At 33.4% G+C, this 288,358-nt stretch overlaps 1 protein-coding gene across 2 annotated transcripts; it reads right to left on the reverse strand.

Annotated features, from left to right (window-relative positions):
• Window positions 1-36,888: 36,888 nt before the first annotated feature.
• Window positions 36,889-205,839, reverse strand: LOC118185478 (3-hydroxyanthranilate 3,4-dioxygenase-like). 2 transcript variants are annotated; one of them, XM_085819275.1, is made up of 9 exons: window positions 205,374-205,833; window positions 162,467-162,548; window positions 117,047-117,130; window positions 105,304-105,410; window positions 90,550-90,680; window positions 70,932-71,080; window positions 45,234-45,302; window positions 39,299-39,381; window positions 36,889-37,088 (listed from the first exon to the last, which is right to left on the reverse strand). In XM_085819275.1, the coding sequence occupies exons 1-9, from the start codon at window positions 205,454-205,456 to the stop codon at window positions 37,025-37,027; spliced, it is 852 nt and encodes a 283-aa protein (XP_085675401.1). In that variant the 5' UTR covers window positions 205,457-205,833; the 3' UTR covers window positions 36,889-37,024. The 2 variants fall into 2 exon arrangements, with proteins under 2 accessions (XP_085675401.1, XP_085675402.1); XM_085819276.1 differs by lacking the exon at window positions 117,047-117,130 and having other exon boundaries at window positions 205,374-205,839.
• Window positions 205,840-288,358: the final 82,519 nt, after the last annotated feature.

Below are 288,358 nucleotides of genomic sequence, written 5' to 3' on the forward strand. Positions count from 1 at the left end.
TTTAAACTAATTTTAGAGTTAGACTGAATATTAAGGAATTATGTTTAGTTCTCTATTTCGAAAGAGTTCCTAATTATATAACACTAGTCATTGAAATTCTCCTTTTTCGTCATTTGACCTGAACTATTTCCATAGATATCAGATATAAGCTTGGCTTGGAAGTTGGAAAACTTTAAGAAGCAATTTCATGATTTTATATTTCTAATGCTATATGTAAACATAACCGACAGTTAATTTAAAGCAAAATAAAAGTGATATATGTGTAAATAAGATATTTCTTTCTTTCCTCAATTTTAATTTTAAATCTTTCTTTAATTCTAAAATTTTGAATTTAACCAAAAAAGTCATAAAAACCCATATACAACTTATCCTAACTCTTTTGGAGAAGTTCATTCCGCTTCATATTTAGCTTTTTAGTAAACGCTAAATGTCATCATGCCTCTTGCTTTACAAAATCATAAGCATTTTTGTAAAGCAAGAGGCATAAAAAATGTTCAGTGCCGTTGCTGGGACTCGAACCTGGACCTCTCGAAAACGCGTTTGTATACTTCCAATCACACCACGAAGGCATGCTGGAAGGAGAGTGAAAATACCGTACCCTTTAAAAGGGCGACTGGTGATTAGGGGACCCAATCGCTAAATCATGGTCGTCCTATTATTGTCCACCACCTATTAGTTTGGGCGCTATTGTAGAGTCATTACGGTTTTTGATTCAAGAGTACATTGAAAATGAGCAGTGCCCTCGCAGAAATTCAAACGTAAACCTGTCGAATGCGCCGCAAATGTGTTACTGTTACACCATCAAGGCATGCTGGAAAGAGGGAAAAATACCTTATATATTTCCATCTTTAAAGGGCGACTGGGGATTAGTCACAATCGTCAAATCCTGGTGGTGACAAATTAATGTCTACCACCTTTTAAATCGGGCGCTACTCATACAATCATTAGGATTTTTTGAAGCAGGAAACGTGGAAAATAAGCAATGCCCTCGCGGGGACGCAAACCCAAGACCTCTCGAATACGCGCTGAATATGCTTCCAATTACAACACGAAGACGTGCTGAAAAAAGTGGAGAAAATAGTACTTTATATCATAGTTTCGAGATTTGAATGTAGCAAAGAACCGACATCTATTGGAAAGTAATGAAAATATATTTATGCGGTTATTAAATTATTAAATAAGTAATTCCTAACTATTTTACTTTATCCTTGCTTAATCATAACATTGTTACCATTAAACCTTATTTGCAAATTTTAATTCAACAGAATAATAAAACTCACTAGCGCTGTCAACGCGCTTTCTTAGCCTAAAAAGCAATTTCTATGTTATGTGTAGATGTTGGTATCTCTCAACAAAATCAAGCAACGAGGGCCCTAAAATAAAAAAGTTGTTTCATCGCATTAATGAGACTGCAACATTTTAGCCGAATTAATTCATCAGGCAGTGTAACTTTTGTTCCTGTTCAATGGCGACAAAATAGAAAAATATTAAAATAGAAAGCTAAACTCGAGAGACAGGAAACACGGTTTGCATTCCAGATGGCTGGCGTGCCTGTTGAAGAAAATAAAAAAAAGGAGCTAACTTTTATTTTCATCTACTCCAAAGTGCTTTAATTAATTAGCTTCAATGTGTTTTAGGGAATATCTAATCTCCTGGGATGTTTATCAAATGTCTACGATTAAGCCAAGTTTATTTTTTTTAAATCAGTGCGAACACTTTTGCCTCTTTTGATCTACACGCCTATGAGTTACGTCATCAAACGTCTCATATTTCTCCATGCAGTATTCTTTGTGGCCATTTTCTGTTCAATTAAATAAAAACAACATTTTAGCGGTTCCCGGTTTCTTTTTGAATGTCTTAGATTAAATGGAGACAGAAAGTTGTGCTTTAAATTAAAAATATAATAGCACGAATTTATTTCGGATATGCTTTATTTGCTTCATTTATTTTGCGGTGAGAAAAAAAATGTTTAGAATGTGTATTAAAGCATAGCAAAAAGTTTATTATTTTGCAGCTTGAACTAATTAACGTATACTTATTTTAACTGGAATTTGATTAATTTTGCATTTTCATGAAAGTGATCAGTATTTTTCTGCCTGAAATCTAATACTTTAGAAAAGCATATCATATGACAAAAATTCTTTCAACAATAAGCAACTTTCTTAGTAAAAGATAACGCATTCTTATTTCTTAATAATCCTCAATGAAACTGTTATTTATTTGATGTTAAACTAGCATTTCAGAAGCAATAGATGCTGTTGTTATTGTAAAATATGTAATAACAAGCAAATGATAAAACACTCTTTTGGAAATATAAGCTTTTTTTCTGGTATTCAGTTGTTTAATAAATATATGATTTTAATAAATATATGATAATTTATTTAAAGGAGAGTGTTTTATCTGTGGAATTAAATTTAGCATTTCTAAAATGTACGGAATTCTTCTATATCATTTATTCTTATTTGGAGCTGAAAACTACTGTAGGTTATTTGAGATAGTGAATTGAAAAATACAGTAGTCAATGCAATCTAAGAAAATAGTTACGTAAGCATATAGTAAGTAATTTAATAAAGTTATAATAACTTTAATAATAATTCAATAAATAAATAAATAAAGTTGTAATTTTTCTTTAGTTATCCTAGTTTCGTAATTTTCATTAATGTTATGAATTTTACTTAGCGTGTCATGCTTTACCAAATAAATAGTATAAGAGTTTTCTTTAGTAAAATTTTTACAGCCAAACCATTGTGGGCTAATATTCGTAAAAAGGAGGGATTTCTGAGAATTGTCTCTCAAGATTTCATTGAGATATTTTTCTACATATCTTAAAGAAGTTCTTTATTTTACGAAGTGCATTTAACTTTGCACTATTTATTTTAGTTTATATTACGCTATAAGTTATTTATGGGACAAATGTCTTGTGTTCATAAAGTTCTGGGCAGGTTTGTATTTTTGTATTGGTATAATTCGTACTTTTTAATAACTCGGATTGCCTTTTTACTGCCAAAAAAAAGTCTTTAAAATGGAATTTTTGTATATCCAGCTTTTTCCGAGTCCAACCTTTTCAATATATATTTAACTCTCAATATTTTAAATTTATATTGTTATAAATTTTGTATATATGTAAATAATTTTAGTGAAATTATATGTGACATTATAGTACCTTTTGTACAATGTAGCATTGAAAGTCTGAAGAAACGAAGCTGTGACGAAAAAATAAGATTACAGGGATAACTCTATTTTTAATATTGAGGTAAATGGCTATCTCGCTAAATTGACGAGATATCACCAAGCTAGCAGTTTTGGAGTCTAATTTTGTCGCCAAATTTGGCAAGAAATCGACAAAAGAAACCAAACTGCCGACCCTTTGGCGACATTTTGCTCAGGTCTCTGTGTAACTCTAATTGGTACTGTAATTTAATAATTCTGATTGATACCTAGATGTAAATGTAACCGCATCCGTCCATAGATGCAACTTTAACCATATATGCCTTAGGTTCGAGAAATGGAAGATACTAGAAATTTCTCAGTAAGAGTTATGAATTATATCACAGGGAAAACGATCAATGCTTCTTCATTACCATATTGAGTTACATCAGTTCACAAGAAAGCAATATAATATTTTGATAAGTCAGATTCTATGTACTTTTTTAGTTTAAAAGAAAAAGATTTCATTATCGTAGAACTATATCTTTGAATTCTGCAGATAATATTCAAGGAAATGTCGGAAATAATTACGTTTTAGACACAGTTTGACTTACATACATGTCAGATAATAAACATGTAGGAAATATTTTCTAATTTTAATTTCCAATCACCCTTAAAGTTCTGGTCTTAAATTGGTTATCTCCACTCTTTATTCTAAAAAGACTAAAATGATTAAAATAAATATTTTTGCCGTGTCATGTGATACTTATGCAAAGTTAACTCTAATTTTTTGCAGGTATGCTTAGAAATACATCTACTTTTAGATGAGGATAAAACTTTTATAGACTATAATTCAAATGTTTTACAAAAAATTTATAAAAATTATTTTAAAATACAAAGAATCAAATAAGCTTAATAAAAAAACAATATTAATAAATATATATCAAATTTAATCAACACTGAGAAGCTAAAATTTTGAGAGATAACTTTTTAAAAACTACTCATGCGATTTTTACAAAACTTGGCGTAATTTGATTCGTAGAATCGAAATATGGAAAAAGGTGGCATGTCATTTCAGAAAAAGTACAAATTTGTGTCAAAATACCTACATTAGGACAATGCTATATATAAATCTAATACATATCCTAAGTTGCGCTTTCGAGACATAAAAAACGCAAGTTGAATTTCGTCAATCGGCCCAGTAGAACGAGAGCTATAGAAGTTTCCCATTTTTTGGGGGCTCATTGTATCTAACGTTTCTAAAGTTAATAAATTATTGCCAAGAAGAGAAAATTTGCATCATTCGCAAAAAATCAACTGCAAAGTCTTCAAATACATCTGTAGCAGCAATAAATACAACAATAAAGCAAGAGTTACAACATAAAAAAAGCAAAAAATCTAATGCTCACTTGCTTTTGCCGAAGCATGAGTCTCAATGCAAAACAGTTTGTAGAACCTTGTATGAAAGCTGTTTAGCAGGACAAAAATGGAAATACATTGTGACTCTTGATAAAACATGTATGCACCTAAATGCTGCAACAGGAAAAGGTCCATTTACTATCGAAATCAAAGAGAAAATATTTACAAACCTGGCTGCGTCAATGCAAGGAAATTTTGAGGAGTTTATGACTGCCTGATGTTTCCCTCACTATGAGAAATTAAAAATAAGAATAGTGGAAACAAATGTCAAAATCAAATCATTCCAAAAATGTTTTACGTCTGATACCTACAGAAGAAATTTCATATCTTGAGTAAATGTCAGAAATTTACTTACAGAAGAAACTCTATTTCAATGACTTTGAAAGAGTGAAACTTAATCATACAAAGTAATATGTCGTTCTCCAAAAAATATCACTGTATTTCTTGAAAAAATTAAGACTGCTACAGGTATTGCATCTATATCTTTTTAACATATTCCTGCGATAGTCCCTGAACTTTATGGACTATTCTGCCTGCGGTCTCTCGAAACGCGCAAATCCACCAAGACTAATGGACTCTGGAAAGTAATAGAAGTGCACGGGAAGTCAATACCTCTGGAAATTTTACAAAAAGCCTTCTTATCGTAGAAATCACGACGAAAACTTGTAGTCGAAAATGCCTCTCAAATCGAACATTTAAAAAAATACTCTTTACATTTTAAACATTAATTAAAAAGCCAGGAAATTGCTCTAAAAATCTGCAACACTCTCTGTATTTACATATTAGAAACCGTGAAATTACAGCTTATGTTTTTTTAATTCACTTGTAATTAAACAGAAATTATTCTCATTCGGTAGTTATAAAATTATAGTATCACCATATATTGTGAAAGATAATAATTTCACTATTCTTATTCTTATAGAGAAATTCTTTGATCACTATTCTTTCATCAATACCTCAGAAATAGCAGCAGCAGTGACCAGAGGCGAGTCACAGTGGTCTTCTTTAGTCAGCGCCGAGTCCTTCATCCAATTTCTGATCGGAGACGTAGAGAATTCCTCAACCGTTCCTGATCCAACGTGCAGTTCCTCATCTCCCGTCCAGTTCCTCCTCTTCTGTCCAGGTCCTGTTTCTACTAGCCAGTACCTGATTCTACTAGCCAGTACCTGAACAAAGCAAGGCCATCTGACTTAGCAAGGAATACTTGATCTTCCGTTACGTTACTAATCTTCCGCCCAGTTCTTCGTCTTTTTGCTTGTTGCTAATTGTCCGGCCATTTCCTAAAGTAAGAAAGGGCAGCTGATTCAACAAATACTACTTAGTCACACGGTCCGTTTTTAATCTTCATCGCAGTTCATGACACTTCGGCCAGTTCCTGAACAAAGCAAGTCCAGCTGGCTCAGAAAGGAATGCTTTATTGTCAATAAGTATCGCATTGGTGATACTACACTGACTACCAATAAGTATTTGGACACCTATGCAAATGACGATATCTCCGGTCCTAAGGTACGTCATGGACTCCGCCGGTATATATCGTGTAGGAAACAGCATCGGCTTTAGTCGCATGCAAGATGCCTCGCATTTCGGAGCTCTCTGATTTCGAGAAAGGTATAATTATCGGGTATCACAAATGTGGCTGATCCTTAAAGGACATATCTAGCGATCTGAAGTACCCAAAATCGACAGTGGCCTATGTGATTAAAAAGTGGAAGGTGAGCGTTGATTGTCGGAATGTGTCCCGAGTCGGCAGACCAACGAAACTGGGAGATAGAGACCGACGAGTGCTGTCTAGAGAAATTCAGAAGAACCGTACCCAACCGATGGCCTTCATCCGCGAGGAGTTTCAACAGGCATCCGGGAGTATTGTTTCAATGAATACCATCCGTAAGGAAGCACATCTGCTTGGTTTTCATGGTCGTGCTGCTGCCCATAAGCCTTTGATCAGAAAGTCCAACCGCGCTGCTCGGTTAATGTGGTGCAAAGTACATCGAAATTGGACCGTAGATCAGTGGAAACGGGTTCTTTGGAGTGAAGAATCAAGGTTCACCCTTTACCGTTAGGATGGCAGGGTCTGGCTCTGGCGTCTACCTGGAGAACGTCTCTTGCCAGAATGCATTGTGCCAACAGTCAAGTTCGGCGGAGGTGGAATTATGGTCTGGGGGTGTTTCTCCTGGTATGGGCTGGGCCCTTGGTCCCCATTCATGGTAAGCTCAACTCCGATGCCTACTGCACTATTTTGGATGACAATGTGCTTCCTACGTTGTGGCGTTTTTACGGATCGGACCCCTCTTACTTTCAGGACGACAATGCCAGTTGTCATGTTTCGACGTTAACCAAGGCTTGGTATGGTGCCAATGGAGTTCATCGAATGGACTGGCCTGCCCAGAGTCCAGACCTGAACCCTATCGAGAACCTCTGCGACGAGTTGCATCGGCGAATTCAGGGGTGCACTACTCGTGCAAAATCGGTGAAGGAACTTCTATGTCTTCTCCAAGCCGAGTGGAAGAAAATACCACTAGCTGTCATACAAAGACTTGTGGAAAGTATGCCCCCGGAGGGTCCACGCTGTAATTAGCTGTCGTGGAGGCTCTACCAACTATCGATTTTGAATAAAGTTAGTTTTTCTTTTCTATTACAGGTGTCCAAATACTTATTGGTAGTCAGTGTATAATCTTCTCCTACATTACGTTCTTTTTTTCAATGACAACGTATCATTTTTCAATTTTTCTTTGGTTAGGTCAGTTTAATAATTTTTGTTATATGAATGGACTATAACAATAATGGTTCAGTTCTTAACAGATTCTGTCTACTTCAACATAACTTTGATTAAATGGAGTTAAGTAGGGGAGGGGGCAAGCTGTTTCTTACCAATACAGTACAATTTTCATTCTTCCTTTCTTTTGACCGCGTGTTCTCTTGTTTAATTGTATGATATGACATACGCTTATATATACAGAATAATATGCTCGATTTTTGCGTCGTTCAGATATGTTGTACATCGGTAATGATGTACCATAAATACTTGTATAAAGGTGTATTAAAAGCTTAAGACAGCATTTTCCTGGAAACATTTCCGTTGTCCAACAAAACCGTTTATGTGAATGTAAAAAAATTACGGAAATATATATATATGTGTGTACGTAACTTGTTGATTGTTTATATTAATATTCCTGAAATTCTAGAGCGATAGTTAGCCATAACTTCTGGCCTAGAATAATTTGATTCATTAAAGAATGGGATTCATGAAAGCTTTCTTCAAAAGCATAGATTTTTCTATTACAGTGTCATTGGATTAGAAATGATTTTCCTCATTTTAAAACTGGTACTTCTTTTATACCTTTCGTAATCTTACATTGCTTGTTAATAATTAATAGTTTTTTTCGTTTTGCTGATTTTTTTATTTAGAGTTCTAAAACTAAAACCATGAGAGAACAAAAATTCATGCTCCAGTCAGAGGAAAAAGACATAACTGCAGATCGATGTTCGTGACTTCTCTCCAGAACATTATTCTGATATTTTTTGATAATACTGGTTACTTATTAATGCAAACTGGTTAAGAAAATTTTCATTCGGAATTGCATAGATATGTATATGTAGTAAGCGTCAAACAACCAGTGTTTCTCAAAGTGAGGGTTGCGAACAATCAGTGCAAAATGCACTTTTGCTTATTGTGTAATATATATATGTATGTATGTACTGATAGCACAATTTTGGAAGCACTGATGTAAGAACACTGAGACATAGAAGCGGTATTTAGCGTAGGTAGTTGATCCATATTAAAGAGGAACAAGTCTAGCCGGACTAATTTCCTATTTTTTTTTAATTCACGTTTGTGGCCCCAACTCACTTGGCACTTCAATCGTGCCTATTTCCAGAACATTTACATTTTTGATACTATGGAGATAGAAGCGAGCATAGATGATTGCAGCAGCCTCTGGCCAGTATGAAAGCGTAAGCGGAAAGTGACACAGGGATTCAGAGGAAGAAGGGAGGGAGGGAAAAATTTCAATTCGAGTTAGAAAACATTTTGGTTTACAATTATTTTGATTAGACAAGAGGTATCTGCATTAAGCACGACGTAACATGGAAATATCTTGAATTTGGGAGAACAGATCCCCCTAAACAGAATTCAGGGGGAGATCATAAAATCTAGAAGCGTTAATTTTAAGGTAGCCAGTTTTTTGAAGCAGCTTTCGTATTTAGTTATATCCGTTTATTATATATTTTGTTATATAATATTTATTATGTATCGTTTATATATATATATATATAATGAAATTGTTTTTGACACTGCTTTATCCTCTGATTTATGCGTTTATGCAGAAAGTTTACACTGACGCTTCCAGTAGATCCTACCGGCTAACTAAAATGTAATGTTTTAGATAGCTCGAGGATTCGTAAAACACTTGCGTGGATACTTAAGATGAGAGAACGATAAAAGAAAAGCTTTCAGATGTGGCCGCTGATTTGAGCACATAATTTTATTTTCGTAATAGAGCAAGCCTTGATACGCATAAAGGTATTCACAAGCATCCTTTATGAGTGTAACATGCACCCCAGAACTTTGTACAGATTACATGTTCGTAGATATACAGCATACATGTTCTTAAAGTGGGCGAAGAGGAAAGTAAATTCTGCGTGGCAAGCATCACGCCGAAGCGGGCAAAAAGAAGGGCGGGCAAAGAGAGCGAGATTGCGCAGCAAAGACATTTCATACCAAGGCATGATTACATTAAACATATTATTCTTCGGATCACATTACAAGAGTGTTTACATTAATCGAATTAAATTTCGGACACATAGCAGATTAATATGCGGATGCTCGGTTAAGATTTCATCGCACTCCAAGAATAATTGTGCGTTCGAGTTCAGGTGACAGATCACTTTTCAGAATTGCAGAAAGTAAAATTTATATTAGAAAAGTCATTTTCTTATTTATTTCTGAATGAAGAGGGGAACATGTTCAATTTTTAAAAAGGATATTAATTTATTATTAGAAAGGTAAATATTTCATATTTAAACTATCCCCCCCTTCAATAAGAGAAAGACTTGGTGAAAATAAAGCCTTTTTAAGAGATAAAGCGCTAAAGAATTAGCAAATGAAGAGAAATAATTTGAAAAATAGAAATCATAAAATTTTGTTCAAAATAACTGTTTAAATAACTCAAAAATATAAACTTGATAATATTTTAGAGTCTTTGTAAAGGTAACTTTTACATTGCGACTTCGACAAAGTTTTTATCGCTCAGCACGTGAGGGTAAAGTCTGACTGAACCGGTTTTGTGACGCATTATTCCACCTCGCGCTGCAAGGAACGAGGCTCAATGTATCGTCGAAATCTTCAAATTCCAATTTTTCTACAAAATTATCCAGCCAAAAGTCCAGTCTTTATGTTTTAAATCTCATGTAGTCGCTGCTATATAGTGACAAATGCTTTCTATGTATACTAAAGAATCATTCGGTTATATCGATGCAGGAACGTGAAAAATGTGCAGTACTCTCGCCGGAGTTCTAACTTCGGACCTCCTGGACATGCGTGGAGCGTGCTTTCACTTACACCACGAAGGCATGAGGAAAGAAGGGAGAAAATACTCTGTACATACATACTCTGTATATGCATATTGAAAATATATACATAAATAGTATATAATATATATGAAAATTTCTTACAATTTATTTTTAGTATGTAAGAAATAGTAAGTTTATATATATAATAAATAAACGTAAGAATTTTTTTTAATCATTCACGACTAAGAAGCTTAGAAGACAAAGAACAAAATGAACTGAAACAAAAAATTGTGATTACAATTAATTCTCAATAGAAAAAATCATGTAAATCTGTTGCCGTCAAACATACCTCAAAAGGAATCCTTATTTTAATTTTTAAATTATTCGCTGTAAAAGTATTCTAAAATATTGCTCAAAATTTCTGAATGTCTTCCAGAAGTAAATTCAGAAAAATGGTTCAGTCTGTAAAATTGTGGTCTGCGCTTGGCAAATGTTACACAATAATTCTATTTATTATATAAATGCAATCTTCATGTTTTAACATTTTCAATCTAGGGTGAAACATTGGTTTCCATTTGGCTTACTTTATCATATTATTAGTAGCACCAACTGCTGCAAAAATAACGAAGCTTATTTTCATTTTTGAATACTCTTATATTTCTTTACATAAGTTTTAATGGAAATGTGCTTTAATGGAAAGTTTTAATGTTTAAAAAGAAAATGTTCTATTAATTAAATAATTACTAAATCTTGCTACATTTGATATGTCAATTTTTTGTTATGTAAAATAGTAATGGATAACGTATATATTTACATTATTAATAAAGCAAATATAACTTCGGAAGCAATTTTAATGTAGTACCACTGGACAACACATTTCGCGAAAGTTTTGATAATATGGAGCATATTATGTAGAAACATTAGGGTAATTGGAAAAGCCGGAGAGATGAAAAATGAGCAATCGCCTTCGCCAGGAATCGAATCACAGACGTCTGGAATACCGGCCCAACGTGCAGAACTACTACACCGCGAAGGCACGCTAGGAAGGCGGGAAAAATACCTTATATACTCCCCGTTTTAAAGGGCGACTGGGGTTTTTGGGGGACCCAATCGCCAAATCCCGGGAGAGGAGAATCATTATCAATCAGCCTTTTAGTTCGGGCGCCACTGCAGAGACATTAGGGTAATTGGAAAAGACGTATAGATGAAAAATGATGAACAATCGACTTCGCTGGGAATCGAACCACGGACCTCTGGAATACCGGCCCAGCGTGCAGAACCACTACACCATGAAGGCACGCTAGGAAGGCGGGAGAAATACCTTATAATTATAGCTGAAATTTGTCTGAATGTCACTGTTGATACTCACAGCGCTTTTGCAAAACGTGCTGCATTCTAACGCCTCATTTACTACACATTATGTTTCTGTATAACAAGTGCTGCAAATTATGAATTATCTTCTAGATCCTACGTATTAAAACATGTCCAACAAGTGTATATGCCCGCAAATTAAATAACTAGTATTTTCCTTAGGACCATAGTAAACAATGGAGCAAAATTTCATCTGGTTTGTATAAAACTGCTGTCAAAAATTATAACGAAATAACGCGCAGGCAACTGTAAATATATTAATAATAATGTTATTCATAATATATACATGTGTCAGTGGGTATGGATACATATATGTGTATATGGAATGTGAAATTCATGAAGATTCAACGTGCTACGTTCTGAAGCATATATATGCTATTGTATTCATGATCGTTACACTGAGCGGTGACTTAAGAACGTTATTTTCAAATTTGTTACCGCCTAGCCGGTACAGTTGTTAGCGTCGCTGACTGTCATGCCGAAGAGCCCGGGTTTAAATCCCGGAGAAAGCGTGGGTGTTTGTAAATGTAGTGTCCGTGCGGCATGGAGGCATTCTAAATATGTGGCGAGCCAAAAGTCCTCACGAGAGGTTGATGGTAGGAGAAGAAGGGCGGGAGACCCTCGGACCCGTTCCCTCGAGGTGCTTTCTATCAAAATTGGAGGCGGAACTGAGCTCAATCGCACTGTCACCTGTAAGGTGCTCAAGGCTGTTGCCAACGACAAGCGTAAACTTGCTCTCCTTGCCACGAGGAATTTCGTGGGCTTGGGCTGACTATAGGTCAGAGAAGGGAGCATTAGTCAACAACAATAAAAATTAAATTTGTTAGTAGTACGTATGTGTTTATGAATAAATTACTTCATTTCCTGAAAAAAAATCTATAAGACACTCCCACTGAGTTTAAGAATAATAAATTTAAGTTTCAGGGTTTTATTAATCAAATATTTTTTTCAAACAAAAGGGGCTTATTAAAGCAAGTTTTCGAATGCAGTTCTCATTTACTATTAGAAGAAGTTGTTGATGAGATATCGGACCCTTTTTAGCATTCGTAAGTGTACAGTATATCTCATTTAAAACAAAAATCTAGATTTGAGAATGAAATATTAATCACATCTATGTGTTAATAAAAACGCATTTATCAAAAGCAAACCTTAATTAGCGTTTTGTTCGCTCTTTTTTTTTTTTTTTTTTTTTTTTTTTTTCAAAATTAGAAATTAGATCGCAATGACCATCAAACCTCATATATTGTCTTTGGAACAATCTTTCTCTTATGCTTAACTAACAGCACTCAATAAATATGTTAAAAAAACAAGAAATGTTTTCTCAAGTTTTAAAAAGGTGAGACTTTAATAATAGTTTCTCTCTGCCGAATGATTAAACGAGAGTTTGTGAAAACTCTAATTAGTCGGAAATCTCAGATCCCTCTTTCTTTTACATAGATCACAGCATAACCTTAAATTATTGCTTTCAGCACGTACACATTTTTTCCTAGATAGGAACACAAAGATCAGAAAATATTGGCTTAGTCGATGAGACGGCATTAAAAATTTCCTCACTAAATGTATGCAAATTCCACGAGCAAAAAAAGAGGAAGCTTCATTAAAGATGCAATTTATTTGTAAATCGCGAATACTAGCGAAATAATATGGCCTTAAAAAGGTACCTCCACACTAATGGATCTCTCTAAAAAAGTCAGAAACTCCTCAAATATTCAAATAGTTTAATCGCTTTTCTGAGGTAGAGATTATTTGGAGCTTATTTGAAATGGATGGAAAAGTCAACATTTGCTTACGGAATTTGTAAATGAGGAAGAATTTTCTGCAAAAAAAGGTTTCTTTTTCTTGTAATTTCAAGGTTGTTTTCAAATATATTTTTAATACATCATATGTAAGATAATAATTATCAAAAATCAGTTCACTGATGTTTTTTGAAAATTATTGATAAATAATTAAAGTTATATTTAGATTATGCTTATATTTTCAAAAATAGCTCATACTTGAGATCAACATTATTTTAGCTACATAAAATATATATTATGATCAGCGTTATCAACACTATTTTAGCTGCATAAATTAAACATGATCAGCGTTATCAACATTATTTTAGCATTATCAGCATTATTTTACTTGTAATCAACATTATTTTAGCTACATAAAAGTGTATTTAGGAAGACATAAACACACATTAACATGCACTATGATCATACCTAATATTTCCAGCTATACGTAATGTTACTAAATGAACTTCTGAACACAGAAAACGTTACAAGTTAGTCAAGTTTATGTATCTGTATTATTAGAAAATCTCGTGTGAATACCCACATGACTTCTTTGTACGGCCTATTAAATTATGCGTAAATTTTGCTCAGCTTCGTTTAAACTTATATTCTCGAATTTTATTAGGAATATATTTGTCTTTCAGTCAATTCAATTCTTTCTTCGTGGCATGGCAAGAGTACATAAAAACTCCAAACAGCTTCATTAAAAATTGTGAAATCCAAAAAAATAAAAAAATTCTAAAACACCGAATACGGTTAAAAACAGTTTAAAACAAATTTTTACAATTAAAATTAGAATTTCTGCGTCAAAACAAGGAGTTCGCCCACCGGACAGGACAAAATTTTCATTGCATAAAACTGAAAGTTAACTTTTTGTCCCACTGCTCAAAAAGACATCGAAGTTGCTGACAGAACTAATTTAATTTCATATTCTACTGAGAGTTTCAAATGTAAATAAATGGCGGCTTCATTAGGCTTAGCGCCACTTAAGCTTTTAAATTGTTGCTAATTCTACATCTATTATATGCAGATTGAAAAAACTTAACTGAAGCATAAGAATAACATAATTTCATTACATTTAAAGCGAAAATGCACAATTTACCAACATGCAAGAATAAAAAACAGAGCTTACTGAGGGAGGTATTATAGCACTTCTAGATACAAAATTTCAACTCTCTACGGTAATCGTTTTTGAGTTATACGAGGTACATACATACGTACGTACGAGACGTCACGAAAAAATCTCTTTCTAATCCATTTTAAATCCAATTTATATTCTACTTTGAAAAAATAGTCCTTTATTCTGTCCGTACATATAGATGTCACACAAAAAAGTCGTCTAAATGTATTCGAGAGTATTCAAATTGGATATATTCATTGAAATATTATACGGAAAATTTTTCTCGATTTCAATACTTCCATTATTTTGTACAAGGAATAAAAAATGAAGAATTTGTATGTATGCATGCATGTTTCTCTAACTGTAGGAAAACGACGGCATGTATATCCACGAAATTTTCATATAAGTAGGCGTTCACCCAAACATGTGCACATCGATTCACTAAATTTGATTTTTTATTTATTTCATATTTATACTAATTTAATGAATTTTTGATTAGTAGACAGCGATTTAAAAGCGATCAGCAATAATACTTTTCGAAGTAAAACATTTTTATCTCCTGCCGCCAGACTGTTGCCATTCGGCAAAATGTAAAATATATATCTTTTTGTTTTAATCAACAAACTCGTCTATCAGTGTGTTCCAATGTCTGAAATAAAATAATGTTTTTCTTCTGCGCGTCAGCGTGTGGTCATTCAGTAAAGCGTAAAGTATTTAACTTTTAAATTTAATCTGCTTGTTGTGGATTAACAAACAACACTTAAATGCAATAAAATCAGTTATTAATAACAATTTTTCTGCTTTTTAATCTGGTTGATTTAAATAAAAATGCATTGAAACCATGAGGCGTCTATTTAGAAATATAAAATATTACTGTGAAATTGCGCGAACTGAACTAATTATAATATATATTCTATGTGGCTGTGCGTAAAAGCTGCTTGCTGGCATTAGCAAGAATTATATCTTTCCCCCCCCCCCCGGCACCTCAGCTAATCCCCGTGTAGGGTTACCAACAAGTACAAAACCCCAAGGAACTTTCAGTAGGAAAGACCTAGATTAATTGAGAAAATTTATAAAATAAGACACTCTCGACGTAGTCTTGAGACGTACTCTCAAGACATTACATGAATGTATTCGAGGAAAGTTAGTAAGAACTATCGAAGATTTCAGCCCCTCGTAACTTTGGTGCAAGAAACAAAAATGATGCATGTCCACTTGAACTGCAAATAAGAAGTAGAGCTTCCGTATTTATGGCACATGAACAGTCCATAATCATAGACTTGTGGATACATTAGGTTATTTTGAAGGAGGAGACGTAAAAAGAGCAACGCCCTCGCCAGCAATCGAACCTCGGACCTCTCGAATACGCGCGAGTGTGTTGACCATTGCGCCACGTAGCCATGTTAAGAAGGCGAGAGAAATAAATTAGAGGTTAGTGTCCATTTCTATGAGTTTGTACTTACTGTCTGTATAATTGACATCTTCGTTGAGTATTGCCTTGTTATAAAAATAATTGTTAAGTTTGTTGATGAACGTGTGAGGTCATCCAATTTTAGGTGTCTGTGTTGTTTCTGATAAGCTAGGGAGCTCCTGTGATACGAGTAAGAAGTTATTATGGAATGTTCGCAGTTTGTTAAGATCAGATTTAGAGGCAGCACGCTAGGCATGCGAGGCATACATTAGAATGGAACGTAAAGTAGATGTGTAGATCCTCTTTTTCCGCACCAGGTCGAGTGTGGATGACAGGTTGAGAAGGAACTTAATTTTCCAGTAATACTTATGACTTTTCCAATGGCAGTCGAAATATGTGCACTCCAAGTGAGGAAGGTATTGAAACGAACCCCTAGGTAGGTTGATTTAGAGACAGCATACCCCAAGTCGGTCTTTTTATAGTCTTTTTACCCAGCATCCATTGCCGTAATCAAACTGTAAATCAAATCTAAGGGCTTGTCTTACGCGTGCAATGTCCCCTATTTGGGAAGAATGCATTATCTCCATTTTCACTTGCTGGTAGATTGAAAATTATCATAATCTTGAATCCGGATTAGGTGAGGAACCTTACAAACGAGAAAAACGATATTACTATTCATATTACTTCGCTTGGGCTATAATTTTGGAAAAATTCTGTAATTGTTTATGATCTAGAAATATCTTATCTATTAAGAAAGATGTGATATATGCGAAAATATATAACATGCGAAAATATATATATATATTGGTGATATATAAAAATTCAATTTTGTTATCTTCATCGGTACATGCCTTAACCATCAGCCATGACGGATATTGAAAGCTGTTAAAGTATCCTCCTACGCATTAAATTATTACACACACACACACACATATATATATATTGTTACAAAATGTACAGGCGCGTTGGGATGGCTTCCTCGCAAAGCAGTTTTAGTGTTGCCATAAAATGGCAAAGATAGGCAGGGTTGCCAAATTTGGCGAAAACTCGCCCATTTGACGACATTTGGCGACACAATTGGCGATATACCATGGATGGATGGAGAGCCTTCTGGAACGAATTCTTACAGGTTTAGCCCAGAATGTTCTCGAACACAAGCTGAAAGCTATATAAACCCTGCTGGTCCGCAGTCAGTTAGTGTGTCTCTCATCGAGAGTTAGTGTGTCTCGTCTAGCGAGTCAACTCTATCGCCTGCGGAGTCGATAGAGTTGACAGCCGGGCAGCGAGTGCCGAGTGGGTCGTCGACTTCATTGAAGGAGTCTCTTAGTGTATCGCGGTTAGTGCATCGTCGAGAGAGCTTTTTGAGCTCCGGGAACGACTGAACCGAAGAGTCTTGAGCTGTGCTCTTGTGCCGTCGAGTGCATCGCGAGTTGTAGCGTGGAGAGTCTCGAGAGTACGTCGAGTTCCGAGAACGACCAAGCAGAGTCAGGAGCTTTACTCTGGTGCTTTGCAGGAAGCTCTCTCCACCGTTATTGCCTGTCAGTGTGAAGGCTGTGTCGCTGATTGTTCCAGCGTGTTTATAGTAGTTCATCGACGACTGTAAAACGAAACGTATTTTGGAGCTGTCCTGACAATACTAGTGCGTTTCGATACTTCATCAAGTGTCGTCGTTATTCACTCAAAAATCTACGAACCCCGTACGAACGTGAAGGAAGGATATAACGTAACAACTGGTGTCAGAAGAAAAACGTAACAATATATATATATATATAGATATAGATATAATGAAATTATGGAATTATTACAATTACAGTAATTTTTTTTGTCTTTAAAATTGAAACCGTATGTCTGTGCGCTTATAAGTCTACGTGGTAATTCGAAAAGTTAAAATTAGAACCCAGAAGCTTTTAGTTTCAAAAAAAAGGAAATCTAAGGAATTCATAGTTCGAAGTATGCATTTGTTGCGAAGAGTAAGCTGCGCATATCTAAAAAATCCTTGAAGTAAAAGACAAAAAAAGTTATGTTATCACATATTTTTTTTAAATATCTACAGACAATTAGAGAAAAAAATGGAAAAAAAAATATCTCATTCATTCACTCTCATTTTTCTAAAAAATTGTCTTATGTTCTATTATCTACTCAAGCGATTACCTCTTTTGACTTCCTCAAGCTTTATCTACTTCTTATTGCCGGGTGAATAATTATTCGTAACTCATGAATAATTAAACTCGCGTTCACTTTTTTCTGCAAACAAGTGAGGAAAAAATTGTTTGCGGAACCTATTGGAATTAAATCTGCTATCGCCCGAAAGGAAATGTCTCTTTTTTCCCCTCCAATTTTACATCATATATCACCTCTCGCTTACGCCTCAACAGTCGACACAAAAAGCATCAGAAATAAAAGCAGAAAATACATTATATAAATTTTTTTTGGAGAAAAAGTATTTTGTGTTTGGAAATACCTGCTTATTTACAAAGTATAAATGACTTATACGGAATAGAATATAATAACATTTGTTAAATATTTACTTTTAGATTTCAAAAATTCATTCAATTAACAAAAATTATTTGGTATCAAATTAACTTTTTTTTTCTTTTAAAAGCTTATTTATTTTATCAGCATATTTAGGCACAATTATATCCATTGTCAATATTTTTTTCCAGATGCTGGATCTCTTATTCTTAACAGTTACAATGCAGATGATAATGCCCATTAGAATTTGGGAATATGTTTGTTTTTAACTCGATTTTAATATGATTTTATTTTCAGACGTTCGAGTTCTTGCTCTTAACAGTTATGAAGCGATGAACCTCTTTACTGGAACTCGGGAATCAGTGTGGATTCCAAATCCATTATAAATATAAGGGATTTATAGCATAAATGATACAATGGATTTCCAAAACCATTTTAACTTCCGCATATTACTTTAGTTTATTCGATCGCTTTTCTGAAAAACTGAAATTTCTTTTCATTAAAAAGGTACAAAGACAGAGATGCTACTATCTTAACAGCTAGGGACAAACAGATCCTTGAGAAAAAGGTGAATTTGAAAACCCTTTTCCCTCCAACGGCGGATTCCTTTTATAGGTATTGGCCCCCTACTAAGGCCGGAAGCGGTGGTCTCATTATTATGGAGACACCTAATAGGCGGACCATCTTTGCCTCCTATAAAGGGACAGACAAATTACATCCATACCGGTCGCTGACTGCCGTGCCGAAGGGCTCGAGGTAGAATTTCGGAGAAGGCATACATTTTTCTAAATGTAAAGGGGATTGCGGCATGGAGGCACTCCAAATATGCGGTGAGCTGAAACTCCTTCCAAGAGGTTGTGGTAGGGAAAGAGGGGTGGAAGACTCTCGGACCCGTTCCCCGTTGAGCTAAATAATCGCACTGTCACCTGTAAGGTGCTCAGGGCTGTTGCCAACGACAGGCGTATCTTACGCTCCTCGCAACGAGTAACTTCGGGGGCTTGGGCTGACTATAGGTCAGACAAGTGAACATTATTTAACAACAACAGTCTCGGTCTTCTCGGGGATTCGAATCCGTGCACCTCGATACGGCACTCAGAGTCATTAACCACTTTCCCGTATGGACGGCTATTTTCGAAAACCTATTGAGTTACAAATTCTTTTCCTGAAACAACCTAATTAAATTAGTGACGTTTATTTTGAAAGATATCAACTATATTGAATAACTAAGATTAAAAATAAGGAAAACGATGTTAATTTACTGAATATGCAAAAGCACACGAGAGCTATCTGTAATCGTAAATGACTTTCTAATAAAAATTAAGTGTCATTCCTATTACACAAGGGAAAAGCCAACCATGCAGCCGGTATATTGGTGTGGGTTCGAACCCAGATCGAACTTCAGTATTATTCAGCTATTTTAAGCACTTGGCTGCAAATGGGGAAGAGGAGGGTGTGCGTGTATTGAGAATACGGCAAAGCACACTAGGGCTACCTTCCTAATGGAAGGGATGCCTTCGTGGAGGACTTTCTAAGGAAACTGGCTCGTATACACGTTACACATGGGGGAAAACTACGAAAACGCCCATGCAGCCAGCCCGTTCGCGGGATTCGAACCTCGGACCGAACTACCAGTGTTCAGCGATGTTGCTGCTCGGCCGCTGGTGAGCCTTCGGGAAGAGGAGGGACTTTTTTTAGCCCAAAACGGACTATTAGTCTCGAAACGGGATTTTGCGTCGTTCCTATAAACGGCGAATCAGTTTTCAAAATGTTGCTACCAAGTACTATCGCCCTGTATTATCTCTAAAGAAATTAAATAATGAAGGATCTGCATGAACGTGTGTATGTTTCTCGCACTGTAGAAAAACGACGGTATCTAGAGCCATAAAATTCTGGATAATGTTGTCTCCACCCGAATATGTGCACCTGGAAGCCAGAATTTTGAACTTCGGATATTATATTTCATATTTTGTGAAAGTTAAATGAATATTTGATTAAAAAAACGATTTGAAAGCGAGCAATGGCAAAACTATACGGAATAAAATATTTTTATAACCAGCGCCTGAGACTGTCTGTCGGAAATTCTAAAGATATGCTGTTTTTAAATATTTTGTGATTTTACCGTTGAATCGAATTTTATGTGGCATAAGTGCGAAGTACGTAATGTTTAATAAATAAAGTTAACACACATGACGTTGGTCATAAAAAGACAAAGAAAACGTTTTGCATGCCATCTTACTAAGAAAATTCGACGTTTATATGATAACTGATAAAAGACATTAAAAAAAATCGAAAGACGTATGCTGCATCGGGAATTCTAAACATATGCTGCTATGCCGCTTTTAAAACTTTTTAAATTACATGTTGAATTGTGTATGGCGTAAATATGAAGGAAATGGTGCTTAATAACCCAAGCAGGAGTGAGTGCAACAGTAGACTGGTCAATTAAGATCGCAGCCAAAGAATAAAAATCCTCAACAAATACTTTTGGACGATCGTTAAAATCTGAAATCTTTTCTTTTTTACACTGGCTAAGGTGATTGTCTCAATTAGTCGTCAGAACTGGTGAACGTAATCCCCCAGTCTGAAACGTTTGCAAATTTTAAACACCGCCAAAACTTATGCGATAGTTACTTCAACGATGAAGTCCCGAAATATGTTACCAAGAATCTTAGTTTTTCTATGAAATTAAAAGCGTTTGACTTCGCCTTGTATAGTTATTAGTTACAGTTGATTTATTTGATTACTGCAAAACACTCGAGGGCTTCTGCCAAAGGGAAGGGATGCATTCGTGGAGGGTTTTTTAAAGGAAACTGGCTATTTATTATCCACGTTCACAAAAGCAAAACTACGAAAACGACCATGCAGACCCTCAAATGAGACTACGGTTCAGTTATTAAATAAAACTTCAGGGAGAAGAAGAATATTTATATTTATTATATGTGTCTATATTTATTTATATAATTTAGCTTTCAGATGATCAAATAATCGGAATAAGCTTTGATTCAGCAATTGATATTTTACGAACACATATAATTAAAAAAACCCAGTTCAGTAATATCAAACATTTTTTTTTACCTGTTCTTGTTACTAGCCGTCGTATATTGAGAGGTATTTACATAATTGTTAAGGTAAACATAAAGATCATCGTGTAGCTGAATAACATGAGCAATATTTATTGCGAAATCTTTGCAAATTTTTGTATCATTAAACCTTGTCATTCTACACAGCTTTACTTTGTAAAGCCATTTATCATCTACGTGACCAGGGAGTGTTGCTATTTCACAAGATATAAGATCTTCGATTTATTTTCCAAGTTGCCTATGAAATGTTCAAACAGAATATAGCTATTTGAGATGATATGAGATGTTTAATTTATGTTTCATAATATCTACAAATTTTAGAAGAATTTATCGATTTAAAAGGAATCTAATTCCTTAATAATTTGTTGTGCCATGCCATGAGCGGTGCTCTACCAAGAGATTGCCAGCTGCTTACTGATTATATTTATTATTAATTTATTTAATGAATGTTATTTAAACACATTCTAGAATAATGATTTTAGTGTATTTCTTTATATTCACCTGATAATTCTGATGAACTTTTGATATAACCATTTTATAATTTACATGAATTTAAAGATGATTTAAATTAGAGATTCTCAAACATTTTCCTTGCATCTACCCTTCCCCTTTAAAAAATAGTTTTTTCCATCAAACTCCTTTACAGTTTTCTCTATAATATACAGCATACAACGTAAACGTAATACAAATAATTGCACATAAATAATTAAAAGATAACAATTAGACTTAAAAATATGAATCAAAAACATGTTCTAAAATTGGTTTATTAAATACATATATTATTATTTTTGTGTTATTTTTATATTTAATTTTACAAATATAAACAAGTTTTCAGGAAAAAAATCGCAGATTCTATTTTCACAAAAGCACAATTTTAATTTATATGATTTCTATGCTTGATAATCTCTAATTTATATGATTTCTATGCTACCATGTGGAGCTATTAGGGTGTTTTGGAAGCACAAGACTTGAAAAATGAGCAACGCCTTCGCCGATAATCGAACCATGGACCTCTGGAATACGCGCCCAGCATACAGACAACTACACCACGAAGACACACTAAGAAGGTGGGAGAAATACCTTATATACCCCCCTTTTAAAGTGCGACTGGTATTTTAGGGGACCCAATCGCCAAATCCTGGGCGTGAAGAATCATCATCCACCACCTTTTTAGTTCGGGCGCCACTTGTAGATACATTAGGTTATTTGGAAGCAGGAGTCATGAAAAGTGAGCAACGCCTTCGCCGGGAATCGAACTACGGACCTCTAAAATACGCGCCCAGCGTGCAGACTACTACATCACGAAGGCGCGCTAAGAAGGTGGGAGAAATACCTTATAACTTGATGCAATTTTTTTCAATTTTTACGTAAAATTGCTTCTTAAATCGTCTCGTTCGAATGTATTTTTCTGTTTCTTGTTTTATGTAATTATTATTTATTTGGTTTGGTTTGGTTTAGTTTATTATGCCAAAGCACCCTAGGGCTATTTGCCTAAGGGGAAGGATGCCTTCGTGGACGATCTTCTAAAGAAAACTGGCTCGTATACACGTTACACATGAGGAAAATCACGAAAACATCCATGCAGCCAACCCGTTCGCTCCGAACCCAGGTTGCAACAACCAGTTTTTCCGCTTGACCATCTGGACATCCGTTGACTGATAATATTTCCTGCTTCTTACCTAATGGAAGCCTGCTTCCACTAGCTAAGAAGTAGGAAGCGTCAATAACGCTAGTTCGTTAACAACTTTTATTTGGGGATGTTTCTCTCGAATGACTTTTTAAGTCCAAAGCTTAGAGGGCACATGTGTTTTGAATAAGATATAAACTTCAGCATGACCCTTCATTGCAATCAACTGTTCTTGCATCATGATTTTAGTATATTTTAAAATTTAATTTATGTGATTTCATCTTTACTATGTGCTATAACTTTATATGACTAAACAATTAATTACCAATTTTATTAATACGTTTTCTGATCAATCTTGATTATGCCAATCATTTTTCGTCACATATTCGGCAGTCGACTCCTTGATGATGAATTACGGTCTTTCAAATTTAATCGGCCCCCGGGAGTCAGTACCGACCCTTTTGGAAAACCCTGATTTATATGTACATGATTTGATAATTTGGAAGAAATGATGAACATTTGATATATGTGTTTCATAATTTAAATGAAATGATGAATATTTGATGTACCTATTTGATAATTTAGATGAAGTGGTGAACATTTAATATATTTGCTTGATAATTTAAATGAAGACAAGAGTTTGTTCCGAGCTTTTTATAACTTCAGCGAAAATTTGATAATTTAGGTGATACAGCCATTTAATAATTTTAATGAACATTTGACATATCCATTTGACAATTTTGATGGACGTTTATTATATTGCAATTAATAAAAGATATGCTATGTATTATGCACTCCATGTATAATCATTTGGATATTGCTTGCAGTTACAGAGAGCGTCTTATCTTGATTTGTATTGTATGTTGCATGAAAGGAGTGTTAAAGATTTCATAAGGCAACGGTTGCATTGCCCCTGTTTAATTTAGAATAATATTTTTATAATTATAAGTCTAAAAAATGTTAATATGAGTGATGTTATTATTTGATTAAAATGTAACAAAAATCATGGTTTAGAGAATCTCTCGCATTGATACCAGGGTAACTTCAATCATTTGTGATTAATGTCTTGAAAATTCTTCTCTTATCCTCAGTTCAAATGCACGTTAGTTATTAATATTGGAAGTGCTAGACCCTGTACATATTATGCATATTTTTCTTTGCATTACCAATTCTTCTCGGGGAGACGAATCACGCTGGATGAAATATCGAAGGGGGGATGCGTTTCGTATTCATTTTCTTCCCAGTAAATATTATTTTGGCGACCGACCTCCGTTGTAATCTCAGTTCTAGCAAGCAAAAACCTAATCCCGAAATGCAAAAATTTATTTTCTTTCTCAATGCTGTTTGCAGAAAGCTGCTTATAGAAAATGGAGAGAGAGAGAGAGAGAGGGACCGTAATAAGAAAAATTTTATATTTCGTTCTTCATTGAACCCAGCATGGGGAATTATAGGGAAAAAAAGTTCTTACCCGTCTTTCACTTAAAAAAAAAAAAAAAAAAAAAGGCATTGCTGTTGGTCTCAACAGTAAGGCGACAACGTTATGCCTCGATACAATTTGGGCCAATATGCATAAGAGATAGATCTTCGCTATTGATCACAAAAGAAACATAAATAAGAAGATTGCATTTTTGTATTCCTTTCTTTCTTTCTCTTTTCCTTTTTTTTAAATCTATTTGTTTATTTTTTATTTATTTACACAGCTCGTTGATAAGTATTGTAATCCCCGTCGAGCAACGCATCTTAAATTAAAAAAAGAAAAAGAAAAATAATTCACCACGTGCCCGATACTCATTGCGCATTAGAAGTACTTATTTTAGAAATATATTTTATTTGCAATTTAAATTGGAAATATCTTTTCGTAGAATGTAAATAGTCTTCTAAAGGGGGTGTCAGAAAAAGAAAAACTTTAAAAAAAAAGGGTAAACGATATTAATGCAATAAATCAGTTTAAATATTCGGTCGGCGAGAGAATTCTTATTTTATAAGAAAGCCTTCAACCGCGAGTAATGCCTTCTCAATATCAATTCAAATTGAATGTTTTCCGGTTTGAGCTCTTCGGGGAAATTTAAGCATTAGTAATTTATAATCAGCGTGTTTTAAAATTGATAAGAAACAAAAATAGAAAGATGAAGGGGAATATTTGAACCGTTTAATTCTCCAAAATGAGTTTCACGGTCTGAGAACAAAGTACGAATATTTGAAATGAATTACAGTTTGCGGAGGGCATCGTTCAAAGTGGGACATGTGCTGCCATCTAGCAGTTCACATTTCAAACTTGCTAAATTCTTATCACCATTTTATTTCGTTGGCAGATATTTGTGCTTTCCTTTCGCGGATTGCGCTAACGTAAAAATACGTATTTCTAATTTTCTAAGACGAACCTAAAAATGGCTAGTGGCCGCGGGGGGGGGGGAAATTTCTAAGACGGGTGATCTCTATATTATATTTTTTTATTTACTGAAGACTGTTCATGTTCCTTCTTTGCATAAGTTTCAAATCACTGTTTAATTCTGAATTTTCTGTCTTTTTCTGTTAAGTGTAAATAAGACTTTTATTCCTTTCTGGTAGCAAATTAAATACAGTATTAGAAGAGGATGCATTGTGAAAGTGGTATATAATTGAAAGCCTTAACAAATGCCACTAACTACATTACTTCAGAATATAACAAAAGCGTTTCATGTTCACTGCCCATCTCTTGGCAAAAAATCTTGAATCTTCTTGAATTTGAAGCTTGGATTTTAATAAATTAACAACTTTCACAGTTTGATTCAAAGCGATTTTCAGGTTTTCGGGGTTTGTTCTGGCTAATAAAGTTCGCGATGAATGGAACAGTGAGTAAATTTAGTTTCAGGTGAGACTTTCCTTACTTGAGAAATAACACCGGAATGCTTTTCTGTTAAAGCCATGAGCTCCGTCAGCTCCTGCGCAGTCTTGGCAATTCTTATGCTTACTATAGGTGACTAGCTTCTACTTGAAGGTAACCAGCTTGTCACTTGAAGTAACAAAATCTTTCTTTACTTGTTTACTATTTCTGAACTCCTATAATTTCCTCTTAAAACATTCTTCCGATTTATCTTTCAAACTGACATGCTTAGATTCAAGATGTCTTTTAAGAAACGACGGTTTCATACTCTAAATGGATAATAGTACACCTCGAACAACGCATTGAGGATGAGGGTCCATTTCAACTTTATTTTAAGTAAATCCAAATGATAAATAACTTTCTTACATTACATTTTCTATAAACATTTTTTTTCTTGTCACTATTCATAGTGCTAGTAGATTGTACTGGATACATCACCTATGAATCATCCCTTTTCCCCTTAGTCAATCCTAGCCATTTTTCCATTTTGAAATTCTAGATTTGTTTTATTACTTTTAACAAATATTTAGATGAACAATATACTACGGGTTCTTCAGAACGAATTATCAAATCCTTTAGAAAAGTAAGGAATACAAAGCAGCAAGAAGACAAAAAATACTTGCTATTAGAGATAGCAAATCGACTTAAAAATGATTCTAATTGAATGTATCCCTGAAATGGTGGCGAAATAAAGTGTTTAACTCTAACACAATTAATGAGATACTATATTATATTTCTATAGGAACTTTTTTTATTTCCTATTAAATACAACATCTATTTATATTACTCTTTTTTAAAGTATCATTTATGAAAAATTTTGTATGGCTACGGCTAAAAGAATATTTGTGAAAATAAAAACGGATTATTTTGCTAAAGTCTATGAGCGGCTATTGACCTTGAATAGAGCTCAAATCGCTCAATAATTCTTTAATTTAATGATTAAAAATACTGCTTTTTTTTGCGTACCACCTATTTTTTCTCTTCCGTAGCACTAGTGGTACGCGTACTTGATAATCGCTGGTCTGCAAACTGAAGGATTTTTATACGGGTGCGCATAATAGCTGCACAGAACGAATTTGGTCAGCAATCAATCGCTTCATCAGAAATAACACAAATTTTGTGGAGGGAGAGTTTAATTCCTTCTTAGAGAATATATGTGAAAAAACGTGCTTGGCCACTTATTGGATGATAATATGTGAGAGTCTCTCTTAAAACCGATTGTAAGAATACATTTCCCGCCTAGAAAACCTTCTCTCTGAAAATAAGTTAAGTCAAAACTCTTTAACTATCTTTTATTTTGTGCTCCATTTTTCCCCCATCTTGTTTTATTCTGTGTTTTGCTAATTCATTTTTCCTTATGCTTTTAGCGTTACATAGGAATGTACGTTAAATGTAACTAAATACAAATTACAGCTTTGGGGCTATTTTAAAATTCGCACCAAGAGTCCAGGTAAAAGCATATTTTCACCCTACAAAATATATTGTTGAGAAATGCCCAGCTGCGGTGAGATAGCTTCCCTGCAAAGCGGCATTAGGATTGTCAGAAAATGGCAAGGAAAAGCGAGGTTGCCAGATTTGACGCGAAATTGCACATTTAGCGATATTTGGTGGCAAAATTGGCGATATGCCATAGATGGAACGAGAACATTCTAGAACACATTCTTAGCGGATTTCCTCGGGAATATTTTCGAGGGTAGATTAAACCTATATATACCCTGCCTATATACGGGAAAAGTAGTGTCTTGAATTCAGAAATTAGTTTCAGAGCGATCGACCGAGTCAAAAGGTGCATCTTAGTGCTTTTCCGTAAAGCTTTCTTCACAGTTATAGCCTGAAGGCTGTGTTGTTGAGTGTTTCAGCGTGTTTGTCGTAGTTTTTCGACTTTAAACGTGACATTCGAATTGTCCTGTGCAATACTGCTTACTGGCAAATATATTGTGTTTTGTTTCTTTATCGAGTGTTATCATCAACTTACTCCAAATCCAAGAACCCGTAGAAGGCAACAATATCAAGATCGGATCAACTATTAAACGGTAGATCTTTTTATGCTTAGCTTAATTTCTATCATAAAATTCTTCAAGCCAATTATTTGGAGGTGCCTTATTATCACAAAAGATAACTGCAGAAATTTTAGCCATGACTATTTTAGCAGCTAAAATGCTAAATTAAAAGCGGCATACTGCAAGAAGAACAGATGGCACAAGCAACAGTCGTTATTCATTGCTTTATTTATAACGAAAAGGTTACTGTTTTCCCCTTCATTCTCTCTAAATAAATACGTTCTCTACCAAAAATAAACTGAAAATTAAGTTAATTAATATACCTAAAATAATAATAATAAAAAAGACATTTGAAGATTTTTTATACGAGGTTTGTAAGTATACGGTGTGTACATGCGGTGGTTAGAATAAAGTGCTTCAGTATTGTTTTTTAGTCAAGATAACTTTTGTAAATAGTCTTTAGAAACTTATTTCGTATGCTTTTTTCTATTGAAAGAAAGATGAATGGATTTATTTTAGATTTTCCCCAATGATAACATTCTCTAGGAGGTTTCTTTTGTTCCTAATTTTCATTCGAGATTTAATTTCAGATCTCATCGGTAAACATACATGGCATTCAAGCTGAAATTTATCGCATTTTTCATTATCTTTGTCTTTCTATATATGAGTACATTTTGCTCTTGAAGTATCACATAAATTTTATTTACATAGATCATTGTTATGTACTTGCTGGTTTTTATTTCTTTTATTTTGTATATTTGTTTACGTTTATTTTATACTATTAACTATTTGTGTTACAACTTATTTTATTGTTCTTTGTGCACATCATCTTTGTTTTGCTTACATTTCATTTGAATAAAGTAAATATTTTTTCAAAGATTTCATTTCTCAGTTTTATTATATAATGTGAAGTAATGTTTAGATAAACATAGGGATTTTTACAACATAGGGATAACTAAATCTGCACTTTTACTTCCTTTAACGAAATAAAGGGAGTATTGTAATAGCAAAAAATTTCGGGTATCAGATTTCAATCCATTTTGACCGCTGTCGAATCCATTTAGACACTTTTGCGTGACATCTCTACCAACTGATAGAATAAAGGTCTCTAACTTTCAAAACGAATTGTAAAATGGGTTTAAAATGGATTCACGAAAGATTTTTTTCGTAACATTTGTACTTACGTACGTACTTATCTCGCATAACACAAAAACAAGTAGCTTCAGAACGTCGAAAGTTTTTACATAAAACTGCTATAACATATAGCTGAGCACCTCCCTTTACTGATTGTAATCAGCTATATATGTACCGACTCTGTTACCGGCTTCAGTGAGCTCAGATGTTTTTTCTCATGTGCTGGAAAATTGTGCTTCTTTTTTTTTTTTTTTTTTTTTTTTCTTTAAAAATGATTTGTGTTGTGCTTATGTTCTGGTAATGGTTTTTTATTCTGATTAGTATTAGTTTAATTTTCCATTTTGTAAGTTCAAGCCAAAAGTGTAGGCTTTCTGTACGTTCAAGAGGGGTCGCCTGTGAATATCTTGAGTTCAAATAAAAGGGTATTTATACACTCCTTCAGAGTTGTTATTTACGCTACAAGAACTTAGGGAATAGTCACTGCTCTTCTACTTTGCTTTTGGATGTTCGCACTTCAAATCTTAAAGAAGAGCAAAATATTACGTATCAAAATAAAATTAAGGAAAATAATTTGCAAATTTAAATCCAGGAAAAATGTATACAAATGTATAAAATAAAAAAAAATTGTAAATGAGCGGCAGATTTAATTGCAAATAATTTTAAACCCCAGTTTTAAACCTTGATGCCTATTGCTTTATTCAATAAATATGAAAGAAAAATTACATTAATAAAATGAAATGTATCCTATAGGCATATTCTTAAGAAAAAATATAAAATGGCAGAAAAGTTTCGTAATGAGCCTAATTTCTTTGCAAAATGTAGTACCTACGAAAGAAAAAAAGTTTTTCTAAATTTTTATAAGAAACAAAACTTTGTGTTTCTCTCATTTTAAGCGAGAAACTAAAAATGATTAAAGGTAAAAAGGACGGGGAAAACTAGATCTTTTGCATTGACATGTTAATTGAATTATAAATGAAGGGAATTTCTACAGTTAAGTCCATTGAACAACCATTTCGTATACAAGTGATTAAAGCTTCGAAAAGCACATACTTAGCCTCAATTCCCATTGCTTGATACCTGAATATTCTATGCATTTCAGTTCGTTGTTATGTTCAAATGTAATATGAAGAATTTTCCTGATTTCTTGGAGACGTCCTTAACGGAGGCATTCCTGTCCCATAAATAGACGAGTTTAGCATTTTCAAACTTAAATAATCCAATGAAATATGTAAAGGAAATCAGAAATGTTACACCAATGAATACATAAATTTTAAGAAAGCAATAGGGTTTTAATCCTATATAGCGTTATAATCTTATATGTATAACATTGTATATGCAGCGGGAAATTAAAGTATTGATTTGACTCCTTTTATTGCAAAATTTAATGCGATAAAGTTAAACCGAACCAGCAGTAGCTCGAAGATGTCTGTATATGAAAATAAATACACCTGAAAGTGATTTTCATAGTTGTGCCTAAATACTGCTTTTTTACTTCCTTGTGCGAAGTAAAGGAAGTACTGTAATCGTGAAAGTTTTCGGGTATCATATTTTAACGAAAATATCCAATTTGGCAGCTATCGAATATAATTTGACGATGTTTTGGTGTGACATGCGTAGATAAGAACAAAATAAAGGACTCTTTTTCCCAAAACGGGTTGCAAAAAGGATTTAAAATGGATTCAGAAGAGATTTTTTTTCGTGACGTCTGTACTCACATAAATCTTACATGTGCAAGATACATACCAAAAACGAGTAGCCTCAGAACGTTAAAATTTTGTGTATATTACTGCTATAACATGTAGTTGTGCAGCTCCTTTTGCCTTTCATTAATCTGCATGCAATAGTTGTAAAATTATCAACAATTTAAAAGCTGTTTAGGTGCGGCTAGGCCTAATTTTTTTACCATAGCTGCCATATTAGTTTATATTTGAAACTTAGCATAATAGTGAATTCAGTCAGTTTCTGCACCTTCAGGCTTTAGTGTTTGCCGAGTGGAACCAAAAGTGAACGTTAAGTTTTGTGCACCGAAAAGTCTGCGCTCTTGCCCGTTGGCCGAATTGCTTGTTTTTGCGTAGAAACTCTAATTTTAATTGTAAGAATGATTTGTTTTTAATTGTTTTAACTACATTTGGGGTTTTATATTTTTCTATATTTTTTAATTTTTGACAAAAATATTTTCAGGTTTTATGCATTTTTGCCTTGTTGCGAAATGAGAACTGAATTAATTGAATGAGAACTATATCTCTAATGAAATTTGACGAAATAAGATTAAAAGAAATGCAGCAAAAAATGCGCATAATTTAATATTCCGTGCAAGGAAGTCTAGTGGTGTACACATCAGATTTTTTTTAAATGGAAAATGTATTGTGAAACTTTATCACAATATTATAAGTATTTTTAACATATAAATAAATGCTTTTAATATATAGAATATGTCCCGAAGATGAAGTATATTCATTTGTAACCAGCTCATACAAAATTATTCGGATAAAATAACATGTTTTTACATTAAGAAAGAAGCTAGAATTTATAAAGCAGCTAGAATTTAATAACTCAAATATAATTTTTTAATCTTGTCAATTAGTGAACTTATTCGGAGATATTTCTTTAGTCAAAGTCTTAACCCAAAGAATTATTTCAGCTTTTCCTTTCAAAATAGTATTTAGAGACAATTATTTTCTGAAGCTTTAATTAATATTTTTAGTTGTTTTTCGTCTCAACCGCTTTTGTTTGAATGACATTCAGAAAACTGTATTTCATTAAAATAATATAAGATAAAATGCCTGAACGCATGTTCTAGAGTTTCAGTTTAATTTTTCTTTGTACTTTTGGGCTGATTGATTCGTACATAATCACAAAACCCTTCGGGAAAATATTCTCTTAAAAGCGCTTCTAATCTTTGTGTCACTGGTAAACATGTCTTTAGAATTAGCTTAAAGAAGCGATTACCTGTTTTCGTGTTTATTCTCTGCTAGACATGATAAAAGGATTAAAGTGAAAAATGTATTTTTAAGATTATGAATATTGTTTATGGAACTAGTTTACCTCCGATAATTGATCAACATTTTGAAGATTTCATGATGAAATTTTATTAACTCAGTCTATTATTATGGAATCTTTTTACATTGCTAATATATAAGAATTATAGATTTATTTTGATAGTTTATGGAGTCATCAGATTTAATGACTAACAATTAATAAAAGGACAGTAGAATCTTGTTTTTATTGTGGGATTTATGTTCATTAATTTAACTGTATAATTTTTTCTCATGCATATCTTAGCGGAATTTCCTTCAGCAAAAATACGTTTTTAACAATCATAAAGAAAAACAAAATAAAGGTAGTAAACGTATGAAAAATCAAAAGTGTCAAACCAACTTAATTTATCAAAATTTTCAAAAATTAGAATATTTCAGATGGTTTAATTACTTAAAAGAAATTCTTAAATTAATTAAGTACAGTTTCTTCACCATACTCTTCACATGCTGACGATTCTTCAGCTAATAATTGCATCCATATTTTCTGTATAAAACGTTTTTGCTTTCTGCTTTTAATTTTTTTTGTTTTAATTGCTGTCAGAACATAAAAGCTCTAAACATTAGTCTCAAATAAGATAAGGAATTCCACATTCCTTAGAACCTTCTTCACCCTCCCACTAGGCAGATAGTCCTCGAGTTGCTCGTCTTTAATTAACTTAACTTCTGCGTTGCCGCAGTAGTTAGCACGTCCAGCTAATAGCTGGATGATCCAGTGCTTGAATCCCGTGAGACCACAGATGAATTCTCCTGTTTCTCGCTCGCATAAAATGGTGACACCCAAACCAAAATATGGTGGACTCATCTCCAGTAATAAGACAGTGGACGGAAAAGAAGCGTACTAAAACTGGGCAATGCATTTTCTAAAAAGCATTATTTAATACATCTTGTGAGATTACTGTCAATAAAATTCAAAATTCTTGTATTTGTGATCGTCAAACTCGGATTAAAAATAAAGTCTGCAGCAAGGGTCTTGATTTAAAAGATACCTTCAAGAGACCGCTGCATATTTTCGCTTACTAACGGTCGGACATGATTGCTTGCCTGCCCACCTAAACAAGATAGGAATTTTCGAAAATTCAGTTTTCTCTCTGCAACTCCTTCTTTATCCTGCTCTAATAGAGATTTCTGTTTGAACCTTATTGGGAAGCTCGAGATCACATATAAAATTCTCTTTTTATTATTTTAACATTTTTACTTTTATTGTAAAAAGTAAAGGAAATATTGTAATCGCGAGCAATTTAGGATACTATTCCTTTTAACCGCTCCTGAATCCATTTGGGCGACATTTGTTTCGTGATATCTGCACGAACGGCAGGATAAAGGGTACTTTTTTTTTTTTTTTTTTTTTTTCAAAATTAATTGTAGAATGGATTCAGATGGGAAATTTTTCCGTAACGTTTGTACGTATGTACGTATCTATGTATCTCGCATAATTGAAGAAAGATTAACCGTGCAATGTTGAAATTTTGTATAGGAACTGCGATAACATCTACTTGCGCCCCTGCAATTTTTTTTTTTACAATCGATCGTACCAAGCGTATATATGTAAGATAAAAAATATAAAAATATAAAAACAAACTTTAAAAATATAAAAAGCAAACTTCTACTTTTAATTGGATATAACCTCTTTTATTTTTCATTTAATTTGGGGGGGGGGACTTCCTCTCTCTATCTTAAAAATAGCGCTATAAATCTAAACTGCGTCATTCAAATTAATCATACGATCCTATGTAACGCTTAATGTAGATACCTCTTGCCGAATCAAATAATTGTAAACCAAAACTTTTTTAACTCGGAACTGAAACTTTTTGAATCCCTCCCTTCTTCCTCTGAATCGCTGCGACACTCGCTCATGCTTTCCTCCTGACAAGACGCTTTGCGGCCACCTTCTTTGTTCACTGAAAATGTGCTGAGCTAGCAAAAATGTAGGGCACATAAGACGCTGGTCCGTATGTAAATCAAATATTGCGGATCCAGAATTGTTTTCTGCAATAATAAAATTATCTTGAATGCGGCCATATCCAATCCCTTACCCGGCTGGATGAGCTCTGTAGTTTATTCTTATATTTTGTTAAATAGTCCATTTTTTATTTGAAATTAATTGAATTAGATTGTTCTTATGATCTAGTTAAGGCTTTTAAGCCTTCAGTTTATCTGCATGCAATAGTTGTAGAATTATCAAGAATTTAAAAGTGTAAGTGAAGCTAACGTGACAGATTTGCTTTTATCAGAAATTCATACTGGTTTAATGAATGAATTAAGTTGGTGCACCAATTTCAGGATCATTCTCTCCAGCGGTGACTTGGCTAAATTTTGGTTCACCTAAAATTTTGTCTTCCTGTACGTTGGCACAATTATTGTTTTTGAATACAAACTCTAATTGCAAAAACTGTTTTATTAACTGTTTTTAATTGTATTCGGTGTTTTAGTTTACTTTATTTGAAAATTTATAATGAGCATGTTTTGAGTTTTTATGTATTTTTGCCTTCCCGTGGAGCGAGAACTGAACTGTTTTAATAAGAAATATATGTCCAGTAAAGTTCGAGGAAATTTGTTTAAATGAAGTCGTGCAAAAATATGTATAATTTAATAACGCGTACAAGGAAGCCATGTATAATCCACTTCAGATTTGTTTTCTTATTTTGTCTGAGTTTTGTTTCTGTTTTTAAATTTAACTGCATCTTATTGCATAAAGACAAACTCCAAAGATAATATAATAATAATGCTGATGACGATGTTGCTTCGTTACCATCAGGATTTGGTCAACTAGATCATGTCATTCCGTATGTGGGAGAAAATGTAAACACTTGCTGCATTCTCCCATAAGTGCTGTTGTGTTGTTCTCAGCTAGAAACTGAAAGATCCAGTTGATTTTTTTACGTTTCTAGCTCCTGAAAAGGCCTCGGGGTTGAAATCTGTTATCATGCAACTACATACCTATTATTAAACTGGTAAAATTTGATAAATTTTGATAAATTGTTACCATGGGGTAATATATTGAAAAGCGTTAATATCCATACCTAGTTAATAATCCATAGCTCGCGCTGCAGGTAAGCTAAAAAATGGCGTAATATGATAGTTTAATCCAGAATTACTTTAATAAGTCAGTTTAAACTAAATGAATGGTTAATAAACTAGTATAAACTGCACTTTAACTGTCAGGCCTTAACTTATTTATTTTCTAATATAAGGTGTTAAATAATTTCTAATATCTATAATTTAATAACAACGACCGAAAACAAGAAACACCTTAAGCACTTTCTAAGCAAATATTACACCCACATTTAAATGTTTTGCAAGCAGTTTATACTAGAAATGAATGTGGGAACTGCTCATTCACTAAAACCGAATGCTCATGCGCGGATATTCCACGAGCATTCCGACATTCAAAGCAGCTCACCGGAGCGGAAATGACGACAATAGCATCGAAAAGCGCAATCAGCTTCTCCGGAAGTGATTAACATATCCGAAAGCGGCTGCAAATTTCCGGAAGTTGCAAAACGGAAGCCTCTGGATTAACCTAGGATTGAGAGTGCCACAATAGGTGTGGTTCGTGAGGAGTTCAGATGGATAATTCAAGAAGAAAGCCTGAATCCTCGTGAACTGAAACTTCAGCTCCTTCTGGGATGATTTATTAAACGGATGAACGTATTTAATCGTCAGTGGGAGACAGTTGATGCATAATTAATTGAAATTACAAAATGCTTGAGAAAATACATTACTCACATTTGGGTTTGAAGCATTTATCGTTGAACTACAAAGTAAAAGGCGAAAATGCATTTTATTTCTAGCTTTTCATTTGGAGAATAATTTAGCTGCTTAGATTTCATATTTGAGAATTATTCTAATCTTTTACTCAATATTTTTCTTAGTTTAGGCTTTGTGATTAGTTTGTGATTAGTTTAGGCTTAGTTTAGGCTTTGTGATAACGATATTAAAAGGGATTCTCCACTTCAGCTTTATGGAAGCTTCGAATATTCTGAATATTATGATTCCAATACAGTTCCTTTATGTGTATAAAAAAACACAGTATTTTGACCAGCATTAATACAGAGTATACACAAATATCCATCTTATTTTTTGATCCCATTATCTGTTGCCTTCCATTCTTATTTTTTGAAAATTATAAAATTATTGATTCTGGTATTTTTAGCAGATGAGTTTGTTTAATGTACACTTAAGTCCGATATGACAATTTTTGAAAGATCATGGGTTTCTATGTAAATCTTTCTTTGTATGTTTGTTTACATGCATCTTTTTTTTTAAACTGACAAATTTAAAAAAAAAGTAACGTAAGTGTTATAAGTGGCGAAAAAATTTTAGATAAAACTCAGTTACATTAAACAGAGTTATTAGAATTCCTGTCTTGAAGTTACAAAAGATAAGTATTTATACATTTAAATGTTTGAAATTTCGAAAGTACTGTGTATGTATGTTTGTTGTTTGATTTTTTACATGAAGCTCCACAAATGGACTTTTGGAAAGAATGTTTTGTGCTAAATAAGGATATTTTCACAGTTCTTAAAATTAAAGGGGAAAAAATCAGAAATACTCTTTTCAGAAATCGAATTAGAAGTTAAAGAAAAGGATCGCTGTCAGACATCCATTTTATACTTATACACTTTTATCGGAAACCAAAATAATATTTTTATGAAATGTATATATTGATATTATATCTCAAGAATGAATGCTCAAATGGAAAGATGTCTTATTACAGCTTTACGCATGCTAACATGAGAATCTGGACTACAGTACAGGAATGTTTGTACTGAAACATGAAAAAGAATTTAATGTCTCAGAACTTTGACTCCTGAAAACTTAGCTATTTTGCATTACTAATGTTAAAAATACTACTATTTCACATAAGTTAGATACAGATGATCAAAGTTTCATTGGATTGACATACGAAATGAATAGCTTAAAAAATGTACAAAATATTTTATTGAAATTTAGTTTTACAAAAGAACTTTTGGATTAATACACATGCATCAACGATTGATTCTTGATATTAAATGCTTCTGTACGGCCACTTAAACGTGAAATCTTGATAATATATCTCTTAGTTTTCTGCATTCATTACTACGGATAGAGTCCTGCCTCCTGTTGAGTTTCTCAGCACGTACCTAAAAATCATAGAAGAAATTTAACAAAATGGCTTCGAGGAAAAACAAAGCTTAACATTTTATTATTTTATGCTTCAAAAACTTTTTATTTTTTTTTTTATTATTTTTTACTTCATTCCCCTTCTGTAGATTGTGAGAAATCAGTTAAGTGAAAGATAAAACCTCAAATAGCCAAATAAGTTGATTCAAAGTCTTATATTTATATTTGAACAATATCTAGTATTTTTGTATAATCAATCCGTTTCGCTAATGAACAATTCGTAAAGCAGTTTTTGGTAAGCATAGTTGTTGTCCATTATCAGACAGTCAGAACCTGCAGCTGTCTAAAACCAGCTGCTGTATTTCTTCGAACGGAAGATATTAGGGTGTACATCTATTACATTACATTCCTGAGCATTGTGGAAAGATATGCGTTTATTTAATCAGACTATACTACATCAATAATTTACAGCTTTCAAAAAAATTTTGTTTCTTTCATATTTAGTTATTCATATTCTGTCCATGGATTCTTCCTGATGAAATCATGTAATAACCAATTTAAAAACTTAACCTTCCAGCATGCGAGCTTGGCAATTTTACATGAGCACGCGGGTTTCGTATTTTTTACGACATCCGTTATTTTACCGTTTTTGGCACGAAAAACGACAGAAATGAGTGAATATTGACAATAAAATTGTTAAGAAATGAAATATTAATCATATTATTGCAAAATACATATGATATCACATTTAAATATAGGTAAATTATTTTTAAGATCTTATGTTAGTGAGATGGAAATGCAATGATATATTTCATTATAGAAAATTTTTAATTTATTATTTAATAATTATATTTTAAAATCGAAGCTAATTTTAATATTCATCAAAGACAAGTATAGACAATAAAAAAGGAAAACGCTTTGGTAGGAAAAAAGTAAGTTTAGCATTACTTACTTCTGCAAGGAAATTTACTTCTTACTGGTTACAAAAACGCAGTATTTTATTAACTAACTTTAATGCTTTTGTTTATTTCTAAAAAATAGAAATGAAAGAAAATAAGGAAAGGAAATCGCTATTGTTCTCCCATCCAAAGGTTTCCTTGTCTTCCTTTTCTTCATCAGATAATTCTTGAACAATCCGAGAAAAATCAGCTGATTGCACATATTTTTTTGCCATCAAAACCGATATAAAATTTACAGAGCCGAATGCATTCAAATTAAAATAATACGCTGCAATTAATAACACAAAAATACAAAACATTTGAGGAAAAAAATATTTTATGAATTTTAGAACACGACCACTCGCGCGTCGTAACTTTTATGAAAAAGCTGCCACGTAGCACAAAAGCCCAGTTAAAAAAAAAGTCAAATGACTTCCTGTTGGCGCATTCCATGATGTGGTAAATGGTAGAAGGGAGGAATAGAAATGACCGTCAGACGTCTCAGCTTCGATATGCGAAAAATGTGCATTAAAACTGAATTTGTCGTAAATTTTGGGCATACGTGCGTGCTGGAAGGTAAATAATCATTCATCATGGCCGATGTGAATGGATCTAAGTGACTGGAAATGGAAATTAGATTTCTGACAAGCAAAGGACTAGGGATGCACAAAGCACTGGTTTCAAGCCATACAGGCATTGCCAAGTCTAGGATTTATACTGCTTATCTTTTCATGGGTTCAAAAAGTAGTTGTCTGGAATACATTATCGATGTCGTGTGTCTTCAGCAAAGACAAACTGATACTTTTTTAATCGCTGTAAATCATTACCACGTGCTTGTCCTACCTCATCGTACATTTCCAGTCTTCTTGACGCGTTAGCAATGTGAAAGGATCTCTACGAAGCCCAGAGCCCCATTCCGAAGCAAATATGCAAACTCTAAAGAACTTTTTCTGAAACCGTCTAGTTTCAAGCATTTTACTCAATACCAACGAAGATAAAGAATGTATGTTCAGATGCGGGGAACACAGTTTCACGCAGTCTGCTGGAATGCTCAATATCTGATTATGAAAATTTCCATTTACTTCATTTAACCTGTATACTTACCTGCTTCCGAGGGTTGATATGTAATTTTATTATTAGATAAAAGTTTCTAAGATATATTTACAGATATGATACAAATATTATTGCCTTTTTCAATTTATTTAAAATTAAACAACAGGAAATGCACAATAATTCAACTTTAATTTTCTAACCTGAATGTATTTTCATTGCTTAATAATAATTACACTTACGTTTCACCAGCTTGCAGTAACATTGTTTGATTTTCTATAAATTCATATGTTTTGTTCCCTACTTCTACTTCAGATTTTCCTTCCTGTAATCAAATTAGTTTTTATGTAAATGCGTGTATGCATAATATATATGTAATACATTCTATAGAGTAAAGCATCAAATACAGGTAACCTGATTCTTTACTGCATGGATACATGACATGACATAACGGAGGAGAAAAACTGTGCAGACGTTACGTTGATTCAACACAGTTTTATTTAGTAATGCAGCAAGTCTTGACATGCATAAATATGTTCACACATCATCATTATGGTGTGCTATGCAGCCCTACAATTTTATACAGCATATATTTTTTTTAAAGAACGAGATGGTGCAGCAAACGATGTATGTTTTAGAAAGCAGCAAGAGATGTAGGATAAGGGCTGCACTTTAGTAGCAGCGATATTTATAGACAAAAGTTTTATTAATTTTGTTACGTGTGCACAGGTTCGTAACAGACTGAATGCACGCAGGTCCGGTGATAGATTAATACAATTTATTTTATCAAAAGAAACACTTCAGAGTTCTGGAACTTTCCACAGAAATACACGGACAGGTGTTCACAGTATCACAGAGAACAATCAGTAGATGCACTTCAAACTCCTAATAACGTAAACAGAATGCGATGCAAAGCGCATCTAGTGAGGGAAGTTTTGTCAGTACTCCGAACCCGCGCTGAACTAACAGCTAATAACAACAGCTGAGGGATTGATGCTCTTTCCGGTTTTATACAGTTTTGGAGACAAAAATTAATCGTCAAAACCGTTGCCAGCTTGGTGATATGTATAAAATCGTCTTTTTAACGAATTACTATAAAATCGTCTTTTTTAACGAAATTAATAAGTGTAATGCATCTCATATTTCAAAATTTAAAGAGTGTGGAAAAAAGAATTTAACGTAGATAAAAAGTACTTAAACAAAGAGCAATGAAAAGACTGTTGTGAAATGGCCCACGGCTAAGCGGTGAACTAGCTTCTCCCCAAAGCAGGCGAACTTAGGGTTGCCAGAAAGTTACAGGGAAAGGTAAGTTGCCACATGTGGCGTGAAATTTGCAATATCTCATAGACGAAGCGAGAACATTCTGGAACGCATTCTAAGAGGTTTTCTCGGAGGGGGGGAGTAGTTGAGTTCAGAGATTAACTTGAGAGCGACCAATCGAATTGAGAGCTGTATTTTAGTGCTTTGCCGTGAAGCTGTCTTAACCATTAAGCCTGAAGGCTGTGTTGCTGATTGTTTCACCGTGTTTTTCGTGTTTGAGTGTGAACGTGTCTTTTGAACTGTCACGTGTAATAGAGCTTACTGGCGAATAAATTGTGTTTTTTTTCATCATCAAATGTTATCATCAATTAGTCCAAATCCACGAACCCGTAGAACGCGATAATACTTTATGCAAAGCACGTTTATATCAGGTAATTTTCAGTCATATAAATGAATAACGGAAATCAATAGCCTATAAAGAAAGGAATATAATATTCTTTTCGATGTTAGATTTTTAGTCGCTTTACTATAAATGAACTTTATTATGCATAAATCGTCTGTTGGAATAAGTGAAAATTTACACTTCTTATATAAAGAAGGAAAACATCTCATTTGTTTCCCACATGATATTCAAATATATTTCCAAGTTTTCAAGGTATTTTCAGATATTAAAACCCCGATATCCGGAAGAAACACGTTCACAGCATTTCGGGGCGATAAGAATACTGAAGGCAATATGTTAATCAATATTAGTGCAATTCATATAAACAGAGTCCGCCGAAAACATCGCGGCAAAAGCATCGCCGACGAAAACGTCGTGTTACAAACCATCGCGGAATAAAAGAAAGCAAAGAGAAAACATCGCAGTTCTAAAACATCGTGGTACAAAATATCGTCGTCGAAAATAAAGCGGTTCAAAAACTTCGCGGTTTAAAAACATCGTAGTCGAAAATATCGTGGTAAAAAATAAAGTACCTATTAATCATCGCATGACGATAACACCGCACACATGCGTTTTTCAGGTTTTAAGAGCTGTAAATGCATTTTCGCATTAAGAGTTTGGAGGGCAAGAAGAAAGGTGGGATATTTTTACTTTTATATTTCATATTTTTGAATGAACTAATAAAATTTTGCTGAAAAAGTATGAAGGAAACTTAAGCATTTGGCAATTGAAACTGAGAAGAAAATTAATGCAGCTTATAACACTTAATAGAACTTTAAATTTATATAACTAATTAGCAAATGCCATTAAGAAATTAGTCTTTTTTAAAACGTTTTACTCATAATTTTCATGAAAAGTGGAGCCTAAAAATATTTAGTAAAAGGAAGATAAATAACTGCATGAGGTTACCTCTATAAAAATTGCCTAATTAATTATCAAATTACTTTCTTTAACGTTTATTAATCTGATACTGTTACTGTGTTTTGGTGAAAATTATACCTTGTTTTTTTTCCATTTATTCTTGAAGTTTCGTTAATATATCTTGCGCTTCCAAATCTTTACGCAAATATGTATCTCTAACTTTTCAAAACCTGAGAAACGCATGCGTGTGGTATGAACGTCATGCGATGATTTGTAGGTGCTTTATTTTTTACCACGATGTTTTCGAAGAACTTTTAAACTGCGAAATTTTTGAACCGCTTTATTTTCCACGATGATGTTTTGTACCACGGTGTTTTAGAACTGCGAAGTTTTCTCATCGCTTTCTTTTCTCCCATGACTTTTGTACCACAATGTTTTCGCCTTGCGTTGTTTTCTCCGCTACGTTTTCGTCCGAGATTTTTGGCTATAACCTACTAAATATATATAATAAAATTTATTTGATAAATCACAAAAAGAAAGATATTACATTAAATAAAACAATACTTAAGTGCATGCTGCATTATACATTTACGAGTACTATGTATTTCCTTTATTATTCTCACTAATGAACATGAAAACAAAGCATCTTGATATTTTATTCTAAACCTGAATGTTTACAATGCCCAGCTATGAAACAATACAGCAATGGATAAACACTAAATCCGTATAGGAAGATATCATGCGCAATTTCGGGAAGCGATAAATAAGCCAAAATTATGCCTTTCAATCAGCGATCTCCATAAGTAATAAAACTTTAAACTGCTTGCAAATACTTGTAGTGATGATAGTAATTGGATAACAAGTTCTCCAATGAGAATTTAACTTGCTGCTTTTCAACACATCAGGATCCATTCTCATTTTCTAACTTAGAGACCGCTTTTTAATTTAATTTTTCAGAATTCTTTTGACTAGGAATTAAATCATGGATAAATGAAACCGCAAGAGCTGAACCAGTTGAAATCAGGGACGACCGTAAACCAAAACCGAACCACCCATCAGCAATTAGGAAAACCACTAAAAGTAAATATTATATAATTTGAATATTCAGATAAATTTTTTCCCTGAAATTTATTACACATCATTAAAGAAATAAAACTGATTTTTTAATTCATTATCTTTTGGCAGTTTTTAAAAATTATGCGATTTTAAATTTAGCACGCGTTAAAGTTGGAAAATTATACAAAACGCTTTATACCGAAACAGCTTTAGAAATATTTATTTATGTCTAATCGGTATTCCTAATTCACATCGAAAAGTACATTATTTTTCAAGAAGTATAAAATACTCGAATGTGAATAAAATGCTTAAGTAAAAACTTAGATTTATATTTTTAGAATTTTTTTCTTTCGCCTTTCAAGAAAAACGCAAAACCTATTTTATCCTAATATTGCTATTAAAAATTCAAAATTCAATTAATATCTTTGTAAGAATGTTTTCATAAATATATCGCAATGATTAGATTACAAATTTATAACAGTGTTTGACTATGCACTTTTAAAAATATAAAATTAAATACGTTGTTTACGATTCGAATGGAATGTATCGGCTTACTGTAAAAATATGCAATATAAAATAAAATTATTAATAATCGCTGTAAGAATAAATTTAATTTCATATTATTTTATTTAATAAATACACTTGAAAAATTAAGTTTGCTCTTGTTTCCTTAAATACAGACTGTAAAATGTAATTAAAATCATGGAGATTTAAAATACTTTTTCAAAACATCTGTGCCGCTGATTTTGTAACAAAATAGTATCGTATATGTTACCAATATATACAAGAAGTATATGAAAAACATTTTTCCCATTTTGCCTCCATAGGATATCTTTACGAAATATGGAAAATAATACGGAAGTACTTGCGTTATCCTACAGCTGATATGATGCTGTTCCCCATCGATAATCTCAAAAGAATTATTTTCGCATACAGATGATTTGATGATGCTCATTACATTTATCAACAATAAAATAAAACAAAACTCAAAATGGCTTTTAGTGCTAATAAACACATCGCTTTTCCAATTAGCATCCTCCAGCTTTTACGGTCTCTTATAACTTTCTTTAATGATACCAATATTTTTGCTCATGATTCTTTTGGTGATTTGTCTATCGATAACCTAAACGATTTAACAATCCTTAGAGACTTTTAAAGTCTTATTTCCGAATGCAACAATAAAATAACTCACAAGCAGATTAAGCTCATTCCTCTCGAGACAAGATAAAGGAAGAAAATATACTCTTCAAATAACCAGCCAAGTTTTATTTAACTTCAGCATTGGCACTTTTTTCTCACCTGTATCTCCAGAAGGTGAGCTTTTATGTTAGTTACTTCCTAGATTTCTTTCTTATTGCAGTGTTATTTGCTTTCAAGAATACTTTTTTGTCGCAAAGGATGGAAATATTTTCCGTCTTTTGTCTCGAGGGTGTATTGCGTCATTATTTTCTTGACTGAGGATGTCTCTTCCATTGTCTCTCTAAAGACAGCTAATCTACTTGTATGCCTCTTTTTCCTCCATTTTCAACTCGAGACATTTTATTTCTTTTATCTTGCAGTTGACGCCTTTGTTCTGTCACCAAATATTTTATTTGCTTTGCGGCAATCTCATTTGGTGTTGTTTTTATCTATACCTAGCGAACCAGTACAAGTTGTGAACACGACTAGTCGATATATATGTTTCTTTTACGAAACGTAGAATTTTTAATAACTGGTATAAGAAAGCAGGCAATACAAAAAAATTTAAATCACATGTATAGCCATATATCTGAGCAAAATCAAAATTAAGAAGCTTTAATATTTATAAAATAATTGTTATTGCTTTTTCGAATGAAAGCAACTTTGTAGATGCTTGATAAATAATACCAGAAAATATGTCCTTGTTTAAAAGACGATAAAATGAACCACCTGATATTTCTACTAAATAATAATTCGTTGAAACTGCATTTTGTATATATTGTAATTACTTTTATACAAACTGAATATATTCCTTCTTTAATACTTATATAAATTCTAACATTTGTTGCTCTGATGGGAAAGAGTGGCATGCCAATTAATTGTACGTAAAAGTAATAGACATCGTAAACTAATGAACATTTTCAGCTGCAACTGAAAACGACAGTAGGGATGAATCGCCGGAATAGCTCCTGGTAAAACAAAATCTGGGTTAATGACTGTTGCTTTACAAATTCACGATTTTCTCCTAAAATTAAATTTGCCTTTTTCAAATAACTAGTCAAAGCAAGCCTAACAGGCATGTAATAAAGCATGGCTGTAAAATAGCAAGCTTTGACTCGTAGAAACAAAGTGGCCGAAAGGCAGATCACGGTCTCTAACTGAAGTACCTCAGATCTCAGCTTAAATCGTAGTTTCTCCCCTATTTTGCATAAAATGTGAAACTGAAAACTCATTCTGGTAGGAAAATAAGAACGTATAGGACAGCCAGCCTTCCTTAAATAAAAACAGCTAATAATAAATAAAAGTAATAATAAATAAAGTAAAACCCCTACCAATGTTCACTATTTAAAAAAAATAACTTAGTTTAAGTTGTTACTCACTATTTGCCATAGAAATGTTTCAGGTATGTCAGCATCTGGAACATGAGAGCCTTTTCCCAACACATACACCTGAAAAAACCCGGCTGATTGTTAGCTACAGTAAAAACATTTTAATAGGAATTACACAAAAATAGAAAATAATTAAATGCTTAAAATTCAAGTAAAATAAAGTTATGGTTTATTATTATGTAAGATTTGTATGACTAACTTATATAAAATAGAAGCTTAATTTATTAAAATTGCCTGTCGAGAAATATTAAAATTCAGAAAAAAAAATGTTCATGAATTCGAAAGTGTTTGTTACTCAGTTGTAACTACATTCATGAGCACACTAAAGAGAATTTGCAAATTGAGTATTTTTTCGAAGTGTATTGAAGCAAAGTTTCTAATTACGCCGCCAAAGAAGTATGAAAATATTCAGAACCGAACACGCAAGCGTAAACGTGGCGTATCTTCGCAGCTGTGAGTGTGGAAGGGGTAGAAGCGCAGGAGGAGTTTTCGGCCATTTGTGTGCTAGTACTCCTTCACGACATTCGCCATATTTCTCGAGAGAATAGGGTAACTTTTTAGGTTATCCTGTAAAATCAGTAGCCACGAACGTATGAATGATGGAATTAAGTGTAGAATTGTCCGTAGATTAGAAGCAGGCCATTCACAAGCGCAGGTGGCTATAAAGCTTAATGTAATATCCAGTGTCGTCCGCAATTTGTGGGAACAGCTTCAGGACACTGAATCCATATCGAGAAGATATGGACAAGGTCTACCAAGATCCACAACGGCGAATGCATATCTTTATTTGGCACTTTCAACCGCGGCAACGCAGGACTGGTACAACTTTACAGTTCTCACGTGAGCTATCGCTGCCACTGGAAGAGTTTCACGGTCTACGTTTGGCAGAAGGCTTCACGAAGTACGGTCACGATATCCCACTGACTGCAGCACATAAGAGAGCGTCTTAAGCATGGTGTACACAACATGCGCCTTGGACCAGACTTTAATGGAGGACTGTGCTTTTTACAGATGAACAGGAATTCAACCTGGACACCTATTCTCGGCTTGCCTGTATTTGGAGAGAACCTGGAACACGATACTCCCTCCTCAGGGAAAAGGATCATTACGGAAGTAAAATGGTTTGGGCAGGCATTATGTTGGTTGGCTGCACACCCTTGCATGTATTTGAGAAAAGCTCCTTGACCGTTATGAGTAATAGACAGGAAATCCCTATGTTTGACTTTTCAGAGCCGCAGCTAGTCCTGGGTTACTGTTAATGAATGGTAACGCTAAGTTGTGGCTCAGTAACCTAGAGTTCAGTTGGTCGACGATTATCTGGAAAGTGAGAATATTCGCCGCATGGACTAGCCAATCAGATTTCCTGATCTTAACTCCATACAGCATAGGTGGCGCACTATTGGATATTCACATCAAGAGTGATAAAGACCATTTTTAAAATTTTCCCAATGGTGTTGTGATGAATATGTTATTTTGGTATAAATTAGACGGTAAGTGCATGATTTTACGATGACAGTAAGCATATTGCTATAAGATATCGCATATTTTTGCATAATGCACCAGGAAAATTAAAAGGAAGAATTAACATTAGAACAGCAGATTCCAAATGGTGAATTTAGTTTATGTCTCAAAAGGGGAACCTACTAATATTTTATCTTAACTGAATTTTAAATAATTTGATTTTAGTATTATTTGACAGTAATTTTCATTTTGAATGTTCGGTGTTTAGTAAGTATGCACGATCGCAGTATTACATAAGAAACAAATGAATAAAAATTAAATCAATTAAACATAAAAAAAGCATATCAGTACTTTAAATTCAAAATATATGCTGGTTTCAGGACGGAAACAATAGAAATCAGCTAATTTATATACGCTTTTTGAAGTTATTTAAAAATATATTTAAGATTTTATCTTACGTATATTTTCTTTTTGAAAAGCAAAAATAATGAATAAAAAGGCATTTCAAGATATTTTTCCTCTGCATGTACCATACATGCAAATATGTAGAAATGTACACTGCTCAAAAAAAAAAAAAAAAAAAAAAAAAAAAAAAAAAATGGGACAGTGCTATATCTCCCGTTCTACTGGGGCGACTGAAAAAATTCAAACTACGTTTTTCAGGTCTCGAAAGCGCGACTTAGGATATATATTAGATTTATATATAGTACTATTCTAACATAGGTATTTTGACACAAAATCGGACTTTTTCTGAAATAACATACCAATTTTTTTACATATTTCGATTCTACGACTCAAATTATGCCAGAATACCAAGTTTTGTAAAAATCGTACGATTAGTTTTTAAAATATTAGCTCTCAAAATTTTAGCTCCTCAATGTTAATTGAATTTGGCAAATATTTATTAATATCTCTTTTTTTATTAAACTTTTTTGATTTTTTCTCTCACATTTCGAAATTTTGGTTCATTCCAAATAAAATTTACCCATTTTTTGCGTTTTATTTTTTAAATTTTTATTTTTAAATAATTTCTATAGATTTTTCGAAAAAAATTTTGAATTATAACCTATAAAATTTTTACCATCATCTTAAAGTAGGTGTATTTTTAAGCATATCTGCAAAAAATTAGACTTTTTTACTCAAAATTTTCTAAGATATACACGAATTTACATAATTTCGCGTTTTGAAATTTGGCACGTTTTTTTTGAGCGATAATAACGCCAAATGTGGTCTATGGATTTTTGTTACACTGAATTGCCACGGCTATTTTTAACCTTAAACTTCAAGTAGAATTTTACGGCGAATTAATTATATGACATTTTTCCCCTCAATGATGCGTAATAAATATTTATTAATACTATATGAAAGGCTATTTTTTAAATTATAGATGATATTATTCAAATTTTTAACTATTTTTTTTTAATTTCTCTCGTATCTTTACTTTTTTAAAAAAATTTAAGAGTAAGTTTTTGTAAGAGTAAATTTTTACCTTCGGCGTTTTATCGTCTGCTACTTTACTTCGTTTAAAGCGAATTGTCTAAAACTGAGAATTTTCGTTTGATATTTATTTGAATTTTATGACATTAACTGCATAATTTATTTCTAAACAAACTGTTGCTTTTGAAGTGGCTGATACTATTATCCATATTTTTAAAGCACAATATATTTTTATAGAAACATAATATTTAGAATAATCATTTTTATAAAAGTCAAATTATGATATAAACATACAACCCTCTAGAGACTGAATTAATGGAAGTTCAATGGTTATGTAGAAATGATCTGCAGCTACTTAATGGCTGGATAAGTCAGCAGATTCTGTGGACAAGTAAGAATAATTATATAAACGACACCAACATTCTGGATTCAATAAACAACGAGGATACGATGTTTACTAAATGAATTAAGAAGTTTTAAAACATAAAAAATAAACTCATTTTTTTCCTAAAATGTATTTTTGTGCGTAGCGTATTTTCATTATATCCTTAAAATTCTAATTTAGAATGTAATTGTCAAGAACTGAATCCTAATCATCAGTAATATAATAAGTAATTATTGCTGTTATTAATAAATCCTTCTTATAAAGTAATTGCAAATATTTCAAAAAACTTTGTCTGAATGCAAACATTTTTCTATGCAAATATTTTTAATTTTTTATTAATCAAGATTGCACACCTTATTACTTATTTCCACTTCAATTCTTACCGTCAGTTCTAGTAGAATTTACAAATCAATTATATTTAATTAAGGATTGAATTGGATTATTTAATTATGGCAAAGCACACGAGGGCTATCTGCCTAAAGGGAGGGATGCCTTCGTGGAGGACTTTCTAAGGGAAACTGGCTCGTATACACGTTACACATGGGGAAAACCACGAAACCGCCCATGCGGCCAGCCCGTTCGCGGGATTCGAAACTCGAACCGAACTACCAGTGTTCAGCGTCTTTACCGCTCGGCTGTTGGTGGGCTATTTAATTAAGGAATGACCATCTAAGTTAAGAAAAGGCGTACCGTAACAACATTTCAATTATTGGTTCCGTATCTTTCATGTTACTCCCGATTGGCAAGCTACAGGATTTTTAATGAGTATTCGGATTTTACTAGTAACTTCACTTGGAAATCGCGCTTAAACTAGGTTAGTTGGTTATTTGAACATAGAAAGAACATGGGAGCTATTTGATTAAGATGCTTTCATAGAGAATCTTTGTAAAGAGAACCTAAAAAACTACGAAAACCAACCATGCAGCCTGGGTTAGACTGAGCAGCAAACAATTAGTATTTAACAATATTTTTTTTTCAAATGCTAGGCAACTGATGAGGCTCCAATTAAATCTCCAATTTAATATTTTATTTGTAAATATTTAAAATATTGTTGTATTCTTTGACACAAAAAGCAGAATTTAAGTTTTGTTAACTCGTTAGTAAACTACCAAGCCGTAGTGCAAATGAATACTCAATTTCTTTGGCAATAATTGTATTAACTAATATTCTTGGAATATGAGCTAAAGAAGGAACGTTCTCGGAAGATTAAAGAAGTGTTTAAATCCAGTGATATTAGGTTTGTCTTACAAGCTCAGGATCAAAACGATTCTGCAATTGCCCGAGTAGTTGACTTGTAAATGGATGTGAATTAAGCAGATGACTTTTAATCTTACGTTATTCAGCCAGAAAACGTATTCCAAATGTTTTGTATTGCATGACAATGCATCTTTTCATTATTCAATAACCAGTCGGAGAACCGCTTGTGTTCGGAAAATAAGTATGTATATTCAATCGTCCTGCATGTTCTTCAAATTTGTCTTCTTGTGATTTTTTTTCTTTCTCAAAAACTAAAGTTGCCTCTCAAAGGAAAGTTTTTTGACATTGAAGAGACAAAATTAATATGACATCTACTTTTAGAGGCATGTGAAAAACAGATCTCTACAAACCTTCTATTCCATTACATGTTGTGCAGTCAGACAAAAAGTTACATAAGCGTAAATTCTATAATCTATTTTTATTACACTCTGATTACTTTATTAACATACAGTGAATATATACTAAATCTTTAACTTTGTTTAAGTAATTCGGAATTTTTGACGGAATTGTTGTCGGAACTAGGACTTAGAAGATAAGTCAAATTAAATATTTCGATAACCCAGTAAATTCAAGTTCGAAATTTCAATATTTTATTTTCGGAGGGAGGGGAAATGTTTTCAGTTTTGGTCCATTATACTAAGTATATTTGCTTCGATTTTTTATTTTTCCATAAAAGCGAAAATTTTACGCATGGTATACATATAACGCATAGCTTCAAATTAAAATTTAATAATATACAGAGTGGTTATAATTAAAGTTCCACATTGAAACGGTCATAAAACGAAAACTACAGGATCAAGTGTTATCAAACTTGGAAATCGTGTAAAGGAGGTCATGGGAATTTATTTTCCGTGAAAAAAAGGAAGTTCGAAACCTCACCACGAGGGAGGGAAATGGCGCTGTATGCAATATTGTTAAACGAAATATGGGTCGGAATCTAACTTAACCTTTTGTTAAACGGGTTTAATAGGTTGTATACCCTTAAGAAACTTTGAAATAGGCAAATTACCATTTAAAAGCGTTAAATTTGATAAAAGTCGAGTGCGCCATCCCTGTAAGTGAGAATTTCGTCCGTGAAAACCACGAATTAGCGATTAGAAAACGTGAGATCGCAAATCACTCTCACAAGTGCGTACAATCTGGAAGTCGTTTTCTTACAGATCGCTAATTTGTAATTTTTGAAGCCTGAATTCGGCACTAAAACATGAAGATACTGATTCAAAACGCTTTTAATCGATTTGGGCCAAAGAAATCTCTCATGTTATCTATCTAGTTCCATTGCATTCTCCTACTGCATTTGATTGCATAACAGTCGTTTCACACCGTTTACTGTTGAATGACAGCTAGTTTTATAACTGAACCATTTTTTTCTGAAGAGCAGTCGACAGCTGGACCACTGCGATTGCAGTTCCTTAGAGCCAATGTTAAAATGTTTCGTGATACATGAACTGCAGTAACGTGGCATTTTAGATACTACGATTTTTATGCAGGGCTGGGCACCACCTCAAGAGTGTCGCATAGTTACTTAGGCAACATTTCACAAATGAACGTCTTATAGGCCAACACTTCCCCTCTTCCCACCAGACCTCAACCTCTGTGACTTTTGTCTATGAGGTTATCTCAAAAGCATTGTTTATGGTGATAATCTAAACAATTTGGCAGAAATGAAAAATGTGATACACTGATAACATTCCTCCTGATATGCTATGTGTAACGTGTATACGAGCCAGTTTCCCTTAAAAAGTCCTCCACGAGGTCATCCCTTCCTTAAGGCAGATAGCCCTCGAGTGCTTTGCCGTAATCTAATAAATCAAACCAAAACCAAATTTGATATGCTAAGAGCTGCTGTTGAGAATGCAGTAACATGATTTAACTTGCTTTCGGAAAATGCTGGACGCTACATTGAACATGCTTTGTAGCACGTTTCGGAAAATATTAAACACATTTTAAACAGATGTTTTCGTGTCTTATTTCATTTAACAATATTGTATACAGCGCCATTTTCCCCCTGATGGTGAGTTTTTGAACTCTTTTTTTTTTTTCCGCCGAAAATAAATTCTCATAACCTCCTTTACACGATTCCCAAGTTTGATAACATTTGGTCCGGTAGTTTTCCTTTTATGACCATTTCAAAGTGGAACTTTAATAATAACCACCATGTAAAATAAGCTTTAAAAGTCTGACAGTTTGGTTCAAGTCCCAACTTTAAAAAATATATACATAAATATAAATTTTTATATTAATTCTCTTAGAAAGCATGTTTTAAGAAGCTAATTTTTTCTCTCGCGTTATAGATTGTATAAAAAAACATGATCTTTAATATGATTTAGATTGTTTCAGCCGATATAAGAATCGGGTTACTCTGTGGTACAGAATAAACCCTGCTGGACTGTTTTATTTCTTTGTCATTTAGCAAAAATTTTTAATTAAATTATTTATCCTTTGGACTTCGCTTTAAACTTTATTTATAGCTAAAATGACTAGAAAATGAAAAGCTGTCTTTAGCTGAAACGCAATTCATATAATTGATATTTTAAAAAATTGACAAGAATGCAAAATGTATGGAAGTCTAGCAGTCGAAAAATCTTAATTTTCTTGTGTGAGCACTGAAAATAACTGTAGAAGGAAAGAAGAAAATTAGGGAGAAAAGTAAGCAAAAATTTGCAGGGAAATTTGGCTGTCAGACGTACCAAGATGTTCCAAAAAGTTGGACGCTTTCGAATATACTTTCAGGATACTTCAAAGAATTTAGGTGTTCAAAGAGAAAACACTTGGACGAGTACACCAGCAAATACCATCAATTGAGCTTGTGTTAACAGAAAAGACAAAACGATATCATTGTAGATTAAAGTGAAGAGCGACTGGTTTTAAACTATATGGTTGTGTAAATTACGTTATAGAACATCATATCGTATCATAAATGGTAAATCCCATGATTTCCTCAGTCGAATTATTTGAAGATTCAGGAGTTTATCCAGGATGTATGTGGATGTCACTTAAAGATGTTTTTTTCCCTTCCTGATGAACTAGCGGCCGAGCGGTAAAGTCGCTGAACACTGGTAGCTCGGTCCGAGGTTCGAATCTCGCGAACGGGCTGGCTGCATGGGCGTTTTCGTGGTTTTCCCCATGTGTAACGTGTATGCGAGCCAGTTTCCCTTAGAAAGTCCTCCAGGAAGGCATCCCTCCCCTTAGGCAGATAGCCGTACTGTGCTTTGTCATAATAAAATAAACCAAAACCTTTTGATGAAACCAGTCTTTCCTTTCATCTCATAGCTTCAAAATGTTTAGCCTCTAAAGACTGATAAAGGCTCTGACGAAATACTTCGTGAAGAACTTTCTAAGGGAAACCAGCTGTCATACGCGGTACACATGAGAAAATCCACGAAAACGCCCATGCAACCAGCCCGTTTACCGGGGTTAGAACCCCGGAGTGAACTACCAGTGTTCAGCAACTTTACCGCTCGGCCGTTTGTGGGCCTTTATGAAATGGAAGGTGATAACTTTATTTAAGATGATTGTCAGAAATACCAAAATGTTTCGAAAAGTTGGATACTTTTCAATATACTTTCAGAATGCTTAAAGAAACAGAGAAGAAAAATAAATTTTTTCGTAAAATTTAGTATTCGTATTTTTTTAAATTTAAAACTTTTCAATCTTATGATATTTGATTCTTGCGATTTCAAAAATAAAATATTTGACTAAAATATGAATAACATTTTAAGAAACCAAATGATAAAATTGTCTAAAGCAATAGGCACAATGATAAAACTGTTTAAAGCAGTGTATGCAAGTCATCCTAAGTTAAAATATCGGTTATACATCTCTCTTATTTATATATCTTTTTTCTGAACGGAACATTGAAAGGCGTGTAAAACTGTGCTTTACTGCATTTTGTCTTTTAATATAGTATGCAGTTTTCAAACGCATCGTAGTCTGGGTTACAAAGTATTCTTCCGAAAAAAACGCAGTTCAAATAAATAAAATCAAATTCTGGAAAATTGATATTAATAAATATATTTAAAATGCTCAGTTCGAAGGAATAAATAGAAAATTTAAAAAAAAAAAAAAAACGTGCTACTTAAACAATTAAAATGAAATTCGAAAAGAAAAAATTACTTAAAATAATAAGTTATAATTAAAAATATAATATAAAGAATATTATTTGGAAAAAAGAAACGATGGTGACTTTTTTTCCTAAGGAAACTAGGTTGCCATATATTAAGAAGTTCGCAAAGTAAAGTATTCTTGGCGGAAACTGAAAAAAAAGCGCCAACATAAATTTGTGAATTTCTCCGTAAATTTCGCTCCAAATTTTACAAAATTTCATATTTAGGCGTAATTTGAGTCGTAGAATCGAAATATGCAAAAAAATGGTATGTTATTTCAGAAAAAGTTAGATTTTGTGTCAAAATACCTATGTTAGAATAGTGCTATATATAAATCTAATATATATCCTAAGTCGCGCTTTCGAGACATGAAGAACGCAATTTGAATTTTGTCAATCGGCCCAGTAGATCGGGAGATATAGGACTGTCCCATTTTTTTTTTGAGCAGTGTACATATATGTATCAGTGTGTAAGATAATAAAGAGGTAAGAGAAATTTCTAACTTTAATTTGCAATAGTCCTTTAGCTCTCGTTTTTAATGTCGTTATTTTCCGCTTTCTCTCTTACAGATAGTAACTTTTCATTATAAATCTCTCTAACCTGCGTCATCTCAAAATTAATTTGTGTCATGTGTTTCTTACATAATACTAATGACGCAGGTAATTACAAAACTCTTCAGATAATCGTGAAATTAATATATGAGGCTTAAAATTTTACAACGACTTAGAATGAAACTGAACCAAAACTAAGTTAATGTTATCCAAAGTATAATAGACGGAACGTAATACGTCATAGCTAACACCAAAGTCCTTTTATTTCTTATGTATTGTCCCATGTTAGAATCTTAAAATTTAGGATTTATTTCATTTGCTTCATATTCAGATGGTTTTTACGATATAGAACTGTATTTGTTGCTTTTAAAAACAATATAATTTAACGTGGTATAATTTTTCGCATTTTTACGCATCTTATTGATTTAAGTTTATACATACATATATATTTTCAGTTCATTAATTCAATATATATATATATATTTTCAGTTCATTAATTCAATATATATATATATATAACAGAATCATGCGAAAAAGATAAATCTAGTAGACTTTCTTTCTTATTTACACGAAGTACTTACTATCTGTATTAATGTAGAAAGATCGTATTTCGAACTATATATATATATATATATATATATATATATATAACACTTGAGAAAGTCCAAAACGATTTCTTAAAATAAAGTATTGAAAAACATTTTTTATAGCTTTTTAAAAACAAAGAGACGAATCTGCGCGAATGCTGCTAAACCGAAAGTCATAAAATTCAAAGGAAAAGTCAGAACTAAACTGAAAAATTATAATTTCTCCTCAGTGATGGCCTTAACCATTTCTCCATGAAAGACATAACCAAAAGGAGTACATGCAAAATAAAAAAAAACTTTTATACTTTTGTATATTATTTCTGTAGTCCTGTGGTTGCGAATACATGTAGGGAAAAGATCTGGGCATTTGAGAGCCATTAAAATGTTGTTTTAAAGTGAAAATTTGACTCGAATAAAGCGGTTTTGAGTCTTAAATGATTCAGAGGAACGAATCATATATTCGGAACACATTAATCAATTTCAAAACACTTTTCCTTTGACAAGTTCTGTTTGAAGCGTTAAACAAAGGAGATTAACACATATTTTTAGTTTACTGTTTTATTTTGTACTATTTTTGGTCTAGTTTACCAATTTGAAGTTTCCTTTAATTTTAAATGTTCTCCTTTTGGTTCCATCTTTCATGTAGAAAGCATTGGTTAAGGCCTTCATAAAGAAGAAATTATAATTTTTCATTTTTGTTCCCACTTTTCCTTTGAATATATATATATAGATAGATAATATAATCAATATTTCTTTAGTAAATAAATTATATATATATATAATTTATTTACTAAAGAAAAAAATATATTTATATAATTTATTTACTAAAGAAATATTGATTATATTATCTCCTAATATAAATTTAGTAAAAGTATCAAAAAAGAGTGAACCCATATGTAGAAAGTTTAATTTCGAAAATTGAAATTCTTTTTTAAAGTAACTTGAATGTAAATTATTAAAAATGTTTTACGGGGACTTAAATCATGAATAACAAAATTTCAAACTTTGAAAAAGAAATTAAATTAAAAGCAAGTAATTATCGCTATTGATCGGACATTAGTTGACTTTTCAAGGGGAACAAACCAACTCCCATTCAATGAACAATAATTAATAAATACGAAGGTGTTTCTTCTTTTACTCAAGTAAGAAAGGTTCAGCCAAACTGGCAAATTAAGTTAGGCCAAATAGTTCCTTGAAGTGATGGGATTTAGAACAAAAGTAGAGTACCAAAGAACTCATTCTGAATTAAGCATTTTCGCTAATACAAATTTTGAGTGAAAAGCAATTTATGTAGTAAAATTCATAAAATATTTGAGTAAATGTCCCCCGACACCTTCGCTTTTATGCAAGTTAATTCAAAACTATTTGTATAAAAATTAAACAGTGCTAATCTTAATTGGAATTATGAAGTAGAACTCAAAGTAATTGAAATAAACATTAGAAAATTAAGAAACATAATGCTATCTTTGCAAAAACAAATCAAATAATAAAAATTAAAAAATTAATATATATATATATATATATATATATAATAAGAAAATTGAAAAATTAATATATATATATAAAAGGAAAACAAATTTGAAATGTACACGAAGATATAAAAGGCCATAAAATGCATTAATTAACTTACGTTCTTTCTAGTGGGATGTGGGTAAAGTGTTTTTTTCGGTGTCTTACTCAGAAGGGGTGTGTATCCGAAGTTCCGTTTAACATGCTCTAATAATAATAATTTCCCTCTCTCGATTTTCGTGCGATAAAATTAGTGTAAAAAGGAGAAAAATTCTCGAGTAAACACTGTATATTGCATTGCTCTATTCCGGTAACCTATTCGTTGACTCCAAATAACCTTCAATGTATGGGTCACCGGTGACGAGAGTATTGACAGACAGCGCAACGCATAGTATCGGCGTGTCTTTGCGCCTTAGTTTAAATTTAATTTAAACATATGAATAAAATAAAATATAGTAGCCCTTAGAAATTTAAAGACTGAAATAAAGTAGTAACAAATACGATTCTTCTTGAAAATAAGTTTGTAAAACAATTTAATAATTAAATTCATCTTACCTGATGCAGATAATATTCTAGGAAACCTGTTAACATATCTATTAATGACATGCTCTAATAATTAAAGCCTAGTAATATGTTCTTTCAACATATTCCATTCGACTTTAATACCGAATATTTGTTTCGAGAAAATAATAAAATCCCAGCATTTATATCATTATCATTAACTTAATTTTAAGACGATAAAAAGTTCCGGGTTACTGAACATATTTGTCACTTTAATTACCTAAATTGAGGTATTTAATTAACTAAATCAGTTATCAGTTTATTATATATCAGTCTTCAATATATATGGTACTGTAAGTTCAAAGATATTTTTAATATTTCTAAACTCTCTCATTATTTAATTGCAACAGTTATATAACTGTGTAGATAAAGAGAATGATATAATTTCTAATGCAGAGATTTATAACTCTATTAATACACACCAACGCAAGCAAAGTTAACAAAATGTAAGAAACTCAGAAAGAATACTGCCTGAAGTTAAATTTAGTTTTTCTATCCTGCATTAAAAGAAACTCTTTTTTTCGCCGAAACATTTAACTCTCTCTCCAGAGAATTGAGATTTGAGATTTCAATTCATCAATTTAAATGACGACATTGGAAGAGGGGGATGGAAAGATAAAGAATACAAACTTCATCAAAATTCTTTTTGTTGCAGGAATAACAGTTGAGGGCATATTTTTTGTAAGATCATGCAAAAAGCGGATAAATTGAAAACATCAAATGAGAGAGTGTGTAGGAAGAGGATTGAATTCTTAATCTAGTTTGATGCTCGCTTCTTACTTATTATAATAGAATTTTGATAAACAACTGCTTCATTTAACTTACATAGAAAGCGCATCTATTTTTATTGGGTTCCGATTTAAATATTTTTTGCTTTTATTTCATCTTAGTATTCCTGGGAAATTAGATTTTTAGCAGAGTAGTGGGATTTCATTGAAGAGATCTGTTACCGTATTGATTCTCGATAACTGCAATTATCCGGAAAGCGAGATCCATCTTCAGTTTGCAAACGGATATTTATATTTCCTTCGTTATATCAATGGCAGCTCAACTCTGGATTGCCATTTCGGCAGCAGTAAGTTTATCTTTCAAGATCTCGAGTTGTGCTCCAAAGTGGCCTGCAGCTATATTTTCCAATTTGTTTGCAGAGCTCATTTCCGCATACGATATTGTTTTTGTTCCATTCATCGATGTTTTGAAACGAGTTTTTATTTTATTTATTTATTTTACCTCACCTTTTTTATACTTTCTTTTTACATTATGTAAACACGATAATTCAGCATTCGACTTTCATTGGTAAAAGTAAGATAATGGAAACATCACCTAGAATTCTGATTACAAAACAAAGAATTCCAATAAATATTGAAGAATGAGTTTTATAATTTAGTAAAACTGCAATTTTATTTTATCCAAAAATTTCGTAATTTCGGTTTTTTAATACTTTTTATGAAATACTTCAAATTTAGCTTGAATTTCTAATATTTTTGTTAAGACTGTTTACAGTAATAAAAAGAAAACAAAAATATGCCAAAGGTGTGGGAAAGCCAAACCTAAGGGCAAACCAAGGACAAGTTTGTCATTAATAATGTTAATAAATATTTGTTATTAGTAAGGTGATAAGGCAAAAAGAAACACAAGGTTGATGCTTTGACTAATTTTATGTTTACAATAACTGCATCATAAATGAACGATAGTCGCTACCTATACTAGCATTATCTCTTCCAGAACTGCGGGGAGCGGATTTCCGAGAGAGGTACAAAATAAGAAATAAAATTAGCATTGCCAAACATTAAATATATTATTCTCTATTCCAAAAATTTGTGGGAAGCTATTTCGACCATTCTCATCTTCGCACGACTTTAATTATCCAATATATTAATTAAGAACTCTGAAAACGCTAATACGCTAATTTTCGCCTTCATTTTTCTTAAAGGCAACAGTCTCACACGCTGGAGATAAAAATTTAAAAGTTTTACAAAATATGTCAAAAGCTTTTGTTTCCTGGTTTGGCAACAAAAAGCTTATTTACGAAAAGGTTGTAGCTTGGAAAGAATGAACTGTGTTCATTCATATTGAACTGCTTTTATACATTTTCCTTTCAGTTGTACTACATAGAACTTAACACATTTTGCTTTGGCCACAGCTCATTTGGCAGATTTGCCGGCTAGTTTAATATAAAACATGCGTTATTGTTGCGCGAATGCGCATGTTTAGTAGTATTAAATAATGTTGCTAAAATTAATATAATTATCGTTCTTGTTAGTTTTGAAAAACTTCTGAGAATGAACTAGAATTTTTTAATTTTCATGCTTAAATATGCTTGCACGGTGGATAAACGCCTGGAAAATTCAGCCAATTTGTTATTTGTTATTTACGCAATTACTACAAACTTACTGCTGTAAGGAATTCTAATTTTAACTATCATTCTTAGTAATCGAAAATTTCCTACTGTAATCTCTAAAATATGTTTTAATACATAAAACTAAATTCATGATTAGTTATTCATTATTCGAAAAATTTTCCCTCTCTCGATTTTCGTGGGACAAAATTAGTGTAAAAAGGAGGAAAATTCTCGAGTTGCGATAAATTAGTCATCGAAACCCTAGTAACTGTTAGTTCACTTAGAATTAGAGGTACTGATATCTGCTTTGCTTATGTGTGTGCTCACTATGGTTTCTACGGAAATGAAAGAGCTGATTTCTTAGCTAAATATGCCTTAAATTTACCCACTGATATCATTAGCATTCCGAAGAGTTATTGGAAGTCCTTTCATTATAAAAAGCTTTTAGCTATGTGGAATGAGGAATACATTTTATCTTGTAATGCTGAAGTCACCAAAAATTTCCTTCCTTCTATTTACCATAGATTGAATTCCGAGTCTTTCCTCTCGTTAAATTTTAAAGTATCTCAGTTTTTATCTGGTCACGGTAAATTTGCAAGTTACCTGTTTCGTTTTAATCTACGATCAAACAATTTATGTGAATGTTCAAAAAGAGTTCCTCAGGATGTGGAACATTTGATTTTCTCGTGCCCTACATTTGATGGCCCTAGATTATGCTTACAGAACGATTTGAAAATGTTCGGAGTAACTTGGCCAGTGAACTTATCTGTTTTCGTGAAGTCCAGACTGCTGTTCTCTGCTTTTATTTGCTTTGTTTATGCACGCAACTTTTAATGTTTATTTATGCATGTAACTTTTAATGTTTTAGTTAACTTACTTCTGTAAGCCTCGTGTTGTACATATGTGGTGCACGGAGTCTGTATGTTCTCAAAGGAAGGAAAAAAAAAACCCCACTGTATATTGCATTGCTCTATTCCGGTAACCTACTCGTTGACTCCAAATAGCCTTCAATGTACCGGTCACCGGTCACAAGAGTATTGACAGACAGCGCAACGTATAGTATCGGCGTGTCTTTGCGCCTTAGTTTAAATTTAATTTAAGTATCTGAATAAAATATGCTTGAGTTTTAAATAAAATAAAAAATAATACCCCTTAGAAATTTAAAGACTGAAATAAGGTTCTTTTTATAATACGATTCTTCTTGAAAATAATTTTGTAAAACAATTTAATAATTAAATTCATCTTACCTGATGCAAAGATAATATTCTAGAAAAACTGTTAACAGATTTATTGATGACATGCTTTAATAATTAAAGTCTAGTAATATATTCTTTCAACATATTCCATTCGACTTTAATACCAAATATTTGTTTGGAGAAAATATAGAAATCCCAGCATTTATATCATTATCATTAACTTAATTTTAAAAAGATAAAACGTTCCGGGCTACTGAACATGTTCATCACTTTAATTACCTAAATTGAGGTATTTAATTAACTAAATCAGTTATCAGATTCTTAAATACAACTGAGGTTAAGTTTAGAGGTTCTATTAATTGATTCACACACCATTTAGCACCGCTTTACAGTTTCAAGCAATGAGAGATTAAACAAACCTGGGTAGGAGACTGATGGGTTAAATGAATGGAAGAGCTTCAGGAAATGACTGCTTTTAATGATTCGATTACAGATTGAACATAAAAATGAAGTCATTAATCAATGCATTACATTATGAAAAAATACTCTCTATTGAATTTACATCGCATTTTTCACCAAATATAAAATGAATATTTCACTGTTTTAATGCATCTTGTCCGTAAGTAAATGTTACGCGATTGTATTTATTTGTTTCATAAATAGAAATATTAATAAAATTGTTTTCTAACCATAACTTGTGTAGATATATGTAGAATCGGAACTTACTGTCTAGGAATATGATGTCTGTAAACTTACTTCCGATGTGGCTGTCTAATAAACTAGTTCGATTTACAAATAACTTGAATATTTAATGAAACATGAATAGTTGCTACAAACTACAAAGTAATTACATACGTAGAAGGAAATAGATGAGATTATTTACAAACGAAGAGAAGGAATCGTATTTTATAAGCAAACATCTTTGAATCGCGTCATCGTCTTAATGGCGGAATCGTCTGCCTTCGTCATCGAAAAAGTAAAAGATTTACTCTCACAGCTTGTCGCGTCATCCGATTATAAAAGGACGATGCCAACCCACATATATGTAAAGGAAGTCAAATTTTTGTTGTGGATTATAGAAAAATTGCTATTCCCAAGCCATCAGCATAAAACAAAAGTGTCTGCAGAAAATAGAGATGAAAATAAAGAGCAAATTGTACTTTAGTGTCATTTACAATTTAATTTCTTAGTTTCTAATTATATTTATTATTTTGTCATGTACATAGCTTTTTCCTTTTGTGTTGTTTTTGTTTTAAATACTGATTTAAATTACATACATGAGTAAATTTATTTTTCAGAATATTTGCTATTTTTTTTTTTTTTTTTCTGTCAACTTAATATGGGTAAATCCTCCTCCCTGTGTTTTAATCGCACCTGGATTAACCGTTATTTTGGTTCAACATGGAAGTTGTCTGTTGTCGTGTAAGTCGCAACTGCACATAGGTATCGCAACCAAGGGAGGAGTTCCTGGAAGGGACCACTGGGATTACAGTAATATTCTCTGCTGTCTCAAGTGAAACATGTTCCACTTAAAGAAAAATGGTAATTTTTTTCCCTCCCAATATAAAATAATTAAAATGCCACAGTGAAAATTTTCAACGCAAAATTAGGTCAAATATAGGTAATTGTGAAAATTTCGTTATCGGGTTGACAAAATTTGGAAAACTACAAATAAATGATCGATAAAGCGCCAAAAAAAGAGCGAAATCAAACGTAAGCAACAGTTCTTTTAAAACTTTCTGTGTGCCATCAGGTTCAGACCAATCCACATGCGTAGATTATTGTAATGAAATCGCTTTAAGATAACCGCCGATAATTCCCAAAGTTTTTGGTCTTTCTGTGGATGATAGCTTTGAAGATGAATTTCAATAACTTTTAGTATCGTGAATGAGTGATGATTTTCAAAATAACTGTAATTTATATACGTGACCACATAGACTAAAAATATTATGACGTATCGTAAAAAACCTATTTCTTACAAAATTAAATATCAAATAAAAATAAATAATACTATACAAGTTGATGTTGTTGTTACCAATCTCACTTGGTTGGTCAGCACAAGACTACGACATTCGTCGTGGCACCTGTCATTGGCATGAGCCTTGAGCACCAAATAGTGATAGCCCAACAAATGAAGTTTCGCCACCTCTCCCCAATTTTGAGGTTGAGCAATCCGGGAGTGAGGACGCGTCCGAGGATCTCCCACCACTCTTCCCTTACTCTCAACCTCTCGAGAAGTCTTTCGGCTTGCCGCATATTTAGAGCGCTCCATGCCGCGCAGTCACTATACATTTACTATCCTATAATTATACTATCCATGCCGTCTCCGGATTTAGAACCCCAGTCCTTCGGTACAGCAGTCAGAGTCACTTACCAGTATTCCGATTAGGCAGCTGTATACAAGTATTTTACATTATTTATAAGAAGAAATTTAAAACAAGATGGAAAGAAAAGCCACGGTTAATTAATCGCCGTTAATGGCCAATTGATCCTTGAATAAGTATAAGTACACTTCCGTGAATCTTCAAAATACAGGTTAATAAACAATTTGAACAATCGTATTCCAGCGTCTCAAGATTCGAGAAAGCACGCAATGAGTGGTTTTTTTTTTATTATTTCAGATATCATTTAGCTACTGTTTTACGATACCTTGAAATTGTAATCCTAGGATATACTGCGTGAAATATAACTGAATTATACTGTCATAGTTTGAGTCAATCACCAAGAGAGTCTACATTAAAATGACAAGCAGAATAGATTTAGTTAAATACTTCTTCTTCAGCAGTATGGCAAAAAAATTAAATTTCGGCCCATAATCCTAACATTACAGTTTTCTAATTGGAATTCCACCTGCCAAAATCGTTAGGGTATTCCTGCCAAATGCACGGTGGCTTACGTTCTTATTATTCCAAATAAAATCTAAAATCCATCATGTCACATTAAGCGAGATACAACAGCACAAGAGACCCCAAAACAAAAATTCATGTTAGCAAAATGATAGAAAAAAAAATACGCATATTCTATAATTTCATTGTTTAGCGAGTTTAATGCAGCATTCATCCTTCCCTAACGTCAGGAAGATGAGGAAAAAAAATCTGCTTTTGGAAGCATTGGGCTGTTCCATTTTTTACCATCTCTCTTAATTGCTACAAAAGACTGAACCTAACGACCGAAACCGCCAGCATAAACTTATTTATCTATGTCGTTCCCATGGAAATGGTAATTGAACGCGATGGCCATTAGATGCATACTCCTCCATTACGTTTAATATACATCGTTTGTATTACATCAGTTCGGGTGCAGACCATTCGTCAATGAAAGCATCCCCTAATCAAAAGAAGTTGAGACAGTTTGTGAATTTGGCAGAAGCGATAGATAGTTTTTGTCGCAAGGGATATTGAGAGAAAGTGGCGCAAAAATAAAGATCTTTCTTGAGTAAAAAAAACTATCAAATAAATTTAATTATCAGACATTTTTCATTTCGTTAAAATCGAACAAAAAAGGGGAAGTAACTCATACTATTGAATATTTTCGCTTATACATACATTAGAAAGGCATGGTATAAACCAAAAGTTTTTTTCTAATTGAGAATTTCATAGGAAAAATAATACTTTTATGCATTACACATTAGTAGTATTCTAAGAAATTATCGCACCCTCCTTGCTTGTTTTGTAGAGTATATAGTTAGTGCAGCCATCCGAACATTATAAGTCCGTGGGTAGATTACCGGAGACAGAACAAGTGATTTTTTGCATTTCCTGCTCCGAAAATCTAATGGCCTGAAGTTGGAAAATTTAAGTTATTTTGAGCTCTCTTTTTAAATTCCTTCTCTTAGCTCACACTCTCCTTATATCTTGTTCAAATTTTCAATCGTTAATAAAATACTTTTTATTCATCCACTCAAGTTCAAATAATTTTTTTTAAACTTGTTGTAGATGACACTTGATGTTACTACAGTTTTTTCACATATTAAAGTCAATTCCTACTGTTGTTTTTTAAATATATTATAAGACTTGCAAATAATGAACGTTTATTAGGAATTTTTTGTTAAAATAAAGTCGTTCTTTGCAATAAAGTAAAAAATCCCTTTTACTAGCAATTTTAATGAGGAAAAACGTTTAGAATATAAGTTAAAAATGATTTTTAAAAATTTTCTGTAAATTTAAAAATCAATCTTAAATTTATCCTTTTAAATCGCACTGTGATGAGCCTTTATATTAGCTGTTAATAAGCCCTTTGTAGTGGAGAGGTGACTGTCGGTGACCACTTGATTTGATGCGGTAACTCGAAATATGACTCTCAATTACCAGTCGATTTGACACGATAATTCGAGCGGTAACGATATTTATTTACATTTTCAGAGTCTTTATATGCATCTATAGCAACAATAAATGAAATTATGAACCAATATTTACTACGTGAAAAATCTAAATATCACAATTATCACCATCTTCTACTGAGGCATGTGGCCCAAAGCAGAACAATTTGTAGGAATCTGTGTGGAAACTATTTAGTAAGAGATAAATGAAATTACAAACCCAGTTAAATCAATCTAGTTCAACCTAGAACAAACCTAATTCCCTCAATGCAAAGAAAGTTTCAGTAAAGGGTTTATGGTTGTCGCAGGATTTTCTTACAATGGGAAATTAAAAAGAAGAAAAATGAAAAAAAAAATATTAAAATAAATTCAACGTAGTATCAAAAGAAAGTTTTATACTCCATATTTACAGGAGAACTCCATTTTTTTATCCCAATGACTAATTAAAGATGAAACATCATCAAGACAAAGCAACAAGTGACACTTCGAAAGCTACCACTGCATTCCTTGAAAAAATAAAGATTGATACAGATTTTGCATATTTACCTTTTCAAAGCATAGCTGAAAATTTCCTAACATTTCACCTGTGGCCTAGTGTGTGTTTAATCTCTTGAAAGGAACTCTGTCTAAGCGCAAACCCACCACGATTGATGGACTGATTAAAATATTGGAAGAGCAATGAAAATCAATACCCCCCGGAAATTTTACAAAAACTCTTATTATCGTGGAAATCACGATGCAGATTTATAGTCAAGAAAAAAGACTATCCGATAAAACATTTAAAAATTACTTTTTTACATTTTAATTATTAATTAAACCTTCTCTGAAAATGTTCTAAAACGTGTAAACACCTTCTGTAGCTCTATTTTATATACACTGTATACTTCTCAAAGCATTCTACTATTCACAATATGTTAATTTTTTATAACTTGTATAGTCTATTTAGTATTATTTTATTTATTAATCCCTGGATTTGAAAATAGCCATAAATAAATAAATTAATAGCAATTGTTTCTTCGGTTTTAAGTCATTTAATCTTAAGAAAGTTTTCTTAACAACGCTCTAATTTTAAACAAAACAAGAAACCTCCATGTGCAATTTCGAATTAAAATATTTTAGCTTCTTTACAATACATTATATGTAAATAAGAAATAGACTGCGGATGAGCGTAAGCAACCAGGTAGTGTAATTACTAATTGTACAATTATTCATGTATTAAACTAAAACATCCATGTAATAAGTTACGATATAACGCATGACATTGTAATTATTTACAACTTTTGGTAACAAAATTAGGTACTAATAATTTATAGTATCAACTTTTATAAAAGAAGCACTTTGATCTGATCCGGTAGAAATAAATTCGGCATAAAATCTAAAATAAAAATTCAAAATCTAAAATGTAAATCCAAAAGCATCCATACAATGGAATCTAAATAAAAGCATTCTGACAGCATAGCTAAATTTTGTATTTCAAAATATTAACTGTTTTTGTCAGTATGTAATGATTGACCATTATCTAACACAAAATATGGAATATAAATTTATGTGTGTGAAAATCAAATCCATTTCATTATCTACATTTATACAGTACATTGCATCTACGCAGATGCAGATGTTTTAAAATGGTTAACTTTAATACGAGTATTAAAAAAATAATTTATTCAATTAAATTATGTAAACATTTATAAGGACCTAAACTAAGATTCTTCCGTTCAATGCAATTGTAAAAAAAAATAAAAATTGTATATTTGTAAAGCAAGATTTAAATTCTGGAAGTCCAGAACATTACCGTAGTACTAGAAAATGAATCTGTGGTTCGCGGACTACAAGTGGCCCTAGCAACCTGCTCTTGTAATCCTAGCTTTCCAAAAACACGAACAATAAAATTCAAAATAACTGCGAATACCACAGTGCAGCTGAAAATATCAGTGTTTGGAAATTACAGATGGCAATCATCTATCACCTTTTCTTTCAATACTGACAGTTTATGAAACTTATTACCAGCCACTCTATCTATAAAACTTCCAACTCCAGTAGGAACAACAATAGAGGGATTTAAAGCACTGAAATTACAGTATTTCATATCAGCGTACATTCAGACGTACAACAATTATGCAAAATTCGGCAGACTCATCTATCTCATTAAAAACAGCACGAACATTTATTTAATTGTTAATTAATAAGGTAAAAATTATCTAAACTCTAATAGTCTGGAATTATTATAAACAAATATAAATTTTAACTTAATTATGTAATGCCAATATAAAATTAAATGAATTTTTAACGCAGAGGGGCGTTAGCCCAGAAGAGCTATTAGTCTCGAAACAGCATTTTGAAAACATTTTCAAAAATGTGAAACTTCGAATCACTACGGCTAGTTTTACCACTTTTCAAATTGTTGTATCTAAATATTATCGCCCTCTATTACATTTAAAGAAATTAAATCTGAATTAATGTATGCATACTTCTCGCACAGTGAAAAAACGACGGTACCTAGAGCTATCAAATTTTGAACAACGTAGTCCTGCATTCGAATATGGGCACCTGGACGCCCGAATCTTGAATTCCGAATTTTTTTATTGTATATTTCAGATTTTTTAAACTTTAACAAATTTGTCTTCAACAAACTCAACAATTTCAAAGCGAGCAGTGGCAACACTGTAGGGAATAACAAATTTGTATCTCCAGAGCACGAGACTGTTTATCGGAAATTCTAAAGATATGCTGTTTTTAAATATTTTTAGTCCTAAAGAGCGTTATCCCAGATGCTCTCGAAAGGTGTATGTATGTGTAAATGAAATAAATGCCCCTGCGGTTATAATATAAAATCTAAAACCTTTCAGATATTTTTTATAATTAAATACATTTTAAAGATATGAAAACACTACTAACAGCATGTGTTAAAAATTGCTTTCGAAAGGAGAAAGAGTAAGTGGTCTGCGAAGTATCCTAATCTATAAAAGTGGTCCCGGTTTGTAAAAGTTTGAGAAATACTGATGCAAACAATTTACTTCAGAAATTGTATTAATGCAAGAAAAGTGTTATTATGTCAGTGAGGCAACTATGCAAACAAATTTATGCATCGCGAGAACAAATAGGCTGCAATTATATATTTGTAATTAATGAATTTAGCTTTCATTTAAGTCAAAATGAAATCGAACAATTCAGCAAGACAAAAATGCCATAAGCAACGTTCCATGATTTAAACTATAGAAATTTTGCATTCCATTATTTTCCTTTCTAAACATTAAAATAAACTGGAAACCGCCATAGAAGCATCGAGCTTCACAGATTACATCACGAATATTTAGGCAGTGATCGATGAAATTTCCTTAGGGCTACAAAGGAAAGTTTCCACCACTGTTCAATGTTCTACACAATTCACTTGTACCTCTTTGCTTGCTAATCTTTCCAAATGAATAAGGACTGTCTCGTTGATCAAAATGATGTAGCATTATTGGAGTTTTCCCTAATAGATTTATCCAAATAATAATAACGCATCAAATGCCTGGGGCACAGTTACAACTATGACGATTCCCTTCTGGAATTTGATTGGCCGCATAAATGAACCCTACTCCAATATCTTCCAACAGAATGATCGTCTTTTGTTTCTTTGGGAAAAGGGATATTTAAGCATGTTAAGATAACAATAATAATAAACATTTTCCATCTCATTTATTTATTCATTTATTTTTTTGTTTTGCATCAAAAAAAGGGAGGAAGAGAAGGCCTTTTTTCCTTTATCTTTTTAAATGTTATTAGCTTATTCTGAGTGCTTGAAACAATCAGGATAGCCTAATTAAAAATAAAGGTATTCATAAAAAGAACATCTTAAAATAAACCGATGCAACCGACGCAAGATAATTAATTATCTTTAGTAGTACAGATTCTTAGCTTTGTGAGTTTAAATATTCAGCCATTACAATTTCGATATTAATCATTCCGGTCTTAGGAAGAATATAAGGAGTGCAATTAAGATGGATATATTGTCATGACCCTTCGAATACAGAATGCAATAAATATTGTACTCAGGACGTCCAACCGGTATAGTGATTAGGGTCGCAAACTGCCGTGCCGAAGGACACGGGTTCGAATTACGGATAAGGCATTGATGTTTGTAAATGTATAGTGTCTATGCGGCACGGGGAGACTCTAAAAATACGGTGAACCGAAAGTCGTCTCTAGAAGTTGGGGGTAGGGAAAGGGGTGTGGGAGACTCACGGACGCGTCCTCTCGGGGTGCTCTGTAGAGTTAAATTTTGGGGCGGAACTGAGCTAAATCACACTGTCACCTGCAAGGTGCTCAAGGCGTATCTTGTACTCCTTGTCACCTGTAAAGTGATCTTCGTTTGCTTGGGCTGACTATAGGTCAGACAAGTGAGCATTAGTTAAAACAGCAACAACTCGTTTTTTCATTCTTTCAAACTGAATTTAAAAAGGTACATTGCAGAAAAAAAGGGGGGGGGCAGTTCTATATCTCCCGTTCTACTGGGCCGATTGACGAAATTCAACTTGCGTTTTTCATGTCTCAAAAGCGCGACTTAGGATATATACTAGATTTATGTATATCATTGTTCTAATATTGGTGTTTCGACACAAAATCGGGCTTTTTCTGAAATGGCATGCCAATTTTTTTCATGTTTCAATTCTAAGACTCCAATTATTCCTAAATACTACATTTTGTAAGATTTGATACGGAATTTATGGAGAAATTTAAAAGTTTAATTTGACGCATTTTTTTCAGTTTGCGTCAAGACTTAGCGAACTTCTTAATGTATAGCAAACTATTTTTTTTAATTTTTTTGCATTGCAGAGGAACGAAATACAAGTCATCGTTCATACTTTCAAATAATTTTAACAAAGTGCGTAAACCACATTTGGCATTATTATCGCTTATAACAAATATGCCAAATTCCAAAACGCGGCAATATGTAAATTCATGTGTATCTTAGAAAATGTTGAATTAAAAACTCTAATTTTTTGGTCAAGTGTACCTAAAATACATCTAGCTAATGTAAAACATTAGCTCTAAAAAACTATTCGTGCGATTTCTACAGAACTTGGCACTTTGGAATAATTTGAGTCATAAAATTGAAATACGGAAACAAATTGGTCTGTCATTTCAGAGAAAGTCCGATTTTGTGTAAAAATATCTATATTAGAATAATGCTATATATAAATCTAATACATACCCCAAGTTGCGCTTTCGAGACGCGATCTGAATTTCGTCAATCGGACCAGTAGAACGGGAAATATAGAACTGTCTTTTTTAGTCCAAAGGGGCTTTGTCCCTGAAGGACTATTGTTTTCGTTTTGCGATTTTGCGTTGGTTCACTATAAATGTCCGTTTCACTTTTCAAACTGTTGCCACCAAATGGTAGAGTCCTGCATTATATTTGAAGAAATTAAATAATGGAAAATCTGCATAAATGTATGCATATTTCTCGCATTGTGAAAAATCTAAAACGTGCATCTGAAAGCCTAAATTTGGAATTTGGAATTTTTTTTTCTCTTTAACAGGAGGTAGCACGTATGGATTTTGTTCTGTATATCATGGTACTAATAAATTATTTTACATTATGCCTCTTTAACCTGATATGTGTCTAAAAACATCTATAAATTAAAGTTTATATCAGTCTCCAGGCAATTAAAAGATGAAAATAATATTAATTCACTTAGCAAACTACTACTATACAAAATAGAGATTTTAAAAAGTATAAAATAAAAGAGAAAGTACCATTCATTTATTTCCTTAAGTATAACAATATAAGAACTATTGCTTATTTTTTATCACTTACATAACACAAGGCTAATAAATTCACATACAGTAACCAGAAATAAAGCTTTGGGGTTATAGTAAAGCCTTAGCAACGATTGCTGCTTTTAGCGATGCTGTTCTTTCACTTCCGTTTCTGCAGTTAAAGGGCAAGAATAGACGAAAGATACGTTGTTCCCAGAGTGTGATTCGAATGTCTTACCCGAGACATGTAGTTTCCTTCAAATAGACGCTTTTTGCCCTCTTTGTCGATGGCTTCTTTGTTGGATCTCAACCACGTTTTCAAGGAAAATGGCGTATCCAAGAGACACTGGTAATCCTGTTTCACTGGCTTGTCTTCCAAGATAGTGCCTGATAGAGAATGTGAAAGAGCATAAATTGCTTTTTTCACTTGTAAAGGATATAAAATTTAAAATTCATAGCACTCTTTGAAATGAAACAGACAAATAAAATTGATTTCTCCTCCCTAAAAGTTATATTTTCTGGTGATTCATTTTATTTTTTTTTCCTGTTTAAGCACGTTTTTGAAGGCATTCACATTTTTCTATTATAAAAGTCTTGATAAATCACAGCTTTGGATATTAAGCATATTTTACTCAAAATCGGAAGAAAATAATATTTTAGATAATAAAATATCTAAAGCGAGAACAAGAACATATTAACACGTCACCAAAAACTGCCATTTTAAAGAAAATCAAGAGCAAAGAAGAAGACAGCATAGCAAAAAATGTCACCTCCAAAAGCAAAAGAACAATGAAAGCGATGAATAGGTTGAGAAAGCGAATTGAAAGAAAAGAATTTATATATTTTTTAAAACCCGGAAATACCCTCCATATAAAGTAAAGTTTTATCAAAAATGTTAATTAGGTGAATAGTTCGCACTGATTTTTAGAATTTTATAGAACATGCTTACATGACGTGACTTTGATGTACATTTTACAAAAGCCATCCTATTTTCACTTTTGTTAAAATTTTGTGCATAGTGCATTACATTTTGTACATTTTACGTCTCATAAATTCGTCTTATATATTGATTTTACATTAATTTATGTTTTTAAATTCATAAAAACAGAATTTGTGTTTCAGTATTATGTGCATATATTAATAATTTTTCATATAAATAAATGTTTATTTCATTGATGCATACTTCACATTGAAAATATGATTTTAACTATAGTTTCTGTTTACTTCTTTTTATGGAGAAAAAATATATTCAGAGAAGCTATAAAGAAGAGAAAGGAGCATACACACAATATGCGTCGCAATAATTTGCAAGCTGGAAAACATATAATTATTTTAGAAATTACTTTGTTTGGAAAATGCAATTTTAATAACTCAACTATGCACATTACTTAGTACTACTGTACTAAGTAATGTGCATAGTTGAGTTATTAAAATTTTGTTAAAATTTTGTATAATTTATTTGAATGAATTATTTAAATTTTGTATAAATGGCCTCAAAAAAGTGAAACTTTTTCAGAAAAATAAAATTATTTGGGCAAGTCTATTTAATAATGAGGCTAACTCGCTAAATTTGCGAGATATCATCAAGCTGGCGATGGATTTGGAAAATAATTTTTGTTGTGAAATTTAGCGTGAAATCGCCAAAAGTAGCCAAATTTGGTTGCACTTTGTTCCTATACCTGTGCAACTGCTTATGGTACTGTAATTGATGCTTGTTTGTAAATTTAACCGTATGTGGCCCTCATATATGACTTTAACCGTGTATACCTTCCAGAAATTTCGAGAAAGAAGGTACTGAAAATTTCTAGTGGCCGGGGGAAAACTATATAAGACAAAAAATAGAATCAGTTCTCAGTTTTTAGTTCAAAGTTGACTTCGTAATATTAAGAGATTTCTGTGCGAAGCTTCGCTCTTTAAATGCGCTTTGCACTGCGGTGTGTTTAACGTTTTTTGTAGTTTGAAGTCATAACTACTAATGATTGCGTAGAACATTCTACAGAGAAGAGCTGAACGTGTACTTTGTGGAAAGTTCCAGAATTATATTATATATATATATTGGGGTAGGGTAAAACATATTTGATGAAGCTATCACCGTTTCTGCCTTCATTCAGTCCATTACGAACCGGTATGCACGCGATTATATCATGTAGAAAACGATGTGCAAGGATATTTATCTATTTTTAACTCACCACTAACGAGACTCACTCACTTAATACTGAGTATATAACTTTTATTTATTACAAATTTGATTTAGGTTACTTTGAATAGCGTAAAGAATTATCTTTATAGCGCCGAATTTATCGACATGCTTTTCTTCTTATTATCAAACATTTACCTGGTGTTGTACAATCTGCTGCTGATTTTGAAAGCCATAGATTTATGAAAGAAATAAGAAGACCTGAAACATTCCTATTTTCATGACCTTCATTATTTAGTAATTCATTTAGTTCCGGAAACTTAATGGAGTAATTATTTCTTCAGGAAATTTTCTATTTATATCTAACAGAAGGCCTTGTTTATCTCCTGCTATCTCAGGGACTTTTCTTAATTTTGGGGGATTTTAAAATTCTCTTATAATTCTTGTAAAACGGTTTTATTTCATGAAACAAAGAAAATGGTTAGGTTAGGTTATTTAATTATGACAAAGCCTCGAGGGCTATCTGCCGAAGGGGAGGGATGCCTTCGTGGAGGACTTTCTAAGGGAAAACATAAACATATACAAAAGCACATGTTTTCAAAAGTAAGTTAAAGGTAATTACTCTATAATAAGAGCGAGCTTCATATTAATTTATTGTTATTGTACGTAGCAAAATCATTATGCTTTATTAGTTATGATAATATAACTATTACTATTATTATTATTATAAAATATTAATTTTTTATTACTTTAATAACTAGACAATTTTATTTTTCTTCTGCGTGGATAAAAATGAAGTTAACATTTTAAGACATGTTTAGGAAATATTTTCCATGAAAAACATTTACTGGTAGCAGCTCAATCAAAAATATCACACTTCTGTGGATTTGTGGATTTAGCGGCAAATATGTCTCGCCTAAAAAATTGCCTTCGCTATAACGTAGAATTTTCACCCTGTATTTCATTTTCATACTTACAGAACATGATATCTCCCTGATAGTCACAAGATAACATTTAAATTTTCAAAAAATCAATAACTCTTTTCTGTATAAAGGATTCCGTGGATATATCATTAAGGGTCTTTCCTGTCGTGGAATATCATGCGCAAGCAATTTTTTCTAGAGAGATACATGAGTACATGAGTTTGATACTTCTAGCGAAGAAACGTACTTTTGATTTCAGCTCATTACGAACATGATTAAAGTTTTAGCAATCTAAGAAATACTATCTCTTAGGCAATTTAATGCAATAAATAAAGAAAAATACAAGACACACTTTAGAAATCTTTTACTGAATATATTCTGAAAATGTAAACTTTGTAATAAGAGACAGGAAGAAAACATTTAACAGTAGCCAACAAGCAACGTTGGGGCATATATATTTTCTGTATAAAATTGTTTGCTTGCAGACCCATAACGGAAGACATTTATCATTAACTCAGTTCTTTGGTCAGAGTCTTCATTTTAAATATGTTTTCAACACGAAAAAGTAAACAATTCGTAAATCAGACTGATATACACTGAGACTGATTTGTAAATGAGACTTATATTATGGACTGGAATACTGAATGTTATTTAGCAAGTAGAAATGGAGCATAATTTCTTCATAAATAAAGTTGCCAAGGTAATACAGTACCATAGCAACTTATTTAGAATGCGTTACATCGTTAAATGGCGGGATAGTTGCTTCATAAAAATATTTAATAAGATTCAGAAATCATACCAGGATGTGTACGGCCTCAAAGCACTAACAGTTCGAATTCATCCTGGTGAATGAGAAGGGTGTGTCTCGATTTTGTGCTTCTTCTCATGTCTAGCATAAGAAATCCTAAAAGCGCTAGATTTAGCATGCCCCCCCCCAAAAAACTTTATTTTTAGAAAATGAAAAATATCTTTACGTACTTATAACAGGCAAAAACCCCGATTTATAAAAACGTTGAATTTGTCGAATAGCAGAAACTCTCTTTCTCTTCTATTTGCTCTTTGACAGAAGAAACTCTTTCTTCAACGTGTCCAACTATATTTTCAACAGCGTCAATTCTTCCTTTCATAGGCTCAGATTAGTTTTCTATTATGCAGGTAATTTCTCTTTTCGTTTCCTCTTGGCCTGCTTCAATCCTTTTTTCACCAGCTTCCATCTTTTGTTTAACGGAATCTTGAGCAGTTTCATCTCTTCTTGCTAGTTTCATCTGATCTTTAACGGGGTTGACTACCCCTTTCACCTTTTCTTGGAATGCAGCAGAGGCAAACACGAGCTGTCTGTTTCTTCTCCATCGCTCTTGTCACTGGCATTCAACCCCACCGCTGCAACCAAAATTGTTGCTTGCGTGCGGGTTAGTAATAGATTGAATGCATACAAGTCCGATGATAGATTAATGAAACTTATTTCATCAACAGAAACACTTCAGAGTTCTGGAATTTTCTGCAAAAATACTCGTACAGGTGTTTAGAGTACCACAAAGTGCAATCTGAAGTTACGCTTCAAACTACTAAGAATGTTAAGCACAACGCAATGCAAAACGCATCTAAAGAGAAAGCTAACTCGGATATCTCAGTTCACGCGGAACAAACAGCTCGCAACAACAACTAAGCAACTGACAGCAGATGCTCTCTCTTCGGCCTTAAATAGATTTCAACCGGCCGCCGAGATATTGCTAGTGCATTCTGCTTCTTGAAATTACTGGAAAGCAATACGAGGGTAGAATTGGGTTGCAGCTTTCATAGCGGTGGTCAATTACATTTATTAAATTTCAATACATATTACAGTGAAGCAGAGATCGTACCAAATTGTCGCCAAATTTGGCAACTTTTGGCAATTTCTCGCCAAGTTTTCGAGACACTCATTTACTCAATGTGAAATGCACTTGCCTCTGTATTCTTACTTTTCCGGCACAGCTTCCCGTTAGGTTTTTTTATGTTACAAAAGGAATAAACAATTTTCCTTATAATTCTACTAAAATAACATATCTAAGTACAAAATTCATAACAATATCGTGTGACAAAGTAAGAAAAAAAAATTGCTCTAAAGTGTTGTTCCCGAAATACACTGGTGTGCGAAACTTAAGCAAAAATGCAAATTTTAATCAAATAACCATGCAGTTGCAGAAAAGGGGTTCTTGCTAACAGTACATTGAACACGCAATTCAGTAGAAAGTTCATGCATATGCAAATGTCAGGAAAAAAACGTCACAGGCTACGTGATCGTAGGCAGAACGCATGCGCTCCATTCGAGACTATCATAAAAGGAAGGACGGAGACGTAATTAAAGACATTCGCTGTAAGTACAAGTGAAATCTTTCGTGAAATATGGCTAGAAGAAATTATCTGGATGGCTTCACGAGTGAAAGAATGATCGGAAGAGGAAGAGGAAGCTGGAAGAGGGGCGTAGTGTGACCAAAGTGGCTGAAGATTTCGAAGTCAACAAAAGTGTCGTTTCGCGGGCTCGAAAAGCCTTCCAAACCATAGGTACACTGCTCAAAAAAAAAAAAAAAAAAAAAAAAAAAAGGGGGGGGGACAGCGCTATATCTCCCGTTTTACTGGGCCGATTAACAAAATTCAAACTGCTTTTTTCATGTCTCGAAAGCGCGACTTAAGATATATATTAGATTTATATATAGCACTATTCTAACATAGGTATTTTAACACAAAATCGGACTTTTTCTGAAATAACATACCAATTTTTTTTCCATATTTCGATTCTACGACTCAAATTATGCCAGAATACCAAGTTTTGTAAAACTCGTACGAGTAGTTTTTAAAATATTAGCTCTCAAATTTTAGCTCCTCAATGTTAATTGAATTTGGAAAATATTTATTAATATCTCTTTTTTTTATTAAACTTTTTTTGATTTTTTCTCTCACATTTCGAAATTTAGTTTAATTCCAAATAAAATTTTCCGATTTTTTGTGTTTTATTTTTTAAATTTCTATTTTTAAATAATTTTTATAAATTTTCCGAAAAACATTTTGAATTATAACCTATAAAAATTTTACCATCATCTTAAAGTAGGTGTATTTTTAAGCATATCTGCAAAAAATTAGACTTTTTTATTCAAAATTTTCTAAGATATACACGAATTTACATATTTTCGCGTTTTGGCATCTTTTTTTTTTTTTTTTTTGAGCGATAATAACGCCAAATGTGGTCTATGGATTTTTGTTACACTGAATTGCCACAGCTATTTTTAACCTTAAATTTGAAGTAAAATTTTACGGAGAATTAATTATATAAAATTTTTTCCCTCTGATGCGTAATAAATATTTATTAATACTATACGAAGAGCTATTTCTTTAAAATTATAGATGATATTATTCAAATTTAACTATTTTTTTAACTTTCTTTCTTTCTTCCTTGTTTTAAAAAAATATTTGTAAGAGTAAATTTTTATCTTCAGCGTTTTATCGTCTGCTACTTTATATAACTTCGTTTAAATCGAATTGTCTAAAACTGAGAACTTTCGTTTGATGTTTATTTGAATTTTATGAAAATATTTTATGACATTAACTGCATAATTTATTTCTAAACAAACTGTTGCTTTTGAAGTGATTGAAAGAGCGGCTGATACTATCATCCAATATTTTTTATAGAAACATACAGCATATTTTTATAGAAACATAAGATTTAGAATAATCATTTTTATAAAAACCAAATTATGATGTAAACATACAACCCTCTTGAGACTGAATTAATGGAAGTTCAATGGTTATGTAGAAATGATCTGCAGGTACTTAATGGCTGGATAATTCAGCAGATTCTGTGGACAAGTAAGAATAATTATATAAACGACACCCAACATTCTGGATTCAATTAACAACAAGGATACGGTGTTTATTAAATGAATTCAAGAAGTTTTAAAAAATAAAAAATCAACTCATTTTTTATCCTAAAATGTATTTTTGTGCGTAGCGTATTTTCATTATATCCTTAAAATTCTAATTTAGAATGTAATTGTCAAGAACTGAATCCTAATCATCAGTAATATTATAAGTAATTATTACGGTTATTAATAAATCCTTCTTATAAAGTAATTGCAAATATTTTAAAAAACTTTCTGTCTGAATGCAAATATTTTTAATTTTATATTAATCAAGATTGCACATGATATTATTTATTTGCACTTCAATTCTTACCGTCAGTTCTATTAGAAGTTACAAACCAATTATATTTAATTAAGGATTGGATTGGATTATTTAATTATGGCAAAGCACACAAGGGCTATCTGCCTAAAGGGAAGGATGCCTTCGTGGAGGACGTTCTAAGAGAAACTGGCTCGTATACACGTTACACATGGGGAAAACCCCGATAACACCCATGCGGTCCGAGATTCGCGGGTTTCGAACCTCGGACCGAACTACCAGTGTTCAGCGTCTTTACCGCTCAGCCGCTGGTGAGCTATTTAATTAAGAAATGACCATCTAAATTTAGAAACAGCGTACCGTAACAGCAATTCAATTATTGGCGCCGTATCTTTCATGTTACTCCCGATTGGCAAGCTACAGGATTTTTAATGAGTATTCGGGTTTTGCTAGTAACTTCACTTGGAAATCGCGTTTAAACTAGGTTAGTTGCTTATTTGAACATAGAAAGAACATGGGAGCTATTTGATTAAGATGTTTTCATAGAGAACCTTTGTAAAGAGAACCTAGAAAACTACGAAAACCAACCTTGCAGCCTGGGTTAGACTTTGCAACAAACAATTAGTATTTAACAATCTTCAAATGCTAGGCAACTGGTGAGGCTCCAATTAAATCTCCAATTTAATATTTTATTTGTAAATATTTAAAATATTTTTGTATTCTTAGACACAAAAAGCAGAATTTAAGTTTTGTTAACTCGTTAGTAAACTACCAAGCCATAGTGCAAAAGAATATTAAATTTCTTTTGCAATAATTGTATTCACTTAATATTCTTAGAATATGAGCTAAAGAAGGAACGTTCTCGGAAGATTAAAGAAGTGTCTAAATCCAGTGATATTACGTTTGTCTTACCAGCTTAGGATCAAAACGATTCTGCAATTTCCCGAGTAGTTGACTTGTAAATGGCTGTGAATTAAGCAGATGACTTTTAATATTACGTTTTCAGTCAGAAAACGTATTCCAAATGTTTTGTATTGCATGACAATGCATCTTTTCATTATTCAATAACCAGTCGGAGAACCGCTTGTGTTCCGAAAATAAGTATGTGTACTCAATCGTCCTGCATGTTCTTCAAATTTGTCTTCTTGTGTTTTTTTTTCTTTCCCCAAAACTAAAGTTGCCTCTCAAAGGAACGTTTTTTGACATTGAAGAGACAAAAGGAGTATGACATCTAATTTTAGAGGCATGTCAAAAACAGATCTTTACAAGCCTTCTCTTCCATTACATGTTGTGCAGTCAGACAAAAAGTTGCATCAGCGTAAATTCTATAATCTATTTTTATTACACTCTGACTACTTTATTAACATACAGTGAATATATACTAAATCTTTTACTTTAGCTTAAGTAATTCGGAATTTTTGTCGAAACTAGTACTTAGAAGATAAGTCAAATTAAATATTTCGATAACCCAATAAATTCAAGGTCGAAGTTTCAATATTTGATTTTCGGAGGGAGGGGAAATTTTTTCAGTTTTGGTCCATTATCCTAAGTATATTTGCTTCGATTCTTTATTTTTCCATAAAAGCGAAAAATTTACGAATGGTATACATATAACGCATAGCTTCAAATTAAAATTTAATAATATACAGAGTGGTTATAATAAAAGTTCCACATTGAAACGGTCATAAAAAAAAAACTACTGGATCAAATGTTATCGAGCTTGGTAATCGTGTAAAGGAGGCCATAGGAATTTGTTTTCGGGGAAAAAAAGGAAGTTCGAAACCTCACCACCAGGGAGAAAATAGCGCTTTATGCAATATTGTTAAATGAAATATGGGTCGGAATCTAACTTAACCTTTTGTTACACGGGTTTAATATGTTGTATACCCTTAAGAAACTTTGAAATAGGCAAATTACCATTTAAAAGCGTTAAATTTGATAAAAGTCGAGTGCGCCATCCGTGTAAGTGAGAAATGTGTCCGTGAAAACCACGAATTAGCGATTAGAAAATGTGAGATCGCAAATCACTCGCACAAGTGCGTACAATCTGGAAATCGTTTTCTTACAGATCACTAATTTGTAATTTTTGAAGCCTTAATTCGGCACTAAAATATGAAGATACTGATTCAAAACTCTTTTAATCGATTTGGGCCAAAGAAATCCCTCATGTTATCTACCTAGTTCCATTGCATTCTCCTACTGCATTCGATTGCATAGCAGTCATTCCTAACCGTCTGGTTTCATAACCGAAACATTTTTCTCTGAAGAGAATTCGACAACTGGATCACTGTGATTGCATCTCGCTTAGAGTCAATGTTAAAATGTTTCGTGATACATGGACTGCAGTAACGTGGCATTTTAGATACTAGGATTTTTATGCAGGGCTGGGCCCCACCTCACCTGTATCGCACAGTTACTTAGGCAACATTTCACGAATGAACGTCTTATAGGCCACACTTCCGCTCTTCCCACCAAACCTCAATCTCTGTGACTTTTAGCTATGGGGTTATCTCAAAAGCACTGTTTATGGTGATAATCTAAACAATTTGGCAGAAATGAAAAATGTGATACACTGACATGTCCGTTCCTGATACGCTATAAGAGCTGCTGTTGAGAATGCAGTAACAGGATTTAACTTGCTTTCGGAAAATGCTGGACGCTACATTGAACATGCTTTGTAACACGTTTCGGAAAATATTAAACACATTTTTAAACAGATGTTTTCGTGTCTTGTTTCATTTAACAATATTGTATACAGCGCCATTTTTACCCTGGTGGTGAGTTTTAGTTTTTTTCCGCGGAAAATAAATTCTCATAACCTCCTTTACACGATTCCCAAGTTTGATAACATTTCCTCCGGTAGTTTTCTTTTTATGACCATTTCAAATTGAAACTTTAATTATAACCACCATGTAAATTAAACTTTAAAACTTTGACAGTTTGGTTTAAGTCCCAGCTTTAAAAAAATATATATATAAATATAATCTTTTATATTTATATATCCTCTTAGAAAGAATGTTTTAAGAAGCTAATTTTTCTCTCGCGTTATAGATTGTATAAAAAACATGATCTTTAATATGATTTAGATTGTTTCAGCTGATATAAGAATCGGTTCACTCGGTGGTACAGAATAAACCCTGCTGGACTGTTTTATTTCTTTGTCATTTAGCAAAAATCTTTTAATTAAAATATTTATCCTTTGGACTTCGCTTTAAACTTTATTTATAGTTAAAATGACTAGAAAATGAAAAGCTCTCTTCAGCTGAAACGCAATTCATGTAATTGATATTTTAAAAAATTGACAAGAATGCAAAGTTTATGGAAGTCTAGCAATCGAAAAATCTTAATTTTCTTGTGTGAGCACTGAAAATAACTGTAGAAGGAGAGAAGAAAATTAGGGAGAAAGGTAAGTAAACATTTGCAGGGAAATTTGGCTGTTTAAAAAGATGTTTAAAAAAATTGGACGCTTTTGAATATACTTTCAGGATACTTCAAAGAATTTAGGCGTTCAAAGAGAAAACACTTGGACGTGTACACCAGCAAATACCATCAATTGAGCTTGTGTTAGCAGAAAAGACAAAAACGATATCATTGCAGATTAAAATGAAGAGCGACTGGTTTTAGACTATATTTTTGTATAAATTTAAATTACGTTATAGAACATCATATCCTATCATAAATGGAGAATACCATGATTTTTCTCAGTCAAATTATTTGAAGATTCAGGAGTTTATCCAGCATTGTATGTGGATATCACCTAAAGGCGTGTTTTTGTCCTCCTGATTAAACAGCGGCCGAGCGGTAAAGTCGCTGAACACTGGTAGTTCGGTGCGAGGTTCGAATCCCGCGAACGGGCTGGCTGCATGGGCGTTTTCGTGGTTTTCCCCATGTGTAACGTGTATGCGAGCCAGTTTCCCTTAGAATGTCCTTCACGAAGGCATCCCTCCCCTTAGACAGATAGCCCTAGTGTGCTTTGTCATAATTAAATAAACCAAAACCTCTTGATGAAACCAGTCTTTCCTTTCATCTCATACCTTCAAAATGTTTAGCCTCTAAAGACTGATAAAGGCTCTGACGAAATACTTCGTGAAGAACTTTCTAAGGGAAATCAGCTGTCATACACGGTACACATGAGAAAATCCACGAAATCGCCCATGCAATCAGCCCGTTTACCGGGGTTCGAACCCCGGAGTGAAATACCAGTGTTCAGCGACTTTACCGCTCGGGCGTTTGTGGGCCTTTATGAAATGGAAGGCGATAACTTTATTTAAAATGATTGTCTGAAATATCAAGATTATTTCGAAAAGTTGTATGCTTTTTAATATACTTGCAGAATGCCTAAAGAAAAAGAGCAAGAATAAAGTAGAATTGAAGAAAAAGAGAAGAAAAAATAAATTTTTGCATAAAATTTAGTATTTGTATTTTTTTTTTTTTTTATTTAAAACCTTTTAATTTTATGATATTTGATTCTTGAGATTTCAAAAATAAAATATTTGACTAAAATAGGAAAGCATTTTAAGAAACTAAATGTAGGATAAAATTTTGTAAAGCAATGGGCACAATGATAAAACTGTTTAAAGCAGTGTATGCAAGTCATCTTAAGTTAAAATGTCTGTTATACATCTCTCTTATTTATATATATCTTTTCTGAACGGAACATTGAAAGGCGTGTTAAACTGTGCTTTATTCTATTTTCTCTTTTAATATACGCAGTTTTCAAACGCATCGTAGTCTGGTTTACAAAGTATTCTTCCGAAAGAAACGCAATTCAAATAAATAAAATCAAATTCTGGAAAATTTATGTTAATAAATATATTTAAAATGCTCAATTCGAAGGAATAAGTAGAAAATTTTAAAACAATTATCTGAAGAGACAATGCAACACAAACAATTAAAATAAAAGTATAAAAATCTAAATATTACTTAAAATAATAACTATGACAAAAAATATATATAAAGAAGACTATTTGAAAAAAAATAAATAAATAAACGCTGCACCTTTATTTACGCAGTTCGAATAGGTAAATAGAAATTTTTAAAACAGTTATTCGAAAAAAAAAAAAAAAAAAATTCAAATTAAACAATTAAAATGAAATTCGGAAAAGAAAAAAATTACTTAAAATAATAATAAGTTATAATTAAAAATATAATATATATGAATATTTGGAAAAAAGGAACGATGGTGACTTTTTTTCCTCTCACGGGAAAGGAAGCTATATTGCCATATATTAAGAAGTTTGCCAAGTGAACTATACTTGGCGGAAACTGAAAAAAAAGCGCCAACATAAATTTGTGAATTTCTCCGTAAATTTCGCTCCAAATTTTACAAAATTTCATATTTAGGCGTAATTTGACTTGTAGAATGGAAATATGTAAAAACATTGGTATGTTATTTCAGAAATAGTCCGATTTTGTGTCAAAATACCTATGTTAGAATAGTGCTATATATAAATCTAATATATATCCTAAGTCGCGCTTTCGAGATATGAAGAACGCAATTTGAATTTTGTCAATCGGCCCAGTATAACGGGAGATATGGAACTGTCCTTTTTTTTTTTTTTTTTTTTTAGCAGTGTACAGCTATTAGAAAGGTTGGTGTTGGCCACTGCAGGACAACAACTGCAGCAGATAACACATATATCATCCTACAGGCGAAAAGAGCCCAAAACCAGTCAGCAAGCTCCACAGCTCAGCAACTGTGTACAGCAACCGCCGACAATTGTTGTGGTTTACTGTGTCCAGACATCTTCACAAAGATGGCCTATTCGCCCGCCGTCCTGAACGCTGCATCCCTTTGAACGTTGGCCATCAGCGCCAACGTTTAGAGTGGTGCAAGGAACGTAAAAACTAGGCATCTCATCAATGGAGTCGTAACCTCCTTACGGATAAGAGTCGTTTTAGTGTCCCAAGCGATTCTCAACGTCATCTCATTTGGAGAGAGGTAAGGACACGGTTTAATCTCAGTAACATCACGGAAAGAGACCATTATGGTGTCCTGGAGATCTCGCCTGGAGAGGCATTATGCTGAACGAGAGGACAGAGCTCCACGTTTTCGACAGAAGTTCTGTAAACGGAGATCGCTATTGTCAGGAGGTGATCCTTCCCTATGTGCGTCTGTTCCGAGGTGCAATTGGACCAGACTTCGTTTTTATGGATGAAAATGCACGGCCATACTGAACTCCTGCTGTTCAGAAGCTACTGAAAAGTGAAGATATCACTCGAATGGATTGGCCAGCGTGCTTCCCTGATTTAAATCCCATAGAACATGTGTGGGATGCTTTGGGGAGACGCCTTGAGGCACGATTACATCCTACGCCGAACACCCAACAACTGAAACAGATGCTGATTGAGGAATGCCTCAAGATCTCTCACCTCAAGATCTGTTGAACAATCTGGTGCTGAGTATGAGGAGACGGTGAGAAGCAACCATTGCAGTAAGGGGAGGGCATATCCCGTACTAAGGAACATCTGCTTATTGTTCTTCCTCTTACACAGACAATCATCTGTAACGATACTATGAGTTCAATAAAGCATGTTTTTGTTTAATTCCATACTGTATGCATTGTATTCATTTTTGCGCACTTATGCTTTCGTAATCGTTTAAATACAAAATGCTGTCTCTTATTTCTGAATTTCATGTCTTTCAGATGATATCTCATAGAATTATGTCAAAAGGAACACCTGTTGCTTAAGTTTTGCACACCAGTGTATTTTAAATGTGTGATATGATCTGAACAAATTCCTTTTATTTAAATATTTTTATTATTTATTATTAGCAGCAAAGGTGCTATTTAGCTCAACCCCCTGTTTTCAGTCCGTATGACTTCAGATGTTACCAAATGTTATCGCCATGTCTTATTAAAAGAAAAAAAAAAAAAAAAAAAAAAAATAGAGCGAACATTTTAAAACGAATTGGGAACATTTAAGACTTTAGAATAGAAGAGAAACACGCCAATGTGACAATCAAAATCGAAATAACAACCTTGTATTTCGCGTACATAGACTTTATTGAGAATTCCAAATATATACGATATAAATTATTTTTAATTTCCACTCATCAGTTTGTTGCCATTTTTGAGAAGGCTAAGGTATTTAAATTTTCTTTTGAATTTAATATGCCAAACATACATTAACAAACTAAGCAATTTAAAAGCAATAAACGCAGTTCCTTATCCTCTTTTATTAAGTTACAGCTGTACCCGTTGCGCATCAGTAGTATGAAGATTCAGTGGTAATCTACGTTCCTCGAATATATGTGGTGATTCAGAAAAACATAATATCACAATTTTTATGAATAAATCAAAATCAATAATCACAAATCAATTGATAAATATAAATTGATTTAATGTAGTATAATAATATCACAATTTCAGAGATCTCACATCATCACTGCGTCACACCTTCCATCGAGTAACTGAACACATCAATCGCGCTCTCAGCGCCCTCTAGCATTACGCGGGTCTTACCACCCGTGAAATGACATTAGCTGGATTTATTAAAAGCATTATGTATTTTTTTTTCTTTTTTATAGTAACTATTTTAGGCGGCTGGCCGCGCCAGTTACTAGTCATTTCAAAAGTTAAACAGACAACAAAAGTGATTGGACGCAAAAGTGAGGTTCGAGAATAATAATCCTTCTGAGCTAAAAAATGTATGGCAACATTAACACTGTATGGGGAATTCTAAAGGTTTGCTGCTTTTAAAAATTTTGGAATTTTGCTGTTGAATTTTATAGGCTGTAAGTGCGAAGAAAGTGGTGTTTAACAATAAAGTTAAAAAGACAAAAAACGTTGTGTCAGCAGAAGCCAGTCCAAGAGCAGACAGATAAATTCAGAGATCAATGAAAGCAATAAAAACTGAACAACTCTTTAGTGCAGCATTTAAATGTTTTAGGTTAAAACATTTAGGTTTTTCTTCTCTTTCTTCCCTTTTTAGTCCAAAGGGGCTTTGTCCCTGAAGGACTATTGTTTTCGTTTTGCGTTGAATCACTATAAATGTCCGTTTCACTTTTCAAACTATTGCCACCAAATTTTAAAGTCTTGCATTAGGTTTGAAGAAATTAAATAATGAAAAATCTGCATAAATGTATGTCTATTTCTCGCATTGTGATAAAAGAACGGTACCTAGAGCTCGGTACCATCGAATTTTGAATGACGTAATCCTCCTACGAATATGGGCTTGTGGAAGATCAAATTTGAAATGCAGAATTTGTTTTATAATCGATTTCTTATTTTGTAAAACTTAACGAATTTTTGAGTAAAAACTCAACGATTTCAAAGCGAGCAATGGCAACACTCTACGGGGGAAAAAAAACCTTTTTATCTCCAGCGCGCGGATCTGTGTATCGAAAATTGTAAAGATATGCTCATTTTAAAATTATTTTGCGACTTTGCTATTGAACTGAATTTTATGGTTTAAGTGCAAAGAACATGATATTTAGTAACTAAAGGTAACGCACAAAACGTTAAAAAAAATCGCCCCTTTGGACGAAATTTAAAATCTGAAACCTTTCAGATCTTTTTAAAAAAGTTTTTGTAATTTTTGTTTATTTTTTTTTTTATTTTACGTTTTTAAAATTTTGTGTTTGGAACGCGTTATGCATTAATGAGTTGGTAATTATAAAAAGTACCTCTTAAAAGTCAAGAAAGTAAACGGAAAATGTACGTTACATTCACGAAGCTGCAATTTCGTATAAAATAATTTCCCCCTTAGGTCTGTTTCTCATTGCCAAATTCATAACTGGCAGACCAAAACCAGACAAATTGTTGCCTATATTGGGCTTTCGCACTTAGCAGTTGGCAAGTATAAGGAACAGTTGATCATTTCTCGCTGGACTTTCGCCGTATGACAAAAATGAAGTTTGCATTTAGTAAAGTTATTAGATGTCTGCACTTCACACGAGATGGCGACACCAGGCAAAGAAAACTCGAGTAGTCCATTACTGGTGGCATCTGTAAAAATGTCTTTATTTTTCTCGTACTTCAGAACCATTTGCATATCTATTTACTTAGAAAAACGTGTCGCGATTATACTGAATCCGATTTAATCTACAAAACTTACAATTTATCATTGACTTTACAAAAAAAAAAATTCTTGCAATTGTTAACCTTTTAATCATTTAATTTAGAATAATGTTGCAGTTTCACCGTAGTGCGATTCGAAAGATGAATGCTACTAACTATATATTAAATTAAAATCTAAATTTTTATTAGATGTAATTTCTTATGCTAAAAATAAGCAATTTTTTTTTTTTTTTTTTTTTTTTTAGCCCAAAGGGCGTTAAGCCCAGAAGGGGTATTCATTTCATTTCGGCATTTCGCGTTGGTTCACCATAAAAGTCTGAATCACTTTTCAAATTGTTACCACCAAATATTAGAGCCCTGCATTATATTTAAAGATATTAAATAATGAAGAATGTGCGTAAATGTATGTATGTTTCTCGCACTGTAAAAAAACAACGGTACCTATAGACATCAAATTTTGAATAGCAAAGTCCTCCATTCGAATATGAGCATCTGAAAGCCTAAATTTGGAATTTGTTTTATTATCTATTTCGTGTTTCGTCAAACATTAACGAATGATTAACCAAACATCGATTTCAAACCTTTCCATTGGCATAACATCGCATGCATCTTCAAGCACGGATATTTTATGCACGAGGTTTCTTTACATTTCTTCCTGCTTTTTTGCTGGTAGCAAAGCAACAGAAAGACGTAACAATGTCTAACGGTTTTTGCGTCGAATGACTCTGTATGTCAGTATCACTTTTCAAATCCCGTTTTCAATTAGCCTTGAAAAAGCGTCCCCCTCAGCTTAATGTAAAATTGGAACCCTTTCAGATTTTTTTTTGTTTTCATTTTCTTTTTAAATAGCACCAGAGGCGCTATTAATATCGAAACCTACTTCTCATCTTCATCTTTTGTGTCAGAATCATTTTTAAAAATTTGAAATTGTTGCCGTCAAATGTTATCGCCATGTTTCGTTTTTTTTAAAAAGTAAACAATAGAAAATCTGCATGTGTGTATGTATGTTACTCAGACTGTGGAAAAACGACGGCACCTAAAGCCCTCGAAATTTTAATACGCGCAGTCCATCGCCAAATATGGGCTTTGCAGAGCCCAAATTTTGAAGTTCGATATTTTTTTAAATTTATTTCCTATTTTGCACAACTTTATTCTATTTTTGTTGAACAAAGTCAGCGATTCGAAAGTGAGCAGTGGCAACACTGTTAGAAATAAAACATTTTTATCGCCAGCATACCATACAGTAAAAAATAAAAACCCATTTTGGACAATATCCAAATTGGGATGGAAGCATTCGATCTATTAATGAACACGGAATATGGCCCATAAAATTCTGCAAAGAACTTTACATATAACAGATAATACTGTATGTAATTTAAATATCGCCTATTTTAATTCAAATAACATTAAATGTCAAGAGACTGTATTTTTTTTTTTTTTTTTATTGAAAATTTTAAATCCTTGTGCACCACATAGTAAAAAAATACAACAACACAACACAAAATAAAATAAACTTACAAATTCACAGATGATACGTAAGAGATAAATTTACAGAAAAAAGAGAAAGCCATTTTATGTTGAACAAAAACATGAGGAGGGGGAGGAAATGTAATATTCACAGAGTTTAACTTAGAAATGAGTTCCTTTCGTCCTTCCTTTTTTAAATAAACATAATACTGACATAATGATTATTAATGAAACTCATTTACGCCGCTGTGACCGTTTTTAAATTGCTGGATATAAATTATATCGCAACGACCATCTTTGTAACAGAGGAGGAGGTAACCTCATTACGCTTAAAAATCATCTCAAATCAACTTTACATGAGACTTCTAGAAATACGTGCATTGAGTACACCGTTTGCGTCATACGAATGTATATGAATACGAATTACAAAGAAAAAATAAAATACATTATTTAACTACATTTCCTATAATTGAAGATCCTTTACTCCAGAATATTTTAACTTCAGAACAAATGCATTACGTGCCCTTTCCGCTAACCCTCCCCCAAGGCATAGACTCCTGCATCAACCCAATGCTTCATCCTGTGAATATTTTGGCATCCCCGATTCTTATGCTAAGAAGTCTAGAGATTATTCCCTCCACTTTTTTGGACCACTTTGCTTATCGTCTCGATCTTTGTTATTTATAACCAAGAGACCGACAAATTAACAGTTCCGCTTTTTAGTCGCAGTAATAATTTAATTTACAGTCGCAGTAAAATTCAGTGTTAAATCCAATATAAGAAAAAAATATGGAAAGTTCATATCCTCAATAAATTTAAAATCAAATTAAATTTTTGTCTATAGAATGAAAAAGTAGAAACTTAAATTTCAGTAATAAATTTAATTCTATAATAGCTTTACTCTATTTGAAAATTTCAACTCTTAAACACACCTGTGTTTTCTTCAAAACAAAGCAGAAGAAATGTAAAGAAATTTATCCTCCAACGCAGATTTGCTTGCTTTCAATCATAGTTGACACTGCAACTGAGTCTGAAGAGAATATTAAAATTCGAGTATTAATTTTAATTCAAAACAGTTTCTAAAAATAAAGTATTATTGCGTGCATATTGGTTCCTAATCATCAATTAAATGCACATAGAACCGATGACAGATGGATAAAATATATTTTCCGAAAATAAACACTTCTGGAATTTTTCCACAAAGGCACTTGTACAGTTCTTCTCATTATCACAGAGGACAATCAGTAGGCACACTCAAAACTACTGAAAACTTTAAACGCAAGGCAACGCAAATGCAAAGCACATCTAAATGGCGAAGTTCGTACGGAGAATTGTCAGTTCTAACCAAAATTTTAGGTCTGGCCTAAATTCAAGTTCCAGTCAGCATGTCGTGAATCCTAGCAATATATCACAATGAGTTATGATTTATAGAAGTGAGGCTAAATCACGCGATAAATAAAACATGAACATGTAATTATTAGTGCACACACGAACAACTTCTTTATACATATTTTATTGATATTATACATATATATTTTACTAATATATATTTTTATTGTGTATTATAGTACTATAAAATTATAAATAAAGTATATAAAGTTGTGCTAAATCCGAACTAAATTGAAAAGTGATTCTCTCTCCAGTCCTAAATAGTTTTCCTCAGTCTGCCGAGAAATTTCCAGCGCCTGCGATATCTCGAAATTGTTGGAAGGCAACAGTTACATTACATAAAAGCGGACATGTTTACAGTTACATATAGGTATCAGACCAATTATAGTTATACGGGGATCGAACCAAAATGTCGCCTAATGGTCAGCAAGTTTGGCCACTTTTGGCGATTCATGGCCAAATTTGACGACAAAAATTAGTTGCCAAAACCATCGCCTGCCTTACGCTAGCCATTTTCCTCAGTGTTAAATGGGATTGCTCCTATAACATTATTCTTCCGGCGAAGCTTCGCAATTTTTAGGCATTTCATGTTATATTATCAAGAGTTACTAGAATTTCACATATAATATCATTACAACTATTTACATACATAAAATTCGTAATAATATTAATAAAACATGTATCAGAACATGTACATTTCTGGAAAAAAGCGTAATTTCAGTTATTACATGCGTATTCGTATAAAAAAAATGCTTCGAAACTCACCAGGAACTGGCTTGCCTGTTTTATACTGCTCGGATGCAAAGAATTCTTTAATCAATGGCCCAAATTCTTCTAAATTTTCACAATGAAACCATTTCTCATAAAGTATTTCGTTGCTACCGTCTACGTAATATCTAAGAAATGAAAATAAACCATATTTAATTTAACGTGAAGTAAAATTACTGGTTTAAAAAACAAGACTTTTTTACTATTTATTTTATGTTAGTTAATATGCTGAAGAAATGACTCCCATTTAAGAGTACGACATTGACGCAACTTCGTACTTCTCACTGAATTTTATATAAATATATCTGGGCGAAAGTACAAAATGAAAATACACTTTTAAATGCTTTTAGAACATACTGCGGCTAAGCAAATTTTATGCATTCTTATCACCGCCAAATGACAGCCCGGCGGGGACCTAAGCAATGATGCCTTGTTTAAGTTAGTCACCTAAGCCTTGTATAAGCCATTTGGTTTCCTCTACTAAAATATAATTATGAATTTCCATTTTCCCAGATGTTTTTGTAGAATTTTATTTTTGTAATTATGTATCAACTTAAAATGCATTTATGTATGTACAGCATATTTATGTATCTCTTAAAATGCATTTATATATATAGTAATGCCCAACCAATATGGAAACAGTTTAGAACATAATAATCATAATGCTGTAAACTGCGTTATAGTTAATTTAGTCTGATATTTTACATTTTAATGATATTTATTTCAGCTATTCCTTTTGTGCAGAACATTCCAATTATAGTAGCCATTTAATGATTTACTAAACTAATTGTTAAAAACTAAAGTATAATAAATAGCAAAAAATAAATATAGCAATTTTTAAAATCAGTAAACTATGTTAGTAGAAAAGTAATAAAATAATAAATGCAAGAAAGGAGGCTTTTGTAAATAAATAGGTTCATCATTCAATTGTAATTACTTCAAAATTGCTCAACAAACTTAAGTATTTTTAAAAGCAAAACATGCACTTTTTAAAAATTAATATTTTTTATTTTATTTTTAAAAATTTATCTAATTGATAAAATTTAAATTACATGTAATTTAAAAAAATATTTAATCGACAACTTCTGTAAGCATTTGCGGCATTATTATAATTAACAAAAGATGTTTCTCATACCCTACATTACACACCTTATATTACAACTGGTTCATTTTTGTCTATATTGATGAAAAGATATTTGACTGTTTCGCTTTTTTTTACCCTCATAATAAATTACGAACTTGTTTCTAAAATGTACGCAAGTGGTCGTCTCTGAAATGTTCTCGTGACTCTTTTGTTTTCTTTATTTTCTTTTCCTCGTTAGAAATGTTTGTAACTTGGATTTCCAATATTTCGTCTCTCAATACGTTACATTAAGTTATGTTACCATAGCATTTATCAGCTATATACTACATAATTACTAAAAAAAAATAAAATAAAATTTTTAATTACATTTCCTATAATTGAAGATCCTTTACTCCAGAATATTTTAACTTCAGAACAAATGCATTACGTGCCCTTTTCACTAACCCTCCCCCAAGGCATAGACTCCTGCATCAACCCAATGCTTCATCCTGTGAATATTTTGGCATCCCCGATTCTTATGCTAAGAAGTCTAGAGATTATTCTTTCCACTTTTTTGGACCACTTTGCTTCTCGTCTCGATCTTTGTTATTTATAACCAAGAGACCGACAAATTAACAGTTCCGCTTTTTAGTCTACTCATCTCCGGTAGCTAGTACTACAGATTCGGAAAAAATACCAATTTTCCGAAGAGTTGCCATACCATTTGACATAATATTTGCTGCTTATCTTTCAAATTATAACAGAAGCTTTTCTAGAAAACTGATCAATTGAAATTTAAATACAACGCGCCTATCTGTTAATGACATTATTAATATTTATAACATTAACACAAAGAGCAAATGATGTTCCTAACGACATAGGTTAGGATCCTCCATTTACAGTTTTCATACCTATTTAATGCCCACCAGTGTTAAGTAGTACTTTCAAGCAAACACAACTAACAAGTGTTAAATTGCTTAAGTTCACGCCGGGAAATAATGTTATGAATCCTGGTCACGGCACCAATGTTATATAGAAAAGTTTCGACACCAAGGTTAAATAGCTTTACTTCAAGGTACCCTGTTATATCTGAAATTCCTATAGGTTAAATGTTAAATATGAAGCTACTTGCCGTGAAAAGGTTTCTACTTCCTCTTAGGGAGGAAAACTAAACTCTTAAGAATTTGCCAACTAACAAAATTTTAGTGATCGTATAGTGAAACGTGTACAGCATTTTTGCGTTGTGAAAAAAAATGCATCCCGGGACCGCGCCGTGAGAGGATCGAAAACATAAAACATATACAAGAAATATAGGAAAAAAACATATTAAATATATAAGAAAACATACTGTAAGAGGTTCCAGATTAAATATCAGTTTATTCAATTACATCACAATAAGAAAAATCTTAACCTCATCTGAGAGTCTTTTCATTTAAATTCATAAAAAAAACTTAAGGTTTGTCTGGTAATTCAAAAGAAAGGAAAGGGAAACAATTTAAGGCCTGAGAGTTAAATTTTAGATTCGACGTTGTTTTTACTGCTAAGGACGTTTTTGAAAAAACTTGCCTAAAGTTCAAACACACCAAAAAAAATAAACTTATCTTGAGGGGACATCTTGAAGTGGAGGACTCGTATCTTATCAAGCGTTGATGTCGGCCGGGCTCATCTTGACACTGGTTCTAAAAATGTAGGCGCCAATTCCCACTGTAGAACAGAAACAGGAGCACTGCTGCCCAGGACGGCTATCCGCTTGGTCCTGAAAGTCCTATGTCAACACGCAGGTAACTCGTTCAAATTTCGCCTCTTTACGAGCACGCCACAAGGAAGAGGGTTTTCAGCTTCAGGTCAGAAACGTTTTTTCTAGGCAATTACGGCTCGCCTGTTCTTACTCATCCCAAGAGCAAGCTTCACGAGTAACGTCCCAAGTAAGTTCCACCCGCCAGTCAGTAAGAGAGAGAATCCAACTCGAATTTCCTTCAAGCCAGTTTTCAAGAGCAACGTCCACAAGTCCAGGAAGCCCGAAAGTCAGCGAGTCCAAGAGTCCAAGAGTGAGTGTGTAAGAGAGTCTCGCCTCTTAACCAAAACGCGGCCGGGGAGCATATTTGCCGCTCCCCGCCGGGAAAACATTTTTCGTCGTAATTACATCTTCTCTCTCGCCTTTTCAACCTGTTTTCAGGAGTAACATCCACAAGTCCAGCCAACCAGTAAGTGCGCGAGTCCAAAAGTGTAAAAAAGTCAAAAAGTGAATCCAACTCGAATTTCCTTCGTCTCCTTCACAAAACGGGCTCCCACTATGGCTTCACTTATCGCCCCCTTAATTTATGGCAAAATTTGCGTTTTCAACTCCAGAATGCGGAAATAAGGGTGATCGCGCATGCGCGCCCTTCTTCACTTAGCCAACAACCAGACCCTCAATCGCCAAAAACCTAAATGACTTACATTGAAAGACAAATAGCAACCTTTGACCTTTCTGTCACGTACTTTCCTCTCTTAAGGTCAACTAACAATGAAAATTCTTTCTCGAACATTCTAAAGGACAAAGCGCGCGAAATCATGACTGAATTTCAGTAGACTGAATTTAAGATTCAATTTTAGGTAAAGTTCTAATTTCCAAAAGTTCTAAGGAAAATTGATAAAGCACTTATCTGTGATTTTGACGACTTGAAACGCACCCGGAAAGGTACTGGGCTGGCCTTGCATTCTGGGAGAAAATTCAAGGGGTTATAATACCACCATAATTCCTAAAAAAAATTCATTCCGTAAGGGGAACACAGGCGTCTACGGAGTCTCACGCTTTTCGGTGCCACTGGGGACAATTCCGGATAACCCCGACTCCATTCTTTTTCGGCAACACAATCCGCTCGCACAGCCCTGTAGAAAACAAGCCCTCGAACCAGCATCCGAGCAGAATCTTCAAGCTCGTAGTCAGGATGTCGAGTATAAAATCTCACATTGGCCAGGGTGGAACATGGCCTATAATTTTGGAAATTAATACTCGCTGGATAATTTTTTTTTCTTTTCGACAGCAAGGCGACGGCCGGATAGTGTCGGCTGTGATCCGCCTGACTCACCACTTATTCATCCACAGAAACTTAACAAATCCTTCAGCCTTGGAAGTCCGGCAAAAAGTCTTAATCCTGAAAGTCTTAAATCCTTCAACAAAACTCGTCCAAAGTCGGGCAAAAAGTAACGTCCAAAAGTAAGTTCAGCAAGCAAGTACGTCTCGCCATGTCTCGCACGAAAAAAAAAAGTCTCACACGAAAAAGGGATTCAAACTCGAATTTTCTTCGTCTCCTTCACAAACGCGGGCTCCCACTATGGCTTCAATTATCGCCCCCTTAATTTTGGCAAAATTTGCGTTTTCAACCCCTGAATGCGGAAATAAGGGTGATCGCGCATGCGCGCCCTTCCTCACTTAGCCAACAACCGGACCCTTAATCGCCAAAAACCTGAATGACTTACATCGAAAGTAAAGTGGCAACTTCTGACCCTTCTGTCACGTACGTCCTGTCCTAAGGTCAACTGCACAATGAAATTCCTTCTAGAACATTCTAAAGGACAAAGCGCGCGAAATCATGACTTAGCAAAATTGCCTCCCTTTCCCTGCTTCTTTCACAATGAATAAAAGTTTGTACAAGATTTGCAAATAAAAGAAAATAAATAATATTCATTTAAACTAAATAGTATTTCCAGAAGCATCTGTTTTTCCCCAAAATTAAAGCCTTAAAATAAATAATTCATAATCAAATAAAAATTAAGATTTCCATAAATCATAAAATCATTCACCCAATTTTTATAACGCTATCAGATAATTTGTCTACATAACACAAGTTAAATTTTCCTCAAATCAAACATATAATATCAAGATCAAATTTGCGTTATGTTTTACTAGAATAACCGCGTGTTGATGACTGGTGAAGACCATTCACAAAGAATAAAATCATACTACTTAATATATCAATAAAACAAACATTTAGAAAATAAATACTATTTAGGATTTTATTTTCAACTTAGAAAGATTACGAGAAATACAATAAACAAATATGATATAATTAGCCTCCTGGGAGACAAAAAAAAAAAAAAAAAAAAAAAATATATATATATTTTTCTTAAACTTTATAACTGAACTGCCAAACATTTGGACATTCCACCTCATACCAAGTACACAATTGTTTCATAAACATTATCGAATTAAATAAGTAACAGGATGAATTAGAATTATAAATTCTTATATTGCACAAATTCATTCAATAAACAAATGTTTACAAGTACCGGATGGATTATGAAGTATAAATTCTCATATTGCACAAATTTAGTACTGCTTTTCGCTGTTAACCCGCGAGCACGCGCGCCTAAATTACGAACATGAGAAGGCGCTCTGGGTATGTCATATTCGAAAGCAATTAACACGTTTTAAATTACATTAATAATATAAATATGAGTATAAATGTGGATTAACATAAAAAAACAATGAACTTTTGAATATTTTAAAGAATATAATAAATGAAGTACTTAACATACAATTATTTTGCACATCTCTGGCAGACTGGACATATGCTCTATACAAATACTGATATTACATTTCTCGCGCAGAAACCGTGTGTTTCTGCCCTTGTTTTTAGGGCACTCAGCGCATCTTCTGTAAACGTTTTTCATATTTTTAGATGGTAGTTCCATGTTGCAATCTCCTGAAATTATTTTTTCTTTTAGTTTCAAAGGAAGCATGATTTGCTGCCGCCGTTGATTTAAGTAATCTTCCACTTTCGAATAGCCAGTATTTTCTAGAATTTTAAAGATAATGCTTTTAGAACTAGTCCTAACATTCGTTCAAATTTTTGTTTCTTCCATACCAAGCCATTTTTACCAAAATAATTTTCATAATTTCATTGATTTTCTAATTCACTGTCTAATTCAGTGTCTGTATCACTGTCTGTTGATGAATTATAATTGCTGTTGTGTTTCATCTATTAATTCTTCCTCCTCTTCTCTAGACGTTTAATCATCTGTTGAAATCGTTTCTAGAATATTTCTCAACCTTTTCCATTTCTTTATCATAACTTAGATTCCGTTCCATGCTGACTAACTAAGAAACTGAGGGTGAAAATCTGAGAGACGCGAGAAGGCGCGCGGGTGTCACATACCCAAACGTTACAATTCCTAGAAAAGTAGTTGAAGAATCACTTCACGGATTTCCCAGCTTCATTATTGTGACCTTGAATTCAGCTACAAAATGTTTTGTCCATTTCCAGATGTTACGAAGCGAATAACGATACTAATGCGTAGTTCGAAAGGCTAGTAATAACTTGACGATTCTTGTTCGAACGCTAATTTTGTTCCGACGAATATGCATCAGTGGTAAATTTGATCTTGATTTGGATACAAAAAATTCATGACGATATCTTTCATTTATATTTAATGAAAGCACCAAAATATATCACAGCAATACCCATACATCGCAATGGCGAACTACAGTTACATAATGTTAAAAAAAAACAGAATTCTTTTGGCGCAACAGCGCCCTCTATCCTATGAAAAGTTCCAACACACCCCACCTGTGCTCTTTTAAGAGCACATTAAATTTACATATCAATAATATATTTAGATATAATCAAAACCAATATGCACAAATTAATACTGAAACTACATTGCAAATTAAATACAATACATGAAACAAACATATATATATATATAACTTTAAACTTCAAAATGATAGATTAATTGGACGGGTCTTCGATAAAGTCCTTGAGAAGTACGAATCAAACATGAACGCACATACCCATCCCTACCTTTATAAACTTCTTCTATAATTCCAATAGGCCATAAAAATTTTGATTTCGTCGACCCCTCCAGCAATACAACCTCACTCTTTTTAAGATTCCTTTCATTAGATGGATTTAGAAAAGTATGCGCAGACCGTAATTCGAGGAGATAATTCTCCTTCCACTTTTTCCAAATTTGTTTCAAAAGATTAGTTTGATACAGTTTTCTCCTAGTCAAAGTCTGCCTGTTCAATGGTTCATTCCTGAAAAGGTCGGCGAAATGTACAGGATAAGAAATATTTTCTTGCCCTGGAAACAAGAAATGGGCAGGTGTAAGAGCTTCTGGCTCTTTTATTTCATTATGGACATAAGTAAGAGGTCTATGATTTAAAACTAACTCAATTTCTGATAGAATAGTCATCATTTCCTCAAAGTTAAGAAGAGCCCTTCCGAGAACCTTTCTCAAAGGATCTTTGATACTTTTCATAAGCCTTTCATAAAAACCACCCCACCAAGGCGCGTGAGGCGCAATATATTGCCAAGTTATGCCGTTTATTGATATGAAATCTTTCAATTTTGAATCTATTATAATTTTTGCAAATTCTTTAAGAATTTCATTAGTGGCTCTAAAGCTCTTAGCATTGTCGGAAATGATAACTTTACAATTTCCTCTCCTAGCTAAAAATCTCCTTAATGACAAAATAAAATTTTTTGTTGACATATTTGCGATTAATTCTATGTGCACAGCTCTAGTAACACTGCATGTAAATAATGTTATGTAAGCCTTTTGAGGCGTATCCTTTCCTGATTTTATTAAAACTGGGCCAGTGAAATCTATGCCAGTTACAGTAAAAGGAGGGTTTTCAGTAATTCTACATTTAGGTAGTTGACTAGTTATTTGTTTAGCTGGTTTCAACTTATACTTTCGACAAATTAGGCAGTTACCTAATACTCTTTTTATAATTTGTCTACCTCGTGGAATCCAAAATCTAGACCTAATTTTGGCTAGCGTAAATGTAACTCCACCATGAAAAATTTTATTATGTTCTCGAATAATAATTAACTCTGTAAATTTAGACTGCTTAGGAAGAAGTATAGGATGAGCTTCATCCTTTGTAAACGCTCCTTGTTCTAACCTTCCTTTTATGCGCAATACACCACAACTGTCGACAAATGGGGCTAAATTCGAAAGTGGAGAGTTTTTAGGAATCGATTTACCATTTTTAAGGTTCTGCAATTCTAAGTTGAACTCTATGTTTTGCTCATGTTTTATCCAGTCTATTTCAGCATTTTGAAGTTCTTCTGCTGTGAGAGGACCTGCAATCGTTTGTCGTTTTCGAAGTTTATTAACAAACCGTTTAACTAGTGCAGTTACTCTTAGTACTTTTAACAAACAACTATATTTCCTTAAATCTAAAATAAATTTCGAATTTTCTACCAAACAGTTATTTTGCACTGTACTTTCAAATTCTCTTTTTAGCTCTAAGTCTACGTCTGTAGATTTTAAGTTCTCTCTTTCAGTAGGCCAGTATTCAGGTGATTGGCTTAGCCACGGTGGACCATTCCACCAAAGATGGTTTGTAGCTAAATTTGCTGCAGAAATTCCTCTGGACAAGATATCTGCAGGGTTATCCTTACCAGGACAATGAGCCCAATTATTGGTATCTGATAAAGATTGAATTTCTTCTATTCTATTTTTTACGAAAGTTTTGTATTTACTAGCTTGTCCCTTAATCCAACATAATGTAATCATCGAGTCGGTCCAAAAATAACTAGAAGTATTAAATTTAAGACATTTACTTACTTGATGGACTAATCTTGCGGACAATAAGGCTCCCATTAATTCCAGTCTTGGTAATGTAAGACCTTTCAGAGGAGCTACACGACTTTTAGAACAAATAAAACTGATACTTATCCTCCCATCTTCAGATATAGCTCTTAAATACAATACAGTTCCATAGGCTAAAAGAGATGAATCTGAAAAAGAATGAATTTCAAATGAAATAAATTTACAGTTCAAATTTGAAAAATAACATCGAGGAATCTGGAGATCTTCTAAGTGTTCGATTTCACTGCACCACAACTGCCACTTGCGATCCAGTGACGATGGAAGTTTATCATCCCAGTCTATGTCATGACTCCACAGTTCCTGTAGAATGCACTTCAGCTTTATGATGAAAGGCCCAAGAAATCCGATAGGATCATAAATACGACCCACTACTCGAAGAATAAACCTTTTCGAAGCAGTTCCGTTCTTGACAAACTTTGATAATTCTTTCACGTTAAAAGATATACTGTCCGCATCTGGATCCCAAACTAGACCCAACACCTTGGATGGTGAGTCAAGTCCTGTACTTGAGCTCTTTTCCTCATCGATGTCGAACTCAGCATCTTTCCACAGCTTACGCAGTTCCGTGGAATTGGTTTTCCATTTTCGTAATATCATGCCACATCTTTTGAGAATTTCTACACTTTCAGTCGTAATTTCCAAAGCCGCTTGCAAGACTTCTTCACCTCCAATCAAATCGTCGACATAAAACCATTCTGACAGTAATTTGCAAGTATCAGGAAATTCTTGTTTACATTTATCAAAATGATATTTCAGAGTTGCAGCTAATAAATATGGACTTGGTTTTAGTCCAAATAAAACTCTACTAAAGTTCATTTCTTGATATGAATTAGAACCGATATCATCAGTCCAGAAGAATCTAGTAAATTTTCTATCACTAGGATCGATCTAAATTTGTAGATACGCTTGCTTTATATCCGCTGTGAAGGCGATTGTATTTTGTCGAAACTTTAAAATCATTTCAAATAGATTTGGATACAAGTTTAGTCCTTTAAATAAACAGTCATTAATTGAAAGTTGTCCTCCTTCATGAGAAGAACCATCAAACACGATTCGAAGTCGACTAGTAGATTTGTCCTCGCGAATGACAGCGTGGTGGGGTAAGTAGAATGAGTGCTCAGAATATGACACTTCAGTATCTGACGACGAATTCTCAATGATACCTTCCCTATGATAATCATCAATTACCTTTTTATAATCCTCATAAAAAGCTGTATTATTTCTAAATCTCCTAACCAGATCATCGAAACGTTTCCGAGCCACTTCTCTATTATTTGCTAATTTCTCCTGCATACCTGGTTTCCACGGCAACTTTATACAATATCTTCCATCTACGAACCCAACAGAATTATTAAATTCAGCAAGTATCTCCTGTTCCACTAAAGTCAAACACTCCGCTTCCTTGTTTTCAATACCTAAACTTTCCAGTTCCCAGAAACGCCTGAGTTCAGCTGATACAGTGCTTTGATCACCTAAAACTAAGTTCACAGCAGCCGTTTTACTCATATCACCACAATTTCCCTGCAAGGACCATCCAAGTTCTGTGTTTACAGCTACCAAAGACGTATTTAACCTTTCAAAACCTTTTGTCAACTTCCAATAAAAATCTATACCTATTAACAAGGAAATTTCATTATCATCTGACGCTTGATTATATCCCCACGTTAAAGTTAATCCCTTGGCTTCCATTTCAGCTCTTGTACGCTCATTCGGCAAATTAATCGCCGCCCTCGAAATTTCATCTGTTTCCAACGCCTGTATTACGACTTCATTTCCATCTAAAATATTTCGCAATCTCACTTCAACTCTGCGACATGTTTGCAACCTAGGATCCTTTGCTCCAAATGAATAAATCTTTAATGTTTCTGACCCTAGACATTTTAATCCCAACTTCATAGATACATTTCTTTTAATAAAACTCTTCTCACTACCGTTATCAAACATTGCAATAACTGTACCTGACGATTTACGACCAACAATTTCTGTCCTAACACACTGCAATAAAATCACATTCCTATCATTTACAACTGAATTCGAAATAGTAGGCTGAATTTCCAATTCCTTTGGTTTTTCTTCTTCCGGTTTTGAATTAGATTTACACTTGCTAGAATTTTCAAATTTAAAACAAATAGCTTTGGCGTGTCTACCAAAGCAGAATGAACACTGTTTAGCATTACATTTTTTCACAAAACAGTTTGTGTTACAACATAACAGACATCTCCTTTCCTTAATTAATTTATCCCTTTTTTGCTGTACAGTCATGTTCTCACATTCAGTCTTACAGTGACCTTGACCGCAGAATAAACAAACTTCGGAAGTTTTCGCCATAAATTCTGTTACTGACGCGTGTTGATTATTGCGACTCGAATGAAAGTTTCGTTTCTGATTTCGAAAATTGTTTTGTTTGTGTTGGTTAGAATGAAAATTATTATATCAAGATACATTATTAGAATTAATACGGAATGCTTTTTCTCTTGCACTAATAGCATTGTGTAAAAACTTCATCAATTCCTGTAAATCATGACAATTATTTATATTTTGCTTCGAAAATTCAAGAGTCAATTCTCCTGGCAGATTTTTTAATATTATGTTAGTCAGTATTGTTGTGTATGTTTCCGATTTGACATTTAATTCCTCTAAACATCTAATTTGAGTTTGGGCTTCAAAATAAAGGTTACGAAGGGCCTGAATGTTAGAAGCATTTTTTACAGGTGCCAGATTCAATAAATTTGACAAGTGAGCATTTATTAAAATGTCTCTTTGGCCAAATGTTTCAGAAATCAATTTAACAGCCTGTTTATAATTCTCTGGAGTAATTGAGAATCCTTTGATGCTAGCTAGGGCTTTACCACCTAATAACGACTTTAAATAGTAAAATTTGTCAACCTCAGTTAAATTAGAATTATTTTGTACAGAATTCTCAAACTGATTCCAAAAATCTAAATATTCTGAAGGCTCACCATAGAATCGAGGAAGCGAAAGTTTAGGAAGTTTAGTTCTGTTTTCTAAATGCAAATTTTTATTTTCTACGTGAACATTTTCTGGATTTACTGTTTGTTCACCTGACTGATATAGAACTTTTCCAATTGATTTAATTTTGTTTTGCAACTTTACTTTAACTGGTATTATTTTTCCGTTATATTCATCTACTGTGTTAATTTCATCCTTAATTTCTTGTTCTTCTTTCAACAATTCATCAATGTCACTATTTAGTATGTTAATAATTTCAATTTTACTATTCAACTGTTCTAAATATGAATCACATACATCTATGTCAATATCTGATTCATTCAAATATATGTTTATTTTTTCTACTAACTTTAATGTTTGTTCACGATGTGTGTCACGCTTAGTTCGAAGCTTTAACAATTTAGCCATTTTCACAGTTTCTAGCAACAAATTTTACCCCTCAAATACTTTAACAATAAATTCTAATTCTAGAATTCTAAGAAAACAAACTGTAATTTTCAACAACAAATCACACTTCAAGCATTAACAACAAATTCTAATTCTAAGAAAGCACAACATTTTCTTATTTTCAAATACCAATGCAAATATTCAGTAAATGCGAAACCTAAAGTTGTAAATTTTTACCAAACAAGATCAACAACATCAAATAACTTTACCACTTCAACAATTACAAAATATTCTATTCAACCAAATTTTCAACAAAACTATTTACTCACCCCACCATTACGATAATTCCCGGCGACAGCACCACATGTTACGAAGCGAATAACGATACTAATGCGTAGTTCGAAAGGCTAGTAATAACTTGACGATTCTTGTTCGAACGCTAATTTTGTTCCGACGAATATGCATCAGTGGTAACTTTGATCTTGATTTGGATACAAAAAATTCATGACGATATCTTTCATTTATATTTAATGAAAGCACCAAAATATATCACAGCAATACCCATACATCGCAATGGCGAACTACAGTTACATAATGTTAAAAAAAAACAGAATTCTTTTGGCGCAACAGCGCCCTCTATCCTATGAAAAGTTCCAACACCAGAAAAGGGGTTTTGAGATAAGTGAAAAAGAATATGTCCCCGAGTATGAGATACCCGGTGTTCGTGCTCGCGGGTTAAACCTCGTAGCGGAAAAGGAACAGAAAGCATCAACATCAAAAAATTACCATGATTACCGTGATTACCATGATTACCATGAGTACCATGATTACCATGATTAGTACCTAATTTTCTCTTACTAGTAATACATATTTAACAATTTTCTTAAATACTGATATTTCAAGGCCTAATCTAAAGGAAACCTCAACTAGTAAGTTGAACCTCCTAAATTTCCCTATAGCACTTAATACATTTTTAACCGTTACTTACGAATTTGATTTCACTTAACAAATTGTACTGGAGCTTTTCCAAATGATTTAGTGTAATGTAAACCAAAAAAAAAATTAAGTTCAGACGGGACTGTCCGTCACCTGTCCAAGAAAACAAGGCCGGCAAGATTGTTCTTCATAAGTTCTGGATTCTACGCCGCTGATCCACGGTGTCGGAAAGGAAGCTCTATCCATACAGTACACAATCTTTTCTGCTTGGGATATGGACTGCTCTCTGGGTGTTCCGAAATCATAGATGTCGTCTGCTGACTTCGTCGAAGAATTCGAAACTGGAGAGAAGTTCCAGAAATACGGGAGACCTCATGTCGGCTGACGCAACGTCCTTATCAATACGGCTTATTCCATAATGGCTATTTTAGGTGAAGCAAAATTCCAAAAGATGAACGAAAACCATTATTGTATGTTCTGAAGCAAGCTACTGTAGAAGTACATTTAAGGTGAGAAGAAGAATCTTCTAATTAAATCCTCCGCTGGACGTAACTGCCCCTAAAAAATTCGGCGCTAAACATTTCCAGTTCCCCATCGTGGGAGCTATGCCAAAATCTCCTAACAGAAGAAAGCCAGGACGTTGATCTGTGACGTCACGATAGTCGTCTGAGTCGAAATTCTAAAGGGCAAAGAAACAAAATACGCTGCGCGCTACTGCCGTACTTAAGATTGTTTTCACTATTTGATATAGATATTTGGGTTGGATTTTATTCAAAGATTCTTCTATATGGAGGTGTTGGCTATGCCTGACGAAAAAACAGCAATCTGTAGCGAGAGAGAAGAGAAGAAAATTTCCTAATGAGGCTTCTTTTAGACATGAAAGTTTACCACAATTTCCAACAAGCGCTGGAAAACTGCGAAAAAAACTAATCTTTTTTTCACCCACAGCCTTACGCACTGTAAAAGTTTCTCATTTTTCAAGGTGTTAACTCAACCACTAATTCACGCATTGCCAAAACTTTCCCAAATGAAACATCTGTGATACGGTCGAACTGTCAAACCTAATCTTACCTCACCGGAAATCCCTTAGTGAAACAGGCAGCTTAAAAATTTTACTCTGAGTTTATCCCACTTTCTTTTGATAACCGAGAAAATGCAAAAATTTGTTAAATAAATTGCTGTAACTCAAAATCCATTTTAGCTATTCAGTTGAAAGTATTTTTAAAATGCAGAGCAAATTTTTCTGCTTCCAGTAGTATAAGTTATAAATAAGTAAAGGTAAATTAAGTATTTTTAACTTCACAATATTAAGTGAAAATTTACCTAATTCTATTGTCTCGTCAGCGCGTTCAGAAAATAACGAAAGAAATGAACGTATAATCTTAAGTAAAAAACCTCCAATTAATGTAAAACAAATTAACACAGAGATTAAATAAAAATACACGCTGTGCAGCAATTTGGAATATAAATAGATTAATTTTTGATAAATCATAAATTACTTAATTATCTTAATTTCGCTACACAACACCAGCGGCCGAGCGGTAAAGTCGCTGAATACTAATAGCCCGACCTGGGTTCGATTCCAGGCGCACGGGCTGGATGGCTACATGGGCATTTTCACGGTTTTCCCATTTGTAACGTGTATACAATCCAATTTCAATTAGAAAGTCCTCCATGAAAGCATCGCTTCCCTTGCAGTTAGCCCTAGTTTGCTTTGCCGTAATCGTAATAAGCAAACTATGTTACACCTAGTCAAAAATTCAAAATAATTTATGAACATAACAGACCTCAAACAATCCATTTCACTTGGCAATCTTTCTCTTTCGATGACTAAACCGATGGTATCAGCCGTTCGCTGTGGTGAATGTGGAATTCTGGCCGGAAGCAAGAAAACCTACAAAGAAATTTTCTTTATTAGACAAACATCATTTTTGTAATTAGGAAACTACAGCATATATATACACAACTGAATGATCATACAAAATCAGAATTTATGAATAAAAGGTTTCGGTTTAAAATTTGATTGTACAGAAATTATTTTATTCAATTCTACTTTTAAATACAGTTTCATTGCCCCAAACATGCTTTGTTGAAAGCTATGCACTCTCTGTATATTTTGCAAAACTGCGCTCTTCCGTCTGGATTATCTGTTGTGTAGAGAATTTGTCTGATAGCGTTATAAAAACTAGGTGAATGATTTTCTGATTTATGGAAATCTTAATTTTATTTGATTCTGAATTATTTATTTTAATGCTTTAATTTTGGGGGAAAACAGATGCTTCTGGGAATATTATTTAGTTTAAAAGAATATTATTTATTTCTTCTTGTATTTGCAATTTTTGTACAAGCTTTGATTCATTGTGAAAAGAAGCAGGGAAAGGGAGGCAATTTTGCTAAGTCATGATTTCGCGCGCTTTGTCCTTTAGAATGTTCTAGAAGGAATTTCATTGTGCAGTTGACCTTAAGACAGGACGTACGTGACAGAAGGGTCAGAAGTTGCCACTTTACTTTCGATGTAAGTCATTCAGGTTTTTGGCGATTAAGGGTCCGGTTGTTGGCTAAGTGAGGAAGGGCGCGCATGCGCGATCACCCTTATTTCCGCATTCAGGGGTTGAAAACGCAAATTTTGCCAAAATTAAGGGGGCGATAATTGAAGCCATAGTGGGAGCCCGCGTTTGTGAAGGAGACGAAGAAAATTCGAGTTTGAATCCCTTTTTCGTGTGAGACTTTTTTTTTTCGTGCGAGACTTGGCCAGACGTACTTGCTTGCTGAACTTACTTTTGGACGTTACTTTTTGCCCGACTTTGGACGAGTTTTGTTGAAGGATTTAAGACTTTCAGGATTAAGACTTTTTGCCGAACTTCCAAGGCTGAAGGATTTGTTAAGTTTCTGTGGATGAATAAGTGGTGAGTCAGGCGGATCACAGCCGACACTATCCGGCCGTCGCCTTGCTGTCGAAAAGAAAAAAAAAATATCCAGCGAGTATTAATTTCCAAAATTATAGGCCATGTTCCTCCCTGGCCAATGTGAGATTTTATACTTGACATCCTGACTACGAGCTTGAAGATTCTGCTCGGATGCTGGTTCGAGGGCTTGTTTTCTACAGGGCTGTGCGAGCGGATTGTGTTGCCGAAAAAGAATGGAGTCGGGGTTATCCGGAATTGTCCCCAGTGGCACCGAAAAGCGTGAGACTCCGTAGACGCCTGTGTTCCCCTTACGGAATGAATTTTTTTTAGGAATTATGGTGGTATTATAACCCCTTGAATTTTCTCCCAGAATGCAAGGCCAGCCCAGTACCTTTCCGGGTGCGTTTCAAGTCGTCAAAATCACAGATAAGTGCTTTATCAATTTTCCTTAGAACTTTTGGAAATTAGAACTTTACCTAAAATTGAATCTTAAATTCAGTCTACTGAAAATGAATTGCTTCTTTTTCCCCTTCTAAATTACCGAGACAAACCTTAAGGTTTTTTATATGAATTAGGATGTAATAATTTAAGTTGTTTGTGTAATCTTCCTTAGAACAGATGTGAATTGCAAATAATATGTTTTCCTTAACCTCTTAGAAATTATAGAACGGGTACCCGTTAAATTAAAAGAGGCGTGTAATAGATTTGCAAATCATGAATATAAATGTAACAAAAAGTAAATGACAAATTGAAGAATTCCCCTGTGTCTAAAATAAGTAAATTAAAGGTAACACAAATAAGAAATTAGACTATCTGATGAGGATAAGATTTAAATTTTATTGTGAGGAATTTGAATAAACTGATATTTAATCTGGAAACCTATTACTTATGTGTTCTTTATATCTGTTATGTGTTTTTCTTATATATATATTGATTTTACATGTTGTTTATTCGATCCTCTCACGGCGCGGTCCCGGATGCATTTTCACAACGCAATGCATTAAAAATTCACTTATACGATCACTAAAAGTTTGGTAATTAGCAAACCCTTAAGAGTTTAGTTTCGCAGTTGATACCTCCGATTACCTCCAATAGTTACGTTGATACCTCCAATAGTTACGGTTTCACCTGTCTGTTTCTGCATTAGTTTCCTCCCTAAGAGGAAGTAGTAACACTGCATTGGTGCCCATGATTTTTACGGCAAAGTATAGAAACAGAACATTGGTGCAGCAGCTATTTAACATATCTTCACTGAAAGCATGTATTCTTCTTGGAATATAGTGTTTTCAATGATAGCGATTAAAATATGCTACAGAGACGAAAATTTGAAATTCCTGTATCACGGCTCACTTGCTTTACAAATTTCCTTTAGTTCTGGCGAAAACGTTTCTATCATATTTTGCCTTATCTTCATGTCTTCTACTTTCCAAAACATTCCGTTGGTCGTTCTGAGAGATTCCATCTTATCGAAGCTAATAAGCAGCGCATATTCGGAAAATTCTTTGATTATTTTTTCTGGATTGCCTTTGCATTTTAACTACACTTTAAAAGTTCTGAGAGAACTTTCAAATAAATTGTTTCATTTAATGCTTCATCCATCGCTTTAGATCAGTTCAAGAAAGGAATAAAAATTAAATGAATTATAACTGTTAAGCGAACAGCTTATAATTCTGGGACATCTTGTATTCTTGACAGTTTCGGGGACATATTGTATTTCTATTCAGAGAAATTAATATTATTATTACGTCCATCGTAGTTCTTTACAACATGAGGCTCCATACTATCTAGTGTCAAAATTAAATAACTCCAGGATTGAAGAGTAACTTATAATACGAAAAAATACCTATTCTTGTATAAAAATACATATCAAATATCAAATATATATATATATATATATATATATATATATATATATAGATAGATAGATAGATAGATACTATATATATATTATATATATAATAATTTATTTCCTGAACAGTATTGATTAATTGATTATATTATCTCCTAAGTTTAATTAAAGTAGAATTATTTTAAAAGTGTGCATCCATACTATATATTATATATATATATATATATATATATAGTATCACATAGTCATTACATGTTATTGTAAATAATAAAAATTTAAGTGCATTACAACATTCTCAATGTTTTGTAATCTTTCCATGGATTCTTAAGCAAAACTCTCAGTAATTATTGCATTAACTATATACTTTTGGAAAGATTTAATGAAATGCACAAGACATGAATTTCATGATGTATATAAGGTAGATTCCAGTAAAATTAATTTAAAGTAAATTGTTAGCTTAAATATGAAGAATATCACTTGAATTTACTATCTCTTAAATAATGGCTTCTACAAGAAAATGCAACATGACTAGTGAGCAATCTACAAAGTGCTCTTTTATACAAAAGACTACATACAGATGGCAGCACTTTTCTATCAAGAAATGGTTGAAGCATGTTGTATGATTTCTTAATCGGCATGATCTGACATGTAGTTTTAGACATAATAATCTAAGGCCATAAATTTCAGAGAAGCAGTTCGTCCAAAAGACTAGTTCAGTTATTTCTAAAACTTTTTTCTTGAATCTCATCTTTATTTTCAGCTTTTTGCAAATTAATGATAGTTAGAATTTTGCTGTCTATTATCCAGATCTTTTACGTTAATTCAGCTATTTTAAGCCAAATGAAGAAATAACTACACGAAGGAGCATCAGACAGAACCATTTTGTTTGAGGAAGATAACTGAAATAAAACATAAATTTCAAATAAAACATGTCATAAAAATATAAATTTCAAATAACGTCAAGTATTCGAACCTAGAGTAAAGTATCTTATAAGAATACGAAGCCTCTATCAGTAACAATAATAACAGCAAACTTTGAATTTTGGGCAACACATATTTTAAAATTTTAGCTATTTAAAGTGATCATCATTGCCAGCAATATATCTTTCTCAACGTAATAAGCAGATCGACAAAAAAGGATACGATTTCAACTCAGTTCACAATTTTTGAAAACCTGATTCGGTTTCACGAACTTCAAACGGTTTCTCAGTTTTTGAAACTACATTTAAATCAAAGATGAAAATTCCTCAGTGTATGCATTGAAATGCTAAGCGCAGCATTTCAATCACAGCTCTAAAAATAAGGCTACCTTGAAAGATTTAGCAGGTAAAACGAGGAAATTTTCAATTAATGCTTTCAGATTTAAAAATAAAATAAACAAAGAATTGAATTTTTAAAATCAAGTCAAATTGTACTCAATAACTGAAATCATCTTACATGAATTATAGGAACTCTCACGTCCTTACAGTCATCATTCATTACTAACTGAATGAAAAAATAAATTTCGCTGCTAAATTTCTTAATACTATTTTTTCATCAAAAAGAAAAATAATTATAACAGTTGTTATAATTATTGCTAAAGCTAATAGGTACGAAAAAGAGACTAAAAAATTTTAAAAAAATATTTCTAAATATTTATGTTACAGTTAATATTTTTTATCTTTATTATGTGGGAAATATTCCCATTTATAGGAACCATTATTTACTTATCCATGTTCTTTCCAAAATAACTAGTGTAACTAGTTTATTATTCTAAGAAATATAATAAAATGTACCCTTTAAAGTCAATGTAAACTGCAAGGGCTTTTTATTTAAGGTTAAAATAATTATTATGAAAATTTGAGTATTTTTTCTCATTTCACAAACTAATTTAACTTCTGGTCCTAGTTAAAATTCCCTTAAGACTACGCCAAAGTACATTTTTTAAAAAAGAATTATATTTACTAATGAACTGCTCTGCGAAGCAATAAACTTCTTTAAACTCTGAATGCTTTCGTATTTAGAATGAAACTGTAGGAAAATGTAATAGGCAAACTCAGGACTTAGCATAGAATATACTTTACAAAGTCCTTTACCCATTTTGAGAGAATAATAATGAAAAATTTGTTTAATACGAATGATTCATGTCAAATTATTTTGAAAGGCATAAAGCATTTTTTTAGTTGAAGCTTATCTAGCTTAATTTTTTAAAATTTTAAACTGACTAATAGCTCTTAAGCTTCCCAAAATTTTCCTAAGTGCTCAATTGTGTTTATATATAAACAAGAGATGGCAGCACCAACGTGCTATTTGGAACCAATAATTTTATGCATGAGGTAGAATGCGATGTATATTTTCCTAAATATAATTTAAAAAAAAAGTCTAGTAGTATCTTAAAATACGCTATTCTGTTTCCAGTGAGATTTCATTAATATTACTTGTTATCATAAGTATCGTCTTATTAATTACATCATGACGTTTACTTGAAGTATTCCGAACGAAAAATGTTTATGTTTAAAATATAACCCTTTGAGTAACAGCACACTTTTTAAAGTATCGGTTACCTAATCTGTTACCTTATTTTTCCTCAAAAGAAAATTGATATTGTACTATTATCGACTGTTAAAATACCTTTCTATTCTTACATAATTATAGTAGCTATTATTGTCGGACACTATTTAGAAGGATTTGGATTTATTTTGGATACAAAGCAGTAGCCACACATCTACAGTTCTAAAAAGACTTTATTAATCCCATCTACAAACCTTTGCTATTCCTCAATATAATCATCTATCATTTGTGACATCTACTGCCTAATTGTTAGAAGACACAGTAATAATTAATACGCTATTTCTGTTGAGGTTCCACAGTGACCGCCCTAAAGCACCGATAACCTCCTCATTATTGGAGCTACTGTGATGGTGTAATGGATCCATTGTAATAGTTCTTTTATTCTGGAAAAGAGATCACGGATTCATAACAGGTAAGTACTGCGAAAATTTCTGTGCCTTCCATTGAAGAATATATTTGACAGCGCTTATATTATGACCCTCGAATAATTACAGAGGATGAGTGCATTCGTCAGAGACATCATTTGCATCCAGTGTTCAAAAAGAAACATAGCGATGCTTTTAGTGACGAATTTCATCCTTCGCCATGAGGTCACAGATTTCCTCCGACGATGGCAACAAAAAGTGCTGGAGAACCGCCACCAGACGCAAGTTCGTGTGACTATAATCTCTTCTCCAGAATAAAAGAATCATTGCTGCAGATCCATTACAACAGTTGTTTTGGGGCGTTGCTGTGGAATATCAACAGAGGTGAACGTACTTGAGGTGTACGACACTTTCTACTAATTTGGCAGTAGTAAATGTTAGACATATTGAAATAATGTAAGCGTTTGTACCTGTAGCACTTAAGTCTTTTGAGAGTTATCCACATGCTGCCACAACTTTTATCTAAATCTTCTAGTAAGATTAATGCTAGTACAGTAGTCGGAATTGAATTAAGCAGCAAAAAAGATAACATAGCGTTTCTAAAACTTATTATATAGGTAGGTAGACATATAAGGTTTTATTATATATTTTTAAAATGTGATGTTCGCTGTGTAGAAAACCGAATTAACAAAATTTATTTAGTGTCTCTGATTATCTTCGCTATTATTTTTTCAACCATTTATGTAAATTGTAACACTCATCGTAAGTATAATTTTTTTAAACTTTTCTGAATTTTTGTTTTCAAAAAATTTTTGAAACCGAATGAACACGAATTTATATGATATATAAGTGGTAAGATACTTAAATATAAAACTAGTAAGCTATAGTTTTTTTCAACTTTGAAATTGGAAAACAATTCATAGAAAATGTACTTAAAAGAAACATTTTAATAACTAGATTTTATAAACGAGTATAATAATGAATATGTTTATCTCTGGTATTTCCTGTAATTGCTCCAAGTTAGCTTAAGGCAAATTTAATTTATTAGAAAAAATGATGTTTTGTCAGGCAGTTTTTTCTTAAAATATCTAATTCATTTACGAAAATAACACAGATTCATATCTAAGAAATGTACTATATTCCAGTTACGTTATTTTAATCTGAAAATACCCACGTGGAAGCAAATCTAATAAAAGGGATAGCTTGGTGGAGAATAAAACCTTGTGTTCATGTTGCACATGGCGAAGATCATAAACACCACAGTTTTAGATAATTAGTATTGTCTTCATCGAAAAGAATGCAGTCTGTAGCAAAACATCTTGTCAGATATAGAGGTTAGAGTTTCTGTTCGCTTCTTATTCTGATAATAAACATAAAAAAGCTCAGATATACTATGAGATATAATATGATTTTTGCTTTTGCTTGATCAAGTATACAACAGGGAATAAATACCCTATCGACTACAACGTTACTAGGCGGATTAAAAAGTAAAAGCATAGTAGTGGAGAAAATGGAGCCTACAACTAAGAATATTAGAAAAGTATAAGAAAATTTACATTTCATCATTAAATTGGATAGCATTCAGACACTTCACAGACCCAAAGTTTAACTGATTCTTATTTTTTATTATAGTATTAGGTTCGAAATATGTATGCATTAAAACTTGGAGGGGGATGTATAATATTAAGGTTAAATTGTGTTTTGCAAATATAAATTCCGAATTTGACCAGTCATTATCATTTATAACTAATTTTTGGCAGTATTTATTATTATCTTCTACGAACATCTATGAAATATATTTACTTAAATACATATTCTTCTCTAAACCTTTCTTCATAATGTATCTTTGCTTTCAACGAAAAAAATATTTATTCTAAAAGTAATCAAAAGAAAAATTATTTATCAAGAAAATTCTCATTTAAATTGAAGAAAATCCTAACTGTCTAAAACATACAAAGGAAATATGTTATCAAGAAAAAGAATCTGTTTTTTAGGGAGAAAAATCAAATTGTTGCATTTTAATGAATAATGAGGATCTCTTGAAAAAGGAGTCCAAATGGGGTGAAAAATATGAACTTTTACTATAATTTCTTCAAGTTATATTAAGTTTAATGCATGAAAAGAAATGCTTAAAGATAGCTCAAATAGAATCAAAGTATATAACTTTAATCTGCTTGGCACAAGAACGATTATTATAAATTTTCTCTCAAGCTAAGAGTCTTTCAAAATAATGAAATTTTGCGTACAACAGAATTAAAGAAAGCAACATAATGCAACAAATAAGCATCACTGGCCAAACAAAGAGCATCTCTCATTCTTTAAATTATCAATGTTCTAGCAATGAAAATAAACTGACTTTTAACTGACGACTGCGAAGATCCTTTCTGCCTCCTATTCGTATCCTTGCTTAATGTGAGCAAGAGAAAATTGGAGTACTAGAATGTTACGATTGCACTCCAATTTTCTAAATGTTAAGGAAAAATCAGTCTCAAGTTCTTGTAAATGCGTTTCCTACAGGCTTCCATTATGACACTAAGTTAGCAAGAAATCGCGACATTTGTTTCCATTTGCTAAGTTTAACATGTTAAATTTCTATTTTCTCCTCATTTGAACTTGAAATCTTTACACATTTCTAATACTTATTTACGTAGAATTTGAAATGATACAAAAACTCACCACATGCAAATACAATATATTTTGTATTAATTAAAAGTTATAAAACAAACAAAAAATATGCTAAAAATTATAGTAAAACAAGATACAAAATGAAATATCGTATCAAGTAAATATAAGCAAATACGTAATGATACAAAGAAATGCAAATCAAAGCAAAATACATGAAAATATGAACAAGGAAATACAAACGTATAAAATTACAATATTTGCGAAAAAAAAGCAAATAGACTAACTGTGAAATTAAAATTAATTGAGGAGACAATTCTTTTCTATGAGACAAATACATTATTTCAAAAATAATACTCTATAATTTTTCACTTCTACAATATTTTTTTAGATAAACCTGACTTCTTATACAAACTTCAGAAATGAAGCTCCATGTGAAAATATTAAATTCAAGTTCATGCAAAATCAACATTTCATTAACTAGAATTAATGACTAGAACTAACTAATGGCGGTCTATGTAAAAGATATATTCTTCTTTAAAGAATTTAATAAATTCCGTAAAATTAATAATATTATTGTGCTATATGTTTCAATCATCTCTTCCACCTGCGATCACCTGGATTGTAAATATCAACAGGATATCTTTATATTTATATATAGCTGTCTCTCTAAGAGGACCCTCATGATACCAACTAGTTTTGTTTTTTATAAAAGTGTGTGTCTTGGAAAGGTCATGTTCAATGCAAGTATGAATCTGTTTTGAGAAATACATGCCATTTTCAGAGATAGTCCTCTTAGGGAGGCTATTGTCTGTAGAGGATTCACGGTAAATTATATTCATACGCATTCTGTCAACGCTGCTAAGGAAATAAATTTTCTCCTGAAAACTCACGATTGTATAGCCTACAAATGAAAGACGGAAATCGCTTTAGAAAGATATCCCTGGACTTTCCTCTTGGACGCAATTATTTGAGCCAGATGCATAAAACTTCGCCGTAGTAAGCCCTAAAAGACTGAAAGGAGATTTACGGCTTAGCTTGAAGGCCACTAGATCTTCGAGCTTGCTATCTGGAAGCGTCTGGTATAAAACATTTTTGCGTGGGATATCCCAACGCAAAAAGTATAACAACGACCCAATAAAATAAAAGTAAGAAAACAAGGGAACAGACAAAGAAAGAGTGGAATGACCAAAAAGAATTACATTAGACATTTTTTGCGTTTAATTATAAGCGTCTCATAATATTATTTTTTGCCTCAATTATCTTAGAAACGAAAAGAAATATTATAAAATTTTATTAAATAAGCAAACTAGAACGGAATCGATTGAGTGTAATTTAATATTTTGCAATAAATTTCAGTAGTATTTACTTCGAATCATTGCTACTTAGAAACAATGGAATATTTTATTCTACCAGGTTGTAAAGAATAATATAACACACATTCTGTTAAAGAGAGCAAACCGCATTTTAGTCTTTTTTTTTAATATTTAATTTTTGTAGGTATTTAATATACGGTATATTTCGGCGTATAACGCCGACAGGTGTATAAAGCGAGCCTATAATTTCAAGCCACTTTATATAATTTTTAGGTATATTCGCCGTATAACACGCACCCTTTCCTTTACGAAGAAACGTGAAAGATAACATGTGCACCTTTTGAAGTCATTCATTCGAGGATTTTTCAAAGAATTTCCAACAATTGTATACTCAAATAATGAACGATAAGGAGAACAGTAGGTGCACAGAGAATACACTGTACTCAGTACAGGTGTGCACAAGAATATTATTCTAAAGTTTCGAGAAAAGGGGACATAGTTTGGAATACGAATGTGCTTCCGACCCGAACGAATTTGTGGAATTAGGAGTCAGATATTTTTACTTCAAAAGGGTAAATTTCCCGGAAGGATTATTCATTTCATTTTGGCATTTTGCGTTGGTTCACTATAAATGTCGATTCACTTTTCAAATTGTTGCCACCAAATGTTATCCAGCTGTGTTTTATTTAAATAAATTAAATAATGAAGAATCTGCATAACTATATGTATGTTTCTCGCATTGGGATAAAACAAGGGTACCCAGAGCCACCAAATTTTGAATAACGGAATCTTCCATAGAATATGGGTATCTGGAAGCCCAAATTTGGAATTTGAAATTTGTTTTACTATCGATTTCATATTTTGTAACACTTACACGAATTTTTGATTAAAAACTCAACGATTTCAAAGCGAGCAATGGCAAGACTTTAGGGAAGGGAAAAAAAAAAAAAAAAAAATTATCTCCAGCTTGCGAGACTGTGTATAAGAAATACTAAAGCTTTGCTCATTTTAAAATTATTGTGCGGTATTGCTGTTGAATTGAATTTTATGGTTTAAGTGCAAAGTACATGATATTTAATAAATAAAGGTAACATACAAGACGTTAAAAAACGCCCCTTTGGACGTAATGCTAAATATTTAAAAAAATTTTTGCAGTCATTTCAAATCGTGATGCTTAAGTGAATATCGAATGATTTAACACATGGCATTTGCTTTATTTGAAATACAAATTGTTTTAGTTTTCCGTTTAGTGGTAAATATGGCTGCTGCCAAACGAAACAAACATAGTACCGGTTTCAAATACAAAGTCATTCAGCTTGTGAAAGGAAATGGAAACCGTGTTGCAAGAAGGATGTTTGGTGTTGGTGAAAATTCCATACGTGGAAGAAAGAAAAATGAAATCACAATCATGAACATGCCGAAGACTAAGCATGCTTTTCCTAAAGGTGCAATAAAATAGTCTATCCTAGAGGAAAGTGTTGCGAAATGGGTCCTAGGAAATAGCCAGAAGCAGCATTTAGGTACATGTAGCAATCTAATTTTTGCTTGTCCATCTTTTTGTTATTTTCAAATCAATCATTTTTATATACTGAGTATAAGATGCACCCCGTGAATTTTCATTTATTTCTTGTATTAAATGCGAGCGTTTTACGCCGGAGTATATGGTAATTCATTTTTGAAATATCTGACATAATGTATATTCATTTGAATGCAATAAATAAATAATGCGCTAAAACTGATACATCGTATTTTTTGTAATTTTGTTAATTGTATATAGTATGTGACACAATGGAAAACTCAATTACAATATTTTAAGTATATTTACAAGAATATAAGTAATACTTTATCAATCATGTCCGTCATTCTGATTAAATGATATTACAAATAATGTACTATTTAACTAGAGTAATTGATTACAATACCTCTCCCTCCTTTATCGGAATATCCCTGAATGCCCCTCTTTCTACCACAACAAGTCTCATGTCTCCTTTCAGCATGTAAAAGAACTACAAAATAAATTTAAATCAAATTCAATAAAAATAAATTAATAAAATTAATTAAAATTAATAAAAATGCAAAACAAATTAAAATAAAAATTAAAAAAAACTGCAAAATAAATTAAAATCATAGCTGATGTGTGATAAATCGTAGTTATTTTTCAGCATGTAAAAGAACTGCGCAATAAATAAATTAATAATACAAAATTTAAAAAACTACATAGCAAAGAAAGTAGGCATAATTATTTCTTGACAACATATGTTGTAGGTTTCAGGGAAATGTTTTTCCAGACTGTTGATAAAAGAGTTCATTATTGATTAACTCTTTGACCGGCTGGAAGCCCTCTTGCCAAGAAAGCGCAGAGTTCCCCAAACTGCCATGAGTAAAATATATTTTCTTCATTAAAATCAAGCAAAATGCTCTTGGTAATTCATACCTGTATTTATGTATTTTTAATACATTGCCTTAATTTCTTGAACACATTTCAAGATGCTCGTATATATACGTTCTCAAAGAAGCCGCAAAAATTATTCTAACCCTTATATATACGGTTTTGGGAAATATCAGTTAACAGTAATTTTTAATTTTAAAAAACAAAAATGCCAATTCGCCATATCTGCAAATGGCATGCCAAAGAAAATTATTTAAATTATCTTGCTTTCTTTCTTGCAGACTGCAATTATTTTCCCGAAGCCGCACTGATATTTTGCATCTTAGCAAACTAAGTCAAACTCAGGGAAAGGAAAACAACGTTGATTGACGTAGGTCTTAAATCAGCAGAAGAGCTATCAGAGTTGCGAAATTAAGTGATTTGACTTTAAACTGTCATTATTCCATATCTGACTGAACATTTATTTTCAGTCAGTACAATTAATTTTACGATTCGATTTCATGAAGCGAATCGTAAAATTAACTTGTTCTCTACGTTAATGCTGTTAACAGGAAAATAGTTTGATAATTTTAGTATGAAATTATATCAAGTATATGAAGGCCATCATATGATCGAATAATATTAAAGTTGGTATTAGAAAGTCTATTTCTTTTTTAGATACCCCAACATTTCATTTTCCATCTGTTGATGATGAGATCCGGGTTTCGAGTTAATGACACCACTGGGTAGTAAGTAGACTTGTATATGTAAGAACCATCTTAAAACGCTTTTCAATAGAGACGGGAACACGTAGCGTAAGAATTTATATATTTAATTTGATGTGTTTGAACAGCTCAATTTTATTGAAGTGGTGCAAGAATCTGAAAAATTTATAACAATCGAACTAATAGGTACAACAAGGTGCGGTTTGCTGGAAAAGCAATAACACGGACGAAGAGTTTTTATTTCCTGGGGAGGAGAGTATGCCCTTTTTTTCACCGATAGAGAGCGATACTCCACATCAGCCATAAAGATCAATGTTCCAAAAATCTTCTGAAAAGTGCACTGGATGACTTATATCTGTGAATCTTTAGGACAAGTTAATCACTAAAATCGGTAGTTTCTGACTATCCAAACTTCTCTCCAAGCGGTCAATAGCCGAATATGAACTGCCAATCGATCAGTATCATGGAAATCCCATTGATTACAAAAATATTAATCAAGTTGATAATTTTTTATTGATATAAAGCTACATCATACGAAATAGTCTTATTCAAAACACAAGAATATGTTGTGTTTTGAAATTTAAAAGTCATCCTTGAGAGATATTCCGAAATAAAGTTGCGCCGAACCAATGTTATTGCTTTTTCCGTCTTCTTACCTAGTGAATGCACGTTTTATAAGAAACATTGAGTAGTTTTATGTCAAGTGCAACGAAATGATCGACATCAAATGGTTTAAAAAGATGTTTAATATTTGCATAATATTTATATTCATCTGCAGTTCAATTTAAAATTTAACCAAACAGAATCAAAAACATTCTAAATAATTTCTTTTGGTAAATAAAATAATTTTCTCTCCGCCTGAATTGTGTCAAGAGTTCACATCGGTCTAATAATTATCAAATTACCATTAAATACTAAATTAATGAAGTCATCTAATTGATTTCAGTTAAGTAATAATGATTAAGAGGATGTTCCAGTTAGTAATAATGATCAAAACAATCAATGAATGTACTGACATATAATTAAGAAATAAACAGTAATTAAGTTAAAATGAATAAAAATTATAATCATTACACTATTATTCTAAATTTCATAAATGAAAGTTAATATCAATTATATTGTCTAACACATTTCGAGTTATCTAAACCTTTCTCAGTCATATGAAATTAAAACAGTAAAAATGATTGCACAGAAGAAATACAGAATAAATTCGCAGAAAAACACAGAAGAAATCAAAGAAGAATCACAAAGAATTTCACACTAAAATTCCACTTCAAATATAACTTCACAGAAGAAACAAACGTATATTGTGTTACAAATTTTGTATATATTTGTATATATATTTTTAAAATAATTTTAGAGAAATTATATATGGAATTGTTATATTTTTTCTGTATAATGTAACATGAAAGTCTAGACGGAAGGTGCTTTGCCGGAAAAATAACAATACAGAGGCAAGTCTTTTAGCTTAACTGCTCCTATCCAAATGGAATCTTTAACTAACATAAAATTTAAAAAAAGAAAAGGTGCGGTGTGGAGCTTGGGCGAAGAATATGTATTGTTCTCTTTGGTCTCGGTAGGCTAAAAAAGCGCGTCACATTTAACGCGGCACGCTAGCCCCGCGTTAAATGTATTGATAATAAAATAATTTCCACATATGGCAATCATAAAAAAATTGCATCAATACATTTAGCGCAACCATCACATTCATTAAAATCTTTTATGCAATTAGAATCAGGTATTTTATCTCTGAAAACTTGCTTATCCATTTTAATTAAAAAAATGATATTAAAACGTAAATAAAATATCTGATCCGGACACCACATGAATTTCTTGTACGGAATATGAAATTGTATGCATTTCATCAAATTATATAATGCATTTAATTTAAATTTATTTCCTCGAATTTCATGAGAGATAAATTTCACATTCAATTAATTGAGTTCTCACTTCGCGACAAGGCAAAAATGCATAAAACCTCAAAATGTCTTCATTAAATATAGAAAAAAAATAGACTTTCTATGAAAAAAAAAAAAAAAAAAAAAAAAAACCCGCAGTTTGGCCACTAGGCAACAAACCAGACTTTTCTGTGTACAAAACTGAAAGTTTACTTTTGGTCCCACTCGGAAAAAAAAGAAAGGCATTGAAGGTGAAGAAACTGAATTTATTATTCTGCTATGTTTCAAATATAAACAAATATGGCTGCAATGGTAAACAAAAATTAGGCTTAGCCACATTTAAACAACTTTTAAATTGTTGATAATTCTGCATATATTGTATGCAGATTAACTAAAGGCATAAAAAACTTTAACCGGTAATAAGGAACAACATAAATCAATCATTTCAAAGCAAAAAATGCACATTTAACCAACATATAAGAATAAAAAAAGAAAGAGCTCACCGAGCCCCGACTAAGTAACAGAGTATATATATATATATATATATATAAAGTAAAAAAAAAATTAGAGCCGAGTGCAACCAAAAAATGAGGTGAATAACATGTTATAGCAGTCCTACATACAAAATTTCAACGTTTTGAAGCTACTCGTTTTTGAGTTATGCGAGATATATACATACGTATGTACGTACAGACGCCACGAAAAACATCACTTCTGAATCCATTTTAAATCAGTTTTATAATCCGTTTGGGGAAAAAAGATACCTTTATCCTTGTATATATCCTTGTGTACAGACGTCACGCAAAAACATCGTTAAATTGCATTGGATAGCGGTAAAAATAAATATTTTCGTTGAAAATATGATACCCGGAATTTTTTGTTATTTACAGGTACTTCCGTTACTTCGTACAAGGAAATTAATTAATTAAAAAAAAAAAAAAAAAAAAAAAAAAAAAAAAAAAAAAAACCGTAAACCTGATAAACCTTGTTTTTTCCTAAACCTTTGTTCGCATTCTTAGTCTAACTATTACCTTAAAGTTACTTAGGTGTGCAGTTATTTGTATCATGATTATGTGTACATTATAGAGGAAACTGTAAGGGGGGTTCGATGATGAAAAACCATTCTTTTAAAAACGCTTTGGAAGGAATGGGATGGAAATCACTTATAGTATTAAAAAACTTTAAAACTAATGGACCGAAGTTATGATCCATACACTAGGACAACGAATGAGAAACGGGCTTTTAATTCTTTACACTGTCATAAATAACACTATTATCTTTGAAAGGAAAATCTCTAAAAAAATACGTGCATAAGCCTTTTTCCCCCTAGTTTGCATCTTTTAAACATTTATTGTTACCATTAAAAAGGGAAGGAACTATCATAACATTTAATTCCGCAAGGATTTTCAAAATTATAACAGATTACTTTAGAAACATTTTTATAAAATTTATAAATAAAAATAACAATAAGCCAAGCTTCAGGATCAAAATTAAGAAATAACACGAAGGAAACTGAAACACGATAGCCTTAAATAATACAGGACAAAAGGAAAAAGTAGAAAAATGAAATGTATTTCGCCATTCAGCAGATAAAATTGGAGATGCTTCAGGCATCTTCAATTTTATCTGCTGAATGGCGAAATACATTTCATTTTTCTACTTTAGGGCAAAACATTTCTTACTGTACTATATTCCATTTCTTTGAAGAAAAAAAAAAAAAAAAAAAAAAAAGGAAGAAAAGAAAAGACTTATTCACTCTCATATATTGGTAAAAAATAAAATATTTACAGAGTAAAATTTATAAAAATGATAAATCGTCTAGCCCTCTACGTTGTTGTTACCTGCTGCTACATTCTATAGTACCTTTTCAGTTCCAAAAGATTGTTCAGAATTTTAGGGCAAAACTTTTCATGCATAAAGAGTGAACATATTCCAGATTAAGGTTTCTTATGTATTAAAATTATTCATTTAATTCGGTTTCTCCGCAAAAATCTTTGTTTCATCTACTTTCAGTACAATCATTGAGTAAAGGTATTAGTCACTTATGTTAACAGTCACGGCAATGAAATGTATCAATCAAAATACATTTCCATATATTTCATTTATCTGGACTTGATTCATAGATTTCTTTGCTGAAACATTAATGTCAACGATTAAAGATTGCTTGCATACAGTTGAGCTTAATATATCGGCTCAAATTTCACAAACTTGTGGTGCTCCCCCCCCCACCGGAAATTTAACTGCGATATAGAAACCACGCTTTTGTTTGGCTAGGTGTCAATCTTATTCGATTTAATTTTTGCTTCACTCTTTTACAGTTTTTTCATTAGATCTGTAGCGAGGATAAAGAGAATGAGGCATTTGCCTCAAATGAAAAATTGTAAATTGGTATAAAATTAAAATACAACAATAAATTGCATTAAATACAAATGTGCAGGGGATGAAAATAGTAGTTAGGGGCACATTAAAGCCCAAAGATACGTTAGCTCAGAAGGGCTATTAGTTTCGAAACGGAATTTTGCGTTGAATCACTGTAAAAGACTGAATCAATTTTCAAATTGTTGATTAACAAACTCAAATTAAAAGTAAACAGTGGCAACCATGCACAGAAAAAAAAAACATTTTTATCTTCACGGCGCGGGACTGTCTGTCTGAAATTCTAAAGATATGCTGTTTTTAAATATTTTGTGATATTGGTGTTGAATTGAATTTTATGTGGTTTAAGGGCGAATAACATGATATAAATAAAGGTGACACACAAAACTTTAAAAAAAAAGTCTCTTTGAGCTCAATATAAAATCTGAAAGTTTCCAGATTTTTTTATAATATTTAAAAAAATTTTCAAATATTCGAAACTGATTAACGACCGTTCTCTTCGTTTATGAATTCTTGTTTATTAAAATTCACCAAATGGCTTTTAATTTTTTTACAGTCAGAAGCAATGCTGAGCTTTCCGGTTACAAAGTAGCTCATTTTTCTGAGACAAGAGAGAAAAAGAAAAAAAAAAAAGGAAAACGAACATCTGCAAGGTTTTAGATTATAACGTTGCACAAGAGTTTTTTTTTTTAAAGAATTTTATGCTCTCTGAGCCAACAGTTTATCAATCGAAACTTGGACCTACTTCTAACACACCTTAGCATTAGAGATGCTTCGATATTGCATCATTACGTTTTAACAAAATTCAAGTAGAGAGAAGAAAGTTTCGTATTTTTATGAAGTCTTGGATATTTTCCCTAAAACATGTGCGAAACATTGCAGGTACCATAAATTAAAATCAATTTATTCATCAAACTAAACTGGCATTTTAGTTTTCGACGTTGATTGTCCGAATTATAATACAGTTTTTGTATGCTGCAAATAGTATTTCAGATCTTTCGAAATGGAAGTCTTCTAAACTAAAAATAAAATAATTAAAACTGTGTAGTAAAATTCTTTCTTTTAGAATTTCATTGCTTGTAAATTTAAAGCAACACGTTAGAATTGCTTTTGTTCTAGTAATAAAATGAACTGAAATACATTCTCACTCAGGTAAGTTTTTTTTTTAATAACAATGCAGTTTTATTAGTTAGATATCAAAGATTTAAATTATGAGCTAAAATTAAAAATAAGTAAATTTATTGTGTTACGAACTTCATTTGGATTCAGACTCTGCAGAAGTAAAATAATTTAGGTAGCTAAAATTTGCTATTCGTCGGAAGTTATATACGTGAACGAGAATTGTGTCATTTGTTTTGCTGAACATGTATGTTTAAGTGAAGTTCGTCTGGTCACATAAATTTCATTCCAGCAGCTTTGAGCATTAGGGATAATGAACTCTAGTGCTCTGAACTCTTTAAAGATACATTGCATAAAAAACTGCAGAGGAAAACTATATAGCTTCTATGCTTTCAAAAGACATGTTATTTTTGTTTTACGCTGTTGGATACAGGAAGCTTTCACATCAATGGATGATATCGGTAGTGCAGTAGTGCAGATAGGAAATACCCAAACTCGTTTAGTCTTATTATATGAAGATTACCTTCGTCTTAGATATGCAAAGAGCTTTTTGTCATTTGACGTGTAAACCCAACTTTATTGGTTTATAATGTTAGAAGACTCGTATATGACGTTAATAAAACTCTAGCGTTCTGTAAGTTTAAGAAAAACTGTTAATTAAATTAAAAAAGGAAATTGTTCCAACACAAAAGAAAATTCTTCATATTGTTTCCCTTTACTTAATGCATGACTTTAATGTGTAATAAGAAGCACGTCCGGCTAGCCATAGGGAGGTCCGGAATTCGAATCTTGGCGAAGGCACTGCACGTTTTTCATTTCTCCTGCTTCAAAATAAAATGATTAACCCTTCTAAACCGAAGTATTCGCTAATCGTATGATTAAAACACCGAAACGCCTGTCACCGGCCCATAACTCCCCCCATTCATTTCCTCTGCTCCCTGTCCATTAAAACATAAAGAGGTGTGAAGATTTCAAATGACATCCTTTCTACTTCCTAACAAAGAAGCTTCCGTTAGCCTTTTAGGGCAAGCTGTGTGCAATAAACTGATACAGTGAATTTGGGGAAATTGCACCTGCAACCACATACCAAAGGAGGAAGTAAGAAAACAACATTGCTATCTCGGACGTTTGATCGTTTGACTGTAAGGCTGTCTGGGACGTTTTAGTCTTCAAATGGATAATGATCTGTACAGTGGTGCCCGAACTGAAAGGTGGTGGACAGCATCTCTTTCCCATCGTATGCTTTCTATTGGATAACGTTTTCTTCCGTTGTAGTGTTGCGCGCCTCCAACTGGCACGCAACCAAGAGGTGACTGTGAAAACTGGATAAAAGACAGAGTCTTGTTAAGGGTTTAAGTCCCTTTTTATTCAACGTAATAAATTACAAGTGCGTGCTCTTGACGCTCACAAACTGCGCCAACTCGGCGGTCAAATAAAAATAATAACCTGAAAAGAAACTAAAGACAAGACTCTAACTACGAGGCTCTCTAAAAGTAACTAACCTCACCGCGTTTTACAATACCGCTGCTAATTCAGCAAACTTGAAGATCACGTTGAACGATTAACAATACTTCCAGACAAGCACACAGGCCGAAACGCGGGGTTCTTCAATTTCTGTCTAACTACCTCCGCGCTCGTGAAGTAAGAACAGCACACCTTGAACTCGTTTCCTTTCTATTTAACTCAGGATACTTCCGCTGATAATTTGAATCCTTGCGCATTCTACTAAAATTTACATACTCTGGCATTGGCAGTTCCAGGGGAAAGTAAGGCTTGACAGGAAAGATAGTTTAAACTTAAAATAAATGTTAGTTAAAATAAATATAAAGCCTACACCGTTATCCTCTAAGTGGAGGAAAATGCAAGGTATTTTCTCCCTTCTTATTTCGCGCTTTCAAGATGTAATTGGAAGCACGTCCAGGTGGCAGTCAAGTTTTGGAGTTCCAAAATGAAAATGCCTAATGATTTTTCGACCAGTTTTTTCCTGGGCCTTCTCTATAGTCATTATCAGACTATTGATCATCTCTGATGATGAAGAGAGGAAAGGAGAAAGACTGTACTAATAAATACGATATTTCTGAGTTTAATTTTTTTCTTTTTTAATTTTTATTATTATAATTAAAATTTCATTATCTACCCGTAAATTAAATTCGATAATGGAAAATGGACAATTCAGTGTTCATGAAAATTTAATTTGGCAATGTTTCCATTAAACTTCGTTGTCTTTAAACAGAGAATGAGAATGTTAAGTAAGTAAACAGAATTAGAACAAGATAAAATACCTTTTATCTGAACATCAAATTTTATAACGATGAAGTGGGGTTCCATAGTTTTAATAATTCAGTACAATAGTTTTAATAAGGCTAAGTCACGCTAGTGTAATGCATTAATGTTTAACACAGTTACTTCAGCTGTCTAATAGGTAGTTTACTTTTTAAACCACATATCTAGAACCAAATAGGAAAAAAGATTCTTATCGTATGAGAACATAATGATGGAGGAGAAAAGATTGTAATTTATAATGACTGGAATTGAAATTCTGCTTATTGATTCAACTTACTATTTTCCAAGGATATTTTAAATTTATTCAGTTTATATGCAACATTATAAAAATAATAGTAATCTAAGCATAAATTTAAATTGCAGTCTTACACATATTCAAGAATATTTTTAAATATTTCGAAACACTTAAACTTATTTTTGATTCGTTTACATTAATACAAAAATTAAACTTATATACAGATTTTATAAAAACACCAACATTAAATTTATATGTGAGAATATGATATTTGTGTAAAATTTAATTAAAATTTAATTTAGATGTTTCTATATTATACGAGATTTTCGATATATAAACTATAGTAAATGTTTATACTTCGTTTTTTCCTCGTTTTACAATTTTTTTCAAACAATATCCAATTACTATTTCAAAACCCAGTTCCTGATATTCAAAAAATAAAACTCGGATATAGCCAAGATCAAATATTTAGCTTTTGAAATAAATGCATTTCTACTCAAAATACGTTATTTTTTTATAGTCTTTCAAGAAATATTGCCAATTTAAAGGGGGAAAATGGTATTTTAATAACGAGTTAGGAAGATAGTTACGAAATATTCACTAGAAAAACATTTAAGAACGAAATTGCATTAAAAATGCTCTAGCATTCTAAATTAAACTTATCTTTTCTTATCGTTAGGTTCAGTTGGGAATGCAAAAATGGAAATCTAATTTGAATTTCTCAGTTTTGCATTTCGCTAAAAATTTGTTACATAATGAAAGATACAACTGTTCTTGTCTTTACCTATGATTTTTCCAGCTTATAATAAGTCTCGAATTTAACTTGCTTCTAATGTATTCAATATGCATACGAAAATATTACAAGCAAAATCAAACCACCAAACTTTCAGCATTTGTTTCCTTTGCTTAACGTTTACAACATGGAAAAGCTACTATTCACAGATGGGAATTTGAACATATGGGCTTTTTTTTTAATTCTGTATTCAGTTTTAGATATGTTTTTCTAATCTGCACAGAAGCAACACTTAAGTTAAAAATAACGAATTTCATTAGAGAGCAGAAGTTTGTTTTTATACCAATATACTTCTACGTTTAGGTCAAGAAATACTTTTTTATCGTCTATTATTGCATTTCCACCTCATTTTATGGCCTTTATATCATTAGAATTCATTTGATTATCTTTAGAGTAATATGATAAAGTTTGCTTTCAAATGTACGTCACGAGTTTAACATCCGGAGCACTAAATATTAAATTAAGGTATAAAATATGCAAACTTAAAATATAATAAACATAACATAAACTTCACGTAATATTACTATATTCGTTGAGGTGTATAAACTCAGATACTTCTTGAATATAGCAGCATAACAATATGCAATCAAGTTAAGTTATTACGCGTTTTATTGTAATTCAGACCGACTCAGCTTCATAATCTGAGGAACTCTCAGAATAACTTGAGAGTGAAAAGCATTTGAGACGCTTAAATCTCCTATTTCTTTTGTAGCAGGATGTTTTCCTTTTTTTTTTTTTTTTTTCTTCCCGTTTCAATGCTTTAGTACCTTTTAATCCCTCCGTGACCATTACGATACTTGTCTTCAAGGTCAGGCATTTCTCTAAAACAGTTATTTGCATATTTTAACTCATATATTATAAACTCATATAACTCATATATTATATCATTCTTATTAAAACTGCTGTTGCAAAAATCAGTTATAAAAATTTATTTTCTTCCTCGTTTCATATCCTAAAACATTTTTATCAGAGACTGCCAAACAAGAACGAAGAAGAATTAAGTGGGTGTATATTGGGTCTTTATTGGCGGAAATTTTTTATAAGATTAGTCTAATAATGGTTGAGCTGAGAACACCGCTAAACATTGGTAGTTCGACCCGGATTTAAATCTTGCATAACCTAAGTACGAGTGCGTTTCCCTTAAGTAAACCTTCATGAATAAATCATTATCTTAGGTTATTTGAGTTAATCATTCAGGTTATTAGATTATGACAAAAGAGTGAAGGTTATTTGTGCGTAAGCGGAAGGATGTTGCCATGGAGAACGTTTCAAGAGAAACTGGTTCGTATTCATGTTACACATAAAGAAAACAACGAAAAAACAATCATGCATTTTTCACCGGTTTTCTTGGGTTCGAACATTAAGCTGAACAAGCAGTATAAACGGGCTTAACCGCTCGGCCACTGCTTCGACTTTCTTGGGAAGGAATTTTGTAAATAAAGGGAGACACATATTTTTTTTTCCAGTGGCGGGAACTGGCCGCGGCAACTTCACCCCCATTGGCTAGTAAAGTTACGCAAGCAACCAATAGGGTGATGTAACAGGATCTCTTCAGAAACGGCTGGCTCCCGGGCTTCGCAAAGCACACTGTAGGATTCCGCAGGTCCGTGGTACGCCATTTTGACCATTTGCGGCTTCGTGGGGTTTTAATTAGCCGAGATATTAATTAAAAACTAATTTTCCCCTACGTTCTCCTTACATTTTCCACATTTTAGCTACATTTACCTATTAGAGGGATTTGGCTATGTGCCAAATTCTTTTTTCTCGAATATCTACAGAACGGCCCGAGTTGAAATTCGAGACGCGTATCCTCCAATTCCCAAAATTTCTCCGAATCCATCGATACCGTTCTCATCTTCGTAGGACTTTCATCGGCCGACATATTAATTAAAAACTGCGGCAACGTTAATTTTCGCGCTCATTTTTCTGAGTGGCAACAATAAACTATCGGCGACAAATACTTAAGCCGCTTATATATATATAAAGAAAAGATTACAGACCGTTGGCTATATATATGTAAAGAAAAGATTACAGACCGTTGGCTGCATTCAAATAGAACAGGATGTTTAGAAAACATCACTTTCAAAGTTCAGTGATATTTGGATTGACGCTACATTAAATACTCATTATATTGTTGTTTCATACTCAAAGTTACTACAAATATTTACCATTCTTAATTCTGTTGTTATTTAAAGTTAAGAGATACAATTACGTCTGACATCCTAAAGACGTAGTTGTCATGATCTGTCTTTACAATGCTATCTTTACATTATACATTCGATTGGCTCACCCAAGTATGGTACCCGATACGTAAGTTGAGTTCATCCAGTATATCAAAAGCATTCTTACGTTATCATGTATTCATTACATAATATGAAAGTAACTGATTTGAGAGCTATTGCAAATGTTGTAGAAGGGATTACTCAAATTGAATTGTAACTTTAATTTTCAACACTCTTCGATTAAACTGCAGTCTTCCGTTCTCATGTCACGTGCACATCTGATATGATATAATCTGTTTAATGTTCTAATTTAAAAAAAGAAAATGAAAATTGAAATCGAAAATGAAATTTTTTTGCCTTAACTTTTATTCGCTTAAATGTAATCTTCTAATTTCTGATCATTACTGGGAAAGATTTATATATAACGTTGTAACCACATAACACTTAGCTTAATTAAAAATCTCATAGGTAAAATAAGCACTCGAAAGTACGGATATGCATCATAAAATAAACATCGCCTACGCTCTTTAGTTACCTACACCAGCAGCTTTAAATTTGGAGAAGATTATGATTCCTATCTAATGACACGATATTAAGCTTTAAAAGTTCGCTAACTTTTGAAACGTCAGTTGTAGCTAAAAAGGTCGTTCATTTTGGGAGAATAATTATAAGTAAGAGCTCATTAAACGACGTTTAAAACGCTCTAATATAAAAGTGATTTTAACTATATTTAATAAAATTATTTGCAATTAAATAAAAATAAAGGATTAAGAGCAAATGTAGTGTAACTCCACTTTAATTTGAATTAATTTCCCTTAACAGCACTAGTGAAAACGTCCTTTTGACTTGTGCAAAATGTGAATTTATATCCAAATACACGTGTTACGTTATAACTCAAATCTCTTATTATTCACAGTATGCCTACTTAGTGACAATTAACTCAAAATTAACCTCTTTACTATCGAATTATCTCCTTGACTGCAATCAACATGCACACAGACAAGGACATAAAATTCAATAAAAATGTATGTTTGCGTACCTAACGAAATGCAGTTAAAACTAGAAGGCGCATTAAAATGAGTTGACTTTTTCTAGGCAATATTGGTAAAAATTTATGCAATCTTCCTTGGAATACTATAGTTATAAAAATTAAATTCTTTTCAAGTAAGCCTCATGATTACTTTTCCTCAGCTAGTTCAGTTTAGTTTAGTTTAGTGACGGAGGACGTGGGCACCACCCCTTTACCATTATGGTTAATTGGTTTAGCTCCACGTCCACCCTTATCTAAAGCTGACTCATATTAGGGCCACACGAGATCCACTCATAGGGAACATTGATTAGTGTTACAAAATATAGATATTAAAAATGGTTACATCTGTGTGAACACAGTACTTATGAGTTATGAACAAAACTTTAGCAAGTGACACATAAGATTACAATTCAATACCCTAGCAAGTAATTTTAGCAAGTTACATATAAAGTTTACAATTCAATACATAAAGAAGATATATCATACATAATGATTATATTATAATATTGTGATTGGTAAGTGACGAGATTGTCAACATGAATTTACTAATGCAAAATTCAACATTTAAACTCAATATACAAAAACGAAGAACATACAAATGCTTATATTTCATACATTGCCAACTTAAATTTATAGTGGAGAGGTATAAAAATGCTTAGATCTCACATAAGTCTCTAATTATTCTGAATGTCATTGTTAACTTTTATATTACAGCTTACTACTAAAGACACAGTTATTATATTAAAATTGGATATTAATACAGTTAAATGAATAATTGCACTTAGAATATAAATACACTATAAAAACATTAATTCTATACAATTTCTAAAATGCAATGATTCAAAAAAATGATTATTTGCGAATATTAAAACAATGATTCACTATAAATATACAATGATTCAATACTATTACTTAAATTAATGATAATACTATTCATATTATTAATCATATATGCCATGTTGACATCAAAATAATAATTTTTTCATATAGGTGCTTATTACTGAAATGATGTTACATATTACTAGCAAGCAATTCAATAATAAGATATGCACAGTACAATTTTACTTGCACATTGGAAATACTATACAAATAAATAATTCAATACAATGATACCGTACGATTATAAGTAAGATATATACTATGATTCTATACGATTATTCAAATGCAATGATTCAATACAACAATTCTATGCGTTTATTAGAACAAAATCTATATAATTATTCAAAATTTCAATATTATTGCTCAAATCAGTAAAAATATTATCTATATTATAAACCTCACTAGCCAAGTGACACAAACATTTAAATTACACCATTAATTAATCATTACAGCAATGATACTACATGTTACTTGAAAGCAGTTAATTATAAATTATGTACTGTACAGTTTGACCTTGCACATTGAATATCCTCAGCTAATGAATTTCCTCAGGTAATAAATATAAAGGCACTTAGTAGTTTAGAGTAACAAGCGGAAAAGCCTGTGTCAAATAATGATACTAATATTCACAGATAGTTTGGCGGAGTTCATTCCGCAAAGAAAATTGCCTTTAGTAAAATAGTTTTTAAATTTTCCTTCGTATGCTCTACATTTTTTAGACTTTTTGACTGAACGAATATATCTTACTGATTTAAAAAGAAGGTAGAACAGTGGTATTACACTTAACCTTTAGCAAAATCTTAAATAATTTTCAACTATCGAAAAGTCCGAAATAAAAAGTGCTTCAGGTCACTAACATATAAATTTATAAATTGTGCCTACGAATAACAATAGTAAAGTTAGTCACAGACGTACTTTTTCTAACTTCAGACAAGTAACGAAATCCCTTCATCATGCCGAAAGACTAATTATTATTAAAATTTATGGTCTGAACGTACTGTGTGTACTATTGTCTTTGTCTTCAGTTGTATAACAATATAGGCAAAAAAAAACGAAACAGATCACGTTTATTTCTTCGTGTATTTGCTAGTTTTTACACAGCTAGTAAAATAAATGAATGACATTAACTTTTAACTGCACTGTCGAAGCAGTTAAACTAAACTGGGGGAAATATATGCGCTACCAAAGGAGTGTTATTCAAGTAATGTTTTAATCGACATGATGGTATCTGATGTTATTTTCAACAAGATGATAATAACAAGAGAACAGCAGATATCAATGTTATCTGATTAATAAGATAATAATAACACCAGATAATGTGCCGAGAATATGAAGAATTTTTATTTACGGTCTAATAAAAATAGCTAGGCAATGAAATGGTAAATGAATCTAACTAGAAAGCTGAGTGGCAAAGTCACAGAGTCAGGGACTGCAACGGTTGCCAGCCATGACATAAGTAATGCAATATTATAAATAAAAAAGCTTATGTATACACCACATGCTTCCCTTGTACGGAATACTAAATTACATACATTTTGTCTTGCATTTCATTTAAATTTTATTGTATTGAATTAAATCTACTTATAGCGCATAAACCACAATAGATAGCGCATAGATATTACATAGTCGATAGCGCATAAACCACAATAGAATAAGTGCACTCTTTCAAATTCACTATATTTGTTTACCATAGCGACACTCTGACGCTAGGTTCACTTAACAGCGTTACATTTCTCATATTATAACTAAGAATGCACAAAATTTATATCATTCGAAGAATTATCTAACCGTTGCCACGCGTTCTCTTCAAATACTATAATAAATCTAAAATTATGTATAAAAGAAATTAAGCAAACAAAACAAGAAAAAAACAGTTTTTCACGCACGATTCAATATTTCTCATTCAATTAATTCAGTTCTCACTTCCCGACAAGGCAAAAATACATAAAAACACAAAATATCTGTATTAAAAATTACGAAGTAAATCTTATACACTTATTTCCTTGAATAAATTTCAGAATGGATTAAGCATAATTTAATTCTCAATAATAAAAGAACGCGTTATCTTTGTTGTTGCGAAGCTTAATTTCGCTAGATTAGCAACAAATCCGCTATTCTGCCAAATATCAAATGTAAACAAATATGGCCGCCATTGCAAAAGCCACTTAGGCTTAGCCGCACTAAAAAACTTTTAAATTGTTCATAACTCTAAACATATTGCATGCAGATTTACTAAAGGCATAGAAACTTTAACCGGAAGATAAGAACAACATAATTCAATCATTTTTAAAGCAAAAAATGCACAATTTACAAACATATAAGAGTAAAGAAACTGAGATCACTGAGCCGGGTAACAGAGTGGATATATATATATGTGTGTGTGTGCATATATTTATATACGTTTGGTGCGGCCAGTTGCGACCAAAATACGAGATGCACATCTACATGTTATAGCAGTCCTATATACAAAATTTCAACGTTCTGAGGTCACTGGTTTTTGAGTTATGCGAGATGCGTACATATGTAAGTACGCACAGACGCTATGAAACATTCTCTTCAGAATTAATTTTAAATCAGTTTTATAATTTTTTTGGGGAAAAAGAGTCCTTTATTCTGTCCTTACGTACAGATGTCACGCAAAAAACATCGTTAAATTGCATTCGATATCGGTGAAAATGGATATTTTCGTTGAAATATGATGCCTGAAACTTTTCGCGATGACAATACTTACTGAGAAAAATCAATGTTTTGATAGCGAACATACTTTTCTTTATGAAAACGGCTATAGTTTGATAGCAGTATTGTTTGTTGCTATTTTTGTTCACTCCTGGACTGAAGAATCATTAAAACAGCATCATCAGCACTCAACAATCAAATTAAACTTGTTGTCCAGAGATCTTGAGGATGATGTTGATTTTCCCCAGGATAAATCTCAGTCTGATTGAGATGATCCTAGGGTTTGAAAGGAGATAAGTTACGAAGCTTCAAAATATAGGAAAAGTAACAGAAAATGTGAAGGAATAGCGTTATCAGAAGACGTCATACCTATCTTTTCCTTGCCATTAACCTTTCGAGAACAGTTTGGGATAGATTTAAACTGATATATTATTATTATGTTTACTGAAATATGTAGACTAGGATAACATCACAAAAAATATAACTCAGAAGGTATGGGTGGTTCTTATTGTAAAATTATGCAAAACAATGCCTAGTGACATTATTTGTTTGAATTCTGTGGAGTTCCCATGCATGCATTTACTCACATAAACAAAATGGGTTTGAAAAGATGCACAACGTAGCATATTTTATTATAATTTTACATTGTTAGAAGAATATAAATGTTATAAATCTATTATAAATCAAGACTAATGAACCTCAGTTAATGTCATGTACACATGCGGCAAGAGGAAGAATTATAAGGCATGGGGAAAGGTATGGGTCAAGGCAAGAGAAAAATGTACATTTCTTGAAGAAAGTATGCAGTGATTGTATCACTTGAGTTAATATTGTAAAGGGAGAGGAACTCACACTATAAGGATTAAAGATTTTCTTCCCATGATAATCTTGTGGTATAATGGTCAACAAGAGAACCGGTATTTGAACACCTGATTTGGTTTTGTGGCGAAAACACAATGAACGTTTCAATAATCTTCGTTACAAAATTCTTGTGAAAAGAAATTTGGAATAAAGGTTATGCATGATAATCGCTTTGTAACCACTTGCGCAATAAATGTTAAGAAAGTAGAGGAATGCACAGAACTAGGTATATTCCTCTTATATCGTCTTGTAATGCAGTGGTTAGCATATGTTAGGTAATTTGAAAATCTGGGATCGGTTATCTGCTATTTTATAACGGATACTTAAACATCCTTTGCTTGAAGAGTTCTTCTTATGCCCTTACAATGTGTAATGCGATTATACCTTATTGTTTCAATATTTTAAGCAAATATTGTTTCAATATATTTAAGCAAATATTGAAAGCTCGTCCCTGTCCATTACCCGTCGCGTCCGTTTCCTCACCTTCGGGCCCATTAACATAGAAAGATGTGTGAAGATTTCAGATAACATCCTTTCTGCTTCCTAACAAAGTAGCTTCCATTAGCCTTTTAGGAAAAGCTATCTGCGATAAACTTATACGATGCATTTGGGGAAAAACCACCTGCTACTGCATGCCTTAGGGGAGGAAGGAAACAGCATCGCAATCTGGGCTGTTTCAGGTGGTTGTCGGAGTTTGAATGAAAGGTAGTCTTGGTCGTTTTAACCTTTTAGTTGTTAATACAGCATTCAAATTCAGAAATGCTTTCCGCATAAAGTTTCGATATGAAAAAATTTTTTTAATTAAGTTTATATACAGAGATCAATCAGTATGTGTTTTCGTAAGAATAGGATGTCTGATGGTATTTATCGAAAATATGTTAACTTGTATTCAGTAAAGTATTTGAAAAACCAAGCAGTTGCAGGCTGTGTTCTAAATTCTATACTTACTTGCAATAAGTGCACCTAAGAACATTTGGTATTATTGGGCAAGTATAAAATAAGAATAAAATTAAAATACCCAAGAATAAAATTAAAATCTATGAACTACCCTAGTTTTGGATGGTGTATGTAAGAAAATAAGACCGCGATTCAATCAAAAATCGTTTTCTTGCAACCCTCTAGAAATGCAAAATTTTGTTATTTACAGTTCCTAAATTTTAGAATATATATTTGTGTTTGTAACGGATATATTCTTTGGCTTTTCTGAAGTTCTCCCAGTTAGAAAATACATAAAAAGATCTCTTAATTCGCATCCTCAAGTGCATCTGTATTATTGATTTAATAGGCATTTCTAAATACAAAAGCATACCTGATAAATAAATAAACATGATTACGCATTTCGTTCAATAATTTTATTACTGCTAATAATATGAAATCTGACCCGAATAAATGCTAATAAACAAATATATTGATCAAGCTCATTTTGCAGCAATACCCAAAAGAATATTTTAGTTTTGCGAAGTTAAATAGAATATTTTTCTATCGTTAAGTATTGTTCACGCTTCATTCAGCCAGCTTTTGTTAAAAGGAAAGAGTTTCAATTAATTTATAATACATGTTTATCGCCTGTATTTTACACATGTTACTGTGAACACCTGAGATCAGTCATGAAGCAATTCACAAGTACCTTTTGAATAGTAACATTTAGAGTCTCTAACATACCTAATAAACTGCCGAAATATAATAGATTACCAATTAATAGTCGATGTACAAATATATAAAAATTTCAAATTTATTTTATTATTCTTATTATGTTGTGACTTCTAAATAAAACAAAATTCCTTACTGTTGAGAAACTACCTTCTTTTTGAGATAATACTTGCTTGATTTAGTATATCCATGCAATTAGAATAGGTTTTGACTAATAATTTCAATAAAATGAATATTGTGTTTTCATTCTATTATATACCAATGGAATTAATAACATGTAGATATTTCTAAAGCAAATCCGAGCCTGCAAGTACCCACGGAAACATTTACTAGCAAATTTGAGTTAGTGCGGATTTTGAATATTAAGGCACAATAATTACATACACGTAGTAATGTTCTATATAATAAATAGATTTTTAAGAACGTGGGTACAGGTGGGAAAACTCCAATGAACTGATAGATAGTTTTAAAAAACACCGTATCAAAATCTTTAAATAAACCATAATTTTCACGTATTTAAATAAAGGCGTTTTTCTGAATTTATAGAACTGTATGATCTAATGTAAATTAAACTATTGTTCTATATGAATTTCAAAAAATAAGGACGATAACACGTTATTTGTTATATTTTCTTACTGAGATTACAAATTTTGCTTCACCAATTTTATTTTGATTCTTTAAATTTGCTTGATGGGCCACATATTTGTGGGTGCTAAGTAAAAGTACTTTTGTTGATTTTGGAGATTAAAAGAAATAGTATAATTTCTGTTATACTTTAACGCACAAAATAAAAATGTTCAAAATCAAAATTTTGCAGAGTTTTACTGTTACTGTAATACTTAATACTTTTTTGAAAATGTAAATTTTAATACTCTTTACTCGAATGGGAATATTCTTAATGCTGTGTTAGTTTTATTATTACCATCATTGACGGCGTCACTATTCTTCTTCTTATCATCATTGAACTCCAAAACTTAGAAGATGAATAGCAGCACAAAAAAGGGAAAGAAATTTCTGTGGTGCAAACGTGATTCTTGTAAAATTTAGCGAAGAATTTAGACATTACATGCACAGGAGAAAAGGTCATTAAGAGACGAAACATTTTTAGCATGTATCGGGGGTGACAGTATACCAATACTTCAAATCTTGCTCACATTCACTGAGCCAGTAAAGAGTAGAATGGGATAAGAGATTTAATATCTCAAGAAGCCATCGGCAGTTACTGCCAAGCTTGCATGCTGAACGAAGCGTGATTGTATATCCCTGAAGAGATTACATTCCCTACTTGTGTGATTCCTTGCCATCATGGCTTCTCGCTTGGGAGCTGAGCCTTACATCATGTGCACTTCCTTTGTTTTTTCATATACGTGATGCTTCTTGTTGTAGAGTTTGGCAAATATTTGAAATTATTTGTTTGCATTTGGATTCTGTGCGTTGTTGTAATGCTATGTAGTGGTTGTGCGTGTGTTATTTGCTGAATTTTACTTACAAATTTTTGTGCGTGATCTTATGCAGTTGACTTTATGACTATGTATTCTTTCGGCATATCATATGTAAAAAATTACAAACTAAGGAAACTTTACATGCTGGTAAAAAAAATTCTGTAAAAGAAATCGTTGAATAACCTTATAACCTAATCGTTGAATAACCTTATTTCTCCCGCCTTCCTAGCGTGTCTTCGTGTAGTGGTTCTGCAAGATAGGCCAGTATTCTAGAGGTCCATCTTTCGATACCTGGCGAAGGCGATTGCTAGTTTTTCATCTCTCCGGCCTCCAAAAGAATCCTAATGTCTCTGCAACCTTACATAAGAAAAAAAAAGCATTCTTGAATTATTCTAATTTATCTTTTGAATGAAATTTGAAAACAGAATATTAAAAATTCCAAATTGTAAAATCAAACATCTCGATCAATTATTGTTATACGAGAATCGAACTGTGTTTGTGTGATATGAAGATAAAAATGTGTTTAAGAAAAATAAAACGTTTGCATATAAATTAGCAATTAACAGTAGACCCTTAATGCTTAAATTTAATTTCTTTACTTTCCCTCTTTATTACAAAAATAGTAATCTCCTTCTGCATTGCGTCATTTCGAGACTAATCCATGTCATATGACCCTTACATAACGCTGGTGATGTAAAGGGAACTAAAATTCAAACAGTCAATAATAATTTTACACCCGTATTAATTATCCAATCAAATGCACTGAGAGCCTAAACTCACTCACTCTGAATTAACATATTATCCTGAACCTAATTTACTAACTTTCTACACGTTGGCCTGATTAGAATGCTGCTTCCTTCCTTCTTGCTACTAAAAAGCTATAAAAATGTAAATATTTTGAAAGAGGCACGAGCAGTGTGACAACTTGTATGGGGCCGCAATATGTTTTTTTTTTTTTTTTTTTTTTTTTTTTTTTTTTTAATACAGATGAGTATTTAATCTGGTTTGCCAGCCGAGCTGCTCATCATTATGGATCAACGTTTCAACATTCTTCATCAACGATCCTTCTTAAGTTCCGCTTCATTACAACGAGGTTGAGGTTTTGCATTACACACACACTCTCATATATACATATCATCCAGTCCAAACCGTAAGGGAATGTAACTGGAAGGACTAGGGAAGTATATTATTACGGATTTTGTATTCGTTTAGTTTACTATTTTTAATAGAATTGTTATTAAAATTGTTTTATGTTCCCGTGAAATGCAGCGCGAGACTTATTTGAAGAGAAAGCTACGCCGGAAAAATTGAAAACACAGGAGCACGCGCATTTAATAAATAGATATCTTGTAATTGTACCCTTTTGCTTTTCGGAAAAATGAAGAAAATACTAAAATATTCACGTGCTGATTAAAAAGCTTATAAAAAGCCGGAGAAAGACATTTCACTTCAGTTGTTTTATGAGTTGTTTAGAAAACTGTTGTTGTTTACTGTAGCGAATTCGCGGTGAAATCGGGTTAGTTTTTCTCTGTTTTGAATTAAGTTCTGTAGAACGTTTTAGTAGTTTAAAAGATAACTACTGCAAGATATTGCAATATTGTATAAATATCTGAGGAAATTTCAGCATTTTGTTTTATTTGTTGTGATAATAATAAATTTTATTCACTTTTCATCGGACTTGTGCATTCAATTTATTACGAACCCGTACGCACGCAACAATATGAATATATTTAATAATATTTGTTAAAACGATTTTTATTAAACTTAGGAACGCTAAAAGATGAACATCAGCGTCGCAAAACATTTTAGTAATTGAATGTATACGTCTACGATCTACGATTGCGGAAATAAGAGTCACGTTATACTTTTCTGTGGTAGGGTGTGTAACAAATAATATTCCGCGCTAAAATTCATATAGTTTTGTAATATCAATTTTCAATGGCAACAATACCCGACGAGTTATTGTTTCTTTAACGCCTCAGCATGTCTCCGACAGTTCTCAATAGTCCAACTATTTACAGACGGCTTCTCGATCAGAATGTTATGACGAAACTCATATGAAGATCTGTGCCTTTGCAAAGAGAACTAGGATTATAACCAATATAAATCCTCCTCGTTATTACAACGATACTGTATTATAATAGCATATAAGAATAGTATTTATATTGAATGATTGTGAAAGTAGTGAGACTTATTAGGACCTAAAATTGGATACTTGTTTCTGAAAAACCTTTTCTCACCATGAAACTAGATTCACACAATAATAATAGTTAAATGGATAAATATGATATGGAAAAGAATAATTTGCTTATAGAATTCTCGGAATTCTGCTTCGGAATTCTCTTTATTATTTATATTTCAGTACCATATGTCTTAAGAAATTTTACTTCCAGACTTTCATTCCAAACAAAGTGCACATTAATAATAAAGCTTGTTTTTTGCAGTAAAGTATTAAATATTACATTTTCTTCAGACTGTTAAAAAGTTTGTCTTCTTTTCTTCACAAAAAATACTGAAATTGATGTCTAGACTGTTTTTCTTCTTTAAATCATGATCTATAATATGTATTTTTATCATAAAAATAAATTTCTAACTCTTAAAAAGGGGATTTAATTAATTAAATTCCAATCCATAAAATGTAATGCAGATGATTTTGCTTTTTAGAAAGAAATATAGCAGAAATAGATTAGAAAGAGTTTCAGTAAGTGTTAAATAATTCCTATATGAATATGTACACTCATGTCCATAAATTAAGGATAATGCAAAATCAGGCAAAGGAAGAGTTAGAAGCAAAACAAATTCGACTTATTTGTAAAGCTTATTTATTAAAAAAAAGCTAAAGAGCAAAAAAAGATGCCATATGTTTGATATTATTAAAAAAAATTAGCGATTTTTTCTCCCTGGAGAAAATTACAAAAAAAAAAAACTTATTTACAAAAAACCAGTATTACATGGTTGGTATGATTGTTAATACATTGTATGTCTCCCAGACGATGCAATACAGTCGGTACAACGCATAGGCATGCTGAGTATCAAATTATCGATCTGATCTTGGGGGATATTACACCACTCAAAAAGCAATGCTCTCCAAAAATCCGGTAGACATGTAGGAGCAGGTTGACGGGCTGCCACTCGTCGGCCAAGCATGTCCCACACGTACTCTACTGGATTCAAGTCCAGTGAGAATGCTGGCCAGTCCATACGGGTGATATCCTCCGATTGAAGGCATTCGATTACGATGTTTGCACGGTGAGGACGGGCGTTGTCATCCATAAACACAAATTGTGCGCCCATGGCACCCCGAAACAAACGTACATGTTGTTTCAGAATGACGTCCCGATAGATTTGGCTTGTCATGGTTCCAATTTGAACGTGCAGGTCTGTTCTGGAACCCAGAATAATTCCACCCCAAACGAGCACTCCTGCACGACCGTAACGGTGTCGTTCAATGATGTTTTCTTGGTGGTAACGGGTACCTGGAGCTCTCCATATGAAAATCCGGCGAGAATCAGACTGCAAGCTAAACCTGGACTCGTCGGAAAACATCACACAAGCCCACTGTTGCGGTGTCCACAATGCATGCTCTCTACTCCAGGCTAACCGCAGGCGACAGTGAGTTGCACTAAGTGGAACGCATCTGATAGGTTTACGACCATATAGACCAATCTGCCCTAAGCGTCTGTAAACGGTCTGCCTTGAAATTATTGTACCATTGGCTGAAGAAAGCTGACGAGACAGGTTTGAGGCTGTGCTCCGCCTGTTTCTTTTGGCAGTAACTGCCAAATACCGGTCCTCATTCGGCGTTGTAACTTTGGGGCGACCTGTGCTGTAACGTCTATCACATTGCCATCATCTTGGAATCGTTGCAAAGCCTGGAGATGACACTCTGGGCAATTCCAAGTTCGTCTGATATTTCCAGTTGGTTACGCCCACATTCCAGACGGCCGATAATTCTACCACGTCAAAAATCCTCCAAATGCGTCTTTTGTGTCATAACGATTCGGTTATTGCACTGAAATGCTTATAAAGCGCCTACGAACAATTTTACTTCTTTACCTGTACTCCTTATAGATCACTCTCTTACACTCTCGTCATTGTGACGTACCATCGGTGTCATCTGGTTACTTCCTGAAATTTGCATATGGTTCTTGAAAACGTGTGTAGTGATTTTATAGGTGATATTTTATTTTAGAGTTCGATTTCCGTGTGACTCCGAATTATCCTTAATTTATGGACATGAGTGTAAAATATTTCATTGTCAACGAAATTCGGTGTACTGCTGATGGAAATTAAACTGTTTTTATATTAAGCTGAAAAAGAAATTTTAAAAGAAAATGAACTATAAAAAATTTTCCACTATTTATTATACATAATTAATTAATAAAATATGCTTAAATTAATTTCTGTTTTTTTTTTTTTTTTTTTTTTTTTTTTTTTTTTTTTGGCTTTCTTGTACGAAGTAAAGGAAGTAGTACTGTAATCGCGAAAAATATTGAGTACCTGCGCTTTGGACCAGACTTCAGTGGAGCACCATGCATTTTACAGATGAGTCGAGATTCAGCCTGAACATTGATTCTCGGCGTACCTGCATCTGGAGAGAGACTGAAACACCATACTATTCTTCCCTAATCAGGATAAAGGATCATTACGGTGGTGGAAGTGTAATGGATTGGGAAGGCATTAAAATGGACCTCCGCATAATTCTGCAAGCGTTTGACAAAGGATCGCTGATTGCTGTGGGATATAGAGAGGATACTTTCGACTTTTCAGGTTCTTGTGCTCGATTTTTCAGGGGTGCAGTTTGCCCTGATTTCCTGTTAATGAAGGAAAACGCGTGTCCACACAGGGCTCTGCTGGTCGACGGTTACCTGGAAAGTGAGGATATTCTCCGCATGGACTGAACAGCCGGGTTTCTTTCCAATTAAACTTGATAGAGCATGTATGGGATGCTCTTGGGAGGGCAATTTTATCTCGCCATCTTCCTCCGAGAATCATTGCGGAGTTATAAATTGCTTTGTGTTGGATTAGGATCGATTGCCACAGGGACTCCTCAGTTGCTTCTTGTCAAATATGACGTCACGCTACGCGACGTGTCTGGCTATGAAAGGGGACCACACCGCATATTAGACTTATTTTCAGTTCGATACCCCAACGTGGATTTTGGATGTCCGTGCACTATGAGCTTTACCGATAACCAGGCGTACATAAAACAACTTTTAATGATGCATTTCTTTCGCAGTTGCAATTGTACTGTAATACCAAATTTCCAAAAATCGACATAATGTTCAAATCTTTTGTTTGAATTACTATTCAATAATGTTTTAAACCGAAATTATGTATAAATGATTTTACAATCTCTTTTTATTTTCATCTTAATTAAAAAAGTAAACAGATTTGTGTCATTACTTTCAAGTAATAAAATTAAATAAAAATATTTCTTATGATATACAGTAATTATCTATAATATTTTAATATCAATCCTAAACTAAATAATTTACAATCAAATACTTTGTATTGAATGAATGGGGTAAAATGTATTTACATGTATCCCATCATTTAAATTAAACAGGTTTCGAACATCAAAGAACAAGTCTCGGATTTTATTTTTATTAATTCCTGTTTTTCAATATATTTTCAGAATGGTTTAAATTAGAATCAAAATAATTTGTAATTAAGATTAGATTTTTAATCTCTTTTTCATATGTTTCGAAATCATTAGTGTTACATTTCCTCCTTTAAATTTGTTTTCAACTAACTTTCTCTACGGAAACATAGTATTTATCTTCAAATATTTTTGCATCAGTGGACGTAAAAGGGAAAAATGGATAATAAGCTCCAGTTTTACTCTTTTGTGTAAATGTATAGCGCTCAATCTTTGTTTAATCGGTACTTAAAAAAATGAATAAAAATCTGAAAGGTTTCAGATTTTAAATTACGTTCAAAGGGGCGTTTCTCTAACGGTTTGTGTGTGACCTTTATTTATTAAATATCACGTTCTTTGCACTTAAACCATAAAAAATTCAATTCAACAGCAATATCGCAAAATAATTTTAAAATGAGCATATGCTTAGAATTTACAGTTCCGCGCGCTGGAGACAAAAAGTTTTTTTTCCCCCCATAGAGTGTTGCCATTGCTCGCTTTTAAATCGTTGAGTTTGTTACTCAAAAAGTCATTAAAGTTTTACAAAATATGAAACTGATAATAAAACAAATTCCAAATTTCAAATTTGGTCTTCCACATGCCCATATTCGTGGGAGGATTACGTCATTCAAAATTCGATGGCTCTATGTACCGTTGTTTTATCACAATGCGAGAAATATACATGCATTTATGCAGATTTTTCATTATTTAATTTCTTCAAATATAAGTGCTCTAACATTTGGTGGCAACAGTTTGAAAAGTGAAACGGACATTTATAGCGAATCAACGCAAAATCGCAAAACGAAAACAATAGTCTTTCAGGGACAAAGCCCTCCCGACGAAAATAAAGATACTTTTGTAGTACTAGTAATGGGCTCGTATATTTTCATTTGAATTGGAAATCAGTCCGAATTATAAATTTTTAAGGTATTTTACTAAAATATAAGGAAATAAACTGAATTTAGAATTAATATTGGATTTCTAAAAAACCGGTATGGAAATTTCAGGCAGTTATAAGCTAACCGAGTTCTCTCTGAACAAATTTCATTTGATCTATATTTACCTAATTTCAATCAGAAATTCATAAACGGGAATATGTTGTGGTTAAAACTCAATTATTTAACTTTATATTCAAGGAAATTGCGTCAAGTAATTATTTGTGAAGATGAGTTTGTCAGAATTGCTATTCCTTCTAATTGCCTTGGGGAACATTTGGTAATCCTGAATGGAAGCAGAGAGCTTACTCAAAGTATTCTCGTGTGTGGTTAGGAAACACAACGCAAATAAGAAGGGTTAACTTTACCCTTTATTTCTCACAGTGTATAAGGCGCTCCCGCACTTCGGGATACACAGATCAATACTTTTGGTCTAAAACGTAAAAAATAAGAAATAACTAACTTAACTAAATAAGAATTAAACTTAAATTCTGTACAGAAACTATTAACGCGAAGATTGGCGTTTTGACGCTACGCAGATAGTGAGCGAAATGCAAAATACTACACTACGTCTTACTATATCAGCGAGAACTAAGTTCTGGCCTTAAAGGCAGACATGAACTGACTGAAAAGCACGCGCGTGGCAAGGCAGCAAGAAATCTGTCTCTTCTCTTGGAAAAAACAAACTTGTTAAATACCTTTACAGTTTGCAACTCATTAACATAATATTCCTATTCGAGCTTATTCTGGCCGGAAATGGAAAATCAGAGAGGACAGCAAAGTTTTAAAATAAAGTAAACGTTAGTAAAACTTAAAATCCTTACCAGTTGCTAACTGAGATTGAATAACATATTATACCCTTTAACTTCAGTAACTGAATAGCTGTTCAGACTCATTAGTCTATTGTATTTGTAGTATTATTTTGCCTTTAATAGAATGGCAGCGTTACTAAATATTTGAGCAAAACTGCAACACTAAATAAATACTCTATGGTGAAATTCTTGGGTACACGTTTTAAGATAATTTTAAACAAATAAACTTTGAAAAGTACTTTTTTATACTGTAGATCCTAACATTAAATTTCTGCAGCTCTTGATGGTCTAGTGGATACTAAAGTCTAGTTCGAACTCCAGATTGTTTGTTCGATTCTGCATAAGGCTTGGTTGTCTGCGTTTTCTTCCCTACTGATACCCATGATCCTCGGTCGCTACCCGTGATGAATTCTGTACAATTGCAATGCTGTTGATGATGAAATGGCTAAATGATTGGTAAGTTAAGGTATTCGTGAAGAATGCTTGAGAACTCAAGTGTCTCGATCGTTTGACAAAGAAAAAGAGTTTAATTTCTGGAATTTCTCCAACAATAGCGGACTGAAGAATTATCTTTTCAATTTTCAAAGTTTATGAATTCTACAACTCTTAGAGATGAGAAATTTAAACGAATCTTATTTTCGATTATTAAGGATTTCAGTCCTATACACGGTTACTTTGAAGGGATTATTTTTATGGTGAAGGATTCCCTTTTTAGAACATTTTGAGTCACCTCATGTACTCGTAAATGTTTACTTCATATAATTTTATGCTGTACATTTGAAGCTTCATATAACTTTATTCTGTACATCATGAGAACAAAACATTTTGAAAAGCCAACATGGTACAGGTCAACTAGTACGGTGACAAAAGTAGATATAGGTATCTCAAAAAATTTTAGAGATATTGTTAGAGATAATTTTCATCGATGACAGCGAAAATAACATTAATATGAAAGTTTTATTTTTTTTTTACAATTTGTCAGGAAGCTACAAAAGAAAGAAAAATATAAAAGTAAATTAAAATGAAATAAAATAGCTGTAAACATAATATTGACTATGAGTAACAAAAATAGAGCATGCTTGCATTATACTGTGTAAGCGCAACTATTCTGCAAAACAATTCGAAATATTTGCAGTTTATTGTAGATTGGAAATAATTGTAGCATGTTGAAGACAGAAAATATCAACTCGTTGATAATAGTAACACATTGCCATATACGAGAACCAAAGAGTAGCTTTAATTATTGTGGTTAGAGGTAAGGGCATGAGAATATATACACAGTCGTATCGAACACGTAGTTTCAATCTAATGTGTCGTATAATAGTACTAGTTTAATTTCAATCACATCAGTTTGTATCGATCAAGCTAGCTTATAGCTAGATAGTCTAGCTTAGTATATACATAGTCCAACAATAAACGTGATATAGCCTTCGTATATTTTGATTTACAATTTATCTTACTTCGGAACTGCGTACTTCATATTTAAAAAAAAAAAAAAAAAAAAAAAAAAAAAAAAACTAATGCATCTAGGTGGTTCATCAGAATTCTGAATACTCTGCTTTCCTTAGTACACCTTAGATCATAAATGGATCCAAAAGATCAAGATTTGTGTCTTCCATGACGTAGTTAAATTTATACTAGTCTGAAAAACGGTGTCCGCCGATAACATCGCGGCAAAAATATCGCGGACGAAAACGTCGCGGAGAAAACAACGCAAGGCGAAAACGTCGTGCTACAAAACATCGTGGGAGAAAACATCGCAAAGAGAAAACATCGCAGTTCTAAAACATCGTGCTACAAAACATTGTCGTCGAAAATAAAGCGGTTCAAAAACTTCGCAGTTTAGAAACATCGTCATCGAAAATATCGTGGTAAAAAATAAAGTATCTACAAATCATCGCATGACGATAACTTCGCAGACATGCTTTTTTCAGGTTTTAATTATTGTAAATGGATATTTCCATAATGATTTGTGAGCGCAGTATGTAAAGAAGGATAATTTTTATTTTCACATATTTTATTAACTAATAAATGTTTGCTGAAAAAGTAAGAAGGAAATTAAGCATAAAAATTAAATGCAAATTATAGATTATACTTCTCATGAAAAATTACGAGTAAAAACTTTATAAAAATGATTTATTAATGGCCTTTGTTAGTTAACTATGTCGGTTTAAAATTCTATTAAGTGCTATAAGTTGCATTAATTTTCTATGCTTAAGTTTCATTCTTATTTTCTCAGCAAAAATTTATTTGTTAATAAAAAGTATGAAAGTAAAAATTTTCCTTCTTTCCATCTTGCGATCACAAATCAATATGGGAATATCCATTTACAGTTATTAAAGCCTGAAAGAAGCATGTCTGCGATGTTATCGTCATGCGATGATTTGTAGATACTTTATTTTTTACCACGATATTTTCGAGGACGATGTTTTTAAACTGCGAAGTTTTTGAACCGCTTTGTTTTCGACGACGATGTTTTGTACCACGATGTTTTAGAACTGCGATGTTTTCTCGTTGCGATGTTTTCTCCCACGATGTTTTGTAGCACGACGTTTTCGCTCTGCGTTGTTTTCTCCGCGACGTTTTCGTCCGCGATGTTTTTGCCGCTATGTTTTCGGCTGTAACCCTGAAAAACATCCCACCATCTCACCCTACCATCCTCCTCCACGCGTTTTAAATAATATGGTCTGTGACAAAGTGGAGTTCGTAATTTCTTCAAACACTTTTGCCAGCTCATCGATTTTTAATCGTAAAAGAAGTTTTTGCCAAAAACGCCAGATCATAGACTTTTAATTAGCAATGCCAACCCATCTATTTTTAATTACAATAGAATTCCTTGCCTGAAATGCCAGTTTATCGATTTTTAATGAAGCATACCGATTTTGAATTGAAATAGAAGTTCCTCCAAAATGCCAGCTGATCAATTTTTAATTGCAGTAGAATGTCTTGCCAAAACACCTAGCTCATCGATTTTTATTACAGCAATAGCAGCTCATCAAATTTTAATTAAAAAAATTCTTGTAAAATCTGACAACTTATCAAATGCAGCAGTGCCAACTCATTTTTAATTGCAACATAATTTCTTACCAAAAATGTCAGCCTATGATTTTTTATTTCAGTAGAAGTTTCTGCCAAAAGTTACACTAAGTTGCTTCTATATTCTGCCTAGTCATGTAATATAGCCACTAGCGATTTTCAGATATTTTTACGAATGATATAAAATCTGAACAGCATGTATTTGTGTCAACAAAAACGGCTGAGTAGAACATATAACGGATAACTGCGAAAAAGAAGGCTTGCAGCAATGCTTTTAGAAGCTATAAAAACACGGGTAAAAGTATACCATCACACAAGGTGGAATACTTTGAAGCAGATTTTGTCTTGCTGTTTTCAACTGTTCACGGAGATGAACTGTACGTCACGGAACTGTACGTGAATACAAATGTTTTTGTTCTGCATTTTCTTATGCATATGAATTCACGATGAACCGACTTATAAGACAAATTAAAAACTTCTAAGGTTGTTTATGTGTTGCTAGGTGCTGAAGAAACATGAGAAAACTCGTTATAAATATGTTTTTTAACACATCTGGTATTAAAAAAGGCTTAATTGTTCCCATAAACATATTTTAAGAAAAGAGCCAGGATTCAAGCATGCGTAAAATAAGCTCGCATTTTATAAATATAAATTATAATGGGCTTCATACGTAAGGACTCTCTTAGAAAGTACCTAATAGTTGGTTTCTTTTTTTCAGAAAATGATACTGAGGTACCGCATTCTTCGGTTAACAAGTATTTTGAAAAAGCTTTCAACGAAGTGCTCCATTTAATTTATCCAAATGGCACTGCGAGAAAAGGAACTCCAGAAGATATAAAGTAAATCTTTTGAAACAAAAATGATGATAAAGTGCACAAAAACTGTTTAACAAGCTGCTGGTGATGCAACATTAAGTCGTGATGACTTGTTTTAAAGGTTTTTAGGTTAAATTCTAAGCCAAGTAAGAGGTACGCATGGAAAGTAAAAAAACATGTTTAAATACTTCTAAGAATCGTTAATGACCAGACAGAATAAAAACTTTATTTATTTTGCGTATTAAATAGTAACATGTAACGGTATGTAGTGGAGCTAAGGTCTAAAACTACAACAGGGTTAAGTAGTAACACGCAAGTATAGCATTGGCTTTTAAAATTTTCGATCAGAATTTTCCCTAAACATGATTCTATGACCGGGCCTGTTACGTAAGCGCACTCAACACCCCTCCCTTCCCTGAAACGGTTACTGAGAGATCGCTCGCACGTGCTCTGTCATAAGTAGTTAATGGGCAAAAAATGACTTAATAAATAATTTTAATAAATATAAATTTTGATCTATAGTTATTTGATCTTTTTAAAAACAGTTTTACCCTGTTTATTTTGTGCATGTATTATGTTATAATATGTTGCATTATTTTTTACTAATATATATATATTCGGACGGAGCAGGTTGAAACAAAACATCGGAGTAATTTGTAAAATGTAACAACTTGCCCCGAGATATTGTTTCATGTTGTTAGAGGTTTTTCTTACTTTAGGTTTCTTTCTTAGAATATAGAAATCGATTATTCTTCCTTAAAGTTCAGACCTTTCGTTAAGGATTTACCACAGAACCTGTCTAACAGAGACCGATGTAAAAGGAAATCTGCCATCCTAACTGACATACCTGAAGAAGAAGCACTGGAGAAAGAATATGAAGAGATACTTAATAAACGGAAAAGAAGTGAAAGTTAAAAAAATACAAAAAGAGAAAGAAGAGTTAAAACGAATGAAGAAAAGAATTTGAATTTAGATACAGATTCTGAAACAAAAAAAAAAAAAAAAATTCCTCCTTGCGAAAGTGCTTACAAGAACTCTGATGAAGATAATGAGGGCAATGCTTAGTTTGCAAAGTGTGGGCACATGTTAAATGTGTGAGAGGAAACAATCCATCATTTGCTTGTGCTAACTGGAATTCTGATGAAGACTGACTTTTATGTTGATTGATTAAATAATTTTATGTTTTTTTATTCAGCGTCGCTATATTAAGCAAAGAAATCCCCGAATGTTTTCAAATATAGTAATTTTTTTACTATTTTCCTCAGATCTGTTCAAATTGCAACAGTTGAATTGTTTTAGTAAATATTTTTGTACTACTTCTAATATACGTCAGACGTTTTCAAAGTTTTAGGAATTTAAGTAATGTTTTACTTAATTTGTCAATTTTGATCATTACTACTATGCAGTTTTTTAACATAAACCCCATTTAATTAAATACACTCTCAACTGAAAAGAATTTTTTAAGCCATCATCAAAGAACTTTCTCGGTGTCTATTTTTGCTCTTCTTATGGTATTATATTTAAGCTTCCTTATCGTATGCCTCGTAAATGTTTTCTCAAATGTAAGAATGGAATACTCCTCGCAGATGTTGAATAATGTCTGAAGTTTTCATATTCTCTTTTCTTAAAATGAGAATGATTGCTCTGTGCATCTTCCATGGTTGAAAACATCCTGCTACAGTTGACAGTTGAGAGCAGAATCTGGACACCCGTGCGGCTTACTTAGACTATTCGAGTGTAGTCCAGGTTCCGCAACTATCTGGGGCAACACCTCAAGGGCCCTATAAGGGCAAACATTGATCTGTATACATGCTTACATAGTTCATAATATATGCTTATAATTACATAGTTCATAATATATGCTTACATAGTTACATAATTCATAGTAAATGCTTATATACAAGTAGTTCATAATACATAGATATTTAATAATACGCGCTTACATAGTTCATAGTTGCTTACATAGTTCATAATATATTGAGCCTGTTACATAATACATACATAGTTCATTATAATTTCCATTGGCCATAATACATACATGTTTTATAATATATACAGTGGGCCGCAGTACATACATGTTTCATAATATATACAGTTAAAAAAAAGAGAGAGAGAGAAGAGAGATTGACAGGGAACTATCCACACTGTACAAATCTGTTCCCAATTACTCCAGTTTCTTCATTATCTTGCATATTTTGATGCGAAATGATCAGATAACACTTATGAGAAATTGCCTGTTCCGGAAGCTGCACATGCCACTGTGCGGTTAGAGGGCATTGGGTCAAGTAATGGTCTAGTTTACCAATGCCTCCACAGACACAACTTTCGGTATTTGCTCATAGTAATAGGAGGGGATCCTGCTACAGAAATGCACTTGTGTCCAACAACTAATTCAGGCTAAACAATCCTGCACGGAATAGGTCCGTTAAAATGTCAAGATATATTTCCGGCCTAAACTTTCTAAAGCCCTAAAACGTTGGAAACATCCACGATAAAATCTATGTAAGTTCATTTATTTGATTCCCTAGTAGAATTCATCTTTTGCAACACCGTTTAAATTTCTAATTTCCGTTTTCTGAACTTCTTCATTGCTATTAAAGTAATGACCTTCTAAGGTGAGACCATGCTTTAGGGAAGAAAAGGTAACTTTAGATGCCAAATCTGATGAAATATGTAATGGCTGAGAAAGTGTATATTTCATTGCTAGACACTTAACAAGAAGTAACCGTTTGAGGACGCGCTTTCATGCATAAAAAACCAGTTATACGATTTATAGTTATTTTTTTGCCCCCCGATCAGAAAATTCTTCTTAAGAATCTTTTTAGAATTTTTCCAAGCTAAACTTTGTTTCTAATGAGATAAGGTCAGTGTGGAAACTTTTTAGATAGTGGAATGCCGAGCTAATGCCGTACGCTGGTAGATCGTAAAGTAACGAGTTAGTGCTAGATTGAGACAGCCTACTTTTTTGCTTGGTTCTACAGGAAACGCACAGTGTCTGCCCATCTCACTGCTTAAAACGTTTCCGCGCTGACTATATTATTATGATGTTTTCCTTTGAGAACATACATACTCCCCGTGCACCACATATGTACAACACGGGGCTATTATGATGTTTGGGTTAAAATATGGCTTTGTTGCACAGAACGGTTTGGGAGAATATTTGTGGCAGGGGTGAGACGATAAGTCACAAAGACTACTTGTTTGTTTATTTGAGCACCAGCACTGTTGAGCACCAGAAACCAGACACCACTTGAGCACCAGAAACCGGACAGAATACCCCTTTCCCCCAACGCACTACACAATAATACTAAATCATTACAGCATCTCATCGTTCCCCCGAAATTTGTTGCAATTAGCGATTGTAAAAACCCACGTAAATTGCTTAACATTTTATTTTACGTAACAAAAAGGCAAAACTCGCAATTTTCCCCTTCTTGGAGCTGGTACACGATGCGCGTCGCACCCACCGCACCCGCTTCCTACGCCACTGTCTCTGGAAATAAATAACTCATTACTAACCATTTACTTAATATTTTATTGAATTTAATATTAATATTTTAAAAAAATGCATTTAATAAATTTAAACTGCTTCCATATGTCTGTATGTAAATGAAATGCATTTTTCCTAAACTCCAGAACCGTGCGTTTAAATCTTTGATTTTTATATTATATCCAGAATATAACGCGCATCTGTAAATTTAGATCTTATTCTTTGTTTAAAAAGTGCGCGTTGCACGCCGATAAATACGGTAAATAGAGGACTGTTAGAATGTAAGCAATCAAAATATTAACTTCAGGATTTTTGTGGCTATTTCATACACCAACCTTGTTAGCGCATAGAAAAGATTAACAGCACATGTAACTAGGAATGTAGTGTTCTTCAAAGGGAAGCGGATTCATTTATTAAGGCAGCAAATTTACATATGCTAGGATATCTCGTCAGGTCAGAACCTTCTTGGCTCGACAACAAGCAAGTCCTTGTATTCCAATTATCTCATTCGAATTCCGCTTGCTCAAAATTGGAATACGCTACGATAATTTCATACAGATCCCAAAGTTTTCTTGAATTCCGTGATGCTCCACACGACAGCGTTAATATATTTAATTATGTTTGCGTAGGAAATTCACGTATTTTAGATGGTTATAACCAAGTTTTGTCGACATTTTACGCACATTTATGCAATAATTATAAGCATTTTATAATTAATTTGAATAAATGGATAAAGCCATAAAATCCTGGCTACTGTAAAGAAATCTCAAGTTATAATAATTAACAAGAAAATAATATTTATAATATTATATTTAAGTAAATATTTATTGGATTTATGTTTAAAGGAAGGGAAGAAAAAGAATCTAAGGGCGTTTAAGCCAAATAAATTGTATTTTCTTTATTGAAATATAGCAGCATAACAGGTATGTACAAGCACAGGATATACTGCTATATTTATGGGGTTTCGATGTAGAAGAGTAATGAGAGATAGCTGTTACGAAAAGGCATAGAGTGGAATGCTGTACTACACATCATCTGGAAAGAACTTGTTTCTTATGTTTTATGTAACGCTATAGAATCGTTAAGATTACTAATTCAGAAGTCAAACAACAAAAATCAGCTTTATATTTACAACATTTTCACAGTACTAGTTTCGATGGTTTTACCGAACCACCATCTTCAGCTGCAAAACCGCAAATAGACAAGATAGGAAATAATGATTAGATAAGATAAGAAAGCCTGGACAAGAATAAGCAAGTGTCGTTAAGATTGTCGAAGCAAGAACTATAGCATAAAATATATGCATTTCCCTCACCGGTATTCGAACTCCAGACTTCTTGCCTACTTTCCAGTTACACAACGAAGCCACTTAGTAAGGAGGAAGACAAACCATATATTCTCTCAAATTGAAAGAGTTGCTGCGGAGGCAGAGATCCAGTCGCCAGATCTGGGTGATGGCAATTATCGTCCGGCACATTTTTATTCGGACGACTCTTTAGAATTTTTAAGTTTGCCGAAGTAAGAAACATAAAAAATGAGCAAGGCCTTTAACGGGATTGGAACTCCGGGCTTCCGAGTTTCCAGCCGGATGTGCTTAAAATTACACCAAAAATGGTGAAAGAAATTTAAGGATAGAGGAAATATCTTGCACAGCACATCGGTAAATTAAAAAAAAGTGTAAAAGAAAATTACTAGAGCCATCTCATCACTGAACCAGTGGAGGAATTATGGGTAAGAGCGATATCAAAATATGAAACACAAGTAAATCAAAGCAAAATGAGGCAGAATGGCGAATCCGTTCATATGATTTTTGAAAGTTAGCAGCAAAGATAATTAAGGACATTCTGCAAAGTGAGAGGCAGTTGTCAAGTTTATTGGGGTTATTATATTCAGAAATATTACAAAATATGGCAAAAAGCTGTTTAATGACAATTATTTAACACATTTCAGAAACACTCGTAAATGGAAATAAAACAAAGATGATTGGGTTAACTCCTATTGAAACGCGCTTTAGATGAAAGTGCAAAAATTATGGAGGAGAAGGGAAAAATTATCAATAAAGGAGAATGAAGGCGTGAAAGTACAAGAATTAAACTTTAAAACCCATTTCATTTCTTTACATTCGCTTTTGCTGGTTTGTCTTATATATGAAAAAGTCTGTGTGTTTGTTTCTTAGGTAATAATTTAGTCATTACTATAACTGGGCCCACCAGCGACCGAGCGGTAAAGACATTGAACACTGGTAGTTCGGTCTGAGGTTCAAATCCCGCGAATGGGCTGGCTGAATGGGCGTTTTCGTGGTTTTCCCCATGTGTAACGTGTATACGAGCCAGTTTCTCTTAGAAAGTCCCACACGAAGGCATAGCCCTCGTGTGAGTTATCATAATTAAATAATCCAAATCTATAACTATCGCCTTCGAACTTTCTACAATTCTTTTCTGGGTCCTGGAAAAATGTCGACTTCCACTTTTTTCCAAAACAAAAATTAGCTAAAATCAAAGCTATCAATTAAAAACGCTTAAAACGCTAATTTTCGTTCTCATTTTTACTGAGTGGTAATAGTGCTGATATCAGCAACAATGGCAATAGTGATATATTAGCAACAATGGCTGCGTGCCTTTGCTTCTGATATAATGAGAGAGAATTAGTTTATTTTCTATCAAAATTTTTATGCGGGTTCCATATTGCTCAAAATAATGATTTATTTGTTTTTATTTTTGCTCTCCTAGATGGCACTTCCGTATGTCATATGGGCATATATACCATATGATTCTATGACTACATAGCCAGTTGTGGTACGTGTATTAAATACTTTCTTTCTTTGGCATATTTTGTGCATTAAAATGACGCATCATATTACTTATGACGTGTAATATGCTAGTATACGAATTTTCAACTGATGTCATGAGTAAAATAATACATTACTTTCAACCTAACTTACTGGCATCGGCTACTTTTACTAGTGTTGTATAAAGTTATTATTAGTTTTCTACGCAATACAGTGAATTTTTAAAAACACAGAGCAGAAAAATTGACCTATTTGGTGCTCTTAAAAGGATTGAATGTATTTAAATGTATTTCAATGGGGAAAAACTATTTCAGGATGCTATCAGATCGGCTTTATAAGCTCAGTCATGGAACGAATTAAACTTGTTGCTCAGATACCAACCACTGTGTGTGGTTAATAAATCCATGGAAAGGCAGTTCAACAGTGATGTAGCTTCGGAAATGCCGTCAAGGAATTTCTAAAATTCCGAGAACAGGAATTTCACAAAATTGCTATGGATGAGTTTGTATCTCATTGGACGATGTATATTGGACGATGCATATTAGTTTTGCATATTGAGATTAAAATGATATTGAAATTTAACAAATTTACCGCTTTGCTATCACATTTTAGGCACAATAACCTCATTAAAACATTTTTGTATGAAATAAAAGGATGAAAAATATCGCACAAGGAATTGTTTGACAAGCCAAGAAATTTCAGTGTCAGTATATTTATATAAGTCTTAAAGGAGATAAATCTATTTAATTTTATTTAAAAAAAAAAAAAAAAAAAAAAAAAAAAAACAGATTGCCAGATGTTAAATCTGTTCTGGTTTCCCAGGAATATCTATTTTGAAGTATTTATTTGCAGTCTCTTTTCAAATAATTATCTTCGAGTATAACTTCAAATGTTTTTTTCAGTAATCTTTAATTCGTTCATATATTGAAGATCAAAACCATCGCAGTAGGAGCGTACAGTGTCGGTCAAAACAGAGTTGAAACTGGATCTTAAAACTCTGTAACAAGTAATTCACCCTTAATTTTGCCTTGCTACATCATAATATTCAGAGCAGAGCCTTAAAAATCTACAAACTGAATTTAAAACAGGAAAGAACTTACGAGAAGAAACTGAATACTAAGGAGAGAATAAACATTGGTAACTTTATTTAAGTTATTAAGTTAAGTTTGACTCATGAATAATCACCTTCTGCTTTGCTGCACACTGAAATGAGATTTCATCACAAGAAATTGCTTACATGCTTAGTTCTTTAAATTTATCGAGTAAGTAATAACACAAATTTCTAGAGCTAAACAAGGCATAATGCTATTAAGAAAATATTCTTCTTATGAATATATGTAAATTGCATTTCTTATAAAACACAGTGAAAACTTGATGTAAATTACGGGATTATTTTTAACCTTTTTGAAATTAATTTATCACTTCAAAAATTATCATATTTAAAACGAAAATATGTCCAAAATATAAATATCTCTTTAGTAGAGAACTCTTCAATAGCTAATGCTAGATACACAGCTCAGGAAAAGAACCTTAGATGAGCTCAAACACGGTTCGCTCTTTTGTTTTACATTAAGAAAACTTCTCGAGTTTCTGAATTATTTTTCTGAACTAAGTTTCTGAAAATTATCAAATGCATTTTTTGTGTTACTTAATAGGAAAACGAAACATTGTGCCTTAGAAATAGGAGTTCAGCTGATGTGTCTGCAACATAAGTGAAGTTTATTAAATCCGTATTGCATAATCAAGAGTTTGGAAAGGTTAAAGATCATTCTATAGTATACTTTGCAGATAAAAAAGTCATCTCTTTGGAAGCTTTTTAAGAGAAGATTACAGTGAAATAGGATTGTTAAATAGTATGATAACACAGAAGAATATTTGGAAATCGGAACTTAATATTTGCATGAAAATAACAAAAAGAAAGCTATAAAAATTTTCAAAATAATGTTTGTGTGTAGCAATTTCTTATTTTTTAATTTTTCTCAACCAAATTTAAAAAAGAGGCAGAGAATAACAAAATTTAGCCTAGGCGGTAAGATGTATGTCTGAATTAGCGAAAACCAATAACTCCTTTCACAAAGAAACTATTTTAATTGCAACTGGCAGGCAATATGTTATCCATATACATTATGATCTTTTATAAAACATGGATAAGATGAGTGATACAGTATTTTCTCCCTCTTTTTCGCATACCTTTGTGGTGTCACTGAATGCACGCTCGACGTGTATTCCGTAAGTCTAGAAATCGACGAGAATATTGCCTATTTTTCATGTTTCAGCATCGATATAACATAATGCTTACACACATATATGCAATAAGCTTTTGACTGCTAATGTAAAGTACAAACCTGTCGGCAAGGAACATGGTTATATTTATTCCTCATCTGATCATACCTTAGAGAAAAAGATTTTCAGTCGCAACCTCCTTTTTGCTTGGAAGACAGATTTTGGTGGATCGCTGAAAGTTTGCAAGCACATTTTTGCTGATTGTGTAATTTAAAATATGTTCCTGAAATTACGAATTTGTTCATAGTTAAAATTATTTGTTGATAATTTTATATATTTACAATATTATTTTGTTAGTTATTTATAAATTATTTGGTTTTGTTCTTTACATTATTTTGTTCTAAGAATGCCTAATTTTGTTTTCCTTTTTTCAGAGTAGCTGTGTAAATGGAAGATACATATACGAGAGGTGCGAAATTAAGAAGTTTCAGAAACACTGCGTTAGATTACACTTTACCATTTAGGTTACATGCGTGTCTTTGATGCATGTTATAACTTAGATCATACATTTTCACTGGAATATGAAGAGAGCTTGTGATGCATGTTCAGTAAAAAGAGTCTGAAAAGCATTTGACTAATATAATATTGTTGCGTGCGCACGGGTTCGTTATGAATTGAATGCACAAGTCCGATGAAAAAAAAATGAATCAACATTTATTATTGTCAGCACAAATAAAACAAAGAAAGTTGTACAATATCTCACAGTAGATATTTTTTACGTAGTATCACAGTAGTTATCTACTCAAACGTTCAAAAGAACTTAATTCAAAGCAGCTAGAGAAAGCTAATCTGCGAATTCGCTACAGTCAACAAGAGCAGTTTTCTAAACAAACTCTTAAAACAACAACTAACTAAATAACGAATTGAGAAGTTTTCGTCCTTTTTATAAGCTTTTTAAATCACGCGAGAGATTGTTCTAGCAATTCCTCGAAATTAAAAAGAGATTTATTTTTTAAATGTTAAATGTACGTGCTCTTGTATTTTTAATTTTCCGGCTTAGCTTTCTTTTAATATTCGTCACGCGTTGCACTGCACGGGGAATAAAACAATTTTATTTATAATTCTACTAACATGAACTATTTAAATACCAAATCCGTAACAACATGTTGAATTTCAATTTAAGACATTAAAATTAACGTTAAAATATTTCAGAAACCTAAATACAAATTTTACATCAAGCAAATGAAACGTTTCCTCCTATGATTATTTTATATTAAAAATATCGGAAATTTTATAATATTGTATCATAATTTTTCATATTTTATAAATTTTAGAAGTTAATGCTATATTTAATTCATCATTAATAATTTTATATTGATTCCTTTTGCATAATCCTAGATGTTAAGTATCATTGCATCAGCTAGCAATATAAGATCTAATAAGCTAAAAGTGAGATGTTTTTCAAAATTTTTGCTATGTTTCGGGTGCATAAAATTCAGTTCTGACATAATGTGTGTCATTTTATATTCACGAAGAAGCATCTTAAATGCCATAATGAAAATAACTTATTTATAAAATATTATAATGTGATATGAATAATAAATGTTTCATATATGCATATATATTTTTTGTCCTGTTTTAGTACGTCACACCTTTCTTTGAATATGCTCAAAACAGCTGCCGATTTAATTTCTTTGTTGCGGCTAAGATTATTCATTTTCATTTTGTCACAGGTTTTTTACTGTATTTTATTGAAATTCTCGAGTGAAATGTCTCTGGGAATATCGATTTCTAAAAAAAGTAAAGATTTTACCACTACGAAAATTCGAAATTACACTTTCAAATTCCAATGTAATATTTCCCAATTCCTGAAACTTTAGGCTAGGTGTATCACCTGAGAAATATGCTTCGACATAATTCATTCTTTTATTACGGAGAATCAAAGATGACAACGTATGTTCAATTTTTAGAAGTACGAGACTTAAAACTGGAGAGAATGTTTGGTTGAAATCCTCTATTTTGACTCTGTAAGCTCAAGCCTTTTCGAACTTAATGGATAACAATGTGTAAGGTTTATACTAAGTTTTTAACAGTTATCTTTAGTTACTTTCCTGTCTCTCTTAATTTCAGCTCCTAATTTCCTGCCAGAGTGTGTTTTTAGAATCGCGGTTAATGTAAATGAGGATATAAGTCGAAGTTTCACTAACTTCGTTAGAGAGTCAGAGATTCTGACTAGTGCGCGTTTGCCACTTGCCTGCACTCTCTCTAAGCTATTACTACTGTCTGTCTACGAGAAGAACAGCCCGCCACAGGGTCTAGCGGGTGGCGGTCACTATAGCAACAGGGCTAGTATATTCCAAATAGGGGTGAACCAAGGAATGCTTTATTGTTATGTTGTTTTTGGCGACTTTTGGCTGAGGGGAAAACAGTTTATCATTCGTCTTCGAGACATCCCTACGGAAAATGGGTCCAGGCTCATTTCTACGGCAACAGACAGCTGCAGACTAACTGGCGAGAGCTTTTCTTATGATAGACAGACTGTATGCTAGGCCGTATTTCAAGCCCTTGAGCTTCGCCACTTAGTTAACATTTTGAAGCCAACTCCTTAGAATTTTGATACCTTGGGCTATATCTTTTGAGTTAAGCATTAGTTAAGTTTGATTTCTCAATACTTTTGAGTTCAAGCCCAAGTGGAGGCTTTGCTGTAAGCTCTAAGACAGGAACCGACTATAGATACTTATTTTGAGAAATAAAGTGTATTTAACCCTTCTAGAGTTAACGTTTCCGTTTCCTGAGCTAAAGCGATTATTCGCTTACCAGTTCTCGGGGTACCACACACTTAGCTGTAAGAGAAAAGGTTGGAACACCATAAATGTATGAAATGTTTGGAGGTAGTGGTGATAATAGATATTAATCTTGAAAATTATCTCGAATCAAATTCATCAAAAAATTTTAATAATTTCTGTATTCATAGCAGCAGCTCTCAGCTACTTGTAATCTTCAGTTGACGGACAAATCACTCTCTTCATTTTGAGTAAGATCGGTTTTACAGTCCTGAACTCTATGTGACTGGCTGTATGTAGAAGGAGAGGGGAAAACAAAAAACAAAACAAAACGAAACAAAACAAAACAAAAAAACAAAAACAAAAAAAAAAAAAACTTTTTTTTCAAGCAAACTAATTTTCTAACAACTTCTTTTTTGTATGTTGTTTTTTCTATTTTTATTATTTGCTTCGCTTTTGCGGCTGCTGCTTGTAAAACAGTTTGTCTGCCATTTTATGGAAACGCGTATTATGGATTTTAAATTTTTGCTTAGATTTTATGATGTTGCTGATATATTATTTCTTTGGATATATCTCACTATATTTGGCAGATAACCAGTTATAGGCCCCTGGCAAAATGTAAAGACAGCAAGCCTCCATTCATGTATACAGGGTGATCCTAATTTTTTTTTTTACAAATTGCGAGTTACTCGGCTCAGTGAGCTCAGTTTTTTTCATTCTTATATGTTGGTAAGTTGCGCATTTTTTGCTTTAAAAATGATTGAATTATGTTGTTCTTATCTTCCGCTTAAGGTTTCTATGCCTTTAGTTAATCTGCATGCCATATTTGTAGAATTATCAACAACTTAAAAGTTGTTTAAGTGCAGGTAACTCTATTTTTTTACTATAGCAGCCATATTTGTTTACATTTGAAACTTAGCAGAATAGTGAATTACGTCTTTCTGCACTTTTAGTGTCTTTTTGCTTTTTTGCCGAGTGGGAACAAAAAAGAAAGTTTTAGTTTTATCCACCGAAATATCTACCTACTAGCTAAATTGCTTGTTTTTGTGTAGAAGCTCTAATTTTAATTGTAAACACTTTTTTAAATTGTTTTAAATGTATTTCGTGTTTTATTACTTTATGTTTTTCTATATCTTCCAGTTTTAAAGGAAAATGTTTTGAGTTTTTATGTATTTTTGCATTGCCGCGAAGTGGGAACTGAATTAATTGAATGAGAAATACATCTTTAATGAAATTCGAGGAAATAAATTTAAATGAAATGTAGGAAAAAGTGTGTATAATTTATTATTCCTTACAAAGAAGTGATGTGGTGTACACATCAGCCTTTTTCATTTAAATGAATTGTAAAGAAGATATGACACAATTTTGGAAGTATCAAATAAAATCCCTTGTGAAGCTGAAAATGAAATTTTTAAATTATGAGAGATAAATAATGTGCTTGTAGCTAAAAAATAAGAAGATTGGAATTTAATATTTCAGAGATATATTTAATAAAATTTCGAAGATTATGTAAAATTCTTGTGAAAATCCACCATTTATATGACATTCTTGTGCGAAGGTCTTCTACAGGAAAGGCCTGAATTCCTCTTAGCATGGAGTGCGAAATATAAGACATGAAAGCTAATTAAATTTCATTAGATGAAATTCAGCAGAATTCATTTGAAAGTACTGAAGCATGTGAATGAAAATACAAGTTATGTGAAAATAATTCGTTCATCGCGCTTGGGAGTTCGTTGCGTTGAGACATTAATTAGACGTAGATTTTTATGAAATTAATATTACTGGATCTTAATCAAGCTTCAGTTAAGTAATCAGAAGAAATATGCAAGAATCAATAAACATACCGTTCGAGAAGGGGTAAGAGATCTGGTTAACATATTAAAGCAACGTATGTGTATGCTTCGCAACAGATCCAGGAAATCTTTTCAGTGTTGAAAGACTGAACAAACTACTTATAAACTTCGACTGGATTTATAAACTTCGATGGAACTGAAAGTAGCAAACTGATTCACCGATAGATTCATGATGTGCTGTATTGCTACAAGGAAAAGCACAAAAGAAAGTACTGGGGGGAGGGGGCAAGGGGAGGAGACAATGATCGTATATCACAGAAAACGAGTAAGCTGCATAAGGATAAACGGAATTTTGGTATAAAGGTAAATAAATCTACATTTTAAAACGAATTGGATATGCATTATGCTTTTCATAAAGATTTCTAAAAACATAGCGAAATATACATATTTAATTAGTATCTTTCCTTACCTCTTCTCCTTCTTCCATATGAAAGTCTTTTCTAGAATTTGGCCCACCCACGAAAAATGTTTTCAGCTGACCATCTTTATACCTGTGGAAATTAAAACATAAATTAATCTTTTGCTACTTATACTACATTTATGTAGTATAAGTAGAATATGTAACTAATAACATAAGTAGTATAAATAAGCTTCATATTAAGCATACATATTAAGTAACTCATATTACCTACATATTGTGACGTCGTGGATGCTTCAGTGGGAACGGAATCAACACTGATAGTGGAGATGCATCACTTTTTAATAACACAACATATCACAGATACAACATTAATACATTTAGAAAACTTTAGTAGATATCCGAGCTGGTGACACAATCAGAGACATTAACGAAGATGGTACTCGTCATCACTCGACAAACAAAGTCTCACACATCAGCTCGCTGGCGGAGCTTCCCAAACTCTCTCTCTCACTGACAGGCGTCCGAAATCATCTAGAAATCTCATCTCTTACGCATGCGTAATTCTCAGTTAAGTCGTTGTCATTCACAAATCTTTAAAATAGGTGTTAAAATGAATTATAGTCCTCGTAGTGTGAGGAGTCTCTCTATTCGAGAGCATCATAGGTCTTTCTAGTAGAGTTCAGGAGCGTTCTTTACAGACTAACTCCTTCCGCCTCCAGATTTTGTTTTCCTCGGACACAGAGGAAACAAAACTTTTTTTTAAGTTCCTACGGGATAAAATACAAGTTCAGGCAGGCGTTCACTACTAACAAACACCTTCCGCCTCCAGTTTTTGTACAGTTTATGGTTTCAATACAGATTGTTTTGGCCTCCTCGGTGATTGCGGTGATTTGTGCCCAGAGGGCGCACCGCACAAAAAGTTAGTTGCGTTACAGAACGTAAGGGAAGCGGACACGCCAAAATGTCGGGCGTATTACCGCTAATTGAGGTAATTGCATCGTATCTGTCAGGTGGCAGAAAACTAATATGATGTATCAATTCACATGCCAGGTGGCAGAATATGTCTATCATGTACATGCCAGGAGGCATAACGCTTGTAAATATGCCAGGTGGCATACGACTTGTAAATAAATTGTAAATAAATGTACAGTAAAATATCTTGGTGCAATAGATCAAGGAACACGCATCAACAACCTTCTGATCATTTGGATACGTACATTTTTACTGGTGACCCGGACGTGATTTGTGGAGATGAAGAATGGACGAAGAAAATTAGTGAGTTCATGACTGAAAAGCCAGGATTTAACGCGAAGAAATTCGAGGTAGGCCCTTTTTCATTTTTCCAGTTTTGAATAGAATTGTTGAATAAAAATCTTGGTGATTATTATAGTTGATAGAATCTAATGGTAAAATGGAGGCTATGAATAAGGCAAAGAAGTTGCGTACGGTGACGCGTAACTTAACTACCAAGTTGATGAGTAAAATAGATTCTGCATTGTTAGAAGAGGGTGAAACCGCGGATGAGAAATTAAAAGAATTACTCGAAATGTTACTTGAAAAATCGCAGTTGTTGAAACAATACGATTCTGAGATTGAAAAACTTATAATTACGGAACAGGAGTTAGAAACAGAAGTAATTTCCGCGCAGGAATATCAGGAAAGAATTATAAGTTTTAAATGTAAAATTCAGGAAAAATTAAGAAAAAACGCGTGTAAAGTTGAATCTAGAAATTCTAGTGAGGAAACTATATCCGCGAAGTTGAAAACTTGTGAAGTTAATACTTTAAAATTGCCAAAATGAACGATTACAAAATATTACGGTGATCCTTGTTCTTGGCTTGAATTCTGGAATCAGTTTAGTAATTCCATTCACCAAAACGAAAGTCTCAGTTCGGTTGACAAGTTTTGTTATTTAAAATCGCTTTTGGGAGGTTTAGCTTTAAATGCTATTAGTGGATTAACATTTACTAGTGAAAACTATACGGTGGCTGTTGATATACTAAAAAACCGTTTCGGCAGAGATGACCTGCTAATTAATGCGCATATGAATAAATTGTTGAGTTTAGAACCTGTAAAATATTCTGGAAATACGGCTTCTTTGAGGAAGCTTTATGACGATATAAAAATACAAATAAGGAATTTAAATTCTTTAAATGTTACTAGTGGTTCTTATGGACATTTATTATCCCCTATTTTGTTAAAGTTAATACCCGAGAATTTAACTCTAGAATTCACTAGGAAAAGAAGTGATAAACAAAATTTCGATGTTAATGAACTACTAACGTTCTTGAAAACGGAAGTGGAATGTAGGGAAACATCAATGATGTTAGCGCGTTCTAAGAATCTTGATGTAAATGAAACATCAATACGAAACAAAAGTTCCCATCAAGGTTATCAAAATAAATCTTACATGCATTCTAAAAGAAATATTTACAGTACGAAAAAGCAAGGTGCTTCAGTATTAACTAGTCAAAGCGAAACTCCCTCTAAATACTTTCAAAAATCACATTTTAATCCAAATCGAAAGTTCTCTACCCCGCCTAAGAAAGAGAATCAAAATGTCTGCATATTTTGTTTATCTGCTTGTCATATGAATCATGATTGCGCACTTGATTTAAAGACTCGCCGAAAGGTATTAATGGATCGAGGTTTATGTTTTATTTGCTTTTCGAAAGGGCATCCAAGGCGTTTCTGTGCTCATAAAGATGAAAAATGCAGACTGTGCAATGTCCAAGGTTTACATAATTCGTTAATATGTGACGCCGCATCGAAAGATTTAGAGACGGATACTTCCAATCAGACAAAACAAACGCCAATCCCTGAAGCTTCTCTTTCGCTCTTATGTAATGAAAATAATAACAAAATTAAACTACCGACTTCCGTTCTTTTACAGACGTTTTCGGCAGCAGTTAGGTGTAAAGGGGGAACGAAAAGGTATTACGTTGTATGCTAGATTCAGGGTCAACAAAGTCATTCATCTTACGAGAAGTGGTTGATTCACTGGGGTTGAAAATTATTAATAAAGAAGCGCTTATCATTTTCACATTTGGATGCAAAAGAGCGCTTGTATGACATCGTAGAAATCGTATTGCAAAATGTAAACCATCCCAATAAAAAGATAAAAATTAACGCAATAGTCATTGATTCTATAACACTAGGGCAAGTAAAAGTTCCTTCTCGGTGGATACGACAGATAGCGTTTGAGAAGGGAATAGAATTAGCAGATGCTGGTACAAATGACGAAATTCAAGTATTAATAGGTTCGGATTATATTTGGGAAATTTTAGGAGAACGAAACGTGACGATTTGTAAAAAATTAGTCGCAACAGAAAGCGCTTTCGGTTTTGTGATTCAAGGCAAGGACGAAGGATCAAAGTGTAAGGACGCAAGAGTTAATCATATAACCGTTGTAAATGAGGACTTAGATTATGAAAGAGTTAAAAAATTATGGGAATTAGAAGCAATTGGGATAAGTTCGGATAAAGAAATATCTCTATCAGATAAAGAAATTTTAGAGTCATTTGAACGAAATACAACTTACAAGAATAAAAGGTATGAAACTCGATTATTGTGGAAAGAGGGTGTTGAAGGTTTAAATAACAATTATGAAATCGCGAAACAGCGTTTACAATTTTTAAATAATAAGTTTCAGAAAAATAGCGAGCTATATTTAAAATATAATGAGATAATTAATGAACACTTGAGAGATGGTATAGTGGAACGGGTAGATACGTATTTAAATAGTAGTTTGAAAACGGGGTATTACATGCCTCATCACGCGGTAGTGCGCGAGCAGAAGGATTCTACAAAGGTTCTAATAGTTTTTGACGCTTCTTCTGAAAGTAAGGGAAATTTATCACTTAATGATTGTTTGGAAAGCGGACCTAATTTAAATCCTGATTTGCTAAAGATTATCATTAAACTCAGGGTACATTCAATTGCGTTTTGTGCCGACATTCAGCGTGCATTTTTAGAGGTAGGCTTAGCTAAAGAAGATAGGGATTTTTTAAAGTTTTTGTGGATAAATGAAGAAGGGTCAAATCTCGATCACAGTAATTCCAACTTACAAGTTCTTCAACACAATCGAGTTCCTTTCGGGGTCAAGTGCTCACCTTATTTATTAACAGCTACAATAAGACTGCATTTAAAAAAGTATGAAGATGCCTACGAAGAGGCATGCAGTATGTTAAAAGAGCTTTACGTAGATGATTTAATTTCTGGGACAGTTAATGTAGCAAAGGCCTTACATTTAAGCAAGGACATGATTTTCATTCTTAGCGAGGCCAGTATGAATTTACGTAGATGGGTTTCAAACTCACCTGAGCTGAATGAACTATGGAAACTTAATGGAATTGACTCTCGTGAAACATCTGAAGACTCTTTGGTACCGTTGAAAGTTTTAGGTCTTATCTGGGACAATGTCAATGATAATTTGAAAATAGATGTATCTCAGTTTGAGAAGTTACAAAATCTCAAAGTAACTAAACGCATCATTTTAGCAGCATGTGGTATGCTCTTTGATCCCTTAGGAATTATGAATCCATTTACTGTTCGAATTAAACTCTTAATGCAAACTATGTGGGAAAAGGGCATTCAATGGGACGAAAGTGTTCCCCTTGATACAGAATTCATATTTCAGGAATGGTTAAAAGAAATTGAAAAAATAAAGTTTTTCGAAATTCCCAGACAGTACTTCAGTGATATGTGTTGGAAGTTTATAGAAGTTCACATATTTTCTGATGCCAGTCCCAAGTGTTATGGTGCCGTAGCATATTTTAGATTTAAGAAGAAAAATAAATGTAAAACAAGTTTCATAGTGTCGAAATCCCGTTTGGCTCCATTAAAAAGGGTAACACTCCCTAGGCTTGAACTTTTGGGTACATTAATTTCTGCAAGATTAGGTTCGTATTTGCAATCGATATTTCCGCAGTTGGATAAGGGAAATATAATTTATTGGACTGATTCCCAAATTTGCATTCACTGGATCAAGGGATCTGCCAACGAGTGGAAACAATTTGTTAGAAATCGTGTGGTAGAAATCAAGGAGAAAACAATTTTAAACAGTTGGAACTTTTGCAGTGGAAAGACAAACCCTGCTGATAAACTTACGAGGGAGATGGATGCTGAAGCTCTAATTAATGATAGTGATTGGTTTTCTGGGCCACTCTGGCTTTCAGAAGTAGATATTCGACATCACATAAACGAAATGAATACCGAAGCTGACTTGCAAAACGTTAGTGAAGAACGTAAATGTGTTACTTTGAAAACACTTGTGGAATCTACAGAACCGTTACTAAATCTTGAACTGTACGGAAATTTAAACAAAATACTGGGAATAATTAATGGCTTATGTTCTGCGCTTCGTGAACAACTGTAAATCCGCTCGTGAAAAGCAATCTGGTATGCTTACCGCCTATGAGTTACGGAAGGCTTCAGAATTTCAAAGGTGGTTAGCAAATGAAAACATAAGGTGGATATTCAACCCGCCAGCTGCTCCACATCATGGCGGTATATGGGAGGCAGCTGTTAGATCTATGAAGCTGCATCTAAAGAAATGTGTTGGAACTCAAATTTTGACTTATGAAGAGTTTCTAACTCTAATTGCACAAATTGAAGCATGCTTAAATTCGAGGCCAATAACACCGGTCTCCAGTGATCCCAATGATTTGACAGCTTTGACTCCTGGACACTTTATTATAGGGACTTCTTTAACAGCTGTTCCGGAACAAGATTTAACCGAATACGAGTGTCTCCATTGCAAAGATGGCAAATGGCAACTAACACAGCAGATGTTCCAAGGGTTTTGGAAGCGGTGGTCTAAAGAGTACCTGTGCCAACTACAGCAGCGTAGCAAATGGAGACAGCCTAGCAGAAATATTCGCCTAAATGACTTGGTTCTCATTAAAGAAGGTAATATGCCTTCATTACGTTGGAAACTCGGGCGAGTAATAGAAGTGTTTCCGGGAAGAGACAATAATGTCCGAGTGGTTAGACTAAAAACTGTGCACGGGGACATTAAACGTCCTATTACCAAACTGTGTCTTTTACCAGTTGAAGAACATTAACTTAAGCGTTTAGTTTATATTGAATATGTTTTATTATTATTTTCATTTCTTATTGTACTAATAATTTTATTTGTTTGTTCTAGTTTAACCCTCATAGTTAACGTTTCAATATAGTAAGATATAAGATGTTTTGCTAGAAGATTGGTAAGTGTAACATGTAATTTTATACTTTTTGAAGGTTTTTGTATGTTTTCAGTTTCTATATTTTTCATTTACTTGTTTGCATATATCGAAGATTGTATTAAGATGAATGTAATTCATCGGGGGGGAGGATGTTTTGGCCTCCTCGGTGATTGCGGTGATTTGTGCCCAGAGGGCGCACCGCACAAAAAGTTAGTTGCGTTACAGAACGTAAGGGAAGCGGACACGCCAAATGTCGGGCGTATTACCGCTAATTGAGGTAATTGCATCATATCTGTCAGGTGGCAGAAAACTAATATGATGTATCAATTCACATGCCAGGTGGCAGAATATGTCTATCATGTACATGCCAGGAGGCATAACGCTTGTAAATATGCCAGGTGGCATACGACTTGTAAATAAATTGTAAATAAATGTACAGTAAAATATCTTGGTGCAATAGATCAAGGAACACGCATCAACAACCTTCTGATCATTTGGATACGTACACAGATTGTTCAACATTTTACCAGTTAATTTTAAACCACACTGTTACAAAGGTTCTCCACTCTCATAACCAGGCCATCATAAAAAAACACATATAACAATACATATACAATATATGAAAAACCAAAACAAAAAGTTTTCTCTGTAAGAATAAAGCTAACAATTTACTATATAGTATGAATTTAAAAAAAAATACAATATACATAATCAAATAACAAGACAACTTAAAAGAAATGATAACTAGTCTATTTAACTGGCATGTACAGAGTTTCTACTTAAGCAGTCTACATTTAAGTTGTCACTTCCCTTTTTATGATGTATCGTAAAATTATAAGATTGCAAGGCTAAGGCCCAGCGTAATAATCGACCATTTCTACCTGCATTATTTTTTAGCCATACTAGGGGATTATGGTCCGTTTGAATTGAAAATTTAGTCTGCCCATCTATATACCCTTTCAGTTTTTTTATTCCATACAGAATTGCGGCACACTCTTTTTCAGTGGTTGAATACTTCCGCTCACTATCAGTAAATTTTTTACTGAGATACAATATGGGATGTTCTCCTTTATCATCCTTTTGGGCTAAAACAACACCATATCCTTGATCTGATGCATCTGTCTGTAGTATAAATTGTTTAGAAAAATCGGGTGCATGTAGCACAGGCCTACTAGATAGCTTTTCTTTTAACGATTTGAATGATTCATTACATTCATCATTCCAAACAATTTTACCCTTTTTGTTATTCCCTTTTAACAAATCTGTCAAAGGTGCGGCTATAGCAGAAAACATAGGTATATATTGTCTGTAGTATCCAGCTAACCTTAAGAAAGCTCTAATCTCAGTTTTAGTTGTGGGAACAGGAAAATTTTGAACCGCTTCGATTTTTAGTTCTGCTGGAGAACGTTTTCCTCGACCTACTATGTGACCGAGATATTGGACTTCTTCTTGTGCAAACTTGCACTTAGAGGGTTTAATAGTTAAATTGGCTTTTCTTATTCTTTCTAAAATTTCATGTAAATGTTGTAAATGTTCCTCCCACGTTTCAGAAAAAATAGCAATATCATCTAAATAAGGGGTAGCATATTTCTCACATCCGCACAATATTTCGCTCATCATTTTACTGAAATAATAAGGACCATTTTTAAGCCCAAATGGCATGCGCAAAGGCCTATATACGCCAAAATTTGTAGCAAATGCAGCGATTTTCTGAGCCCTAGGGGTCAGCGGAATTTGCCAATAACCTTTAGTTAAGTCTATCAAGGTGATAAATTTGGCTGCTGCAACAGTTTCAACACGTTGCTCTATATTGGGGATTGGGTAGAACTCAGTACGCGTTATTTCGTTTAACTTTCTGTAATCAATACAAGGCCTAGGATACCTACCTGGTGCTTCAACAAGGATCATGGGTGAAGTATACTCAGAGGGTCCTGGTTCAATAATCTTGTATTTTAACATTTTTTCAATCTCGACTTTAAGAATTTCGTTCTGTCGATTTGTCATTCTCTAAGGCTTATGCTGTACGCGTTTATCACTGATTAGTTCGATATCATGTTCGACTAAATTTGTTTTCCCTGGAATATTCGAAAATATAGCAGAAAACTTTCCCAACAACTTTCCCAACTGCAGGATTTGTTCATCACTAAGTCTTTCTTTAAGATTATCTTTTGCTATTATTTCATTAAAATAAAACACATTGGGGTCGGTTAACATATAAGGAAAATTCTCCTCTAATTCCGAGGGTTCAACTATCTCCTCGTTGTCAAGGAGTACCATATTCAAAAATTTAGGTCTCTTATGATAAGGTTTTAACATATTGATGTGATACACTTTATTCCCTTCCTGATTCCCTTCAAAACTAACCACATAGTTTGTTTCTGATAATCTTTTCTCTATTTTCCCCGGCCCTTTCCATTGAGGAGCGAGTTTATGGGGTTGGTTCACTGCTAATACTAATACAGAATCTCCTTGCTGGAATTCCCTTTTCACGGCATCTTTGTCATACCATTTCTTCCTTTTGTCTCTCACCTCTTCCATTTTCTCTGTAGCTAATTCTCTACTTTTCTTTAACCTATTGATTAATTCAAAAACATATTCTATTACGGTATCTTCTTTTTCCTGAGGATCTAACCATTTCTCATACAATAATGCGACAGGTGTTCTGAGGTTGGTCCCGTACACTAACTCAGCTGGACTAAATCCTGTACTATCATGCGTTACTGTCCGCAGGGCAAAGAGAGCGGCAGGTAATTGTACTTCCGAATTTGGGGCAGCTTCAATACATAATACCTTTAAGAACCTTTTTATTGACCTATGGAACCGTTCTACAGGATTGCTCTGGGGGTGGTAAACCGAACTTCTGGAAATTTTTATACCAAACCTGTTCAAAAATTCAACGGTTAAGTGACTCATGAAAGATTTTCCTTGATCAGTTTGAACCTCCCTTGGAAAACCCATCCGACTAAATACCTGCAAGAGTGCACTTACAGCAGATTTCGACGTTATATCCGGTAGCGGGACGGCGTCAGGATATTTAGATGCTAAGCACATAACTGTAATAAGATATTTATTACCTTCAGTAGATGTAGGCATAGGCCCGCAAGCATCTACATTAACCTTACTAAAGACTTTAGAAATCACAGGTACTATTACCAACGGTGCTTTCTTTTTGTCACTTGCTTTTCCTACACGTTGACAGAAGTCACATGTTTTAACGAATTCCTCAATGTCTTTATAACAATCTGGACAGAAAAAATGTCTTAGTAACCGGTCTTTTGTTTTTAGCACTCCTAAGTGACCTGAAGTTCCTTCATGACTAATTGCTTTAATTTGCTCTCTGAGGTTTTCTGGAACAACAATTAAATGTTCTTCTCCTCCTAACTTATTTACCTTCTTTTTTTACTAAAACCCCATTTTTAATCCCATAAATTGTTTTACTTCCGCTTTTTACTAGTTCTAATAAAGGGGCAAGTTCTTTACTTTTTTGTTGCTCATCAATAAAAGTACTCGAGTCTATTTGAATCGCAGGACTTGTGGGGACACAAAGGTTGACAGGAGGTAATATCTCTCTGTTTTCAGACCTCTCATGAGCATCGTCCTCCTTTACCAATTCTAACTCATTCTGCTCAAAATTTTGATTCGTCTCACTTAAATTTTCCGCTTCCTTAAATTGTCGTGCTTGAGATGGAGTAACGACCGCATTAACATTACCGACATACGACGAATAATTTTTCTCAGTTCCTCTGAGAAGAGCCGCTGTCTGGTTGCCTAATATATATCGTCCTTGGTCTAAGTGGTCTCCTATAACAGCTGCTTTGGTGGTTACTGTACCCAAATCGCATTCAATATCTACTTCAGCAACAGGTAAACAAGTCATATGATCATCCAACAAATGTCGAACCCCCACATGTTCCCCCTTCATTCTATCTCTGTCTACATATTTCTGACAAATAATATCTACCGTTGCTCCTGTATCTCTTAGAATAGGTACTTCAAAACCATTCACTCTTCCATTTAACGTATAGGGATCTAACAGATTCTTTTCTGATCTCCCGCTTATCCGATACAAATCTGCCTTTTCAGTTTTAAAATTAGGGCACTGAGGACGTAAATGGTCAAAAGATCCACATTCTTTTCTGATCTCCCGCTTATCCGATACAAATCTGCCTTTTCAGTTTTAAAATTAGGGCACTGAGGACGTAAATGGTCAAAAGATCCACATTCATAGCACTGGAGTCTTTTCTCTTATCAAAATTCGAGTCCGATTTTTTCCCAACATTGCGTGCATCATCATCTTTTTTAAATTGTGTGCCCTGAGGGTTTTTTCTATTTTTGAAAACGTTACCAGTGGACTGAAAAACACCCATTTGTCTACCTGATATTTTCGTTTTCATTTCACCCAATTTCGTTTTCCCAACCATCGTCTTTTTCGCATCTTCAAATTCCTCTATTTTACCCACCAACGGTTTTGGTCAAGTGATCGTAGCCCATTCATCTATAAAATGTTCCTTAAACTCATTAGGCGTGCGCCTTTTAATCTAATCTACCAACATTAAATCCTTGAGTTGCTCAAATGTTTCGATTTTTAATCCCTTAAGCCACCCATCTAAAAATGTCTTAATTTCGTGATAAAAATCGTACCACGTAGAATCCGGATTTTTCTGAGTCTTAACAAGAAGTTGCCGAAACTTCTCAGCACTTAACTTAAATCTTTTAAGTAGTAATTCTTTAATATGTTGGTAATCTCTAGCCTGTTCTTCAGGTTCCCTAGCAATTATATTATTTACCTCAACCGGAAGGACACCAATGAGATATGACACCCATTGATCCGTGGGCAATTTTAGAACTTTAGCTTGCCTCTCAAAAAGTTCTAAGAATAAACTGATATCATCAGTTTTTAAATTAAACTTGGGCATTAGTTTCTGAATATTCTGATTAAATACCGTTTCACCTCCAGGTTTAGCAGATTCAGTGTTCTGTTTTGCTTTAAGGCATTCTAGTTCTAACTGTTGCTTTTCAATTTCTTTATTTTGTTGTAGTATCTGAAATTCCCTCTCCCTAGCTTCCCGTTCTAACTGTAATTCTTTCGCTCTTGTTTGCTTCTCTAAGTTTTCCTTTTCTATCCTATCAGTCATAATACTTTCTAACAAATTTTTAACAAATTCTTCCTCATAATTTTTACTATTCGTTATTAATTGTTTTAAATCTATCACTTTCATATCTTCTAAAGCTATTTCCCCAAGTTCTGAAGCGACAAGGAATAGATCCCTTTTCTTAGCTTTCCCCAAAAATGCCATTTTAGCAAAAGTACTTGTTCAAAACAAATAAGAACTCAAATAGTTATTCACAAATAATACACATAAAAATATATCAGAGATATAAAAAACACTTTCTTCTTTCTTACAAAATTAGGCAAATAAAAATAAAAGGTTAATAAAAGCATTAATCATTTTGGATTTATTTCCATTCAAACATAAAACGAATAAACAACCTTACTGAATACTTCGTATAAAAAAATTAATAACAAATTCTTTTCATTTAGTACAGCCAGACAGAAAAAAAAACCAGAGTGGCGCCAATAAATATAAACACCTTTAATTAATTATCGTTTTCATGACAGCTACTTCCGTTGGCAATCCACATGGCCAACGCAATTACTACGTAAATTCGATAGGCGCAGGTTTAAATCAGAACACTATTAGAACTTTTCTTTACTGCTCAAAGCTTTAAAATGTAAAATGAAATGATAAAATTTAACATTCTACTTCTCAGAAAATACGCATCCTATTAAAATACAGCACTGGTGTGCTTTCATGAGAAAACAAAAGTAACAAGTTTTTAATATATTCAACAACTTATTTCTTTCATAAGAATTTAACATAAATTTTCTTCTAATGACTTAGAAATGAAAATTGCAATATTGCACTGATGTGCTTTCACATATACACAAAATAAACAGTTCAGATTCTATCACACCAATTTATAGCGAAACGTTAAACATAAATACACTGATGTGCTGTTTATTTATGGGAATGGATTTTCGCCATTATCATACAAAGGAAAAATATCTCGTTAGATATATAAATGCAACACTTTGATTGTTTAAAAAAAAAAAACTCTTATGCACTGACGTGCTATAAAATGCACTGATGTGCTACGTGTTAATGAGAAAATGTTTTCCCGAATATACCACAAAAGGAAAATATCTTGTTAGATATACTATAAACCAAACACATTGAGTGTTTAAAACTCTTATGCACTGATGTGCTACTTCTGCTTTGGGAATTGATTTCCCGAATAAGTAATAAATAACTACATTATACACTTCAGGCCTGGAAATGAATATTGTGGAGAACACATACCTGGTCTCTTGTCAAACAAATCTCGGTGGAACCTCCAATTTTTTTATTTCTTTCCGTCTGTGACGTCGTGGATGCTTCAGTGGGAACGGAATCAACACTGATAGTGGTGATGCATCACTTTTTAATAACACAACATATCACAGATACAACATTAATACATTTAGAAAACTTTAGTAGATATCCGAGCTGGTGACACAATCAGAGACATTAACGAAGATGGTACTCGTCATCACTCGACAAACAAAGTCTCCACACCTCAGCTCGCTGGCGGAGCTTCCCAAACTCTCTCTCACTGACAGGCGTCCGAAATCATCTAGAAATCTCATCTCTTACGCATGCGTAATTCTCAGTTAAGTCGTTGCCATTCACAGTTCTTTAAAATAGGTGTTAAAATGAATTATAGTCCTCGTAGTGTGAGGAGTCTCTCTATTCGAGAGCATCATAGGTCTTTCTAGTAGAGTTCAGGAGCGTTCTTTACAATATATAAGCTCAAATTAAATATACATATTAAGTAATACAAAAAGTTTCGATTTATAAAGATAGTCTATTTGGAACCAGACATGAGGGAAAAAATTCTAAAATGTCTTGGTGGCAACTTTCATCGGCAGGCTGGCGACATTTGCGGGTTTTAGCAAATTCAGTTAAAGATATACTTTTTACGTTGTTATTTTCATTGATGCTGATGAACTTAAAATACGTATTATCCATGCCTTTGTGTCAACCACATCGAATATGCTGTTTAGGGCTGCTTTTGGCCCAGAAGTTTCGCGTGTGATCTGAACTGAACTTTAGAAAAGCTGTATGTCGCCTGACAACAGAAGTGTCACATAGGGTATCTGTAATGTGCGATAATCTTCGCACATTACACATCTTTTCGCACATCTGTAATGTTGAAAGCTTATGTTTAATTTAATATATCAAAATAAATCTGTACCAATAAAAGTGTTTTACGCAGTGCTGCTTTTTTATTCACCTGCATAATTTAACAGATTAACTGTAACTTTTAACAGATTAATGATTTTAATTTGGATTAAAATGTAATAGATGAAAAACAAAATTACATTTATACTAATAAAAATGTTCAAGAAATATAAAAAGGAAGCATAAACACCTTTAATCTCAAGATCTTACATTATGATAGGTATATATAATAATGTAGTAAATAATGTCTTTCTACTGATCGGGCGTTTCTACTTATGCAACTGCAGGTTGATGAACTGAGCTCAGTTGCCATAAGATGTTATGAAATGGGACGATTGCTTTCACATGTCCGAAAACTTCTAACTACTTGGAAGAAACCTGCGTATAAATTTTAGTCGTGCAAATTAGATTATGCACTGCTCACTGAATACGAAACGCTGTAGTAATCTTTATTATATTCAAAATAATTCACCGAAAGATGAAAGTTAAGAATACTCTAGAAACAAGCAACGGGTGTTGCGTAAATTTGCAGGGTTGTAGTTTTGCAGGTTAAACAGAACTTTTTTCTTTAATTGTAGGTGTGATGATGACGAAGCGGAAGCATTATTCACTTAATGGCAACGGACAAAAAATTTGAGAAAGTTCCAGCCAAGAAAAAGGAGACCAAGCCATCTATTCAAAAAATGACTAAAATACTTTCAGAGATACTAAAGTAACTAAAATACGTTTTTTAAAAGTTGAAGGAAGGTCTATAATAAATCAATGTCACCAATGGAAGCTACGTATTTTTTGAATAATCTGGGTTTAATGGAAACGGAAAATATGAATCTTTTCCCTAGCAGTGTTGAGAAATGGAGTAATTACGTGTTCCTTTCTTTGAAATACGTTCCTTGCTCCTTAGAGCGAAATTTCAAGGCTCTCCTAGTTTCACCAATGTGCTAAATTAAGCCTTACGGAAAAAAAAATGTGGTATATATCCAGGAATTAATAACTGAAATAGGGTATTTAAAAATGGAATCATGAATTTTATTGGTAGTATTTCATGTATAGAAATGCATGCAATATTTGCAATTATAACTTATCGATGGAAAGAAGGAACGATTGCTGAATTCTTATAAATGCGTTTGCAGAGACATTAGGATACTTCGAAGCAGGAATGACGAAAAACGAGCAACACCCTCGCCGGGAATCGAACCACGAACCTCTGGAATACGCGCCCAGCGTGCAGACCCTGCACTACGAAGGTGTGCTAAGAAGGCGGGAGAAATACCTTATATGCCCCCCTCTTTAAAGGGCGACTGGGATTTTTAGGGGAGAACCAATCGCCAAATTCTAGGTGTGGAGAATCATCATCCACCACCCTTTTAGTTAGAGCGCCACTGTAGAGACATTAGGTATTTTTTGTAAGTAGGAGAAGTGAAAAATGAGCAACGCCTTCGCCGGGAATCAAACCACGGAGCTCTGGGTCATGGGCCCAGAACGCTTCCACCGCGCTATGAAGCCATGCTAAGATGGCGGAAGAAATACCTTATATGTTAAACAAGATAAAAGTTTTTATTGGTTTGAGAGCTTACACATTCCTCATTTGTTAAGAACTTGCCTTATAAGCCTTTCCTTCTTAAGTTGAACACTGCAGTCTGCCTTGCTTTATACGCTGCAATTTATATTTTTTACAATAAAATATAAATTACTTTTCACATGGTAGTTATTGAAGAGATTTTTATCCATCCCTAACAGTAGCAATATGTATAAATTTAACATATAAATCTGAAATTAAGATTTTCTCAGAAATATATGTCACCCGTAACCCCAAGACCGCCTACATGGATAAATATAGTAAGTACACGCTTTCCAAATTTGTTTGTAATGCATCGAAACTACAAACAATACAATGACGTTTAAAAAATTTGTCATATCTCAAGTTATTAATCTCATATGTCAATGAATTCATACTGAAACTTGCAGAATAAGTTTCTTATATGTCTAATTTTTACGGAACATAACTTAAAAAACTTATTACATCATCACTTTCAATTTTAAAATACATCTTTCGAGTCCATTGATTTTATCAGCCTATAATCTATTATTTCTCGTCCATTTGTTATCATGATTCATGGCTATTCACAACCATCTCATTTAATGGTTATCATCTACCATTAGAGAAGAATATTTACCATTAATGGATTTTGAACATTATAGACATTAACTGTTGGATGACCTAAATGATTATTAAGTTTGAAATATTTTTATGCAGCTAGTGGTTTTTATCATTTTTTATTTAAGATGCTTCCAAACATTTGACTGCGAATTTTACCGCTCTACCATTTGAGATCATCGAATGATAAAGGATGGAGAAAACTGCCTATTCATACTTTCAGAACGAAGAACTGAGTTCAAGTTGGGGAAAAATAATTTCTTATTTCTATTTTATTAATTTAATGCATTACCAAATCGAACATTAATTGGGGATTTCTTTAGAGTAGTTTTACATCAATTTTGAAGCGGTTTTCTATTTTACTGCATAATATGAAAACTACGTTAAGTTTTTCTAGCGTAAAGATTATTTTAATAATAATATATATATATATATACACACAATGGGAGAGTTGCCAACTGTCTCTGTGTTACTGCGAAGTACTCGATGTTTCATTATATCTTGTCTTCCAGTAAATCTTTAAATCTGAATTTAGATCATTTTTTTCCAAAGATGAATCGATAAGAAATGTTGATAACTGAGTATAAAAGGGAAACTTTGATGTAAAAATAATTTCAATGAAAAAAATCTTTAAAAAATGTTTTAAGCAATGACGGCTGTCTTTTCTGAATGAAAACTTAAGTGTTCAGGTTTCACTTTGTTTCAAGTGGCTTTCCGTAATTTTTCGGATTAATTTTTAAAATTCCTATGTGCTGTACTATATCATAGGAGATCTGGAAAAACTTTTACAAAGGCGTAACTAGTGCTCATCAGTAATTAACTGTTATTCTATTTTCAGGGCGTTTAACAGCATTTTGATGAAAGAAACATTTGCTTTCCTACTAGAGTTTTCCATAAAAATTAAAAAATGATCAAATCGAAGGACGATACCAAAACACTGTAGCTAAACATTTTAACTTGTTATTTTAAATTTTATTTACGTATATTTTATATTAAAAGCACGTTATAACAGGTTTAATACCTCGAATTATGCGTTTGGTATTATTTCAAATATGTCAATGCGGAGTTCTTTTGAGATCACACTGTTACATAGAGAAAAAAAAACCTTCATATTTTCACATTCAGCTACGATAATAAATGAGTAAATTTAAAACTTTATTTTTCAATAATATGTTAAAAGTCCAACGGCCCACCAGCGGCCGAGCAGTAAAATTGCGGGATACAGGTAGTTAGGTCCGGATTTCGAATCGTAACAAACATGCTGGCTGCATGGGCGTCTTCGTGGTTTTGCTCACGTGTAACGTACAAGCCAGTTTGCGCTAAGTCCTTCACGAAGGCAATCAATCAATCAATGTCACCCTTTTCTGTTCTAAAAATAATACCTGTTTTTAATTTATTTCTCTGACTGCCTCATTTCAAAATTAATCCTTTTCGTATGATTCTTGCATAACGCCACTGACGCAGGCATTTACGTAAAGGCTTCAGTCGCTAATGATTGCAATTTGTGAACGGAGACATTTTAATAAGCTATGGGAATTAAATGTGAACCGAAAACTACTTTTCATATGACACATGTCGCATTCTTTTCTTTAACATTATTGCATACATATATCGAATTTTTGGAATATATGGAATTACTGAAGACTGATATCAATGCGATAAAGAAGGACATGGCAGAGCTTAAAGAACGACATCATTACCGTTTATAATTCTGTCATATGTTCGATACAACTTGCGTTAGGAGGTCTAGCTAGCAACAGAACTAAAAAGTAATTTCAGGGACACTACGCGTTCAGAATGAAGACCTGGAACAAAAATGAAAAAGTTATGTGTCTCAAAATTTCCTATTAGTTCTTAAATTTTGACACTGACTATTTGATTTTCAGTTTGCGAAACAAACTACTTTTCGAGTCTTATGAAAGAATCATATGACATAATAGTAATTTTAAAATGGCGGAGTTTAGAACTATTTACTATGTTCAAATATTATTTTAGGATGATAATTAACGGGTTAATTTCATATCTGTTTTCTTTGCCGCCTTGTTTTACAGTCACATGGAATTAAGGAATAGTTTTTTTTAGAAGACTTATCAGGTTCAATGTTTCTTCTAACTTTCTTCGGAAACATACAATGACCTGACTAGAACAGAGAGCTTACTAAAGCTATGTTCACTAATTGTAGTAAGTGGACAGGATACAGACGAAGGGTATACAAAACCCTTTATTTTTTTCTTTATATACAATGACTTCCGTACTTCGGAAATACAATGACCCTCCACTCGGGGTCTAACTTAAAAGATATCAAAATAAAACTAAACTCTAATTTAACTTTAGAATAAGATTGGCCTTATAATAACAGAAAGCGTATGTAGCACAGAGACTGTGAACACTACAATACGTTTAATTTATCAAGAGGATTAAAACCTCTGGCCTGGAAGGCAAAGTAGCAACTGCGTAACTTCTAAGGTAAGCGGCCTGCTTCGAACTCACGGCTTCCTCTCTTCTGCTTGGCAAAAAGGCCACACTTAAATACTTGGCGTTCGCCAGACAACTTTGCATAAACTCCTTCACGCTTATAATTCTGGCCGGAAGTAGAAAATAAGAAGTGATAGTAAAGATTTAAAATAAAGTAAACGTTAGTAAAACTTAAGATCCTTACATACTTCCCGCCAGAGTTAATTAGTTTGAAACTGAGGTCTAAAACGACCTTGTTGAAAACTTTTAGCTCTAGAAACTAACGCGAGGCCAACCTTTAACAAAAAATGCTTCGCTAGAAACTAGAAAAATTTAAAAGAAAGAAATTTGTTACAATAGCAGCTCCCGGAATATACAACAATCTTTTTTCTTTTTCATCTGTACTGCATCAAAACAGGAGCTTTATTCAATTCTGGTTCCTTCCAGAGATCTGGAAGGAAAACTAGTTTAATGAAATGTTACAGAATGACATTGCAAATAACATATAGAATATACTTTTCTTAACATTCTTATTTCATTCATGACTATTTTAATTATCTCTCCCCGTGCTCTCTGACATGTGTTGTAAAAACACCAAACACGAATGTGTTTCTGTCTATGTGTTCAACACTTCCTCCTACAATCAAAACACTAACGTGTTAAAATTCAACATACGAGACCTCTTAACACACCCTAATTTCAACTCTAGACCCTGAGGTACTATTCTGAAAGTGGCTAACTCTAAAGTGTAGCGTCAGAGAGCCTAACTACATCATTCAACCTTTAACACATATTCACCATGATTTAATCTTTACAGTCACACGAATAACAAATTTTTTAACATTACTTTCACTTTTACCATATCACGGTATTTCTAAACATTCAAAATAACAGTTCACATGTATACAAGAACATATCAAGATGCCGTTAATTTTACACATTTGAAAACATACATTAGTAGTACATTGTTAACTTCTATTCTTTTCAAAGCAAGTGCCAATTCTTTCTACATTGAAATAATACTACATTTCAAAAAGTCTTTCAGACTAAAACTTCTTTCTTGTTAGAATGTTTTAAATAAAATTTATACAATAACTTTTTACAATATTTAAGTCTTTAGACAACGCTATTATACATCAACTTTAGTTTTACGCGCGAGTAATTGAAAAACATAATAAGAAAATCGGTCACAACTCATTTCTCGCCCTTTTGGCGATAAAGGTAGACCTCGCATGAGGTAAAACTTCTTCAAATCTGCCACTTGCAGTAAGAATGAAAGATTAACTTAAGTTTGTAAAGTAACACAAAATTTTACTTATCTTTGTAATATTCAGACATCCTTTTCTGGGCCCAGTCTTTAAAGGTGCTGCAAACCGTAGCTTGGTTGATCCTCCTTCTTGTACGGGCTCGCCCTTCAGTGCTTTCCTCTGGAAGCTTCCGTTTTTCACCACTACGGCCACCCTTGAACATCTTCCTTCTGTCCTCTGCTTGTGGTCTTGGCCGTTTGAAGGCAGCTGGTCTTGGTGGAACCGGGAAACTTCTGTCGTGATCCTGCTTGGACCTCGTTGTTGGCCGTTCAAATTTTTCTTGTACTTTTTCCTCCGCCGCTGATGGCCCTTCCGCAGTTCGGCGACTTTTGCTGCGGAGAGTTCTGTCGGATGAGTCAATCTTCCGTTTCACAGCCGGGTTATAGTTGCCCTCCTTTCTCCCGGTCTTTTCCACATACGTCGGCCTTCTCCCTTCTTCATTCTGGGGGTGTTCGTGAACTCTGTTTTTTGGACGGTGGAACGGCTTCTTTTTCTTTGTACCTTCAATTTTTCCGCGGGGCAATTTTCTTTTTACTTGCTTCTGTCTCTCATTGGCTTGCCCTTGTACTTGTCGTTTTCCCACCTCTGGAACTTGTACCTGCGGTGTCTGCCGTACCGGATCCTGCAAAAGATCTGAAAAGATTTGCATTTTATTACGGTCATAGAATGGTTTTATCTGGTCAATGTTTGCGGAACAGGTTTCACCATTTCTTGCCTTTAATACTACAACAGCGTGAGTTATTTTTTCTATAACATATGGTCCTTCAAAGCGTGGGAAAAATTTGGCAGTTTTATCTTCTGGTGCTGAAGAAAGTGAATGCTTAATTTTTAAAACTTCATCCCCTACTTTATAAGTTACTCCCCGTCGTTTCAAGTCATAATAGAGTTTCTGTTTTCTCTGTGCTACTTCTGTATTCTTTTTTGCTTCTTTTATTAGTTTTTCTATATCACCCATTTTAAATTCTGGGGCTCTTTGTTGCACATAAAATAGTTTATCTAACGGTGTTATAATCTTTCTGCCTAGAAATAACTCAGCAGGAGTTTTTCCCGTTGTATCATGTTTTGCGGTCCTAAGGGCGAAAGCAAATTCATTGACATAGTTATCCCAGCTTTTATGAAAATTTTTAACATAACTACGGATAATTTTCACTATATTTCTGTTGACCCGTTCCGCTATATTTGATTGCGGCCGATACGGGACCATTTTTAAATGACGTATGCCCAGTTTTTGGCACATGTCTTCAAATATATTACTTACAAATTGAGGACCATTATCCGATATAACTTTTAGGGGCGCCCCGTATTTTAAAATATATTTATTTAAAATAGAATCGGTAACTAATTTCGCGGAGGCTCGTTTTAAGGGAACAATTTCGGTCCATTTACTAAAATGATCAACTATAACAAGGAGATAGCGACTTTTGTTTAACTGACTTTTTGGGAAAGGGCCCAATAAATCGATGCCGATTATTTCATTTGGAAATTCGGATTTAATACTATTTAGAAACCCGGCCGGGCGGAAATTAATATAATTAACGGCTTGACATGTTGGGCAGGACTGGACATACGCCCTTGTTAACTTTTGCAGTTCAGGAAAGTAGACTGCCTCGCGTACGCGTTGAGTAGTTTTTCGAATACCAGCATGAGAAGCTAAAGGGCTGTCATGGAGCTCTTGCAGGATATTTAATCTAAGACTAGCTGGGATAACAGGTCGAAATTCGTTGTTGGAATTCGTAGTTTTTGTATAAAATAATAGACCATCTATTAGTTCGTAATGGGCCGCCCTATTTCTTATCGCCACAATATCTTGGTGGCTAAAATTTTCAGGATCCTTCAAATACTCATAAATACTTCCAAACTCAGGATCCTTACCCAGTTCGGTTATTACAGTTTCTCGGGAATTTATTGTACACGCTGTCAGCATTGCAACTTTTACGGTATTACCCTGTTCGTCTAATTTAATTCGTGACAGGGCATCTGCTACGATATTTTCCTTTCCGGGGGTATGCTTGATTACCAGATTATATTCTTGCAGCTTGAGTGCCCATCTTATTAACCTTGGGGATAAATTTTTTCCAGAGTACAATCTAGTTACCGCCGCATGATCAGAATATACTGTTATCGGCGCCTTTCCAAAATAGACTCGGAACTTTTGCACTGCTAACAGAACTGCAAGTGCCTCTCTCTCGGTCGCGGAATAGTTTCTTTGTGTTTGATTTAAAGTTCGGCTAAAAAATGCTACTGGCTGCTGATTTTGCGAAAGTACCGCTCCTACCGCATAATCCGAAGCATCCACTGAAATTTCTAAATTTTCATCCTTTTCAGGAAATTTCAACACAGGGGCTTGCGTTAATGCTTGTTTTAATTTTTCGAAAGCACTATTGGCTTCGGCCGTCCACGAGAATCTTGCCTTTTTCCTTTTTAATTTTAACAATGGCTCAGCGATAGCCGCAAAATCTTTTATAAAGGACCTATAATATGAACAAAGTCCTAGAAAAGAAGAGAGCTTCTTTGCCGTGTTTGGAGTCGGATACTTTTGTACAGCGATTATTTTTGATTCATCTGTCTCGATCCCTTTTTGCGATATTTTGTAACCTAAATATTTTAATTCAGGGGCTGCAAATTTGCATTTTTCGACATTAACTTTTAGACCGGCCTCATTTAATAAAGAAAACACCTGTCTTAAATCCTGTACATGTTGGTCTAGATTATCACTAGTAATAATGATATCGTCTAAATAGATAAATGTGGACTTTCCGAGAACAGGTCTTAACACAATGTCCATGCATCGCTGAAATGTTGCTGGGGCGCCTGAAAGGCCAAACGGCATTCGCAAAAATGCATAAGTGCCAGACTTGGTTATAAAAGCAGTCTTAGGCACGTCCTCAGGCCTGATCCCTATTTGAAAATAACCATTCGTTAAGTCTAAAGTTGTCATAAATTTGGTTGATTTTATGTTCCTTAAAATTTCTTCTATAATCGGTAACGGATATACCGGATATTTCGTTATGGAATTTAATTTACGGTAATCAATAGCGAATCTCCACCTTTTTGGATGCTCCAAAGGATAATCATTATTTTTCTTACATAAAACCACCGGACTAGCATAACTACTTGAGATAGGCGTTACGATCTTTTTACGTAGCATATCGGTAATATGCCATTCTATAATTTTTTCCTTATTCTTATCATACCGGTATGGTTTTTGACGAACCGGCAATGCATCTCCGGTGTCAATACTATGGTTAGTAACCTGGGTAAATCCTGGAATATCACTAAATAAGGAAGCAAATTCACTTACCACTTGTCGGATTCTATCTTGCTCGTCATTAGGCAGGTGGTCGAGATTTACCCTTGGCGGTTCAACCTTTTCTACACACACTGGTTGCATCGTCAGCTTAAGAGACGCTTCATTAAAATCCAGTGTAGCTTGTGCGTCTGAAAGAAAGTCTATTCCTAGTATTAAGTGTGCTTGCAAATTCTTTACTATAAAAAACATCACCTTTACTTGTTCGTCCTTGATACGGATGTACAAAGGTACTTTACCTACGCACTTACATTGTTCTCCTTGCGCCGCTAATACTGTTGTATTATCCGCATTATATATGCGGTATTTGCGAAAATACTTTCTAAAAAAGACTTCTGCCACACAGGAACACTGCGCGCCGGTATCCAGGAGTGCGGTGGCCGGGATATTATTTACCAAGACTTCAATCTTCGGAAGAGTTAAATTTTTCACCATTACTGTATTTAACTTGTAGGAAGAGGGGTTTTCGTGGCCTTCGGATTTCCGCACCCTCTCGTCAGCAGAAATCCGTTTTAGTTTAAATTATTTTTTCTTTCGGTGCTTTCCTTCTTTCTCCACTGGCCTTGAGACTTTTTTCCTGGGTTGCTATTGAACTGTCGACGTTCGCCGGCTGTTTTTGAATGCTCGGGTTTCCTTGCCCACTGATTCGCTTTTTCTCCGTAGCCATGTGCTTGAGTTTGCTGTAGTCTTGGCGTACCAAATTGGTTTCGCTGTTGATATTGGCGTCTTCTTTCGACGTCCGCCGTTCTTCTACTTTCAAACTGGATTGCTAGCTCAAATAATTTTTCCAGTGTAGTCGGATTTCTCAATTCAATAAAGTCTTGCACTTGGGGTAGTAACCTCGGCAAAATCACTTGAATTATTTCAGGATCCGGACGGTTTCCATACAAGAGCTTGAAAACGTGAATTTTTCTTAAAATAAACCTGGAGAGGTTTTCCATTCTTTGTTGATATATACTGAAAAGTTCTGTTTCTAATTTCGCACGATCCCTTACAACAGGGAAGGCTTTTAGTAGGGCAGTCTTGAAATTTTCGTAGGTATAGGTGGGACTTCCTGCTTGACCCAAGAGACTTCTGCTGATACATTTGAACCAGTTAAGCGCTTGGCCCCTCAAAGCGCTGGTAGCTAAGGTAACTTTTTGAAACTCGTGCACGGGGTAGAGCATGAAGTGGTCATCCAATTTTTCCAAAAAACTGGTTACCTGTGAGTTTCCATTAAACGTTGCTTCTGGTTTTATCGAAGCGCGCATGGTCTGGACAATATACCCAAATCCTTCCAGGGCGGCAGCTGGCATTTCTGGATTCTGAGCTGTTTCTGCAGGCAGCACAGGTTCTTCTTGAAACTCGGCCATGGTTATTCTTCGTCGGGCGCCACTATCAGGTTCAATGTTTCTTCTAACTTTCTTCGGAAACATACAATGACCTGACTAGAACAGAGAGCTTACTAAAGCTATGTTCACTAATTGTAGTAAGTGGACAGGATACAGACGAAGGGTATACAAAACCCTTTATTTTTTTCTTTATATACAATGACTTCCGTACTTCGGAAATACAATGACCCTCCACTCGGGGTCTAACTTAAAAGATATCAAAATAAAACTAAACTCTAATTTAACTTTAGAATAAGATTGGCCTTATAATAACAGAAAGCGTATGTAGCACAGAGACTGTGAACACTACAATACGTTTAATTTATCAAGAGGATTAAAACCTCTGGCCTGGAAGGCAAAGTAGCAACTGCGTAACTTCTAAGGTAAGCGGCCTGCTTCGAACTCACGGCTTCCTCTCTTCTGCTTGGCAAAAAGGCCACACTTAAATACTTGGCGTTCGCCAGACAACTTTGCATAAACTCCTTCACGCTTATAATTCTGGCCGGAAGTAGAAAATAAGAAGTGATAGTAAAGATTTAAAATAAAGTAAACGTTAGTAAAACTTAAGATCCTTACAGACTTTAATTTTTCTTTTCCTGTTCCATTCTATTTATTGTTTAATTAATTCTTTTTTTCTAATTTTGGATCTATTGCCTTTTGAATTATTTCTCAAATTTAAGCTTATTGTCGGCCATTCTTTTATATGCTTTATCTCTAATTTAGAAACGATTTATTTGTGCAAAAAATTATCTTAAAATAGTCTTATTTACTTTAAGTACGAGTAAATGACCTTCTACTAAATTTTGACTTTAAATTATTATTACTTTTTTGCAACAGCTTTCAGCAGTTTTATCATTATAATTTCAATATTTATTGAAAAAATATTAATTTAACCTGTTGCATTTTGTTTTTCTGGTTTCTAATTTCCATAATTCTAATTTTATGGTGCTTAAATTTTGTATAATATTATTTAATTAGGGTTACGTTGAAGCAGATTATATCGTGACGATTAATTAAAATTAAAAAAAAAAATACTGGTTCTGCATTATTTCAAGCATGTAATTTTACTCTCATTCATATATAATTCAGAAACGTGAGTTAGTTGAATCTTTTTTTGCTATTGCTTGCTTATTTTTTTGCTATTGAAAAAAGACCAAAGAATTTTAAAATACTGGTTATTTATTTTTAACTATTACGTTTTATACTTTTGTGTTGTTTTGTTTTTGTTTCAATTGTGATTTATGTTCTTTGATTTGCGCTCTTCCTGATAGTTTACGACTCACCATTTTTGCATTTAGTTATTACCTTCTGATTACTCATATATATATAATCATATATATACATTACATGCATACCAAAAAAAATTCTGTTACCCTGGAAACTTTCAACAAAATACATACAAAAAAAAAAAAAAAAAAAAAAAAAAAAGGAAAATCTACAATCACAATTACTTTCAAAATAATAATAATACAAATTTATACAGCTGATTGTGTAGATGAGAATTGTTCTAATATATTTTAATAGTTCTAATTATGATAAACGTTATAATTTATACTATATCTAGGCTTTTAGTTCTATACCCATAATTAAATTAAATATATAACAAAATTAATTATTATTAATATATAAAATAAATTATTGTTTAGAAAAGTTTATGAGCCTAACTACGAGTTACTATTATAAAAAAGAGTTATCTGAAATAGTTCTTCCCAATTAGTTTGAAGCCTACCCCTTAGGCAGATACACTTAGTGTGCTTTGCTATAATCAAATAATTCAATCCTTTGCAACGTGAGTATGAGAGAGACGTTTTCACTCAGACAGATTCCCCTACATACATTGCGTTTTTCGATTAAAACTAATTTTCCCGATGTTCCTAGGACATCCAATGCGTCTATATATTTCTCAAACTGAATTCGACCTAATTTCAAAATATTTCGTAGTATATATATTTATTAAAACGAAACTACGTGAAAATAAAGCTGTGTTGATCAAACGCGCGTGGCTTGAAATTCAAATGATTTTCTCGACGACAAAGGCCAAACATCACTATCCTTTAACTCTGCTCGATAAAAATATTCTATAAGATTCAAAAGTCTGAGATGAAATTATTTATCAATAGAAAGAAACTGAATATTTACATAAACGTTGTATGAAGAGAAACTGAAATTAATTAAAATGCTGAATCGGCAGCAAATTTTTAATTAAATAAAATGCTGAAGTGACATAAAACGTAAAACTAGAAGCGACAGTTTAAAGATTGTTTAAAACCTACAAAACACTCGATGCTTCTGAATAAAATTGATGGCTTTAAACTTAGCGATGTATTCTTCGCTTTAATATGTGATATATATTTATCGATAAATTCATCATAATTAGTAACGTTGCAAAAGCATTTCTAAAGCGTGATGACAAAATCAATATCCAAAGCGTGATGGCAAAGTCAAATTTCTCGTTACAAAGCAAAATGTAAAATTAAACCATCAGCTAGCATTCTTTAGAAATAAATGATTTATTTATGTAAACATATGCGCGCTTTATTTATTCTCTTAGAAGGGTTTACTAATTTGCAATTATTAACTTTTTTTTAAGTCGGTAAAAATTTGTTCAGGGATAGTGAAGAAATTATTCAAAAACTTAAAGTGAAAAATGGTGCATATTTAACAGGATAGCATTTTTAATGAATGGAAAGATTATAACACACGTCCGAAATGTTTCAGGAAGTTATAGGTGCATTTTATTTCGGAGCAGTAAATAAAGAATATTTAAGTAATTAAATTCTCCATAGAAATATCTCGTGTAAGTATTAAAGATTTTGTCGTTGCTTAATAATGCATGTGATTGTTTGATACTAATGTTAAGCAGCATAAGCATGGAACTGCATTAATGTACCAATTTGTAACACAGTAGCATACCTTAATTATTGTTGCAGTAAAGAGTGTTACGTTGTCTGAAAAAGAATATTGTGAATACTATATCAACTATAATAGAAAAAATTACAATTTTAAAATGAAGGACAAACATTGCAGACAATCATTTTAATAATTAAATTCTCCATAGAAATATCTCGTATAAGTATTAAAGATTTTGTCGTTGCTTAATAATGCATGTGATTGTTTGATACTAATGTTAAGCAGCATAAGCATGGAACTGCATTAATGTACCAATTTGTAACACAGCAGCATACCGTAATTATTGTTGCAGTAAAGAGTGTTACGTTGTCTGAAAAAGAATATTGTGAATACTATATCAACTATAATAGAAAAAATTACAATTTTAAAATGAAGGACAAACATTGCAGACAATCATTTTAATAATTAAATTCTCCATAGAAATATCTCGTGTAAGTATTAAAGATTTTGTCGTTGCTTAATAATGCATGTGATTGTTTGATACTAATGTTAAGCAGCATAAGCATGGAACTGCATTAATGTACCAATTTGTAACACAGCAGCATACCGTAATTATTGTTGCAGTAAAGAGTGTTACGTTGTCTGAAAAAGAATATTGTGAATACTATATCAACTATAATAGAAAAAATTACAATTTTAAAATGAAGGACAAACATTGCAGACAATCATTTTAATAATTAAATTCTCCATAGAAATATCTCGTGTAAGTATTAAAGATTTTGTCGTTGCTTAATAATGCATGTGATTGTTTGATACTAATGTTAAGCAGCATAAGCATGGAACTGCATTAATGTACCAATTTGTAACACAGCAGCATACCGTAATTATTGTTGCAGTAAAGAGTGTTACGTTGTCTGAAAAAGAATATTGTGAATACTATATCAACTATAATAGAAAAAATTACAATTTTAAAATGAAGGACAAACATTGCAGACAATCATTTTAATAATTAAATTCTCCATAGAAATATCTCGTGTAAGTATTAAAGATTTTGTCGTTGCTTAATAATGCATGTGATTGTTTGATACTAATGTTAAGCAGCATAAGCATGGAACTGCATTAATGTACCAATTTGTAACACAGCAGCATACCGTAATTATTGTTGCAGTAAAGAGTGTTACGTTGTCTGAAAAAGAATATTGTGAATACTATATCAACTATAATAGAAAAAATTACAATTTTAAAATGAAGGACAAACATTGCAGACAATCATTTTAATAATTAAATTCTCCATAGAAATATCTCGTGTAAGTATTAAAGATTTTGTCGTTGCTTAATAATGCATGTGATTGTTTGATACTAATGTTAAGCAGCATAAGCATGGAACTGCATTAATGTACCAATTTGTAACACAGCAGCATACCGTAATTATTGTTGCAGTAAAGAGTGTTACGTTGTCTGAAAAAGAATATTGTGAATACTATATCAACTATAATAGAAAAAATTACAATTTTAAAATGAAGGACAAACATTGCAGACAATCATTTTAATAATTAAATTCTCCATAGAAATATCTCGTGTAAGTATTAAAGATTTTGTCGTTGCTTAATAATGCATGTGATTGTTTGATACTAATGTTAAGCAGCATAAGCATGGAACTGCATTAATGTACCAATTTGTAACACAGCAGCATACCGTAATTATTGTTGCAGTAAAGAGTGTTACGTTGTCTGAAAAAGAATATTGTGAATACTATATCAACTATAATAGAAAAAATTACAATTTTAAAATGAAGGACAAACATTGCAGACAATCATTTTAATAATAATCCTTTGATCGTGACATCGATTGATCGATCAAAATGTTCAATTTAGCATCATGCATCTTTCATTTGTTGCACTGTGGAGAAAGCTATTAGAACGTTTATATACATAGTTATAACTAAACCTCATATGATTGAACTGCTGTGAATTATTTAGCAAATAACGGGCCAAATATTGATAGAAACTATTTTATGTTTTTGTTCTATGCGGAAATAAATGTATTGTTGAACATTGTACAGATACCATTATTTTGTATAAGTAGCTATTATGATTTATACCTTTACTGTCATGTCTTCTTTCCGTTCTCCTACCAGAATACGAATTTTCGTTAAACTGTAGTTAACCTGAGGTTTTTCCGGATTCTCAAACAAAGCGTGGTTTTACCTCTCGAGCTCACGTTATTAAGATTCGCTAAGATTTGAATTAGTTGGCTTTGCGTTATTTGCTGTCGACATTTATGCTATTACCCCAGTGAGACGTTTTGAGCCAACTCCGTGTTAAATCAACTGCGTAGTCCATTTACTACTAGATGTAGTTTCAATTCAAATTCAACTGTTAATTTTAATTTATCTCGAGTTCTGATTTAATAAAAAGGTTTATGTTTGAACCTTCTTAAGTCTTTCACAGACACAGTAATAATTCGCTCAAAGTCTGTTAGGAGTTTGGACTTCGTATATGCCACCAAAGAACACCAAAGCGTATAGTATAATATAAATAAAATAAACGACTATATCTCAACTTAAATGCTAAAAGATTTCTTTGTATGGATTTCGTTGTAAATCTATATTTTTCTTATTATCTTCAAATACACAAAAATTAGTATACACTGTACATCATAAAATACAATGGCTTTCAAGATTACAGTATCTAAAGCAAATTAACAGTTTTCGAAAATGTAGTTAAATCAATGTCTAAAAAACCACTGCGGATACAAATGGCAGTATGTAAATATCGGATGTTGCAGGCAGTCACGTTTAAACTGAACATATGCTAAATGAGGCAGTCACTGAATACAAATTCTAAAAGGTTTAAGGAGGTTCATTTAAATGCTGATAAGAAGTAAATTTTGCAGGGTAGGTTTTGATGATAATCCTGTTGTATGGCTGAAAGAGGACGAAAGGCGTTGAAGTTACCACTGGAGTTGAAGTTGGACTCATTGAAGTAGGACAGTCAATAACAGATGACGATTTTTTCTTTGTCATTAATAATTCTATAATTTCTCAAATATGGAAGCGATACAAAAGAAGTCAAACATTTGTCCGGAGACCTATGCCCGTCTACCAATTTGTCTACTTCTTCAATGCCCGTCTACTTCTCTCTGAAGATCAGTATATTACTATAGCAGCCAAGAGAAATAAGCAAGCAATCTCTCCAACTGTTATACACATGGCTGCAGCGTCACTTAGTAAGATAGTACTTACTGGAAGTATGAGCCAAATGGTTCATATGAAGAGAATGTAAGCCCGAATACCAAGTGTTTTGCGTACTATTAATCCAGAAAGGCAATATTTAATTGTTGTATTCAGTATTCAATTGAAATGTTAAATTGGCGCAACGACCTGATACGGACGGGTCCAGATTTGGTCTGGAATCAGATGATAAGCGTGTAAGGATATGGACAGAACGACGCACACGGAATTAGGCACAGAACATCATGCATTCACAGGTGGTAGTATCAGGTTATGAACAGGAATTTCAACAGCGTATCGCATCCAGCTGCATATCTTTAAATACGTTTCTGGGACGTCTGCCTAGTAATGGATGAAGTCCTACACTCATTTGCGAGAATCTACTCTACACCTGATTTCTTTCTTATGGATTATAATGTCCATCCCAGTCGAAACTAACATCAGTAACGAGTACCTAAAGAGTGAGAGCATTTCTCGAATGGAATGGCAGCTATATTGCACTGGATTTTTAATCTCCCTGAATATCACTGGGATGCCTTCGAGCGAGCCGTATCTGCACGCTTATCTCCTTCGGTTGGAACCTGCGCTTGTGGAAGCATTGTGATTACTAACATCTGGGATGGCTGTTTGTGTGAAGGTCCGGGTTAGTTATAATGCAAATATTACTCGTTTGTTTTTAGTTTTAAGCATCAGTTTCTTAATGACTCAAACGTGATGCCATCATATAATTTACGAAAATTAGATATTGATTTCTTTTCATATATATTGCTTGTTTTCTTTCGTGCATGAACACATTTGCTACTTTCAGGTGCAAGCGGGGTTATTCAAAGCTTTAATTTTCCATTTTACAACACAGTTTATTACGAACGTAATTTATTTCAATAGCTATATTTGCTATTGAAAAATTGAGATTGGAATAAATTGAGATTGGAAAAAATATTGTGATAACGACATTTCATGCTTCGGGTGTTGGAAGAAATTTCAACAAACTTAGAATTATAGATATGCAAGCAGTAAAGGATTAGTAATAATAATAATAATAATAATAATGGATATATTAATAACTGATCTGCCTAAGTATAAAATAATAAAAAATATGTAAGAATTTCACTTGGTCAATAAAATCGTTCAAACAAACCTTTCCTGTCTATTAATGTGAATTAAGTAATCATCAAGTACATTTTAAAAGAATAAAATAAATAAATAAAAAATGAAAATTTAAAAAAATTCTGAAAGAGTTCAGATTTTAAATGATCGCCCAAAATGATTTATTAAAGTTTTTAGCTCTCGCTAAACTCTCTATCCACTAATCTGCTGCTGCATTCACTCCTGCTTGTTTTATTAATGCAAGTTTTATTATGCTGTTGAATTCACACGCTTTACAAAATTCAACAGCAAAATTACAAAAAATTAAAAAACAAAAGCATAGCAGCATATGTTTGGAATTCCCGATGCAGTGTTAAGTGTTGGCATACGCTTTTCTATTTTTTGCACCCTTGTCTCAGATTGTGATATCAGTGTTCAGTATTTTTTTTTAGTAAGATGGCTTGCAGAACTGTTTTTTTTTTCTCATTTTATTACTAACGTTTTGTGTGATAACTTTATTTATTAAATACCACACGTTCTTTGCACTTACGCTGCATAAAATTCATTTCAACGGCAAAATCACAAAGTATTTAAAAACAGCATATCTTTAGAATTTCCGATAAACAGTCTCGCGCCTGCAAATAAAAATATTTTGTTCCGTACTGTGTTGCCACTGGTTGCTTTCAAATCGGTGTGTCTGTTAATCAAAAATTCATTTAAATTTTTACAGAATATGAAATATATTTTCGAAATTCAAAATTCGGGCTTCCATGTGAACATGTTCGGGTGGAGGACAATGTTATTAAAAACTTACTGGCTCTAGCTACCGTCGTTTTTTCACAATGCGAGGATAATATATAAATGCAGATTCTTCATTAATTAACTTCTTTGAAGATACAGGGCGATAGTATTTGGTGGGACAATTTGAAAACTGATTCGCCATTTATAGTGGAAGAAGCAGAATCCCGTTCCGAGACTAATGATCTTTTGGGCCTATCGCTCTTTTGGGCTGGAAATAAAAATATAATAAACTGAATCTTGAAAATAAGTGAAGAGCATTTTACATTAATATCAGTATATATGCTATTTCAGTGCTCATTTTATTTGATATTTAAATATGTTTTAGATATTTTTCATTTAAAACCTATAAATTACTTATGATACTATGTTCTGTATATTATACCATGATTTGGATATTATGATTCAAACTGATTAAATTTAATGAGTATAAAAGAGCATAAGTATGCATAATTTAACAATTTGCAACGGCGCCCGGTTTACCTCTTTTCCTCAGGTGAAAAATCATCAATACATGGCTCTAGTGTTAAATAAATGAAGAAAATTTTCAAAATGGGAAGTGGAATTATAATTTTATGCAATTCAGCTATTTTTGAGTTTATATCAATCCCTTAAGTAAAACATAATAAATTGAATCTTGAAAATCCTCTTTTTATTTATCTTGATCCTCTTTTTATTTCTCTTTTCTAAATAAATAATAATATTCCATTAACAATATTATTCTAAATAATAATATTGTTAATGGAATTCTCTTTCTTAATGTTACTGAAAGTAAAATAATTTTGCTGTTTCCTTCTGGCAAGTATATATTTCCGAAAAACTTAGTGTTAAGGCAATTCTACAGATGAAATAAGCAATTCCATGTAATAAAAGCCCAAATTATGCAGAAATTTATCTGCAATAGCATTTGGGCCAAGAAACATCGGAATTGCACATTAGAAGAAGAAGAAATTTGCATGGTCCGACAAATCACGTTTTCTGGTCCATCGCATCGACAGGCATGTGCTAATATACTGATTTCCAAACACAACCCTGGCTTCCGGATGCACAGTTGGACAAGCCGGTGGCGGTGGTATTATGGTGTGGGTAATGTTTTTCTGGAGCATATTAGGACCCATAAGCCCCACAGAACAATCCCCTGATGTCTGTGTGCTACGTGAAATCCGTTGCAGACCAGGTTCGCCTCCTCATGACAACAGTATTTCCTGCTTCTGCAGGGAATGGTGTTTATCAACAGGATAATGCACCATGTCACAAGGATCGAATCGTTCAGAGAGTGGTTCTAGAAACATTCCAGTGACTTTAAAGTTGTGTCTTGGTTTCCAAATTCACTTGACATTAATTAATCCAATAGAGCATGTGTGGTCCCTACTGGACTACGTATCAGCACCTTGTGGAGTCAATGCCACGCCAGATGCTGGCAATTTTGAGGGCTAAAGGTGGTCCTACATGTTATTGACAGGATGGTCATAATGTAAATGGCTCTTCGGTGTACTATATATGCATCTTGAAATATGTCCAAGAAATTAAGGATTATAATAATAGCGCACAAATCCAGGTATAAAGTATCAGGGTTATTTTGCGTTAAAATCAAGAGAACTCTTTCTCGTGGTAGTTTTGAAAAATCTGACATTTATCAACGAAGTCCCTTGCCGTTCAAAGGGTAATGTGCATTATTTAAGGATAATAACAGTAATAATTTTGTGCCTTCTGCAACGTAATTGCCACTATACGACTTAAGCCCCTAAGAAAGTCCTCCTTATTAGACGGGAGGCAAGATCCATGCAGAAAGCCACCTTGGAGATGGTATTTAGACTCACTTGCTGAAGTCCAATCTCACATTTAACAGTGCACTAGACTTTTGTAATCTCGTAAACCCTCTACTCGGTCCCGGCCCGCGGAATCACAACTTCAGGGTCTCAATGTGCTCTCTATGGACCTAAAGATCTGACTGCTTGTCTAAAATGCTACCCGCCTGTAATACGCGGGTGGACTAGTATGCATAATCTACTCCCGTCTGGAGTAGTGTTATTTCCTCTCTTCTCACCAGAGGACCTTCGACCTCTACTGGGCCGATCGTCAGGTGGGATACGAATACTGGTACGCACCAATCTCCCGTTGATCCAGTTGTATGAAACGATCTTCTCTCTTCTGGAGCTGCCAGGCTCGTATTTTTGTTCGTCCGAGGGCGCTACTGCCATAGTAAAATACTAAGTCAGTGCATACACTCCAGGCAGAAATTATTGTTGTTGTTGTTGTGACTCATTTCACTTGTCTGACAGCAACATCAGAGCAAACCCATGAAAGGCACTGTGGCAAGGAGTGCGAGACTACACCTGTCATTGGGAAGAACCTTAAGCACCATACAGTTGAAAGTACGACTTTGATCATTCTGCTCACAATTTTGATGGAGAGCATGCCGGGGAGACGGGTTCGAGGGTCTAGCACCCCTCTTCTCCTACCAAAAACCTCTCGAGATGACTTAGAGCGCCACATATTTAGAGAGCCCTCAAGCACACAGACACTATACATTTACAAATATCTGCGTTATTTGAAGCCAGGCCCGTCTTCTCCGTTATTCGAACCCAGGACCCTCGGAACGGCTGTCAGCGTCCGGTTGGGCTGCGGGGAAATTATTTTAGGATAAAAGAAGGTAATTCAAAAACTCATAAGACATGTTTCGGATGCTTATTTAACACGCTCAAAGCTATTTAAGAAACACTCTTGGGATTATGTAAAATTATTTATATTCTAGGAAGATCTGTTACCTGGAATTTAAGAGCGAGCATTTTGGATTCGAAAAGGCAAAATATAAAAAATATGACTAATAATTTTCAGTAAATATAAAAAATAATTTCAAAGTATCTATATGAGGGAATAACGTAAAATAATGAGAACCACATTACTACAAAGAAATTTTGAAACTAGTATTTTATTTATGGAATATTATTCTATATTCAATTTGAAACAAACATTTCTGAGGTTATTTCCTTAAGAGACAATATATTCTCGTAACTATACCCATATTCGAAAAAAGTTACTTTTCACTGGCGCTTAGAAATATCTTTGCAGTCTTGTTTAGAGGTTTTGTCGTCACTAACGTTTTCCCTAGGCAACACCATGTTAATTTGTTTTTCTATTTGGGGCCAAGCAGTAGGATTAAACTAAAATCTGCAACATAACTGAAGAAACTCGTGTAATCACCTTCCTATGAAAACCAACACCGCAAACGCATCTGCTTCTTGACTGATAGATGCTAACTGGATTTCTGAGGTGAGACAAGAAAATAAATAAAAAAAGTTTAGGGAGAAAAATTTTGCTTCCTGAAAACAAATATTTTCTTCCCACCGTTAGTTTGAATATCACCTAATAGTTAGAGTAGTCATCTCAGAAATGACTTTAAGGTTATGGGAAATAAACAGGAATTATTTGGGACCAAAACGAATTTGACTGTAATTGTGTTCAAAATATATTTCACAATTTTTTTAGTATTCAAATTTAAGGAGTATCCATACGTTGCGTTATATCTTAAAAACTGAAATTAATTTCATGCATTTATGAAAGGAAATTTTAAAAAATGTAAAATGCATAAATAACATTTGTGTTAATTAAAAATGTAAGCAACAGTTGTCTTCTACCTTCAATTTTTAAATTGGGATGCTACGGTGAGTAGTTTATCAAGAATCCAATTCTCCCCTCCCCCAAATTTTGCCTATACTTTTACGAGACATGTAAACAAAACCTACAGCGAGAGCTAATATTTTATGTACTACTCCAGGTTCTTACCCTATAAGACATCTCTTTCCTCACTTATAAACTGCACTGAAAAATTGGTTTGAATTTTAAACAATTGTAGCTTTGGAACTTCCATTAGCAAATTGAAAAAGCAATCGATAGTGTACAAGGGACATAATCAGTAGAGGATACTACACTGTACTTGTAGTACTGACAAAGACTGTTTGTTATATGTCTGCGCAAACAGAGGATAGAAAAAAAATTCTGTCTTGTGCTGAACTTTTAAATTATTCAAGAATTTCAGATAAATGCTTAAAGAAGAAATACCTTAAAAATTCCGTCTAGGATTGTCTTCTTAAAAACTGGCTTAATATTGAATTGGCCCGAATATAAAATATACCCAGGCTTCTTAAAATATATTAAAATGCTCCTTAAAATACCCACGCTCCTTATATGCGCAATTTAACAGTAACTGCGGCTTTTATGCGTTCAAAAAATAAAGTGCAAAAAATCAAAATTAGTCCTTTTTGTATGTTTAAAAAAATCAGATTTGTAAAAGTAAAAATTTAAAACAAAGTAGCTAATATAACAAGTAGCTTTCTAGCAATAATAAAATGTGAAAGAAATAGTTTAAACATTATTATTTTTTTGTACACGCATCAAGTATGTACTGTCCTGTATATAGGACAATGGTAAAATATGGGTTTTAATCTGGAGCTAATCATCAGCTTCTTAACATTCAACTAGTAGATCACCTGTATGGGAGCTCTGAAATTCCAGAACTGGAGCGTAGCTCTTCAAGAAGTACTGCTTTGAAAATTCTTCTCTGAACATGCAGTGCTGAAAGTCATAACCATGTACTGATTGAATATTTGGAAAAAATTAACATATTTAAAGGTACCATCTCATATTGAGCAGAATACAATTTTTCCAGTAAAGCGGTATTAAACTGCACACCATGAAACATTTCTGTATGTAAAGTTACAATGAATGTTTTAATAAAATAATGAAGTGATGATTAGGAATTAGAGTAATTTATGTCTAGAACTATATCAGCAACGAAACATTACTCAGTTTCATTTAGAATCCATTTCAGAAAAAAAATAATATGTATTTTTTACGATATCTCTTCCCATTCACTTGGGTGCATTTTAAATAAAAATAGTTGTACGTATCTTCCATATCGGAAAACCTATTTAGTTAAAATTTCAATAACCGTTACAGAAATATTGGCATCATATCAATACTGCTATTATTGTCGAAATCATTCATCTCTTTAACATTATTCTGATCTCCTTCTAGTATTATTAAAGAGATTGTATGCAATATTCAAGATAAGATAAAAGAGAAAATATAAATTTAGAGCCAGTGAATTGGGGTAGAACTAAAAGATGGTCTTACATATGAGCTGGATATACTTAAAATACTTTTAAACATGAGGCTGAACATATAAGGAAAGAACGCTTTTCAGAAAAATATTTTGAGAGAAACTTTTTATCTTTCAGTTGGACTAATGTTGTATAAGAAGTTTATTGCAACTATCACCAAGGTAATACAACTCTTACTAGGGTAACATTAACCCTTTTCGCCGTCCTCTCTTATCCGCGAAAATTTCCCCCAGCGGCCGTCTGTTTTTCGTAGCGTGTAATGTTGTTTTCTCTGTACATCATAACTTTCCGTACATGAAATTTTCAGTTATGTTTGATTTCGTAGTGGATGAATGTCAATGAATATTAAGTAAAATTATAAGGAAATAAAGCATAATGGGAAAATAATATCTCTGCTTATTTCTAACAGCAGGATAATTTGATAACATCCGATCCAGGCTGTCCATTCCCCCCATTTTGTTGTTGTAATCTTTTACAATTATTGGTTTTTTACAGTTCTTTTCCGTGTTTCAACATCAATCATCGAGTTATTATGGACTGTACTCATCAAACGTATATCCTTTTTGTCTTTTCAATTCACAACCTCTTTTTTTCTCTTTTTCTGCTGAGTAGACGTCGAAGCCATCTCTCGCTGTCTTATGTAAAATGGCGCGAATATTGTTAACTAGCTCCTGCACCAATGTTCTATTTCTACACTTTGCCGAAAAATCATGGGCACCAATGCTGTGTTACAACTTCCTCTTAGGGAGGAAACTAATGCAGAAACAGACAGGCGAAACCGGAACTAACTAAATATTAACTGAGAAACTAAACTCTTAAGAGTTTGCTAATTACCAAACTTTTAGTGATTGTATAAGTGAATTTTTAATGCATTGCGTAGTGAAAATGCATCCGGGACCGCGCCGTGAGAGGATCGAATAAACAACATGTAAAATCAATAAATATATAATAAAAACACATAAAAGATAAAAAGAAACATAAGTAATAGGCTTCCAGATTAAATACCAGTTTATTCAAATTCCTCACAATTAAAATTAAATCTTATCCTAATCAGAGAGTCAAATTTCTTATTTTTGTTACAGTTTCAATTTGCTTATTCTAGACACAGGGGATTTCTTCAATTTGTCATTTACCTTTGTTACATTTAAATTCATGATTTGCAAATCTATTACATGACTCTTTTAATTTAACGGTTATCCGTTGTATAATTTCTAACAGGTTAAAGAAAACATATTATTTGCAATTCACATCTGTTCTAAGGAAGATTACACAAACAACTTAAATTATTACATCCTAATTCATATAAAGACCTTAAGGTTTGTCTCGGTCAATTAAGAAGGGGAAAGAGGAAGCAATTCAGTTTCAGTAGGATGAATTTAAGATTCTATTTTAGGTAAAGTTTCAATTTCCAAAAGTTCTAAGGAAAATTGATAAAGCACTTATCTGTGATTTTGACGACTTGAAACGCACCCGGAAAGGTATTGGGCTGGCCTTGCATTCTGGGAGAAAATTCAAGGGGTTATAATTCCACCATAATTCCTAAAAAAAATCATTCCTTAAGGGGAACACAGGCGTCTAAGGAGTCTCACGCTTTTCGGTGCCACTGGGGACAATTCCGGATAACCCCGACTCCATTCTTTTTCGGCAACACAATCCGCTCGCACAGCCCTGTAGAAAACAAGCCCTCGAACCAGCACCCGAGCAGAATCTTCAAGCTCGCAGTCAGGATGTCGAGTATAAAATCTCACGTTGGCCGGGGTGGAACTTGGACAATAATTTTGGAAATTAATACTCGCTGGATCATTTTTTTTCTTTTCGACAGCAAGGCGACGGCCGGATAGTGTCCGCCGTGATCCGCCTTAATCACCACCTATTCATCCCCAGAACCTTAACAAATTCTTCAACTAATTCAGAACTCAAACAACAAAAATCAGCGTAATATTTACAAAATTTTCACAGTTATCAATCAGCGTTGTTTTGTAAATATAACGCTGATTTTTGTTGTTTGACTTCTGAATTAGTATTTATTCTGCGTGTTATTGTATCTTAAATCCTTCAACCTTGGGAGTCCGGCAAAATGTCTTAATCCTGAAATTCTTAAATCCTTCAACAAAACTAGTCCAAAGTCGGGCAAAATGTAACGTCCAAAAGTCTTTAAATCTCTCAGCAGAACTCGTACACTTATCAATTTCGCCTCTTAGCCAAAACGCGGCCGGGGAGCATATTTGCCGCTCCCCGCCGGGAAACATCTCTCTTCGTAAATTACATCTTTTCTATCACTTTCAAGCAAGTTTCAAGAGTAACGTCCAAAAGTAAGTTCAGCAAGCAAGTAAGTCCCGCCAAGTCTCGCACGAAAAGTGATTCAAAGAATAAGTGAGTAAAAGTCTTTTAAATCTTTCAGCAAATACTCATACCTCTTCAATCTCGCCTCTTAACCAAAACGCGGCCGGGGAGCATATTTGCCGCTCCCCGCCGGGAAACATCTCTCTTCGTAAATTACATCGTTTCTATCGCTTTCAAGCAAGTTTCAAGAGTAACGTCCAAAGTAAGTTCCGCAAGCAAGTCTCGCCAAGTCTCGCACGAAAAGTGATTCAAACTCGAATTTTCTTCCTCTCCTTCACAAACGCGGGCTCCCACTATGGCTTCAACTATCGGCCCCTTAATTTTGGCAAAAATTGCGTTTTCAACCCCTGAATGCGGAAATAAGTGTGATCGCGCATGCGCGCCCTTCTTCACTTAGCCAACAACCGGACCCTCAATCGCCAAAACCTGAATGACTTACAATGAAAATTAAGTGGCAACCTCTGACCCTTCTGTCACGTACTTCCTGTCCTAAGGTCAACTGCACAATGAAATTTCTTCTAGAACATTCTAAAGGACAAAGCGCGCGAAATCATGACTTAGCAAAATTGCCTCCCTTTCCCTGCTTCTTTTCACAATGAATCAAAGCTTGTACAAAAATTGCAAATAAAAGAAAAATAAATAATATACTTTTAAACTAAATAATATTCCCAGAATCATCTGTTTTTCCTCAAAATTAAAGCATTAAAATAAATAATTCAGAATCAAATAAAATTAAGATTTCCTTAAATCAGAAAATCATTCACCTAGTTTTTATAACGCGATCAGACAAATTCTCTACACAACAATATTCATAAAAGCTTGGCAAAATTCAATTAGAAGTAGAATGCCTGATTAGTGCTACCCTCTAGGAGGTATTAAACAAAAAAAAAAAAAAAAAAAAAAAAAAAAAAAAAAAAAAAAAAACTCAAACAAGTAAACATTTAGAAAGCGTTTTAAACGTTTAAAATTTTTTAAATGTAGAAGAACCCTCGAGGCGCGTTACGGCCGCCCTGCGGAAGTTTCACTTGAACGCGCTAGACGCGTTATGCACGACGAAGAGGTTAAGCCACCGCCCCTGAACTATAATTATTGGTAGGGATATAATCCCACCACATGAACGTGTAGCTCTTCCCCTTTTGAAGACGAGGCCGGTCTGAGACTCTTTCAACTCTCTTGCACTACCACCAAACTACTCCAGGGGTCTTGAGACTCACCAGTATTGTAAGTGCTTCCATGCTGCACAGACACTAAATAAGCATTCATGCCTTCTCCAAGACCCGAACTCTGCACATCATACGGCAGCCAGTGTAGCTGACCACTATATCGGTCAGGACGGCTTTCTTGAAGTGTAAAAAAACCACTCTTGAATGATATTCAATTAAATTAAATTCCCTATGACGGCGAACTAAATAAAAAAATGAATCCGCTGTCACTTGTTAATGCAGATAATGGTAATTTCAAATATATACTGGAGAATTTTTAACATAACTTTTCTAAACATTAAATGAAATATCATAAATAATGTGGTACCAGTTTAGTATTAGTTAATAAGAGAAATATAAATAGTATTCAAAGAAAAAAGAAGAGGGAAAAAACAGATTGCTTGCGAGACCCTAGATGACTCACTTTTATGACTCTCTTAAACAGAGATCTACCCTTATGAGAAGTCATTAGGTTTTCGGAGTCATAAATGATGGGAGTAATATGCTATAACTTCCCAGGGGGAATAGATGATATTAACAGCGTATGGTATATGTTTTCTGTGCAATATAACCTTTTTTCAAGGAAAATTTAAACTTATAAAATTGAAATAATTCTAATAAAAAACAAAATAAAGCTTATGAATGTGTAAGTATATTGTTAAAACAGGAGAGAAATACTATAATATTTATAATAATTATTTAAGGCCAATATGTATACGTCTCTTTCAATGTCAAAAAATGATTCTTTAAATTAAAAATTATAAATTTATCAAGACTCCACCCTCAAAATAATCCAGTATCTCCTTAGCATTAAAATGCTCTATGATAAAGAAACTCCCAGACACTATTAATATTTAAAAAATAACCGATTTCAAAGAATGTTTGCGTGCCACAATTCACTATCATTTTGAATGATTAAAACCTTTTCTAAAGATATTAAAAACATTTTCTAAGAATATTAAAAACCTTTTGAAATATTTGATTGTTGTGTTTGACAATTAATAACATATTTCAAATTTAGAAACGAAGCATATCATGAAATTTATTATAATACGCTATATCTTAATCCTAAACAGCCTTTAATTTAGAATTTTTGCGTAGCTTTATATTGAATTTAGCATTGAGCAACGTATACAAAAAGTTGTTTACAGAAGATGGCTGACGTCATAAATGTAGCGACTCTAAGCAGTTATCGATACAAAAGCAAATATATCCATTCAATACAGCAAATATACACAACTGTCATTATATACGACTGTCGTTGTATAATAAATATATACAACTGTCGTTATATTACAATTATTGCTATGCGGAGCACTTTTACGAACAATTTTTATTTAAGAAATACGGACACATTTAAGAAATAGATTTAAAATGATTACTAAATCAGTAAAGTGCCATTAATGCAATAGGTTTTCAGTTTATCATTCTGTTTATTTAAAAAAATTATAACACTAATCAATAATTAATATTGATTCATTTATGTGAAAAAGGAAGTATAAAAGGAGGAATACAAAACTAGTTAAAGCAAAATAAAAATATCAAAGCAAAATTGCAAAATTAATATTAGTACGAGCAAATGATACCTTAAGGAATATAATTTTCCTTTAGAGCAATAATAAAAAACCAGATTAACAAACAGAAGCTAACTTTCTCAGCTTGGATTAAATCTTCCTTATTTTTATATTAAAATCAAATAACTTGGGAAAAAACGCTGCTGAAAATATATGTATCTCATCAAAATTTCAATAATTTAATAATATTTAAAAATATTTTAATACGTACCATTAGCAACAAACACAAATTTGTCAAATGACTTTATCCGTTGCCTTTGGTTAAAAATTTAAACAGTTCGAAACAAAGAAAAACACCGAACCGAAAACAAATTATTTGTATTTTAAATTCAATAGCATAATCAATACAGACAATATAAAAACCCTTTTTAAAGGCAATTTATTCTAGCATTTTACATATCAATTAAGTAACATTTATATTTATAAACAACATTTTAATTCAGAATTTAGAAAATCGATTTTTTTTAAAAATAACTTTATCGAAAGCTTGATATTTTACTGCCTAAAACAGAGGTCAGTTTAGGATAAAATTTGAACGGTTGCAAACAGGGGTGTCTTGCTGCTGATCGAACAATTGCACGTATCAATTCTGATCTGCAATAAGAAATTCTTATTGTGTGTGTCAAAGCTATACAGCATAGCAAAATATAAAATAAAGCAAACAATAAATAGACTATACTCACATTAACTTATTACAAATTGGTGGCTGAAAATACGTCTTATTCTTTTCCAACCATTCTTCAATACCATAAATCATAGGTGCCATATTTCTTTTATTGCGATACAAATCCTCTTGATGGCAACCGTACTCCGCTATCCTATATTTTGATGACAGGTTTTTTCAGTATCACCTAACTTCGAAAATTATTTACTGTTGTTGCTTTCGGTAAGCATTTTCGCAATGGGTGGAACTTTCTGCGCTTGCGAAAGCTCAAGACTTGACGTCTGCTCAGAGAGGTCAGGTAGCAGTAAGATAATCTTTATCGATATGTTGATTAATTAACTTGAAGGAGTGATGAATGACACAACTCTAGGAGTGGCAATGGAAATCTTATCGTAGATAGATGCATCAACGGGTAATCCCAGGTATTTGGAGTGCCATCTTCAGGCTACGTTAATCTTCCTTGCGATTTGGAAAGCCTCAATGTACTCCTTCTGTTATCAGCACTTTTCCAAATTCGGATTAGCCTATCAAAGCAAAACACAGAATAATAAAATCATTGAAAACAAAGTAATTAAAGAAATAAATTGGCTTAGTGATGTTTTGAGATGTAGTTTTATCTTCGCTATAAACAACTTTTTTACTTAGTTCCTTCGCTGAACATTACCGTGTTTATCTATATTTTATCTATCAATGATTGTTAACCAAATGGTATTCTAAATAAAAGCCGCAAATGTTTGCTAATTTCATTCCCTTAAACGCACATATGATATCTAATATATTTTTATTATTTGAAGATTTGGAAATCTACGAGATTGTAAAAAAGTTTGATATTGTGGTCATTTAATGCAAGCAATTTGTTCTAGACATAAATATTAGTTCTAATGTAATGTTGTGTAGTTCAGTGAAACTATAGTTCTATAGAAATTAGTTGTTAGATTTACAGTAATGTTTATTTTGAAGCAGAAACTTGAAAAATTAACGATGCCCTTGCTTGGACTCCAATTCCAGACCTTTCGACAGGTAGCTGAACGCGCTTTACAGTTATACAACGAACGCAGGTAGTATCGAAGGAGAAAAATTATCACATTCTCTTCTTTTTAAATGGCGACTACGGAGGAGGGAACTCAGTCGCGAAAGGAATTAGCGTCCGCGACAATAGTTCGGGCGCCACTTCCAGAGATTTTAGGTTTATTTCAAATCAGGGAACATGAAAAATGAGCAGAGCCGTCTCCGAGACTTAAACTCCCCATCTCCCCACTACTAGCTGGACGTACTTTGCAATTACTATACGAAGACACGCCATTAGAAAAGAAAAAAAAAATGCAATGTTTGTGATAAATACGGTAAATATGTCCTTTGGTATTACTTGTTTTTATTTGCTATTTAGTTTTAGAACAAATAGTAAATTTGCAGCTTCTTGAAGTATTCGTTGAACTACTATGATTTCATCTGATAACTTTGAAGCAAAATTTGGCACTCAAACTCTGTCTTGAAACCAAAGTTTAGGGAATTTTAATGTTTTAATTTAATAAAATTAATATTTTTCTTCGTTATAATTTCTGTCTTAACATTCATAAAAAATGTATTTTGCCCTAAGGATGAAGGGAAGAACTTAATATTTGCTACACACTGTAATAAATTACCTGTTGAAAGAAATATTTATCGTCACATATTCAGTTACGCCTGTCCCTGACATTATATTCAATGTATAGGATAAAACGTTTTCAAACATTAAGTTAAATTGCAAATGGCTTTCTATAGAAATTGTATGTAAGCTATGCAAAACAGCAAAAGCAGAATTTTCCAAGGAATTTCCGAAACCATAAAAACTCTGTGTATTTTTAAAATCTGTTGAATAATTTCTACAGAAAATGTGATCTACTAAAAATAGGAAATTACTTTTATAAACCATTAAACTTAATGAATACTTCAGACAATACGCACAAATGTCCCGAGGGCAATTTTATTCCGTTCATTTAACACTTCTTTCCTAATAATGCGAGAAAAATGAAAGCATGGTTCTGAAAAATGCTAATTTTTATCATAAATGTTTTGTTTTCATATAAATTTCAGCCCTGTCAATAAATAAACTTCATATGTTAAAAGTTCTGCAACCATGAATTTCTGTTTAGATGACTTGCGGTTAGGAAGGTCACTGCGTCTAAATTTCGCTTTTGTTACTTACAAAAGAAATTTTCCTTCATTGCTTTGCCATATTGTTACCCACATTATATAACTCAATGTCTTATTTACATTAACTTCTGATTTTTAATATTTTTTCCATGAAAACAGGCGGTACGTCCAGTGGTTTACATCTTACTAACTCATATTGACCATCTATCGGCTATAATGATTCCTAAAATAGAAATTCAACATTTATGAGACCTTTATTTTATGAGATAGAACATCCTTTTAAAAATCGTGTATTGTATTGCGTTCATTTACTAAATTTAATACATTGCAACAAGTTTTCTTAAACTAGTTTATGTGCTTCGTTATAAAATCAAAGAATAAATGCCAATTTACAATTTATTATTGCTTGGATTTATTCTGCTTCTCATAACGTATACATTACGTGGTTTGAGTTTAATTAGTTCTTTCAAGTTTTTACATTTTTAAAGTATTCGTCTATTTTTAAAGCATTCGTTCTATTTTTAAAGCATATACTGTACGGCTTAAGTTTAATTAGAACGATTTTATGCCGAGTCAGAAGGAGTCTTTTCAAGCTTTTATCGTTCCTTTACCTCTATTTTCATCTCAAAGCGCTCTGAAAATGAAATTTATTCGAGTATTTAAGAAGACATATCAACAAATTAAAAGAAATAAAATTGGGCAAAGTAACAACCTCGTATTTGGAGTAACGTTTATCTGTTTGCCCTCGAACTCTATTGGTTTCGAGGGCAAAGAGATACAGGTCCCTCTTCATCAGGAGCGAAGAAATTTGCTGTGAAAATGTATGCTATAAATTTCCCAAAGAAGTAAAGTCAGAAATGGAATGTTTAAGAAGCGAATCGTGAAATTTATAGAACAGCGAAAACCATGACTACAAAATTGAACTTCTGGAGAATTCGTGCAGTTCTGTAGCTGATAGAAATTTATAAGTCTTTTGTGACTAATCATAGTTGGAAATTTAACAAGAATTTTGATTTGGTTTCTGCAAAAGTGATCCAAAAATGGGTAGATACATTAGGTATTTTTCGGAAAGATGGAGAGATGAAAAATTAGCAACCACGTTCGCCGGGAATCGAACCACGGACTTCTGGAATACTGGTCCAGCGTGCAGAACCAATAGATTACGAAGGCACGCTAGGAAGCCGGGAGAAATACCTTATATACTCTCACTTTTAAAGGCCGACTGGGGCTTTTAGGGGACCTAATCGCCAAATCCTGGGTGAGGAGAATCATCATCCAACACCCGTTTTTAGTTCGGGAGCCACTGTAGAGACATTAGGTAATTTTCGGAAAGCTTTCGCCGGGAATCGAACCACGGACCTCTGGGATACCGGACCAGCGTGCAGAACCACTACATTACGAAGGCACGCTAGGAAGGCGGGGGAAATACCTTATAATTGTTCATCACTTAGTGAAATGGTTTTATTAAGCTTTTCAAGCAAATCCTAAGGAAATCTTTCAAACGTTTTTAAAGTTCTATTAACTTAATTTTTCACTTTTCGTTTCTATTTCAGTGGACAGATGAAGCTACTCTCTCGCTCACTTTATTTCGTTTTGGTATACATACGTCTGCGGCTAACACTTCGTCTGTGGCATATTTCTTTGTTCCTGATGACGACAGTCCTGTATCTCTTTGCCTTCGAAATCGACAGAGGGTTTACTAAAATCTATGCCAAATACAAAGTTGTTGCTTTGTCTAAGCTTATGCTTTATTTTTGTGGTTTCTGTTCTCCTATGAAATTAAAAGAATTTTAATGAACACTTCTCAAGTATTCGCAAACTTATTGTGAAATCTTTTGCAAGCCGAAATGGCATTAACCGAAAAAGAAAATACTGTTATATGGATATATATGGGATACATTTGGATATTATTGGATGGAAATTTATATGGATGGAAATTTTGAGCATTCCAAAGTCTTCAAGATGACTCACAAATAAGTAAGACAATTTTTAGCTCCTAAAATAACAATAAAACGAACTAAGAATGATATGTATATCTAGACCACGTAAACAGAAATAATATATGCATGTTGTAATTACAGCTTCCAAATTTGAAAAGGCAGAAAATTACTTTGGATATCGTAAAACTGCTGATGATGCATAGACGCTGGCTGTGACAATGCATTAAGCCAGCCAATATCGAACTTGGTTTGGTCTGGTTAGTTTAAAATCGCTTCCATTTAAAGGACAATTTAATTAATTTCTAATTATACTCTGCCGGTTGTGTTAAATACAGATTTTGAACGCTCCCTTTTCTCTACGGATTTTAAGCATATCTTAGATTACTGCCAAGAGATAAGAACAAACCGGAACTGTGAAAGGCATTAGCTAATGTATTGGTGTTAATTTTTAAAATTTGTTCAGAGCAGAATTAATTTTATTAGCCGTAAGATATTTAATTTGACCATTTTTCTCTAATGTCAACAGAAAATGTATAATGTAGAAAAAACGTTGTATAATCTTACAGTGTTTGAGCGTGAATAGCAAGTAGTGGTTACATCGAGATTTAATTCCTTCCTACTAACCTCTTCGCTATGTTTCCAATACAAAGCTCTCTTTAAGCGCAAAAATGCAGCAAAAATCAACAAATCATCTAAGGTTTAAAACTCTTTAAAACCGAAAGAATAACATGATTTGTTGAGATATTGGCTGACATGAGAGGTGCTTCGAATTTTCAAATTAAAATGTGTAATTTCCTCAGAGCAGTTCTTTTAGCAATTTAAACAGGTTCAGAGCTCTAATTTTAATTATCGAGTAATAATAGTTTGCAGCACATTTCTCTCCCATAAGTTCCAATGAACTTTCTAAAATTCTCGACATTCATCACGGAAATTCGCAGTGTTGTTAAATTACATATTAGGTATACAGGTATAAGTGTAGAAGTCACCCTATAGCTGCCATACGGGAGTGGGTATTGACCTCATACATTATGTATCCTCATACACTATATATCCAGATGACCAACATCCTTTCAACAACCACATTGCATCACATTCGTATAACATTCAGTGTCATAAAATTTAGTCATAAGAAATGGTTAACAGTCATATATGTTCATGATAATTAATTTTCACTATTATTTGTGATAATTAATTTGTGCTGAAAAGTTCTTGGCCTGTAGCAGCTAGGAAATCCATAATTATTGTAATTATGTTTCACGTATGTTTATTTTTTATAGCAAATCTTAGAAAAGGCAAACGTTCTCGTTTTAAGCTAGGTTCTTTCTTTTTTTCACATAATGCTTGTTAATAAAGATGAAAAAATATAGTATTCTGATTCGTCCATTTCTCCATGTACACAAGAATTTGTAGATGATATATTCGTTGCATAGAAATACGTGAGAAAGGGACCATGTCCTATGATGAATCATGTAATTTATTTGGCAATATGTGGAGAAGAATAATCTAATTTTGGTAATAGATTGTGAATTTCTCCCTCCTGTGTCCATGGTATCTCAGTGTTGTTGCCATAGAGGTTTGCTAGCAACTCGTAATTTTGTTTTAGGTGTGAATCTGGACTATAAACCTATCAGGTTCAATGTTCCTTCTAACCTTCTTCGGGAACATACAAGGACCTGACTCGGAACAGAGAGCTTACTAAAGCTATGTTCACTAATTGTGGTAAGTAGACAGGATACAGATGAAGGGTATACAAAACCCTTTATTTTTCTCTATATACAATAACTTCCGTACTTCGGAATACAATGACCCGCCACTCGGGGTCTAACGTAAAAGTATAAAAATAAAACTAAACTCTAATTCAACTTTAGAATAATACACGTGGAAGATTGGCCTTATAATAACAGGAAGCGTATGTAGCACAGAGACTGTGAACACTACAATACGTTTTAATTTATCAAGAGGATTAAAACCTCTGGCCTGGAAGGCAAACAGCAACTGCGTAACTTCTAAGGTAAGCGGCCTGCGTTGACTCACTGCTTCCTCTCTTTCGCTTGGCAAAAAGGCCACACTTAAATACTTGGCGTTCGCCAGACAAACTTTGCATAAAAACCTTCACGCTTATAATTCTGGCCGGAAGTAGAAAATAAGAAGTGATAATAAAGATTTAAAATAAAATAAACGTTAGTAAAACTTAAGATCCTTACATACTTCCCGCCAGAGTTAATTAGTTTGAAACGGAGGTCTAAAACGACCTTGTTGAAAACTTTTAGCTCTAGAATCTAACGCGAGGCCAACCTTTTACAAACACAACTTCGTTAGAAACTAGAAAATTTAAAAGAAAGAAATTTGTTACAATAGCAGCTCCCAGGATATACAACAATCTTTTTTTCATCTGTATTGCATCTAACCAGGAGCTTTTATTCAATTCTGGTTCCTTCCAGAGATCTGGAAGGAAAACTAGTTTAATGAAATGTTACACAATGACATGGCAAGTAACATATACAATTATACTGCTCTTAACATTCTTATTTCATTCATGACTATTTTAATTATCTCTCCCCGTGCTCTCTGACATGTGTTGTAAAAGAACACCAAACACGAATGTGTTTCTGTCTACGTGTGCCACACTTCCTCCTACAATCAAAACACTAACGTGTTAAAATTCAACATAACGAGACCTCTTAACACACCCTAATTTCAACTCTAAACCCTGAGGTACTATTCTAAAAGTGGCTAACTCTAAAGTGTAGCGTCAGAGAGCCTAACTACATCATTCAACCTTTAACACATATTCGCCATGATTTAGTCTTTACAGTCACACGAATAACAAATTTTTAACATTACTTTCACTTTTACCATATCACGGTATTTCTTAACATTTAAAATAACAGAACATATCAACATGCCGTTAATTTTACAGATTTGAAAACATACATTAGTAGTACATTGTTAACTTCTATTCTTTTCAAAGCAAGTGCCAATTCTTTCTGCATTGAAATAATACATTTCAAAAAGTCTTTCAGACTAAAACTTCTCTCTTGCTAGAATGTTTTAAATAAAATTTATACAATAACTTTTTACAATATTTAAGTTTTTACACAACGCTATTATACATCAACTTTAGTTTTACGCACGAGTAATTGAAAAACATAATACGAAAATCGGTCACAACTCATTTCTCGCCCTTTTGGCGATAAAGGTAGACCTCGCATGAGGTAAAACTTCTTGAAATCTGCCACTTGCAGTAAGAATGAAAGATTAACTTAAGTTTGCAAAGTAACATAAAATTTTACTTATCTTTGTAATATTCGGACATCCTTTTCTGGACCCAGTCTTTAAAGGTACTGCAGATAGTAGTTTGGTTTATCCTCCTTCTTGTACGGGCTCGGCCTTCAGTGCTTTCCTCTGGAAGCTTCCTTTTTTCACCAGTACGGCCACCCTTGAATACTTTCCTTTTCTCCTCTGCTTGTGGTCTTTGCCGTTTGATGGCAGCTGGTCTTGGCGGAACCGGGAAATTTCTTCCGTGTTCTTGCTTGGACCTCGTTGCTGGCCGTTCAAATATTCCTTGTACTTTTTCCTCCGCCGCTGATGGCCCTTCGGCAGTTCGGCGACTTTTGCTGCGGAGAGTTCTGTCGGATGAGTAGATCTTCCGTTTTAAAGCCGGTTTATAGTTGCCGTCATTTCTCCTGGTCCTCTTCACATACGTCGTCCTTCTCCCTTCTTCATTCTGGGGGTGTTCGTGAACTCTGTTTTCTGGACGGTGGAACGGCTTCTTTTTCTTGTTACCTTCAATTTTTCCGCGGGGCAATTTTCTTTTCACTTGCTTCTGTCTCTCATTGGCTTGCCCTTGTACTTGTCGTTTTTCCACCTCTCGAACTTGTACCTGCGGTGTCTGCCGTGCCGGATCCTGCAAAAGATCTGAAAAGATTTGCATTTTATTACGATCGAAGTAGGGCTTGATTTGATCAATGTTTGCGGAACAGGTTTCACCATTTCTTGCTTTTAACACTACAACAGCGTGAGTTATTTTTTATATAACATATGGTCCCTCAAATCGAGGAAAAAATTTGGCAGTTTTATCTTCTGGTGCTGAAGAAAGTGAATGCATAATTTTTAAAACTTCATCCCCTACTTTATAAGTTACTCCCCGTCGTTACAAGTCATAATATAATTTTTGTTTTCTCTGTGCTACTTCAGTATTCTTCTTTGCTTCCTTAATTAGTTTTTCTATATCACCCATTTTAAATTCTGGGGCTCTTTGTTGCACATAAAATAATTTATCTAACGGCGTTATAATCTTTCTGCCTAAAAATAACTCAGCAGGAGTTTTGCCCGTTGTATCATGTTTTGCGGTCCTAAGGGCGAAAGCAAATTCATTGACATAGTTATCCCAGCTTTTATGAAAATTTTTAACATAACTACGGATAATTTTCACTATATTTCTATTGACCCGTTCCGCTATATTTGATTGCGGCCGATACGGAACCATTTTTAAATGACGTATGCCCAGTTTTTGGCACGTCTTCAAATACATTACTTACAAATTGAGGACCATTATCCGATATAACTTTTAGGGGCGCCCCGTATTTTAAAATATATTTATTTAAAATAGATTCAGTAACTAATTTCGCGGAGGCTCGTTTTAAGGGAACAATTTCGGTCCACTTACTATAATTATCAACCATAACAAGGAGATAGCGACTTTTATTTAACTGACTTTTTGGGAAAAGGCTCAATAAATCGATGCCAATTATTTCATTTGGAAATTCGGATTTAATACTATTTAGAAACTCGGCCGGGCGGAAATTAATATAATTAACTGCTTGACATGTTGGGCAGGACTGGACATACGCCCTTGTTAACTTTTGCAGTTCAGGAAAATAGACTGCCTCGCGTACGCGTTAGATAGTTTTTCGAATACCAGCATGAGAAGCTAAAGGGCTGTCATGGAGCTCCTGCAGGATATTTAATCTAAGACTAGCTGGGATAACAGGTCGAAATTCGTTGTTAAAATTCGTAGTTTTTGTATAAAATAATAGACCATCTATTAGTTCGTAATTTGCCGCCCTATTTCTTATCGCCACAATATCTTGGTGGCTAAAATTTTCAGGATCCTTTAAATACTCATAAATGCTTCCAAACTCAGGATCCTTTCCCAGTTCGGTTATTACAGTTTCTCGGGAATTTATTGTACACGCTGTAAGCATTGCGATCTTTACGGTATTGCCTTGTTCGTCTATTTTAATCCTTGATAGGGCATCTGCTACGATATTTTCCTTTCCAGGGGTATGCTTGATTACCAGATTATATTCTTGCAGCTTGAGTGCCCATCTTATTAACCTTGGGGATAAATTTTTCCCTGAGTACAATCTAGTTACCGCCGCATGATCAGAGTATACTGTTATCGGCGCCTTTCCAAAATAGACTCGGAACTTTTGCACTGCTAACAGAACTGCAAGTGCCTCTCTCTCGGTCGCGGAATAGTTTCTTTGTGTTTGATTTAAAGTTCGGCTAAAAAATGCAACGGGCTGCTGATTTTGCGAAAGTACCGCTCCTACCGCATTATCCGAAGCATCCGCTGAAATTTCTAAATTCTCATCCTTTTCAGGAAATTTCAACACAGGGGCTTGCGTTAATGCTTGTTTTAATTTTTCGAAAGCACTATTGGCTTCAGCCGTCCATGAGAATCTTGCCTTTTTTCTTTTTAATTTTAACAATGGCTCCGCGATAGCCGCAAAATCTTTTATAAAGGACCTATAATATGAACAAAGTCCTAGAAAAGAAGAGAGCTTCTTTGCCGTGTTTGGAGTCGGATACTTTTGCACAGCGATTATTTTTGATTCGTCTGTCTCGATTCCTTTCTGAGATATTTTGTAACCTAAATATTTTAATTCAGGGGCTGCAAATTTGCACTTTTCGACATTAACTTTTAGACCGGCCTCATTTAATAAAGAAAACACCTGTCTTAAATCCTGTACGTGTTGGTCCAGATTATCACTAGTAATAATGATATCGTCTAAATAGATAAATGTGGACTTTCCAAGAACAGGTCTTAACACAATGTCCATGCATCGCTGAAATGTTGCTGGGGCCCCTGAAAGGCCAAACGGCAAACGCAAAAATGCATAAGTGCCAGACTTGGTTATAAAAGCAGTCTTAGGCACGTCCTCAGGCCTCACCCCTATTTGAAAATAACCAGTCGTCATAAATCATAAAGTAAGTCTAAAATAAAGTAAGTCTAAAGTCGTCATAAATTTGGTTGATTTTATGTTCCTTAAAATTTCTTCTATGATCGGTAACGGATATACCGGATATTTCGTTATGGAATTTAATTTACGGTAATCAATAGCGAATCTCCACCTTTTTGGATGCTCCAAAGGATAATCATTATTTTTCTTACATAAAACCACCGGGCTAGCATAACTACTTGAGATGGGCGTTATGATCTTTTTACGTAGCATATCGGTAATATGCCATTCTATAATTTTTTCCTTATTCTTATCATACCGGTATGGTTTTTGACAAACTGGCAATGCATCTCCGGTGTCAATACTATGGTTAGTAACCTGAGTAAATCCTGGAATATCACTAAATAACGAAGCAAATTCACTTACCACTTGTCGGATTCTCTCTTGCTCGTCATTAGGCAGGTGGTCAAGATTTACCATCGGCGGTTCAGCCTTTTCAGTACGAACTGGTCTCATTGTCAGCTTAAGGGACGCTTCATTAAAATCCAGTGCTGCTTGTCGGTCTGAAAGAAAATCTATCCCTAAGATTAAATGTGCTTGCAGATTCTTTACTATAAAAAACATCACCTTTATTTGTTCGTCCTTGATACGGATATACAAAGGTACTTTACCTACGCACTTACATTTTTCTCCTTGCGCCGCTAACACTGTTGTATTATCCGCATTATATATGCGGTATTTGCGAAATTACTTTCTAAAAAACTCCTCTGCCACACAGGAACACTGCGCGCCGGTATCCAGGAGTGCGGTGACCGGGATATTATTTACCAAGACTTCAATCTTCGGAAGAGTTAAATTTTTCACCATTACTGTATTTAACTTGTAGGAAGAGGGGTTTTCGCAGCCTTCGGATTTCCGCACCCTCTCGTCAGCAGAAATCCGTTTTAGTTTAAATTATTTTTTCTTTCGGTGCTTTCCTTCTTTCTCCACTGGCCTTGAGACTTTTTTCCTGGGTTGCTATTGAACTGTCGACGTTCGCCGGCTGTTTTTGAATGCTCGGGTTTCCTTGCCCACTGATTCGCTTTTTCTCCGTAGCCATGTGCTTGAGTTTGCTGTAGTCTTGGCGTACCAAATTGGTTTCGCTGTTGATATTGGCGTCTTCTTTCGACGTCCGCCGTTCTTCTACTTTCAAACTGGATTGCTAGCTGAAATAACTTTTCCAGTGTAGTTGGATTTCTTAATTCAATAAAGTCTTGCACTTGGGGCAGTAACCTCGGCAAAATCACTTGAATTATTTCAGGATCCGGACGGTTTCCATACAAGAGTTTGAAGACGTGAATTTTTCTTAAAATAAAGCTTGAGAGGTTTTCGATTCTTTGTTGATATATACTAAAAAGTTCCGTTTCTAATTTCGCACGATCCCTTACAACAGGGAAGGCTTTTAGTAGGGCAGTCTTGAAATTTTCGTAAGTATAGGTGGGACTTCCTGCTTGACCCAAGAGACTTCTGCCGATACATTTGAACCAGTTAAGCGCTTGGCCCCTCAAAGCGCTGGTAGCTAAGGTAACTTTTTGAAACTCGTGCACGGGGTAGAGCATGAAGTGGTCATCCAATTTTTCCAAAAAACTGGTTACCGGTGAGTTTCCATTAAACGTTGCTTCTGGTTTCATCGAAGCGCGCATGGTCTGGACGATGTAACCGAATCCTTCCAGGGCGGCAGCTGGCATTTCTGGATTCTGAGCCGTTCTGAGTCTTCTTTTCTGCAGGCAGCACAGGTTTTTCTTGAAACTCGGCCATGGTTATTCTTCTTCGTTGGGCGCCACTATCAGGTTCAATATTCCTTCTAACCTTCTTCGGGAACATACAAGGACCTGACTCGGAACAGAGAGCTTACTAAAGCTATGTTCACTAATTGTGGTAAGTAGACAGGATACAGACGAAGGGTATACAAAACCCTTTATTTTTCTCTATATACAATAACTTCCGTACTTCGGAATACAATGACCCGCCACTCGGGGTCTAACGTAAAAGTATAAAAATAAAACTAAACTCTAATTCAACTTTAGAATAATACACGTGGAAGATTGGCCTTATAATAACAGGAAGCGTATGTAGCACAGAGACTGTGAACACTACAATACGTTTTAATTTATCAAGAGGATTAAAACCTCTGGCCTGGAAGGCAAACAGCAACTGCGTAACTTCTAAGGTAAGCGGCCTGCGTTGACTCACTGCTTCCTCTCTTTCGCTTGGCAAAAAGGCCACACTTAAATACTTGGCGTTCGCCAGACAAACTTTGCATAAAAACCTTCACGCTTATAATTCTGGCCGGAAGTAGAAAATAAGAAGTGATAGTAAAGATTTAAAATAAAATAAACGTTAGTAAAACTTAAGATCCTTACAAACCTTTGTAGCCGACAAATCTTGGGCTGCTTCACTGGCTAACTGATCAGCCTTCTGATTACCTTTGTGACCAATATTTGTTCGACGTTCGAAGAATCTAGAATTTCTTAAATAACTGATGATTTATTGTTTGTTGCATTAGAGATGGAAGCAGCAGTGTTTTTATAATTAAATTTACACTATTTAGGCTCATCTAGAGTCTGTTCTCGTAAACCTATTTCGTTATAAATTGGAATATATATTTCATACACCACGTGGAAAAGAAATCTGCAATAAAAATAATAGTTCAAATTTCGATTGAGAGATGGCAATTACTAATGCAATTTCGATTGAGAGACGACAATAATTAATGCAATGCGGAAACGACTCTGTGCAAGTGCTGTAAAATCATTGTTCATCATGCCTTTAGAGAAGAAACATCGAGCTTTACTGATTAAGCTGTTTTATCAGAACGGCAGTAAATTTTCAACTTGACTACCAGAGTATTGACGCTTGAAAGGCTTACGAAAAGGCCTATATCGAGGCGAGGTTTGAAAATGATGATTACTAAATTTGAAGAGACTGGGGAGTCGTGTGTGCTGCGAGTAAGAGGACGAAAATGATTTGAAATGAAACTGCTAAAGAAATCGCTCTTGGCGTGGTCGTGGTCAAAAGAATATCGAGTTCCCAATATTCTTCGACAAATGCTCGGTATTTGTCTCTCCCTTATTAATCGATTAACGAAAGATTCTTCGATCCATTGTAAAGAGGTATCCATACAATATCCAAGTTCTACAGAATCTGCAGAGCGGCAAGCTGCAGACCCAAACGGGTTTGCTGTTCTTCTTTTGACCTGAATAGCCGTTAACAATGCATGGCCTCGGAACATTTTGTCAGTCTAAACACATTTTACGCTTGATAGAACAGGTATTATTCAGAACTATCGCGTATAGAGTACTGCAAGTACCAATGTTGTGCATGAACGGTTTCTGAATCTTCATTACATTACTGTATGGTGCGGCTTTACTGATGGTTTCATTCTTGATCCCTTTTCTTTGAGAAGAACACTTGTCAAAGTTCTTAAAAGTCCACTGGTGTCCGTTTCTTCAAACTTCTTCAGCAGGAAGAATTTTCCGCCTTTCAAGAACGACAATGTATAGAGATTACTGTCTTCATGCAATATGGTGCAATATGGTGCGCCACCTCTCATTGCCGGACCAGTAGAGGCAGTGCTTCATTCCCAATTTCGAGATGATGGGGAAATTTCAAGAAGTTTCCCGAATTCCTGGCGTCTTCGTTCTCCGGAATTAAATTCCTGTGACTTCTGGTTCTGTAATTCCCTGAAAGATCGTATCTGTAGAAGAAGCATATGCAGTAAGCCTAAATTGAAAGCAAGCATAACACGTCATGTTGTTGAAGTTGATCGAGAAATTCTTCGTGCTGCAGCTGAACATGCTATAATATGCTTCGAACGACTGCTTGACACAAGCGGAACACACATTGAACAAATGCTGTGATTAAATAAAGTTCTGTGTTTCAAAATCATGTTTTTTTTTGTTTTTCGTGCGCCTTCTTACCTGGGGACAAAATTTTAATTATTGTTTTTGATTATTATTATTTTTTGAAATATTATTCTATTTTGCTTTTCTCCATGGTCCATATAATGTAAAGTTTCAACAAAATAGGTCTGCCATAAAGGGATTTGCATAAGTCTAAATAAGGTAACTTTAATAATAACACCCTGTATATATTTGAGAAATGATTGGTAATGCTTTGCTGTACTGCTTCAAGAACTGTATAGATTTCTGACTAAGAAACACAGTTTCCTTTGATAAGTTGGTATTTAAAAATCTTGCTATTCTACATCGTTGTAATATATTTTAATTATACATGATCTTTTTCATTAGGCCCACCAGCGGCCGAGCGGTAAAGTCGCTGAACACTGGTAGTTAGGTCTGAGGTTCGAATCCTACGAACGGGCTGACTGCATAGGCGTTTTCGTGGTTTTCTCCATGTGTAACGTGTATACGAGCCAGTTTCCCTTAGAAAGTCATCACGAAGGCATCCCTCCCCTTAGGCAGATAGTCCTAGTGTGCTTTGCCACAATGTCAATAAACCAAACCAACCAGCTTTTCCATTGTTGGAGCCAGTCATGTGTATATTTTTGGAAAAACGGTTTGAAATTTAACATACTTTGTGCGTTATTTGTATTGGCTGGATGCTTTATATAAGCATGTGCTGGGGAAGCATAGGAACTGGCAGTTATTACTTCATTGTTGAATTTACGATTTTTCGTAGTTATAGGATTGAAGTTTTTGTAGATCCTTGAACTTCTGTTATAAATAATGGAAAACAATACGATTATTTGGTACATGATAGGATAAGAAGTTATTCGATAACCTGTGGAATAGTTCAGGAGAAAAAAGTCTTTGTAAGATTATAGTTGTTTTTGTTTTCATATTTTCATTGGATGAGCCCAAATTGCTGCACTATATACTATTTTTTCCATAACTGTATTGTATATAAAACTTCGTTTTTGATGATTTAGTTCCCACCTAATGTCTTATATTTTTTATTAAATTCTTCGCAATGACGAAATTTTTTCTTTTGATTTCTTGAAGATGTTCTATGCAACTTAGTTTATTTTTAATAATAATTCCCAGATATTTGACAGATTTCAATATTTTAATTTTGTAATTGTTTATATAAAAATTTTGGAAAGCTTGTTATTTTGGGGACAGCTTCTGAAAATAATAGTTGGTGATATTTCTTGTGATATTGTGAGTTTCTGAGTTTTACAGAAATTATTAAATTTTTTTTTAAACTGACATTATTTTCCAAAATTACTCTTGAATTTCCAATCATTATAAACGCTGCATCATTTGTAAATGTAATACCTTTTGTGTGACATGGCCGTTGATACTGAATTATTTTATTAAAGTGATAGTCCAAAAATCCCCATTGAAGGAAGAAATGTGTGGCCATCCTCTTTTTTATATTCTTTCTATAATTCTATTATTTGAAATAACAATGCTCTTCTATTACAGAAATGGATTTGAAATATTTCAAATATATTAAATGTGAAAATTCTGTATTTGGAAGGATCTCATGTATAACGTGTAAAATGCATTGCAGATGTAGTTGTATATAAATATTCGTGAAATTTAATAAATTCATAAGAGGCGCTTTACTCTGAACATTAAGATTATGAAAACGCAAACTTAGATCAGCGTTGGTTTTATAGAAAATATGAATGCATTTTGGTAGATAGAGATACATGTACTTAAAAAAAAAATGAAATGATTTTTCCTTTTATGGAAAGAGAAATAGGCGAGATTCGGCACCAGCGAAAACACCGAGGCAAAAACATCTCTAACGAAAGTATCGCCGAGAAAACAACTCAAGGAGGAAATATCCTAGCAAAAAAAGCAAGGAGAAAGCTTGCCAGTTTTAGGACATCATGCTACGAAGCATTGTCATAGAGTATTCCAGTTTAGAATCCTCGTCATACAAAGCATTTTAGTAAAAAATACAAAAAGCTACAAAATATCGAGTGGCAAAAAGATCGCAGAAATATGCATTTTATGCGTCGAAGACGTTCAAATTGAGAATGCAGTATTATTTTGAAAGTGGCAAACTATCTCAAAGACGATCATTCTCATACTTTTGAAAGGGTTTTTGGTCTATGAAGTTTTATCTTAGGGAGGTGATGTTAAATAAAAATGTTATTTGTTTTCTGCGAAATAATGCTTATGTTTAGACGCGTTCATCTTGGGAAGTTGTCACTGCGAAAATGTGCACTGTGTTTTAATTATAGAGAAAATGTAAATCAGAGTTTTTTATGAAGTTTATATATAGTTTATTTTAGCACTTGGAAATTATTCACCAGTACCTTTTAATCTCGATGTTTATTCGTCTCAGATGCCTAAAATTATACTTTTGCAGTGGTTTTAGCTGCTTTGCTTCTTTCTATTATCTTTTATATAACAAAATTTTGTGACTATTTTATTTTTAGTGATGGTTTTCCCGCCTACCACAATGTTTCACTTTGGGTTGTTTTCTCTATGATTCTTTTCTCCTCGATATTTCCAACGCACGTTCTGACTGACAAATTTCCCTATTGAATCGTAAAATTTTAATATAAGAATAAAATGCACTTTTTAAAAGGTTATTAGAAAAATTAATAACTATACTTCTAGTTTGTAACTAGTAATGTAGTAATATCCGAAGAATTCTTTTATTAAAATACTAATTTAAATTGATGTAATCAAACAATGAAAATGTTCGAAACATTATTTAGAAATAATATTTGAACATAAATTTTATAGGTCATTAACTTTGCATACTACGTATTGAAATCAGTTTCCTTCGTAACAAAAAGCATATTTGTAGAGACATTATGTTATTTCGAAGCATTAGAGACATTATGTTATTTCGAAGCATTAGAGACATTATGTTATTTCGAAGCATTAGAGACATTATGTTTGATTTTATGAAAAATAAGCAATGCCCTCGCCGGGACTTACCGAGACTTCTCGAATACGCGTCGAGCGTGCTGACCACTACACCACGAAGGCATGCTAAGAACGCGGAAGAAGTACCTTATATATTAACCTCTAAAGAATGAAGCAATGAAATATATTTAAATACTTATATAATATTTAAATGTTTATAATTCATTTAAACATTTACATTAGATGCATACATATAAGAAAACAGAGCAACAAAAAAGGCCATACTTTAACGAATATTTGAGTCAATTCGTAAATTATAGATTCGTAAATTCGTAAATATTGTAGAATATTTGAATAAAAATGGTTATTTTCATTACAGAATCTCATGTTCTTATCACTAAATTCAGAGTGTGACTAATTATTCTCCATAACAATCCAGCATAAAGAAAATTATTCCCATTTACTTCAAAATACGGAAATTCTTTAAGAAAAAATATTCTGGTTTTACAAGTTTAGCGCATTTACTTATTCCTCAATATAGTAATGAATATATATATTCAAGAAGAAACAAGGTAATCGATGATCGCTTCCGGTGAAAAAAGTTACTGTATTTAAAATTTATCGTAATCTTCTTTTCAGCATTATTGGATGTATTCCTTTCAAAACACTTTCAATATAATGATGCCATTAAAATAATGATTAAGTAAAATTAGAGTCGGTGATAAAATACTAAACCATCGTTAAGACCATTTTTAGAAATTCTCAAATAATAGACAGGAATTCAGATTTCTTCCTTTCTTTCAAACATGTTTATCTTCCATTTTATTCATGAATTGGCTGATGTATTCGAAAGAGATAAAACGCTTTTAACGCTCGTGATAACTTCTCCCGTAAGCTCTTCGCAACCATTAAGACAAATGGAAAACCTGTGTTTCTCATGCAGTGAACTGAATGATGTTGTCACTTTACGAACGTGACTGCAATGAAGTATTTAGTTCGCGAATGATTGATAATTTTTTGCTGACAGAAGATTCCGACTTCCTGAAATGCTGTTCACCCTATTTTATTCATTTCGAAGCAATTCAAAGCATATTATAAATTCTGAGTGCTTGAAATGCCATTTAGTTATAGGCTTTGATTTCAGAACAATTCGAAGTATGATTTGACTGCAAAATAGGAATTTAAGATCCTGAATAAATTTCAATGTTTGACGATGTTAAACTTTGCAATAAGATTTTATTTAGGAAATTCACAAAAACTACGCAGAAAAAAATTAATTTTTATGGAAGCTTTAGCACTTACATGGAAAACATGAGATTTTTCACTTGTCATCGATGCGATCTGGAAAACATTCATTTTCCACAGGTTTTGCCACTCTATCTTCCGTAATAACGTTATCTTAGCTTTCAAACTTAACCAATGTATTGGTTAGCGATCATTTATTGATTTTGTTAATATGCTTAAGGGAAATTATACCTTTGTAAATGCCTTTCAATGGGACAACTGTCTCGAATTCATGTTACAAATAAAGAAAACAAATAAGAAACTGTCTCTACAGCTTACCCTTTCTTTAGAAACTGCTGAACACTGGTAATTTTACCCATCAGTGTTCAGTTTTATTCCCTAGATCAGGATTTCTTAAACTGTGGGTCGCAACTCCCAAGAGAGTCACGGGAACTGCATCAGGGAGTCTAGAAAAATTTTAGCAGTTTTGATATTCTTTAACTTATTATAATAATTTTACGATTACCAAATATTTTTATACAATACATCTGAAAATAGATAAAGATAAAACAATACAGACAAAGGAAAAAACGAAAACGTTTCGACGCATTTTTTTTATAATATAAACGTTTATTTTCCTTGCTTTGCACGTGAAGCAGTCATTTCGTCTGTTACTTATTTAAAATTTTCACATTGTTCTATGTCTTAAAATTACACGAAAAGTTCTCAGTGATAGAAAGAGGTCGCGACTGAAAAACGTTTAAGAAACTCTGCTCTAGACTGTTGGTGGCACCCATATTTAATTTACTGGGATATTTTAAATATACTTCTTAATTACATTTACATTTTCTTTCGTTTATAATAATATATATTACTAGTGTTAGGTTTAAATGTCTAGGGTTTAAAATATAGCTAACTGAAAAACTTGGCAGATATTTGCACGATTTTTGTATTAAAAGGCAATTTGAATCGCATGTTTTACGTATGCAGGTACACAATGATTTTTTTCACTGTTTAACAATTAGTCTTAGATATATTTTCACGATAAGAAAAATAACAATTTTAATGTCGTAAGCATAAAATAAGTAAGTTGTAAGGTTGCTATGTTAAACTAGTCAGTTATTATGATTTTGAGTTTTGCTTTAACATATATTCGTATTCCTCGCCAGAATGCAAATTAGTTTATAATATATTTAAATTGAGGATGTTTGGATTTTATCAGACAGAGAGTTTCTGCCACTCGCGTAGGGTTTTAAAATTCTGCCAGTTCAAGCTAAATATAATTATCTCGTTTTTGTGTTCTCTTGCTGCTGATAATTTAAAATTAAGCTCTCGTAAATTATTGGAGCCAACTGATTTATTTAATTCTGCAGTTTTAGACTGCTAAACAACGTTTAAATTTATTTGGCTGTTATTATTTAATAAGCAATGCCACAAGTGGTGGTTATCAGTAGCACGAGCCGTGCCCTATTTTATTAAAAGTTCAGCCTAATAAAATGATTATTTAAACCTTTGCAAGTCTCTATTATACTATTTTCAGACACAGCGATAACTCGTTACTGTCTAGTAAGAAAGTAGGTCTAAAGTTACCAGTATCAGAACAAGTATAACCTTATAAAGTATAGCACAAAATATAATGAAATAAGAAAATAAATTGCAAAGGTTTATTCCACAATTTAACAAATAAAAGAATCAATGTAATCTTAAATACATCACTCACAGATTTAACATTATGCAATAATTTGGTCAGTATACTTCAATAACGTTTGAAAAAAATAGTAGAATTTCGGTTTGGATTACTTTCCACTAATAGCCGAAAGATTAAGACCACTTAATATTAGTAGTTCAGTCCGGGTTTGAATCCAGTCAAAACAGCTTGTTGCATGATTTATTTTCGTGGTAGTTTTCATGTTTATCAGGAGTCGGTTTAACTTAAAAAAATTCTCAAGAAAGCATCTTAGATAGACTTAAGCAGATAACTCTTGTGCATATTACTATATTCAGATTACTAACAAACTAACAGGCCCTTTTGTAAATAAGGCAGCCGAAAGTTGTGAAAACATGTTTTAATTCCAGAAACTATAATCTTGAGACAGCGATATCTAGATACTTTTTAATTACTTTATTAGTATTTAATTAATAATATTCTAATTTTGAGTTTTTTGTAAATTTAACTGAGGGCACATGCCTAATTTGCATTTCGGCACATTTTAATAGAGATATATTTCATATGTTCCAAGGCCCACCAGTAGTTGAGCAATAAGTTCACTGAGCACTGGTAGTTCGGTTCGGGGTTCAAATCCCAGCTAATGGGCGTTTTCGGGGTTTCCCGCATTTGTAAATTGTATACGCCCTAGTTTCTCTTCGAAAGTCCTCCACGAAGATCTTCCTTCTCTTAGTCAGATAATCCTAGAGTGCTTTCCCATAAACAAATAAATATATGCTGCGATTAGTTAACAGTGTTAGAGAAGGTAAAATTATTTGATTATTGTGATTGATTTATTTGCTAATGACCGTATTGAAATTACAAATAAAAGAAAGAAATTTATTGAAATACTGGCAGAGGAAAATTTCCATATCAGGTGCAGTATACAAAATCAGTTGATATAGAAGTAACAAAATAACTAGTCATCTCTCTGTTTCTACAAATTTAGTGCGTGCTTTTATAGCCTTCTTCTATACTCTAATTTTATGATTTCTCGAAACCAGTGCAATATATTACAGATATATAGTTAAGTGAGTTTTGGAAAATATTTTAACGGAAATTGAATTTGTTATACTTATTTCTGCTTAAAAGTATTGAAGTGATTCCTCAAGCATTTTTTTCCTGTACACCTGAAATATATATTTTACAATCAGCATATATTTTCTCCTGTATATGGTCAAATATTTTGAAATTTTGATTCCATTATATTCATATTTATTCCTCACTGATCTATTTATTACTATTTTGTTTAGATATTCAACGCGTTTGGCGTATTCCTTACATGGATTTTTCAGTTCACCGTTTAGAAATGAAGCTTCAAAATTAAGAAAGAAAACGCAAAATAGAAAAGACTTACCTTTGTAATACTTCCGGGATAGAAATAATTATGCTTTCACAGCTTAAAAAATGAAGTTCCTTGCAGTTGCAGAGCTTGGATACTGAAAAAACAGTGTATAATGTAACAGTTCTCGGTGAGGGGTTGAATAAAAAGATTTAAAAAAAATCTTGCCAAACAGGTTACTCAGAATGAAATTTTCGCAACTGTTTGGCCTATTTTCACAAACGGGGAGAATTTTGGATACATTCATATATGCATATGCGTATTCTGAACATTTTTTCATACTTTATTTTAATGAAAAGAAAGTTTTGTAAGTTTCAAGATAAAATTTTAAGAGTTATTTTTTGTTGTTTGCAAAAACTTTCATACGAACATAGAGAATTAAGACGAAAATATTCCTAGTAACATAGCATAAGGACGAATGTTATCATATGCGTAAAATTTATTTGTTACTGTTATCTTGATCCTTTCCGATTTAATTAAAAATAACATCACAATGCAACACATGTCGTCTTATTAAGTAGATTACTACTATTATAATATCGTTGGAATAAAATTAAAAAAGAAGAAATAGGCACAGAAATCTGTAAGGCATGCGCTATAAAATTCTTTCACATTCATTTGATATTATTTTAGTTGTACAAGTTGTTGAGCACAAATTTTAAATTTTATAATCAATCTTTTATAGGCTGTTTGGAGGAGTATTTTATTTATGATATCCATCTCATCAAATAGCATTTGTTGAGAAATATTATTAAAAGTCCATATAAAAATTTTAATTAATATGTAGATTAAACCGAATAACTTCTAAAGTAGATTCTTTTTCCCACATAGTTGGCGCATTATGAACTTGGAAGATTTCGCGACGTGAACCCCACAATCCATTTCATCCATCCATGGACCGATCAATTCGCTTCTATATCACTGAAAATAAAAGCAAAAGCTTATCTATCGTCGATTGGCAACAACAAATATATGATATACTTTTATACGTTTATGTAATCTAAAAAATGGTAACGCGTCTTCTAGGTGTTAAGAAACAAACATGAAGTAAATGACATTTGTTATAGTTGCAGAAAATTATAAGATGGAATAATTTTAGCAAAAGTATAATATATGTGCAAGCAAACATTAAATTAAAACATTTAACATTATGTACAATTGTTTGATGATATGAGAAATAAAATACATAATTTAAAATGCCTGTAGTTATATTCCTAGTAAATATTAAATCTATAAACGAATTGCCAAGGGTACTATTTTCTCCCTCCTTACTGAATGCCTTCGTGGTGTAACGTTTAGCACACTCGGCGCATATTCGAGAGATCCAAGTTCGAGTTCCTGTGAGGGCATTGCGCATTTTTCGCGTCCCCTGCTTCAAAAAAAGCATTTATTTTCTCTTAATGACTCTACAGTGGGGTCTGAAATAAGAAAGGTTGTGGATGGTGATTCTTCACCACCAGGATTTATTGACTGGGTCCACTAATTCCCACTCGCCTTTCTAGGGAGCATTTTCTTACTTCTTTCTGCATGCGTTCGTCGCGTAAGGATTAGCACATTCGGCAAATATTTGAGAGGTCCAGATTCGATTCCAGGCCAGGGCACTGCACATTTTTCACATCTCCTGCTTCAACTAACCTAATGACTCTACAGTACTTGGATAGTTACTTAAAATATATTATAATTAACTATCATATTGAGGTTAAAGTGATGCTTCATAAAATAAAATGCCTTTTCATTTCATTTGAAGCCTACACAGAAATCCTCCACCATAATATCCCAACTTCATTAAAATCTCATATTTCATCAATGCACTAAATAATAACATCTTGAAAATTTCCTGAATTAACGGTGGGATGAATATATGCGAATGCTAGAATTAATCTTGACTGTCCATTAATAATTACATCAACCATACAAATATCGCCTGCTTCTGAATCCTATAGTCTCTTACGCTGCTTAGCAATATATCTTTTGCTACGCAATTTGCTACACTCGTCAAATTTCTATAACAGTAACACCATTAGCTTGACGAACAAAAATAAAATACAGCAAACACAATGACAGTCTGCTGTCCGGCCGACAAAGTAGTTAGTGACCCTGACTGCTGTAGCCATGAGGCAGGGATTGAATCCCGGACAAGGCATGGTTGTAACTGTCTCTCCGTTCATAGGAAGTAACGGCGGTTACTTTTTAGGTGCTTCCTTAATGAAACGACCAATACTTCTGGCCCTTGTTTTTAGGTATTTCCATTGGAGATTGCTTTAGAGGGAAAGTCATACCCTTGACCATTGTAGTGGCGCAAGGGAATGGCTTTTAAATAAAGAGGCCGGACATTAAAAAAAAAAAAAATTAGTGTACATGTGCTATTGTCTACCTGACGACTTTGCCACGCACGCGCGGCAGCGCATGCGCACGGAACTTCACCAAAATTTCGCTATATTTGATGCGTTATTATACGTATATCTTTCTTTCAATTTAATTGTGTGTTTGCTAATATGCGATTTCATCTATCAAATGATGCCTTTAGATTGACTGTAATATGTGCGGTTTCGAAGATATGATTATTCGCGAACATTTCAAACAGCGTCTTGGTTTTTGCTTTCGCATCAGACCATTATGAAGGAACGTAATCCTACGTTTAAAAATCGACAAATTCTCAGTTTGATAGAAATGTCGATGAAACTAAAATCAGAGATATGATTGTCACATAGTTTTATGAAACTTGCTGCAGATTCCCTTAAAACTAAATAAACCTCATTTATAATAAATTTAGATAACCTAAAAGAACTCCAAGTTTAAGAATTAACTCTCACACTAAGACATATCCAGAAAGAAATACTTTAAGTTAAAAATGTATGTTTTACAATCAACTGCAGAATTGAAATATAATTCTTCAAATAATAAAAGACATTAATAATATTTTATTATAATGTTGGTAAATGAAATAAAATTTTCAGAAAGCATATGTGAGGGTGACGTCTTATCATCAAACAGAGATCACACTGACGATTCAAAATATCAGGTTTTTTTATTCCTGGTTTATAGAAGAAAAGATAAACGAAATGAGTATGTGTGTGGGTGCGATTATGGCAAAGCCTCGAGGGCTATCTGCCTAAGAGGAGGAATGCCTTCGTGGAGGACTTTCTCATATACACGTTACTGGAACTGGCTCATATACACGTTACAAATGGGGTAAACCACGAAAACGCCCATGCAGCCAGCCCGTTCGCGGGATTCGAACCTCGGACCGAACTACCAGTGTTCAGAGACTTTACCGCTCGGCCGCTGGTGGGCCGAAATGAGTATGTACAAATAGATTAAATATGTTTAGGAGAGTAATAGCAACACTGGTTCCAGTATGGAGATGTAAAAGTCACAGCTGACCACCTACGTGCGGTCACTTTAGATAAGTACCAAGTCCGATCGCCTACGCGCGACCAGTAAGCGTCTAGTTGTAGCTCCTTCGCGAATGTTCTGTTAGGCCGCTTCTCTCGGACGTCTCCAACCAAGTGTAGTTGTGTCTACCTGGAGAGTTCCTACAGAGTAGAGGTAGATAGCGACATCTGGTGCTTCGTTGAGGCACGATTTCTACACGCTCGGCCATCGACAGGTGAGGACCTCAGAACACTTGAATACATTCGAAAACTTGAATACATCTGTAAAACACAAAATAGGAAAAAAAAAAAAAAAAAAAAGAAACATTTGAAAAATAGTTTCCAAAATGATCTCAAGTTGCGATGTCATCATACCAAAGCTTCATATGGTCTGCCGAAGTGGAAGTTGCTTCAGGTCCTTCATGAGATCCTACTTTGGCTACATCGTATCGATCATGTGGCTTAATCTTGATCACTTTATAAGGTCCTAAGAATTTAGGTCTTAGCTTGAGACCGCCTCCTAACTGAGTTCTTTTAATGGCTACTAGGTCTTTGACTTTGTAGAGTGGAGCGGTTCTACGACGTCGATTGTATTGTCGTCGGTTCTCCTCCTGCAGTTTTAAGATATTCGCTTTAGCCTCTTTACGAATATACTCTTTCTCCTGGATGGTGGAGTTCAGGAATTCTTCATCGAGAATTTCCTTAATTCTTTGGTCTGCCTTATTTCTCATTTTCATGCCTGTCATCAGCTCGAAAGGAGTGAATTTCGTTGATCTGCTGACGGTGCTGTTGATGATTCTTTGGACGTCAGGCACAAATTTCAACCATTTGGCAGGATCATCAACTGACAGTTTTGCAAGCACTGGGATAAGGGTTCCATGAACTCTTTCGATCTGGCCGTTGTATCTTGGAACGCCTGCTGTGATTTGTATGTGCTGAATTCCTTCATCTTTACAGTATTCCTCAAAGTCCTTTGAAGTGAAAGCAGATACGTTGCCAGAGATAATTCTTGAAGGATTTCCGAAGACAGCTTGTTGGATTTTTAGTTTCTGTACAGCTTCTGCCATTGATGTTGTCTTGACTGGGTAAAACCAGACAAATTTTGTAAAAGCATCTACCACTGTAAATATATGTTGGTATCTCTTATCTGTAGATGTCAGGGGTCCTACAAAATCTATGTGATATGTGCTTAACGGAATATTGTCCTTTGGGATTGGGTTCAATAGACCTTCTGCTCTGCCTCGCTTTTTATTACAGAGGATGCACTCGACACAGTTCATTATAACGTGCTCTATTTTCTTTGTAGCATTCGAAATATGAAAATCTCTTTTCAACAGATCTTCTGTCTTTTGTACAGCGAAGTGTCCTTTGTATGTATGCCACGGATGATCTCGAATTCCATCGCTTCCGGCACAACGATGAGTTCTCGACCTCTCTCCTGCAGATACAACACATTATCTTTTAGAAGATAATCATCTCTAAGTCCTTTCTCGACCAGAGTTTTCAATAATTGAAGACGCTCAGCCTGTTGCGCTGTTGCGATCTTAGTAGTGATTTCACTTTGCGAATGAGTGACCATGCACACAGCATGCCTACTTAATGCGTCGACATGTCTCATTTGTTGATGGGGGTCTGTGGATAACTTCATATTCGAACTCTTCGAGTAGCAGTGTCCATTTAGCTATCTTTGGTGTCAGATCTTTTTTCTGCATTGTCTTCTGAAATGTATCGCAGTCTGTGACTATTTTGATTTTTGTGCCTAAGAGATAACTTCGAAATTTTTTCAAGGCTTCGACGATCGCTAGCACTTCGAGTTCAGAACTTGACATTTTTTCTTGTTGAGGTGATGTTTTCTTGCTCATGTAATGGATGGAATGCAGCTGTCCATCATCTGTGCGTTGAAGCAAAACTGCACCGAAACCATGATTACTAGCATCCGTGCGTAATTCCAAAGGTTTTCCCTGCTGAAAGATGTTAAGTACAGGACTTTTGCTCAAAAGTTCTTTAAGGTAGTCAAATGCCTGCTTCTGTCTTGACCCAAATTCAAATTCTACACCGTTGCGAAGCATATCACTCAATGGTTTGGCTATTTTCGAATAACCAGGTACAAATTTTCTAAAATAGCCTGCGAGACCTAGGGAGCTTTGCAACTGCTTAACGTTCTTAGGTTGAGGAAAATTTTTAACTGCAAGGGTCTTATTTGGAGATGGACGAATTGTACCTTCTTCAATTAAATAACCGAAAAATTCAAATTTTCTTTTAAGGAATTGACATTTTTTAAAATTAATTTCTAGTCCATATTCTAAAGCTACTTTTAAAACTCGTTTAAGTTTTTCTAATGCCTCTTTTTCATCACGGGAAGGCATGATAAAATCATCCATGTAAATTACAACTGTATTATCCCTTATTAATTCCCTGAATACATTATAGATAAATCTTAAAAATACACTAGGACTTGTAGTCAAACCAAACGGTGCTCTTAAAAATTCAAATAAACATGCATGACAAATTAAATGCTAAATATTTGGTACATCTTTCATCGACTGGAACGTGGAAAAAACCATTTTTCAAATCCAAAGTTGAAAAAACTTTCGCTTCCCCCAAATGATCAAGTACTTCCTCTACCTGAGCCATAGGGAAAGAATCTTTCACTACTTTTTTATTTAGCTGTCTGAAGTCTACGCATAATCTATGTGTTTTATCACGTTTCTTACATAACAGAATTGGAGATGCGTATTCGGAACAAGATGGTTTAATAATCCCCTTTTGCAACCTGTCGTCTATCTGTTTATCAACAATTGTTTGCTCAGCAAACGGTAATCTCCGAGACCGTTGCGATACTGGAATATCATCTTTTAACACAATATTCATTTTTAAATTCGTGTCTTTAGTTTTATTTGGTTTATTATTATGAATCAATAACGATAAATCCTTACGAATGTTCACATCAGTAACATGCAAGAAATCCACATCACATTCGTCAATCACATTTACAAAATTTAATAAAAAACACTCTTGTAATGATGATTCACTTTTAAAATCATTTTCGGTATCAGGATTAGATGTTTCATTTTTGTCTTCCTGACTTACTTTTAGAAGTTGAGAATAAATGTTTGGTGTTAAAATTAAAGGAACAGATAATTTATTTACGGCTGCAACAATGATTTCTAACCTTGGTGAATTGCTATTTAAAGATAATCCTACTCTAGTGATATCTGCCTCTTTTTTTTCGTCAAAACATGAGCTAAGTATTATTTTACCATCCAGCGGTGTCTTTATTTGAATGAATGATGAATTTATGACCGGAACTTCAGCGCCTGAATCAATTAGTGCTTTTATTTTTTTTTATTTCTACGAAAATATCAGCATATTGCAACTCGTGAATAAAACTGACGTTATTAACACTTGTTTCGTTTTTTCTTTCAGTTTCTTTATGCGATTCGCTTTGTTTACGTTTTACGCAATCCCTAGTGAAATGAAAATTTTCACCCCTTCCCCCGCAGTCGTAACATGATCTCTCTGGCGTCGACGAAATGAGATCCGGTTTACTTTTAGGTTTGCTACGACAGAATGAGTCATTCTTAATACTTTGGTTTTGAACACTTGGTACTTTCGATTCATTAGACTGAACTTTAGCGTTATGTATTTCAGACAATGATTTTCCTCGGGTTGAAAAATATAAATCCCATTTTCGCCCTAACTGTGTTGGATTAAACCATGTTCTCCCCTCGCGAACACCTATATATTCTTTCGTTTTGAAATCCAAAGTTTCATACAATTTACCTGCAACAATTAAATCAAATAACTTTTTTAAATCCTTTTGTGTCTCCCTAACCTGACAGTAGTATTCAAAAGTTGCGTTCAATCGCGATGCAAATTGAACATGCGACTCGTTTGCTGCGCGTTGAGCATGTTTAAAGGTGTTCTGAATCTCTCTTGGTGTCGGCTGAAATTCAGCTAAAAACAACTCTTTTAGTTTTTCGTAATTCGACAATTCTTCTTCAGTTGCATACGTTAAAACATTATTCGCTTTAACTCCTAGCAAATTAATTAGTATCTCAGCTTGTAAGTCTTTGGGAACGTCTTTGGTAGCAAAAGCTTTTTCCAATGAAATGAAAAACAAATGCAATGCCTCTGGCCGCTCAGGAACAGAGATTGTAAGCGTTTTAACACTTTTCAGTAAATTTTCAACACTGGTCTGTGCGTTTCTTCTATCACCCGATAATGATTGGGATTTTAAATTTTCTAGCTCAATTTGCTTCTCAATTTGGGCTAATTTAAGACGTTCGATTTCTAACAGATAGTGTTCATTACTTATCTTAGGCGTCCGATCCTCGACGATCGATTTGACGACGCCACGAACAAATTCAATGTTCGTTTTGAAGACATCAGAATTTTCTATAATTTTTCTAATGTCAGCTTTTTTAGCATTTTCTGGAACATTCTCTCAAATTCTTTCGGCAATTAATTTTAAATCACTCTTGTTTGAATTATTTAAGAAACTCATTTTAAAATGAAGCACAAGTATCACTATCTTAAAGAAGGAAAAGTTTTCACAGTACCTTTTTTGAAGTTCGCCGGCTTGGAGCCCCCATAGTTGTGAGGGTGACGTCTTATCATCAAACAGAGATCACACTCACGATTCAAAGTATCAGGTTTTTTTTTTATTTCTAGTTTAGAGAAGAAACGATAAACGGAATGAGTATGTACAAATGGATTAAATATGTTTAGGAGAGTAATATCAACACTGGTTCCTGTATGGAGATGTAAAAGTCACAGCTGACCACCTACGTTCGGTCACTTTAGATAAGTTCCAATTCCGATCGCCTACGCGCGACCAGTAAGCGTCTAGTTGTAGCTTCTTCGGGAGCGTTCTGTTAGATCGCTTGTCTCGGACTTCTCGAACCAAAGTGTAGTTGTGTCTACCTGGAAAGCTCGTACAGAGAGAGGTAGATAGCGACATCTGGTGCTTCGTTGAGGCACGATTCCCACACATATGTGTTTACAAGGTGTACTTATTCTAGAAAGCTTCTGGTATGTAATATGAAGAACATTATATTTGTTATTTAGGCAACAAACAGTTTGACGCCGATCGTTCTGATTTAGAGAAGATTGGGCAATGACATATGAGGATGTTTATGTGCCTGCAGGAACACAAGATTTGCATTAGGGATGGAAGAGTAACTAAGCTAAAAGAAACTAACGTCTCGATTGAAATGTACTGAATCTGAAATACTTGCAATTCATGGATATATAGTTTAGCAAGATGTAAACTGAGAAACACTTTATTATATAATAGTATACTGAAGGTTATTGTTTCGTTTTAAATGTCTTAGTGAATAAAATACATGGAAAAAGTAAAATTAGTAAGGGTGTAAGAGGAGATACGCTTATATATAGTCATATAGATGCATTATAAAAATGAAAGGGCGGCTTAAATTTCCGAAAATAATATCAAACATTTTAAATGCATTAAACTAAAAGTAATAAAATTCGGTTGAGATAAAAAGCTATGTTTAAAAATTGATATTTTATCTTTTAGCATGTCATAAAAGCGATTAGAGAGTTTCCATTTTTTATTAAAATTTAAGAAAAAAAAGAAAAACTATTTCTTAAACTTTTCCAATATTTCTTTTCGATTATTATTGGCTTTAAAAAACATAGCCTAATCTTTTGGCAGGAATTTAACCAGGCTTTATTATTTCTAGTCTGATGGTTTCTCCACTCGTCTTGCATTAATAATTTCAATCGTTGTTTTAAAAAGTTGTTTTAAAAAGTTTTCGCATTTTGCTTTCATTTTTGATCAAATATATTTGATGGAGCTTATATATGGATACTGAAGATACATTTTGAATAATTAAAAAAAATATTAAACAGCAAATAGAGCGACACAATTATAGAAAAACGCTCAGAGTTATTCGTTGCTTTAATAGGATTCAGAAATACTATATTGAATCTTATGTGTTTTATTTGTAATTTCAAATTTTCTTTTAAATACCAATGGATTAAAAGTTAATTCATTATAATATCAATAACCTTAAGTGATGGGTTTCATAAATGATATATTATGAAAATTGTAAAGTGACTTACATCTAATTAATTTATAAGGTATTTCTTCCGCCTTCTTAGCATGCTTTCGTAATGTAGTGGTCAGCACGCTGGAGGCTTATTCCAGAGGTCGGTGGTTCGATTCCCGGCGAAGGCGTTGCTCATTTTTAAGACTTATGTTTCCAAAAAATACCTAATGTCTCTACAAATTACGGTATGGCATGTTATGTGATGGCATGGTATTGCCCTTCACGACGTTTCTGGTGAGTTAATTAAAATAATAAAATACAAAAACATTCAGCTCTTCTTGATTTACAGCTATATTGGCTGGAAAATACAACAATTTTACAAACTACAACACCAAATTATATCAGTGTTAATACAAAGGAGATAGCAATAGCGTGGTCTCTATCACTACTGCTGCACTGCTGCTGGTAAAAATTCTAAAACTGCTCAAATTGCCATAAAATATGTATCAGCCACTGAAGTCAAAGAGTACCTGACTAAATGAGGAATAAAAGGAAAACACAAGAGTAACTTTTGTGTATATTATACGCATTCATAACCTTTTCACATTCATTTTTATGCAGTTAAAAAAACTTCATATTTTATCCTCTACATGCTAAAAGCTGATGTAAAATGCTAATTTAGATTCTCTTATCAGATTTTAAATTATTGCAGTATTCGGAATTAAGAGAAAACTGAGAATTTTCTAATCACAATGCATTCTTAAAGAAACTACAACAATAAAAGGGCGAAATAACATAAACAAATATATTGAAGAGCTTAAATATACTATTTTTCAGATATTACTATTGTGTTGCGATTCAAAGTAATGCCATAAAAAATCATATTTTATTCATAACAGGTGACTTTGTTTGCAATCTGAATAGTCACTTAAGTCTTCTGTGATATGAATTGCTCGTTCTTGAGAGAAGATATTAATTTTTGAGCTGAATGCTTCATTGTTAGAAAACTATTTATTGTAAAAGGAAGACTAGGCAAGCACTTAATTTAAAGAAAATCACATTAAGTTCTAACTGTATGAAAAGTGTCCGATCACATTTATAAGAAATTGTGAATACTGAAAAAACGTATGCAGTTGCGCTCCATTTGTTTGATCTGACTGGGTCGGAGCCATTTTGGGTACCATTATTTTCACTGTAACCAATGATTAAGTTCCTTTCCATAAAAAATTTAAATGTTCTAATTTTATGGCCGGCATTTTAACAGCATTATGTTAAACAATGAATACATTCTGTATAGAACAAATTAAAAAAATGTTTCCTAACTTTCTCATATCTTTCTTAATTTGTATTTAAATAAACAAATAAAACAAGTTGTTTCATCAGGTTGTTCATCAACAAACAGGTTGTTGTTTATGTTGTATAAAACAACTTATTTTATTTGTTGTGACTATTTGTTTTATTTGTGCACACATGGTGACTGCTCATATACCTCTAATCTGAAAGAGTGTTTTGAAATAGTACTTAGTAGCTGTAGTTAACAGATACCTTTTATTTTATTCATTACATAATGTTCAATTTGGTAAAGAGATTTGCCACTGAGAAAAAACACATAAGACAAATGGAAACATTCTCTATGTAGTGGTTATATAGTTTCATAACGTTCAAACCTGTAACGAAATTATAAATTCCGTCAAATACGTAATAAAATAATTGAAACCTGAAATTTTCGATTTGAACATATGCTGTAGATATAAAGAAAAGAAATGTACGTAACGCGCAATAATCATTTCTTTTTCACAGTCCTTTTCTTTAATATTGAATGTCATATAGGAGTAACATTTATAATTAGGGCTCTGTCAAATGAAAGGTACAAGAATTAAATTTGTGCTAAATTTTCATAAAGATGACATAATTTTTCAAGGAGCTTTCATTACACGAACTACTACAGTACTTACCGGATAAATTGTTTTTCACTTCTAAAGGAAAAAACTGTTAATGAAATAAATAATGAAGTAATGTTTATAGATATATATCAAGCAAAAATATGAAATGTTACATGTCTACTGCTGTGATAAGAAAATTATTATATTTAGCATCTTTATTTGGGATGTAATGTATTTCGATGTAATACTCCATTCTTTTCCATATAAACGTCTCTATAAAGCGGAATGAATTTTGCCTCGTGTTGTGTAGGATGCATTTCATCCATCTCAAAAGCGCCTCATTTGTTCCTAGTCGGCTGCTTTGAAGATGGTATATTGTGATGTAATAAAGATAAAAGTCGTTTAAAAAGTCAAACAATAAGTGAAAATAGATATTTTCCTAACAATACACGCTTCCTAATAATGCCTCAGAAGAATCAGATTTGGAAACTGATTCTGAAAAAAAATGATCAGTGGCATATCTAAAGGGCTATAGTTATAAGTAATTCGAATATTATTACAAAATATTTTCTTTAAAATACAAATATTTCAGTTTTTCATTATTTAATTTTCTTCCAATCTAGAATATTTTTCTTGGTTATGTTAGCAAGACTAAAATTACAGGCTGTAAATCGATGACGTCTCAAAATCTAAAAGAAAAAAAAAAGAAAAGAAAAAGAAAAACGTAAGAAAATAATTTAAATCAAACTTATTTCGTTACTTACATTTATGTCGGATGTGCCATTTTTTATTATTTGAAATTTTAAAAGCTGATTCGTCTCCAAGCCAAACAAAAATTTTCAAAATGGAAAAGGAAATAAGCTATTTTATACGAGTTAAATATATGGAATGGAAATTCGCATTTTAGTGCATAGTACAGGTACTTTTTATTCGTGGAATTCTTTTATTTACTAGAAATAAGAATTTTGACTTTACCAAGGATAGCTTACACGAATATACCAAAGATAACTTGGTATATTCGTGTAAGCTAATATTTATTCCTTTCCGCTTATCCGATCAGGTAATGGCCAAAATATGTTATCTAGTTGAAAAAAAAAAAGTCACCCTATCACTCTACACGATTGAAATGCATCTCAGAACAAATTTTTTCTCTCTTTTACGTATTTCAGAAGTAAGTTTTCCATTAGATTCCAGATTTTATCCTATACGTGCTGTAATAAAAGCGTTTAATTATCTGGAATCCGCATGAAAATATTTAGTGAAGTTTAATTAATTAAATTATATTTAATGATTAAAATATGTTTTAATACTCTTATTTATAAGATAAATTCGTTATATTATTAGATAAGCCAATTTTTAACCGTATGTGTTATTTAAGGTCAAAAGTAAATTACTTATTTTCGCAGTAATATCCTGTTTGACGTTTAGAATTATACAGAGTCGTAATAGTTTACATTTGTAGCCATTTTGTGTTACATCACTTAGATCATAATTTCTTGAGAACACATTCTTTTAGCTTTATTTCAGTATTTGGAATTTCATTAGCAGAGATAAATGTTTCCTCTTTTCTTGTGAACAGCTTGTTTAAAATGTCATATTTTGTACCTGATTTAAATAAATTTTCATTTTAAAAGAAATTATAACAGCTGTAATATTCTGATGATCAGCTTTGATTCAATCTTTATTGTATTAACTTACGTATAACAGTTTCATATGTACTGCGATCTCTTCCAGAGGGATATTGTTTATTTTTTTTCTGACTATTTCTTTGTATTAGACATCTGAAGCATTTCGATAATGTATTTTCAGTATCTTATTTTGCTCTTTGAATTGAGCCTTGTGAATGACTAGGTCTTGGCCTTTTCATAAATTCTATTAGCAAATTCCAGGCCAGTGTTCTTTTAAGAGGTGCACGATGCAGAAAACAGTGTAAATACATCTAATGATGGGAAACAACTTGCTTGGCCTTTTTTTAAAGTCTTTAACTAATTTTGTTTAATCGTTTCGATAAACTATTACAATCTCCCATCGCTTGTGACTGCATTTAACATCGCGAATTGAAATCACTCTTTTGTACGGATTTAACAGCCAGACGTTTGTGTTTTTGGAATGCTTTGTTTATTTTAATAAGATTCATAATGTCTTAGCACAGCAGTTTCTATTGTAATGTCTTCATACTTTGCCTTTGTTTTCTTAGTCTGTTTGCCATTCATGTGTTTAGTTGTTAGATTATTCTGTTTTCCATTCATGTGTTTGCAATATGGATCACACGAATTATTTGAAATTTCGCCACCATAAAAGTTTTATATACAATATATATTTTTTTCTTTTTTAAGTCATACGATGCATTTTTCAAAACTTTGAGCTCTTTCAATATTGTATTTATCTTAGTATCTGGTATCCATATGGGAATTTTCCGGGAATAAATTTACTTCCCCTTAATTTTCGCCCGAAACAAATTGTGCAATTCTTTTTATTTTAAGATGTTAACATGGCCCACCAGCGGGTAATTGGTAAAGTCCCTAACAGCGGTAGTTTGGTCAGAGGTTCGAATCCCGGCGAATAGGCTGGCTGTATCGGCGCTTTCGTGGTTTTCTCCATGTGTAATATGGATACGAGCCACTTTCTCTTAGAACGACCTCTTTTCTTTAGTATATTCTACTGTGTGCGTCGCGATAATCAAATAAAAATTTATGTTAACACTTGCTAAATCGCGTTTTTCTGACATATAAATCACCCATAATGTTTTATGGTTAACGTAAAATTAGTGTAAATGCAAAAACAGTTATACAGGTATTAGAAACTAACAGAGAAAGCAACATCAAATTTGCACTACAGAACATCTAGAATAATCTAAACTGTCCAATGCTCTGACACAGTGTATTTACTAACACACGTACGTATGTGCAATGGCTATTAACTGAATGCATTAAAAGCAACGTTTGCCATTTATAGTTGTAAAGCAATTAATAATCACCATTTCAAGCGTTTAATTCTTATACATTATTTACTTTTACCTGTTGTTATAATAATTAGCTTTTATTGAAAATAATTAATTACTTGACATATACAAAATCTTATTTAGTTTGTATTATAAAATAAAAGTGTATTGTAATGCTTTGTCGTTCCGGTTTTGATAAATAGCTGTACAATTAAACATATCGTTAATTTACCAGAATAACTAACATCAGAAATACAGTACAATCTAAAACCATACACGGACAGCTAAACTATTACCTGTAAGGAAGTCACGTATTGTATTTCATAGATGCGCCTATTCTTTGCAGAAATAAATAAAATGTTGGATCTAGTCTGCTTGCCTGGCAGCAACCAGCTAGCATCTTACTTCTGGGCGAGGATCTCCTTTCAGAAACTCTTGTGAATGATAGGTAGGAAGAAAAAATGCATTCTCATCTCTTCTTATCCGGTTGCCCGGAACATGCAGGGAAATGTTTTTGTGTTTCAGCGCGTAGTTCGCAAGCGAACAGCTGGCAAAAATCGAACGCGTTTCTAAGATAACTCCGCTCCCAGCTCACAAAGAATGAAGAGTGAGGAAAATGCGTTTATGCAGTACAGTACTCGAAAATAAGTCATTGTTTATGAATAAAGTCATGTTTCCGTAAATCCAAACTAGAAACTGATAAAATGGTATTTTTATCTAATTCTCATGGTAAACGACACCTATATATCACAAAATAAAAATTCGGAAGTTAAAGTTCACTCAAGTGCTTGTTTGCTACCTTTTATTATTTAATACTTTTAATGTTCCTTGGACATATCATGGCTAGGTATGTGCAAACTAAATTCATTCAAATTTTAAAAGTAGATTCAATAATTTCTATGAATAAAATAAATTTTTGTATATTATGGAAAGTAAATATGAAGTCGAGATTTTAAAGCATTAATAATGTTCTTCCGCATGAACTTACTTCTAAAATACAGTCTCTTAGGAAAAAAAAAAAAAAAAAACGCACCAAGAAAGAGTTATCTGAATAGGACGAAAATCGGTAGAAGTGATGTACATGTACAGAAAAACAAATGATTACAGTTTGAGAAAAATTGGATGATTTATTGAAGTGATAGAATTTCACAAAGTGAAAAAGTCAGTAACGCGTTTGTCCACCTCTGGCACTTATGCAAGCAGTTACACGGCTTGGCATCGATTGATAGAGGTTGCGGAGGTCCTCCTGAGGGATATCGTGCCAAATTCTGTTCAACTGCCGCATTAGATCGTCAACATCCCGAGCTGGTTGGAGGGCCCTGCCCATAATGCTCCAAACGTGCTCAATAGGAGAGAGATCCGGCGACCTTGCTGGCCAAGGTAATGTTCGGCAAGCACTAAGGCAAGCAGTAGAAACATATGCAGTGTGGGGGCGGGCATTATCTTGTTTAAATGTAAGCCCAGTGGGCGTGACATAAAAGGCAGCACAACGGCCCTTAGAACTTCCTCGATGTACCGCTGTGCTGTAAGTTTGCGACGGATGACAACCAAAGGAGTTCTAATATGAAATGAAATGGCACTCCAGACCCTCATTCTTGGTTGTCGGCCTGTCTGTCGGAAGACAGTCAGGTTGGTATCATACCGCTGTCCGGTGCGTCTCCAGACTCGCCTTCGCTGGTCATCGGGGCTCAGTTGAAGACAGTAACAATATAGTTCCAGGTTGAAAGACAAAGTTTATGACAAAACGAAGATCAATGTCAGGTCGAATGGCATATTTTCTGGGAATTAGCAATATATCAAACTGCATGAAAGATAAAAGAAAGATCATATACCGCCTGGAATGGCAATGTTTTCCAAGATGTTACATTCGCAAAAACGTAACAATCTAGCTTCAAAATTAACTTTCATTAAAGTTTTCAGCAAGCAGTCATAATTCAAAAATATTTGATAACGGCCAACAGTATCACGCTTATACAAAGGTAAATTTTAAATACACCTCACACAAATGGAATCTGATCGTAAATTCAGCTAATGCAAGAAACTTAAACTCATTCATAAATTTTCAATCTAATTATTTTATCACAGTTCATTCAACAAAAAATATCTTGTTTCTTTACTTTTAGCAATAAAGTAGTTTTAAAAAATTTCCATCTTGTTGAAGATAACTTCTGTAAATTCTGAGGATAACAATATGTAAACTATGTCAGATATTTCAAATGAATCAATTAATTTGCATTCCGAAATAAATCTTGAAACACTACGAGCTATAGTTTGTATTTTCCATTATGCTAATTTGTTAATTTTAGAGTTAAGGAAAAGGTGTTTCAAGTAACATTTTTCATTTGCTAAGAAACTGTGATAAAGTCTTAGACGAAATCTTAAATATTTACCAGATTTACTGAGCACAGTGTAAAATTTTTAATTAAAACTTGCCCACTTATTGATAGTTTTAAGTGATTGCAACCGCTCGACAACTTAATTAAGCAGAAATAATTGCAACTGAAATAACTGCTTCGAACATGAATGAATTACCAGGCGTAGGAAAATTCACTTCTTTCCCAGCTTATAAGATATTTGATTAAAACTGTATACATTTGCAAGCGTAAATTACACCCTATTCTAACTATTCGTTAAAATAATTGAAAGCATCAGGATGAAATGAAGGATGTGCATTCCATCATTTTGCAAAAGTTATTGGAATATGCTGTCCTCTTAAATTAAAGAGCACTGTAAGATGTCGTAGCATTGTTCGTTTGAAAGACACCTAAGAATAAAGTATATAATATTAGAGCTTTTTAAAGATTTATGCCATGAAAAACAAATTTTGAAAATATGAAAGTATAAATTAATGTTCGTTTACAATATTTTTGAAACAATGAATAATTGAAATAAAAAGTGGCTAATACAATATAATAAACATACAACTGTATTAATTGCCTTTCAGCGTAAAATATAAAGGCTCTGGAATTATTTCATCTCAACAGCATAAATTTTAATGTCAATGTTCATAAAAATCCGGATTTGATATGAATAGACTATTTTAACTGTATTGAAGAATTGGCCGTCGGATATGAAGTGCAACACGTAATGTTGCAAATCGTAATGTTTATTTCTCAGTATCTTCTACAATTAAAAAACAGCGATTTGTAGATTCTTGTTTAGGTGTTAAAAGGTTTAAATTAAAATTCTAACGGAAATTTTCAGACATGCAGACTTTTATTTATTTCCTATGTTGAAATTTTTAGTTAGGGTCCGAGACTTTGACGCTTCTGAAACAGTCTAATGAGTGGTCTAACTTCTAAAACATTCGTCTGTTGAAAACTGCCTTTGATAAATAAGAAATACTTATACTGGTACAACGCATGAAAAAAAAAAAAACATTACGACAGTCCCGCTCTTAACTTGAAAAATTGTTAAGACATACGGAGTCATTTATTTTATCTATCTAATGAAATCTTGGAAAGCATGAGTATGAATTAATTAATAATCTCCCCTTGTGAAAATATGTTTCGCTTTAGCATTTGCTAATTAAGCATTCATTGCAAACGGCCCAATCCACCGGTCATTTAGCGGTATTATTACGAAAAGCTGTCTAAGCATCACGGTGGTTAACCAGTTGTTAATCTAGTAAGTTGTTTCCGTCAGCGGGGCTACCTGGCCGATATGCTCACTACCCAGTGGACCGGCTGCCTCGCTGTCGGTGGAAAGAAAGAAAGAAAGTGGTTAACCAGTAATACACCCACAAGGAGCAGGAATGATACTCTGACATTCAAATTCGTACACAGCAATTTGGAAACTACCACCGCGAACTAGTATACCAACTAGGTCGGCTCTTGAGGAAACACTTGTATTTATATCATAAAGCTTTAAATCTACTTTTAGATTCTTGTTGTTATTATTACGACTAATTACGCATGTCTGATATCAGAGAAATCCCAAGAAATTCATCGTGGCAAGAACAAAAGATTGTGCATGCCGCTTGCGACAGCCTTGGGCACCATACAGGTGAAAATACCACTTTGCTCAGTTCTGTCCCCAATTCTGAAGGAGAGTACTTTCGAAGATCCGAAGGTCTTCCACCCCTCTTTCCCACCTACCAACATTTCGAGAGGACTTTCCGCTAGTCGCATATTTAGATTGACCCCCCATGCTGCACAGACACTATACATTTACAAACATATGTGCCTTCTATGGTATTCGAACTCGGACCCGTCGGTACGGCAGTCAACCTCGCTAACCACTACTTCGGTTGGGCGACACTTAGATTTTTCAACCAGATAATATTTTGAACATAGTAATGATCATATAAAAGAAAATTCTGCGAGTTTATGTCCGTTTTAATTAACAAAATGTGCAAGTAAATGGACATGCTTTAATTGAAATTTTTACGTAATGCTCAGTATGTTTGCTAAAGATCCAAAACAGTTTTTAAGATTTTATCATTTGAAGGAAAAAAAAATCTGAATGCTTTCAGGTTTTATGTTAAACCCAGAGGCGCATTTTTTCCATTTTCACATACGTACACGTTTCCAGAGCATTTGGGCTAACCCCATCCTTTATGCTAAAATATTTAAAAACGGCTTATCTTTAGAACAGGGTTTCTTAAACTTTTTTCAGTCGCGACCTCTTTTTATCATTGAGAATTTTTCGCAACCCCAGGACCTCATAATCTTTATAAAAATTTTGTGGCACCCTATAAGTATTGCGCAAATCCGACACACGCGTGAGTGAAATTGTCAATTTTTTTTCATTTGCACTATAGTATACTATTGCAGTTTTAGGTCAATAACTTTAATTTAGAACACTGTGAAAATTTTAAATAAGTAACAAACGAAATGACAGCGTCACGTGCAAAGGAAGGAAAATGAACGTTTATATTATAAAAAGAATGCGTCGAAAAGTATTCATTTTTTTCTTTGTCTGTATTGTCTTATATTTTGTTTTGTTTTGTTTTGTTAGGGCGTAGCCCGGTCCACCTTGCAAAACAAAGTTTGCCCTATGAACCTATACGAGCTACGCTATATTGTCTTATCTTTATCTATTTTCAGATACATTGTGTAAAAATATTTGGTAACTGTAAAATTATTATAATAAGAAATATCGAAACTGCTAAAACTTTTAGCGACCCCATGCTGCAGGTCCCCCGACCCCCTTGGGGGTTGCGACCCACAGATTAAGAAAACCCGCTTTCGAATATCCGATTGATAGTCTTGCGCGTTCAAGATAAACATGTTTTATTCCGTACAGTGTTGCCACTGCTCGCTTTGAAATCATTGATTTTTTTTTTTAAATCAACAACTCGTGAAAGTTATATAAAATATGAAATAGATAATAAAACAAATTTCAAATTCTAAATTTGGGTTTTTAAATTCGTAATTCAAATTTGTACGTCGTTCACAATTTGATGGCTCTAGGTACCTTTGTTTTATCCCAATGCGAGAAACATGCATACATGCAGATTCTTCATTATTCAATTTCTTTAAATATAATACAGGGCAATAATATTTGATGGCAACAATTTGAAAAGTGATTAAGACTTTTAAAATTTTCGACGCAAAATGCTAAGACGAAATTTATATCCCTTCTGGGCTAATGCCCTTTGGGTTAATAAATGAGTTTTATAATAATTTTCTTCAATCTCTCTCTCTCTCTCTCTTGTGCAACAAGCTAAATGCCAGTTTGGTGTAAACTAAGTATGATATCTTCTGTAACAAGTTAATTGAAAAGTTTCGAGTGATTTAAGTTAAATGAACAGAATTAAAATACTCTTGTATTAATTTGAAACATAAACAGCAGCTCTGAGTATACTAGGGGTAATTCAGAGGAAACAGGAAAATTGAATAGAAGACATAAAGAAAGAGAAAAGTTATCGTAGCCTTTAGAAAGCTTTGAAGTGGAGGAAAGAGAACTTTTATTCCTAAAATCCAGTTCTTTCATTAGCACTTTCTGCTTTAGATTTTTTTCCTTCTTCAAATTCTACTTCCTTTAAAGAACTGTACTTTTAGCATTTTTTGCTGTTAAATTTTTTTCGCGATTTAAAGTTAGGGAGAAAGGTCGGCCTAATAAAATCATTCCCAAGCACATAGCAGCGCTTACATCTCAGTAAGCATTCGAAGTATTTTGGAATTGTTTTTCTGATTAGAAATCTTGGCTACTTTTTTAAAGTGTCTTTTTTGGATAAATCATTGTTGACGGTTCTAACATGTTCTCTTAATAAAGCATCAGACTTTTATCAGTTGTAATTCTAGAATTAAATCTTTTGTTTGAGTAATCATAGACTCTTTGTAAATAGCATTTTCCAATAGATCTTACATCAGAGGAGGATTATTACAAGCAGATCTTATTTTTCTTAGAAGCTCATCCTGTAATCAAATTGCTAAAAGCAATATTTAATTTATAAGAAATTGTGAAAAACTGTCATTTAAATCCAAAATTAGTTAAATATAGTTTCATGCGCTCAAAGTGAAAAAGATTATTAACTGAATTTCGATCTCTGTCTTGATATTGCTTCCAAACATATTTCGCAGAGAATTTCAGTTCAATAATTTGAGAAATAATAGTTTTATTTTTTTTTAAATTGAAGAAGAAATTATGTCAAAGCTGCAATGCATAACTTCAAATTACGGAATGCATTTTATTTTCGAAAAGTACATAATATCAAAAAAGATTACTGCCGGCCAGATGATATGGTGGTTAGGGGAGCCTACAGCGGCATCGAAGGGGATCTGGTTCGAATCCCAAAGAAGGCGTGGATGTTTGTAAATGTACAGTGTCTGTGCGGCATGGGGGCACTCTAAATATATGTCGAGCCAAAAGTATTTTTAAAAGGTTGGTGGTGAGGCCTTGGACCCGTCGGATCCCCCGTTAGTGGTAGACTTCGGACCCTCGGACCTGTTCTCCCCGGGGGGTGGGTGGGCTCTTCATCAAAAATGGAGGCGGAAGTCGTACTGCCCCTTTATGGTGCTCAAGGCTCTTGCCAATGACAGGCACAATCTTGCTCTCCTTGCCACGATGGATTTCATGGGTTTGTTCTGATGTTACAATCAGATAAGTGAGATAAGTCACAGCACAAGACTATTAAAGCAGTACATTATTAACAAATGATGCATTACTGGTTAGTGAATCTGACTGCCGTAACCAAGCGCCCGATTTTGAATCTCGGGAAAGGGACGCATGTTTGTTTGTCTGTGCGGCATAGAGACACTTTAAATATGCTGCAAGCCATAAGTCCCTCTCGATAAGTTGGCGGTAGAGGAAGACTTTTTCCCTCCCCGGGTTCTCCCTGAATTGGAGGCGGAATTGAGCTAAAGTCGGGCTATCACCTGTATGGTGCTGAAGGCTCATGCCGACAACAGGCGCATTGACTTCTCGAATGTCATGATCTTGTGCTGACAACATTGTTTTCTTTTCTTCTTTTTATTTCAAATATAAAATGATCTAAGTATGTTTTTTAAACTTGGTCTAGGCCTTTGATAAAATTAAATTTCAAAACTTTACTATGGAAATAAATAATATCTTTAAACAAAGTTTCTTTTAGCTTGATTTCTAACATGTTTTCATTAAAATTAAAAACAGAAAATTTTTATTGAAACTAGTAAGTAACATTTAAAGGAGAATTGCAGTTTGAATCTCTCCATTTCATATGACGTATGTTCCAATAATTTTTACGGTATCTTTGAAAGTCGTTCCTTACTTAAACGTGCAAAATGTTCCAATTCAAACGTACCCTTCAAATGTAGGTCAAGGACTATTTGGAATTCAAGATACTTTTCTTATTTAAAAGATTTTTTTGCGAAAAATACATACCTTAAAATAACACATTCTAGAAAACTATGCCATATATGGTTCAATATATATGCTACACAAGGAATTTTGTTTGCCAAAATAAAAGGCCTCGTTTAAATAAAAAGCACGTATTCGTTTACCCCCACAAAATACTCTTATATTTCCAGTTTATTCAAAAATGAATAAACGTTTCTTTTTTTTATTCAAACATACATTCTTGTTCTTCACAATGCTTTTAAGAAAGTAACAGTACATTCAATAAATTATTCTCCATTTAATCTAATAGTTTGAATAGTTTTATTGTTCACAACGTTATCCCAGGAGTGTTTCATAAGAATATCCAAGGCTCATAAAAGGAAACGAAACAGGGATTTTATCTCACAAATGGGGTTCGTTTTAGGAAAAGTAGCAATTTTTTTTTTTTGGTCAGTTGAGCTATATGTATTCAAATTCAACGTTATTAAGCTTCAAAGAGTTGAAAGCACGAAAAGAGTATAAATTATATGGATGTTACCTTTTTATAGAAAATACATATTTTCCGGCTTGTGTAAAATATTAGGCTAGCTATTGGAGAGATCCCACATAAAAGAAATATTTATCACGATATATTGACAATGAAGGATTACAATATTACTTTCGAATTCGTCTCTTGAACATTTGCGAAAAGTTCAGTAAGAAAGCCATTAGCAAATACGAAAAGAGATTTCGTTTCTATTTGTGTTTAATGGGCGACAAATCAATTTTACTAAAAACGAATCTGATTTTCTAAACTTCACCGACTCTGTTAGTGTGAGGCAGTATCGCGATATTCAGCCAGAATAAAATCTTCCTTACTAAGCAAACAAATACTAACAAATAAATAAATAAGCTGACCTGGTAATATTATTATTTGGGACAATTTGTCATCAACAATTTGCCGTAATCCAGTGAAACATAGTTAAATTATGACGAGCATTAAGGTAATTTTAATTCCTCAAATATGAAACTATATGAGTGTTATGATCGAAGAAGAATTATCACGAACTGTGTAGTACTCCTTTAATTAGTAGTACACAGCTACCTCTAGTAGCACAGCTGACAAAACAACAAGACGCAAATGAAAAGATTATCGCTTCCATCCTTAGCCAAGACTTAGGTTTTTGTAAGACATACCAGTTAGAAAGGTCTGAAAAAACCAACAACGCTAAAGCAAAGTAGTTTTCTGCAAGAAGAACGTTTCCACAACCATACACAGATTCTGATAAAAATAAAGATAACAAATCTTGCAAAAGCATATACAATTTACTTCTGTGTAAACTCTTATGTTGTTATTATAGAAACTGCAAAACGTGACAGACAGAAAAATACATGATTTCTAATTATTCAAGATTTATCCTATTGCCATCCAAAGTGCATCTCTAGAAACACCAGGAGATATCAGACTTTATTTGCTAAATAACCAATACAAACTATGCGGGCGAATTAATTAAATTAAAGCAACTTTAGGCCTTTTGGAGTACGAATAAATCAACATTTTGTATAGCTGCCATGGCTGGCAATAACTGCTGCCTTAGTATTGAAAGAAATGGGCTTTGGATATGAACCTGGAACATGTTATCCCATGTTACTGCTCAAAGCTTACTTGTCGTATGCGTAGATAACATAAGTTGGACCACTCATTTTCCATTCATCGACCAGAGTGTTCAATGGACAACATATTAGAAAAAAGGATTAATCAATGCCAGTGCAACCAGAAATGAATAAATTTTGAATTTCGAGAGCCACGTGTGATTGAGCATTATCCAATTGAAACTTTGCAGCAGGAAACATGAAATTAAAGGAGTACAAACTTAACAGCTCTAATAGTAGTTGTTGACTGCAGCAATGCATATTAGGCAGTTTTAGGAGAGCAAAATTCAGGGGCACTCGAAGTCATATTTCCAAGTGACGCTTTGGTAGGGTGACGCATAATCCAAGGTCTTGTCAGTGCGGTGCCACTAGACTCAGATACTAGCATGGTGTTGTTGAAAGCAGAGTAAAGATTCGTCTGACTATGCAGTTGCCGCATAGGCCAAGTAAAACCCGCAGTAATCGCAGCAGTAGATGCCGTGCAAAGATTCTTGTCCTCTTCAGACAACGAATGGTACATACTTGATACAAATTATTGTGCAAAAGACGACTTAAATTCGAGTTAGGATTATTGATATTGCTCTATGAGCCATAAAAAACAAGTATATAACATCCGATGTTCTGTCATGCGTTTGCGTCACGACATAGGTGGAATCGTTCCTTTCAATCGGTGTGTCTCTTCTACATCCACTAAATCGTTATTTACATCACTCGGTGATTTGATGTTGTCCAACATTAGCACCGAATTTCCGGTAATGTAAAATCCACAGTCTTTATAAGCCACAAATCTCCCTTTGTTAAGCTCAGAAATTTATTTGGACGAATGTCGAGTTTTTTAAAAAGGAGTGTAAAAGCTTTCCAAGAAAAAGGAATACGCAGTTCCGAGTGCATAAATCAATGAAGTGTTCTTTATTTTTATAGTGCTCTAGATTGCATTGCTGGAACACACGACTTACTTTATGCGCTCCATTCTTAATCATTTTCATGTCCTTTCTAGGACAAATTTGTACAAATGTCAACATATTAGATGTTTCATTTATAGTGCTGTCTGGATGATCAGCAGATTATAAAATTAATAGATGTGCTTTTATAATAAGTTGTCGTCGATCATAATTATAATACCAAAATTTATATATTGTTGTCTTTATTTTTAGCTATAAAAGAAGAAATTTAGCACAGGTATCTTAGAATATAGAAAGATTACTCTGCTCTTATTATTGCATGACATAACATCTTATAAAGGTTTGTGGACCAAAGGTTTCTTTGAAGCCTTTAAAGTTATTTATTCATATTAATCTACAGGTTAAAAGACTCGGTTTTATCACGTTTAGCTATTTATTTTCATCATTTCATTTCGTGTCTGTGCTTTAGAAGACAAATATAAAAGACTCGGACACCGTACTGTTCACTTTCTTTGGAATGCTTCAAACAAGGATGCAGTTTATTCCTTATTGCATTCTGTGGAGGATTTTAGATGGCTTCTTCTCCCGTTTGGCTGTAATTGTTGTTTATTTAGATTATCAGGTATTACATCACATTAGCATTTATGAAGTAAAACAAATTACGGTTTATAATTAGGTCAGTTATTCCATATTGCAATATTCAAGTAAAATAATTAGTTTCATGAAAATAAGAATACCTTATGCATGTACTTCGTGTTTGCTAAGCAATCAGTGTGTAAAATACCGTACTAGTAAACTGCAAGTAAGTAAGTATGTAATTTAAGTTACATATTTATTGCTTGATAAGCAACGGTAGTCAAATATGGTAGCTTCGTGTGCGTGTGTTCTAGGTTAGTAGATGACTACAAATGCTAAAATATAGCTTCAAATAAAGGAAGAGATAATTGCTGAATCTCACACAGTTTGTTTCGTTTAAACAAGAGGTGAAAATTCTGGGAGAAATTAAACAATAGTTATTTGATTTTTTTCTTTACTGAAAGTTCTGATTTTAAATTCAAAGACTATGAACTGTGTATTTAAAACTTATTATATTATCAAATTATACTAACTATATTTAAAATTTAGCAATCAAATTTAACACATGAATGTAAACCACAACTGTTATCTTCAGTATCTTTAAAAGTCAGAATATGTAATTCTAAAGCATTTATTAAATTAAATAGATTTTTCTTCTTCAATGGAGAACAAAACATATGTCCAAATACTAATTACACATGTTACTTATAAGCACAAAAGATAATAACAATAACTATATCCAGTAACAAGTATATGTATATGTAACAAGTATATCATGAAAATATGTATTTTAAAATGTATGGTCAAACTAGCTCTAAATTATTATCAACCCTTGATATCGTATTCAAAGCAATAAAAATGCATGATGACCAAATTAAAATACTTCAGTAAGAAAAAGAGTACATAAGAAGAGTTTGGGTATTTTCGAGTAACATAACCAAATACGCGAAAAAGTTTAAAATCCTTTTACCAGGGTGAATTTTTCGATCTGGAATTCTTCTAATTTATATAAGTCTCAAATCCTATGCGTAAGGATAAAATTTCCCTCCGGAACGATAACTCTGCCCGAATTAGCAATCCACACAGGAATGCAGGAAATAGTTGCGCAAGCTTAACCAAGCTAGTTCAAATTTTATTCAGAAGATAGACTGCTTCCCAGCCTCAGGGAAAAATCGCTATCTGGAGCGAAGAAATGGAATACTGTAAACATCTAACTTTTTAACTCAAATCTCCTCAGAGAATATAATGAAGCTTCCATATCCGGAGAAAACATGGGTAGAACCTCATTACTTTCCAATGAAAAGTTTTCTGTGCAATGTTCATTATCAATTTATGAAACCCTCATACTGGTTAAACTGTTAAATTCTGTTCAACTGTTAAACTGTTGAATTCATTTATAACTTTGTATATATTTTAATTCGCCATGCTTCTATATTTGGTGGTTGAATGGTTTTCTGCAAGAGCTTTCCGCATATGTAATGAGCCATGTTTTATATACTTAAATAAGATATCTAATGATTTACTACTTAGACAAATACGCTATATCAATGCTTTTAGTGATATCATATTTTAAATAATCTTTCATCATCAAGCATTTACACTGATTTTTTTCCTTTTGTAAATCATGCATATTTAAAAGAAAACCATATACATAAGCTTGAATGTTTCGTTAATAGAGAGACTTAACTGCGGTTGATGCAGGTAGCAGTCGAAATCCATCTAGTCATATAGGGCCATATGATAATAATAAAGTGAGTTAGTTGAGGCATCAGTAAGTGCAAAATAGAAATCTGCCTTATATGTTTGTTCATGTGTTTTAGCAATACAAGTTTTTCCTACATTTTTTTATTTCAAATTACTCATTGCCGCTATGATGCTACAGAAGTTTTACTTAACTGTAAACAACCTGTTTTAAAAATTTGCCAGCATTTTGCATTTTCATTAATGATGTTTTGGACTATCTTCAGCAGTTTATGGAATTATTTATTACGAGGCTTATGTCCTGAAATTATTATCTCCTCAAGAAAATATTGCTATGCTTAGCTAAAATGACAAGTAAAAAATTCAGGTGTACAACAGCTGGAAGAAAATTTAAAGTAAACTTAACTAATTAAATTGAATTTCTAAAAACTAAAAATGAAACTTTATAAGCAGTTAATTTCTCTAATGCAAATAATTTTATACCGCTTTTAGCATTAAACTATATGTTGAATCCGTATCTATTCCGATGCAAAAATAATCTATATTTGAAATCTTTTACAATAAAAATTCAAAAATTCTTTTGAACTACGTTTGAAAGAAATACTGAAGAGTAGTTTGTTTTGGTTTTCATTCAATGTTAAGTAGTAGTTTAACGCTGCGTATATCTTTTAAGGCTATTCCTGTACTAATTTGAAGTAGAAGAAATCTAGGAATTGTATTTGCGGCCAGTAATGTTTTTAGGGAGAAGGAAGAGAGTCGGTATATCATCTTTCTTCTTCTGATCATTAACGTTCTTAGGTATCACTGTCCGAAGGGTGACGGGAAAATACATTCAGTAGGACGTGCTGTAGCTGTTAAGAACTGAAGCTTCATCTTTAGCAGCTGATAAACGGTGGGTCACTAACTTCACACGTGGTTGCAAAAACATTTCGGATGAAAAACGTGACAAACTTTTAATGATGATAACAATGTGTGACTATAAAACAATCTCTGAAAGTTTAAAAATCTCGACAAACCTAATCAACACATTATCCATCAAGAAATGTCTGTGAGCAAAATGTCGGTTTATCTAGTCTCCAGAAACTCTATCCCAGAACAAACAAAAATGAAAGGTTAATCTTTACTGATTTTATCACAAAAACGTTCCACTCTCAAAGTGGAATTTCGAGCTGATAAGCAAACTGAGAGGTAGAGGAGAAGAAGTAAAGAATTGGAAAAAGAATTATCTTTTATAAAGAAAATGTACATCTTCGCTATGTGAGAACTACACGAACTGCTCTGGTAGATTGTGGTTTCCTATCCACCTGATCCCTTTGACCGTTAGATTTTTATCTATTCATTGGTACGAAGAATTTATTTTAAGGGTGTCGCTTCAACACGGAGGATGACGTTATTGAAGCTATAGTTTAGTGATGTGAAGTACGAAACTTATAAATTATTCTGTAAGATGACTGTAAAACCACTGTAGCAGAGGGACATAATTAACGAGCAGCCGCTTCAATTTACGCTCAAATGCTTTTCACTTGCCCATGATCAGATTTATGGACCTGATCTAAAATGGTTTTAGACGATAAGTGTGATAAGAGTAATCTCATAAATAGTTTACTGGCAATTAAGATCACTTTTGTTTACTCGCATATGTAAAATGAAAAGAAAATTGTGCAAAACACGCATAGAATATTTTTACGAGTCAATAAATTACAAAATCTGAAAAAGGTCTTGAAAATTCATAGAGTTTGACTTTGATAGACTGGCATTAAACTCCTAACAGACGAGTAAATTTTTGCTGTGTCTGGAAAGAGCTGAAGAGTCTTAAAAGGGATTGAAAGAAACTTTATTAAACAGAACTTGAACATAAAATGCACTTGTTGGGCTTTACAAAATCAGCCACCACTTATCGCGATGTAACTTGAAGTAACAATCAAATTCCTATTCAAATTTAACCTATTGTGTAGTCAAAAACTACGTAATTTAATTTAAAACTAAGTTAGCTCAGAATTTTTCACCGGCATAACAATTTAAATAGCGACAGGTATCATTCAAAGCCAATTAATTTCAATTTGATCACAATTCGTGAAACCTAATAGCGTGTCATAAAGACGCAGAAACATGCTATGCTTTATAATACCAAAACCTCAGCTTTAATCCTCTCTAAATGTATTACATTTCTGGTGAGGAGAGGAAAAAGAAGCAGTTATATTAAAAGGCTGAAATTATAAATAGCTGGCTAATGCAAAAGAATAGTAACCGTACAAATTTATAGCCGTTAACAGCCATCAATAAAATGTTTCGGAGGTATATGCTACAAGTATATTAATATTCGTTATATAAACACAACTAAAACTTTAAGGGAATATTTATGCAATTAACAAAGAATTTAGTTAATTTAGCAGTAGTGTATAGTTAATGTTATTTTATTTTATATATTATTACATTTATATAAAGGAAAACAGATAACTATACAGACCGACAGTTTGATTGACAGATAATTAGATAGATACTGTGCAATAAATTAGGGCCATCTGCATGGAAAATAGTTTAAGCATAAGGTTATAGATCATTCTCTATGCCATTAATTAATTGTTCAGGTTAGCAAGGGAAACTGCATTATATAGTTGCTTAATCTAATGGATTGAAGCCTTAACATGTATTGAACAACGACTCAGCAACTCTAGTGCCTCTTCGAGTATCACTTGTTGCACGTGACCTTTATAAAGCTTTCTATAACTGAATGAATATACTATCCTCTAAGACAACAGTGAACTGGGCCATTGTGTTTTAACAAACTGAAATGGTTCGATGAACACGGCACTGATAGGAAGCACCTTGCATCGGGTTTAAACTTGCTCTGTCTTGATTCAAATGAAAATTAATTTAGCATAGGAAATTAATGTAGTCTAGAGAAGTGAGTACTCCTAGCTGATGAGTTAGAGTAAACAATGCATTTGTGTATGGCATAAAATGCACATTTGGGCAAGCACAACACAAACAGCCCTCCGTGTAAACAAAAGTTAGTATTTTATAGCATGGAGGTCCTAATTCAATGAAATAATCAGCATGAATGTAAATAAATAAATATACAATGCATAAACAGGATATATTTTCTTTTAAAGATACGTATTTTGACTGCATTGAGCAATGTTATATGACGGTCTACCTTTTCTTACGAAACTTTACGAATGCTTGTTGAAGTGTAATAAAGCCTCCCTTTTCACGATTTTCATTAAATAGCTACTATAAATTATTTTTCTTCATCCTAAGATTTTGAATTTTGGATTATCTGTATTTTAATTGTAATTAGTAAATGCAGGAAGGCATACTAAGTACATATATAATTAATTATATGTTTGTAGAGTCATTAGGATTTTTTGATGTAAAAGACATGATAAATGTGCAATGCCCTTGCCGAACTCGAACCTGGGCCTCTAGAATACGCTCCGAGTGTGCTACAGTTACACCACGGAGACAGGCTGGGAAAGAGTGAGAAAACACTTCGTATACTCCCCCTTTTAAAGGGCGACTGGTGATTAGGGAATCCAATTACTAAATCCTGGTGGTGACTCGAGAACTTTTAGTTCGGGAGCGACTGTTGTGTCATTAGGTTGCCCCCCCCTTACCGGGACTCGAACCTGGAACTCTCCAATACGCGCTGAGTGTGCTACCGTTACACCACGAAGGTATGCTGAGAGGAGGGAGAAAATACCTTACATGTTAAATAAGAATTATAAGGAGGGAAGAGGGATTGAATGAAGGAATCAAGGATTCTTTCTTATCTTTAGTCACTATTACAGATCTGTTGAAGTAACTTTTACGGTATTTAGAAGGAATGAAAATGATTGCATGTTTCAGTTAGAAGATGTCTTTCTTCCTTGGAAGAAATCATTTAGTATACAAAATTTAAATTTTCCTAGACACAGCAGTTTAAGCACTATTTTATCTATTTTTGCCTATTTTTCAACGCTTTAGAAAGGAAAACAACACCATACCATTTTACAGCCCAGCATATTTAAGAAAGTACACGTACATTTTTTCAAATAAAACCGTATAATACGTTTATATACCTAAAATTACAAATGTATTTTCAGAACCATATTACCTGATGGTGATTGAGAAAGGAAAAACCGGTAAGTACGTTAAAAATAACACATTTAACGCATTTTGAAGGCTTGATAACCTGTCTTATATGCGCAAAGTAAGATTTCAAAATTTATTAAAACAAAATGATATAAATTAAAACAGAAAGAATTGAATTAAAAAGGAATTCACGTAAATAAAATAGACTAAAAATAAAATGAAGGCAAAATTGTTTTTAAAAAATTGTTTCATGTTGCTTCAAGGTCAATTAGATATCTTAATAATTTTTCTAGTTGAGCATATTTATGACATCAAGCTCCTGTGCGTAACCCCTCTTTCCATAAAATGCCCTTTTATTCCACAGAAATGCATGACTTAATTTTTAATTAAGGGTGTCTTACATTCTAGCCAGTGTGGTACTAGTTCAAAATGTTATTTTTCCAGAGTAAGTCCCTTTGCTTTCAAATTTGTAATCGTAACTTCGTGATTATTTGACCAAACATTGAAATTTCGTTCATAACACGACCAATAATGTATCTAGATAAGCATGAAATTTTGATTTATGTAGGTAATATGAAACTATTACATATTTATTCAATGCATATACTTCTTCATATGATTTAATATACTGCCGGAGACGTTATTAGGAAGCCTATACCTTACGAATTCCCTACTTTAAGCTATTAAAAGCAATATTTTATGGATATTTTTAGACCCATAAAATTTTATGATGTACTCAATAAATGGGATTATGCTTAGGATTTCCTCACCTTATTTGTTAAGTAGTTGGTTCTGAAGCGTAAAATTAAACCAAGTTTCGGGAATGAGACTCAATACAGAGAAAACTAGCTAAAGGTTGTCTTAATAATGAAAATATTGTTATGAGTTTTGTATCTAAGCAGATAATTTTAGTAAAATTACTTGTAATTTTTTTTTTTTTTTTTCCATAATATAACAACATACAAAACTCTAAAGAGGCGATGCATTGCCGGAAAAATCAGATTACATGGGTACGACAATTTAGCATTGAGTAAATGGTTATCTCTCTAATTTGGCGAGATATCGCCAAGCTGGCGAAGATTTTAACAATTAATTTTTGTCCCCACATTTAGCGGGAAGTCGTTAAAAGTCTGAAAACGTGACAACGTTTTGGTCCGGCCCTGTATCAATGTAATGTGTATCGAAGTTGAATAACTGTACTTGATTCCATATAACTGTACTATTACGTATTTATTCAATACATATACTTCTTCATATGATTTAATATACTGCTGCAGACGTTATTAGGAAGCATATACCTCACGAATAGCTGTAAATAATAATAATGTAGCTGTAACCGTATCTGGTCCTCATATGCCTTCCAGTAATTTCGAGAAGTACTAGAAGTTTTTCGACGGTCGAGTAAAAATATATAAGATCAAAGAGAACATCTGATCTTAATTGTTAGTTCTGAGCGTCTTCAGAGCATTGAGATATCCGTGAGAACTTCGCATTTTAAATGCCCTTTGTACTGCGTTGTGTTTAACATTCTTAGTAGTTTTAAGTGTAATTAGTAACTGTACAACGTGATACTGTGAAGACTTGTAGGAATATTTTTGCCTGACTTTGCCTTTTAGACTTGTAGGAATATTTTATTATTTTGTAGGAATATTTTGACTTTGTAGGAATATTTTTGCCGAAAGTTCCAGAACTGTGAAGTGTTTCTTTTGGTAAATAAATTTTATCCAGCAATCATCAATTCGTGTGCATTCAATCTATTACGAACGAGTACGCACGTAACAATATGTTACAGAGAGAAGACCAAACATTATTCAACAAAACCATAGATTATTTTAATGATATTCAATTATTTTCTTATTGCAAAGTGTTTTTTGTGGGGGAATAGAGAGAGTAAAAATTTAAATTTTTCTGTTAGGGAAAAATTATTTCATACTATTTATTCATTTATATTTATTTTACAATGCTTAAATTTTAAACTACATTCTAAAATTTATTCGTGAAAATTTTTATGAGTTTTATACCTTATTTCACTACCATTATTAACTAAAACTCTCTGCACAAAAAATACGTTCAGTTATAGAAAATTTTAAATTAATTCGATGCTTCTTTTTCCACGTCCTAAATATAGATCTAATAAATTTCATATTCATTACGTTTCCTTCTAAATTTTAAGCAATTTCTTGATAACATGATTTTTAAATTATTCATAATCATGAATAAATCTTTTATTAGGTCTTACGTTTCTTTACAGATTGCTGTGATAGTAAAAACTCACGAAAAGAGGTGCATATGAAACTGACGAAATTTCTTCCATTTGATTTATCTAAATAACATATCTTTATAAATGTAAGACACGTCTTCAGAAATATCTTAGCAAAAATATATTTCATATTGCGTATTCAGAATGTTACCAGAAGGAATGTCATGCTTTTCAATTTCAGACACCTATCGAAAATCACTCTGTAAAGAATGACATAGGCGCTATTCTATTGACAGCCAAGATGTAAAAGAGTCTGACAATTTGTGATAAAGCAGAACTGCTATTCAATTCAAAATTCCTCTCTTAGCGCTCTGCTGTATTAATCATGTCACGTTTCAGGTGAAGTTAAATTTGAACTCAAAAAGATTTTTTACAGAAAGTTTATAAATTAGGCATATATCACTTTATAAAGAAGAATCATTGTATCCCGTCATGCGCGCTCTTGTGTGTATGGTTAGTAGAAGCAGCAACGACGTGGAAGATTTGATGTTCGAATTTCACCCAATACATTTTGTTTTTCATGTTTCGTGGTTCGAAATACCTAATATCACTACATTGGCGTACAAACTAAAATGAAATTATTGATAATTTGTCCCCATTGGAATTGGTCGACCGGGCGACCTGACAGTCTTTAAGTGAGGGAGAATGTAAGGAATTATGTTATTCTTCCGAGTGGATTATCAGAATGCAGCTGCTTAGTACGTCCAGTTAACGGTTGGAAGATGGGTGGTTTGAATCCTTGAGAAGATTCAAACCACGTAAACAGTTGATTCGACAAAAAAAAGTAAAATTTTATTAAATATCTCTGACCAGCAAGGGCGTATATATACAGCCTATAATATTTTTGTGACGTCTTTAAGAAAGAATATATACATGAATCTTAAAAATGTCCACAAAATTAAGGTAATATATAAAAAGTATATACATCCAGGTATAAAGTACCAGTGGCATTTTGGCACTAAACTCAAAGAAACACCTCATTTTCATGGCAGTTGTGGGAAATATGGGATATCTTTATGAAACTCTGTGCCGGTTAGAAGATTAAACACAGAAATTTTGTACAACTTATATCGTAAACAATCTATTTGTGGTTACTAAGTTGTACATTATGTTCTGTACTTGCACTGTAAAGTAATGACTTCTGTGGATCAGTACTTGCACTGTAAAGTAACTACTTAAGTGGCTCTGTACTTGTACTGTAAAGTATTTACTACTGTGGTTCTGTACTTGCATTGTACAATAACTACTTCTGTTCAAAAAATGTTACGACGAATTTCAAAGAACTTTATTTTACGTGAATAGAGAGTTATTGTCGGAGCATAAATTAACGCAAAACTGGAAGAAAAGTTATAGAATCCTTTATTCTTTAAAAACGCAAACTAACGAGCTCTAGAAAGACTGTAGAGGAATTATAGTCGGTCTTTAGATACAGATAAAATCAGAAGAAGGATGTAAGTGAGCCTTTATTTAATTAAAGAGAGTTCATAGAACACACAACTTGGGCTTACACAACTATAAACCAACACTTCTGGCTTAACTTAAATAAATAATGTTGAACGTAAAATAAAATGTAATTAAAGTAGCCTAATGGATCACAGGATGATTTAAACGCGAAGGAAGGCACTGGCTCGTAGAAGCCGGCGGAACGAGCCTAATGGCTAGAAGCACTCAACACCCAGAATCAAAAATCAAGGTATATTAACCAGGCATAGTCTAAAATAGACTTCTGAAACTATCGTTTAAATAGCACTTCTTTCTTAATTTGAATATAATCGCGCTAACTAATTTGCATTCTGGCAGGAAAGAGTGGGTGAAAAGGAGAGTGATAGAAAAGTTGTTTTAACTCAAAATTACTATTAGTCAAAATAAATAAATAGTTCCTCAAAAAGTTTTTTTTATCTGACTGATGGTATGACTAAAGAAAGTACAACGAGCATTTGCAACTTAGAGTGGCTAAAAAACGATTACTGTGATTTTGACATCATTTGTTTTTCATTATTTATTTACTTAGTGGTATTTAGTACTCGAATTTTAATCAGGAATTAAGTAAAATGTGAGCCTGAATTAGTCTAAAATCAACATTCAGAAAATCAGAGTTTAAATAGCGTTTTTACAAAATATATAGACTAAGAGTACTACTGACATTGAAATCAGCCACTCATTTTTAATCTCTTGTTATTGTCCGAGTTTCTTTTTCTTCCAGATCATGGAAAGGGATTCACGATTCCCTTCAGGTTAGTGCACTGGCTGGTTGCACGGAGGAACGAGCTGGCTGGATGAATGTTTTCATGGGTTTCTCTATGCGCAACGTGTATACGAGCCAGTTTCGACTAGAAAGTCCACCACGAAAGCATTCCTCTAAGCATATAGCTCTAGGATTCTTCACCGCAACCCAATAAACCAAACCATACCAACCCTCCAGATTACTAAAGTTTATAGTAACTATAAGAAATACAGCATAGCTGTATATAAAGAACCTCTCCAATTTTGTGCGTGTAGTAAACCACATCACGGGGAATTCGTTTAGATAGATAATAATGTAACACACGTATAGCATTGTCTGTCAAACTCAAGCTTACTGCATTTTGAAATTCACTAAATGTGTGACCAATCAAAAGGGAATTTTTTACAAAATATCAAACGGGAGGATCTACAGATAAATAATTCTTGCATATTACAAACGTTCATGGACAGTAGCTGCCAGTATTGTACACTAAGTGGCTGAGACTGTCGCCTAAGTCTGGCATATCATCAGCTGTGGGCAGTTGCAGTACTTGTACAGTACATGCAAAAGTTTACGAGAATCTTTCTATACTTAAATAAAATGTTTTGCGTAAATGTTCAAGAAATATAAAGTTATGTAGGAAGTGGATTACTTAGATCAGGGGTTCTCAACCGGTGGCACGAAAGAGAAAAATAGGTGATACGCAAAGAAGCAAAGTATTTTTAACTATTGAATTTAAAAATTAAAACCCCAACATCCTGTTTGCGTATTTTCTCTAACACTCGTTAATTTATTCGATCTGAGTTTTGTTCAAGGTCATTAGCCGCTTATAGACTTTTGCAGGAGACGAACGATGTATCAGCATGGCAGTTTTCGTGGTTCCATAAATGATATTTTTAGAAAGAGTGATAGAAATGAATGCTGCATTTAGTAGAAAATGAAAATAAGTTCCTACAAAAAAAGATAATAGTATCTCATTAATTGTCTTAGAGTTTACCGATTTATTAGCATGTCGTTTCACTTTTCAAATTGTTGCCATCAAGTAGTATCGCCCTGCGTTATATTGAAAGAAATTAAATAATGAAGGATCTGCATAAATGTATGTATGTTTCTCGCATTGTGATAAAACAACGGTACCGAGAGCTACCCAATTTGAAATAACGTAATCCTTCACCGAATTTGGACATCTGGAAGCCCTAATTTGGAATTTGTGTTACTATCGATTTCAGATTTTGTAACACTTTAACGAATTTTTGATTAACAAGCTCAACGATTTCAAAGCGAGCAATGGCAGCACTGTTCGGAAAAAAAAAAAAAAAAAAAAATATTTCCAGCGCGCGAGACGCGAGACTGTGTATCGGAAATTCTAAAGATATGCTCTTTTAAATATTTTGCGATATTGTTATTGGATTGAGTTTTAGGGTTTAAGTGCGAAGAACATGATATTTAAAAAATAAAGGTAACACAGAAAACGTTAAAAAAACGCCGCTTTAGGAGTAATATAAAATCTGAAAACTTTCAGATTTTTTTTTAAATATTTGTATTCAAAAATTGAAAAATAATGATTGTAAAATGTAGTGGTTCACTACATTTAAAAAAAAAAGGTTTTTAATTTTTTGTTTAGATGGTACGCGATAGTCGAAAGGTTGAGAACCGCTGACTTAGCTCATAGCAGAGTGCTTGAGTAATTGCAAAGGAGAGAGAGCTTTTTAAGTAAACTGGCTCACATTCACTATAAAATACAGAAAAGGAAGAAAACACTTACTTTTACGGTTCATTTTTGATGATACGAACCCGGATTGAATGAACAGGGTTCAGTGGTTTTGTCGCTTGACCGCTATCGGGAGAAAGATCACACTTCAACTTTTATTTTCTTCAAACGTTTGCGTCGAATAATCGAAAGATGAAAGAAAAAGAGAGGAAATTTTAACTGCAGCCGAAAACTCAGCGTGAAAGTAAAATAAACCTAACAAAACTAACATATATATAATCAATTACTATAAACGTACTTTTTATTTATATAAAAATTACGGAAAAGCTCTTATGCTGATGTTCATGTATTTGAACGCAAATTAAAGATAAAGCTTTTGAAAATTGGTAAAGGAAATTAATTTAAAGCCTGGAAAGAAAGCAGATATTGTGAAAGATATTGCAGTATTTCATGTCTATAGATTTGACTACTGTTAAAGTTACTTTCGTTCATAAAAAATATTTTTTTCTTTTAACTACATTTTTAGTTAATATTGGTTACGAATAAAATTTATTAATATAATTTTTCATTAACTATATTGTAACATTCATCTATTCGTGTAACCTTTGTTCTCCTTGACGCTTATGAAAGTAATAATATTTATTAAATATTCAGATTATTTTACCATAATATATTTTAAGGAAGATGCAGTGTTTGATTAATGCATTTAATAAAAATTAGAAAGAATGTTTTTGCGAAAACAATTACCTTGAAATATTTTACCGTTATGTCTTTATTGGTTCTTAAACAGTAAAACACAAAATGAGAAAGCTTTCCAGTATAATAATACGGTATGCTTTAGGTACATTCTGTACATAAACTTATTAATCACATGCCTTTAAAAATAGTATTAAAATTTAAAAAAGCACTGGAAAACCACTAGTAAAGCTACTCATACTTCTGTATTACAAAACATTCCTCATCATTGACAGAAGTGCCTTCTAAAATAAGCAATGATGTTCTTTCTATTTCTTTATTTTAATCTTACTTACTTATCACAAAGCATTTTTCATCAATGATGGAAAAGTATACAAAAGTGGTTTGGTTTCGTTTATTTAATTACGGCAAAACACGTGAGGGCTATCTGCCTAAAGGATAGGATTCCTTCGTGGAGGGCTTTCTAAGGAAAACTGGCTCTTACACACGTTACACATGAGGAAAACAACTATATACAAAAGTGTGCTATTCAAAATGCAGTTTAAGTTATACACAGCTTATATTACTAATACCGTTAAAACAAATACTCTTCAACACACATATATCCCATCTTGTAGGCATATAAGGTTCCAACCTTGAATTTACAGCTATGTGTATGGATTCTTGAGAACTGGTCAGCGAATAATCGCTTTAGCTCAGAAAACCGAAATGTAGGTTAATTACCCTTTTTTGCTCAAAATAAGAATTAACAGATGGCCCATTTCTCAGGGCTTTCAGAAAAGCCTCCACTTGGGCTTGAACTCAAGAGTACTAAGAAAATCAAACTTAACTAATGCTTAACTAAAAGATATAGTAGAAGCTATCAAAATCGAAGAGAGTTGGCCCCTAAATGTTAACTAAACGGCGAAGCTATCAAGGGCCTGAAATACGGCCGAGCGTAGTAATAGCTTAGACAGAGTGTAGCCAAAAGGAAAACGCGCGCTAGTCAGAATCTCTGGCTCTCTATCGATGTCAGTGGAAATTCGACTTAAGTACCGCTTTCCCTTCATTTGCCTTAACCGCGATTCTAAAAACACACTCTGGCAAGAAATGTGTAAGCTGAAATTAGAAGAGACAAAAAAGTAGCTTTGATTAAAATTAACTGTTAGAAACTTAAAATAAACCTTACAGGCAACAGTTGCACTGTTCTTGGGCTGGATCCGCCAATCCAATCATTTGTCTTTGCGGAGAACTTCCAGTTTTAATTACTAGTATGCTGTTATCTTCAAGCTCTGGATAAGTAATATTAAGGTAACTTTTATCTTCAGCTGAAAACATTAAGAGTACATTTTATTTACAATTCAGTTGATTTTCTATAAGCAATATTCTTCTAAAAATTGCAAGGGAAAGAATTAAATATATCTTGCATTCTCTCTATATAAATTTGATGAAAACTTTCTGCTAAATCGACCTAAAAGATAAAAAACTTACACCGAGTAAGCAATGTTATATTGTCTCTTACTGTACTGCCATACCAATTTTACCTTTTTTAAAAAAATCTAAAAATTGCGTTGGCTCGGGTAACTCTCGAATCGATAATTTTATTTTTGTGACTCGAAGGTATTCTTTACAGCATTCTATTGATCAGAAAACTATCTTTTAGAAACAATTTCAAACAAGGATGATCTCGAAATAATAAATAAAAGTGAAATCTATTCTACACTAACTCTTTTGTTGTTGACTCAAAAAGAAGATTCAACATTTCTCCAATACGTATTACTTTAGAGAAAACTTCTGTTATCTTATAAGCTGTTCTGCGTTGTCTATAGATTTACTATGAAAACTAAACTAAACGACTCAAAATACTTTGGTATAAAATGATTTATTAAACGCTTATCTACAATTTAAATACGTCTACTGTTATTCCTTTAATTAATGTTGTTGAAAATAAAATGATTATGTTACCCCTTGCTGATTGTGCGTTTGCAAACGTCTGATATCGTTTTCCCGGCAGGACTTGCGATAAATGTTTGGTTTGGTTTTATTAGAGTACGGCAAAGCACTCGAGGGCTATCTGCCTTAAGGGAGGGATGCCTTCGTAGAGGACTTTCCAAGAGAAACTAGCTCATATATACGTTACACATGGAGAAACCACGAAAATGAAAAAAGGAAATTTAATAGCAATTCTGTCGAAGAATTTGTTTTAGATTTTAAAGATTAAAATTAATATATCATTAAGTTTCTCGACAATTTTGTTTTAAATTTTAATGTTGTTATTTCTAGTGTTTGTCAGCACTTCACATGAAAAGAAAAGTAATAACTGAGAAGGAAACTATTGAATAACGCCAACAATGTGATTTTTCAGTAAATTTTGATTTAATATATTGTCTACCATCTTTGTAGTACTAAGCTTCAAAAATGCATATACTGCTTCGCTATCCGCCTGAGTAAAGAAAATTCTTTTATGAGGCAACTTTTTAAAAGAAATATTTCTGCCACTAAAATACCCTTTATTAATTGCAATAATATTTTTTTTTATAAATTAGCAGTTAGATGTATAAAAAATTTTTCTTATATTTCTATTAACTATTATTTCTACGAAGGACTGCCTGAGTTTAACTCAATTTTCAAGCAACACTTGATAGATTCACTACTTTGGTGGGTGACTTCCCATGTGACCCACATGATCAGCAATCTTCTACATTGCCCACTTGTAGATTACTACTAGACTATGTGCTGTAAATATGTACTGTCATGTCCAGAAATTAAGGATAATGCAGAATCAGGCAAAGGAAGAGTTAGAAGCAAAACAAATTTGACTTATTTGTAAAGCTTATTTATTAAACAAAAGGTAAAGAGTAAAAAAAAGATGCTATATGTTTGATATTATTAAAAAAATTAGCGATTTTTTCTCCCTGGAACTAATTACAAAAAAAAAAAAAAAAAAAAAAAAAAAAAAAAAAAAAACGTATTTACAGAAAACCAATATTACATGGTTGGCATTATTGTTAATACATTGTATGGCTCCCAGACGATGCAATACGGTCCGTACAACGCCTAGGCATGCTGAGTATCAAATTATTGATCTGATCTTGGGGGATATTACACCACTCAAAAAGCAATGCTCTCCGAAGTTCCGGTAGACATGTAGGAGGAGGTTGACAGGCTGGAACTCGCGGCCCAGCATGTCCCACACGTGCTCTACTGGATTCAAGTCCAGTGAGAATGCTGGCCAGTCCATACGGGTGATATCCTCCGATTGAAGGCATTCGCTTACGATGTTTGCACGGTGAGGACGGGCGTTGTCATCCATAAACACAAATTGTGCGCCCATGGCGCCCCGAAACAAACGTACTTGTTGTTCCAGAATGACGTCCCGATCGATTTGGCTTGTCATGGTTCCAATTTGAACATGCAGGTCAGTTCTGGAGCCCACAATAATTCCACCCCAAACGAGCACTCCTGTACCACCGTAACGATGGCGTTCAATGATGTTTTCTTGATGGTAACGGGTACCTGAAGCTCTCCATATGAAAGTCCGAAGAGAATCAGACTACAAGCTAAACCTGGACTCCTCGGAAAACATCACACAAGCGCACTGCTGCAGTGTCCACAATGCATGCTTTCTACTCCAGGCTAACCGCAGGCGACAGTGAGTTGCAGTAAGTGGAACGCATCTGACAGGTCTACGAGCATATAGACCAATCTGCTCTAAGCGTCTGTACACGGTCTGCCTTGAAATTGTCGTACCAGTGGCTGAAGAGAGTTGACGAGACAGGTCTGAGGCTGTGCTCCGCCTGTTTCTTTTGGCACTAACTGCCAAATACCGGTCCTCATTCGGCGTTGTAACTCTGGGGCGGCCTGTGCTGTAACGTCTACTCACGTTACCATCATCTTGGAATCGGTGCCAAAGCCTGGAGATGACACTCTGGGCAATTCCAAGTTCGTCTGATACTTCCAGTTGGGTAAGCTCACATTCCAGACGGCCGATAATTCTACCACGTAAAAAATCATCCAAATGCGTCCTTTGTGTCATAACTATTCGGTTATTGCACTGAAATGCTTATAAGCCGCCTGCGAACAATTTTACTTCTTTGCCTGTATTCCTTATATACCACTCTCTTACACTCTCGTCATTGCGACGTACCATCGGTGTCATCTGGTTACTTCCTGAAATTTACATATGATTCTTGAAGATGTGTGTAGTGATTTTACAGGCATTTATTTTAGAAGTATTTATTTTAGAGTTCGATTTCCGAGTGACTCCGAATTATCCTTAATTTATGGACATGAGTGTATATATGCTACATTGCTCAAAAAAATTTCATTATTCCTATATTTATTAGCCATATTAACTGTTTTGACATTAGTAGGACTGTATATGCTTTTCATTCTTATTGCTAAGAAGAGACTACCCACATGCAACACGTGACTTCTCAATCTCAACATTTGTGACTTGTTACCTTGTTTTCACTGGACTTTGAATACTGAATTCACATTTTTTTCTCATTATGATGTACTTATGTACTATATTTAATTACTGATTTTGCTTTACTTTACCTTTTATTTGCAGCAATTTGTAATTTCAGCACAACTATCTGAAATGCTACTCAGCCAGTTGCGATTCTGACAGCTGCACTTGTGGAAAAGTGGTCACGCCCCTCTGCTATCCTATATTCTGTCCTTCTGGACCTACTGTTCGGTAATCATTTTAGTCGAAGTGTCATTCTAAAGCATCATTAAGTTAAAACAGCCGAAACACAGGACGAAATATTTGTGCTAATTTGCGGCATACGGCGAGATTTGGAGTTCGAGTGCATTAGCTTCCGAATCTAAATGGCGCGGTTAATTCACCCACTGGATTCGGTTTATTAGGTTTTGGTCTCTCCTTCATTCCTGTCAATTAGGCTGATAATAGCACGGAATTATCATATATTCTCAGGTAGGCTTTTGTCTTGTAAGCGATTAAAGGACCAAATTGCAAGCTGATGATTCGTGGTTCGAGTCCCGGAGAGTATATTATTGATTTTTCAATTTTTGTGTTCCAAAACATTTACATAATCTCTACAATATAAATTGCTAAGATTGGTTTTTATTTTTACCATTTATCCAAATCTTCTATGTTTTAAGCATATATACAACAAAATATTAGTTTCTTAAAATTTTGCAACTTAGATTCATTTTCCATCGGTTTCATGAATTTGGAATCATACCAATGAAAAAAAAGTCATAAAATTTAAATAATCTGTCATTCAACAGGATACTGCCTGTATATTATTTTTTAGCATCTCATAGCACCTGAAATACAGAGTGTCCCGGAAGTCTGTAAATATTTAAAAAAATTATAAAAATTGAAGGAATTGATAGAATTAAACGCGAAAAAGTTATTTTCATAACGGGGGATTCTTTTTAGTTAAAAAAAAAAAAAAAAAAAAAAAAAAGCTAAAATTTTCGTCGATAGACTGATGCACGGACGCAGCAACAAGGTACATGTAAAATCAGAATCCTATAGATTACAGGTTTTACGATTACAAGCTCATGTTTGAGTTAGCCCACCAGCGGCCGAGCGGTAACGTCGCTGAACACTGGTAGTTCGGTCCGAGGTTCGAATCCCGCGAACGGGCTGGCTGCATGGGTGTTTTCGTGGTTTTCCCCATGTGTAACGTGTATACGAGCCAGTTTCCCTTAAAAAGTCCTCCACGAAGGCATCCCTCCCTTAAGGCAGATAGCCCTCGAGCGCTTTGCCGTAATCTAATAAACCAAACCATGTTTGAGTTATCCTCCTACTTGCTCGAACATGAAGTTTTAATTGTGATGCTGACATGAGTGGATAAAACGTTATTAGTGAAGTGGTTTTACCTCAGCCAAGAATCGACGACTGAAACTTTGTAAAGATTTCGGACACAGAAGAGATATAAGAGAGACTCTGGTCCAATCACTGCTACAGGACTGATTTCCTTAATACGACGGTTCGAAGAAACGGTGATGAAGCATGGACCTTATAAGAAATAGACTAACCCAAACGGGTTTTCTCCCTCGTCTGAGGCGTTGCCGGCTGTCACCTTGATCACATCCAGAGGAGTAGGGACGAATTGCAGAAATTTAACATTGGTTGGCTATTGCAGCGTGTATAATTATCAAGAAAAAGCTGTATGTAGCGCCTCATTTCACAAATTAGAATTTCTATATATTTTTATTTTTGAAATTGAGATTGATTTTTAAAACTTTAGCATATTTATCAAGCATAATTAAAGTTCCAAATAATTATAAAGCTATTGCATGCTTTCAGGGCTGGATATTTTTTTTAGCTTCTCCTATGCTGTAAGGAAATTTATAACTACTTCTTTTAGAAAATAATATTTTAAATCTGAACTAATAGAAAATTTCAAACAAGCAATTTTCTCTTGTAATTTTTATGCTTTTTATGGGTGTAAATAAGTAAAAAGTACTAAAATATTTAAAAACGAATTTTTGAAAATTTTGTTTAAAATTGTAAATTGTGCTGCTTTTTTTAAATTATAGATGAGTATTATAGCACAGTTTCTATAAAGGAATTTTATTTCAATTATCTTTCATAATACATCATAGTGCTAAACACTTTTGACGCCTTAAAAATTTTTATACATTTAATTCTAATATTAAAATTGTATTTAACCGTAATAATTAATTTTGCTTGTATTTTATAGTGACTATTTTTTTTAATTTATTTTTAGTTCGGCATAAGATTTTTTTTAATTACTGTTAATTTAATTTATTAAATCAAAGTGGCGGTCGCCTAGAAAGGCTGTTAGTTTCGAAGCGGAATTTTGCGCTGCTTTACTATAAGTGTCCGTATCTCCTTGCAAATTGTTGTTACCAAATATTATCTCCCTGTATTATATGTAAAGAAATTAAATAATGAAGAAATCTGCATGAATACATGTATGTTTCTTGCACTGTGACAAAAACGACAGTATCTACAGCCATCAAATTTTGAATAATGTAATCCTCCAACCGAACATGGGCATCTGGATGGCCGAATTTCGAATTTATTTTAATCTATTTCATATTTTGTAAGACTTTAACGAATTTTCGATTAACAAACTCAACGAGTTCAGAGCGAGCACTGTACGGAAAATAACAGTTTTATCTCCAGTGCGGAAATTCTAAAGATATGCTGTTTTCAAATGCATCTGGTTTACGGGCGAAGAACATGATAATCAATAAATATAGGTAACGCACAAAACTTTAAAAAAAGGTTCCTATAATATAAATGAGTGCTTCTAGATTTTATTTTATCTTTTTTTCCCCTTCATTACGCTTAGAAAATTTTATGCTCCGAATTTCATGAATTATTAAAATAACTAATCCACTTTAATGTTAATAATTTAATGATCATATAATCAAATAAATATGATCATTTTGTAATGTTATTATAGTTTGGAAAATCACTGCCTGAAAATTTTCATTAAATTTAAAAATAAAAAAATATCAGATCTTGTTTAATTTTACCTTATTTATTTCAAAGCGTCACGTGCTATCAATCTTATTTAATTTTACTTTATTTTTACGCAAAATTAAGTTCATAAATTTTGTGCTTAGAGTTTTTACCGTTTTACCAAAGTAACGATGTTTGTACAAGAATTACGCGTGAAAAAAATGCTGGAAAATCAGTAAAAAGTGCTTCAATGAGATATATTAGATTCTATTTGGAAAAAACTGTGGCTTTCATAATCTCATCACTATACAACGTATCACATTTAATAATTAAAAAGAGTTATGTGATAGAAACGCCATAGGTTTAAATGTTAAAGTAAACCAGATCCTCCCTACTCTTTCTTGCCGACATGTCGGTGATGCGCGCCCCGCCCACTGGGTTAGTTTATTTCTTATAAGGTCCATGTTGTGATGAAGTTTGTGTCATCACCTTCGCAGTGGTGCCTCATTTTTCAGAGATCCGTACTACGGATGCGGCTTCGCAGATTGGCACTTTAAAGCATCTGTTGTGTGCCATTTTTACTTCCTTGTACTAAGTAAAGGAAATATTGTAATCATGAAACATTTCGGGTAACATATTTCAAAGAAAATATCCTTTTTGATCTATATTAACGATGTTTTTGCGTGACATCTGTGCGTAAGGATAGAATAAAGAACCCTTTTTCGCAAAACAGATTATAAATGGACTCAGAAGAGTTTTTTCCATCACGTCTGTACTTACGTACGTACGTTCGTACGTATGTATTTATCTCACATACCTCAAAAGCGTCAGAACGTTGAACTTTTGTATATAGAACTGCTATAATATGTAGTTGTACATCTCTTTTTTTTTTTTTTTTTTTGGTTCACATCGGCCTCAACGAAAGTCTGTAAAGATATATATATATATATATATGTGTGTGTGTGTGTGTGTGTGTGTAAGATAAAAAAATAGGAAAGCAAACTTCTAAATTTAATTCACTATAACCTCTTTTATTTTATATTTCATTTGGGAACTTCATCTATCTGTTCTAAAAATAGCGCTTAAGTCTAAACTGCGTGATTCAAATTAATCACGCGATCTTACGTAACCCTTAATGTAGATGCCTCTTGACCAATCACCAAAATGCAGACCAAAACTTTTCTTTTCGCGTGCTTCCATCTTGCATATCTACGCACTTCAGCTTTGTTCTCTACTGTGCTAAGATGTAATTTCGCTAGTTTGCTTTCTATCTCAACAATATCAAAAATGTAAATCTTCTGTGGAAAGGCACGACTACAGTGCCAAGTGATTGTGGCCACAAATATCGATTGCAAATAAAAATGGAATTAAAACTGCCTCGACTGCCAAGTTCTTTAGATATTACCAAGTTAATATTATTAGCATACTACGCAATCAAAATTCTTCTTCAATATGGATCTAAGCACGCATCGACACTGCTCCGACTTTTCAAGTCCTTGTGCTTTTATTATTACATATATATATAGATCCATCCTGTTACTTGCCTTGGTGAGCTCAGTTTTTTTTTCTTCTTATATGTTGGTAAATTGTACATTTTTGCTTACAAAGTAATAATTGAATTGTGTTGTTCTTATGTTTTGGTTAAAGTTTTTACGCGTTTAGTAAATCTGCATGCAGTGGTTGTAGAATTATCAACAATTTAAAAGTTTAAATGCGACTAAGCATATTAGGACAGCCATATTTGTTTACATTTGAAACTTAGTTACATTTGAAACTTAGTGAATTCAGTTTCTGCACCTTCAGTGTGTTTTTGCCGAGCCGGACTAAAAGTAAACTTTCAGTTTTATGCACCAAAAAATCTGCCTGTATTTTTGTATAAACTGTATTTTGCGGTGATGACGGGAACATAGAATAAGAATGATATGCTTGTAAACAATTGTCTGTGTGCAAGTAAATGTAATTTTCGTTGAAATGTGTGATTTGCTTTCGTACAGTGCCCTCTACCGATGAAAATTTAAAATATTTTTTTTCTTTACCAAACAAATATTCTCTTCAAGAGAATAATTTTGTCGCAAACTGCGTTCAATTCTACCAATTCCTTCAATTTTTATGAATTTTTAAAAATATTTACGGACTTATGAGACACCATGCGTATTTATAATAGCTTAAAAGAACAATAAACTAGTTAATATCCATGGAAGGGCCATATCTCTTAAAATTCACAATTTCAGAGACCAAAGGATATGATTAAGTTCAGGGAGAACTAATGTTCATTCCATTTCGTGTAAAGTAACAATACACGCAAAACTGAGAAACACTAGGCCAATGTTTTCCACCTTTTGTACCGAGTTTAAGCCGATTTTTACAAATTGTGCTCCAATTTCAAAAAACAATAGTAGCTTATTTTTGTGTTTATATTATACTGTTGAAGCCTTTTCTAAGGTAGAGTCTGAATGATGTGAAATATGAAACAACAAAATAATAAAAAATGCGCCATGAGTTCGTAAAAAAAAATGCATCACTAAAAGTATAAATCAGTGATTCAATTTTACAATAAAAATAAAAATTTTTTGCTATACAATTTTTTGCAATAAATACACATTTAGCAATTTAATTTGCTATACAGCTTTAATATAATTTCATATTTAACATTGATAATCAACTATTTAATAAGTTCCTAATTTATTAGTAATGTTTATTAGTGTAATCTTAAAAGACCGTAATTCATGTTACATAGATAAATGAAAATTAGAGACAATTTTAGTGCGAGATTTCCTAAGCTTGCTTTGATGTACTTGACTTCCTGACATCTGCTTTAAATGAGACAAAAGAGAGTTTTAAATCAGAATTTTCATAAAGGTTATTTTTGAGAAGGTGTAAAAATAATGGAATTTTCTGCTGTAGTTCAGTACTAATAAATAGCATAAAGTGCTTTCATTTCATCTCATTGAGCTATGCAAATTGATCACTGACAATTACACAGACTGTACTCGGAAGATTTCTTTTAAAGTAAAAAAAAAATCCAGTTAATAATTATTTAGTTCAATTAACTATTCTTTTTTCTTGGTAAATAGTTTAGCTTCTCTGAAGAATTCTTTATTAAATGATTCGGTTGTTTTCTTTTCGATGCTGAATGAAATAACAGTCTGAGGCGATTTATAATATTTTTCTTTTATATTTCTGAATACGTACCGAGTTTCAAAAACGTCACGCTCACTTTTGTAAATATAGATTTTCCAGTTTCGCCTTTGCAATTTTATATTTTGCTTGGAATAAAGTAATTTATATGTTCTGAAGTTTCAAGGTCGATTTGTTTGTTTCTAAAAAATATCTGATAAATATGCAATACTTAAGTCAAGCTGTGTCAAGAAGCAGTAGAGAAAAACAGAAAATAAAGCTTTTAAAAATCCGATTTTCAATCCAAACAGCACTTTATAACATTTCGCCAAAAGTATACGTTTTGTCCTTATAAATTTAACAAAGACACCCACGCTTTAATCTTTCATGATATGAAATTGTAGATGAGTATTGTAAAGATAATTATTTAATCTCTTGTTCTCATTAAACTGTATGATAAATGCTTTTTTACTGTTAAATCAGTAATTATTTTGTGAGCTTTAATAGTAGCTTCGTTTATAGAAATTTCGGTTTTCTTTTTAAATTAATAATCGGTTTCCCGAACTATTTACTAAACATATCTTTTCAAGTACTGTAGAAAACGTATGGAGTACTTTTGTCGTTAAACAAATAAAAATTTTAACAAATGCTTTTCTGTAGTAGAATGAAACAGGAACCATGTCGAACGTCAAATTTTCATAGTTGCAGAATTCTCCCATGCGTTTAAATGCATTTCAGAAAATTATGAGATTTAGTCTGAGAAATTTTGCAGTAGTTACTTTGCAAGTTCTATACATGTATAAAAGACATATTTAAAAAAATGAGCATTTGAAACCACGTAAAAGTGACTCGTACTATAAAAGAAACGCTCGAATATTTCCGATCAAGTTTCATATTAAAAAGCATTAAGTGAACAATAGAAATACCATAGTTCCTTTCTTTTAAGCGTATTAATCAATACACTTATTTCATACATATACGCGACATGAGTAACTCTTATCAAACACAGTCTAGTAACTAAAGAAATGATCATTTAACTTACTCGCAGCTTTTGAATTCCTTAACCGCTGTCCATTAGCGCAAACTGAAAGTAAGTTCATTAATTAGGAAATTGATCTTTTCATTTATTTTCCATCAGTTTCCTCTTGCTTACCTTCTGCGAAAACTAATGATGTCATTAACTTACATTGTCTAGAAAAAATACATTAATATAATTGTGTTACCGGATGGAATTCTTCATTAAACCCAAAGTTCATTTTACTGTTGGTAATTATTTCTTGGATATTTTTCTATGACGTATAACAATGAAATTAATGTTTAAGAAAAAGAAAAAAAAATAAAACTTCGGGCAATATTGGGAATGCTATAGTACTGGCGGATTAAATACTCGAAATGTCAGAATATTTTTATTGTTGTTTTAAATTTGTATTTCATACTTAAGTTGATTTGATCGAAGGGAATTTTGAAAGATCAGATCGATTTTTGATTTTCAATGAATCCAATAAATGGAATCAATATGCTGAAAATTCACTACACTCAAAAAATTCTTTTCTCGAAATTTTAAGCACATTCGATCAGTTATCTGCAAAAGATTGAGAAATCTGGTATTTTATCATTTTTGAAGCATTAATAGTAATACTTATCTTATAAAATCACAAATAAATCGCTTAAAATTTTGTAAAGAATTATAAATTTAAAATTATGTTTAAGTAATGAATATATTTAATTTCCATTGCTTATATTAATGAGGAGAATTTAATAAAGGAATTAATTAAGATGGTTCCCAAATATGTAAGTTTTGAAAAGTAAAAATTTATTTTGCTATATATGTTGTCATCAATATAATTGCTAAAATATGTGCAAAATATTACACATAAAAACTGAATTTGCCGCTCAAACGGGATAGTGGTTAGTTAGTGACTTTAACTACCGTACCAAAGGGCTTGGGTTTGAATCCCGGAGAAGGCATTAGATGTTTGTAAATATATCCTGTCTTCGCTACATGGAGGCACTCCAAATGTATGGCAAAATTAAATTCCCCTTGTGTGGTTTGGAGATAGAGGAAGAAGTGTCTCTTTGGGGTGCTGTCCGTCAAAATTGCGGGGGGGGTGCCGAAATCTTGTACTCCTTGCCATGATAAATTTCGTGAGCTTGTTCTGATACAAGGTCAGACAAATGAGATCTGCCACAACAATCACAACAACAGAACTGAATTTGCAGTTTAGTACTTTAAGAAAAATGTTTCAGAATTGTGCGAATTTTAAACTTACTTTATAATAATAATTATTTTTTTTTACATTTAATTTTCCTACATAAGTATACATTTAGTTGGTGATTATTTATTAAGACCTTTCTTTTCATTATCTTTGCGAAATTACTTGAAATAGTTATACGAAAAAGACGTTTCCATCATTAAATTCATTTATTATATTTCTCTTGATTTCAATAACCTTTGACCGCACATCATACATTTTCTCACTTCTGCAATAGCATGCTTATATTCTTATGTTTTTCATTTGCTTCTTAAGAGCGTTCACTTCAGCCTCTCAGAAAAATCCACCTGGCTCCTTTGTTTCATCTTTAAATGAGTTGTGCCAAAGACAACTGAATGACGTTTCTGACTTTCTTTTAATTCTCGCCTACTATTTTTTCTCTTCCTTTCTATTTTTCTTGATTTTGCATTTCTCTTTTCTACTATTTCTAAAACTTTAGTATTTTTAATATATATTTTTATCATGTGATATTAAAACATTTGAAGAGAAATCGAAACTACAAAGAGCTCTCTTTTATTTTATATTATCAGTTACAGAGTCTTGCCTTTTTGAAAGGAAAAACTAAATCAAGACTCAAGCTGGATTCTAAGCGACTTATCGCTATGATCACTAATAAGACAGAGAATGAAAGAAAGGTGTAAAGGACCCTTTTAGCCAGAGCTTAAAATATTTTAACAGAAGGCACCTCTTGTGCTTACAAACCAGCCATCATTTATGGTATAAATAAAGAGTAAGGAATAAGACATAAGGAATTCAAATTAAGACTAGGTTAAACCTGAAGTTAGCCAAAGGCTACACAGAAATGAAAAACGCGCAAGAGTGTTCAAATCTGTACCGGCATGACAAACACTATTGGCAAGAATAACACAACGCCGCAGACAGACTGCAATAGTAGAACTGCAACTGGTAACGTAGCTTTCAGCAGGCGGAACGCGCCCTGATTAAAGAATCTAAAACCTTCTTTTAAATACGATCACTCTCTACCTTATATGAATACGCGCATAAAAACAGTATTCTGGCAGAAAAACTGAAAGGAATAAAGTCAGTAAAGCTACGTAAGATAAAATAATTGCTTAGATAAAAATAAAGAAATCCTTTCACTGTATTTATTACTTGCTACAAAAGAGGTCTTTTCAAAGGATATGCGTTTGAACTTTGAAATGGGATACGTACTATTTTGCACCACTTTCCTGTTTGTCGTTAAATTATGGCTTTTGGTCATTTTGACGTCAGGATGGGTTTTAAAATATTTGATGTGGACAACATACGACTTCCTTGTGCGGCGTGAAACTATACTCATTTTTTGATGCACTTCATTTACACTTATTTCCTTCAATTTCATTAAAGGTATATTTTTCATTCGATCAATTCAGTTCTCATTTCATAGATGGCAAAAATACATAAAACTCAAAGCATCTTCATTACAGATTGTAAAACCGAAAAATCTGACATCAAATGCAGTTAAATAAGAGTTTAAAAAAAATTTACAATTAAGATCAGTTTCTACGGCAAAACAAGAAATTCGGCAAACAGACAGGAAGACCCAATTTTCGGTGCACAAAACTGAAAGTTGAATTTCAGTCCTGCTGTACTAAAAGACACGGAAGATGGTGCACCAACTGAATTCAGTATTCTACTAAGAGTTCCAAATTCAAATAAACAGCGGCTTCGTTAGACCTAGCCGCACTTAACTTTTAAATTGTTGATAATTCTATAACTCCTGCATTAAGAATAGCTAAAGGCATAAAAACTTAACCGGACTTAAGAACAACATAATTCAACCAGCAAAAAATGAACAATTTTACAGCAAATAAGAAAAAAAATATTGAGTTCACGGAGCTGGCTAACTGGGTGGGAATCACTCTCTCTCTCTCTCTCTCTATATATATATATATATAGACAGATAGAGAGAAAGATCAATATTTATACATTAGATATAGATATATACAGAGATATAGATATTTATATATAGATATATTAGATATATACCGAGGCGCACAACTGCATGTTATCCAGAGGTGCACAACACTATGAGGTGTCATACGGAAGTAACAATATGTTATAACAGTCCCATATGCAAAATTTCAACGTTCTATGACTATTGGTTTTTGAGGTATGCGAGATTCAGACGTATATATTTAGAGACTTCACGAAAAAATCTCTTTTGAACCCATTTTAAATCCATATTACAATCCGTTTTGGAAAAAATAGTGTCCTTTATTCTGCTCGTACGTACGTAATATAATCATTTAAATGTAGAAGAGCACGGTCAAGTTAGATATTTTCGCGAAATATGATATCCGAAATTATTCACGATCACAATGCTTCCTTTACATCGTACAAGGAAGTAAAAAGATACCATTTTCTACCTGGAAAATTCATTAAATCAGGTAATGTAATTGGATACGTCTCTGCCAATTCCATTACATTATGAGTTCCGTTTTCAATAGAAAAGCCAAAATGAGACGTAGTTCTGATCTACGGAGCATTTCTGCTTTCGCCCATCGAACTTTGACTATTATTGTTTCTTTCAGTTGAAACCCTGCTCTATTAATAATGTATTTGGATAGATACTGAGTGGGCGCAATTAATTGAAGCTACTGCTCCTTTTACTTACTTTTCTGAATACGTCTGCTTCTTTATTTCCCCGTTATTCCATAATAAGCCATCCCCAAGTATCTGCCTAATTTATTCTAGTAATGGACCACAAGTGTAAAATTAGTGGGATATTTGATGCGCATTTTGTTTTGATTACGGTAAAGCATATAGAGAAAGATTCATAAGAACAATAAATTCGAAACATTTAAAATAAATTTAATATTAGGTCTTACAATACAAAATTAACATGGATTTCAAAATGTTCGCGTAATAAGCGATGTAGCAAACTGCTAGCTTTTAAATATAATGTACATAAAATAAGTTTGCAGTTAAATTTAAATATGATATATGTAACATCTGATATTGCGCTGATCGCTGATCTCAATGGTCACAAGACCGAGCAGCCTGAAACGTTTCAGGTGACAGTTATTCTTATAAATGCAAGAATATATTCGTGAGCGAAAATTCCACTGATTATCTTTAAAGTAGAAATTTGAAGAATTACGAAAAATAATACGAAAGCTGCTGTTTCTAACTATTTGAGGTTTCTCAGTTGCGTCATGAACGGTTTCAGTATCACGTGCTGTGATATAAAGCAACTAATCTTATGAAATTTTAATAATTTAATTTATAGCGTGCTTTGCTATAAACTACGCATTCCTCTTACTTATGGATTACAAATCTTGACACATATTTCTAATTTTCAGGTTCGTTGCATAATTATTCCCATTCTCTACCAGTGAAGCGGTAAAAAAATATGTAGTATAAGTTAATAACAGCTTAAACTAATTATTAAACACAGAATATAAATTAATAATGCAAGTTAACTATTTCACAGGAAAAAAAATTGATTCAGGGATACAACTTGGATCACTTTACTCTATTTCTTCATTCTTTACTACTACTGGATTCTGCTCTTTACGGCTGAATTAATCTGACATAAAAGCTGTTTGAGTGTCTCCTCCTGTGCCAATGTACACAAGCATATATATATGTAAGATATAATAAAAAGTACGATGGCTACGTTAAGATACAAGCATAATTGGTAACCTTAAAATCGACTATTCAAAATTTTATGTTTCCCCCTAAGTTCATTCTTTCTCACAAGTTCGAGATCTTTCTTAATTACATAACACTGCTTGAAAAATGTAACTAAATCTAAAATTAACCAATCATAGCTTAGCTTTAATTATGCACCTACGTAGTATAAATACTGCTTGAGCAATTACGCCTCTCTTTTTCCTGATTTCTGCCATGTAAACAATTTGGCGCTGCTATGCTTACTTTTCTAACATGACCGCGTTTTTTAAAACCCGTGGACAAAGAAATTGTATTCTTATTATTATTAAAAAAAATCTTTTCTGCGAAAGGATGATTTGATTTGCGTAAAAATAAAGATGATGATTGTTCAAATTCAGTTTCGTTGGCTTCGTCTGCATACCTTTGGATTCATCATGCCTACAGAAGTTAAAAATACCGCATGCTCCTAAGCTTTAAAATATCATATATATATATATATTGTTGCGTGCGTACGGGTTCGTTATGAAATGAATGCACAAGTCCGAGGAAAAATGAACAAAAATTTATTATTATCACAACAAAAATGCTTAAATTTTCTCAAATTATCATGCAGTATTACAATATCTCACAGTAGTTATCTTTTAACTACTCAGATGTCCAATAGAACGTAATTCAAACGTAATTCAAAAACGCTAATCCGCGAATTCGCTACAATCAACAAGAGCAGTTTTCTAAACTACAACAAACTAAGCAACTACTACAAACTGAGATGTTTTCCTCCTTTTATAAGATTTTAAAATCACGCGCTAGAATTTCCTGGTACTTTCTCGAAATCAAAAAAGACATATTTATTTATTTATTGTTAAATGCAACTGCTCTTGTATTTTTAATTTTCCGGCTTAGCTTTCTTCTTTTAATATTCGTCACGCGCTGCACTGCGCGGGAAATAAAATCATTTAATTTATAATTGGACTAACATTAGCTTTTTAAATACCAAATTCGTAACACTGCCCCCTTCCCAAGGACTGCACGTCCCGGGCAGTACAATCCCTGGACAGGAAGCTAAACTTACAACTGCGGCATAAATGCATTAAGAAGCATTACATTACAATAATAAACAACATGAACAATAAATGCAATACATAAAACAAATCAAATGCTATTAAATACAAATCAAATACTAAATGCAAATCAAATACTAAATACAAATCAAATCAAAGACCCATTTAAAAACAAAATGGACCATGGTTTTATACTATTTACAATTATTTACATTATGTACTATGGCCATAGTAATGAGCTAACCTGTCATAATGAACGACTTTAGGTTTAGAGTTCGAAGACTTACGAATCCGAACCACGACGTCATTCAGCCTTTTAGGACTGTGTACGGGCCATCTCAAGGTGACAGTAATTTCGGACAAAGTCCTTTCCGCCGAGTCGGATTCCACAACCACACCTTGTCTCCTTCGTGGAATTGATGTTCAGTAGCTCTTATGTCGTATCGGGTCTTCATCTTCTCAGTCACCAAGTTGACTCGCTCTCGTGCAAAGTTGTGCATTACTTCAAACCGGGCCTGGAGATCTTGAATATATTCCTCAGACGAAGAAGGAGCATCCGGAGGGCGACCAAACAGTAGATCACAAGGCAGACGAAGATCACGACCGAAGAGCATCTGTGATGGAGAATAGCCGGTAGTCTCGTGGACAGCACTGCGGTAAGTCAGTAAAAAGAGTGGTAATTTCTTGTCCCAGTCCTGTTGGTTTCTGGAAACCACTAATGAGAGGTTATTAAGGATGGTTCGATTGAACCTCTCTACCATGCCGTCCGACTGGGGATGCAATGGCGTCGTTTGAGTTTTGTCAATGCCGAGTAGTTTGCATAGTTCTTTGATTACTGCCCTGGCAAAATTCCTTCCCTGATCGGAATGTAACTGAAGAGGCACTCCGAATCTGGAAATCCAGTGCTGTATCATTACCTCAGCTACTGTGACAGCCTCTTGATCAGGAACAGGGTACGCTTCAGGCCACTTGGTGAAGTAGTCAATGACAACGAGTATGTATTTTTTGCTATCAGCAGTTCGCGGCAGAGGTCCCAAGATGTCAAAGGCGATACGTTCAAAAGGCGCCCCTACGTCGTAACGTTGCAGCTTGCCTCGACTGCGTCTCTTCGGTCCTTTCCGACCTGCACAGGCATCGCAGGATCGGCACCAATTTTGCACGTCATCCTTTGCATTATTCCAGTAAAAGCGCTCACGAACTCTTTGTAAGGTCTTCATTATTCCAAAGTGACCTCCCGTAGGGCTGTTATGTAGTTTTTCAAGGACATCAGGAATGCGGGATCTTGGAAGTATCAGCTGTCATCGGAAGGTCTTCCCATCATCCGATTCGAATTTCCGGTATAAGACGCCGTTTCGAATGTGAAGTGAATACCAGAGTGCCCAATACTGTTTGGTTGTAGGACTACAGATAGAAATGTCCTGCCAGGTAGGTTTTCTGGTTGATGACTCCATTAAATCAATTATGGGTTTAACGTCGCGGTCTTCCAGCTGGTCTTTCCTGACTTCATCATCACTCCACGGTTCTCGATCAGCCGATGTTGATGCTGTAATTTGTCTTGCGACCGGAGTCAGCAGCTCGTATTTCGCTTCCACCCTGAAACAATATCGGCAGCTTTCTTGGCAAGGTCTTCTAGACAGGGCGTCGGCGTTCCCGTGTGATGATCCCTTACGATGACGGATGTCATATTCTTGGAGTCTCTGTATCCACCTGGCTATTTGACCCTCAGGATTCTTGAAATTTAAAAGCCAGGTCAATGATGCATGATCGGTGCGGAGCAGGAATTTTCTGCCGTATAGATAGTGACGGAACTGTTCTACAGCTTTAACTATGGCGAGCAACTCTTTCCTCGTGACACAATAATTCCTCTCCGGTTTAGACAGGCATTTGCTCCAGTACGCCACTACACGTTCTTGGCCGTCTATTTCTTGGGACAATACAGCACCGACACTTTCATTGCTCGCGTCGGTGTCGAGAATAAATGGTCGGTCGAGCTGAGGATACGTCAGGATTGGAGCAGATGTTAAAGCCTCCTTTAAGTTGTTAAATGCATCCTCGCATTCTTTTGTCCACAAGAACTTTTGGTTGCTCTCTGTCAGCTTGTGAAGAGGTCTTGCGATGGAAGAAAAGTCCTTCACGAATCTCCTATAGTATGTGCAAAGCCCTAGGAAGCTTCTTAGCTGATGGACATTTTCGGGACGTTTCCAGGATTTAAATGCTGATACCTTTTCAGGATCCGTGCGCACACCTTCTGCAGAGATGACATGTCCCAGGTAAGTCACTTCCTTTCGGAACAATTTGCATTTAGCGGGACTCAGCTTCCGATTGGTTTCTTTCAGTTTCTGAAGCACCTTCCTAAGATTTTCTAAATGTTCTTCAAAATTCTTTCCGACGATGATGATGTCGTCCAGGTATATCAGGCAGGCTTCGTAGGAAAGGCCTTTCAAAACAGTCTCCATAAGACGTTCGAATGTTGCCGGCGTTACACAGTCCAAACGGCATCACCTTGAATTGCCAAAGCCCTTGTCCCGTAGTAAATGCCGTCTTTTCTCGGTCTTCGGACTGTATTTCTACCTACCAATACCCACTCTTTAAACCAAGTGTTGAGAACCACTTGCTTCCGGAAAGAGTGTCTAGAATGTCGTCAATGCTAGGAAGAGGGTAACTGTCTTTCTTCGTAACTTCATTCAACCCCGGATAGTCGACGCAAAATCTTGTTGAGCCGTCTTTCTTTCTGACTAGGACGATGGGAGATGCCCATGGACTTACTGAAGGCTCGATGACATCGCCTTCTTCCATATCTTTTAACAGTGTTCGCACCTCTTCCTGTATAGCAAACGATAGACGTCTTGGATGTTGCTTGATCGGGGGATGATGACCGGTATCTATTCTATGTTGTGTCAAACTAGTTCGACCCACGTCAGAAGACGAGCGGGAGAAAACAACTTGAAGATCTTTAATGACGCGATCGGGAGCATTCCTCTCTTTATCGTTTAATTGCGCATTCTGCAATAACTCCGATGTAATGCTCTCTGAGGACACGGATTCTTGGATGTTACTCTTTCTTTCAACGCTGGTTACTGGAGTACATGCTGCAACCACTTCACCTTTCTTAATAATTCTCCCCTTCTCAGTTACATTGGCGACTCTCACCGGGATAACCGCTCTGGATAGGTCGACGAGTGTTGAGGCTACTAGTACTCCTCTTGGGCTTGGGCTAGTACAGTTATTGGGATATTCTATGACGCCGTAGCGGAAATTTCTGTTTTCGGCTATGGATCCAGGAAGTAAAATTTCTGTTCTTGCCGGTATTGTGATATTGTCTTGTGCTATGATTTTATGAACAGATTTAACTTCTTCATCATTAACTCCAAATAACGCTATGTCCTCAGATGTAGAATACAATTCGTTATTTTTAAAGTCCAAGGAAAAATTGTATTTCCTTAGAAAGTCCAATCCGAGTATGCAAGAATCAGTGATCTCTGCTACATATTCCGTGTGATGGTAAGCGACACTTCCAAACGTGATGTTAACATTTACTTTTCCATCGATGTCGATCTTCTCACCGGACACAGTCTGTTGGGTAACGCAGGGCGCCGTCCAGATAAGTTTGCTTCCCAGTTGTTCAGCCAAATCTTTCGGATGATGGTAACATTGGCTCCTTTATCTATCGTCATATTGCAGGGAACTCTATTAATATATCCTATTATGAAAAGTCCATTACTGCCGCCTCTCACTGGAGAAATCTGAAGCGCTTTAAACTGGGGCCTTTCATTATCTGGCAACCTCCGCCCCGCGAGATGGCCACTAATTAGTTTCCCTGCTGTTTGTTAGGAGCGGTTTTAACATCCGTATCCTGGGGTGTTCTGCAGTTTCGTCGTATGTGTCCTTCAGCACCACAGTTCCAGCACTTTACGGTCGGTTTCTTGTCACCAATATTCCGTCTCAAGGCGTTCAGTTGTCTAGTTAAATCGTCTAGACGAGCAGTGACGTGATCCCCTGGCTCCTGGACCTGAGCATCTCTGACTGGATGGCGGTCTCGACGGGTGGCTTGCTGGGCTGCCTCGCATTTCATGGCGTACACTAAAGCGCTTTTCAGATCTTTAACATCCGCCTTTCGCAGTGCTTTCTGTATTTCAGGGTCCCGGATGCCATCGATGAAATATTGCAGGGACAGGATTTCCCTTGTTTCTGTCGGGCACTCCGAAAAGGCGTGATGTGACAGCCATTCAACATCCGTGGCGAGCTCCTGAAGTGTTTCGGTGAGCTTCTGTTGACGGGATTTTAATTGGAGCCTGGTGTAGTCTTTTAAACATTTCTCGCGAAAGCGAGCTCCAAAGCGCCGGATAGAGCTTCAAAATCTACCCTTTGATTTTCGGGAAGTGTCTGCAGGATATCCGCTGCGTCTGCTCTCAGAGAAGAGGCGAGATGACAGGCCTTAGCTGGGGAATCCCATCCATTCGCATCCGCAACGATAGAAAATTGTGTCCTATACACCTGCCAGGAGGTCTTCCCATCATATGTAGATAGTTTCAGAACGGAACGAGCAGGCATCGATAAAAATTTGAAACCTTCAGAATTTTTTCCTGCCGTCGCTATGCACTTCTTTAGGCTGTCAACTTTTTTGGCGACGGCAGCAGAAACCCTATCATCAATTTGTTGTTCGACGGCAGAAACTCTCTCTTCTATATGTTCTCTTACAGAAGAAATTCTTTCTTCTACTTGTTCTTTTACCGAAGAAACTCTTTCTTCTATTTGTCCAACTTTAGTTTCAACCGCGTCTATTCTGCCTTCCATAGCCTCAAATTTATTTTCTATTACGCAGGTAATTTCTCTTTTCATTTCGTCCTGACCTGCTTTCATCTCATCTTTAAGGGATTTCATCTCTTCCTTAACGGATTCCTGGCCCAATTTCATTTCTTCCTTAAATGCAGCAAAGGCTGATATCAGATGTCTTAACTGCTCTTCCATCGCTCTTGTGATTGGCATTCAAATCCCACTTCTGACACCAAAAATTGTTGCGTGCGTACGGGTTCGCTATGAAATGAATGCACAAGTCCGAGGAAAAATGAACAAAAATTTATTATTATCACAACAAAAATGCTTAAATTTTCTCAAATTATCATGCAGTATTACAATATCTCACAGTAGTTATCTTTTAACTACTCAAATGTCCAATAGAACGTAATTCAAAACAGCTAAAGAACGCTAATCCGCGAATTCGCTACAATCAACAACAGTTTTCTAAACAACAACAAACTAAGCAACTACTACAGACTGAGATGTTTTCCCCCTTTTATAAGATTTTAAAATCACGCGCTAGAATTTTCTGGTACTTTCTCGAAATTAAAAAAGACATATTTATTTATTTATTGTTAAATGCAACTGCTCTTGTATTTTTAATTTTCCGGCTTAGCTTTCTTCTTTTAATATTCGTCACGCGCTGCACTGCGCGGGAAATAAAATCATTTAATTTATAACTGAACTAACATTAGCTTTTTTAATACCAAATTCGTAACACTATATATATAACGTATGGCTCAATCCTAGAAGACGATGCACAAGTTGAGACGTTGTTTACTTGTTTTAAGCTTTGACACGCCTTTTTATGACATAATATTGGCTACGCCTCTTTTTAGAAACAAGTTATGGTTATGCTCTAACTTCATATTTGAAGAAAAATTATATTTTAATTCAGTTGAAATGTTAGGTTTCTAATGTTATTGCGCGAGATTTTTTTTATATAAATCTACTTTTGTGTGTTGTGTGGTATGGTTAACATTTAAGGAAATGAGTTAGCTCTCAAAAATGTATCACTAAGATTTTCCAAACGATTGAAAATATTGAATGAATAATTTAAAAATTTTAACCGCAATTACACAAAATACATAAAAGAACTGTTTTGCTCTTTTGAGTGTGCTTTATGCTTCGATGTTCTTTCCTTCACCGAAGCAGAACGTTTCTTCTGTCTTTCGGTGCTTTCTGCAGTATGGACGATTATCTGAGTCTGGAATTTTTTTATCAGTTGGAGTGAAAGGCTAAAAAGAAGCGTGATTGAGTGAGGTGTGGAGAAAGGTTTTATTGCAAGATCGTGTAAATGTCCAGTTTGTGAAACGAGTATAAAACTAGTAGAGCGCAAGAACAGTACAGATGGTTTTGAGTGGATTGTGCAGAGTTACGGGAGGCAGATGTAAGCATCGAAATACAAGGTCTGCTCGAAAGTACTGCTGGTTTGCGAAGAGTAAATTGAGCATGTGTGGTGTTTTGCGAGTTACCCATATGTGGTTTGGTAAGTGCGGAAATGATTTTATATGATCAGCATTACGTATTGCTAAAAATACGGTGACAGATTGAAAAAGATTTTGTAGGGAAGTGTGCATGGATTTACGCTTGAAGGAGAATATGATGTTGGGTGAGGTAGG

This window comes from Stegodyphus dumicola, chromosome 6 (genome assembly GCF_044657685.1).
Source record: "Stegodyphus dumicola isolate Sdum_Otavi_A_Nest chromosome 6, ASM4465768v1".
NCBI lineage: Eukaryota > Metazoa > Arthropoda > Arachnida > Araneae > Eresidae > Stegodyphus > Stegodyphus dumicola.

Bases quoted from the DNA above. Each gene is read 5' to 3' on its own strand.
- LOC118185478 (XM_085819275.1), bottom strand. From the start codon at position 205,456: ATGGCACCTATGATTTATGGTATTGAAGAATGGTTGGAAAAGAATAAG. The intron at 90,681-105,303 runs GTCTGTTATGTT...TTCATTTCTTAG, and splicing joins AGTGAAATGGATTGTTTGAG to ATATTACGTAGACGGTAGCA. The intron at 37,089-39,298 runs GTAAGTGTAATT...TATGATTTTTAG, and splicing joins TTACTGCAAGCTGGTGAAAC to GTACGTGCTGAGAAACTCAA.